The 250,379-nt window shown below is 34.1% G+C and overlaps 2 protein-coding genes across 2 annotated transcripts; both read left to right on the top strand.

Annotated features, from left to right (window-relative positions):
• The first annotated feature begins 299 nt into the window (after window positions 1–299).
• LOC131841034 (protein hobbit) lies at window positions 300–37,527 on the top strand. Its single transcript, XM_059189266.1, has 38 exons — window positions 300–358; window positions 442–568; window positions 1,229–1,525; window positions 2,225–2,479; window positions 2,930–3,094; window positions 4,188–4,277; window positions 4,705–4,866; window positions 5,267–5,414; window positions 6,038–6,211; window positions 6,583–6,669; window positions 6,805–6,902; window positions 7,386–7,695; window positions 8,297–8,641; window positions 9,537–9,726; window positions 10,600–10,768; window positions 11,361–11,483; window positions 11,897–12,135; window positions 13,226–13,398; window positions 19,421–19,585; window positions 19,878–20,078; window positions 20,306–20,499; window positions 21,098–21,213; window positions 21,436–21,583; window positions 21,891–22,115; window positions 22,299–22,526; window positions 22,998–23,114; window positions 23,384–23,573; window positions 23,912–24,103; window positions 24,622–24,890; window positions 25,510–25,662; window positions 26,055–26,171; window positions 26,562–26,782; window positions 27,173–27,272; window positions 27,977–28,118; window positions 28,527–28,756; window positions 35,559–35,755; window positions 36,375–36,486; window positions 37,038–37,527. The coding sequence occupies exons 1-38, from the start codon at window positions 300–302 to the stop codon at window positions 37,098–37,100; spliced, it is 6,591 nt and encodes a 2,196-aa protein (XP_059045249.1). The 3' UTR covers window positions 37,101–37,527.
• Window positions 37,528–45,897: 8,370 nt separating this feature from the next.
• On the top strand, window positions 45,898–210,454 carry LOC131841035 (integrin alpha-8). The gene is made up of 25 exons (XM_059189267.1): window positions 45,898–46,211; window positions 106,394–106,542; window positions 141,352–141,449; window positions 173,898–174,024; window positions 178,454–178,515; window positions 190,998–191,046; window positions 191,538–191,606; window positions 193,444–193,610; window positions 194,055–194,261; window positions 194,546–194,645; window positions 194,907–195,141; window positions 196,566–196,729; window positions 198,361–198,503; window positions 199,445–199,638; window positions 200,231–200,486; window positions 201,184–201,341; window positions 202,078–202,253; window positions 202,944–203,078; window positions 204,262–204,327; window positions 205,242–205,770; window positions 206,353–206,903; window positions 207,550–207,632; window positions 208,401–208,547; window positions 209,047–209,277; window positions 210,228–210,454. The coding sequence occupies exons 1-25, from the start codon at window positions 46,057–46,059 to the stop codon at window positions 210,303–210,305; spliced, it is 4,329 nt and encodes a 1,442-aa protein (XP_059045250.1). The 5' UTR covers window positions 45,898–46,056; the 3' UTR covers window positions 210,306–210,454.
• Window positions 210,455–250,379: the final 39,925 nt, after the last annotated feature.

The following is a 250,379-nucleotide window of genomic DNA, read 5'->3' as shown; positions in this document are numbered from 1 at the left end:
TGTCTTTGAATATTTGATTATTAACCGGAAGCGGATGTATCTGTATCTGTAAAATACAAATATTTTTTGTTTGTTTATCTCAAAAAATGGGGATTCAAGGATCAAGTAAAATTCATTCATGATTGACATATGAATGAGTTTCATATACATCATTTCAATGTCAGCCAATTGACAAATTCAAATTTGACAATCAGTATTTTTAGGTTATGATTCATTCATTGCGATTATATTTATTTTGTCCTGTCTAATCTTATTATAATTAATCTTTTAATACCTTAGAAATGCTATAAACCTGGAAAATGAATGTCATTTTTATACTGTTATTTATTTTTATTGCTATTTACTCTTGTGTTTCATGGTAAGAATTCGATAACTGAAATGCTAGACTGTTATTTTTGTTTTGCAAAACAATGTTTACTATGTTATTTTTTTGCCTACTAGGTTGCTCCCAACGTTACTATCCTGGTTGTTCAAAAGAAAGTACCACATCAGATTAAAAATTGGTAAAATTTCAGTTCTTAAGTTTGTACTGAAAGACGTAAGCCTATCGAAAGATAGACATTTTGTTGTAAGTATATTCAGTATATGTTACTCTGAGGATTTTGTAGTAGTATATTCTTTTTTTTTATGTAATTGAATGGTCAATAAGCTGACTGCCCACTTGATAAGTAATAACCGTTACCTGTATGTACATGAACACTACAGACATCACGTCAGTGTGTAACGCCGGTAGTACTTCCTTATTCTCTACCATTACTTGCCATTTTGTCAAAACTACGACACCTTCATATGCTTCAGGGGTCAGGGAACAAATTATTTGTATAGAACCCTTGGTTTTCAGCAATTGCCTTTTACATCTATACATATAAATAAAATAGGAGTGTCTGTTTGTAGTATTGAAATAACCGTTTTCTACTACATGCATATGAATATAAATACGGTACATACACAAATATAATATTTTTTACAATTTTTATCTGTCTGTCTGTCTGTTTGTTCCGGCTAATCTCTGAAATGGCTGGACTGATTTTGACGGGATTTTTTTTAGCAGGGCAGGTAGCTGACGTAATAAGGAGTAACTTTGGCTACTTTTATTTTAGAAGAATTCTTTATTTTAGAATAATAAAGTTAAATTCCATATGGATGAAGTCGCGGGTACAGCTAGTACTCAAATATAAAATTTACAGTTTATTTGTATAATGAATTTCCAATCATGAATTTTTTACAGCATATAGATGAATTATCATTCCGAAGTAGCTTCTTCAGTTCAGAAATCAATAAGCTAGTGTTGGTAGTTATAAAAGGTGTTGAAGTCACCAATCATGTTGAGGAGAAAAGGAGTGTTGTCGTTGAGACCATTCTCAAGCCATTGTTGTCTAAACAGAACTCAATATCTAAAAGCGAAGGTGCTGACCAGGTTACCAACCTAAGCAACATTGATTCTGAGTTGAACAAAATCATCCAAAGAAAGATACTGGACTTCAGAGATAAGAAGTTGCCCCCAAGTCTCATTATGTTCGCTCAGGTAATTTTTTTCTTATTTTACTTTTGTAACAGCAATGATTAACAATCTAATGGTCAACCTGAAGGTGAATGACAACTGTTACCTTTGTAAATGAGCAGCAACTACATGATGATACCATTTCAGCTCCTAATGTTGCTCATCACTTGCTATTTCAGAGGATTAAGATGTCATGGCCTATAACTTCGGTACCATATCTCTTCCTTCAATTAAAATATGGCCTACAAAGTAAACACCTTTATGGCTGAAATATACAAAGATAGTCACATAGACTACTATGTAGAAAGTGTATTGTACTCTTTTCTAATGATCCTACTGGTTTTACTCTATTTAATACTTATCCTAACTTGAGATCTATGTAATAATTCAGTAATACTTCAGTATTATTACAGTATATTGCTCTAAAAATATGGATTCCTAATAATAACAGGAGGTTGAATAATGTTGAGGGCAAATATCCTCAGGGTTTATTACCAATGCAATGAACTGACCTTATCAAAATGGCTACACAGCAGTTCATTGTCAATGTTCTCCTAGAGCCAGAAACCTTAACAGGTGGAGAAAAATTGCGAGGAGCTCTGTCACCAAGGAGGACAATGAAATGTATCCAATGATACCACTATTAAAGCCACAACCACTCTGTCAAGACTGTATGATTAATGAAGATGAAGAAATAATAATGTAACTTTCCTTCACTTTCAGTTTATGGGTGTCCATGTGTATAATGCTTCAATTGCCATCCACAATGAAATTATAAACAGTGCATCACTGAACTTCACTGCATCAGAAGTTCACGCTGATGGCGCTGCAGGCGGGCCTGCGAGAGCTCTAGTGTTCTCTGCAAACCTAGTTGAGTTTAGGGGAAAAGTCCTCACAGAGAAACAATGTTTAGCTGAGGCATGTTGCAGTCTGTTAATAGAAGGGACTGTTAAAGCTGATGGCCCTTTAAATGTTGAGGTAAATATTGATATACATGTCATAGTGTGTAATGAGATTTTACTTTCTCATCTATTATTTGTAATTTGTCATTCGGAACCATTTCCAATATACTTACTAGAAATGTACTCAATGTGTGAGAGTAATAGCAGAGAGGTCGTGAGTTGAAACTGGCTGGCACTAAATAAAAATTTTTATATGTCTATACCTTTCTGATTTTTATGATTGAATCACTTAAATCAAAAATTAATTTGAGAGCTGGCAATAGACTTATAATATGGAGCAAAATATTGGCATATAGAATTGCATGTGTTGCGTTCACCAGAACATCCTGCTGCCTGTGGCAGTCATGTCATCTCTGAAGACGCCATTATTTAGATTTAACACATTCTTATTGTAAATTTTAACTTGTTCATAACTTCTGTGTACCAAAGAAAGTTTTAAATTAAATAATTAAAATTGTGATTATAGAAAATTCATGCGGTAATAAGCAACACAACTGTATCATTCCAAGATGAGATTTACCAGTTCATACAGAAGCACAAAGGTCGTAGAAAGAGCCTGGTCCAGTCAGATCTGGGAGGAGAGGATCATATGAAAACCATAATTCCAAGATTATCACCAGTTATACCAAAGGTAATTTTTATAAATCTATTTAACTACATGATCTGAGGGGAAAGGGGATTGTTAGTAATGTGGACTTATGAACACATTGCTAACAATATACTACAACTGGTTGACCTCTACAAGGTTCCCCCTGGAACCAAATGTGACTAATTTCATATGTGAATTTGACAAGAGATCTGACCTCATTCTCATACTTTCATCCTCCACTGGTGCCTCGTCATCATAAACCGTAAGCGCAGGTGGGAGCACTGTTCCATTACCATTCTCCAGACGACATCGGTGGTCTAGCGGTTTAGCACACCATTACGATCGATGGTCGTGCGTTCGATCCCTCGCATGGCACAAACATTTGTATTCATGAGTATGATTGTTTATATCGGTCTCAGTGTTTTCTATGTATAATATGTATGTATTTACAAAAAAAAATCTATATATGTATAGGTATCAGTTATCTAGTACCCATAACACAAGGTTTAGCTAGCTTAACTTGGGTCTAGATGGCGCTGTGTGAATTGTCTTGATATTATTATATATTATATTATAATATTCTATAAAAAAAATATCATCATTCAGCCATATAGTGAAACTTTACTAAAATTAGAAATGTGTCATTGTTTGTAAATGTACTAAGTCATGTAGTCATAGTAGTATAACTTCTACATGTTATGATGGAAATAGACATTCAATAATCGCTGTCAGTGACGGTGGTCTAGCTGTTTAAACATACCGCCTTAATTCCTAAGGTCGCGGGTTCGATACATCGCACGGTAAAAATATTTATTTTCATGAGTATGTATGTATTTACAATTATCAGTTGTATAGTACCCATAACACAAGCTCTGCTCAGCTTGGGACTAAATGGCGCAGTGTGAATGGTCCTGAGATATTATTATTATTATTTTTATGTATTTTTTTATCTGGTTTCAAAGAAGAGAAGTTATTATTATTGGTCTACATGACATCATACATCGACTGAATGGTTCTAAGATGTTATTAAAAAAAACGTTCTCCCTCCGCCCCACCCGTCATGGCGTTTGCGGTATCATGGTTATTATTTTAAGCTAGGAATAGTGACATTACTGTAGTCTTGTGTTGATTACAGATCTTCAGTTTGCGTGTAGACACAACGAAAATTAGATGCGTGAATAACGTCGCCAAAACAAATTTTGAGATGTCACTGCAAAGTCTTCAGGTAACATTTTCATTGAAGATTATTTAAATATTTATTTAATGTATGTGGTTTGTTTGACGTGTTGATAATAAAACGAGAAGTCAAAGGCGGATGAGTTTGTACAAAATGAAGAATGTTATTAGTTATTTGTTGTTGTGGCGACCCCTATGGTAATGTTATCACAACGACAAATAAAAACTACATTGTATAATTTTCAAGATCAAAAATTAACAAATGAATGATTAACTTAATAATTATTTACTTTTCAGTTAGTCAGTCTATGTATAACTTCTTTGTTTTAAACAAGCCTATTTATGTGTCTATGTCTATATCTAATATTAAATGAAAAATCCCCACTTGAATAGTTTAGTGAATTTATTAAATATGATTTAAAACAGATGTTTCAAAGTTATTTACAGGTATTAATATAATGTAATTATAATTGTAGGTAAATTCGAGGTTCAGTGCCGCTTCGGTGATAGTGGACGACAGCGGCACCCACGTTACGGGTCTACCTCAAGTTTACGTGGCCTTCCAGATGGACCAGTATCAAATGAAGACAGATAACGAAAAATTATTGTATCTACATAAGCTCAAACTTGATGCTAAAGTAAGTTTAGATTATTTATTACTAACTATAATAGTACATGTGGGAAAGAGAAACGTTATGTCGTCTCTATCGCACACTGCTGGCGTCATGCGAGCATTAATCTGTTAATGACGATTGAGAACAGTGGTGTGTGTTTAAGAGCCGATAATAGGAAGACAAACAGTACACGAACGTTAAGGTTTTGCGTAAATTGATACATCTAGAATTAACATTATTTTGTTTTGTTTAATTTAATATTTAACAACTTTTTACTAATGTAAATTTAAAATTATTGTTTAATATCTGTTTGTACTTGCTAATCTCTGAAACAGCTGTTCCGATTTTGAAGGTACATTCATTTGCAAATATTGAAAGCTAGGACAAAAAACACACTAATAATATTATTACGATTTTCTTACAGCTGGAAAAAGGTGTACTGAATCTGTACTTGATAATAAGTACTCTAAAAGTCACCTACAACCATAGTCAGGTATTTGAATGGTACTCGTCAGTTATGGAGAAGATTAGAAAATCAAGGGCATTAGAACTTAAACCTATTATGACAAAAGGTAAGTTACTTAAACCTATTATGACAAAATGTAAGTTAGTTTTAAATAAGATAATTTTTAATTATCTTTTACAAATAGCATGATTAGCTCTTCTAACTTTCGAGCTGTAATATGATAGTTGTATACTTATAGCACAGGGCTAATATTTAGTTTAGGTTATCAGGGTCATTTTGTATTACACAGTATCTGCTATTTTATTACCTAGAACCAATTTCAACAGTTCCTTTTTAAATGTTGTAAATTTATGGCTTATACAAATAAAGTATTATTATTATTACTATTTACAGGGTGTATGATTGTGTATAGAAAAATATTAATCATTAATTATATAGTAAAGTATTCATAGTTCACTTTAGCTACACACGCACGCACACCCTCCCGCATAAATACATACGAACATAATTTCCATAATTACGCACACGCTGTACATCAGCTTCTTAGTGAGGGTAGTTCCCCCATATCTTTGGTTTACCAAGAATCCGAAAGGGGTAGGGGAACTGGTCTATTTTTTTATATTTTATATTTGTTTGGGCTGTTATTGCGGTACTTTAGACCTGTAGCACTGCGAATTGCATAAATGTATTGTGCATATTTTTTAGAAATTACTTTCGTTTTATTTTTAGAACCATCCACGCCTGTTTGGGTGACTCGGTTATTTGCGGCTTGCGTGGTGCAGGGCTGCGCCGAATTGCGTGAGGTTCGAATACACACACACTTGTTAGAGGAACGCGAATTGGCTATCGGCTGTGCTGGTGTCAAAGTCAAATTGGATCAACTTCTAGACACAACTAACAGAGGTAAGTCGTAATTAATCACGAGGCGAGAGTAATTTATTATGTAATTATTCATTACCGTGATAACAATATCAGAAATATAATGTAAGAGTTAAAAAGCAAATAAAAAATGCTGTGTACGCTAGACACAACATGTTTCCTTATTTTTCCCACATATACTATGTGCATACACACCCACAGACACAATACCACACTACCGAATGAACTTACTAAGGTACAACACACTACCTAGATACTACAATAAACAAATAAATTATGTAGCGACATCTCATCACATCATATATAACGCTACAGCGGTGAAGTGATAACCACCGCGCTACTACTACGTCCACTAAACAGGTTACGGACTCAATCAAGCGTTTATTGTACGACAGAGGAGGTGCACAAAGAAGGCGGTGGCCGCGGGCAGTGGAGCGCCGAGCTGCTGGTGGACGGCGGGTGGGCCGCGTGGGGCGCGACCCCCGCGGCGGGGACGGCGGCCGGCTCCGCGGCCGCGCCGGGCCCCGCGGGGGGGCGCCCCGCGCCGGGGGCGGGCCCCGCGGTGGGACGCCCCGCGCTGGGGGCGGGCCCCGCGGTGGGACGCCCCGCGCTGGGGTCGGGCCCCGCGCCGCCGCGCCGCCGCCACGCGTGGGGCTCCGCGCTGCTGGCCGTCGCACTCGTCAAGTGGGGCAGCCACGGACACGACAACTCCAAGGTTCTTTCTGCAAACCTTATTATTTAATTTCTTACCATTTTTTTATAGCACAAGGGACAAACGAGCTTGCTTGGCTCACCTGATGGTAAGTGATTACCGCCGCCCATGAGCACCCACAGTACTAGGGGAATTTCAAGTGCGTTGTTGGCAGTTTCAATATCGTATCGGTTCGGAAATAATGCGGCAAGGTGATTCCACAATGTGGTTGTGGTTTCCAAGATTATCATTAGTTTTTCAGTCTGGTTTTTTAAATTTTTTTAGTCATAGTTCGAGGTTTATTATTTTAAATATTGTGACGTCAATAGTTGTAAGTAAAAACTATTGTTAATATAATTCTCTTAGTCCTAATCTATGGACAATTGTTACCATGTTACTGTACATACATATTCGTGTATGAAAAAAATCACACAGAAGAAAAAAATCAAATTTACTGATTAGAAAATCAGTTTATATAGATAACTTGACTTATGTACTCTCTTTCAGGTGGAAGCAATGATGGATTGCCTCCGTCTAGAATGGAGCCCTTCCATCGCAAAGACCATCATAGCACTAGTGGACAGTCTCAATCAGTACCGATCCTGTACAACTACCAATCGTCCATCCCTTCCTTCCACCGAATATCCAAACAATATTACAATAAATGTTGCACTCTCACATATAAACTTGTTCCTAATACTGAACGAGACGATGTGTCTAATGACCAGAATCGATGCAGTGACCATAGAAAAGACTACGAGCAAATCTGGCGCGGTCGTGTCAGGGCTGAAGATGGTTGATATGGTGCCTTATGAAGGTATTTATGTATAAATATGAATATATCCTTGCCTTTGTGAGGGATAGTTATAGGTATTCTTTATTAGTGAACTCAATACTTGATTTCACCAGAGAGTCTGTCAAAAATATAAGTTATCATTATTTTTTTACTGAGACAAAGATTAAACTATTAAATTTTATAGTTTAATCTGGGTGACAGTAAAAAATGATTTGGTGATGATGAATTAATTAAATTATTGAATTGACGACACATATGCTAATATTTCCTGTATAAGAAATAAAAAAATAATGTTATATTTCTTTTGACTATATTCCTAGACGAGATTATCAGAGCAGTTGTTAATAGTCGATGTTTTTCTGAATGTAACTCTTGACATGCCCAGTTTACTATGAGTTTTTCAATGAAAAATGGCAGTGAGCGAATGAGCGAAATACTTTATGTGCTAATGTATATAAAAGTAATGATAAACTCACCGTTGATGCGGCAGGGTGAGCCCTATCACTTTGAATATAAACTAGGTAGTCTATTACAAACAAATGTTCTTAGTGATGTGTGGATTTTTTTAAACGCTTCGTTGGCAATACTAATTTATTCGTATAATATTAATGATGGTTTTCAGGCAATGTACATTGTTATAAATCGGACGAGATCGTATCGTCATTCTTCTACATCCGACTGGCGAGGATAGAACATGTGCCTTCGAAGCAATCCCACTCAGCTCTTCTGGATTTCCAGTTCAAAGAGAATGTAGACTTTGAGTGGAGGGTTAATTTACACCTCAAGATGCTCACACTTTTTAGAGCCATCAAGAGTTTCACAAAAGAATTGAAGGAGAAGTCGATACGAAATGACACGGACACTGCGGTGAGAAGAGGGAGACAGTTAGACTGGAAGATCTCTTTTAAGGGAGAAACGAATGTAGAATTAATATTGTCAAAGGAAAATAACATGCTGTTTGCAACTGGTAAGTTTCAATAACGATCTCGGTGGTCTAGCGTTCTAGCACACCGCTTTACGACCGATGGTTGCGGGTTCGATTCCTCGCACGGCACAAACATTCATGAGTATAATTGTTTGTGTCGGTCTGGGTGTTTTCTATGTATAATATGTATGTATTTACAATAAAAATATCTATGTATATGTATTAGTTATCTAGTACCCATAACACAAGCTTTAGCTCGCTTAACTTGGGTCTAGATGGCGCTGTGTGAATTGTCCTGATATTATTATTATAAGTTATCGTTGTTATGTATTTTAATTGTAAACCTATATCACTCAAATTAATTAGTTCATGTTAAGTTAATTTTTTTTTAACTTATAAGTCAATATTTAATACAAAAAATTACAAAAGCAATCTGTGTAATCCAACGCGGCACACCGCGGCAGCGTACCCAAGATACTGGCAGCGTTGCCTCTTTGAATTTTTTAAGTTAAATATATTAAATCTGCTGTGGTAAATCTAAATACAGTATTTAGAGTGCCTTCTTTTGTTCTACTACAGAACTTCCTACCTAAGGGGGCGTGCCTCCTGGAGTGAAGTGTAGATAGACGTTAAATAGGGTATAATACATATGTAATTTTAGAACAAAAATTAACTTACAACATAAATATAATCACATTTCTTCGTCGGTCAATGTTTGGACATTACATAAACATAGTTCAACAATATAAACATTGGACAGCCATGTTCTAAAAAAATTAAAAAATATATTATGTAAACATACAACAGGGTTATTTCCTGTTCCTCTCTCTCTCTCTCTCTCTCTCTCTCTCTCTCTCTCTCTCTCTCTCTCTCTCTCTCTCTCTCTCTCTCTCTCTCTCTCTCTCTCTAACTCTGTTATTTTTCTCTTATACAACAGATGACCTGACCGTATCGTACGACCACGATAATGGCTTGTCCATAGTGTGGAGTCTGCTGAAGATGGTGCTGAACGGTGACGAGATTGTCACAGTCGAGGGCTACTCGATGGAACGGGTCGCTGATGACCACGACGTCAGAGTGGAGAGGAAGGCTAACGAAGGGTTCACGCTTATGTGGAATAAAATTTGGTAGGTATCTTATTTGATGGTTAATTAAAAAACGGCAAAAGATCATTGAAAATTGAACATTATTTTGGAAAGTGAACTTGGAAAGAAAGAAAATATTTTTATTGTCAACCATTGCCTTACTGCACACTGAATAGCCTCCAAGTCTATGCATCTTGTATATCCTAATAATATTATAAATGCGAAAGTAGGGATGTTTGTACTCCTTCACGCAAACTACTGAACGTATTTTGATAAAACTTCACAGTAATATAGCTTATGCATCAGAATAACAGATAGGCTATATTTTATATTGAAATTTAAAGTGGGTGAAATCGCGGGTACAGCTAGTGTTTATATAGATCTCTACATTGAGTGTGATCATTGTCAAATTTTATAATTAGTATGTTTACATTTTTACACTTGTTTGATATGAATTCTAAAATTGTCGAAAATTTATCAAAATGCCTCTTAAAGATATATAATCTATAAAGACCATGCAATAAAAACAAATAAATATAATGAAATAATAAATGTATTAGTGATGGCGATGTGGTTAATTTATATGCGAAGTGGGAGCGAGAGAAATCTTTCTTAATCTTCAAAAAGATCTTGTTTTGAACTACAATAAGTTCTATACTAGGATGTGTATCTAAAGCAGCACTATCAGGCTTCTACTAGATTTGGCTGGGCAGGAATAGAAACACTAGTGGTGAAGGTAAGCGTTGATGTAGTCGGCAAGGTCCCCTTAAACCTACACCAGGGTCACAAGTCCCGGGAACTGCTCGGAGTTTCCGTACCTGCCACACGGTGGACCCTGCATCCTCGCGGTGAATCCAAGGAATGTTCGGAAGTTCGTCTCAAATTTTGTTTATAAATAATGTTTATTGTACACAGGTCGGTAAATGTGGATTCTGTACGTGTAATATTCCCGTATAAACATCGGTTTGCTGAAGCCGTGCAGGGCGACTTCGTAACGCTGTTCAAATGGATTAAATTCGTTCACGGTATACAGAAGAAACCGTTTACTGTGGATAGCCCGTTGCCTAGTGACTTGCATATCAAGGTTGGTTTTTTTTATTGATAAATAGATAAATATGTACATACATAAGGCTATAGTAATGTTGTAAATGTGAAAGTGTGTCTGTATGTCTGGTTGTAACCGATTTACGATGGAATGGCTGAATGGATTGGACGTGAAGATTCATTGTATCAGAAGGATGGATTTGAGCTATCTTTTATCATAACTTCAAATTCAAATTAAAAAATCATTTATTATTATTATATATTCATGTTGGACAGTTTAGCCGCTTATTGAACATTTTTTTTATATTATATTCTTTTTCCTACTGTCCAGTTCAGTATATAGATCCAATTGAGAAGAACTGGCAAGAAACTCAATTGAATATTATTTTTAAAAGCCAGTTTATTTACTATTATATTTATATAGGTGTCTATGTCTAACATTAAATGAAAATCCCGTGTATGAACAACTATTGCCACGCACGATCGTCTTGCAAGTAATCGTTTAGTGAATAGTAGGCTTTGCTCAGTAAAGTAAAAATTAAGTAAAACTTTGCATTATAGACTTTGTACAGGTATGGCACTCGCACTATTTTTTGATTAAGTTTCTAATTAGATGACTTATTGTTATATAGATTGAGGAGATCCTAATTGAAATGAGCGATGATCCGTTTGAAGTGAAACTGCGCGACAACTATGAACTATTAGAGGACGAGTACAAGGAGAGTCAGAAGCGACGCACAATGTTGGACGCCAAGGTAAATGACAGTGTAATTATTAAACACGATTAATTGATTTGCAACTAAAATTATATGGTGTATTAGTAAAAACGTTTGTGCAATTAAAATCTGCTGTATTAGTTTATTTGCTGTATATATAAACTTACCAATAAATTAATATCGATTTGAGCGGCTTACGATCGGGTTCGGATTTAATTCTATTTTCTTGTTCTACTTTCTATTATACATATGGAAAAGTAATGAGCACTATTGGGATCAATTGCTAACAGTGTGCCATGTCCAGTTAATATGCACGTGGTTCACCTTTGAAACTATCGTGGAGGTTAATGCCCCGTGATAGGCCTGATCTAGCTTCATGTCAATCCTATCATTCTCCACTGTTCTATTGTACCTAGCGCGAGCGCAATGAATTCATCAAACGATACATGCAGGTACAGAAACTGTGTAAGCCGCCGCTGTTCCTGCCGTCGGGCAAGGTGGAGGAGCTGTACGCGGCGCTGCGGCAAAAGGACGCGCAGATCTACGTCCAGCGCAGCCGCGCCGCGCCGCCGCCGCGCCGCCGCCTCGTCGCCTGCACGCTCGCGCGACTCCGACTGATCGCGCTCGCAGACCCCGCGCTGCACGGCACCGAGCACGCACGCGCGCGGCTCAGGGAGCTCGACGCAGACAGGTGACCGCCGCCGACCCCGCGCTGCACGGCACCGAGCACGCACGCGCGCGGCTCAGGGAGCTCGACGCAGACAGGTGACCGCCGCCGACCCCGCGCTGCACGCCACCGAGCACGCACGCGCGCGGCTCAGGGTTAGCTCGACGCAGACAGGTGACCGCCGCCGACCCCGCGCTGCACGGCACCGAGCACGCACGCGCGCGGCTCAGGGAGCTCGACGCAGACAGGTGACCGCCGCCGACCCCGCGCTGCACGCCACCGAGCACGCACGCGCGCGGCTCAGGGAGCTCGACGCAGACAGGTGACCGCCGCCGACCCCGCGCTGCACGCCACCGAGCACGCACGCGCGCGGCTCAGGGAGCTCGACGCAGACAGGTGACCGCCGCCGACCCCGCGCTGCACGGCACCGAGCACGCACGCGCGCGGCTCAGGGAGCTCGACGCAGACAGGTGACCGCCGCCGACCCCGCGCTGCACGCCACCGAGCACGCACGCGCGCGGCTCAGGGAGCTCGACGCAGACAGGTGACCGCCGCCGACCCCGCGCTGCACGGCACCGAGCACGCACGCGCGCGGCTCAGGGAGCTCGACGCAGACAGGTGACCGCCGCCGACCCCGCGCTGCACGCCACCGAGCACGCACGCGCGCGGCTCAGGGAGCTCGACGCAGACAGGTGACCGCCGCCGACCCCGCGCTGCACGCCACCGAGCACGCACGCTGGTTGGTCTGGTGTTAATCTGGCCGTGTGAAGTACGGGTGCCTACATTAGCGCTCTAGTTCGGCATCTTTCTTAGAAGCGCATCCAAAGCGGAACGTACAGTATGCGATGTGATGCCACACTAAGTAATTTTAGGGATGTTACAATATATAAGAAATGTGTGTGTATGCCTGTATTTATTTTGTTTCGTATATACTACATATATATATCTTCTATAGTAATATACCCTATAAATTATGTAATAAACTAACTACGTCGTTATTAATTTATCGTTCTATATGTGTTCTTTTTATATCGCCCAAAAACTTTCTGAATAGATTCTAACAAAAATAAAATCTTTTCACTTTATAAGTTAAGAGCGTATGTGATTGCGGCAGCCCGTGGCCTGAGGACGGCGTGGAGTTCACGACGCTGTGGTGCCGCGCCATCTCGATGAGCTGCTCTCAGTGGCAGCTGCTGCTGCGGGACTTCCCGCAGCCGCTGCTCAGCATGAGCGACCTGCGAATGTGGGGCACACTACTCGGCGCCGAAGAAGTACCGCCTTCCAGAGGTAATTGTTTTTTTGTTCGACTGGCAACACCAACGACAGTTGTCTTTATCAGCTGGCCGTAATAAATAAATAATTTTTAATAGTTTATCACACGAATATTATAGTTCCGATATCATTATTAGTGATTTAATAGTGCAATAAGTGTCGATTATTGTTTGTGTACAAATTGGAGGTGTATTATTTGCAAAAATCGACATTAAAAAATAGTGTACCGGCCATCTGTCAAACTTCTTTCGTTGGTAAACAACTAAATATTTAAAACTATTCTATAACTATTTGTTGGAGTTATTCAAAGAATTTCATAATATATACAAGTTTTATACAAAATATTCATATCAAGTTAAATTAATATTAATAATTGTGAAGTTCAGTTGTTGCGTACGTCGAAGGAAAAAAATACCCACAAAATATATTGTAAGTAATTTTATGTTTTGTATTAATATAATTTGAAGGAAAGGAGCACAATCTAATTCCATTTACTTAATCTTATAAAATATAGGTTGTATATAATATATCTAACAGAAATAATTAAAAATTTTAAGACTTAAAATAAGTAAGGTTCAGTTGCTGTTCTCGTTGTGATACTTTGTTTCTTTTAGAAATAACTCACTTCACTCTCCCTAGTAACTATTCATATATTCAATAATGTCACTATCTACCTGTTCCACAACTGCACGGCAGACAGAGATGAAGCTTAAAGTAGCCCTACAAGAACTTCAGGCATCCAAAGATCTTAGTGACAAGTTGATCAGGGAGAGAGAAGAGAGTGAAGATGAAATTTTAAAAATTATAAATAAAAATACACTATTAAAATCTGAACTGTCAGAACTTCATAATAGTCATCAGGAAGTTATTGAGCAGCGGGATCAGCTTCAAGAACTAATAAGTAGCTTTCATCAGTGTAGTGACACCCATGAACAAGCCTTGAGGCGTATCACTGAATTGGAGCTTGAGTTAAAGCAGGCCTATTCTAAAATTAATGATCTAGACACAAGATTGGAATCTCAGCGAAGTAATGAGATTAGTAATTTATATGAGGAACTTATTAGTGTTGACTGTGTGCCTCCTTCGACTACAGTTCCATACACTCATCCTGTTGTGATTGACCATACTAGTGATACATCTCCTAAATTAGGCAACTATAACAATAACATTTGTATGTTGAGTCATAATAAATTAAAAAAATATTTAAAACTAAAAAAGTTTATTATTAGGACTCGGAATATATTAAATAAGCGTTGTAAAAAGGGTCAGTTATTGAAAAGAAATACTTTAAATAATTTAAAATTGCATGATTATATTAATAAGTGTAATAATAAGTTATTGGAAAGCCAAAAGTTATATGACATTGATACAGACTACCTAACTTCAAAAATCAATAGTTTAGAATCTTCACTTCATGATTTAAATACAAAGTATATTATCTCTCAGAAACAAATCCAGGAGCATATTTTAGCAATGGATGATCTGATTGATGTCAGTAAATACAATGCTGACCGTTTTGAGTCGTTGACTAAGCATTGTACATGTAATCACACAAATATATCAAATAATAATTCAGTTATAACTGTGCTGGAAAATGAAGTTCAGGGTGTTTGTGCCAGTGACTGTAACCCTAAGAGTAGCACAATGGTGTTCTCTGACAGAATAGGCTGTAACTTTGGATCTATTTTGAAGTATCATCTTAAGGGTGATTTATTAAACTACTGTATGCCAGAAGCATCATTTACACAAATAATAAATAAAATTAAATCTATAAAAATGAACAATATGACCACAGTTGTGTTATTTTTTGGTAATAGTATTCAATTAAATAGGCAGGATGTAATTAAAGGAATTGAATATTTATTACAATTAAATGTGTATAAGATTGTATTGTGCGCTTTTCCTTACACAAATAGACATCTTCATAAAAAAATTAACAGTAAGGTACATTACCTGAATAACTTATTACATATGTTGACATGTCGTCATAGTGACATTTTTACATTTTTTGATACTAATAGTGATTTTTATTTGACAAAAGATACAATGTATCTCTCTAAATCATCTAAAAATAAAATAGCCACTTTAGTGGCTTATAATATTGACTACATGAACAGTTTACATGGTAAACTTAAACATAAAAATACTGACATAACAAATAATTCTATTAATATTTGTGACATAAATACTATGACTGCAGATTTAAACTGCTCACAAAGACAAAGGGAAAGCAATCAGAATTAATAATTGTTCATCAGAACATACAAAGTTTTCCCGGCAGCGAGTTAATTATACAATTATTTTTAGAAAAGTATAATATTGATATTGTCTGTTTCACAGAACATTGGCTTAAAGAGAGCAATATGATGTTCAATTTAAATAATTATAACGTTGTCAGCTGCTTCAATAGAAAGTCAGTTAACAGAGGCGGGTCTATGATAATTGCAAGAAATAATATTAAAGTAAAGGAACGTGCTGACATTGTTAGACTTTCTATTGAGTGTTGTATAGAATTATCTTGTATAGAACTAGAAAATTATATCCTTATATGTGTGTACAGGCCTCCTAATAGTGATTACAATGTTTTTGAAGGGGTGATGGAGGATATTTTAAAAAAAATATTTAATAGTCTTAAAAAAATTATTGTATGTGGAGATTTTAACGTTGATATTCTTTGTAACACACCCACATGTACAAAAATTATTAGTTTATTTCAGTCATTTGATTTAAGTCATGTCTTTCATGAACCCACTCGTGTAACTGCCACGTCTGCTACTTGTCTTGACAATGTTTTTTGTAACTGTGAGTATACAGAAAAATTCATAATAAATAAACTTCCTTCAGATCACTGTGGTCAAGTTGTTAAGTTTAACAGTCAGATCAATAAAGTCAACAATAATAAAAAATCAAAAAGACAAATAAATGTTTACAATATTAACAAATACAAAAGCGCGATTAAAAATAAATTGGATTTGCTGTTACAATATAGTAATAATCCTGATTATCTTTACACCAAGCTAATTACTATTCTATCAGGAGGATATGAACAATTTTTCAAGAAAAAAGAAGTTTATGTTAAATCTAAATTCACGGAATGGGCAACAGTAGGTATACTTAAAAGTAGAAATATTTTGTTTGATTTATACGATCAAAAAAAATATCGATTTGATGACAAATTCACCACTTATGTGAAAAATTATTCAAAAATTTTTAAAAAAGTTTGTATTACGGCTAAATCTAATTATATTAATAAACAAATTAACCAGTCTTCTGACAAAATTAAAACCATCTGGGGCATTATAAATAAAGAAACCGGAAGATCTAAATTAGCCTATAATCAATTTGCATTAAATTATGATAATAAATTAATAACAGCAACAAAAGATGTAGTTAATGTTTTTGAAGATTTTTTTGCTAATATTCCGATTAATATTACATCTTCTCTGGACTCATCTCCATCTCGAGCAAAAATATTACTAGAGTCTAATATCGGTTGTTGTTCTTTAAGATTTAAATTTTCACATGTTAGCCCCGTTCATATCATAAAAATATTCAAACATCTAAATTTAAAAAATACAGAAGACCTTTGGGGCATGTCTGTAAAAGTGGTTAGTTCTTTCATAGATATTGTTGCTCCATATCTAGCTACTATTTTTAATAAATGTATTGATAATGGGACTTTTCCACAATTAATGAAATTTAGCAAATTAATCCCACTATTTAAATCAGGAGATAAATTTGAGCCAGGGAACATAGACCTATATCTATTTTGCCAGTTCTAAGTAAGGTGTTTGAAAAGATAATGTTAAATCAAATGTTACAACACTTCAGGGATAACCGACTGCTTCACAGTCAACAATATGGTTTCACCGCCGGCAAGTCTACCACTGACGCAGGTGTAGCGCTGATAACACATATTTTCCAATCATGGGAGAAGTCACAGGATGCACTCGGAGTTTTTTGTGACCTATCAAAGGCATTTGATTGCGTGGATCATAAAACACTTTTGTACAAGCTCGAACATTATGGTATAAAAGATAATGATCTAAAATTAATGAGAACTTATTTAGAGGATAGGGTCCAAACTGTAGATATTGACGGTATAAAATCTAAGGGAGCTAATATTGGAATGGGCGTTCCACAAGGGTCAATCTTAGGCCCCTTTCTCTTTTAATTTACATAAATGACCTTCCCTTTATGGTAGAGAAAATTGCAGATATAGTGCTGTTTGCGGATGATACTTCGTTAGTGTTTAAAATTGGACGTCAAACTAATCAATTAGACGATGTAAATTGTGCTATGTCTGCTATATTAAATTGGTTTACATGTAATAACCTATTATTAAATTCCAGCAAAACAAAGTGTATAAAATTTACACTTCCTAATGTAAGACCAATAAATACACAGTTATTGCTTAATGACGAAATAGTAAATTTTGTTAATGATACAGTTTTTTTAGGTATAACAGTGGACTCGAAATTACAATGGGGGCCCCATATTTCAAAATTGGCCAATAGACTCAGTTCAGCTGCATATGCAATTAGAAGAATTAGGCAATTAACAGACGTGGCGACGGCTAAACTTGTATACTTTAGTTATTTCCATAGCATTATGTCATATGGTATACTACTATGGGGTAAAGCAGCCGATATAAATACTATATTTATTTTACAAAAGAGAGCCATACGTTCTATTTATGGTATGGGTTCAAGAGAGTCATTACGTCAGTGTTTTAAAGATTCAAATATCCTCACCGTTACTTCACAATAAATTTATGAGAATATCATGTATACACGGAAGAATTTAGACAGTTTTAGAAAACTTAAAGACTGTACAAATAGAAGCTTACGCAATAAAAATAAGCTAATTTTACCTAAATGCCGCCTGCATAAAGTCAGTAATTCATTCTATGGTAATTGCGTAAGATTTTATAATAAACTGCCAGAATCTGCACTAAATCTGACAGAGAGGCAATTCAAATCTTATATTAAACAATTTTTATGTAAGAAAGCCTATTACAGGATAGACGAATTCATAGAAGACAACATATCAAGTAAATAATTAGTTTATTAGCATACAACGTTATAATTTGTTTATCTCATTGCTTTCTTGATTCAATTATTTTAGAAATATGAAAGCGTAGCGGGTTTTGTATTAATTGCCGCATGCATTCTTATGTGAAATGTGAATACTATAAACATCAGATGGCAATTGTGAGTAGTTATGACGTGGTCTGGTGTTTTGAGTAGTCATGCTCACTAAAATGTCCAGACTTGTGGCGGCGTGGTGGGCCGGGTCATTGGGCTCCCTAAAATATGGTCGAGCGCAGTGATGGCTGGCTCATCCGTCATACTCGTGAACGGGTGCTGCTTGTAGGGACTGGTCTGCTCTAATCACTATGACTGATTTCCTCTTATTAATTGTTTAACCAGTTGGTTATGTATTCAATATTTTTTTCTTTTTTTTTGTTTTTGAGTATTTAATTGAATTAGTGCTAATCGGTGGTTTGTATTCACACACTTAAACTTAAATTGTAAGTAAGAATAAATTATTTAAAAGAGCAACACACAAGTTTCTTGCTTGTTCTTCTTGTGATGAGACAGCATTCCGAATGAGCGGTAGATTAAAAAAAAAAAAAAAATATGACTATTCAAAAGTGCTTCAATGTAAGTTTATTTGAATAAATGATTTTCTATTCTATTCTATTCTATTCTATTTTGTAATTTTAATAATAAACTAATAAACGGTAACCGTCGCCAATTAAATGAATATCACTATGGCTTTTACGTGATATTCATGATAGCCCTTATGAATCGCCGTTCCATAGGGCTATCTTAGTCCTATGAAACGGTAACGTCAACTGCTACATGTCTTATTAGTAACGCGGAGTCGTAACGTGTACTGACTTCTACACTGAACTGATATTTAAGTTATGTGGAGAGGTAAATTTATGGAAGGGTGCCGAGTGTTGATTGAAATATTACAAGTTTACATATTAGGTATGTGGTAACGATGATGTGGTATACGTGTGATACAGCGGTGCGCACGGTGGTGGTGCAGCAGGGCGCGCCGTGGGGCGAGGTGCAGCTGGAGCGCAGCATGATGCCGCTCAAGTGGTACTACGACCTCTGCTGCGAGATGGCGCAGTTCAGCTATGCCTTCGGACCCTGCTGGGAGCCCGTCATCGCACACTGCAACCTCGGTCAGTTACTTACTCTTGTTTATTTCAATAATTACTTAGATATTTTTTATAGAAGTGAATGTGCCCACATTCCACCATATGGTAAACGTCAGTATGCTAGTGATTAGAATTTAGACTGTCTATAACTACGTCATGTTACGCTCTGTTCAAAAGCTCAAGTAGTCTAGAAAAGAGAAATGACATAATTATGATAGTCAGAGATTGTAGCTTGTACTTCGTATTATGAGTAAAGTATCAAATTTATTACATATGTGAGACATTCAAATTAAATATTTATTTTTCTATCCAATAGCATTTGATCAAGTTTCCCGGCCTTCGTTAGACCCATCCGCGCCACTCGCGTGGTGGGACAAGGTACGACTTTTGATGCACGGCCGTCTCACCGCCAACTGTGCTCGATTTACTTGTCTCCTACACGTGTCACTCGACCCCTACAACACGACCGAAGAGATGGAGGTGACCTGGACTGATCTCGTACTGGATTGGACTAATGGTGCGTATATCTTGGTTTTTATATCATTTGTACATCGAATTTAGCATTACAGATTCATTTTTGTATAGGTAATGTATTTGTTTTAAGTAGGGGTCAAATATCGAACCCTGCGATACACCCCAGTTATTTTTAATGGAATGAAAATGTGTACTTTATTAAATGACATTATGATGATAGAATATAAAAACATTGCGTATGAGCTAGATAAGTGTGGTGCAATGGTGCAGGTCGGATCGGGTTCCTGGGCGAGCTGAACGTGTTCGTGCGCACGGCGAGCAAGTACGACGACTGCCGCGTGCTGGCGCTGCCGGCGCTGCGGCTGGCGCTGAAGCTGGGCTGGCAGTGCGTGGGCGACCCCCGCGACCACCGCGCCGCCGCCCCCTGCGCGCCCACCAGGCTGCCCGAGTACTCCAGCAACCAGGTATATATACATACAAGTACGACGCTGCGGCTGGCGCTGAAGCTGGGCTGGCAGTGCGTGGGCGACCCCCGCGACCACCGCGCCGCCGCCCCCTGCGCGCCCACCAGGCTGCCCGAGTACTCCAGCAACCAGGTATATATACATACAAGTACGACGCTGCGGCTGGCGCTGAAGCTGGGCTGGCAGTGCGTGGGCGACCCCCGCGACCACCGCGCCGCCGCCCCCTGCGCGCCCACCAGGCTGCCCGAGTACTCCAGCAACCAGGTATATATACATACAAGTACGACGCTGCGGCTGGCGCTGAAGCTGGGCTGGCAGTCCGTGAAGCCTGAAAAATATAATTATTGCAAAGTTACATATCAGAACACCATATATATATATATAAATATATACGCACACGAAATATTTAAGGCGGGAGTTGGCCTTCAGCCGCTCTAAAAATTTATCCGCGCGTTTTGGAGTGCCATTTGCACTCGCCCTTATTTTTTGGTGAAGCTGTAAAGGCCAGCTGCAGCCCACAGCATTAGAGTAGACCGAAAAAAAAGTCCCTGACGGCCACTAGTGTAATCATATTGTAACTATTATAATGTATTGACAGGAGCACGATTCGTACCGGGCGTTCCGCTCCCAGGGCTTGGACATACATGTGAGTATGGACACCAAGCCGATCGATGGAGAGGGACCAGTACTGCTATTGTATGGGAGTACGCTGAGGTGATGTATCATTTTATTGCATTGAGTTTTAAATAAGAATATTTGACTTTGAACTAATCTAAGTAAGCAATTCCTTTCATCTGCGTTAAATTGGTTTCTTTAAGTTATTTAATTTAATTATTGTTATGTAGCAAATCGTATTGATATATAGATTTAAATAATTTAACACATATACAAGAAAATGATTGTATGTTGTTTATATGGGTGGTGTTGCGTTACCAGATGGTTCGAGAGCCTGAAGCTGATCCTGTCGGGGGTGACGCGTCCGACGCGGCGCGGGCGCGTGTTCCAGAACGTGCGCCCGCGCAAGCCGCAGCTGTCGCGCCACTACCGCAACGTCAGCGTCGCGCTCACGCTGCACAACCTACAGGTCCCGCCTCCTTCTTTACTTACACCTGCCATTGTGCTCCACATAATCTTATATCCCATTTATTGTGTGTTAATTCGAATCTAAGGATTAACTTCAAATGTCAACTTGTACATTTGTTTAAAAGAGCAACTGGCCAGTTTCCTGCTCATTCTTCTAATCTGAATCTGTATTCTGAAAGAGTGCTTAAATTTCTGTTTATTTGAAAATTTGTCTACAAATTTAACTAATGAACGACAATTTTTTGTAAAAATAAGTTCGGTGTTAGCAAGAATCAATCCACCACCGTTATTGTTGCGATTTTTTACAGGTGTTTTACTGGTCCTCATCGTCTATGCAACGCGGCATCGAGATGCTCGGGGTCCGAGTCACGTGCGGCTCCAAGCATCGACTCTCACTCGTCGCCGCTAACGACGGCCTGGTGCGGAGACCGCGGGCTAACTGGACGACTGTGTATATGAATTGCGATCTTAACGACGCGGAAATATGGCTCAAAACCGCGGCAGCTGTGTCTCAAGACAAGGACGGTGATGAGGTATGTTGTATCTTATTAGATATGGAAATTGTAGATGCAATCTACAATTTCTAAATGGTCCATAAACATCTCAAATGCATAGATTATAATATCTAACATTTGAAATGATACTGGGTTGTCTCAGGGCTTGATTCTGGGACCAGGATACAGGTGTGCGAATGCGGGTGTGGTATTTGATTGCAGGCGGGCGCGCGCGGCGACTGCACCGGGCCGGCCATGGAGAAGTGCTACTGTCTGTCCGTGCGCCGCGTGTCGTACGGACGCGAGGGGGCGGCGGGGGGCGCGGGGGCAGCGGGGGGAGCGGGCGCAGCCCCCACTCACAGGCTCACCGTGCACGACCTGCGCGGCGCCTGGACCAAGCTCAACCGGGACATTGCCTTCGCGCTCGTTGACACCTACATCAAGACGCAGGTCAGACATCCTGCATGTACACACTGAACAAGACACACACTTATACATACACTATTACTTTTATTCTTATTATCTTTATATTATTCTCCATTTAGCATAGAGAAAACCTTCATAGAGACTAGGCGGTCATGCCATTACATATGTTTTTTTTATGTAAATGGAAAACAAGCACACTGTTAACAGGATTATAAGATACAATCATCGTTTATATACATCAATAGCACTACGGGCATCATATCGCGGTACCATTTAGAATGACTTAAAGTACCTCAATTTTCAGTACCATATGTCACTTTCAATTGGAACACAACTTAGTTACCAAATTGTTTTACGGATGAAATAAGTCTGAACGAGGTATCCACACAAATGGCCTTATATAAAATCTACCTCGGTCTATTATATGAAATATTTTAAAATATTATATAAGATTGAATTAATATTTATAGACTGACAAAATAAATTCTTTTACAGCAATTGAAGAAGAACCTGTCTACAAAAGCTTTGAAAGAAGAGGAGAATCCAGCAACATCGCCAAAGCATCAGCGGGAGGCTGACGTTGTATCGCCACCTCCCAATGCCAGCGCACAGGTAACTTTGTTCGTCATTACTCTCGTACATGCTGGTACTTATAAATAGTAGAGTAGTACCAAAATACAACATATTTTAAATAAGTATTCTTATGGTAGCCTGTAAAAGCCGTAATTTTTTCACGATCTAACTTTTGGTGAAGACAAAAGTACGCTGGTGCGTAATTTGTGTATAAAAGCTGCATTAAATATAACTATATCCGGCTCGAAGGATCAAAAACATGTGGCTGGATCGCTGCATGGAGTGTAAGGGTCTGGGTGTTTGTACAGGGTGGAGCGGGCGCGGGCGCGGGCGGGTCGGGCATGCTGGCGGCGCTGGTGGCGGAGGCGGGCGGCGAGGCGCCGGTGGTGTTCAGCGACGAGCTGGCCGGCGACCAGGGCGCGCCGCCGCCGCTCGCGCCGCACGCGCCGCACGCCCGACACCTCTTCGACGACGACGCCGCGCACACCGCCTGCCTCAGTCAGTCTATCTCTCTCTCACTTTGCATCTTTGTCATTTTCTATCTCCCTCGTGCACTTTTCGTTGTACACTCAAAGTCAAATTCAAAATTATTAATAGGATCTTTCGGCCTATTGTGCACGTCATATTTTTAGTCCTGAATATGATAGTAACATTTAATGATATAAGAGTTCTCTGGCTAGCATAACAGCTTTGTTAAGTTATAACATCTTAAGTTTATTAAGTGTGTGTGTGCGGAATATAATAAATACAAGTATTAGTCGGAATATAATAAAAAATAATACTGAAAAAGAACGTTAATTGGTCGTTGGAGTTCAATGGATGGTGTGTGTGTGCAGTCGAGCTGGTGAACTCGCAAGTGGTGCTGAAGGGGTGCGAGACGCGCGGGTACGTGGTGGTGTGTGCGGCGCGCGCGGAGGTGCGGCAACGAGTGCGGGCGGGCGGCGGCGGCTGGCGCGGCTGGTGCGGCGCGCTGTCCGCCATGCGCTACTACGCCACCGTCAGCGCGCGCGACGCCGACCACCTCGACGGTGAGTACTGCTGGTGGATATAACTGTTAGGAGAGAATACGTTGTACTGAGGATGAAGGGGAGGCTCCGGTGTATTACACGGGCCTAGTATCTTCGGATGAGTATTTTAGGCAGCTGCAGGAGTTCACGCGTCAGTGGTACCGGAAATGAAGCGAGTACGAGAGGACGAAAGTGGCACTCGCTCAAATAGAGGAGACGCTGCCCCATTTCACTTTGTATTAAAGTTTTATTTTTTTATTAACCGAATATTTTCTAAAGACACGTTTATGATTTATCAATTATCAATAACTTTGTAATTATATCTTTGCTCCATTATTAGATGTCCACTATTTTGCAATGATTTTGTATAAAAAGCCTCAAAAGCTCGCACGATTGAAGAACGCGGGAAGGCGTGCGCACTCTCTCCCGTTCACTTTGTTTACATTTACATGCATACTCTTTCACGCGTAAAAACAGATTCGCACGCGAAACGAGTACGTTTAAAGGCCGCTAATGGGTGTTTGTCTGTGTGCGCGCAGAGAACATCCAATGGGTGTCGGTGGAGGAGATCGAGGAGCGGTGGGCGGGCGCGCTGGGCATGGCGGCGCTGGTGGCGGGGCGGGCGGGGCGGTCGGTGGGCGCGGGGGCGGGCGGGCCGCAGCTGCAGCGCGTGGTGTCCCGCTGCAGCTGCGAGTTCTACTTCCTGACGCACGACGCGCGCGCGCACGCCTGGCCGCCGCACCACCAGCCCTACGACTCCTTCACGCTCATGCACCACGACCTCGACGTCTGCACCAACTCGCTACAGGTACCTCCATGGAATGTGTACTATACATTACTCTATACCATACTTTTTTTTATACTACAATAGTGGCAAACAAGCATACGGCATACATCTGATTGTAAACCATAACCGTAGCGTATGGACGACTGAAATACCAGGAGTCTGATACTCCTATTATTTGAGTTGTATGCGTTGCCGACCCTTAAGAATCTTTAATATATCCTTCTTGAAAACCCCATGCGAGAAAGAGAGATTCGTGTTTATGTTCAGCAGGTAGTTCATTCCACAATCTAAAGCTCTAGCGAACGGTGCGATAAAAACCAGCCGTAGGCATCATTTCGAAGAATTCTTCAGAGCAGAATACCGCATTACGCTGCAAATGAATCAACTTAAACACGTTTTTGTGTTCGAGTAGTGTGTGGTCAGTAGTAGTAATTTTGCTTTCCCTCGTCATACAGACGTTATAATAATTATTCGTACGCTGTTAATATAACACAAACAGATGCTTTTCCCCACATAGTAAGCGAACAAACGTTTTTACGTTTTTAATATAGTTTTCCTTCATCAGTACCACTTAGCAAGTGCTCCTAGTGTAATATGAACAGTATATAACTGTACGCGGTGTGTGGTCATGTGGTGTCAGTACGCGATGGTGCTGGACGTAGTGAACAACGTGGTGCTGCACGTGGAGCCGGAGCGGCGCCGCACGCAGGACCGCCGCGTGCGCACGCGCTTCCAGATGCGGCTGCGGGAGGACCCCGACCCCACCCATCTCATACACAAGCTGCAGACGCAGGTCACACACACCTACTACTTCATACCCATTATGTACATATTAGCTAACCCCACAGACGGTGGCCTGTTTTAACTTTGAATATATATAATAACAAACACAACATAAAAGAATTTGCGAGATCGGACCGACCGTTCACGGGTGATGCCGTTACTAAGGGAAATAGATATTTCTTTTGTATATAGATATTTGAACCTTATACTCTGGTCATAAAACAAATTAGTATTTACGGTGTGTATTTCGGTGAAAACATTACAAAACATGTAATATTTCCACATTTAAATTCACAAAACCATGTTCCATATGTCTTTGACTCTGTTCTAAACTAAAATGTTTTATACGTTTATGAACAACTTTGGTAATACGATGTTATGAATTGGATTTGTTTCAAATAGGCTAGAGAGTCATTAGCGCGGCTTCGTCGGCTCGAAAAGGAGTATTACTTGAAGAACCGTTCCATCACCGGCGACGATCCTGTAGCTATCGAGGAACTGAAGAGTCTCGACGATCAGGTAAGACTTCATGATGACGCCAAATTATGGTGTCGATGAGGTTTCAATTGCATTTTATTATCTTAAAAGTTAATGAGAGCGTATCAATGTCGGTAGAGAATGAGTGTGTGTATGTTCGCCGGGCGAGGAGCGGCCGCGTCACGAGCGGTGCGTGTGTGTGCAGGTGAACGAGTGCAAGGAGAGCGTGTGGTCGCTGGGCGAGGAGCGGCCGCGTCACGAGCGGTGCGTGTGTGTGCGCAGGTGAACGAGTGCAAGGAGAGCGTGTGGTCGCTGGGCGAGGAGCGGCCGCGTCACGAGCGGTGCGTGTGTGTGCAGGTGAACGAGTGCAAGGAGAGCGTGTGGTCGCTGGGCGAGGAGCGGCCGCGTCACGAGCGGTGCGTGTGTGTGCAGGTGAACGAGTGCAAGGAGAGCGTGTGGTCGCTGGGCGAGGAGCTGGACGCGATGGTGCGGGCATGGCGGGAGGCGCGGGGCGCGGCGGCGACCCCCGCGCCCCGCGTGCCGCACGCGCCGCCGCCGCGCTACAACGAGATCTGCTTCAAGTCCGCGCGCTGGCGACTCACCGACGCCGACGGACAGCTCGGCATCGCTGACCTGCTGCTCACCAATTTCCTGTGAGTTCACGTTGTGTTTCTAATAGCATTTAAAATATACGTCGTATATAAGATATATTTGAAATTCGAATTATTTTTTCTTTGTAGAATATATTTGAATATGGAATGGTTTATTTGAAAATAAAATTATTTTTCTTTATAGAACATATTTGAATTTAGAATGGTTTTCATTTTTATTTTTGTTTTCTTTATAACTAATAAGCTTAAGCAATCAGTAAGTGCGGTTTTATTTAATTTCCTACAGTCAATTTTTAAGTCTATTCTGTGTGTTTCTGTCGATTGATATTGCAATTGTTTAATCAAATTCTCTTTAGTCATATATTGCTATTTGTGTAATAATAATTTATAAAATTATAATTCATAATGAAAATAGTTTTTTATGTATACCAGGTATACTAAGACATCAAGGTCGGACGATATGGTAGAGCATCAGTTGGAAGTGGGCTACATGCGTGTCACCAATCTATTACCGAACGAACCGTTCCCAGAGGCAAGTACTACTCTCAGTATTATTTACATTAATATAGTAAATTACGTAGGTCGTAACTTCGAAAAAATTGTTTGTTGTGACTAATATATAGAGACAATTATAATCGACTCAAGTCCGTAGCAAATTCGTTGGATGGAACTAGATTATTTTTTAAATGAATGATGATGAATTTATACAACTCAATTAATATTGCTGGCGGGACATCAGTGAAAGATGTGATGAGTATGATTAGTCAAGTACATTGACTTCGTGGTGAATTCACCTAGAATTTGAGCATGACAGCACTTAGGAATTCCTGCTAATAGTAATATAATAATAATGACTATCCACATAGGGTCGTCTGGTCTCAACCTAAGTAGAGCTTGTGTTATGGGTACTAGACAACTGATATAGATACTATATACATTTTTATATCAAATGCATTTATGCTATACATAGAAAATGTGCTATATCTAGATCATTTGAAATACACCGTACAAGAAATCGTACCTATGACCATCGGAATGTAAGGCTAAACCAATGAAGCCGATGACGTACCCTACATTACTAGCATTGTTGCACCAACTCTTCCAGTAAAAATCGTGTGGTGTACGGAGTCAATTAACTTATGTGATTATCCGGTACATATAGTGATGGTTATGAGGATGGTGACGGTGATGGTGATGATGGCGATGATGGTGATGGTGACGTTGATGATGATGCAGGTGCTGGTGCCGGCGGCGCCGTCGGGCCGGGCAGCACTGGCTCGCCGCGCGGCGCTGCGCGTGTTCTGCCGCGACCGACCGCCCGTCGGCGGCATCGCCGTCAAGGAACACTTCGAAGTCAACATCGTGCCCATCAAGATAGGTACGACACAATGTTACTTGTCGTGATATCACATCTAGATCTTGTACAGCAATATATATGGAGTCTTTATCATAAGTGTTGGAAACTGACCGCCCCAATCTTTTTGATTTTTTAAATTTATATTTTTAGAACAGTTTTCTTATAACATGTTTTTGATTTGTTGTCTTTTTGTGTCTTATTGAACTATCGTAGCTCGCAGCTGCAATGTATTATGTTTTATATACATCCAAATCTACGTGTTTTGATCATTTAGACACAAATACAGTCCATTAGTATAATACAGTGGCACAGTTGTAATAAGTATCGAACTAAAAGAACTGTATTTAGGTCTTAATCTGAAAATGTAGTTTCCAAAAGAGATGTTCCGTTAATAAATATCTTTTATAGCATTATTAAAATTCTTCCAAGGTCTAACCAAAAAGTTCTTCAACACAATGCTGAAGTTCTGTTTCCCTGAACGAGACCCTGACTCCATCGAAGATGGCGAGGACGAGGATGGTGCCCTAAAAGCTGGTACATCGAGTAACACACTCGTCTCCACCGGGTCAAAGAAGGTCAAGAAGAAGAACAAGGACTCCAACTCTAACTTCTACGTGAAAAGAGACATGAAGGACAAAGATGATGTCGAGAAGATGAAGGTAAGAGACAAAATGAGAGATAGATATATTAATCTTTATATCAACACTTAATACAGATATTAAAAATATATTCAGATTACAAAAACATGCCATTCGAGCGATCTACTGTATGAAGAGTCGTGACTCATTAAGGCGACGCCGTGATAAACTATTACTTCAAAATCGGGCCCCGCGCTCTGCGCACCTCATGCACCCCGATAGTTTTACGTATCGCCGATCGACCGCCAGCGCTCGCTCGCTCTCCCCGTACCACGATATCACGAACACGCATCCGTGTCGCAATGTAACGCGTGAATCAAGTAGACGAAGCTTCGGTCCCCAATTGAACAAAACTATTACGGAGTCTTCCTGTTTGTTTATATAATTTATATTTATGAAGGCACATTGATATTTTAGAATTTACAATACAGTGGAACTAACTACGATACGAATTAATTATAAAGATTCTTAAAGTAAAGAATTAAATAGAAATATTGAGGTAGAGTTACATATTCCCGTAACGTAAACTAGTGCTTTTATTACTATCTTTGAAAGAAACACCAAAAAAATAATCTTTGTGTTTTTCGTATATATTGTAATTGGTAATTACGACGTTTATTTATTTGCCAACGACATTTTTTTGAAACAGCTAGATATTTTAATGTATACTACATTAACGTACTTACGTTAAATGAAATGTGAAAATATACGAAGGTTAGTTACTTTATAAAAGAGACAGTAAGTCTGCGTTTCTGTGAATGATAGGTATATCAATTAAAAAATCTATATATATTATATATTTGATACAATAAACCTAAATTTAGTAATATTGTATGTAACTTTAATTTTATTTATTTGATACGCGTAGTGGACATTATTTCTTTATGTTTTAGAAAGTATACTTTTAAAAATGCGTAAGTAATTTAACATTATATGTAAGTAAAGTACGTAAAGATATACACTTTATGACAAAATAGTAAAACTTTTACAGTAATTTATAAATTATTATAATAAATATTAAGTTTTAATTACATGTAAAAAGGACGTGAACAATTACAACCTAATCATAAAAGATCTATTAACTTCATACAAATGAAATTATTGAATAATTATAGGTTTGAACATGATTATTTATATTTTTATGCATAATTTAAATAAAAAAATATGACTATTCTGCAAACCTTCTCTATATAAACTATAAGTACGCGAAATTTCATATTCATCCGTCCGCGCTGTTTTTCGTAAACCGGATACAAAGTTATTACTTCACGTATTAATACATACGTTTTAATAAATTTATATAATACTTTTCATTATTTCACTTTTTTATTTATTTATTTCCTTGGACCTACCAAGGAATCTTAATTTTACGGCAAAACAATAAAGATGGATAGTGTGTTTGCCATGAGTGAGCGAGACAGATATGACGCCACTTTTATCAAAGTCAACAAAAGTAAGTAAAATAATTAAAATAAAGAAAAATCTTAACCTAGTTTAGGTTTATTTAAATAAGGATAATATTGAGGAAGAAAAGTTTGAACTCGTTGTACGTGAAACGGATGCATTTCGGGTCTTTGTAAAATACGATGTGCTGTGCTATTACAATAAGAAAGAACGGGAAACGTTGATGAAAAAAAAAAAAAGAAAAAAGAAGAAAAGTATTTTCGTTTGTGTACAAACGAAAATATTTTGGTCATCTGCGACCTTTTGCAACACTTCTTCCTAATAAGGAAAGCGAGTTCTACCTCCAGCCCGTATTTGATTCGGGAAATGGCCGCCCTCCGTGAGTGCGGCCGGTACATCTGGATAGATAAGCAGTGATCTGGATAGCGCTCTAAATTTGGATATCTTTCACGATAAAGCCTAGCGGCAGCAATTGCATTGCATTTGCATTCCTCATAAATGAGGTGCTTGTTCGCAATTTTTTGTGAAGTAAATAACAAGGATACCAACACAAAAGTCCAAAGTCCAAAAGAGACAACCCAAAGTTGTCGGTATGGAATCAACAAGTTCAATTCACAAAAATCCAAGTCCAAAAAGAGAAGCCAACAACAGCGAATATGGAAAGACGCGCAGTAGGCTGAGCTGAAGCTGAAACAGAATGAGCAAAATGTACTAACTGGTGTCAGACTTTAGCCATTTTTTTAAATTTTTCATTCGCGCGCGTTTAAACGACGTTTCTCTCTCATAACATCTGTCTCGCTCGCTCACGACAACATGTCCATACCCATTTCTCTTATCATTGTGCCGTAAAATTAAGAACCTACTACTATAAGCTTGTGTGAATAAGAAACATTTGAACGGAGTTTATATACAGAAAAAATCGGATACTTGAGGTTTTTTTCTCGTTTTTTTTAGACAACAAGTATTGTACATTTACAATCATTAAATGTCCGAACTTTTAATGGCACTTGCCAAGGCACTTTAGTACATTTTTTTAAAAGAGTTTCAAACTCTACAATTTATGAAAATTTTAAATGTATTTAACAAATAGTCTTAATTCTAGAAAACTTGGAGCAATTGTGTCATTATTTTTTACTGTGATTCTAGAAATGTTATTTGGCTTTATGGTTCCAAAGTTTAAATGAATAAAAATAATAAAAATTAAGCACAATGACCGAATAATGGTTATAGTTTGACCAAATTTCTAAGTTTTTCTTTAATGCTCAATTTTCAAACTGCATGGGATAGATTTTTTTCTGATTTTTCTCATGATGGTTACAATCAATTCTCTCACTGCTTGAAATTGAGTTCTGGGACAGCCTGTATAGTATAATCGAAGGCAAATATTTCACCATTACTTTGTTTTGCTTTCCATAGCTACAAAGACAACACCTAGACTTACTACAGATAAAAAGTACTTATCGGAGAAAATAAAGTTGAAAATATGTCACAATTTTTTATGTGATACTCCAACATATAGTCGGACAGACAATGATTAATTAAATAATATTTTTGTGAAATTATTGACAATCAATAAGTTTTTTGATTACACTAAATATGAGTAACATTGAGATAAAAAATACTTTATTTTGGATTCAATATTATATATTATTAGTATTAAATAGTGTAAAAAATGTAAAAAGGGTAACTAAATGATTACATTACTTGAAATAGTAAAAGAATTAAGTTACAGCAATATTTAAGAGTATAAATTCATAGACGACTCCACGATTTTACTTTGTTATAATGAGTCAGTCGATTTTTTCTTTGGGTGTAGGGTTGTCACTTCCTAATAGCCGGACAGACCATATATTGGCAACATATTGGTAAAAAGGCCGGATACATACAACAATATCATGTAAATATTTATTACAAATAAATTACATTACATTACAAATAATTTTGTTAATTATTATTAATAAGTGTTACTTTAGGTTCGATCCGTCAAAATATTTAAAATTTAAATTGGCCCGTTGATAAAAAAGGTTGTTCACCCCTGTTCTAGATAAACAGTTATCAACATTTTAAAATTCTTCTTAACGTCTAATGAAAGGTAATTGCATAAATAAGTATTATTTACCTGTAACTGTTACTTCAGCAACTAACGAAATAAAAAAACATCTAAGCAAAACAAAACTTCTTGAGTTAAGAAATAAAAAATAAAATTAGTTTTACAATAAAATAATGTAAAAGCCTACCAAACGGCGTACAAGACTATTTATTTTAGCCAGATGCCAAAAAAAGTCCCGTCAAAATCAGTGCAACCATTTCAGAGATTAGCCGGAACAAACAGACAGACAGACAGACAAAATTGGTAAAAAATGTTATTTTGGTGTATGTAACGTATTTATATTTGTATGCATGTAGTAAATAACTGTTATTTCAATATTACCAACAAACGCTCCAATTTTATTTATATGTATAGATAATGGGAGTGCCCCATTTTTATTTATAAATAACTACGAAATCAAAATAATGTAAAATTTGTTTATATTTTCTTAACCATTTCTATACATTAATACTAAAAGTTTTTTATCATATTTAACAATTAATTGTCACTACTTTACAAATTATGACTTAGTATTACATTCGTAATATGTACGATAAATCATTACTAACTGTATTAACTTAAATACAGTAATTGTTAAATGTAAAATAAGTAACGTTCATACTATAGCGTACGCTATAATATGGTGCGGGTACATGAATAATTTACGATTTGATAGCGCGCGTTCTCAGGCGAGCTATCCGCGTATCCGACGTTGGCAGGGGCCGGGGACTGACTGACTTGCTCTAACTCTCATACAAAACAACTTGTGAGCAAGAGATTTTTATGCGGAAAAACAGTTTATCTTGTTTAAAATAAAAACTATTGGTTATTATATACATCTGAATTGTACTATTTATGTGGGTATTTAGTATAGTGTATATTGGAAAATTCGAGTCTTAAATCAGTCCCGTTTTCTTATACGAATCAAACATATATTTTATAAGACCAATCTTTGAGATTTTTTTCTCTGCTACAAAAGTTAATCAATCATGTAACGAGAACTGTCAATATGATGTCAAAGATCTGAAAAATGAAATACCTAAATATCAGCCCCGAATGATTTGTAATTGCTGAGAAAAGTTAAGGTATCTGAGGTCAATATTTGCAATGCGTCGCCTTAAGAGAGAAATTGAAAGAAGCAAATATTCTCACCGTTGCTTCTCAATTTATATATTCAAATATCCTATACGTTCATAAAAATCTTGAATTATTTCCAAAAAACAGCAATATTCGTAATATTAATACTAGATTTAAAGACAAACTTGCTGTCCCCAAGTATCGTTTAGAAAAAGTCAATAGGTTTTTTATGGGAATAGGTATAAAAATTTACATTAAGATACCAAAGGATATATTGGAATTACTCTTAAATAAATTAAAACATCTGTTAAATCATATTTACTGAGCAAGGCCTATTACTCACTAAACGATTACTTGAATGATGAGCGTGCATGGCAATAGTTTTCATGTTCGGGATTTAATGTTAGACATAGACACCTATACATTGTAAATAAACTGGCTTTTAAAAAAAAAGTAATTCGATTGAGTTTATTGCCAGTTCTTCTCAATTTGATCTATATACCGAACTGGACGGTAGGGGAAAAAAGATTATAATGTAAAAACTTGACGTTCATAAGCGGCTAAAATGTCCTACATGAATAAATGATTTTGGAATTTGAGATAGCTGTGTATTAATATGTGAAACATAAACCATGCGAGGATGGAGGAGTCTGAAATGCACACTTATAGTTTACTAGCTGTTCCCGCGACTTCGTCCGCGTGGAATTTAACTTTATTATTCTAAAATAAAAGTAGCCTAAGTTACTCCTTATTACATAAGCTATCTGCCAAAAAAAGTCCCGTCAAAAACAAACAATCCGACAGACAGACAGACAGACAAAAATTATAAAAAATGTTATTTTGATATATGTACCGTATATATGTATATTCATATGCATGTATTAAAAAACGGTTATTTCAATATTACAAACAGACACTCCAATTTTATTTATGTATGCTTAATTTTTAAAACTACGCAACGGATTTTGACGCGGTTTTTTTAATAGATAGAGTGATTTTGAAGGTTTATATACCAATATAATACGTGCGAAGCCGGGGCGAGTAGCTAGTGTATAATAACACTATAAACGGAAAGAACGAATTTTGATAGTTTGTATGTGGATGACAATCTCCAGAATAACTGCATATACTTGAATATTTGTTTAGATATTTCAAAAGAACATTATTTATAATAACTTACATATTATGTTCTAATACAAAAATATTTGTTTTTTAATTGTAAAAGAAAGACTTAAAAAAAACATAATATATGTTAAACTTATTTCAGCTATTGAAAGTTACATCATCATTACATAGTATAAAACAAAGTCGCTGTCGCTGCCCCTCTCTATTACGCAATGGATTTTGAAGCGTTTTTTTAAATAGATAGAGTGATTCAAGTGGAAGAGAGGTTTATATGTATAATAGACGTAGACCCGTGCGAAGTCGGCGTGTGTAGCTAGTTATCAAATAAAAAATAAGCGATCACTATAATAAATGTGTGTGAGATGGCAGAGCGTTTGTGTTTCTATATTTATCAGACATTAAACAGTTGTATATATTTTTTATTTTATTTTTTATTAATAAATAATAACTTAATAACTTCTTTATTTCTTTCACATATTTTTACAAATAATTTATGAAGTCCCTGACTTCTGAGGTAGGTATAGAAAATACCTGTGTTCCAGAAGTCAGTGACCTCTTCCATATAGAGGTGTACTTTAAGTGAGTTTGTTATGATATTTTACAGTTTAAGTAGGTTGGTGTAATCGTATCGTATATATATCAATGTACTAGTATTTTTCATGTTATACCATCTACTAAACACTTGTTTAGTTAGTGAATATGATTAGATTGTAGACTTTACATTTAGAAGATTAAACTGCAAATTATAATATTATTATGCCAACACAGATAATATTTATAGAAACTAAGGTACCGCAGCACATAAGCCTTCTGCGACGTTGGATTCTTATGAATTTATGTCATCACTGATAGTATTCATAGACACTAAGATAACACTGCAAATAAGCTGTTTAATTAACACTAGCTACTCGCCCCGGCTTCGCACGGGTGTACATCTATTATATATATGAACCTTCCTCTAGAATCACTCTATCTATTAAAAAAACCTCTACAAAAATCCGTTGCTTAGTTTTAAAGATTTAAGCATATATAGGGATGGACAGAAAGCGATTCTGTAATAGACCTACATGAATAAAGATATTTTGATTTGATTTGAAAGACTTCTAATATTGATGTGTACAACAACAGGAGCGTGCCGAGAAGAACAAACTGTTCATCTACATCAAGATACCAGAGGTCCCCGTCCGCGTCTCGTACAAGGGCAGCAAGGAGAAGAACCTGGAGGACGTGCGCGACCTGCCGTTGGTGCTGCCCACCCTCGAGTACCACAACGTCACGTGGACCTGGCTCGATCTACTGCTGGCCACCAAGACCGACACCAGGAGGTACTACGTTACTGTCACTTTATGTTAGAGAATACAATAGAAATTGTCACTGTGAGATAACTGATTTCCTCTTGCTCACTGTATCATCCTCCAAAAAATGGGGTAATTAGTCCACATTACTAACAATACCCTTCTCTTCGTTTGTGCGGGTTTTTTTTTGTTAATGATAATGGAATGATGCACCCGCCTGCACTAACGGTTTACGCTGGCGGAGCACTAATGGAGGATTGTAAAATAATAAGGCTAGGTCTCTTAGCCCATCTTGGCAAATGGCAATTTACCACAATGGTTTTCAAAGAGGACCTCGTGGAACTCAACCTGACAGTACATTGCTACCAATAAGGGGGAGAAACAGGATTGTTAGTAATATGGACTAATGAACACGTTGCTAGCAATGTACCATGTCAGGTTGTTCTTCACTCGGTCTCTCCTGTAAACCATCATGATAAATTCCCGGTCAATTTGTCAGGATGGACTACTTGACATGACCTCGTGCTTATTCTATCATCCTCCATTGGTGCCACGCTGGCGCAGGCGGGTGCACCATTCCATTATCACTAATAAAAAAATGGGGTAATTAGTCTACGTAACTAACAGACCACTTCTCTCGTTTGTGCAGGGTTATACTGTCTCAAGCTATCAGACAAAAGCTGCAGCTGCGCAGGAGTGCAGCCACCGCGCCCGAGCCTCAGGAGGAGGACAAGGCCAGGCTACTGCTGGGCGAAAGAACTGTGAGTTGTTCAAACATCGTTGTTTGTGTGTGTGAATATATTTATTTATTTATTCAAAAACAACATCATACATACATATTATTAAATAAAAGGTAGGGTAGCTAGTATATGCGCACGCATGGTTTTCTCATCATATAGATGCTAAATTTATATATTCTTTATTGCACAAATAATACATTGATAATATAATTTATAGACAATGGAGCAAAGGTTACTCTAAAACTTACTCCTAGAAAGGATCTCTTCATGGTGTTCTTATAGGTGGTATTGAGTGGATAATAATTGGTTTAGTACAAGTCTACAATAATAAAATTTAACAAAAAATATGTTTAAGACTACATACATACTAAAATAATAAATTGGAAAGTGTTTGTTTAACTGACTTTTCACGACAAAACGGTAGTACGTATGTTTTGGGATTTGACATTTAAGACTAATTATGTTTAATTACTCGCGGACAGTCAAAATACATAAAAGTGCTATAATTAGCCGTAACTAAGCTTCATTTTTCAACAAATCATATTCTCCAATAATGTACTGTATTCTTCTAGGTGACAGAGAACAAGCCACAGAAGAAAAGCACGCCCAGCGTATTCAAGTTTTCCAAATCGTAGCTTAAGTGGGACGAACGTCAATTGAATCTGAACCAAACATTAATTTACATAAGGTTACTTTTCAAATGTTTATTTATTATATTTACTAGATATTAGACTATTTGTTGTATTAGGGCCTTATTACACTATCAATGTATGTAAGATACACTTGTTATGGTTTATATGATGGACTTTTTTGCACAAAAGGTTTATAGTAAGTGTTGACTTCTAAAGGAAAAGCTATCTTAAATTTGGCTCTATAAAATATATATATATTTGAATTTCTTTATGTTCCTCAAACAGTTTTTGGATATAAAATATATATTTATTTACTGTTTGATGTACTCTAAAAGTTATTAAATTAGAGTACGCAAGAAAAGATGATATTATCTCTAAAAGAGATTGCAGCAACTAAAAATAATACAGCGTGAGACAAAAATTAATAAGAATACAGTAAAACCTCACGAAAATTTAAAATTAAGGATAACATACTGTTGATTAATTTAATATAGAACTATACGATATGTACAAACTATTAAATAAAATAATGATTTAATTCGGTTCTCGACGAAAAAAGTTTGAAGGTATCACGAAAACATACTGTTGAATTGTGAATATTTTTGAAATCGGTTGAAAATTAAACTTTCATATATCGTCCGGTGAAGCTGTAAAGGCCAGCTGCGGCAAACAGCATTAGAGTAGTCCGAGCAAAAAAATTTAGAATACACATACATTATATAGTTATTAAGACATGTGGGTCCTGCATGTTGCTTGTATTTATTTGATAGTGTAACGATCCCTTATTATTGTAATGTATACGAAGGTTGTATGTAACATCGAGTGAAGTGTCTACGAAACTAGTAAAGGTACTGAATTTATGTTAATAATAATATTATAAACGCGGAAGTTTGTAAGTATGAATGTTTGTTACTCTTTCACACAAAAAATACTGAACAGATTTTTATGCATTTAATATAGCTTATGCAGCATACATATAGACTATATTTTTTATTGAATTTACATATTGAAATGTAACAAGGGTGAAACCGCGGGCACAGCTAGTATTATGTAATAACAATAAAAACAACTCACTATAAAACTGAGCAGAGCATATATTAAGGGTATGTGAAATATATATTTTTTTGAAAATACATATTATAATAATAATAAACATAGAAAAACAGATCTATACAAATAGACATACAAATGATTATATTGTGCGGCGAGTTCGTATCCACGACCATCACAGACAACAGCATTCACAGGTGACCTTGATGTCGTTTATATATATGTAAATGTAATTATACCCACAGACAAATTTAAAACAGTATTAATGTGCGTATGATTATATATTTTTTTTTAGTGGAACATAAACATTTAGTGTAAACCATAGATTATATAATTAATAAAGGAAATTATACCGTTGAATTAAGTTACTGTTCACTCGATGTTATAACTTATTAGGGACTAATTATGATATATGTGGGAAAGAAAAGAAAGCATTATGTCGTCTCTATCGCACACTGCTGGCGTCATGCGGCCATTAAGTTGTGAACGGCGAATGAGAACAGTGGTGTGTGTTTGAGAGCAGATAAATAGGCAGACAGACAGTGAACTAAAATTTGCCTTATGTTATGTAATTAAATAAATAAACAATTAGTATTTTTATGTTTAAAAGTATTTTTTACGTATTTAATCATTATTGTATATCTAGAACAATCGATTAATATAAGCGCGGAAATTTATAGTAATTGTAAATTTATCGTTGTTTTTGCACTAAGCACTTCTTAATTTATATTTAAAAGCTTTCACTACTATACTCTGAATTTTTAAAATCAAGTATTAAAGTTTTTTTTAAGTAATCATACATAAATATGTATGATTACTTAAAAAAACTACGAACGAACTGTGCTATTAATCATACAAATTATACAATTCTCATTAAGACAGAAAAAATGCATTTAGAAATTTCTACAGCAAAATGCAAACATTTTTTATTTGTGTAAAACATGTTCAAAATTCATTTATTAGTTCTCTAAAAGAGAATTGTTTATTTGCTTTATGGAGATTAACGGTGTAATATTACGTATTACCACAGATGAGACTTATTGCGTGGAACGCGAAGCGCGGGGCGATCTTAGACATCAGATTTGCAGTCTTTATAACGATACTCCTCCAAAACGGTTTGATCGATTGAGATCAAAATTTCATAGTATACCACTCAAAAAAATTCCGATCGGTTAAGGTTGAGTTTGTAAGAATAAACGCGCTCCACTCAACATGTGTGTAAATAACACACCGGCAACACACCTTGTTATAAATATTGTAAATATTCTACGCTAGTTACTATTCTCCATCAATAGTATTGTCATTACATAGTATAAAACAAAGTCGTTGTCGCTATCTGTCCGTCCCTATGTATGCTTAAATCTTTAAAACTACGCAACGGATTTTGAAGCGGCTTTTTTTTTAATAGATATGTATAGAGGAACGATGGCGAGGCGAAACTAAACGGGACTAAATAAATTTTCATCGTGATCCAAACATAATAGTCGTTGATCTAATGTACATTACAGTGTAGCTTTAAGCCACAGATAAGATAATATTACATTCTTTAAACTAAACAGATTAAGGCATGTCGCCGACCCCTCTCCATACAAAATGTTCTACTATGAAAAAATTCTACAATAACTAATAAAACTCGATGAAATTATGTCCATACGATAAAGCAATTAATATCAACGTTCCACACTTGATTGAGATTTTCTTTAAACAAGTTTGTTTTAGAATTACACATAACGGATAAACACGTTTTTCACTTAAAAAAAGGACACATCTTTAGCATTCGTATAAACAATCCAAAAGAAATTAAAACGATTAAAATGAAATTTGGCACACAGATAGTCTAGACCAATGACTCCCAAAGTGCTCTATATCGACCCCCAGGGGTCTATCACAAACTGCAAGGGGTTAGTGTAAGTTACTACAGTTAGAAATTTACAAAAACTTAATACTAGGTAAGAATAGGCGGTCTACCCAAAACCGAAAAATATGGCAAAAAAAGTTTGGGAACCTCTGGCTAGACCCTGAGAAAGGACATAGGCTACTTTTTAACGCGAAAAAAGAGTTGCAAGGGGTTGAAAGAGGAAATGAAAGGTTGTATGGAAGTATCGTCATTTTTGAAGCTAGATACTTGAAATTTACTTTTAGGCTGTTGATTGAAAATAAATGAATATGACATCCAGTTTGTAAACATTTTACCCTTAAGAGTGTAAAATAAAATTGAGGAAGATCGTATGGCAATTCGTCATATTTGTAGCTAGAACGATGAAAATTTTTTTCTTTGGCTTTTTTGGGTTACATTATTAAATATTTAATGCTATGGTCACTATTCCCCGCGGGTGAAGTCGAAGATACTTCGGTATGGTACGTCCTTAGATTTAGAAGAATTAAAAAAAAAATGAATTAGAATGTTGTGATTATAATGTTTAGATGTTTGTGCCGAAATTCGTTGTTTATGGCAAAATTATGCATTCCCCTAATCCTAAAAATTTGGTACCAATGAAAAATAACACTATCTCATTAGTTTATAGTACCCTAGTTATTTTCATATCCGTACCACTAGCTGCAACTTTATTTTTTCAAAATATGATGACGTGGACTCCACGTAAATAAGGAATTTGTCATACAAGTTCGATCACCGTCACGTTTTTGATATTTGATATTTATTTATTCAGTAACAATTTATATTGTGTTTGAAATTATACAATTTTTGCTGCTAAGAAATTCATCAACACTGTAAAATGATTGCTCCAACAGAAAACAACGCAACCTCCTCCTAAAAAGCTTCCAATTATGTATTTTCTTTAAACTGTTGGGCAAAGAGTTGTAAAGCCTTACTGCTTGGAAACCCTCACCATGCTTCACAATATTAAGGGTAGGTTTTATAATGTTAGGGTAATCCATTCTGCGAGTATTTTCTCTTATGTCTCGATTCTCCCTGGTCTCACTACCAACAATACTTTTTACAAAATCTGTTAATAGCACCAATATGTATAAGCATGGTACAGTCAAAATTCTGTATTCTTTAAAATATTGCTTACAGGATTGCACTTGTGGTATACGGACAATAGTCCTAATAGCTCTTTTTTGTAATATAAACGCCTTATTTATATTGTATTTATAACTATTGCCCCAGAACTTTATACTATATCTAAGTTTTGATTCCACTAGAGCATAATAAACAGTCTTCAACTGATCAACAGTAAGGTCATCTCTGAGACTTCTAAGTGCATAGCATGCAGAACTGATACTATTTTCCATTGAGTTAAGTTCACGTTTCCAGTTCAAATATTCATCCAATTCAACTCCCAAAAATCTGACCGATTCAGCCAGATCAATTCTTCTACCATTTACAACAATATCTATGGTGTCCTTAACTTTCGCTGTACTTTTGAATAACAATGCATGTGTTTTGTCTATGTTAAGTATTAAATTATTCGCAGAAAACCAAGTATCGAAAATGGAAAGTAAGTGATTCGTCTTCTCAGTCAGTTCATGTAAACTTTCAGCAGAAACGATAGCATTTGTGTCATCTGCGAACATAACTACACTAGCATCATTAGTAGAATGTGTGATGAAATCTGCTAAGTCATTAATAAATAAAACAAATAAAATAGGTCCCAGAATTGAACCTTGTGGCACGCCTCGTTTTACTGTTGTCATTTTAGATGAATAAGTAACTTCGCAATTATTTTCAACATTCTTAATTTCTACGTATTGTCGTCGATTTTGCAGATAAGACTTAAATAATTTTAACTCTTGTCCTTTTATGCCATAAAATTCTAATTTTCTTAACAGGAGATCATGATCGACAGTATCAAAGACCGAAGTTAGATCCAGAAAGAGGCCTACAACTTTTTTCTTTACATTTAATTTACTCAATATGTCGTCTATCATTATACTAATTGCATTAGTCGTTCCTATATTTCTTTGGTATCCAAATTGTCTCTTATTTATAATATTGTTGTTCATCAAATGTTGCAATAGTCGCTCTTTAATTAATTTTTCAAAAATTTTAGATAACAATGGTGGCAAAGAAATAGGTCGATAGTTATTCGGATCTAATTTTGAATTCTTTTTATGTACTGGTATTACTTTGGATATTTTCAACTGATCAGGAAAAACACCTTCGTCTAGACACATATTAAAAAAGTATGCTAAAGGCAGTGCTATTAAAGTTTAATATGACAAGTTCATAATAATATCAGGTTTCACTTTGTTTTTCAGTTAAAATTGTTCAGTTTCGTGATTCTACACTTGTCTTGGTATATATTGTTTACGAGCTACCATATACCGATATATTGTGATACTGTTGATCTCATAAATTAGAAATGTCTCCTAAACGAGAGGGGTTAAATTTAAACAGACGTAATTTTTTTTTGTTGTTTCAATTATATTAATTTATTGCCGGTTTTTTAATACATGATAATGTAATTGTACATCTAACTTCGCTAACGGTATACGCTGAGGCACTAGTGGAGGATAGGATTACGATTTAGTCAAGTCGGTGAGTTCAAAATGGCGAATTCACTAGGAATTGACCACGGTACCAGGAGTACCTAGAGGTTAGCTTGACATGACACTTTGCTATATATAGGCTACGTGTTCCCGTGACCAATAATCCCCTCCCAATTTACCATACCATTAAATAATACTTGAATGGTATTATAGTATACAGGAGGTGTACAATTGACATACAATTGTCATATTAAAACCTATTGTCAAAATGCGTTCGTATTGATTGATTTGTTTACTCTGATCTCATTTATACTATTTTTAAGATGAGATTCCACTCACTGGTTGCCGGTTCACGTCGATCAATCAATTCATTGTCGATCGCCGGCAATATCATAAAATTCTTTCCAATATAGGTTTAACAAATGCAATAAATAAGTTAAAAATGTTATATATATTCTATAATGCACTCTAAATACAGTAAAAAAATTAATTTGAGACAATATGAAAAAAGCTGGACTTGTCCCTAAAAGTGACCATTTACAGTCAATCCAACACTGGGTGTAGTTTGTAATGAGTGGGTGATAATGATATAGTAGTAGTGCAAGTAAGTTCATTCTCAAAAAGTAACAATTATAATAAACCTTTACCATTTAGGCCCAGCTAGTCCCAGGTTACGTAGAGCTTGTGTTATGCGTACTAAGCTACTAAAAAAAAAATACTTAAAAACATTTTGGTTTTCAACTATAAAAACATAAAAAACACCCAGACTAATACAAACAATCATAGACATGAATACAATACTTTGCACCGTGCGCGGAATCGTACCCGGGTCCATGGGAAAGTAAGGCGGTGTGCTAAACCACTACATCGAAGCCGTCAAATAACTAAGTTATTGCAATGGAATGATAAGGTTGTGCATAAAATACGAACAAACGCTTTCATATATTAGATTATGGGATGCATTTATTTATTTTTAATTTTTCATTAACGTTATCATATATGTATAGGATAATTGTAAATAATTACATATTGATAATTAATTATTTACTAGTATTATATGTATAAAATATAAATTGACACCAAAATTTCACATTTGTTTTCAAATGCTGGATATATTGTGTGGGGATATAATTATATAACTACTTTTGTATATGGGTCATTGTGGAGGATAATTGAACAAATGATAATAATTCACTTTATTGTTATAATAGGGCTTATAGTTTTATTTTGCTTTGGTTCTGGCTTCTGAGCCAGCTTAAGTTGTGTGTCAGGAACAGCATTGCCAGATCTCCATTTTGGGCGGACGTCCTAATTTTGGCGGGATGTCAAAAATTTTTTACAATAACTTTTTTTCTTTGTACATCGGTATGTTCGCGGCCTTGGCAACATAGTTTTATGCCGCTGTTATGTAGGTGTCCCACGTTCAACGAAGTATTTCTAAATCCTACTTTACTGTGTCTGGTCTAAATCTGGAAATTCTGTTCATATTCACAGCTATTGATTAGAATATACCAAATTGAAATGCTTACTCAAGTATTTAAAAATGAGCAACTGTTAAAAGTTATAGTAATTATTCTAAAATATTAACATATGTATGATAGTGAATTACCGTAATTTTATAACCTATGTTAAAAATACTATAATCGTTCCTATGAGATTAAAAATATATTTACAAGCAGATACACAAGCCGAATAAATAAATAAATAGATATAATAATAATATTTTGCAAATGGAATTGTTATTCAAGAAAGACTGCTGTGTAACTCTTATAAATAAATATATTGTATAATTTAAATATAATAATATATCTTTACAATTTTAATCACATTCGGGGTAGTCAGACGCATCGTAAATTGTTACCTACTTCGTAAACGTTACAGTTGACATGACCCCATTTTGCTATATGGTATTTAAATAGTGAGCAAGCCTAACATCATCTCTCGGATTCATTTGTTTTTATCGATATTCCCATTACAGAAGAGATATAAATTACACAATATTTTTGTCCCAGGCAGATTTGAACTAACGACCTTTGGGATCTATAAGTCCAAGTATTACACAACTATGCTCTTTTATACGATGCTTAATTTATACTTTTTATGATACTTACTATATGTAAAAAATATTTATTGCTTATATTTTATACTTGTATAAAATATTTATTAATTAAGTTCTGAAGTTAGTTTATCGGTCGATGTCACATGCACATCTAAATTAAAATGTTTTGATCAAATTTGTATCATATATATAATACAATAGAGTTTATAATAGTTATCGATACAATTAATTTAAGTTTATTACACTATCTTTTATTGTAAGCGAAATTTTTATACACAGCCATTATTTTTATAGATATTAATATATAAAAAAATGTAAACCAAGTGGTGAATATATATCATATTGAAACTGTTGTGGTTTTTTATTTTATCCCATATCTATTCTATTTGTATAACAACAAATTTATCTTTTATATTACTAATTTAATAAATATTTTTTTTATATGTAATACATATTTTTCATATTTATAATGTTACACATTATGTTTTTGTAAAAGTATCTAATTTATTTTGGTATTATTTTATAAATAATCATTATTTAAATAAACTTAATACAATTTTTTAATAGTCATATTTTTTTTTATTCTACCGCATATTTGGAACACTGACTCGTCACGACGAGAATGACAAGGAACTTGCCTGTTGTTCTTTTAAAGAAATGTTGTTTTAAATAATTACTATTATTATATAATATTAAGGACGAGGTATGCGAAAATAAACATAGATAAGGATATTATTAATAATATTCAGTGTTAGGGAGTAAATATTTAACTTTTATTAATTATAGTAATTTTACATAGATTATAATAATTAAATAATTATATATAAAAATATTATAAGAAAGGTTATTTAATTGATATTAATTTAGAATCTTTATTATTTAAATTATTAACCGAGTCTTAACGAATAATTTTATGGCAAATAAAAGTATTTAGAATCTTATCATATCACATATTTAGTGTATTATATATTTCTGTACTGGTACGTCTATCCACAGATAACATAATATTACATAGTCTATCTGACTGATCATTTACAGGTAAACGATAAATCAGACTTGTAAGTCATTAGATATAACTGACCTACAATAGTAGTACTATGCGTCATTCAAGTTTCAGTATCAAACAAGTCATAGTACTAGGAAAACATGAAACGCAAGCAGATTTTCTTTTACAACTATTTTCTGCGATTACTTCATCCACAGTCAAGGCGTTTCGGCCGAGTCCGCGACTCTAGACCTCCGTCGCGTCAGTGTACCAGCGACTACGGTCTGTGTCAGACCTATGTTAAGCTTTCGTTCAACTACGAACTCGAACACGTAATTTCATCCGAACGAACTATGTGGAATCATTCATAAATATAAGTGTCGTATTTTTTTTTTAATCTGTGCAGTGTGTCTATGACGATGGAGCTGTTTTTATGTGTATTTGTGTGCGCTTGCGCTAGTGTCCTAGGGTTTAATGTTGATATACCATCGAGGGTAGTTTTCACCGGCGATCAGAGGTCTATGTTTGGATTCACTGTCCAATCTCATATGGAAGGAGATCGAAAAACGTAAGTAAATAATATATAAGTTTTTAACAGAGTTTACTTGTTTATGTATTTTTTTACTGTAATTAAATCATCATTAAAGACTAATTAAGACGTTAATGCATGTAGCGACCACAGATTAACTTATATGCATCAAATACCAAGAATTGTTTGTTTGTTCTTTATTAAGTTTGTATATATTTAATGTTAGAGAATTTATCGAGTAGAATTTACATACAGATGGTTCAATATTATTGCAAATCTTTATATAGTATTAAAAAAAATCGCCACCGCTGTCTGTATGCTTAGATCATTTAAATTACACAATATTGCTGAAAAAAGATAGATGATTGAAGAGGAACCTTTATATATCTATAGTACCTAAACTATTATTCAAGCTAAGAAATTAAAAAAAATGTAATACTCCGGGCAAAGCCGGTGCTAGTTAAAACTAAAATAAAAAAACTGCTTACTGTATAAAATTTATATAATTAAAATAAATATAGTAATAATAAATATAATGTAGGACAATTCACATAGTGCCATCTAGTCCCAAGCTAGGCTGAGCCTGTGTTAGGTATACTATTAGACTAAGGTAGAAGCTAGACTACTGATATACGAATGTACCTATATAGACACATTTTTTTTAAATAAATTAATTATGTTAGCTACTTGCAGTCGAATATATTATTATATCACTATATAATATGTAGCTATGCAAATAATACAGTGACATTTAATCGTAATAACTTTTAATCATAATATTTAGAATACCTACAAAGATATGGGACATCGACCTTATGTTATTGTACATTTGAATGATTTAAAATATTCCTTTCGAGTTCAGCATAAAGAGTAAGTATTATTTATAAAAATAATTACTGAACTTGATTACTACATAAAAAGAAATTACATAATTACTATAACGACTGAATAAAATAAACATCAAAATTTACAAACAATATGCCGAACATAAAGAATCACCCGTGCGAAGCCGGGACGAGTAGCTAGTATTATATAAAGTGTTGAATAGATCTATATCTATATAGATATCTTCTTGAAACTACCACTCCTTCGGAACACAGGCTCATCACAATAGGAATGAGCAAGAAACTTGCGTGTTGCTCTTTTAGCAAAGTTGACATAAATAAATAGTTATTTGAGTAACACTTGTAATTATAAACACAAGACAGGCAAACATTTTACATGCTATAAAAATATATGTAAGAGCTCCTATTTCACTGTTAATATTTCGAGCCAGACGTCTCATATGACTGCTTACTGCTGACTATTGACTGAGTGATTGTAAAAAGCATGATCTCATCACTTTAGGAAGCGTGTGTGATTTTTAGCATATTACAACGAATTGATTGAATTGACTCAATACCGATTAATATGGTGAATAATAACTATTTTTTTTTATACTACGATGGTGGCAAACAAGCATACGGCCTAGGGGCTGTTCAAGTATTACGTAAGCAGATTTATCACAATTATTTACCCCTCATCCCCCGTTGTCAGCAAAAGTAAGCAAAGCTCTTACCCCTCCCCCCATGCTTACGTAAACATTTCTCAATTAATGTATTGTTTTTTTAGCAAAGACAATGTGACGGTTGCCATTCGTGTAAAAAAGTAAATTACGACCGATGACGTAATCATCATACAGACTCCCCCACCCCCATGTCATCCAAAATAAGCAAAGAAAAGACCCCCCGCCCCCCTATAGTGCTTACGTAATACTTGAACGGCCCCCTATCTGATGGTAAATGGTGACCGTAGCCTGTGGACGCCTGAAACACCAGGGGTGTGACGTGCGCGTTGCTGACCCTTAAGAAACCTTAATATACCATTCATATCTTCACATTTGTAATTTTAGTTGGTATAGACAGAGGCATTATCAACTTTTGATATTGTGGTGAACGCAATCCTTGAAATACTATGTTACTTATTATGATTTATATTGATTAATTTTGTTTTTTCTAATTTATAATAATGGTGTGCCCGCCTGCGTTAGTACTATATAGGGTTGGATGAAGTCAGGTTAGTTAGCCTATCATGATAACTTCAACCATGATTCCTTATAAAGGGGACCTCTTGGAGGTTGACCTGACATATTACATTGCTAGCAATAGAGCATAATACGAGTATGTGGTCAGATCAGTTAGCAATCTTGGCCAATTCACCAGGAATTTATCACGATGGTGTCCAGGAGAAACTGCGTGGAGGTCAACCTGTCATAGTACAGTGCCAGCAATGTGGTTCATTATCAAAGTTTATCAACAATCCCTCATTCCTTAATGTTACCAAGTTAGATAATCTACGATGGAATGTAAATTTTTTTTTTATTATCTAAGAGGATGTTAGATAGAGAACTAATGATGGTTAACAAAAGTCTAAAGAAATAAGTTACTCGAAGGTTATAATTCTACGCAGACAAAGTCGAATTATAAGTTCACTTACCTAATATGGGTATCTGTGCGAGTTTAACCTCTGATCTTGCATAAAAATAAACATTGAACCGGTCATTATCTATTTACATTTTTGTCGCTAGTAATTCTTAACAGCAACTCATTAAATAGTAATTAAATAGTGTACGTGTTGTGTAATCCGAGTCGCTTTCTTTTTACTAATTCGTACATAGTATATAATGAAGTCGATTCCGCTGTCTGGTCGCTTAGATCTTTTAAACTACGCAAAGGATTTTAATGCAGTGTTTAGAAATTGATAAAGTGATTCAAGAGGAAAGTTTATATGTATAATACATGCACACCTGTGCGAAGCCGAACGGGTAGCTAGTGTAAAAATAAATTAGTATATGATATCAATGACAAACTAAAGTCTGAATAAATAAGTGCAACTGAAATAAGTGTAACTGAATAATTAAATTTTGATTGAATTTAATGCATCTCTTGCTAAATTGTTTTATATGTATCTAAATATATATAACTCAAAGGTGATTGACGTAGTGGTCTATCAACGCACAGTCCAAATCATTGGACGGATCGGGCTGAAATTTGGCATGTAGGTAGATGTTATGACGTAGGCATCCGCTAAGAATGGATTTTGATTAATTCTACCCCCAAGGGCATAAAATAGGGGATGAAAGTTTCTATGAAACTTTGTCAATTTTAAATAGATTGGGTTGATACTTTGCATACATAAAGCTACTATGACGTAGGCATCCCCTAAGAAAGGATTTTGATAAATTCCACCCCTAAGGGGATAAATTAACGCGAGCGAAGCCGCAGGCAAAAGCTAGTTACCTAAATAAGTTTGTTTTGGGTTGGAATGTATTTCGCAGATTATTATTATCATGCACAAAATGTAAACATGTATTTATTAAACGCGTTTAACATAATTTAATACAGAAATCACCATTAACAATTAAAAGCATAGAATTTCATATCACAATAATGAATTTATATGGGGGGTTATTCGGGAATAGCATGATATTGTGGTTTTATTGGTAAATGTATTTGTGTCATACACTAATAATATAAATATTTAATTATAAACACATAGAACAAGCATAGTAAATATATATATATGTATGTCATCTTTATATATATATAGTATAAAATAAAGTCCCGTCGCTGTCTGTTCGCTTATATTTTAATTTACGTAACGATTGATTCAAGAGGAAGGTCATCATTGCCTTGCCTTTATCCCATTATTTGGGGTCGGCGCAGTATGTCATTCTCTTCCACTGCTCTCTATCAGTCGTCATATCTAAACATACTCTTCTTTTATTCATATCATCTTTCACACAATCCATCCATCTTTTCTTAGGGCGTCCCCTCCCTTTACATCCATAAATGTATAATACATGCATGTTATAGTATAGAACAGGCTGAGAAATTCAACGTTAATTCGTGTAATTTCACTGTGGTATGGCACCACTCGTACGTTGCCATTCCTGGGAATTTTGGTGCTGTACACTGTTATTTAACTGCCATATCTCACCCGTCTATTTGGAACTAGCTGTAGTCATCATTAACATCATCATGACACCTTGTAGTCTAATACTGTACCTATGCCTCTCCCGACGTGGTACACGTAATCACATTACAAGTTACTTTTTAAACATTTTTCCTTTCCATCAAGAATGAGTATTATTTATTGCATATAACATCCTATTGTTAATTTTGTGTACTCTCCCGCCATAGTTTATTATCTCTGACACTACCCGGCGACCCCATAGACAATAACGCCGCAAAATTTCATTTTAGGAACCGGAAACACGGCCGACGCGTCACATGCTCGACACATGCGATCGCGCAGACCGCGCGCCCTTTTTTACTTTTTTTTACTTAATTTAGTCGTGAACGGGGCTATTTTTGTTGTGTGGGGTGCGACGTCGCTTCTCACTTGATTTATGGTGGTTACGCTTACAAATAAACTCTATGTGAATGTATTTTTTAGTCAGTGTATGTGTCATTAGTAAAGGTTCGCCCAACAAGTGGCCTCAGACGGACTAATGGTAAAGATAAGTAATGACTTGGAATACATCAATGTGGTGCAGCTGTGGTCGAATGTGTTCATTTTATTGATTACTTATTGGTCTCGACTATCTATTGAAATGTTCTGTGGTTTGCTCTGTGGGGTAAATGTATTAGTTTTTTTATTGTTGACAACTTTGTATAGTACCTATATTCTTAATAATAAATCAATCAAATTTTATATCAAATAAATCGTAATATTTCCAGACAAAAGTAAAAATACCCAATAATAAAAAAAATACTCATATAAAATACAACGAATATTGTGAGTGTTGTCACAATCTTTTGTTGGACAATCTAGTGACGGTAGTAGAAAAAAAGTGCTGCACTTAGCTCCAGTTAGCTCGTGACCATGGTTAGTGCACCCTAGTCGAAATGTCGAGAGAGGGCCCTTTATTTACCGTAACATAAAGACCCTGTTAACAATATAAAGAATTCCAAATAAATCAAAATTTCTATATCTAAATGATAGATTTTGTCTTTTCTTTGTCTGGTGCAATAAAGTGTTTAAATAAAAAAATACTCATGAATACAAATGTTTCTGCCATGCGAGGAATCGAACCCGTGACCATCGGAAGTAAGGCGGTATGCTAAACCGCTAGACCACCAAGGCCGTCATTTAGTTTAGTTTAGGCCAGTTAATTATATATAACGATTATTATATTACATTAATGTAGTAGGTAGTAGGGAGTTCCTCCCTTTTGCTCAGACTGCGTGGGAGTGCTATTTGCATTACAGACAGATATAAATAATTAGACTTAGTTATATATTATATCATTGACCGTGTTTACATGAATCATTGCAACAAGATAGTGAGTGAGTGAATTGTGAAAAAATGATTCACGTACCCCACAGTTTGAATTAGATTACTCACTGGTCACTTTGTTCTCCCAAATTTGGATTTAAGTTTATTGTTTATTAAATATATAATAAATATACATTGATTGAGAACATGTACAACACTTATTTAAAAAGAATATGATTTGAGTTTCTTGTTAGTCGTTCTTATCTCGAAATCATTCCGAACTGACTGTAGGTTTGACATATCATAAGAGTCTGTAATAGACCTATTTGAGAGAGGTAAATACCTTTATTTGCCATGAAATTATTCGTGTTAAGACCCGGTTAATAATTTAAATAAGACCTATTTCAATTTGAATTACAAACAATATAAAAAACATCCTCATACTAATATTGTTTTTGAGCAATTCTCTTTATTAATGACAATTAAATGGTGCAAAAAAACTCGTTAACATTAACGGTTTACAGGGTACCAGTAGAGGATATTATATAAGATGAGCACGAGGTCAGTTCAGGTCAGTTAGTCCATTGTGGCAAATTCACCAGGAATTTACCACGATATTTTTCAGAGGGCACAGCGTGGAGGTCAACTTGACATGGTACATTGTTAGGACTGGTGTTATTAATCCACATTACGATGATTCCTCTCCCCTTGATAGACTTTAGCATGTATATCATCATTACATAGTATAAAACAAAGTCGCTGTCGCTATCCGTCCGTCCCTATGTATGCTTAAATCTTTAAAACTACGCAACGGATTTTGAAGCGGTTTTTTTTTATAGATAGAGTGATTTAAGAGGAAGGTTTATATATAATACATGTACACTCGTGCGAAGCCGGGGCGAGTAGCTAGTTACAATGTTATCATTGAAAACATGACAGGAACATTAAAAAAGCATGCGTCAGTGAGATCAAACGCACTGTCGCGCGCATGCGTCGCGGAGATGCATGTCTCATGATAACCCCGCGTCCGCCAGCGATATGACATGATCAAGTAGTCGGCATACTTCTATTTGTAATTATTAATGTTGCTAAAGACCTATCCCCGCTTCACACGGGGTCAGTGTTGCCAGGCTTAAAAATTCAACGTCGTATGAAGAAATATTTTTTTTTTATAAAATCTTGTATAATATTTACTTTTTACATTTTCTAGTATATAGATGTTACGTATCTTTACATAGCATAAAATGAAATCGTTTCCGCTTGTATCTTTTAAACTGCGCAACGAATTTTAATGCTGTTTCTGGCAATAGAGTGATTCAAGAGGAAGGTTTATATGTATAATCCGAAGCCGGGACGAGTAGCAAGTAAAAAATAAAACAAAGAAATAACAATTTTTTCCTCTACATCATACACGTATTAAATTAGATTATTTATCTAACAATTGACACCATATAATTATTAATAATATTACATTAATAACTGTATTGCCATTAAGCTGTAATCTAGGTTATATGAGTCAGAGATGAGACCGAACGTAGAAAATCGGTGTCGCAAGTACAAGTAATACAATAGTATGAATAATTGCTCGTTTTATAATATACAACTACAATTATTGCCCGCTTAATAATTATGCATACAAAGACGAGAAAAATAATATTTCAAGATTTTAGCGTAGATATGCTTAAATTTAAAATATCGAACATTTGAAATTTTTATATACCTATCCCTTCTTAGCGTATATATGCCTAAATTTAAACTATCGAATATGCACACAAATTTTCTATCCCTATTTTATTTTACTTAAGATTTTAATAACTTTGAACATTATATTTATTAATTAACAGCATAAAAAAAAATTTAAGCTTCTAGCTTTGCATACACAGATAGTGTAGTAATTGTAGTATTATATATTATATTAGTTACCTAATTGTAGGAAACTGCGGTTGGACACTGTTTTGACGGAGTCAGTGTATAATGTGTCACTACTCCATTTCATTTCAAGGATAACATTCGTAGAGATGACTAACAAGACAAACATATGTAGTGCGAATATACTCGAAATCATTCCGAACTGACGGTATATTTGACATATCATAAGAGTCTATAATAGGCCTACGTGAATAAAGATATTTGGAATTTGAATTTGAATACTATACAAGATATTACGACGAAAAGTTACCACGTAGGTATGTTTGTAAACTAAGATGCGCTTTGTTGTATAAATATGTAATAAAACTATTAATGACTGAAAATTGTATTTTAATGTTATGGTAGATAGAGAAGGTGACATGATATAATTTTTGTTTTATATTTTTGATTATAGAATAAAGAAAAAACTTTTAAATATATTAATATCAAAAGAGTTTTCTCAACACGCTTACTAATTTCTCATTTTGCCTTATGGTTGACTGGTAGAGAACGCGCTTTACAGCGCACACACAGCTAATAGGAAAGTAAAATCCTTAAATAGCTAATAAAAAAAACCTTTTAACAAAGTTTGCGACTTACAAATTATTTTTGCTTGTGTAACAATGGTGTCGGGTATATAAAAAGTGAATTAATTTAGATTTAGATCAGTTTAGATGGTGATCTGTGGACGCGGACCACTTACAGGGACAGTGAACCGTTGTGGGCATTCAAGGAAGCGGCGACATCAAACCACTGCGGTCCGATATCAGACAATTCATCTTTTAACTTGAATTCTGTGTAATGCATTTGGCGGATGTTAAAATTTATATAATACTACCTACTCGCCCCGGCTTCGCCCATGTATTACATATAAACCTTCGACTTGAATCATTCTATCTATTAAAAAAACCGATTCAAAATCCGTTGCATAGTTTTAAAAATTTAAGCATACATAGGGACGGACAGACAGCGACAGCGACTTTGTTTTATACTATGTAATGATGACATATATTATTCATTATAAAAATATTACCATTTCAAGTGACATAATATAGATATAAAAGAAAATGACACATTATTCTTACGCCGTAATTGTATGTTTTTAAAGTACAATTATCTATAATATAAATATATACAACTCAAAGGTGACTGACATAGTTATCTATCAACGCACAGCCCAAACCACTGGACGGAACGGGCTGAAATTTGGCATGCAGGTAGATGTTATGACGTAGGCATCCGGTAAGAAAGGATTTTGATTAATTCTACCCCCAAGGGGATAAAATAGGGGAAGAAAGTTTGTATGAAACTTTGTCAATTTTAAACCGATCGGGCTGAGACTTTGCATGCATAAAGCTACTATGACGTGACGTATGACTAATGCGAGCGAAGCCGCACTCAAAAGCTAGTAATATTATAAAGACTTACAGTTTGAGAGAACATCCGGGGAGATTTGAGAGAACATCAAATGTTGGGAGTAACCTGCGGTACTACGAGTATTTTGAAATTTATTTTATTGTTAAGTGGCCACTTATCCAGGAAAACTATAGGCTGTATAACATCAAGACCAATATGAGCTATGAATTTTATTTTGCTAAAACTGGGTTTATGTGAAGCGGCCTAAGTTTTTCGCTAGGAGATAGATACATATTCATGTATAAAGATGCAAATTACTATCTTTTATATTACACTTTCTATTATTATTATCTTTTATATACTTATAATTAATATCTTTTATATTACACTTTCTATTCAGTGGAGCATCAATTTTCCATTCAAATTTATAAACAAAAGATAATAATTATTTCATTTGATTTTTTAAATTATTTTATATATTATATATATCATATATAAAATTAACATTTTGTAATACTACATTTAACAATATTACTAATATTATAAACCCGAAAGTTTGTGAGTATGGATGATTGATGTTTGTTACTCTTTCACGCAAAAACTATTGAACTAATTTTAATGAAACTTTACAGAAAAACAGATAGACGATAATTGAAAAAAATATTATGTAAATTGGACAAAATAGAAAGATGTATGTCAAGTAAGTGAAATGCAGACGTAATTGCACGCGTCAGCTGGTAATTGAATAACAAAACTAATAATTATCTTTTTATTAAGCGCAGTTAGTAACGAAAAACAGTTAATGTGTGGAAGAACCACGACCTCACATGCGTCTGCGCAGGCGCAAAATCCATGACCTCATTCCAATATGGCGTCTGCAGACGACCTCACCAGTCTGAGTTTACTTTACACTGTAAACAATTGTGTTACCGGTGTCGAAATTAAGACGTGTAATTGTTCTGGAAAGAGAAATTATACCATTATTACCAAATTGTACATGCTTGTAAGTAATTTTAAATCTTTCGGAGTGAGACAGTACAGTACACTCTTATGGAACCTATGTTAAAGTCTATAAATTGTAAATAATTAACAATAAGTCTCCGTAATCTAGCGGTTGAATACGTCGCCTTCCTTCCGCTAGTCACAGGGTTGATTCCTCGCATGGTGTATATATTTGTATTCATACGATTGTTTGTATTGATAACATATTTTAAAATCTCACCTAATTCAAATCTAGGTTTGAACGGTGAAAAATAACGATAAAATGAATACTGTTACATATTAACTGTTATTTAACAGAATACTTTATAACATGTAGAGTCAAGAAGTAATATAAAAGAAAACTAACGTATATAAGTGGCTAAAATGTTTAAACAAGTTACACTTGTATGACCAAAATTGCAATGTGTTTTACATTCGTTGACGCCTGTCATTTAATTGGACACTACACTAATTGGTACACTCAGCTCGTTTCGTCAAATTAATTATTATCAATTCTGATATGACTTTGAACTTGATAAGTACGATGAGATGTGACCTTTAAATTTTTTTTAATTTGAAAATGTCGATGTGATTGTGTCAAAGGGTGTATAATTCCATATAAAAACTAAATTGTAACTGGCAGCCTACAAATATGTGTATTGCCATTTCTGCAAAACATAATAAAAAAGAAAGCTGAAAAAAAAACAAAATTCAAATTAAGAAACATTATCGAAACATTGCATTTTTATTTTATAAATATATTTTAAATCAGCGATCCCTCAGTTTCAAAAAAGGGCATGCTAAATATTTCGTAACGATTTAACTGTATCAACGGAAACGTAGTTATTTTCGTGTGCTCTATTTTTTTTGTTGCAATATCGTTAGAAAAATGTTCTGTAGTACACAGGTAGCTGTTGTTTATGGAAGATTGAACATATTTTTAAAATTATTTAATGAATTTGATACATAAACGAATGGGGTATGAAAGAGGTAAATAATTTATTGTTATTTTACAAGGGGGGGGGACTGTAGAAAGTCATCTGCGTGGATTCTACTTTGTAAGCTGTTTCGGTTGTAGGCTGCAGAATAGACTGTCTAGTTACAGGATAAAAGGCATGATTATAAAAGTATATATATATATATATATATATATATATATATATATATATAATGTATAAATATGGAGTATATTTATATATTATTTATTATATTGTATAATTAAAGTTACAGGATATGTATGTATATATATATATATATATATATATATATACAGGCATTACAAATTATTGCTCATTGCTCTGGAATGATAACGCATGAGCGCTATCACGGGTGTTATATGATAACGTGATATGGGTAGTATGGGTAGTGTTCATGAATATAGGCGACGCTTACTGCTTACCATCAGGTGGACCGTCAGCTTATTTACCATTCCCATTTATTGGTTGTGGGTTGGATTCCTCACACGATACAAACATTTGTTTGTACATGTTTTAATTTCATTGCATTTAAACCACGTAACGTATGATACTCTATACATATAATTAAAATTGGAGTGTCTGCTTGTTCCGGCTAATCTCTGAAATGACTGGACCGATTTTGACAGGTAACTGATGTAATAAGGAGTAACTTAGGCTACTTTTATGTTAGAAAAATAAAGTTAAATTCCACGCGAACAAAGTCGCGCATACAGCTAGTATCCATCTGTGAGTAACATGTTGGAGTGATGCAGCTGAATTTAAAATTGTAAACAAGGTCAATTAATTGTACCATATTGACCAAACCTCGCTTTAAGGGTCAGTGTCAATTTCCTTTTACCGCCTGCTAAGTGTAATTCCACGAACATATCCCACTATTGGTCTCCTTGACCCAATATGCGCACGCGCACGATAAACCTCTAAATGTCATGCACATACAGCTGAGCCGTGAGCTCATAATTGTTTATTGCTCAGGATATTAGGTACAGCGACATTGTAGGCACACCCACTAAAATAATATTCATATTTATAAAAGATCATGAATATTTTTTGTATTATGTCTCAATAAAATAATCACTATATACTCAATAAAATAAGTCGCTGTTGCTATCTGTCCGTCCCTATGTATGCTTAAATCTTTAAAAATACGCAACGGTTTTGAAGCGGTTTTTTAATAGATAGAGTGATTCAAGAGGAAGGTTCATATGTATAATACATGTACAGCCCGTGCGACGCCGGGGTGGGTAGCTAGTTTATAATATAAATAAATCTCACGGAAAGTGTTACATATGAATGTGGATGGTTATAAATGCAGAAAAAGGCCGAAAAAGAGATGGATGGACTGTGTGAAAGATGATACGATAAGAAAGGGAGTAAATAATGAGATGATTGCGAACAGGGATGAATGGAAGAGAAAATCATATAACGCCGACCACAAATAAGATAAGGAAGAAGCAGATGATGATGATAAATAAATCTCAATCAAAATCATTAATTACGTTAAAAATTAATACAACAAAATATTATAAATGACAAATAAATTATCAACCAAGAGTGTCGCGTTTTGTCCCAGCCTAAAGGTCCCCATAAAACTGGCAGTATTTCCGCGCTAAATTGCTAAAGAGATCATTTGAGTCAGAAAAGAAATCATGGTCTTTTTCCATTCCACTATTAACTTTCCTAATTCTTATATATATATTTATATAAATGTTATGATGAATGAAAACAGCAGTATTTTACATCTAGTTCTAGATCACAACTTAGAACATGTACGAATATATTAGGTAATAAATAACTGTTGCATGTAGTAGGTACATTGTCTCCGGCTGAAAGCTGGCCGCGTCTGATAAAAACAACAACGCTATTTTTATTGCACCACGCCCACGCTAAATATTTGTCTCCATGGTGGAACCGGACTGTGCTACTAATGAACAATTTTCCCTAATATATTTTAAAGTTTCTAAATAACGCTAAGTGGTAAAAATTTGCTAGCAGTGAAGCCCCATTGCTAGCAGGTAGACCTTCATGTAGTTCTCCCAAAAACCAATCGTGGTAAATAGTAATTTGGCAAGATGGGCTAACTGACCCTAACACATATATATAATAATAATATAAATATATAAATCGTCTCTGTAGTCACGGCACTCACGACGTCAATCTGCCACGGTAGCGCCGATACACCACATCCTTTGGGCCAGTAGTCCTCCTTCATGAAGGTGGGCAGCATGTTAGTGAGGTCAGGTCACGAACGCCTTGAAACTCGAGTTGCGACTCCACTCCAGCTGCGTCTCCCTCAATGTCAGGTTAATCTTTGTCTTTATGTAGTCGATAATAGCCTGCTTTAAAAATATATACTTACATCTGTTATATTAGGCACATTATTGGAAATTAAAAGTAGGAATCCATCACATTTTAAAATTTAATACTTAGCTACAGTACTTGTAAGTAGGACTTTTATTGTGATGTTATTAAACTATTAAGGAATCGATTATATTGACCGCTTAATTATTCTGAATATCTTCATTAGAGTACGGGCTGCCATTAAGGTGAATAATTTAGTAATTTTTTTAAAGTAGTGAAAAAGAAATCGGAATTTAGAAAATGACCCACATTAGAAACCTTTCGAAGACTGGAGTAACACAGAAGTCAATGTAGATAGGTGCCCTAGTTTGGCAAAATCTGAAGATTTTTGTTGTGCATAGGCTGTATGTCATAATGTGTATATATGGCGGATTTAACACCTCGCTGCATTATCTACGAGTACCAGTAATCATGAGTGGTGCGGAGAAAGATTGTTGGCGGTACACTAATATAAATGAGAAATGTCAAAAAAAAAATGCTCGTATATAAGGCAAAATATTTATATATACATTTTTATAAAATTAATAGTGATATATGTATCTTAATTTACTAACAACTTTATTTACTACAAATTAATAATGTTAAGACCAGGTTCGAATAATCCACTTGGGTAAAATTGGCATTTTGTCGTAAGTTGCTTGTGTAAGAGGAAATATAAAAGCAATTGGTACACAGACTGTGTTTTTGTAGCTGCATATAATGTAACTTTATGTGTGACATGCATTCAAATTGTAATTGATTACTTATTAATTCGGTTTTACTTGAATGCCACTAGTGTGACCACCTCTCTCTTGGCGGCGGCAATAAATTTACTTTTATCTGTACGTACAGTCGCATGGTTTTGTAATATCGCTCTGATTTTTTCACTTTCACCTCTTTGGTATTTAACTGGCTGCATTTCGTGGAGCTGCACGCTGTAAGTACTCCAGCTTTGCACCCGGTACCGAAATTCTAAATTAACCAACAATCTTAAGTACTGTCTGTCTTGAATGCTATTGGCAGATAAACGTAAGAGCAGTCTTGACCACAGCACAGAAAAATGATTCTTTCTGTGAAGCTATTGTTGATAGTTTGTCCATGCTTCCTTAAACACTATTTGAGGTCAAAATAAGAGAAGTCTAGTAGAAAAATGATTCTTAAGTCAGGCATTTGTGCATATATTGTGTATTTCTAAAACTAAAATATTGACCATGTTACTCGATAATAATGTAAATTTCTATAGTGGAAGAAATTTTTTAGTCAGTCGGTATTTTTTGAGTTTGTTTAATATAAAGAAAAAAAAAAACAAATAAACGTACAAAATATCTTTCCTTCTTTATACCTATACATATATATATATATGCGGGCGTAACTCGGATTAACTTATACTATAGTTTGATAGCGGAGAGTAAATCAGAAAAATACAGTGTCACACAAACTTTTTTTTGTTGAATACCAGATTTGAATTCACGTCCTCTTAGGCGTAATTCAGTACACCACTGTTGTATTAAAATACATATATTATACAATAATTGAGGAATATATTTAATGTGTTTCTACAATATCAAAATAACTAGATGTATAATAAGTATAACGTTTGTCTATAAACAATATCTATTATGCCACAACCACTAGGTCAATCTTATCGACAAATAGCGACAAATAGCTATTTAATAAACATTCTATAAAGTTAAGATTATGCAGTAACCACTTGAGGAAGCGTTATGTCATCGTTCAGTGTCACAAATGATGAATCAAGGTGAGTCAGGTGAGACCGCGTCTGAGGCTGTTTGGACGGTTATAATTCGTGATGTTTATCATTCGCTTTATTGCCATTCATTTTACTTTATAGTTCTGTTGCCAGTATTATTCTCGGCTATTTGATGATTCGTCTGTTTTATTGTAAACAACATTCAATTCATTTTAAGTGACTGATCGTTTATTGGTCTTCATTATGGTAAATACGATTTTATGGAATTTGACAGAATTTGGAGGATAATTTCGATTAATTATGTGCAATATTATAATTGTAATAAATTTCTTCGAAATCGATTTAACGGGGTTTGCCAGAATTTCGTTTGCAATCTTTGGGAGAACTGCAAAAACTTAAACATCTTTCTACAATTTAAAAGCATTTCTGATAAATTATATTTATTGAGCAACGACTATTACTCACTAAACGATTATTTAAGTGACAAACGTGCATGGCAATAGTTGTTCATGTCCGGGATTTTTATTTAATGTTAGACAGACACTACTGTAAGTAAATAATCTGGATATAAAAAAGGTCTTTAGTTGAGTTTCTTAGCAGTTCTTCTAAAACCAATCTGTATACTAAACTATAAGGTAGGGAAAAATATTAATACAAAAATATATACGTTCACAAACGGACAGAATGTCCTACGTGAATAAATGATATTTGATAAGGCTGTATATATAAACAATAATAGTTAGTAATAATAATATTAGGGAAAATATAAGATGTGTATTAAGACAACAATAACATAAATATTAAATTTTTTCATTACGACTTTCTTTTTCAATCTTTACAATTATTTGCAGAAGTGTCGATACGATATATCATAAAACTGCTTCTTCGCTCTCTAAAGAATTAATTAGCATTGAACAATTAAGTTGATTGTTAAGGAATAGTTTTTCTGCATTAAAATATATAAAAAAATATTAATACTAACCACAAATAAGACATTTGGTCGTACAAGAAGTACGAGAAGCATGGGTGTTTAAATACATAGATTGCCAGATAACCAATTTATTGATAGAAAAAGTTAGTGCAACATTGGTAAAGTTCTTCTATATTAAGATCATATTTACAAAATTTCTTTCTTCTTTTTTGTATTAACAGCTTTCACCGTATGGGACGGTGATTCTCTGCTAATGTCAAGGTTATAGAAATGACGCCGCTGAACTGCTGTGGAGGATCTACGGATAGCGTGCGGCAATACCGTTGTCTAGCGATGTTACAGAGGAGAAAATTACGAGCCTGTCATAGCGAATCGAATTCCTTCTTATCTCATATAACTAATTTCTTTTTTTATTTAATTATCATTAGACCACTGTAAATAACACAAGCATACACATTTGTATACAGCCACTACTGGTCTCATCCTTACACCGCCCTTTTCCTGCTGCTGCCTGTACCAGACGAGCTACGATACGAAGTATTAGCAGTCTCATCATAGCCTTAAAAAATAGAAAACAAAACAAAACCGTCTGACGTTAATTGATTTTTAATATCGATTTAACTTGAATGCGGTATTTCCGCTGGTGCATCCGTTGGTACGTGCGCCTGCGCATACAAAGCCTGCGTCCGGCGTCAGCGCCATCTGGCGGCGTAATGGGCAGCTCGTCCGGGCGTTATGCCATTGTCTACGGTGACTCTGTTTCAGCGACGGCATGGACAATTGGTTCATTGTTATGGCAGTAACACGTGCAAATATGATGGTGCATAATGTTAGGGTGAATCAAATGAATACACTGAGACTTGGTACAATGTCACTAAACATCTGATAGACATATTTATGACAAAATGCATTTTCTGTAGGAATACCAATATATAAACAACTAGCTGACCCGCGCAACGTCGTCTGCAATATACATACTTAACATTTATTATTATATTTCACCCAATTTACATAATATCTTTTTAAATTATCGCCAATGTGTTATTCTGATGTATAAGCTATATTAATGAAAAGTTTCATCAAAATCCGTTTAGTAGTTTTTGCGTGAAACAGTAACAAACATCCATCCATCCGTACTCACACACTTTCCCGTTTATAATATTAATAAGATACATATAAAATGTATAGTTCAATGTAAAATTATTTAACTCATTAATAAAAATGTTAGTATTTCGCGGGAACGAATCCCTGATTATTAGAATGACCACAGAAGTCGTCATGAACAAACACATTACAAATAATATAATCGCCATATAGAGTACAGCAACGAAAGGAAAATAAATATTATTAATATGATTTTGGCAAGTAATTGAAATGCGTTATAGGTAACTGTAACTTTTATAAATAAATAGAAGTTCAACGCATCTTCTACATATTTATAAAAATTAAAATTATCTATAAATGCATTTTAATTACTTGCCAGTTTCTCTGAAATTAAGAAAATAATGAAGACAAACTTCAATACTTACAAAATATTGAAAATAGAAATTTGGAATATGATTTAATTTGGAATATGATTTGATAATTTTCTTTTTAATACATAGAATATAGCTAATGTTACTCTGTCTAACTCTGTTCTTTTCACCGTGAAAGAATTTGTCAAATCAAATCTCATAGCGAAATCAACAATTTTTCTGCTATTAGTAAAGACTAGTTGCCCGAATGCAAGAATCAGAAGAAGCGAAACTCAATATATATCAATATATATTTATTATATATACATCGACAACATATTAGAAATAATCTTTATATTATTCAAATAAACTTAAAATAAGCACTGTTGAATGGTCATATTTTTTATTCTACCACTCATTCGGAACGCAGAGTCATCACAAGAAGAATGAACTAGAAACTTGCTGCTTGTTACTCTTAAATAAATGTTCAGCATTACATATAAGATTTTGTGTGAACAAAATTATATTTAATTATGTGTCGTATGTATGTATGTCTAATAATATGTATTATTGTAAAGTTACTACGTAAATGTTTGTAAACTATAATGCGCCGCTTACTAACTTCTCAGTTTGCCTTATGGTTGACTGGTAGAGAACGCCCTTAGGTGTTATGTTCACCATATGTACATTTATATATTGCATTTGTGCATTAAAGTTTAAATAAATAAATAAGTATAAACTAACAAATAGCAATATTGTTTTTTTTAAATTTATTTTGGTACAAACAGTCATTACAGTTATAATTACAAGTATATATATATATATAGTTGATAGACAACGAGTATTGAAAAGTATTTAGTAGTATTATATTAATAAGTAGTGTTGCCATAATGACCCTAGAAATTAAAATTAAGATTTTTTTTCATTTTATATTTTACTATAAACAGACGATACAGTAATAATAAATATAAGATATTGTTTTTCATATATGGTATTTTAAAAACATCTGCCCACTTTTTTAAAAATCATCTTTAACACGACTTATGTCAAAACTTGTATTTTGTCTCTTACTCACTATTACAAACAGAACAAAAAAGAGTTACTCAGATATAGGTGCAGCCGTAAGTTGAACTTGCCATTGCATATATTCATTGATTGATTTTTATTTATGTACATTCAATCAGCGAGTGATCTCATTATTTTGAAGAGATGACAAATTTCCAACGATTTACGATGACGCTGCGGTGGCTGACGCTGACGTTATTGACTTTAGCAATCAACAAGGTCGCATTCTGCGAAGTTTATTAACAGAAACGCATGTAGTCAGTTAAAATTATACTTTATTATCATGTCACTTATTTACGAAATGAGCAAAATAAAAATTACGTGTAAAATTACGTTAACGTAACGTAAATAAAAATTACGTTAAAATGATTTAAAACATTATGAAATTAACGAAGTTTATTAACAGAAACATGTAGTCACTTAAAATTATACTTTATTACAATGGTACTTAGAAATTAACAAGATAAAAATACAAGTTTTCTTTAAATTGTTTTAAAACATCATCAAGAAATTAGCGTCGAAAACTATCATCTCAGTTTTGATTTGATTGATGATTTGATTAGATTTGGTTTGATGCGTAATATAATAAAGATTCAGTCGAATTGACAATTATATCTTTGGAAGATCAACATGATATACATTGCTAGTAATGGGTTTATTTTTACTAAGTCCACATGACTAGCTCTTTTCTTCTGCCACTAAATTTAGATGGGGTGGTGTGTAGGCCAGCTTGGAGGCTACATTTCACTACATCAGTTACTTAATATTTATTGTAAAAAAAATAGGCCAAAAGGATGTCGTCATAGAGGAATGTTAATATATATAACTTAAAAAAAATGTGGTTTAAAGAATAAATTTCATATTTAATTTAGTCGTAACAAACAGACTTTCGGACACTTTTGGCTATTGCAATAAGATTGTATTGTTAATTTTTATATATTGTAAATTTATTATAATTATAAGTAATTAAATAAAATTAAAAAATTGGAAATAATAATATTATTTCTCACTGTATGCCGAGCCTCTTCCCATTCATTCATTCATTTGGGGTCGAGTCTCCTAGTCACTCTTCGCCAGGCATATCTATCCTGGGTCATCGAGTGGTATATATTGGTTTCGTCCTTAGCATTAGGTCCCTATTGATAACCGACTGCCAAGTCTGTAGGCATTATTGTTATATTATATACATAGATATAGTAATATATTATGTAGGGATTATATATCTATACATCTATACATATAAATAAAATTGGAGTGTCTGTTTGTAATATTGAAATAACCGTTCTTTACTACATGCATATGAATATAAATACAGTACATACTCCAAAATATATTTTTTTACAATTTGAGTTTTTTTTTATGTTTGTTCTGGCCAATCTCTGAAATGGCTGGAACGATTCTGATGAGACTTTTTTTGGCAGGTAGCTGATGTAATAAGGAGTAACTTAGGATACTTTTATTTTAGAAAAACAAAGTTAAATTCCACGCGGACGAAGTCGCGGGTAGAGCTAGTAGGTAATAAATATAATAAATGCTATTATATTATTCAATATTGATGTTAATGGTTTGTATTACGTCAATATAAATATTATCGTAAATGTATTATATTTATTATCTCGTCTTAAATGTACACATAATTAATTACATTTATCCTTTGAGTATGTTTATGTAGTTTAATCACATCAAACCCGTAATAATTTTGTGAAATCGACTCTAAAGCTTTACCGTTAAAGTCTAATTCCAAAAAATATAAATTTTAAGTTAATACAGTATTGTATTAAGCTTGCGGTATTGAAGTAGAGCCCGTCGTGGTTTAGTGGTTTACCTTGATTTATCGAAGTCATGACTTCAAATTTGGGAGATAACGACAAAAATTATAATTTCTCTATTTTAATTCTAAGACCCATTATTGTAAGGATCTTACTTTTTTTTTTTAATATTTTACATACAACTAGCTGGTATATTCGTGTGTGATAAACAGCTTGGCCACCCCATTTTTTTTATTTATGGTGGTGGCAAACATTCATACAGCCCATCTGATGGTAAATGGTTACCTATGGACGCCAGAGACACTGGGGATGTCACACGCTTCCGGCCTTAAAGGAATCTTAATATACCCTTAAAAACCCCATGCTGTAGTCTCGTGAGAAAACCTCGGCAGGTAGTTCATTCCACAATCTAAGTGTACGCGGGAGGAAGCTCCTCTAAAACTGCACTGTCCGAGCCCACTTAGGTTCTAGGTTGTAGGTATGAATTCCATGTTGATGACAAGAAATTATTATTTGTGTTATTAATTTAATATTAATTAGTAAACTATATAATATAAATAAATATTAAATGACTGTGGTTTATTTAAAAAGGTATAAATTATAAACAATGCTTATACTAGACTACAAATACTATTGTTACATTAAACTATTATACAATAATGAGGTAGTAGTCATTCAAAGTCAATTCATGAAAATGAAATCAATCGTTGAATCCTGTTTGTTCATTATTTTGTTTGTTCCATTACTAATTTGTAAAATATCACGTAATTTGTATAAATAAGTTAATCTATACATATAAAAAAAATTGGAGTGTCTGTAATATTGAAATAATAGTTTCTTACTACATGCATATGAATATAAATACGATACATACACCAAAATAACATTTTTGTCAATTTTTGTATGTCGGTTTGTTTATTCTGCTTAACCTCTGAAATGGCTGGACCGATTTTGACGGGACTTTTTTTGGCAGGTATCGGATGTAATAAGGAGTAACTTAGGCTACTTTTATTTTAGAAAAATAAGTTAAATTCCACGCAGATGATGTTATGCGGGAACAGCTAGTCACAAATACATTGTATTATTAGATAATTAATACATCCCCGGATGGACAACAAATAGGATATTGATCAGCGATATTGGTATGCAAAAGAAACTGGTCAGGCCGTGTGTGCCGGCCATATGGTGCGATGGTGTTTGTGCGTGGTAGGGTTGCCAACCTTGAAGTATTTAGCTTCGTAAACAGAAATAAAATACTGATCAAAACTTGTATATATTTATGTATAATTGTGGTCGGCTAGTGGTCGAAAATCAACTATAAAATATTTAACATTCACATTCTACGATGTTAATCTATTCTAAATTTGATCATAAACTTTAACAATAATAAACTAAAGAGTATCCATGTGTATATAATACATGGTAATGTGTGTAATGTATTTTTATGCATATTTAAACAAATATGAGCTGCTACTGCACTCTCTGCATACTGTAATCTGAAATTTCGAACAAATATATGTAGTTTCTATAAACTATATATATATATATATGTTCGAAATTTCATAATGCTCTGTCCACGTTCAGGCCTTTCCTTTCCTCGGCACAGGGCATCGTAATTGTGGGTCTGTAATTTTTTTTTATATACTATTTTGATTATATACTTACAAAAAGTTTATGGCTCACCAGATGGTATACTATTACCATAGCTTATGGATCACTAAGGGGTGACGCTTTGTTGACCTTTAAGCTCATACATCATCCTATTTTCACCATAAAAATCTGGTACAAATTTTTACGAAGATGACCATGAACCGGAGGCTAAAAATCTGGTACTTGTATATGGATCCTGGTACGGTTGGCAACCATGCTGCGTGGGCAACCATTCAGCCCACGTGACGTCACTCCATTCACTGCCAACTACGGTGTCGTAAGGTTCGTGCAACCTCTATTTGGACCACGTGGAACTATAATCATTGAATATTTTCAACCTACTTAAAAACTTGCCTTTAATTTCAAACATTTATATTTCGTGTTCCGTAGATATGTTGATTATTTTGAGTACCCATTATTGTCCGACTGCTGGGATTGGGCTTCTTATGAGTGGAGAAAGTTGTCTATTATTGGCACAAATTTTCCTTCTTTTCGGTGAAAGATGCGCCAGTGTTTACTTCGGACTTTTTAAGCAAATTTTTCTTTTTTTTTTGTGGTACTAGTGGTTCCTTGTCAATCATAACTGAGTGTGATTTGTATATATTAACATAATATATACTTAATTACTTTGGAGTAGAAACAGACATTGAAACTTTACAAACAGGGAAAGAATTTCTGAGTTCAGTACTGTTCTGGACATTACTTTCTTTCTTTGGTTTTTTTTTTATAGATTGCGGGGCACATATACATCACACTATAGAAGAACTCTGTTCTTTACATTGTTATGCAGAGAGTTGTTCTGTGGATTTCTTAGTTCTTATATCTGTGCTGTACTTCATTTATATAGACCATATTATTACCACTTTGTTGGACTATCATATCATTTGCGATTTTCTTTACACAAAATAATATTTTTTCTTACGAATCTCGGTTATAAAAAGGAGTGGCGTCACATTGCATTCTTATTCATGATGTTTACCTTAATGTAATTTCCCCAGTTTTGATTCACAATTACAAATGACAAATATCAATAGTCATTAAAGACGATTGAAATGATTTGAGTCATTCTCACCTACATTTTCTTGGTAACATTACGCGCACCTTGTTCTTGCCCACGCGTATGACATAAGGCCATATGGCGGACAATCGTGTTTTTCACAAACGTAAACAAGTCATAACGTTTATTATTAAATTCATATCTGTATTTAAACATAAATATATATCTTTATATACATTCATGTTGTTCTTTGTTTCCATCACTCACAAGAATTAGACAAAAATATTTTTATTGGTTTCAACTAAAATCAAAGTATAAAATCTATATATCTTTATTCATGTAGGCCTATTAAAGACTCTTATGATAAGTTAAATCTACCGGTTTTCGTTCTAAACTGAGCTCTTATTCTTTTCAAATGAGCTTGTATACGATTACATTAAGACAAATTCATTTTTATGTTCCATTAAGGAAAATTAGCGATTGCTATTGCATTTTTGTTAAAAGAAAATCAAGCAGCACGTTTTCAAATTTGAATTTACTACCTTTTAATGTAAGTCGGGGTAAAATAACAAATAAAAAACATAATTATTTCAAACTATATTCAATCTGAGAAAGACATCTTATATATAAAATTCTCGTGTCACAGTTTTCGTGCCCATACTCCTCCAAAACGGCTTGACCGATTCTCATGAAATTTTGTGAGCGTATTGAGTAGGTCTGAAAATTGGCCAACATCTATTTTTCATCACCCTAAATGTTAGGGGTAGTCCCTCCCTAAATTTTTATTTTTTATTTTTAAAACAAAATTTTTAGTTTCTATTTTTTTATGATACAACATACAAAAATACATACAATCCTAAATTTTCATCCTTCTATCATCAACCCCTATTTTTTTATAGCGTTATTAATTTATATGGCAAACAACGTTTGCCGGTACAGCTAGTATACTTATAAGAATACTGTAAACCAATACGAGTGGTTTAAACACGACGAACATAAACGAGCAAAAAAAGTCCAATATTTTTTTACGATTGTTTTATCACGTTTCTAGTTGGTGGTCTGGCCGTTTTTGCATCACCAGATTAGTATCCGGTCACCGCTGTGAATATTAAACAGAAAAATAGCATATACAAAGAAAGTTAAACATTTGTAACCGTTATTTTAAAAATTGTCTATTATTATTACTTGAAATACATGAATATTATTTCTATGAATTATAGCTCAAGCTTTATACTATAGTAGCTGTTCTCGCGACTTCGTCCACGTGGAATTTAACAAAAAAGTTAATTAGAGAATTTTTAAAAATAAAAGTAGCCTAAGTTACTTCATGTAGTTATTACATCAGCTACCTGCCAATAAAAGTCCCGTCAAAATCGGTCCAGCCATTTCAGAGATTAGCCGGAACAAACAGACAGTCAAAAATTTAATAAAAAAATTTAATTTATCAAAAAATGTTATTTTGGTGTATACACCGAATGTATATTCATATGCATGTAGTAAAAAACTGTTATTACAGCATTTTTTATTCATACATTTATTTAGGGACTTTTAACATAATATAATAATGCAAGTCCCATAGTATCTTATTACTAATCTTATCTTCAGCTATACAATAAAAACAATAATTTTGCTGGCGATGATACAGGATCAGATAATATACCGTGGTACATACCAACATCAAGCCGATTCAGTCCAAATTTTTTAAAAACAAATCCCTTTTAAGAGTCTCTCAGACTCACTCCATTGACATGTGATGCAGATCTTCTAAAGTATTGCATGTTTTGCAGTTGAGGGAATTCGATTTATGCATTAAAAAGGCATTGTGGGCGATAAAGGAAACCAGGGAGTTGTAGGATATATATATATTGAATATTATAAAGAAACACTACAAACTAGGGCCAGGAAGGGAAACCGAAAAAGAACAATAGATAGTAGTGACAATTTAGAAGATAATTTTGGTATTCGAAATATAAAACATAAAATAGTTATAACCAAATAAGTGGCCTGTATTCCACATATTGCCCACCCCGTTAGGCTCGATACTAACAATAAATCATGGAACACAGGCATATAAAAAAAGTAGCAAAAATATTTACACACTTAGTTTAACAAGTTTGCGTACAGGACGCCTAAGCATCCCCCCAGCTGTTGCTACGTCCGCTACGCGAACTATTTCATCGCGTCCTGGATATACGGCGACTACACGGCCTTTGGGCCACACTCCACGAGCCATGTTTCCATCAGCAATCAGCACAATGTCACCAACAGCTAAATTTGTATATCGCTGCTGAGAGTTCCGCGTTGTACGTGGCGCTAGCTTTGGTACATACTCTTTCAGCCATCTTGACCAAAAATGGTCAGCTAGTCGAACAGCTTTACGCCAGTGCGATCTGCCAAGTAACACTCCGTCATCTAATGTGATGGGGCCGGGAAGACCAGATGAGTGCCCAAGGAGGAAGTGATTCGGCGTGAGGGCAGGTCCCTCTCCTGCTTCGACCGATATGTGGGTTAATGGGCGCGAATTGATGACGTGTTCTATCTCTGCTAAGAACGTGATAAGAGTTTCTTCTTTAAAGGATTTACTCTTGACAACCGCTGCAAGAGCTCTTTTAACAGACTGAACTAGCCTTTCCCAACAACCGCCCATGAATGGAGAGAGGGGGGGAATAAAGTTCCATTCTATACCACGAGATGTCGCGTAATCTGCTACCTCTGCATGATTCATGGCTCTCCACATCGTTCTTATCTCTCGACTAGCTCCAACAAATGCCGTGCCGTTATCAGAAAAGATCTTGCTTGGTACTCCGCGGCGTGACATGAAACGTCTAAGTGCCATAATAGCAGCATCTGCACTCAAATTGCCAACAATTTCCAGATGTACTGCTCTGACGGAGAGACAGGTAAATAGCGCAACATATCGCTTTTCGCGTCTCCTTCCGATTGTTACCTCCATAGGTCCGAAATAGTCAAGGCCGGTGTTCAGAAACGGACGTTGATGGTGTTCTAGTCTGCATACCGGTAAATCTCCTTCAGGTGGAATCGAGATTGAAGCCTTTTTTATGCGGCATGCTTGACATCTAGCAGCAATTGAGCGAACAGTTGGTCGTAAATGAAGAATCCAATACCTCTGTCTCAATTCGTTCACAACCGTCTCATTATATCCATGACAAGCCCAGATGTGGTAATACTGGACCAGCAAGTGAACAATTTCGTTACGTCCATCTAAAATAGGAGGACACTTAACTTCGTCGCAGAGATCTGGCGTAGCTGATATCCTTCCATCAAGGCGTAGTAGTCCATCCGAACTAAGCTTTATCGAGAGATTTCCAATTCTACTGGATTTAGGAAGTGGCTCATCACGATGTAAAGCTGCAATTTCGAGACTAAAAGACTCCGCCTGGCTTTGCCGTAATAAATGGAGCTCTGCTGACTTCATGTCTTTAAAAAGAAGCGGACGTAGTGTACCCCTATTAGTAAAACGACATCTATTATTAGAAAATACATTATTTGACTTACTTTCTATAAGTAGGCGTAGAAATTGGTGAGCTCTGGCTGTGGCTCGTAAGAGTCGCAGCCAGTTGCTAAAGTTTTTAGAATTTGGAATAATATTAAAATAGGGCCGAGAGTCTGCCAAAACTGTCTGATGACACTTCAGATCCTGGCCAGCGACGGGGTCAGCAGCGGGCTCTACTGGCCATTGCTCTTCAGTTGCCATCAAGAAGGACGGTCCGTTTAACCATCTATTAAGCTCGATTGAGCTTTTGGCACTTACGCGAGTGGCATCGTCTGCTACATTAAGCTCTGACGGTACCCAGCGCCATTCGCGTGGTAGTGTCGACTCAGAAATTTCTCCGACCCGATTCGCAACAAACGCTTTAAAGTTGCGTGCATCGCTTCTAATCCACGATAAAGCTACTCGCGAATCACACCAGAAATAACGTGCGTTGATCTTTTGTTTACAATCCCGAGTGATTGTGTCTGCTAAACGTACACCTAATAGAGCCGCCTGAAGCTCTAACCTAGCTATAGGCGTTGGTTCAAGAGAGCTGACTCGTGATTTACTCATGATAAAGGCAATTTTGATTGAACCATCGTGATATTTAAGTCGCCAGTACGCAACACATGCGTAAGCTTGATCGCTAGCATCAGAAAAAATATGTAGCTCACGACAGGATGGGTCAATATGGTCCGAATAGCATCGCGGGATCGTCAACGTTTTTATTGTTTCAAAACCACGATACCAATCCTGCCATTTGACACATTCACTCGGAGGCAGTGAGTCATCCCAACCAGTAACTAGTTTCCATGTTCGTTGAAATAAAATCTTTCCCTGCGTAATAAAGGGACATAAAAAACCTAAAGGATCGAAAATTCTCATTAAATCTTTCAAGACCTGACGTTTAGTTAAGTGAAGATCATGAGGCTGTTGAATATTTACATTAAAACTTAGATAATCACATATCGGATTCCAAAATAAACCTAAAACTCTTATAGTAGCTTTATTTATATCAAGATTTACATGAGACTCATTATCTTTACATAACTTACTAGGAACAAAACGTAAAGCCTCTGGTTTATTCGACGTCCATTCACGCATCTCAAAACCACACTTACTGTGAACATCTACAATATCCCTAGCAAGACAAGCGGCAGTATCAACATCGTCTACACTACCCAGAAAATCGTCCATGTAATGATCTTCAATGATAGCTCTCGCTGCTTCAGGAAACAGCTTCTCGTAATCTCTAGCGTTTTTATTTTTAACATAAATGGCGGTGAAAGGAGACGAGGCTGCACCAAAAATAAGAGACGACATCCTAAACTCACGAACCTGCCCGTCCGGTCCATCTGGTCGCCACAAGTAGCGTTGACAGTTGCGATCGGCTTCACGAATTTTAATTTGAGGAAACATTTCTCTAATATCTCCTGTCAAAGCTACTTGTCCCTCTCTAAATCTTATGAGGATACCTACCAATGACTGAAGTAAGTCTGGACCTGGCAATAGTAACGAGTTTAAACTAACACCGCTGCTCTTAGCAGATGCGTCGTGAACAATTCTCAACTTGCCCGGTTTATTGGGATTTGTCACACCGAAATGTGGCAAATACCAAAGCCTAGAATTTGAGAGAATACCGTCATCAACCACACATTCCTCAGCATATCCTTTTTCAACGTAAGCCTCAATATTTTGTTTGTACAATAATTGATAATTAGGATCCCGTTTGAATCCTTTGTTTAAACTATTCAACCTAGACAGGGCGTGATGATAACTATCAGGCATAACTACTGAATCCTCACGCCAAGGTAAACCAACCTCAAATCGACCATTTGGAAGACGTGTTATTGTATTTTCCAAAATACGAATGGCTCTCGACTCCGAAGTGGTATAAGGCTCGCGTGATTTTAAACCGATAGAATCTAACTTATAGTAATCCCTAATTAAAATATCAAGGTCGTTGTCTACCTCAGAAAATACACAATGATTAATGAATTGAACAGGCGTAGTAATCTTGGATGATAATCCGTATAGTACCCACCCCAGAGGCGTGTGAGTGGCTACCGGCTGGGAACGAGTACCTATACGATTCTCTCTAGCAATCAGTAAATGCCAGTCGCTCAACCCTATGAGAACTTTTGGCTTAGCATTAGAATACCAGAGAACGTCGACAAGATCATGCAAATGTTCTAAAACTAACTCACTAGTGTCAACCGATTGTGATGCTAACTTTAAATTAGGTACAGTACGGGCTTTCTTAATGGTATGAATCTCCGAGCTGTGTTTACCCTTAATATTAAAATCTACTAAGCTGGTGGTTACATTACGGGTACCAACTACCGTCGTAATGTTCATACTCTCTTCCGTACCACTGAGACCTAACTGCTTCGCTAAGTCAGCGTCGATCATTGAGACCGAAGACCCATCATCTAAAAGTGCAAAAGTTTCAATATTGGAAATCGGACCATACAAAATAACAGGTAAAATTTTCAAAAGTATCCGATCTCTTTGCATTTGTTTCTTTGAAAAAGAAATTATATTATTACTACTAGTACTCGGAACTATTTTATCAGAAGAAAAATTCAAATTATCATTTTGACAAATGACAGCATCAATATTTGTATTATGTGAAAACGAATTTTCCGATTTATTTTCAACATGTAAAAATTTATGATGATTTTGATTACAAATATCGCACTGTTTAGCTCTACAAAATTTCCAGCTGTGCTTACCTTTTTTCAGGCATCTCGGGCAGAGTTTTTCTTTCTTTACACAACTGAGACGGTCATCAACTGAGAGTGCTATGAATTTAAAACAAGTCTTAATGCTATGTGGGCCAGAACAAAATGCACAAGAAATGAGTTTGGACAAATTATTATTTATTTGAAGGGGCACAGACGCTGTGGTAGTGTTCGCCCATGTTTGCCTTGAGGGTGCATTCCGGTACGCAGCCTGCACACAATCCGTCCGCGGGGCCGCAGACATGGATGTCGCCCTCGTCCTCTCCGTATGAGACATGATGTTAACTGCCTCACACGGCAGTCCAAAGCGTGCATGTTTATTAGCCTCCTGCAATAAAAATTCAGCAAGCAACTCGAGTTGTGGTTGACCGGGTGTGTAGTGAATTGTGGCAAAATCACACCACTTACTGTATAATAAAGGTGTTAATTTGGAAATGACACTATGTAATAATTCCGGTGAATAAATGTATTCTCGTTGACATAATAAATTCATTACTTCTACACAGCTTTTTACTTTTGTAGATAGAATAAAAATATCACTAGGGTTTCTACCAAGTTTAGGGATAGCTTTAATTGCTGCTATCTCTGATAGAACAATCTGCTCAGGTCGAGCAAAACGAAGCTCGAGGACTTGTAGTACATCCTCAGGACATGAAGAGGTAAGTAAAAGTACTGACACTGCTTCTCGAGCTACACCGCGTAATGAGTTACGCAGCCTGGCCATATTTTCGGCAGGCGTATAGGACGATTTCGTATCGTCATATATTTTTTTGTATAGTAGCCACTCATTCACGTTACCACTGAATGTGGTAAGGTCTACGGGTGAAGGCCTACTATTTTTATTAGCTAGAGTAAAAATGGCATCTGCCAAGCGGGACAGTTCACTCACCTGTACTGTTTGGACCTGTTGTAAGTTGCGATGGACATTGCCATCGCGACACTCACTCACCGGCATCCCTGAATAGCATCCTTGACCGTACTCCGAGCCAGGTAACTGCCGCAGCTTGGACGCTGGAGGTCCTCCTGCTAGCCTACCCCTCGACGACGATACAAGTGCTGCATCATTCAGAATCCCAAACTCTTCGCGATGAGCAAACGATTCAGGCGGGTCAAATTCTTGATCGGGCGGTAATGGCACTGAGAGCGCTTCCCGCACCGACTCCGCTGAATGTCTTGGCACAACACTTTCACAACTCATAGCACTAGGTTCCACAATGCTTCTACGAAACCCTCCCAGGCCCTCAGCCTGGCATTCCCTCATCGCCGCCTTCGATCTTGTGATCATGTTGTAATTTAGATAATTAAAATTTAGAAAAAAAATATGTCGCTGAATTCAAAACGAGAAGGACCAAAATATGTGGGCGATAAAGGAAACCAGGGAGTTGTAGGATATATATATATTGTATATGTTAATATTATAAAGAAACACTACAAACTAGGGCCAGGAAGGGAAACCGAAAAAGAACAATAGATAGTAGTGACAATTTAGAAGATAATTTTGGTATTCGAAATATAAAACATAAAATAGTTATAACCAAATAAGTGGCCTGTATTCCACAGGCATATTTCAACATTACAAACAAATACTCCAATTTCATTTATATGTATAACTGCTATTATTTAGTACTTTTTATTAGTATTTTCTATGTACGGGAATCTATAAAACTTACTCTATTTTAGAAAGATTGTAAAGACTGATCTGCTCTAATCAATACATTGATTTACTCTTAGTTAATTTTCAAGTTGGTTGTGTATTTATTATTTTGACTTTAATTAATTAGTGCTAGTTGGTGGTTTTTATTCACACATTCGAAATTAAAAATGTAAAGTTACAACAATTATTTAAAAGAACGAGAAAGAAACTTGTGTGTTGCAAGTTTCTTGCTCGTTCTTGCCATGAGTCAGCTTTCTGAATGAGCAGTAGATTAAGTGAGTAAGTGCTTAAATTAAAATTTATTTGAATAAAGGATCTTCTATTCTATTCTATTCTTCTAATACTAATGCATAAAGGAGTTATTGAAACAAAGACAAAATATTTACCTCGCAGTTTGTGATCAAAAGGCAAAACATTTTAACCAAATCGTTTACCAAATTCCTAATAATGAAAATAGTTATGTTTGTTTGTTTGTTTAAAATTCTTTACTATTCATAACACTGGCCGTATTTCTGTGTGAACTACAGACTAATTTGATAATAAAGATTTAGCGGTATAGTAAGTACATCGCTTTACTTCCGTTGGTCACGGGTTCGATTCCTCGTATGGTTTAAACATTTGTATTTATGAGTATGATTGTTTGTATCGGCCTGGGTGTTCTCTATGTATATTAAGTGTGTATTTACAAAATTAATATACATAACTATTTATATCACTTGTCTAGTACCCACAACACAAGCTCTGCTTAGTTTCGGACTAGATGGTGATGTGTTAATTGTACTGGGTTATTAATATAGTATAATAATTGTTAATATTTCTTTTGTTCTTGCAGGTACGTAAATTATGACTTATTGAAAACAGTAAGTGAAGAATAAAAGTTTTAGTTGGCTTCAACGTCAGTTCATGACATGTCCATGTGACATACGGATCTCTCTCAAGGATACTGGTCTCGTCCTTCAGCTGTAACTGTTAGTTTTTAGTTATAACCTTCTGTCGTAAGTAACAGCGCCATTCCGTATTCACAGATCGCTCTATACTTTTGCTGTTTATGATTCGCTAAATAATTCGGATGTAAAAGTAAATTATGCCTTTTTTGTTATGCTTATAACAAAATTTTTATATACGGTAAGTATATTTGTTCAAGAATATATATTTATTTTTTTCCATTAACATATACACATAATATAAAGTGGAGCAGAGCCTTTGAGGCATGTAAAATTCCATGCTAAAATACAGATTTGTGGAAAACAATAAAAATGAAAGCGTATGGTTGTTTTGATTTGACGTTATTTGACGACCTCGGTGGTCTAGCGGTCTAGCATACCGCTTTACGACCGATGGTCGCGGGTTCGATTCCTCGCAGGGCACAAACATTTGTATTCTTTGGGTGTTTTCTATGTATAATATGTATGTATTTACGAAAACAAAATCTATGTATATGTATCAGTTATCTAGTACCCATAACACAAGCTTTAGCTAGCTTAACTTGGGTCTAGATTGCACTGTGTGTCTCCAAAAAAAAAAAATTATCCAAGTATAATTTGCCGAGATGAGTATCGAGCATTTCAATAGTAGTAACCAAATAAGACGTGAGTTGGTACACGATTCTTCGTATTATTTACCATCTACCCACTGCTCTTCAATTTACCCGTGATGATGGCGGTTGTAACACTCCCCAAACATGGGGAACTCAATAAAAAGATCCCGTGATTTCATAATTGTTTGGCATTCCAATTACATGTTAAAATGCTCTTTATCCCCATTTATATTGCATACTATGTATGTATTTACAAAAAAAAATCTATGTATATGTATCAGTTATCTAGTACACATAACACAAGCTTTAGCTAGCTTAACTTGGGTCTAGATGGCTCTGTGTGAATTGTCCTGAGATTATTATTATTATTATACTGCCTTGACGTACCTCAATCTTGTATTGGCACACAGTTTGTACAGCAAGTTGTTCAGTGGTAGGAATAGGTGAGACGTTTTAAACTTATCAGCATATCAGAATCTCATATCTTATAAACATCAAAATGTAACCCACTGCCTGATTCGCACGCTACCGGCACGGTGGTCCGTCCGTCTCTACGTAGTGAAATTAGAGCGCATGCGCACGTAACTCGACACTGCACGGTTTACGACCGGGCTGACCCATGTCGGGCTGTTGTTCATGTAATAGACTATAGGTTCGACTCCCGTTATGGCTGGCGGTTGCTGTGAGGTGATATTACTGAGATGAAGACGTTATTGTACTTATATGTGAGCGAGAGCTGAGATATGAATTGCACGATTGTATTTTATGTTTAGTAATTTTTTATGTATAATGTATCTATTTATTTGATGATTATCAAAGTTAAATTATATATTTTTACTAGCTTTTGCCTGCGGCTTCGCTCGCGTTAATTTATCCCCTTAGGGGTGGAATTTATCAAAATCCTTTCTTTGGGGGTACCTATGTCATAGTAGCTTTATGCATGCAAAGTCTCAGCCCGATCGGTTTAAAATTGACAAAGTTTCATACAATCTTTCATCCCCTATTTTATCCGCTTGGGGGTAGAATTAATAAAAATTCTTTCTTAGCGAATGCCTACGTCATAACATCTACCTGCATGCCAAATTTCAGCCCGATCCGTCCAGTGGTTTGGGCTGTGCGTTGATAGATCACTATGTCAGTCAGCTTTGAGTTATATCTATTTAGATTACTGTTCCTATCGTCCAGATCTATTGGCTATTTCAGTTGAGAAGAACTGATAAGAAACTCAACTGGGTCATTTATTAAAATCTACTTTTAATATAGAACTTAAATAATGTATATGTCAGAACTGATGATGTAATAGTTAACTGCATCACCTATCATTATATTCCATTCCATCAATGGTTGCAGATTCGATCCTTGTATAATTTAAAAATTTGTATTTATGAGTATAAATATTTTCTGCTTTGTATATGTATGTATTTATATTAAGAAAGTAACTGATAATTTATTTTATAGCAAACCCTAAAAGGCATATATATATTTATTTTCAGAGTATCAAACAACATCATAAAATATACATATAAATACTACATATTTACATATGTAAATGTATGTAAGTGCGTCTATTAGTTGTCCAATAATTATGATACAAGGTCTGTTTATTTTGTGCCTAAAGGGCATAGTGGATATTGTTATATTCAAGGTTATTAGTTCAACTATATATTTATCTCTCTCTAACAATAACTCACGTTATTGTTGCTAAGCATTTTTCCTATGTTATGCTTTAGAGGATGGAATGTGACCTAGAGATATCTGAAACCACTAGGTACATGGCGCTACTCTTACGTTGTCAGAAATTAACCAACATGGATTATGTTCTGTGAACTTTATATTGGTTGGTCAGTGTTTTTTGCTAGTCCTGATCGTAGTTATTAAATTCTCAGATGTACCTACTATAATAGGTAATGGTATCCACTGATAAATATTACAGTTAATTTACTCCAGATATCACTAACACCAACCACTGAGTGGTCAGTGTTGTTTGGCTAGTCTTGGTCGTAGCTATTCAATCACCAGATGCACTATATTAGGTGATGGTATGCACTCATAAATATTACAGTTAATTTAATATAATAGGTGATAGCATCAACTGATAAAGATTACAGTTAAATTACTACAGATATCACTAACACCAAGCACAGAGTGGTCAGTGTTTTTGGCTAGTCCTGGTCATAGCTGTTCAATATTCAGATATATTATAATAGGTGATAGCATCAACTGATAAATAATATAGTTAAATTAGTCCATATATCACTAACACTAACCACTGTATGATAGTATTATTGGCCAGTCCTGATAGGAGCTATTCAATCTTCAGATACCTTATAATAGGTGATAGGATCAACTGATAAAGATTACATTTAAATTACTCCAAATATCACTAACATCAACCACTGATAGATCAGTTTTTTTGGCTAAATTTAGTCGTAGTTATTCAATCCTCAGATACATAATAGGTGATAGGATTAACTGATGAATATTACAGTTAAATTACTCCAGTTATCACGAACACCAACGCGTACCGTCCACCAATTGACCGGCACCAGTAATCACTCACCTCGGCACCGATACAAGTTTATTTTTGTGCATTACGTGAACCCCGGCCGGATGGCGACCCTGAGCATTAATTGGTTGTTATACCATGTTTATGGCACAATGATGGTATTATACAGATACCAGGAGATACCTAAAGGTATAAAGCTGCTAATAACTAACACATACCATGAAGAATACTGGTTCCATTATTGCATTCATAAGGTTTACTGTTCAGATAGCATTTGATCAATATCTCTGGTATGGAAGTAATGTCTTATTTAATTATTAAGTTTTCTTTGTGATAATTTAACTGTCCCTTATGCCTGCATACTTAAGTTATAGAATGGAATAGAAAATTCTTTATTGAAATAAACTGACATTTAAGTACTTTTTTTTTCAATATAAGTTTAAGTGAAACATTGCATTTGATTTTGTGCGAATACTCAACAGTACAATATCATAAAATCTAAATAATAATTTAGCTAATGTTACTTTCCAACTGCAATGTCATAAAAATCAAAATATTTATTGATATATTGTTACTATTTTATGTAATTACAATGCCAAACAAACTGACGCCTCCCTAGGACTGTTAGATGCAAAGTGTATTGTAGATAATTGGACAATTTTAATAGATTGTTCGGCGGCTGTTGACAGTTGTAGTGTGGTCGCTGAACAGTCAACACTAGGATTACAAACTACTAATATACACTCTCTATTCATTGCCTGATGATGCCTTGTTTATGGTTTATGTAATATGGGTGTAGATCCAATAACGGTGAGAATTTGATCACTAATAGGGGTAGGTCATAACGCTTGTAGGAGTGGTGCTTAGGTGTTCGCACTGAATATTGGTGTCTCACATATGCTAATGGTAAAAGAATTAAACAAAATAATACAAATCAATTAATGAATGAAATATTATAATTTCGCAAAATAATACCTAATTCGATAAAATATAAAAACAAATTGATAGACTCACCGTGTTTGATTTTAAATTGATATCGTAATGTTTATATTCTCTCAATAATGTTATGTGCTCTTCACGCCTTCAAAACACATTCGATTTGTCACACGTTTTACCATCAGCAGTTTTAATGTTTGTATTGAACCAATTGGAAATTCAATTCATTGTTTGTTTTATTCAATGACAACTATTTTTTACATACAAATAAAATTGTAACTGATTCATATAGGTATAGCAGATCTAAAGTCGAGGTCAAGTTATATTATTTCTATATTTCCATTATACTATATATACATTATAATATCTATATAGCATTTTAAATTATAACTAGCTGATCCGGAAAATGTTGTTTTGCCATATAAAATAATATTGTCATTTAAAAATAGGGGTTATTATTTAACTCTTATCATTGAGGGCTATGAAAAATAGATCTTGGCAGATTCTCAGACCTATCCGATATGCACACAAAATTTCATAAAAATCGGTAAATCCGTTTCAGAGAGAGTTTGGTAACAAACGAATTAGACTTAGATTAAAATTACATGTTTAAAGGCAAGACATTTTGTTCCTCTACAATGGCAATACATGAGTGGTATTGCTGTTTATATATATGTGCGCGATTCATCGATCCCCCGTCCAATTGAAACAGGGATCGAAATGACGATGGCATGAGCCGAGATTGGAAGCCCTAGCGGTGCTCTTAGACTAGAATCGTGCCCGTCAGGAGTTGGCCTTCAGCCTCTCTATAAATTCTTCTGCGAGTTTGAAGTGCCGTCTGCATTCGCCCCCTATTTTTCGGCGAAACGGTGTAGGCCGTCTGCGGTAAAAATATTAGATTTGTGTGCATTCAACATTTCTGCGACAAAATGCATTTTACACCTTTCTCCGGGCTTTATCACCAAGTTAGCATGCTGTTAGCAAGGGTGTGCGATACGGAACTCTTTGTTCGGTTGCTCCATTTTATTGTCTAAGTGTACAAATTGAATCGATTTACCTGACCATGTGAATAGAATTGTACTTCACTTAATTGAGTACTCATCGTGTACAATTGACTCAAGTACGTTTATATTTATATGCAAAATATACTTAATGATCAGTCACATGTAAATGGAGATACAGCCACAAGGGCCCTATATGGAAACGATCAAATCAAATCAAAATACTTTACTCATGTAGGTCTAGTACAGACTATTATGATATTTCAAATCTAAAATGTTTACTATTCTAATCCAAAAAAGCTTTAAAATAACGATATTCTATTCAAACTTATTACATTACATCCCCTATTTTATTTTACCCCTTTAATTTTTACAAACTTTGAATATCTTATTTATATATATTTGAACAGCAGAATAAAATTGTGAAGGTGCTTATATTAGCACTCATTCGGAACGTAGTCTCATCACAAGCAGGTCGAGCAAGAAACTTGCGTGTAAATATACTGTGAAGTTGTTTGAATCTATAACATAACACTTCCAACAACAATTGACAATCACCCAAAACAAAACAATATTATCTAGAAACTATTATAATTATTATCCTTGTAAATACATACTAGAATATATACCTAATTTAATTTTATAATTTCCGTTTGACACTTCCAACAACAATTAACAAAACAAAACAAAATTATCCAGAAATTTACAATTATTTATATATATATGTATTAGAATATATAATTTAATTTTATAATTATCCGGTTGACAACACAGGTGCTCTTAGGGTTCAATCAAATGAGGTTTATGACATTGTCACGTACATTTATTATAAGTTATAGTTTAAGCTTATAGACATTGGTCCAGAGAAAGCGGCATAAGGAGTAGATGCCCTTAAAAGCACCGCTGAATTTATGTGAGTTATAAACAACGGGCTAATGACTTAAATCTATGCGAGATGATATAACGATTCAAGCGGCTTGAGTAAACAGATCTTATGGTTATAGAATGGGTGGGATTAGCGCTGCTGTGCTTGATTTAATCTGCTTACTGATATATTTTCAAAAACAATTTTAAAAATAGAATAGTGATTTTTATTGATACAATCATATGTATATATATTGCGTCACAAGTTTAAAGAGGGGGAGGGTGTCGACGGTGTGACATTGGGGTCAAAAGGGGTCCTAAATTTCGTGACGTATCAAATATATAATATATGTATCAAAACAAATCAAATCAAAATATCTTTATTCAAGCAGGTCTATTACAGACTCTTATGTGAAATCTACCGTCAGTTCGGATTGTTTTCGAGATGAGAATAATTGACAAGAAACTCAGCACGTATTCTTTTCAAATATTGATTACAAAAATCAAATTTTGGAAATTTGGAGTTGCCCAATATTAATATGAATATGTTGATACTATGAGGAAAGTTTGTTTCTTTTTCATTTTACCTGTAATTTCATATGTAATATGATTACCTAACTATTATATCACAATGTTATTGTAGAATTTTTACAAATAAATAGATTTGACGGCCTCGGTGGTGTAGCGGTTTAGCACACTTGTTTATTTCCGATGGTCGCGGGTTCGATTCCTCGCACGGTGCAAACATTTATAATCATGAATATGATTGTTTGTTTCGGTCTGGGAGTTTTCTATGTATGTTATGTATGTATTTATAAAAAAAATCTGAGTATTAATATCAATTGTCTAGTACCCATCACACAAGCTCTACTTACTGTGGGACTACATAATAACAATAATCTCAGGACAATTCACACAGCGTCATAGCGTCATAGCGTCACATCAGCATCAGCAACACAGACCCAAGTTAAGCTAACCAATGGTTGGGTACTATATAACTAATACAAATACATAGATATATATTTTTTTCGTCTGCATTGTGTTAATTGTACAGGATTATTTATTTGTGCTTTCCCTAACATTAATAATGGATAAGTTGGTATTAATGAGAAAAGATGGTTTCTTTCTCATTTTACCTGTAATTTCATATGTACCTATGAGTGGCTAACTATTACACAACGTTATTGTAGAACTTTTACAAATAAACACACCAAAAATAGAGTCTACACCCCATATCTTACTACTTCCTCTGGCGCGGTAAATGTATTAATACCTGACCATTATAAATATAGAAAGGTTACGGGGAATAGAGCGGACGTGTGTACAAGGCGAAAAACTGACACTTGCGACAAATATATAGTTAGTGGTTGTTTTTCTGTTTTATTTACGTCTGTGGTTGAGATTTATTTATTTATTTATTACATTTATTACATCACACATCTCAACACAATAAAAACGATGCCGACAGCTGCATATAAATTATTATATAAGATAAACGTAAATAAAAACAATTCATTAAATTAGAGATGAAATCATTATATACAAAGAAAAAAAAAATAATAATAATAAATAAAAGAACAACATAGTAACAAACAAATAATAATAATAAAAAAACCAATAATAATAATAAAGTAAAAAATGCATTTCCTATCCACCACTGCGGAGCATCGCCACCGCGTCACTGTGTACTGATGTGTGTGTAAGGGGCCCATCTCAGCATTATGCCATGACAAAAGATTTCATTAAACTGTGTTTGTGTTATGTCCATATTATTATGCTAGATTTGATTGAGGATTTTTTTAATCTGTAACTTCTATTTCACTGTGGAACTTGGGAGCAAATTCGGAATATAATACCAAAATATCTATATAGTAATCTGACTGCCTGTGGTCGAACAGTTTTACACCACACAGCACACAGTCTAACTTCTGATGATCTAGGATTTGATTCTGCGCACGGTACAAATATCTATAAATTATTTCATGAGTATGATTGTTTGTATCTGTCTGAGTGTTTTCTATGTATATTATGCATGTATTAAAAAATTAAATTTAAGTATTTATAAGCTCTGCTTAGCTTGGGACTAGATGGCGTTGTGTGGTCGAAATCTAAAGGTAAATATGTAAGTGTGATGCAGACGAAGCTGCGCGGATAAGCTAGTATAATATAAATAAGTATTACATTTTCGATTACTGGTACATGGCTGCTCTATATTACAATTCAGTTCGTTCGTGCAAGGTGAATCTCTTAATAATGATGTTATAGGATTAACGCCCCGAGCACGCGGTTATCTTGTGTACTTACCTGTTTCAATAACTGTTTACTTTAACCTCGCCGTTCGTGTTTGGTGCGTTCCTCATAAAATTAACTGTAACATGTAATGAGGATGCCAATCCATCTTCTCATATATAAAATTCTCGTGTCACAATGTTAGTTACTGTACTCCATTGAAACGGCTTGATCGATTTTTATGAAAAGGTATATATTCAGTAGCTTTGAGAATAAGATACTAACTATTTAAGATAAGGGTTGTTCATCGCTATCATTTTTTTTTCTACAAAATTTTGTTCTAATCTGGGATTAAAAAATATATACAACCCCGAATTTTCACCTTTCTATCACCAACCTTTATTTTTTAGCCAGCGTAGACCATTGGAACAGGCATGGTCATCATTCCACAATCCTACTAATAGTATAATCGCGAAAGTCTGTGAGTATGGATGGATGGATGGGTGTTTGTTAGTCTTTCACGCCAAAACAACTGAACAGATTTTGATGAAAATTTGCAACAATATAGCTTATACATCAGAATAACATATAGTCTACAAATTTCATGCGGCTACAGCTAGCTATCCATAAGACAAAAAAGAAAAACACTTCTCCCATTTTTCAGTAGTTTTTGCGTGAAAGCGTAACAAACAACACTACTTTCATATTTATATTAGGAAATTATTTATAAGGAAAAATAAGGTATAATTATGTATTTATTCTACTTATTTACGGCATACTGGTTACCCAGGGCATTGTAAGGGCACGTGCGCACGCGCATCCCGCACGCACGCGCGCCGCCAGCAGACAGGTGCCGACTGATTTGATTAAAAGCTTCGGGTGTACGGCCAGCAAATAAATATATATCAATACAGATCAATAAAATTGAAGTGTTTGTTTGTAATTTAAAATTAACATATTTTCACTAATTGCCTGAAGATGTAGCCATATCTGTGTACTAGTGAAAAATATTTTTACAGTCTGTCTGTTTGTTGTAATTTACAGAACTAGCTGACCTGTGCAATTTTATTTTAACTTACATTTTACCGGTTTTTACAAGTTTTTTTATTGCTAATTGCGATAAATAAACAATCCAGCGCTAAAAGAATATTCAAAAATCATATCCGTAATACCGAAGAACACACCGAACATGTAAACTCACAATTTTTGTCAGTTTTATTTAGTGGATTTTGTTGTCAACTGTACTTTGTTAACCGGGCGGTCGCTTCAGTGCCGGTTACCTGGGAGTTATATTTGGGTTTACTAATTATGAGTTAGGGACGATTTCGTGGATGTGCCTCTTTCAAACACATGATCGTCGTTAGAACCCTTTTCCCATCCTACTCATGGACCATGCCCTCTAGTCATCACAACGTTTTTTTTTTTCGGACTACTCTAATACTGTTGGCCGCAGCTGGCCTTTACAGCTTCACCGGACGTTAGGGGGCGAGTGCAAATGGCACTCCAAACCCGCGGAAGGTCTTATGGAGCGGCTGAAGGCCAACTCCTGCCTGACGGCTACGACTTTAATCTGAGGGCACCACTATGGGTTCGAACCTCGGCTCAGGCCGTCGTAATTTCGATCCCCGTTTGAATTGGACGGGGGATCGATCGGAGGAAAAACTCTGTACCCCTTTTTACGAAAATTGCGCTGACAGAGAAGTATGAAACCTCTTTCTCTATATAAACTATAGGTGTGAGAAGTTTCAGAATAAATAATAAATAACCCTGGACAATTAACACGCGCTGTGTTAATTGTCCAGGGGAAAGTAATACTTTCATGATTGTAAGCAACGTTACCAGACCTTGCTATTGAAATATACCTGAATAAAAATAGCAGGTTTCTAAACGAAGCCAACAACCACGTCTAACTGTCCCTCAACTTATAGTAGTACCTACATTGAGAAACGACATCCAGAGCTTTCAGTTAATAAAGAGATACAATTAAGGTTGAGCAGTGTTAATTTCGTGAATTGAATAGAAAGTTTATTTTTATATGATATACAGAATAAATAATAAATTCCCTGAACTATCTATTTATTTATTTATTATTAAATCTGAAACTTCTACTCCTATAGTTTATATAAAGAAAGAGGTTTCATACTCCACCGTCTAGTCCTACGGTAAGCATAGAATGTTTTATGGGCACTAGACAACTGATATAAATATATGTACTCTTTTCCTTATTGTCTGTGTGACTGCCAGTGTCTATGATTATTATAGAAGTGCATAAGAACAATAAAACCTTAATTAATATTCAAATTTATAATTTAAATTAATTATGGTCGAGTTCCGACGACTAGTTATGATGCATTTTCCATTCATCACGGTAATCTTAAGAGTGCAATGCGTGGAACGACCTGATGTTATACGTTCCAGGCCATGATGCTACTAGTATTTCTTATATAGATGACTTTTACTGTGGGAGACTGTATAAAGTCATGCACCTCTATCTTAAAATTTTCTAGGGCTTATCCTCGCCGTCATAGTGCCGGAGTTTTTAGTGGGTAGCAGTCTTACAGACTGTAACGACACTGTCACTAAAAACCCAGGTTTTGTAAAGCAACCAACCCTTGACAAAACAAACCCTTTTCTCACGTGAGGAAAATACCTCATGGAGACGGAAGGGTCTCTATGAGGGCAATCCCTCCTAATAATCCTCACGTAAAAAAAGGGTTTGTGTAGTTCCATCTGTATGTTAACGGATAAGTCAGTTGTGCTATGTTTTATTATATTTAGATAGATCCAAAACAAATGAGAATTATTAGAACGCAAAAGTAGGTAGTCTGCTTTAGAGATTTATGAGTACCATATATACATCTCTGTCATTATTTCAAAAGGATTATGATCTATCACGAAGTGTAATAGAGAGAGAAAGAGGTTCAGAAGATCACGAGCTTGGATGCAAGCAGTGTGCCACGACCCGGGTGGTCCCAAGTTCACAGCACCATCTACAATAAACAAGACAGCCATCGCACGTCTCTGCTCGCCATAAATTTCCATACTTTAACATCGTAAACGTATTATGAACATGGTACAAAGCATAGGCGCTTTTACTAATTGCAAAATTGCATGAATAGTCTATTTCTTTCTTTTTTTCAAGTGGCTCCACTGAAAATCAGCGCTGTAGTGATACGCTGCGGCACCAGCTGAGTGGAAGCCTTTTCAGCATAACGAATTATTAGTTTTTAAATTTTCTTTTTTATCTGTACCCTTTTTTATGCTGAATAAATGATTATTATTATTATTATGTATATATAATGTATCTTACATTGAGAATTAAAAAAAATATCAGTTCACGAATGTGAGTTGTAATTACTACTTGATGGATTTATAATTTGTTTAATTCCGCTACAATATATATTATATTAAGTAAGTATTAAATGTGAATGGATTAATTAAGTAGTGAAATGGATTTCCGCAAAATAACACCTATTTCCATTAAATATGAGTTATAATTGTCCTTTAAATCAAATCAGTTATTTACTTGTATTTTTGAATGCATTTTATTTTATTTATTACGTTTTACGACTTTGGATACTGGCTATTAGTGCTGCAACCACGAACACTAATTAAAAATCTACTAGTTTATTTTTCTATCAACTATTTTCGAGAATATTTTGGTATAAGTCTTTGTATTACGCGGAGACTAAATCCATGACTATGAGAAAGTAAGATTAATATAAATCTATTCATTATACGATTGAGGATGTTATTTTTTTTCTGAGCAGTATGTCTAAGTTCATTATTAAGAGCGAAAGTTATATCTGACTTCTTTTTTGCTAGATTGCTCTGACCGAAGTGAAGCGATGTCAATGTCGATAGGTGCCAGCATTTTGTTCAACTACTGTCACTAGACCATTAAATTCTTTGTGTTAAGACCCCAGTGAATATATTAAAAATAGTACTGTACGCAAATGTTTGAAAATCTTATTAATATTATAAATGCGAAAGTTTGTGAGTATGGCTGGATGTTTGTTACTCTTTCACGCAGAAACTACTGAACGGATTTTGTTGAAACTTCACAGTTATATATCTTATAAAAATAACAAATACGCTATAAATTTCACGTGGGTGAAATAGCAGGCACAGCTAGTAATTATATAAAAAGGTTGAATAAAATATGAATCGCTGCCGCTTATGACTTGTATGGGTACTTATCCTGCGATTACGGCACTAATTATTTAGTGAGATTCCAGCGTGCAACAGCATGTTGATAGTTGGATATCAATATAGATAAGATAGGCCCGCGGATTATACCATCTATGTGAGATAATAAAGTGATGCTGTACGAACTATTGTATAGTAATTATTCATGGCTTGAATGAAAATATCCACATACGTGCAATACATTTTGTTAGCGCCTTTCGTGAGAAGAGAGTCTTGATGGTGTAATAAAAATCGGAGAATCCAGTCTCCATCCAGTTCTTTAATTAATGAAAATGGTACAAAGTGGTTGCGTATGATAATGCGTATGTGATCGTTGATAGATTTCAAATAAAAACTTATAACGGTCAGCGTATTGTCTCTGGCCCGCTGAAATACGGACGTTTCAGTATCAAAAATACAATTTGGGCCACACATTGGTATAACCGCGCCTGAACACATTGTTTTTTTTTATTTGTCATTGAATATAACATTCTAATTAACCGATGAATAAAGGAATTACATGTCTAAGTAATTTATATTAAAATATAAATTATCCATAATAAAAACACATATTTCATTAGAAAAATAGTAAATCATATATCATCTTCTTTGTACTATTGGATTAGATTTTTGAATGTAGTTCTATGGTTTAAATTAACTTATAAAATTTTGTATAGTAATACAATATGTTTATAAACAGAATTATAATAAGCACTGCCAAAGAGTGGAACACACTTCCAGCGTTTGTGTTCCCGGAGACATACAACCCCGGATTCTTCAAGTCTATGGTGAATAGATGTCTTCTGGGTAAGCGCGCTACATCCTAGGTCTTACCATCATTTACCATCAGATGAGGGAAAACCAAGCGCAAACCCATTATTAACAATAAAAAAAAAATTCTTACTTTGCTGTTACAATTTCAAAGTCTGTTTTATCGTTAACATTATTTTTTTTACCAAGTGATTCATAAAGATATAAACATTGTATGGCATTCTATACCCTTACGGGAATAAGGGTTAGGCATATAGAGGATAGAATGGTGTGAAGACGGACGAGTATGAATGTAGAAATATATACTGAAACTAGCTGCCCCGACAAACGTTGTTTTGCCTTAAAATACAAAAAAAAATTTAGGGGTGGAGTACCCCTAACATTTAGGGGAATGAAAAATATATGTTGGCCGATTCTCAGACCTACTCAATACGCTCACAAAATTTCATGAGAATCGGTCAAGCCGTTTCGGAGGAGTATGGGAACGAAAACTGTGACACGAGAATTTTATATGTAAAATATTATTATATTTACAAATATTTAATATTATACATAGTTATTATAATTATAATAGAATTTTCTTTTAAATTAATAATCATATTATATTTTTGTATTATTTATTGAAATACATATCTACTTATACATATATAGGTATGTATAAAATCAGATTATAATTGTTATTAAGTCTAGACATCTAGACTTAATAGTTCTGGCTATTAAAAGCCAATCTGTTTTATACCAGTTATTCACGAGAGAGCAGCTATGGCTCCATAACGTTTGAAGTTTACGATACTTTATAATGTTTCCGTCTGACTGTACAGAAATTATGCCTGATTTCATTATGTAAATACTTAGTTTATTACGATTATCTAAATATATTTAGATAAGTAGTGCAACTGATTTCTATCTATAAAATGTATCTAACGGCAGAATGTAGCAAATAAATGAATTCAATGAATTTGAAATATTGTTAAAATATATAGATCTTCTAGCTGACTCCGAAACGATGTATTGCCATATAAATTAATCATTTCAAATTATTAAGAGAGAGTACAAAATTATAATGATGGTGGAAGGTAAGAATTTATGGTTGGATATATTTTTAATTGTCAAGTCAAAAAAAATTGCTGTGGACCACCTATGAGATGAAATCAGATCAGTCATGCCAAATTCATCACCAATTCACCACGATGGTTGTACATATATACCTTTTTTCCAAATCCTAAAAATATGAAATAATAAATGTTGTCGAGAAATAAAAAAAAAATTGCTTTAGACCTATGAGGTCAGGTCAGTTAGCCAGTCATGGCAAATTCATCACCACGATGGTTTCCAGGAGTGGCGTGAAGGTCTACCTGACATGGTACAGTACCAGCAATGGAGTCATCAGTCCTCATTACTAACAATCCCCTTTCTCCCAAGGATGTGTAATTTTGTCTCAGTGAGCGCGTTTTTAAATAGAAATGGTACAGCGCACCGTCGCGTTTCCAATTTTATCACTTTTACTTTCGTCTAAGGCCGAAATCATAACAGATGGCTGTATGAGTTTTATTCCTTTGCATGTAGTAAAAAAAGTGTATGTTTTCTTTTTAATAACACATTATTTTTTTATTTTCATAATTGGAATTCGATAGTTCTTTTGTCTTTAAAGAGGGACACAATGTAAGTGTGTATTTAGTATTATTTAGCAAGTTTCGTTTAATTAATTAAATAACTAAATTTTTTTTAAATGTAGGTACATACGAGTATATTCAATATGTGTACTGAATGTTATTTATTGTATTTTGAGTACTCTGTGCTTCTCTTTGTATATAATGTGATAATTTGTATTACACAAATCAAATGATATCTTTAAATTTTATGTAATTACTATATAAACTATATACATTACTATATAATTTAATTTACAAAAAAAAGTATTAATGCATTTCTATCAGTTGTCTAGTACGCATAACACAAGCCCTGCTTAGTTTGCGACTAGATGGCGCTGTGTATTTATTAATACATTCGTTATTATTATCAGTAATTTGAATTAAATGTTCACAATATACCAAAAAGGTGTGTTTTTTGTAGAATCCCGGAATAATGATGGCGTGAGTTTAATTATTGTCGTGTAGAAAATATTGGGAATCACGTACATTTGACTGATTCATAGCTACGAGGGTGAGTCGTAGAGGGGTTGTTTGAAGGGTAAATTTGATAAGGGCATGGAAAATACCTTAGGTTTAGGTTTAATTTACAACATGCAATGAGTAATACGTAGGTACGAATCCGTATTAACTATATGGTTTAATAATAATATCTCAGGACCATTCACACAACGCCATCTAGTCTCAAGGTAAGCAGAACTTGTGTCAAGGGTTCTAGACAACTGATCTAAAACATGGATGCATTTTTTTTTATAAATAAATTCATATACATAGAAAACACCACCCCGATACAAACAATCATAGTCATGAATATAAATGTTTGTTACATGCGAGGATTTGAACCCGCGACCATCGGATAGTAAAGCGATATGCTAAGCCACCGAGGCTGTCGAGATCGAAGTTTATTCCCTTATTTGTTCATATTAGCTAATATTTTAATTGAGTTACTTGAGTTAGTCATGCATGTCTAGTCAGTGTTTATGGGTGCTAGGAATAGTTAAATACGTTATTATTGTAAATACATAACATAAATTAAATAATATACTTAGAAAATATTCCGACCAATAAAAACAATAATACTTATAAATACATATTTCTGTGCCGTGAAAGAAATCGAACCCGCGACCACTAGAAGTAAGGCGGTATTCTAAACCGCTAGACCATAGAGACCATCAATAAATAATAAACAAACAATTCAATAGTTACGCCATAAACTACATTTCGTCTGTTATCTCCTACGATCTCAGAAAGCTGACTAACGCCTTCGCAAATTCGGACGAAGCGTGTAGTCTTAATAAAAAATCTCCTACGCAACTTTCTACCACATTTGCATTTGGGAACAGTTGGGTTGCGCAAGCGCATACTGTCGCAGTACAATACACGTCTATCGCAATGTAGGGCGACTGATTACAGGTAAGTGTTATCACTGTCTATTGTTTGATGCGCCGACATAAGGCTAATCGCGCATTAATTGTCTCCTTGTCTTTGAATTATTTGTTTCTATGGACTGTACATTATTGGAAACATATTTATTATATGGACTAATAACCCTATTGCTGGCAATATACCATGTCAGATTGACCTCCACGCGGTTCTCCGTGGAAACCATTCTGGTAAGTTGCAATTTGCCAAGACTGACTTATGCTCTTTTTACTAGCCTCCACTGGTGCCCCGCCAACGTAAACCGTTTTTATGGATGATAATGGAATGATGCACCCGCCTGCGATAAAGGTACCAGTGGAGGATGAGCATGTAGTTAACTACAGTTAGTCGTTACAAATTCACCATGAGTTTATCATTATGGTTTCCAGGGGTTACCGCGTGGAGATCAACCTGACATTGCAAATTGCTGGCAATGGGGGTCAACAGCCCAACATTACTAACAAACTCCCCCTGTACATTATATTAATTTTGTGTAAAGAAAACGATGGTCGTCTGACCATAAAGACTGTATTAGAAAAGTAGTCACAATAATATAGAATATTAGGGGAAGCGGATTGTTAGTAATGTGGGTTAAGAACTCCATTGCTATTAATGTACCATGTTAGATTAACCTCCGCGTGGAGAACCACGTGGAGGTTGAGAACCACGTGGAGAACCAGGGTGCTTTCCAGGGAGAACCCTGGAAAGCACCCTGGCAAATTCCTGGTAACACCGAATTATTATTATTATAACACTTTATTGCACCAACATATAAAGGACATGAACAAATTAAAAACAAAAAAAAAAATAAGTACAAAAGGCGGTCTTATCGCTAATGCAATCTCTTACAGACAACCTTTGGAAAGAGAGTATTTACAAAAAAAAAGAATATGGTATAGTTAATCAAAAGAGCATCATGGTGAACGCAACACTTGGAAACATTTGTGTAGGTGGGGTCCTATCGCTATCTCTTCGGTTAATTTTGGTTATCGAACAGATTCGAAGTCCTTTCGGCGTAAGTTACGGTAGTCACAACCAGGTAACGACTCTGTTTAATAAATAAATCGTGATATAAAATCTCGTACAAACTAATTTCCTTGCGAAGCCCTAATACAGCTGTAATAAAACTGCAGTATATTATTAAGTGGGTGAGTCCCCCGTCGCCCGCATGGCGCACCCTCGAGGTATCTTAGCTGATTGTCTCAATGAGAAGATTGCAACTCGTTTGCCGGGCTACCGCGTCGCTAAACGTCATACTCGTGAGAATGGCGGTCGGCACGCGATCTAGCCAGCGAGTAATAATATTTACAGAGTGAAAAACAAACTTTTGAGCCAGTGCTCATATTGAAACTATACCCTTTTTAGAGGAGATTGGGTTATCGTAAGGTGCTTAGACCTGTAGCACTGCGACCTACATAGATCTATTATCCTGGCCCTTTTTTCAGAGTTCGCCAGGGACAAGAATTGAAAATTTTTATGAGTGATGGTTTTATCTCCTCAGGACAGAGTGTAAACTTTCCAAAGGAGATATTTCGTTTATGCATGAGTGGGCTACAACTACATAGGATGTGTAGTGGCGTTTCCTTTTCAGCTTGGCAAAATTTGTATTGGAAAAAACTATACCTTACTGTATATGAAAATAATATAATAACAACAGCGTCATCTAGTCCCAAGTTAAGCAGACCTTATGTTATGGTTGCTGTACAGACCGACGGAGTTACTTTTGCATTTATAGTATTAGTAAGGATAACACAACTATCACCCGTGACTTTCTCTGTTTTTATGACATAAAACATGTGTACGTTAAAAAGATAAATTACGCCGTTTAGTTATGAAAAAACAATATCAGTATGTATTGTATCTTGTACATTGAAGTGATACTAAATTTATTCTTCATTATCGTTTATTTCTTCACATGTTAATAAACCGCTAATGCATTCAAATAGCTGTCTTCACCATGTTCTAATAACTTCTTATACATTCAGAGCACAAGAGCGATATTTCACGGCGCCCGGGCCACCTGCCGGCGTCCACAAAGCTGTATTTAGCATAACAGATTACCTCCAGGGTTGCCAGCTTGCCAGCAAAACTTACTGTCTGTGTAAATCAATTCCCTCGAGCCCGGAAGGGGATTTTTAGTAATTTGGGGATTTTTTAGTTTATGGACGAATGATGTCCCGCCTGAGCTTGGGTCTAACTGACCTTACCTCGCTCATCTTATCATTCTTCACTGGTGCCCCGCCAGCATAAACCGTCGGCGCAGGCGGGTGCACCTATTCATTATCATAAAAAAATCGGTTTCGCTGGCGGTTATGATAAAATGAGCTATAAAGTCAGTCAATTTACCACGATGGATTCAAGGGAGAACCGCGTGAAGGTCAATCTGACATGGCACTATATATTGCTAGCAATAGGGTTATTAGTCCATATAATATATTGCCAGTAATGTACCGTTTTAGGTTTATGCCCGGTTCCTTCTGGAAACCGTCATCATTAATTCTTGGCGAATTGTCACGATTACTACGATGGGCTAACAAACCTGACCTCATGTTCATCTTATCATCCTCCACCGTTACCCCACCTGTGTAAATAAAAAATGGGTGTACCATTCCATTATCATCCATTAAAAAATACTTACTAAAACTACTTACCCAAACATACAAAAAAATCATTCACGTGAATATAACAAATATATGCACCGTGCGTGGAATTGTACCCATGACAATTAGAAGAATGGTGTGCTAATTCGCTAGATCACCGAGGCCATTGCTAAAGTTGAACAAGAATGATTATGACTTCACACCTCAGTACCAAAGATCAACTATCTTGTACCAGTGCAGAATCCTGGTATACCCTGGGCGCCGGTGTCACCCCTGGCACTCCTATACTACGGGAACGTTACATTAGAGGCTGCAGTGAGCGGTGCGATTGCTATGCAAAACAGTTTCCTGTTTGTTTGTTTGTTTGTTTATCACAATAACGAGGAGACAAGTGGTCTTGATTATTTATCTAATAGGAATACGTAAGGAATTAGTTTCTGTGCAATATAGAACGGACGGGACAATTTATCTGTCGTTTACCGTTTATGTATTGTAAAATATTTTCTTATCTGTGATGATCGATAGTACAATTCAAAGTCTCTGTATATGTTGTTTCTGAGCTTACTAACTACTAAACCACGTAATGGAGTTTGATACTGTTTTACTAATTTTTATTTTTTTTGTGTAGACGAATAAAAAAAAACGTTAATAAAAACAATATTTGACAGTTTCGGTGGCCTAGCTGTCTAGCAGACCGCTTTAATTCCTGAAGTCGCGGGTTCGATTTCTTGCAATGCACAATTTTGTATTTATGAGCATTATTGTTTGTATAGGTCTGGGAGTTTTCTATATATATTATGTATTAAAAAAACCTACATATCTTGGTATTTGTAGCAGTTGTCTAGTATTCATAACATAACTTAGGACTAGATGGCGCTCTGTGAATTGTCTTGAGATATTATTGTTATATATACACTTTTTTTATTAATTACAATGGAATGGTGCACAAAAATGGTGAAAAATAGATGTTGGCCGATTCTCAGACCTACTCAATACGCTCACAAAATTTCATGAGAATCGGTCAAGCCGTTTCGGAGGAGTATGGGAACGAAAACTGTGACACGAGAATTTTATATATAAGATATTAATATTATATAATGTTAACTAAATTATTTATTTTATTTATATATTTCTCACTGAATATAACGTTTCTAACTACTATAATCTTATATACAAAATTCTCGTATCACAATGTTAGTTACCATACTCCTCTGAAACGGTTTGACCGATTTTTATGAAATTTTATATGCATATTCAGTAGGTCTGAGAATCAGCTACTGTCTATTTTTCATACCCCTTAATGATAAGGGTTGTCCACCCCTAACATATTTTGAAAATATATACAATCCTAAATTATCATTCTTCTATCACCAACCCCTATTTTTTAATACCGATTAAATTTATATAGCAAAACAAGGTTTCCGGGGTCAGCTAGTAATTTTATAAAGACATGTTAATAACCGACTAATGTCCGTATGTCCTGTAATTACATCCAATAAGCCTCTCGAGCTACCGTCGTCGAGTATTAAGTAGGTATTTGGCACAGCGGTCAATTCGATCTGCTAATTGTACCGAGTTAACACTGCTCAGACATGTCTCTCCATCTGTCTCACAATATGTATGTTTGTACTTAGGTTTCAAGAATATTACTTGTCATAAAAATATATAACCTCTATCTCTGAGTATCTTCATTCATTGGGTCATTAGGTCATTTGGGTCATTGGGCTCCCTAAAATATGGTCGAACGCAGCGATGGCTGGCTCATACGTCATACTCGTGAACGGGTGCTGCTTGTAGGGACTGGTCTGCTCTAATCACTACGACTGATTTACTCTTATTTAGTTGCTCAATCAGTTGGTTGCATACTTAATATTTTTTATATTTGAGTATTTAATTGAATTAGTGCTAATTGCTAGTTTGTATTCACACTTCAACTTAAAATGTAAAGTAATAACAAAATTATTTAAAAGAGCAACACGCAAGTTTCTTGCTCGTTCTTTTTATAATGAGTCTTTCCTAATGAGCGGTAGATTAAAAAAAAAATTATAACTAAAAAGTACTTCAATGTAAGTTTATTTAAATAAATAATTTTCTATTCTATTCTATTCTTCACTCTTGATGTCCTATGGTATATTTAGAAAGAAGTAAGCACCATCGGCTTCTTTTATTAGACATAACTCTTTATTAATTCACATTAATAATTCGATTCCTGAAGTTTAACTCTTAAACCAAAAACAAGTGAGGTGAGTTAACTAATTTAACAACTTTCCCGCCACTCTACAGTGGTTTAGTAAAATTTAACAACACCTCCCCCTTCCTCACTTCTGCGGATAATGGGCCTATTTCAAGCAATATTCTATGTCAGGTCGATCCTCCACGCGGTTTTCCCTGTAAGCCGTCGTATTTTTTCTGATAAATTCGCCATTAATTTCTGAAGGCGTTGGCGCTGGCAAGTGCACCACTAATATTACCTATTAAAAAACTCTAAAAAAAGCTATGTACTACTTATTTATTATTATCTTTTATTAAATTGCACTCGTATATTTACAAACTAGGATGTGATCTATCAACGTATCAATTTTCATTCTAATCCGTCCTCTCGTTCTAAGTGTGAGTGACATCTAATTTTGCAAACGGTCTCTACTACTTGTAGGCTGTTGGATAACAGATTATTTCCTTTCACATTATGTTATGTATGTATAAAAGAGAAACCAGAGGACCTGAGAGCTGCAAATTTAACAAAAATTTTGCAAATATAGGACGGTGTAAAACAACAATCTGTAGATTTTTCCAAACTGAAGAGGAAACGCCACTACAGATCCTATGTGGTTGTAGCCCACTCAAGCATAAACGAAGTACTCGTTTGGATAGTTATTATTATATATTCTACATTATACATTACACTATATAATACATATTATATTATATTATACAGTATATACTCTATCCTGAGTAGATAAAAACCATCGCTCCTAAGAATATCCTTCAATTCTTTCCCTGACTGGTTTAAGTAGCGAACTCTGAAAAAAGGGGAGCACAATAGATCTATGTAGGTCGCAGTGTTACAGGTCTAAGCACCTGACAATAGCTCAAACAACTCAATAAAAAAATGTATATGTATGTATGTAATTTGTAGGCATATAAGATTGATCTGAAGCCAGATGTCCCGTTCCATTGTTCAGATTACATGCTAAATTAGTTCTGGCAGATTCCGCTGTGGGTGTGTTCCTGACAGCAATTTGATATGCATTCCGTTTCGTACCGACGTTCTAACATAATAGTGTTGTATTATGCAAGTGGATAAGATGTGGAAACGACATATATATATAAATATAGAAAGGTTTGTTTGCCTGTTTAAACTCGTGTTACGGAGACTGATTAGACTATTTCCTTTTGAAAAAAATGCAGTAGCATTTGCTAGTCACTCTATGCTCGCAAATATGAATTTAATAATGATTCTGTATATATGTTTATTCATACATGCATTGAAAAGAATATGAGCTGAGTTTCTCAAAACATTACATAAAGACAGGATAGTGTCTGTAATGCTTTTTTATTTATATTGTGTATTTTTATGCATAACTTTGTAAGGAATATTAGCATTATGTACTCTTTCTATATGAAAACTACAAGTGTCCGAAATTTCATACACCTCTGTCTGCGCAATTTTCGTATAAAGGTGTGTATTAATGTTTTGTTTCATGTATAATATATATAATTACTAGCTGTCCCGGCAAACGTTGTTTTGCCTTAAAATAAAAAAAATAAATTAGGGGTGGACTACCCTTAACATTTAGGGGGATGAAAAATAGATGTTGGCCGATTCTCAGACCTACTCAATACGCTCACAAAATTTTATGAGAATCGGTCAAGCCGTTTCGGAGGAGTATGGGTACGAAAACTGTGACACGAGAATTTTATATATAAGATCTACGATTAATAACTATAATGACGCAATGAAAATTTCATATTTCGAATATAAAAAAAGGAAATATAAATTTCGTCATAAATTTCATATTTGGAATACCTTTGTTGCATTTCGAAATTTAAATTACGTCAATGACGCATGTAGCTGTCATGGCGTCGGGTTGTGACGTCACTACTATCGTCTAGAACCTTCTTGGATATAGCGAGGATGTAACGAAGATAGAGAAAGCCGTTCTGTATATGGGGCGTAATAGCGTACCTACTTTATGGTTGACACTATTTGGCGGTGTTTGAGTACTTGCAGTTCAATAAAACATAATCAATCTGTCAGCTGTCAACTTGTGACGTTTTGACTTTCTATCTATATAGAATACTAGTTTATCCGTCGTAACTTCATCTGCATCAAACTTACTTGACATTTATCATTATATTTCGCCCAATTTACGTAATATCTTTTTAAATTATAGCCTATGTGTTATACTGATGTATAAGCTATGTATATTACTATAAAGTTTCATAAAAACCCGTTTAGTAGTTTCTGCGTGAAAGAGTAACAAACAAGCTTTCGTGTTTATAACATTAGTAACATACTTGTTGTTTTAAGCATTATACTGTAATGTTTTTAAGTCTACATGACTTAAAAACATTACAGTCAGATATTATAGTTGGCAATATTGTGATTCTATCAAAGGGAGATTTTTAAAGACTGTTTAAAAATAAGTTTATGTTTGATTCATATCTAGCTTCCATATAAAAATTAAGACACTTGTAGTATTAACATTGAAATAAGTAAATCAGATAACACAAATAAAGAAAAGTTTAAAAAAATCATTTTCAGTTCATTATATATATTTATGTACGCTGTTATTAAATTTATTGTCTTCTTATTAATTGAGTATCAGATTTTTGTTACTGTCTTCGTAGTTAATAATTTACACACACACATATAACTACCGAAATATCGGGAACTCAAAAGCCTGGTACAATCCCATCATCATCATCATCATTTCAACCCGGAAAACGATTACTAAAACAAAAGAATCCCTCAAAAATCTCCACGACGATCGGACCTGCGCTGCTCGCAACCAACAACGGTACAATCCCGTTATATCTTTATTATATCGTACTTAGTAGTACATAAATACTGTGTAACATATAAAAAAAGATGTACGAATAGAGAAACTGCATTTATGAAGTCGGTTGACATAAACATTGCAGTATACTGAAGCAAGTCGCCGCGGCGATTCCCCTGCTCGGTCACGGCACGCCCCTTCTTTCACGGTGTTGGAAAATATCTTTATTGCCCATGATTTTACAGTTTGGAGCTGTAAAGGGGAAACATTGTAGTTTGGTGCGTAACGAAAGAATTAGACGGATGACAGGCAAGGGAATACACGCATGCGTTTATGTGGTGACTTAGAGTGTTATTACATTATCATTTCGTTAGTTCACTATGTTTTGGTCATGCAAAAATGTTTTGTTATAAGTAACAAAAGATAAAACTGTCGTAAATATTTGTTGGGGTCTTTTAAGCTTATTTTGTAATATTTAAATGAATTCTATTTGTTTATACAGTTCTTCTTCTATTTGTTTATAGAAATTAAGTGTTATTGATAATCTTATAAATTAACTTAAAACCGTTATGGCTTCTTGGTATATTATGGTAGTTTGTATTATTGACATAAAATTTATAAAATTAAATAATTGAACCTACGAGAAACTAATTACTTCAGTACATTATTTGAAGCTGTGATTAAGTTGGTTTACGAATGCGATGGTAGACTCATATAAAAATACTAAATATTTGAATAAAGTTTCTGTTATATTATACTAAAGACCAGTGCCGGCTCCGCAGAGATGCATTACAAATCTTTGAATTTCTCGGCTTGTTCTATGCTATAACACGCATGTATTATACATATAAACTTTCCTCTTGAATCACTCTATTGCTGAAAACTATATTAAAATCCGTTGCGTAATTTAAAAGAATTTGTTTTATACTATGTAAAGATATGGTATCCTATATCATTGTGAAATGAAATTATATCGCAAGGAATTTTAATGAAAACTGATAAGACTATTATACTTATTATGTGTGGTTTATTACTTGCCGACTTTGATTATTCTTTTTGCAATCAATAAGCTTCTAAATAATGATAAAAAGTTACGCAATAATAATGTAACCTATTCAAAGCAAATAAATAAATAAATAAATGTTCATATGAAATCTACAAAGATTGAAATCTCTCACTAATTAGTACGTAATGTTAAAATGAAATAACGCGATAGGTCAGTTTCGTAATAAACCTAAAAGCGGTCCAAGTGCCTGGTGTCCTATATCACTGTGAAATGAAATTAGATAGTATTAAATTCTGATAGAAACTGAACAGGCTTTTTTAACTTATTATGTGTGGTATAATAGTTACGGAATCTGATTATTCTTTTTTGCAATCAATAAGCTGTATTTACTACTGTGCCCCATATAAATCTCTTCTAGATTTGTATGGGGCATAGTAGTAAGTACTAGTAAGTAATTTTTTTATTTGACACGAAATTAAAAATAACTAATTATGCAATAATAATGAAACCTATTTACAGCAAATAAATAAATAAATGATAGCTCATATGAAATCTTCGAAGGTTGAAATCGCTCATTCATTAGTACGTAATGTTAAAAAGAAACAAACATAACGTGACAGGTCAGTTTCGCAATAAACCTAAAAGCGGTCCAGGTGCCGCTGGCAGCCCGCCACGCGTGACTCACACCTGCGGAACCCTAATTCTGGATGCACACGTCTGCCATCTGTTGCTAATGAAGATTGTCAGCGGAAATTATTATGCTATCACCCTTTTAAGGATCTTGGAAAACAGGTGCTGCGTGTGTGTATCAAATAATAATAATATTGCCTATGATAAACAGGTTATCTATATATATATAGGTGTATCTATATATATCTGGGGATATATATAGATGATACTGATGACATCTTAAATATTTTTTTTGTAAATACATACATATTTTACTTAGAAAACACACTCAGAACAATAGAAGCTTTCGTACTTATGAATACAATTAAAATTATGTTTGCACTGTAGGAAGAATCGAACCCGCGACCATCGGAAACTAAACGGTGCGTTAAACCACTAAACTACGGAGGCTGTCAAAAATTATAATAAATAAATATATATATGAATTTATTTATAATGTAATCTGTTTTTGTCCAACTATAAAAATAAAAATAAAAATTCATATCGTACAGCTAGCAAGACAGTTAACGATGACATTCGATTTTAAAATCTAGGCGTTTAGTTCGATTTGCCTGTCTATGAGCTCGTTTAAGATTAACACACGCGTTTATAGCCTTTAGCTAAGGTGAGACGTGCTCAAAATAAGCCCCTCTTCCGGCGCCAGAAATATCGCCGAGCATCGACTCCTGCGCACATCCGATGTCACGAACAGCGAGCCGTTCACTTGATTACAAGGCTTGTTTCCGCGATCAAATAATCATCAAAGAAAATATATTGATTGATATGTTTATTATTAGAGAAATTAAACTCATTATGTTGATTATACAATTTATTATTTTAGAACATACAATGTATACACATTTTAATTAAAAAATGTGAAGTTACAATAATTATTTAAAAGAGTGTTGCTCTTTCTCGCAAGTTACTTTTTCGGTCGTCTTGTGATTTTATGAATAATACAAATTTTTCTAATATATATAATATTAGAAAAATTTGTATGCAAAAGTCATTTCACTTTGTTCTGCTGAATTTCTACAGTTCATTTGACAGCCCTTGTCATCTGTTCTCGTCACTGACTCGAGGTCTACACTATAGGTAAACACCATAGATTAAATAATGTAATTATTATTGCTACAATATGAAAATAAGAATTTTATGTGATGTAGAGATATGAATTAACAACAGCAGTCCAACTTATGATCAGTTACCGACAGCTGAAAACATACAATTTCAGTTGAAGAGCTATTTCATGCCATAATTTAAGGAAATGATATATGGACGCAAGATATCTCATCCGGAAAGGCAGCGTAATGATATCACAGTTGTTATATGATAACGTGATATTCGAGATGCTGTTCATAGGCGACTATATCATTTACCATCTTACCATCAAGTGGGCCGTCAGTTTATTTGCCACTCTAGTTTCAGCTCTCTTTAGAACTAGAAGCAATTACAAAGTTTTATTTCAACACAATTTTACTAAGCTATTACAAATCACTGATTCAGCAATATAGAAATACGATTCGCCAAGTGGCTGCCCGGAGATTGAACCCCGGTCTATTTGCGTGCTGGCGGGCGGCCAGCGTCGCCGCACGATTGTTTGACCCGTTTTCTTCTCATCGAAACACTGGATGAGGTACTTGATAGTAAACAGTATTGATATGACCGAGATACAGCACGCAGAATCCGTAATCTGAGGCTGTAATGGACCCCAAACACATAGATTTAAGAAACTTAACTGAAAGTCAAAATAGTCGAGACGAATAGAGACATAGACGAGATGTCTATAATAAGATAATCATTATATTAAAACGTGAAGCATAAATTTTGTACCCCGTTTTACGAATATTGCGCGGATGTAGGAATACGAAATTACGCACACTTATATTTTACTAGCTTTTGCCCGCGGCTTCGCTCGCGTTAATTTATCCCCTTAGGGGTGGAATTTATCAAAATCCTTTCTTAGGAGATGCCTACGTCATACTACTATGTAGTTTTATGCAAAGTCTCAGCCCGATCGGTTTAAAATTGACAAAGTTTCATTTAAACTTTCATCCCCTATTTTATCCCCTTGGGTGTAGAATTAATCAAAATCCGTTCTTAGCGGATGCCTACGTCAAAACATCTAGCTGCATGCCAAATTTCAGCCCGATCCGTCCAGTTGTTTGGGCTGTGCGTTGATAGATCACTACGTCAGTTACCTTTGAGTTATATATATTTAGATATAGAGAAGGAATTCAGAATGTTAACGTATTATTAAAATTATGCAGAAAAAATAGATTAAATCAATAAATTAAAACACTACACACTATACCATGTATTTGACATACAACGCACAGAAGTAATAGGATCTAATAATGTCAAACTTATAATTAAAATAAATTATGGTCGAATTTCAACCATTGGGCGACCAGTAGTATTATTATAGAGCTCCCGATGCTCCGTCACTCGAGCCTGAGGTTCCGGAATTAAACAAAACAGTAATGATATCTCAAGTTCACGTAAATAGTTCAAATTTCAAAATATGTGACATTACAATTGGGATAGAGGAGTCTCTAATGAGTCATAAATATGACAAACTGACAAGAAAAGACAAAAATCACGAAATTCTTGTGATATATTATGATGATATATAATAATAATAATCTTAGGACAATTCACACAGCGCCATCTAGACCCAAGTTAAGCTAGCTAAACCTTGTGTTATGAGTACTAGATAACTGATACGTATACATAATTTTTTTTGTAAATACATACATATTATACATAGAAAACACCCAGACCGATACAAACAATCATACTCATGAATACAAATGCTTGTGCCGTGCGAGGAATCGAACCCGCGACCAGCGTTCGTAAAGCGGTGTGCTATACCGCTAGACCACCGAGGTATTCATATTTATATTTATACATAAATATGAATATAACTAAAATTTGTTTTGTTTACAACAGCACCGTCAAATAAACGATGATGTCACGACATTCCATTAATCAAGACCACCAAACCTTTTTTACGTACGTGTAACATAATGATGATGTAAATTTTTTAAATTCCTCCACGTTGGTCCGTCGGGGTTGATAAAAAAGGACATCGCGCCGATCCAACTGGTGCGCGGCGTCTTTGTTGGAAGTTGTAATTCATTCAGCATTGAACTAGATACCAGCCTCGGTGATGTAGCGGTTTAGTTGCGGTGGTCGCGGGTTCGATTCCTCGCACGGTTCAGACATTTCTATAATATGTACATGTTTGTCTGTCTCCCTGTTTACTTTCCGCGTTTAAACGGCTATAGGGATATTGATGAAATTTGAATATGAATAGTAATGCGAGAACGGATCTACGTTAGCTTTCATCTAAAAAACAAAGAGATAAAGTTAATACCTTAGTCGTTAATAAAATAACGTACTTTTAATAACAAACATCTCGCTGATATGATAATAAGAACGAAAACATACGCTGTATTTTTTTTAATATCTATATAATAATTGGGTTCATGCAAAACCAAGGTGAAATAATTAGGGTTAAATAAAAAATATATAATGCAACTTTTTTTCTACAGTGTGCTGGTGGGTGCACCGGAGGCGGAACCATACCAAGTAGAGGGGGTGACCAAACCTGGTGCGGTGTATCGATGTGACCCAGCCAGCCGAACATACACCCAGAGGCCGTTGCATGGATGCTCCCTTATGGACTTCGACAAAACTAAAAGTAAGTTCACAAATCATAAAGAATAAATAGAATAAAATGAAAATAAAAACTAATTTACTCATGCAGGACATTTTAGTCATATTTTTTGTCTACCGTCCAGTTCAGTATACAGATCCAATTGTAAAAAACTGGTAACAAACTCAACATATATTTACCGTGCGAGGAATCGAATCCGCGACTATCAAAAGCGATGTGCTGAACTGCCGATACCGTCAATTACAGATACATTACGATTACTCTATATTGAGATTCGATTCTATAGTAAATCTGAAGATTAAAAGATCCGTAATATGATTATTAGTGAAAAAAACGAGAATGTCGATATAGAAAACAGATCTGTGTAACTTGTTAGCGCTGAGTAAGAATCTGCAGGCAAAAACGAATAAGGAAACTGATTATAAATGCGAAATAAATCAAAGAAGAGATGGCATCAGTCCATTTCATATTGGCAAATAAAATATACATCTCGGGTACAAACCGACATATCCATTTACGAGCAGCCCTCTAGTTATTGAACAATGACGTATTACGTTGTGTGTAGATTATGCCTTATATGGCATCCTTTGATATTAGTTTTTATTCAATTTCTTTCTATATTCAATTGTCAGTGGATTAAAGAGAAATTTATAAATATATAGACGGTAGGAGTTATTAAATTAATTTAGTAACACTAGCTTTGTCATTTGAAATATAGTAACGTGTTATGCTGGGAATGTTGCAGGTTTTTATTAGAGTTCTCTTAAGAGGAGTGTGTCCATGGAATAAAATTACGATGTAGGTATTCTTCAGTGGACGGTAGGAAATATAAATAAATTTTGACGTTCATGAGCGGCTAAAATGTCCTACATGAATAAAGGATTTTTTAATTTGAATATGAAAATATTTGTTCTACTTCTATTCAACTTTGTGTCTCCCTTCAGCCGAGCGTGATAGCAATACTTTCAATCGAAGTTTTGCCGTAAATAATTACGTTTTGTTCTACCCGGTTTATTCAATTATTACTATAGTAAACATTAGCTTTTGTTTCGTTTTTCTGAAAATTAGGTAATTCTATTCTTTGGTTATAATCATGTTTTTATAATTGTAAAACAAACTTGTTAAAAGAAAATCTGACATATGTGAAACAATGATATTAGTTGCCTTATGTTATGCACAAAATTTAATCGAGTTTAGTTAGTTGTTGTAGAACATTTTCATACTAACATGGATTATACGGAGAGTAGTCAGGGGCATGCAGCCTTAACAGAAATGTGATATGTGCCAGACATTTTTGAGTAAAAACATTGGAAAAAAAATGTTTATGTTTGGTACAGTGCAATCGATCATCGCGTGAAAGCGGCGGGATCGATTTCAGTAGAACTTTTTGTTTAGTTCATACTGTTTGTTTTCGTACTGAACATAAAGATGTCAAGTGTTATTATAGTAACATTAATGTAGTTTTTTTTGTCAGTAGAGTAGACAGTAGCTACTTCGTACGTTGTATGTTTCTTGTTTAATTTCCCAATCGTATTCAATTATTAATAATTATTATACTATTAGTAATAATAATATCTATGGACGATTCACATAGCGCCATCTAGTTCGAAGCTAGCAGAACTTGTGTTGGTACTAGACAACTGATATAAATACATGGATACATTTTTCGAAAATACGTATTAATATGTGTAGAATACGCCCAGACCGATATAAACAATCATACGCATGTATAGGGGAGCGGGGGGCACATTGTTACAATTTTTAGATAAATGTTAATATGACAAAAGCTATGAAACAAATTATACATTGGATTACTTACAAAGTTAGTATGTCTATTTAGCTATTAAAATATGACAGAAAATTTATTAAAATGTATGTAATTTTTTCACGATGGGAAATTTAACAAACAAGTCGATTGTAACATCTTACCCCCCAATTGGGGCTAGTTGTTACATCATCGGGGCACGATGTTACGGTAGATAAATAAACACAATCATTAATTATACATATTTTTTTATTATTATTTTAAAACATTATAAACAATAGACATCATTTTAAACAGTCTTGTAACATTTAAAACCAGGAAACCAGTCCTGCCCAGCCATATTATTTTTATACCAACTGGGGGGAATATTTTTTAAATCGAGTTTTATAGAAATAGTAATAATCTTTATTCAAATAAACTCATTACAAGCACTTTTGAATAGTCATATTTTGATTCTACCACTCATTCGGAATGCAGATTCATCACAAGAAGAATGAGCAACAAACTTGTGTGTTGCTCTTTTTAATAGATGTTTTTTTATATAAATAATTACAGTATAACACGCACTCATTATTAGTGTAATTAGATAATATTGTCAGTGCTATGGATTTGAAGTTTTTCTATAAAAACATTATTATCGTTAACGAATTCTTCAATTTTATAGTAAGCTTAAGCGTAGTTGTTACATGTAACAACTTACCCCAAACAATTGTAACTACTTGCCCCATGATACGTTTTTTAATATAAATTGAAGTCATCATTAATGTATATCAATATCAGAATAAAATAATATTGCAAATTCAAGGTAGATATGTAATGAACGTTCAAGGTTAAAAATTTTGAGGAAATAAAAGATATAGACATCAGAATAAAAAATTGTGATTTTTTTACTTACTTGGTTGAAATCGAGACACATGCACACAATAGCTCCTTTGCGCTTGGCGGGTCATTGATAGTTTTTATCTAGTGCACGACGTTATAACAACACAAATGAGTCAAATTATATCCATCAAAGAGTTTAAAAACCCGGTAAAAACGCGTGTAACTTCCTACCCTGCAACAACGTGCCCCCCGCTCCCCTACAAATGTTCGTACCGTGCGAGGAATCGAATCGCGACCATCGTAAGTAAAGTGGTGTGCTAAACCGCTAGACCACCGAGGCTGTTGTATAAATAAACACACAGATATACCTTCTATATATTTAGAAGGGCAGTACATAAAAATATATTTTATTATTAATTTATTAGTGATTTAAATAATTCCCAAGTCTCCACAGTTGCCCCTCCGATCCATCTCCCATCGAATTCAAACAGGTATCGAAATTACGTCTTCTTGAATCTTGGCTGAAACCTTTAGCGGAGCCCAAAGACTAATGTCATGGCCTTCAGCTGCTGAATTAGTCCTTCCACTGGATTTGGAGTGCCATCTCCACTGCAACCAACAGCATTAGAATTATTTAAAAAAACTAGTTCTAGCAGCCTGCGCAGGCGCATGCCGGCAGCACGCGTACTGATTTACAACCTCAATGGACAAGACATCGATGCCACCATGGTAGTTCCTCGCCGCCGTGCTTTGTCTCTCTCGAGCCGTAATGTCTTATATCAAATGAAATAATAACATACGACTATTTACATAAAGTCGTTAATCATTTTATTCTGTTCACTTCTGTGTCTGGAGACCAAGTGGGTAGGATAAATTTATTGCTCATTCTCAGTCTCAATGCAATAGTATCTTTTAGAGTTTATGAATGGTGTAATAAAGAAATCTATTCGTAGTAATTTACACTAGTATCAGAAATATGACGATTTGTTTGTCTATCCGTATCGCTTGTCAAGACTGAACGATTGAATGGATCTCAATGACGTTTGATTTAATTGTATCCAGAGGGCGGAGATTTTCTTTTTCAAAAACATAGACAAAGTCACGGTAATGGCTTGTAGTTTATGAATTCCACTAATGGATATTTCTATAACAGAAATCAATGGATGTCATAATTCGCTTCGCTTCGATCACTCATAGATACACCTCTACTTCTCATCACACAGGTTCACCTCTCGTTTCTCCTCTGGCGATGAGATGGCCTTTTTTTCCACACGATAATAAAAAAAGAGGGGTCTCTTTTACTCCACAAACAATCGTCATAACTCGGCGATTCCTTGTCGCAGAAAAAAACATATTGCTAACAATCCCCTGTCGTCTAATTTTACATATTTAGACACAGGTATCATAAAGTCCATCGTCTCATCATCAGTTCTATTGCCGTTTCATGTATAATAATAATAATTTATTTATTTGCTTACTACTTGGTACAGTTTCAAATCAATATATAATGACTACATATACTGCAATTTATTAAAAAATGCATCCCACAGTGATTCCAAACAAGCCTCTGTGCCCCAATGGTGAGAACCACAGAATGTTTTCGACATTTTTAAACTGTGACCCAATAAAGATGGCCGGCGGCCACTCCGGACAATGCAAACACAATGAATCACGAGCAGCTCTCCAGATTCCGCAAACCGCACTAAATAAACGACGGCATCTCACCGAGTTGCACAATGGGTTTAATTTTATGCCCCGAACTGCAATCAGGACGGGCGAACGAAGCGGCGGAGAACTCGAGGCCCGCGTAGTTTTTGATACTACGATGGCATCAAACGGTGAAACAAAATCGCATCTTTCTTTTTATATTACGATGGTGGCAATCAAGCTGATGGTAAAGGGTTACCATAGTCTATGAATGCCTGAAACACCAGAAATAGAAACGGAAATCGAAATAATCTTTATTCAAATAAACTCATTACAAGCACTTTTGAATAGTCATATTTTGATTCTACCACTCATTCGGAATGCAGATTCATCACAAGAAGAATGAGCAAGAAACAGCAGAGGTGGCGCCTACGCGTTACCGACATTTAAGAAACCATAGTATATCTGTTGCGAAACTCTTTCGATATTAATTTTATTTTTGTATTCTCTAATCAAAAATTATAAAACTAAATTATATATGGTCACTCTATCACAACCATCAAAATATTTATTTCTTTATAAACAGTTTTACTACATATTTCTACAACATAACGTATCAGCACGAATAATAAATAAATTTAAAACAAAATGTAGAATTTTATTTTCATTATGTATATGAAAATAAGGTACGATGTAATAGACAATGTTATGTTATGATAAAGGTCCTTAAATAAATCATCATCAAGTGATTGTTTAATTGCGACCCTCGACTGAGAAGATTGTGCATGTCTGATTTATTTTAAGAATGTATAAATCGATTTTTGAGCTTACCAACATGTGAGGAAGGTATGCTGCCCTTCCAAAGTGCACAAGGATTTGAACTAAAATACCTACGAGTAGATATTAAATTAAAAATTTATAAACAAAGGCATTGAATATATTTTATGATTCATTAGAAGAACACAAAAGTTGTGAATTCGTAAGAAACAAACGAACTTCCGTATTTATAATATTAGGTAGAACAACGAATCCTATTGTATATTATCTGGAAGTACTTATTTATTTTGGAAGTACTTACATGTTATATTGGATTGAAAGTTCTCCTTAAAAAGATTGACAAAGGTTACTCATAGCACAGATAATATAATATTACATACTCATAGTATGTGTTATGTTATCTGTGCTCATAGTTTATGGTCACTCTATAAATAAAATCATAAACATCGTACAAATTCAATTGATTTATTAGTGTATTGCACTTTCCTTCGAATAAAAAATGAATGAATTATGAAAAGGGGATATATGTTATTTGTTTTGTTTCACACGCCCACTTTACACATTTTAGTGTTGTCTTTAATCGTTTACATCCTGAGTCTAGACAGGTTTGTATATACAGATGTAAGGATGTATGACACATTTGCTCTATTTCTTTAGTTTTAACATTAACTGAAAAATTGGGTGAATATAATTCAGTGTGTGAAAATAGGAAGTTCTAAATTTATTTCTCTTATATTTTAATTATCTACTAGCTGAGCGAGTCCTTATACTATTTTTTTATATACCGTTTGAAAATAAACAAGCATATAAGTATATTTTAAAGGTTTTTGTGTAATGTGACGTCCTCGAGGTCTTAGTGCTTTAGAACACAGTTTTACTTCCGATGGTCGCGGCTTAGAATCTTTGTACGGTACAAACATTTGTAATCACTTGCATCGGTCTGGGTGATTCCTATGTATATTTTGTGTGTATTTATAAAGAAAATATGACTTTAAGTATTTATATTAGTTGTCTAGTAACAATAAAACAAGTCAATTGTCCTGAGATATTCTTATTGTATTAGTGAAAACCACGCCCAAGTAAGTTATGTCGTTGTTTACATAGACAAAAATTCTAACAAATAACAAGTCCCCCAATAATAGTTTTTCATATAGGTACATATTTTATGTACAGCGCGTTTTTCTACCGTTATAAATTTCGGTAAATACAAACGAACTATTCGTATTGAAATTTTAATTTTCGAATTAGAATAATATTTATACGATATTTCCAAGCTGCCAGTTCTATTTAGATCTATCGATACATTAATTACACAATCGAATATCGATTCGTAACATTAATTCCTAATTCGAAACATCGATTACTTAGAATATAACGAGTAGCTGTTTAATACAATTAAAAAGAACTCGATGGGTCGTTATAATAAAAAATAGCTGTGTAGAACACATTTCTCACGATGCGATTAGAAGCGATTGTAATTTATTAGCTGCATTTAATTGAATTTAAATTAGTCGATGCGTTGGCGTCATCTTTAACGGTTGGTACAAGCTACTGTACAATCGATGGATTTAATGTAAACATGTACTCGATTCATTGTATCGATAATATCGATATGGGTTACATAATGTTCGCCATAAACTTAAATGTATTTGCCCATTGGAAAAATAACAGAGGCGATAACGGTTTTGTAATTTTAGTATTGATTTGTTTTCGGTAAATAAGTGAGAATGAAATTATGTAATATAAACCTTCTAAAAAAATCTGGAAATTATACATAATTACTATAAAGGTTTAGAAGAAGTAAGTGAAACAAACGAAAACAATAGTTTTGCTTTATGCTACGAGTATTTATAGACAATTACCAACTAAACTCAAAACAACGTTTGGTATATGTATGTGTCATAACAAAATATAGGTTATTTTTTATCTTCGAATAGATATGAACGCAGCACGTAAAAAATCTTGGCTCTACTAGTACTTTTTGATCTCAACAGTTTCAACCTCTAAATGACATTTAAAATTACGTTTGATTCAAGTGCAAAAGTTATAAATATGACTCAAAATTAATATATTCAATATTTTATAAATTGTTTTACTTTATAATACGCACTCCCAATGAGTGGAACACATTTCCAGCGTTCGTGTTCCCGGAGATATACAACCCCTGACTCATCAAGTCTATGGTGATTAGTTAGGAAAAATCACGGCATCTTACCACGTCTTATTTTTATTAGTAGTAGTTAGTAGAGTTACCGATATTTCGGCAGTGTTTCAACCGCCATGGTCACGGGTAAACAGTGTACCCGTGTTCATGTCGATGGTGTAATTCCGTGATTTTTTACTAATTGTACTTATAAATAATGACCGTGTCAAATTTAAATGAGTATATGTGGTGAATATATCCTATGGTAAGTATGGTAATAGTCTATGGTGAACGTACTACATCCTAGGTCTCGCTATCATTTCCTAACAGATGAGGTAAGACCAAGCGCAAAATCATTCATAACAAAATTTATATGTTTGCATCAGCTCAGCCGTACGAACTCTTGGCTCGAGAAACGATTACAATAACGCCGGTTTTAAAGTTTTTTTTTCTGCCAAACGTAAATATCTTCTGTTTATCGGCCTAAATATAAATGAGTTCGCGTGGGAACAAGTGACGTAGTGCTGGCTGAAATGTATTTACGATTTGTGGGTGAAGTTACAGTGAACTAGTTCGGTTTCTTTAATGGAAAGATGATGATGGAATATGTTTTATATGAGTATATATAGAGTAACAATGTTAAAGAAATGTAGTTCCTAAAAATGGACAGACAAAGTAGCTACTCGAGGTTGCGATATGGGCTCGTGACATTTTGTAGTCATCAGCATGCCCTAAAACGGAACAGATAAAATTGAAAGCGAATCTAATCTGTGTGAGCAGCAGGTATCGCCTACGATGCGCCCACGCACGCCCACGTGACCCACTAAGATTTCGTAACGCTAACACTGCGCTTACGCTAATTACGCACCGCTAACGAATTTAATCGATTTAACGGGTTATAAGGCAGTGAAAGTGCTATGTTACTGATCAACTATGCCTCTTCAATAACAACTAGTGGTCGAAATTCAACTATAATTAATTGATTTGAACATTATTGAAGTTTTATTGGCAAAAACTTACTTCGCGTATTAATATCTTAATCTTAATAATATTATATATGCGAAAGTTCGTGAGTATGGATGTTTGCTACTCTTTCGCACTACTACTGAACGGATTTTGATGAAACTTTACAGTAATATAGTTTATGCATCAGAATAACATATAGGCTATATTTTGTATTGAATTTTAATGCGGATGAAACCACGGGCACATCTAGTTAGCTATATTTTTACTTTAAGCAAATTTACTTTGATTGAAGTTATTTTTTTATTGATTTCTGTTATAGCAGCCTCGATTCACCGATTTGACAATTAACAATATTGACATCTTGCTTGACCTATTATAATAATAATATTCCTGTGTGATTTTCACAGCGCCATCTAGTCCCAAGCTAAGTTGAACTTATGTTATCTATACTAAACAGCTGATATATATTACTTACATATATATTTTTCGAAAATATATAATGTACATATAAAATACCCAGACCAATACAAACAATCAAGCTCATGAATACAAGTTTGTACCGTGCGAGGAATCGGCTACTATCGGAAGTGCTCGTAAGTTAGTGTGCTAAACCGTTAGATCACCTAGGCTTGAGCTCCTAGAGTATGTAATTTATTAGTGAACTGTTATTTTGTTTGTTTTTTAGATAAAAGCTACCCTAGATCCGTCCTCGATTGTCCCTTGTGTTTATTTATCTATTTACATAAATACAACAGATACAAGAGACAATGATATTTTTAAATCCTGTACTGCGAATAGCTTTCTACCTTCTCATTGATAGTTTTATCTCTAAAAATAACCGTTACAGCATCACGTTAATACAGTCACGTGGTTCAACAAAGATCACCGAGGCTAAACCTATGACTCTAACAAATTATCATCTAAAAGAGAATTTAAATCTCCATTGTAAGCCCATTTTAGAGAAGGCCCATGAATCTCTATGTTACAAAGCACGATGTGATAAGAAAGTAGCTGATAAGTCGGCGATGGTGTACAGAAGCAGTCGATTACAATGGGCTTGTGAAATACCACACCGACGCTATGAATGATAGCGTGTAGTGATGTGCATCACATATTTATATCCGTAACCGCGGATAACCGTAGAAAAAAGATCAGTATATATAGATATAAGGTCTGAAGATTCATTGTTGTATATTGAATGTCATTTTCATTATTTAACATGTAAAGCTATAAATATATATTTTTGCTGTGTTCTTGCAATCGAAATTCTTCTGTACATGTACTGATAGCATTGCTATACTATCACTGCAGAAGATTTTGTCATAATTAGAATTTGCGAAAAAACTTTTAACACAACTGCTCATAGCCGAAGTTGTAGTTCAAAATGTACATCATAAATATAGCTATCATTATATATTGCGTCACTTGTGTTGACCATAGGACTATTTATATATCAATAACCGCGGATCTATACACTAATAGTTGACATTCATATCCGTCTTAAAATTTTAGTACATCACTAATGCAGTATGTCATTTTTAGAGACGAATCGGTATCGATGTATTTACATGTCGATGATTAGGTTACTTTCTTCTATGTTTATTGTTATGTATATAATATTTTAAATTAAAATATTAACTGTCAATTAATTGATAACACTTTCTGAAATAGGATCGTATGTCACTCTGTGTTAACTTTTAAATTAGATGTTTTTATTTTAAATGTTAAAATTTATTTAAAATTTGTGTACATAACAATGCTAGAATATAATTTCGGAAGCTGATTGTAATACTTAAATTATTTCGAATAACTATAATAAGATGTGTTGCTGGCAGCTTGTCCCTTCATTATTTTTACTTTCTTCATTTTTTTGTCAATTTACACTTGTTTGCCCTCTTGGGAATTATATATACCTAAGATATTTAATATATATAGATATATAATAAGATCTTGTAAAGGGAGGATGTAAAGGGAGGGGACGCCCTAAGAAAAGATGGATGGATTGTGTGAAAGATGATATGAATAAAAGAAGAGTATGTTCAGATATGACGACCGATAGAGAGCAGTGGAAGAGAATGACATACTGCGCCGACCCCAAATAATGGGATAAAGGCAAGGCATTGGTGATATAATAAGATCTTGTGCTCCCGCTCCAGTCATAAAGTATTATGAGTATAACAAGAATATTGATTCGTTACGAAAACAAGTTTGTTAGTAATAAATACCTTACATTTGAGCTTGAAGAACATTAATAGAATTATATGTAAGAGCGATCAGATAGATCGCTAAATATAGACTTTATATTAATCTACACATGTTCCAAGTCATCTGTACTTTCGTTTACAAGAAATATATAGATGCATCTGGGCAATTAATTTGCATAATGAGCAATAAACTCGCGGCGCCGCATAGTTTAGAGATTTATCTATTAACTATCGATAACCTTAACTATTAACCTTGCCCCTCCCTACCTATTTGCATGTTCAGCTTGAACCGGCGTTATCTTGTGAACCTCTTATCTGAACTATGAAAAAGAATGCGCTGCCTTCATAACTTGACTATTGACTTGTTATGCGATTATTCGGCAATTAAACTGGATTGTTTTCATGTCAAATGTGAAACTATAAAATATATAGTTTAATGAATTTTAAATTAATTAAATATTATTATTAACTGACCTGAGTTCATGCTCATTTTGTCATCCTCCACTGGTGCCCCGCCAGCGTAAACCTTAGCCGGTATTATTTGATTGTCTTTACATAAAAAAGTAACCAGGTAATCCTACTATCATCCATATATTGTTTTTTTTGGTATTTTTTGTGCACAAACAATCTGTCACAATTGAACATTAAGTAGTACGTTTTTATTTATTTTGGGTTATTTCGTCATGACAGGCTCGGTATGTGTTACACACACCCATAAAAAAATTAAAATGAAATTCAAAACTGCTTAAATTTATTTGAATTAAGAATTCTATATTCTCTTCTATTTTATTCTATACTAGCTGTTCCCACGACTTCGTCCGCGTGGAATTTAACTTTAATTTTCTAAAATAAAAGTAGCCTAAGTTCCTTATTACATCAGCTACTTGCCAAAAAAAAGTCCCGTCAAAATCGGTCCAGCCATTTCATCTCTGAAATGGCTGGACCTCTGAAAAAGCCGGAACAAACAGACAGACAGACAAAAATTGTAAAAAATGTTATTTTGGTGTATGTACCGTATTTATATTCATATGTATGTAGTAAAACATGGTTATTTCAATATTACAAACAGACACTCCAATTTTATTTATATGTATAGATATTCCCATGTTCACTTAAAATAGGGTAATGCTATTAAATACAGTGTTATCTTAAAACTGGTGTCTCTGATATCGTGTACAATACACGACGATATGCTCGTGAGATATCAGATAGAATCGACTTGCCATATAGAGTAGTGCATACTGGAACACGAACGCCTGACCTGGGTATTGGAAGTACATATTAGTAACAATTTAAGTAAGTACATACTAGTAAACAATTTACTTCGGGTTACGAACAATGATTAGACTGTTTGAACATATGACAAAATTACAATAGCATATGCTGATCGTCATTCTATTCTCCCAGATTTGAATTTAAAAACGAATCTCTATTATTTTAGATATGCACAATCCTATTTGAAATATTCGTGTTAGAACACTGAGTTTCTTTTGGCAAAATTGCAACAGCATATGCTGATCGTCATTCTATTCTCCCAGATTTGAATTTAAAAACGAATCTCTATTATTTTAGATATGCACAATCCTATTTGAAATATTCGTGTTAGAACACTGAATTTCTTTTGACAAAATTGCAATAGCATATGCTGATCGTCATTCTATTCTCCCAGATTTGAATTTAAAAACGAATCTGTATTATTTTAGATATGCACAATCCTATTTGAAATATTCGTGTTAGAACACTGAATTTCTTTTGACAAAATTGCAATAGCATATGCTGATCGTCATTCTATTCTCCCAGATTTGAATTTAGAAATGCATCTGTATTATTGTTAACATGTACAACATCTATTTGAAAATCATACTAGGTGAGTTTCTTGTCAGTTCTTCTCATCTCGAAATCATTCCGACCTGATGGTAGATTTGACACATCATAAGAGTCTGTAATAGACCTACATGAATAAAGATAATTTGAATTTGAATAATTTGGTCGTATATTCGACTCTCGTTGGCACCAAAAAATCTTTTATGTTGATTGAATACTTTTTTAATTGTAGTTTGAATGGCAAACAATTTGATGGTAAGTGATAATCATCGTCTATATCATGTGACGCCTGTGGTGCCATTCTGAAACGTTAAGATGTCATACTTCCGTAATATGTAATTTTACTGTTTTATACACTATATGTACCTACATACTTGTTTGCAGCATTAGGTTATTTGTAATATTTTGGATATAAACAAAAATTTTATTTATATATCTAAAACATTTTTTTTTTCGTAAATACATACATAATATAGGTATACATAGAGAACATACCCATGAATACAATTTTTTTTGCAACGTGCGAGTAATCGAACCCACGACCATCGGAAATAAGGCGGTGTGCTACAACCGCTAAACCACCGAGGCCATTAACCGTGTCAAATGTAAGCACGTCATTACTAGATGATGGCAAAACATTTGTATTAATACAAATTTAATATAAATACAAATATTGAATTGATTTATAAATCAATATATTGTCTGTCAATAGTTCCTACTGTTTCCATACTGATGTATGTATGGATGGAGCATACTTTATTGATTTAATAAACCTGTCCATTGACGAATACTACTGGAGATTAAATACAAAAACACGTCGGTAGCCATTACGAAAACAATTTCATTCACAGTTGTCACATAATGAATGTCACGTGGCGGGAATAGAACCCACGGCCCGCCCACATGGCGCGCGCGCCCACATTACCGAATATTGTGGCCCACGTAGCAATCGATTTTATTGATGTGCTGAGAATTCATTGCCTAAATTATTAAACTGTTGTGTTCATGTCTATTTATATAAGAAATTCATTCATTGGGGCGTCCTTGATTTACTACATACCAGCTATGCCCGCGGTTTCATTTAAATTCCAATAAAAAATATAACCTATATGTTATTTTGACACATAAGTTATATTACTGTAAAGTTTCATCAAAATCCGTTTACTAATTTTGGCGTGAACGAGTAACAAACATCCATACTTACAAACTTTCGCGTTTATAATATTAATAAGATTAAGATAGGTATCTAATTAAAACCCATATTTATATTTTAAGTTTAAAAATATATAATATTATCAAAATTTAATTATTGATATCAAAATTAAGTAGTTACTCAATATGCTCACTTAGGAAAAATTACACAAAAATATGATACTTTAATAATTACAAAAAATAAATAAATATATAACAACTAACAAGGCATAACATATATATTATGCCTTGTTACTCTATATACCTATTATACATATAAACCTTCCTCTTGAAACACTATATATTGCAAAAAACTGCATTAGAATCCGTTGTGTAGTTTAAAAGATCTGAACGGACATACAGCGGATACGACTTGATTTTGTAACCTTAGTACGTTTCTTTCTATTAATAAAGTTATTAAAAAAAATATTGTAGTTATAAAAAATAAAAATTAATAATATCACAAAATTATTTATTTATTCATTAGTAATTTTCTAAGCTTTCATTAGAAATATTGCAGTCTGTAAAAAACATCCTAAATCCATATGAACATGAACCCTTAATACTCAAACGGAAAGTTTGGTAAAGATTATTATTTTTTTTCTTCCTGACGATAGTGGAATGGTGCACCCGCCTGTATTAACGGGGCAAGATGACGGGGCACCAGTGGAAGATGATAAGATGAGCATAGGCTGGTCAGTTAGCCCATTGTGGTAAATTCACCAGGAATTCATCATGATGGTTTCCAGGAAGAACCACGTGGAGGTCAATCTGATATGGTACATTGCTAGTAATAGGGTCATTAGTGCATAAAAATCCCCTTCCCTCTCTTAAAAGTATTAAACAAATACAATATTTCCCAACGAAACACTATGCAATTACGTTATTTCCTTAGGCTGTGTTATGTATTCAGTCCATCTGGTTTAGAACTGGAATGACCTGAATACGCCGCGAGCCGTCCTTGACCGCGTATAGAAAATGGTGTGGGATGCCAATGAAATATATAGCAACTTACATTCTATAAACACAGGCAAATTGAACAAAATTTATAGGGAAAAAACGGATTTTTAATAATATAGACTGATTACCAAGTAACTATCAATGTACCATGTGAGAAACTCCACGCGGTTCCCACTGGAAACCATCATAATAAATTCCTGGTGAAATTATGAGGATGACACTGACCTGACCTCATGCTCATCCTGTCATTCTCCACTGATGCCCCGTTAGCGTAAACCGTTAGCGCAGGGGGATGCCCCATTCTATTATCATCAATTAAAAAAACATGATTTACATGAGGACAAATTGAAATAAAATATAATGCCCTTGACTACGATTCTACGCAAACACATGATATTTGATTATCTAAATTAATATTGAAATATGAAAATAATGATTTTTTTTATCATAAATACTTGACCGATTTTGAAAAGTCTTGTGGAAATTGTCTTCACAGTTAGGAGAAGGCAGACGTTTATAGTAATAATGTCATTGGACAACTCACATAGCGCCATCTAGTCCCAAACTAAGCAGAACTTATGGTATAGGTAGGTGCTAGACAACCGATATAAACAATGAAAATACATACATTTTATAAATACGTACATAATATATGTAGAAAACACCCAGACCGATAGAAACAATCATACTCATGAATACAAATGTTTGTACCGTGCGAATTGAACCGCGACCATCGAAAGCAAAACCGCGGTGTCCTAAACCGCTAGGCCACCGAGACCGAGGTTTATAATTTGTCAACGAGACCACAACATACTATATCTATACTGGTAGTTATTCGTAGTTGTAATACTAATTCTGTTTGCATACATTTAAACCTACATCATCATAATGTTTACGTAATTTTTGTCCCGCAGACTTAAATAATATGGAAAAGTACTATGAGTAACTAAAATTGTATTTCAATGAGTACGTACTCACTCTGTAGATAGCACTATGTCTTGTATATTGTAATATTGTTATACTATTCATTTCATAATACAAAAGACAACAAAAAAAAACAACTTTTTTTATTGTAAGTTGCTCGAAGTAAAGGCATTGTGGATTGCACAGTACCGTAACCCTTTTGATATATTAATTGTTGTGTTAGGACATCCTAACACCACAATTAATTTATCAAAAGTGTAACTTACAATAAAAAAATAGTTTTTTTTTATTAAACTCGAAAAATATTAATCTAGAAAAATTCTTTATATATCTTTTAAAATAATACTCGGTTTCGTAAAATGGTCTGGAAGAAATTGCGTTAGGTACAAGACCGCCTTTTTTCATATCAATCGTAATATTAAGTTGATTTAATAAAAACGATATTTATTCTATACTAGCTACTCGCCCCGGCTTCGCTTGGGTGTACATGTATTATACATATAAACCTTCCTCTTGAACCCTCAAAACCCGTTGCGTAGTTTTAAAGATTTAAGCATACATAGGGACCGACAGACAGCGACAGCGACTTTGTTTTATACTATGTATTGATATTATTATTCTTGTATACATTTATTTTTAATATTTCAATGAAAATCAGCTGATTATTATATTCTTCAATTGCATTTAATAAACATTATTTTAACTCTATTCATTTTTCTTACAAACATTTAGCTTTAATAATTAAATGTAAATATTTCCATTATATAGACTAGATTTTTTACTATTTAAAAAGATAAGAGTTATTTATTAATATGAGCCTTCTAGCACTTCTAATTCCGTGTAGCTATAGACAGGTCTGTCCTCAAGCGAATCGAGTCGCGTGGGCTCATAGAATTTTGTGAATTGACTGCATCCGGTCCTGTACTGGACCTCAGTGTAGTACGGTCAATTTGTTAGCGTCTTGTTTACCTGTTGTTGTGTTTGTTTTGACAGTTTCCTGTCAAAGTATTGACAGTTAACGGTATATATGATTACTAGCTGTGCCCGCGACTTCGTCCGCGTGGAATAGTAACCTTGGACAGCATTTTTAATTATTTAGGCTAAATATTTTCCAAATAAGACATGCATGACATCGTTCTAGCTTCAAAAGTTACGAATTTCCATAAAAACTTCATTCAACTATTTTATTTTATCTCCTTAAGGGTAACACTTTACAAACTTGGAATGTTATATTTATATAATCGACAGTCTAAAAAATAAGTTTCAAGCTTCTAACTTTAAAAATGACGATACTTCCATATAACCTTTCATCGCCCTTTATATAGGTTTTATGGGGTTCTAGTACCCACAACGCAATATCAGAATCAGCAAGGTACTCACGTAATGTAGCGGCGCATAAATATAGGTGACACTGAACAAAGGGACTGATATCATTGACATGCACTTTATAATGATCTAGGTTCACTCGACCCATGCTTACGAAAAGAAAAAAAATCGCTTGAGAACTTCTATATTTTGAAGTCGGTTGAGACGCAAAAGCGGAGACTGTTATTTGATACGTCGGATGCGGAGTCAGGTTGCGATTGGGAATATTTCGTTAGCTGATTACATCCTCTGCTAATATTTCTTGTTGCAGAATTAGACCAATTTTATATGTACATATATTTATTTATATTCAGACCTAATTTTTTTGCCAATATTTTATATCAAAAATTTCTTGGACATCTGCCTATCAAAAAGTAATTTACTAATTTTATGCTGATTTTGAAATAAAAAAAATATTTTTCAATTTTTTGTTTGGGATTCCTAAAATTTATCATTTAATTTTGCATATTCTGCCAATTTTCGTGCATATTTCAACCATTTTTCTTGCATATTTGCATGCATATAACAAGCTTTTTATGTTACATATTGTTGGCCGAACTCTTGATATTTTTATTATTGTTAAATTTATATTTTTGAAGAGTTCTTTTTTATATGTCATGTTATTTGATATATTTCAACTTATTGTATTATTCTATTACTGTCTTTTGATAGTTTCGCAACTGCACATATTGATATATTATATTATTGCCAAACTAAACTACGTGTTTTCATCATTTAAACAGCCATACAGTCCACCGATCCATTACACATATAATCCGGTCTCTAGTTATTACTATTCAACATTGTCGGCATAGCAACGTTCGCAAAACTTGAAGAGTTCAAATAAAATATTTCAAGTCCAAGGAAACTAACCAGTCCTCCGAAACTAGTGTCTAGTAATATTTGCGTTTCGCAAATACAAGTATACCGGTTTGATGTTGATGTCATTATATATTTGACTCGCTCTAATGGTCGTCGCGTCGTCTCAATGTTTAGTATCTATTCTGTTTGCAGTCTAAGTCAAGTGGCCATCTTTTTAATTGATACCCCTCCGAGGGATCGAAATTACGACGGCCTGAGCCGAGGTTCGAATCCCTAGTGGTCCCTCAGACTAAAGTCGTATCCGTCAGGCAGGAGTTGGCCTTCAGCCGCTCCATAAGACCTTCCGCGGGTTGGAGTGCCATCTGCACTCGCCCCCTAACGTCCGGTGAAGCTGTAAAGGCCAGCTGCGGCCAACAGTATTAGAGTAGTCCGAAAAAATATATATATATTGATAGAACTGGTACGGTGTTTGAGGATGGAGTGGTGCACCCGTCTGGGGTTATGGTATACGCTGGCGGGACACCAGTGGAGGATTTATTTATTTTTATTTATTTATTCTTTATTGCATTTTTAAAAATTGTACAATTTGGCGAGCTTAATGCCATATGGCATTCTCTCAGCTAACAATTAGGTAAGAACAGAAAGCGGTTGGTGGGCAGTCGTGGGAAAGGACTAACCTATAATTTTACCTAACGTAGGTAAATAGGTCTTTAAAAATACTTACAAATGTACATACATAAATATAAATATATACCTACTATAATACATAATAATACATATACTATGTATTGATATTATACAATACATAGTATATGTATTATATGTATTATATATTTACACCTCTCTCTTATTAGGTCTAGTTAATCGTTATGTGCGTTCGTTCGTTTATCTATCAATCGCTTCAATCCATCAATCAACATAGTCCTGAGGTTGCGGTGCCAGTATCGCACACCGCAGGGTGTCGGGTTCAACCGCAACTAGATAGGATAAGTCTAATGAGTTTGTACGTATTTGGTCGTGCGTTATGAAGTTAACTCATGAGGAAGTTATTTTTGTTGTTAGTCCTTACTAATATTATAAATACGAAAGTAACTCTGTCTGTCTGTCTCGCTTTCACGCCAAAACTACTAAACCGATTTAAATGAAATTTGGTGTACATATAATCTAGAACCTGAGAACAGATATAGGCTACTTTTTAATCCGAAAAAAGGTTATAAGGGTTTGAAAGAGATGAAAATATATGGAAGTATCGACAATTTACGCGGACGAAGTCGCGGGCACATCACTAGATGATTAGTACGGATATTTATTACTTACTAAAGTAATAAATATCCGTACTAATATTATACACGTGACAGTAGTGACGTGTTATGCTTTCACGCAAAAACTGCTAAACTGATCAACATGAAATATAGTACACATGTTCGTGGTGTTATTAGAATGAATATAGGATACTTTTTATTAAAAAAATATAAAAAACAAAAAAAATAAATATCAATTTTGTTATTTCAGCGCCATCTAGCAGCCATTAATGAAGTTATCTCATTGTATTGATCTCCGATATTTATTTAATGGATTCGATGGGAGCGAAGCCGCGGGTAAAAGCTAGTAATAAATAAACAACCCAGGACAATTAAGACAGCGTCATCTAAACGTCATTGGGTTACGGACCAAATTCATTTAGATTGAACTGGTTTCGGCATATCGAATACTAGCTCTGCCCGCGGTTTTGACCTGCATTAAATTTCAATGAAACCAATCATCATTATTTTCCCACTATTTACATAATATATTTTTAAATCATAGCCTATGTGTTATTCTGATGCATAAGCTATATTACTGTAAAGTTTTATCAAAATACATTCAGCAGTTTTTACAAACTTTCGCGTTTATAATATTATTAGGTTTCGTTACGAAACCTTTACACATTTCTCGATCGATGAAAGAAATAGGTGCAGTGCATTTGAGTGCCCGTCGATACTCGATGTATTCAAATGCATTAAATCGAGTTGAGAGCTTTGCACAATATTAACGCATCGCACACTGATGCAACATAAATCAATGAGCTGCTTCAAGTGGATGTAGGGTCGCCATTTTAATTACAAAAAAAATAGGATCAACTTTTTATATTTCTTCTTATGTGTATATAATTTATTATAATTACTTACTACTTGCCCCGGCTTCGCACAGGTGTACATGTATTATATATATAAACCTTCCTCTTGAATCACTGTATATCTAAAAAAACGCTTCAAAATCCGTTACATAGTAGTTAAAGATTAAGGCATACATAGGGACGGACAGATAGCGAGAGACTTTGTTTTACACTATGTAATGATATACATTTAACTTAAAAGATAACTAACTAACATTATTAACCTAAAACTATAAACCTTAAAAAATATAATGTAATAATAAAAAATTAAAAGGAACAAATTGAACTGTATTATGAAATTTACGTTATATTTATCACAATTCGGTTCTATTTAAAAGCGTTAGTTCACCACGGAAGCTTAAGTTAATTGAGTATTTTTGCATTTTTGTAGGGTATATATTATAAATAAACAATTAGTTTGTTTTAAATATAAACAAAATTGTCAAATTAATGTGTGTACTAAATATTACTTCGATTAAAATATTAATGTAATTGGCATACAATAAAAAACATTTTAAATGGATAATAAAACCACAGATAAGATATATCTAAATTGTAGAAAGTGGCCACACACTCGTTTCAAACCACAGATAAATAATATTACATATTCGGAACACATAAATACATTAATGATTGTTTCTTTTGGATTCGGTATTTTTAATTTATCGTACTTAATACAAATATTATAAAGCTGAAGAGTTCGTGTGTTTGTGTGTTTGTTGAACGCGCTAATCTCAAAAACTACTGATTCGAATTGAAAAAAATTGTTTGTTAGATAGTCTATTTGTCGAGGAAGGCTTTGAGGTATATAATAGTATAAATAGTAGGGTGTAATGTTTTTTTATTAATTTAATGTATTTTTTTATGTAAAATTAAAAGAAATATTAGCATTACACTCCTTCTTTATATAAACTATAAATGTGAGAAATTTTATACTCTACCGTCCGCACTTTTTTCGCAAACAAAGTTTGTTATACAAATTAATGCATTTGTTAATAACAATTTTCGAAAACAAAGTTTGGTATATATATTAGTGCAATTATTAATATTTTCGCAATATTTTTCATATTAGTAAAGCCTCAAGAAGTGTCCTAGTTTGCGTTGAATATGATGGTCACACTAGTGCTCTAGCGCCACTCTATATCGAGGTCATGCTGGATGCGTTTGCACTCCTTCAGAAGCGCCATTTATTACAAGTCCATGCGCACACGCATGGTTCAATGAACTCCAGTTTAGGGTTGACATTTGTAATTGGACAGTTATATGTATTGATGTATCTTTGACATTACAGCTACTGATTAATATTTCCTTTTGACAAAAATGCAATAGCATATGCTGTTGGACACTACATTCTCTCTAATTAAATTTAGAAATGAATCTGTATTTTTATGACGGCCTCGGTGGTGTAGTTAACACACTGCTTTACCTCTGTAGGTCGCGGTTTGATTCCTCGCACGGTGCATTGTTTTTCACAACATTTGTATATATGAGTATGTATTGTTTGTATCGGTTTGGGTGTATTCTATGTATGTTATCTATGTATTTACAAAAAATATCTAAGTATTTATATCAGTCGTCTAGTACCCATAACACAAGCTCTGCTTACCGTGGTACTAGATGGCGCTGTGTTAATTATTCAGGGTTATTTTTTTTTAACTATTTACATTACAATATACATTACCAGCTCAATTGTCATGCTCAGCTCATGTCAGTTCTTCTCATCTTGAAATGTAATAGACCTACATGAAGAAAGATATTTTGAATTTTGAAATGACTAAGAGCTGAAATTCTCGCATAGTCATCGAACTGACGGCAGATTTGATATATCATAAGAGTCTATAATAGACCTACATGAATGAAGATATTTTGATTTTGATTGATTTGATATTGACAAAGTATAATAAAAAAATCACGCCATTTCATCTGCACGTGCTTTCTCTGTGAATTTTTGAACCTATACGAAGCCTGGGTGGATCACTAATCTTCTGCTCTTTATAATAAAATCGAGAAAGAAAGAAATCGGAGAAGAATAAAGGATACGAATTCTGACTGTTTGTGTGTTTTCACGTAAAACGGCTTATGGAATTTCGTATGAAGTTTTCACAAAATATTTTATTAAAAGTATTATATAGATTGAATAAATCTTAGAAAAGTTGTAAATTAATATATTTTTCTTATTAATTTTGAATACGTGATCTACTATTGCCAATTCATGTGTTAATAACAGATGGCGCTGTATAAATAGTTTATTTAATAACTACGTTTGACTAGCTGTGCCCGCGGTTTCAGCCGCATGAACTATGGAATGTATGTAATGGACTACAATAGTCCATGTGTTATTCTGATGTATAAAGCTATATTACTGTAAAGTTTCATCAAAATCCGTTCAGTAGTTTTTGCGTGAAGGAGTAACAAACATCCATACATCCATCCGTCTATCCATCCCTCTATCCATCCATACTCACAAATTTTCGCGTTTATAATATTACTAAGATTATTTCTCTTGAATCACTCTATCTATTTCTAAAAGATGCATTAAAATCCATTGCTGTGATCATAAAGGTTTTCTAAATGGTCTTAAAAGCGTAAAGATATGTATTCATGATGGCTTGACCGTTATCATATTTTTCATTACCAAGTATAATAAAAATACAATAGACTTTTACGTACTTATACTTTTACGTGACACTACATTAATTTTCCTATATGTAGAAAAACATGTATTAATATTTCTGTAACAAATCAAAAGACAAATCCTCAAATTTGTAAAAATATAACATTTTACATATTTATACATACTATATATCTATATACGAACAACTGTAGGTACATACAGTTGTTTGTAACTTTATGTATCAAGTTACAATTATACTCTTGGACGACCAAACAAAGTTTGTCGTTGGACGGTTCCATTCCAACTGTCTATTTATTAAATAGCAAATGTGCACGCGGACAAAGTAGCGCTCTCAGCTTATAGTCAATGACGAAATAATCAATCCACAGCCCCATTGTGGTCCCAATTGCACTAAATTGAAATTGAATGTATTGTCCGGACCACTTGTGGTTAATTGTAACTTAATATGTACCTACACGGTAACGGCGCGGCGGTACTGTCACGTTTATTGAATGATCACCCGCTTTTTTATCTTCGGCATGATGATTTTTTGTGATGCATCAATTAGGAAATGATAATTATGATTGATTTCATAGAATTAGAAATAGAAATAATCTTCATTCAAATAAACTTAATATAAGCACTTTTGAATAGTCAATTATTTTGATTCTACTGCTCTCATCATAAGAAGAATGAACAAGATGCTTGTGTGTTGCTCTTATCCTTACTAATAGCACAGATAACATAATATCTAATAGTATAAATGCGAAAGTCACTCTGTCTGTCTGTCTCAGTTTCACGCCAAAACTACTGAACCAATTTAAATGAAATTTGGTACACATATAATCTAGAATCTGAGAAAGGACATAGGCTACTTTTTAATCCGAAAAAAGGGTTGTAAGGGGTTGAAAAAGGAGATGAAAGGTTATATGGACAATTTACGCGGACGAAGTCGCGGGCACATCTAGTAATAAATATCTTAATAGTATCTCTGGCGGCCTCGGTGGTCTAGCGGTTTAGCACACTGATTTACTTTTGATAGTCGTGGGTTCGATTCCTCGCACTATACAAACACTCATGAGTTTGAATATTTGTATTATTATGTGTGTGATATAAATACTTTTTGTTAATTCTAAGGTGCATCTAAAAAGAAGTATTTATATCAGTTATCTAGTACCCATAAAACAAGCTCTGCTTAACTTGAGAGTAAATGACACTGTGTGAATTAAAGTACATTATTATATCTATACTGACTATGTGACTATTACCTTTACCCAAAGTGGGATTCTTTGTAACTAAATATATTTAAATATACAAATACATATTAGTAACAAATAGATAAATAATAATAAATACATATAGTAAATAATAATAATAAAAATACTTGAATAATTATAAATTAACAAATAGAGATAAAATATATTTCTAAGTTACTAACACCATAATTTTGTAATAAGCAAGAAATATAACGGCTTTTTTTTTTATTTATTTTATTTACTGACTATGTCGATGGTTTAGCCTTCTGATGATCGCGAATTCGATACCAGCGCAACGCAGATACTTCATTAGTACTTCATTACTACGTTTCTATTCTTCTATTTGAATCGCCAATCAATATGTTAATATATTATTTGTTATTTACCTAATTACTTCTGTAATGTATAGGTTTACACCAGATTAAGAAAAACTAAATGTCCCCTGGACTATAATCAAATATACGGTCGTTATAGCCATTATCACCTGTCCGTCTGTGTGTCAACTAATACTTTAAAAAAATATTATTGTAGTTCCTTTTAACGATAATATATGTTTATATTTGATGACAGGAATATAAATACATTTACTTACTGTTGGCTCTTATATTAACGTACAGTCGCCCACATTAATATTAAACAGGTATTTAAAAAAAGGTGGTTATTTAAAAAAATAGGAAAGTTTTATAGTTGATATAGGAATGATGCACCCGCGTGCCTGCACCCGTTCTGCCATTTGATAGGCTAACTGACCTGATTTCTTGATTATTTTGTCATCTTCCACTGGTGCCTTGCTGGCGTATACCGTTAGCGCAGGTGGGGGCAGCACTCCTCCACTAGTGCCTGCGAAACGTAAACCATTCCATTATCAACCATTCAAAAAACGTATCAGTCACTATCTAGGCACAATGACAAATCCTGCAAGCATAGTAAAAATGATTGAAAATAAGAGAGATGCTTGTAGAGACTTTTACTTTAGCAGAGCGCATCGTATTTTAAATATATATAAAACTGCCAATGATTCTCATTGTAGGTCTAACAAGCAACGTATTTACGAAGCCGACTGTACACTCGCAGGCAATTCTGAATACTCAACCACCGGGTATAAACAGTTAGAACACGTGTATTGAATATTAAATCAAATATTTACCAATATTCGGAACACATGAAATTTACTTGAACCGTTTGTTTATCGTTGTACGAACAAGTTCTGGAAATTACGGTGTGATCACTCCTAAGCAAATATAACAAATGACCGCGGCGACGCTTGAATGCAACTTTATAATTTGTTTGCACGAATCTCTGTTCAAATTCCCATAACTCATACATATAATGGTTTTATTGACATCGCTAACAGCATTCTTTCATATCTTCTATACGTATAAATAAAATTGCAGTGTCTGTTTGTAATATTGAAGTAACTATTTTTTACTACATGCACATGAATACAAATACGGTACATATAACAAAATTACATTTTTTACAATTTTTGTCTGTCTGTCTGTTTGTTCTGGCTAATCTCTGAAATGGCTGGTCCGATTCAGACGGGACTTTTTTTGGCAGGTAGCCGATGTAATAAGGTACTTATTACATCGGCTACCTGCCAAAAACTAAGTAACTAAGATACTACTTAGGCTACTTTTATTTTAGGAAAATTCTTTTATTTTAGAAAAATAAAGTAAAAACCACGCGGACGAAGTCGCCAGTACAGTTATAAATAAAAATTACATGTCACGTTGTTTGTTCGCGATGTACTCCTAAAACCGATTGCAAATTTGATTTGCACATTGTGTGCAATTTGATCCAACTTGAAATATAGGATAGCTTACATCTCAATTTATAATCGCAATATTATTTTATTCAAGAACCTTAGCCACAGCAACGTGTGTCCGGGTCTAGAATACCATATATGTAGACAGCCGATGGTCTAGCGGTTACACACCACGTTACTTTTGATCGCGGGTTCAAACACATGTGTTCATGAGTATGATTGTTTGTATCAGTCGAGGTATTTTCTATTTAATTACAAAAAAATATATGTATTTATATCAGTTGTCTAGAAATCATAACACTGATAGTGCTGTGTTAATTGTCCTAGGTTTATTATTACATATACATATAATACATATAACAACAATCAGAACACATTACAATGTATTTGTAACGGTCTAGGTGTTTTTATGTATCATATATATGTAAGCACACCGCTTTACTTCCTATGGTCGCAGGTTCGATTCCTCGGCATAAACATTTGTGTTCATGAGTCTGGATGTTTTCTATGTATAATATGTATGTATTTACAAAAAATAATGTCTATTTGTATCAGATATCTAGTACTCATAACACAAGCTTTAGTTAGCTTAACTTGGGTCTAGATGGCGCTATGTGAATTGTCCTGAGATTATTATTATTTTTAGTTTAATAGAGAATAGAATAGATTATTATTAATAATAGACAATAAAATGTCCACCAGCATATGTTATTACAATTTTGCCGAAAGGAAATAGTCTAATCAGAACAGACCAGGCCCCACAAGTTCTTACACTTATACTTTCATCTTAAGACTGTTCGACTTACCTTTAGTTTTCCACTGTGTGGCGGTGACGGCTATACCAAGAAGTAGGTCGGGCTGCTGGGGCACCCGAGCCATCGTTTCCGTCAGCATCTGTTTATCTTAACGTGGGTCTAGATAGCGCTGTGTGAATTATCCTGAGATTATTATTATTTCTAGTTTAATATATTAAGTGTTACAAAACAACGTAATCTAGATGTACCGTCCAGCTGCACCATTTCACATAAATGTTTAATTAACTATTCCAATTAATCGCCACAATAAATCTTTATAATCATAGCCCTTTGTTTAAGAAATATCTGATGAGCTATTGTCAGTACGATAATCGGAGGGGCCAGCCCTATGGCTGGCATACAATCTAATTAATGAACACGTAATGTTCGTTCATGTTTGAATGGTTTTGATTGACTGTACTTTATTTATGTTCTAACTTAGTTTTGTATTTAAAAAAAAAACATAAACACAATAACATGTTATTTGTGTCTATTACTAACTAGCTGAAGTCCGCGACTTTCTTCGTGGTATTTGTTATTCCTTCGCTTGACATTTTTAACCTTCTAATATATATGTAGTTAGTTCATTTATTTTGGAAAAAAAATTCTAAATAAAGTTTGTGTATTCTTTGTTCATGGAAAAATTAATTTACTCTATTATGTACCTACATGAATAACATACCTCTGTTTCACCTATTTATTTCAGCCACTAAGGAGCTTCATTTGTAATATTCTTGTTGCCAGAAGGGAGATGTTGATATATGGCAGTAAAAATCGGGTATTGTGGCATTTTAGCTCAATCCTCTGAAATATCAACGCCTGAAGTGTACCATGGGTGTTACATGACATAGAAATATATTATACTATTAAAATTCACATTTGCCATAGCCCCCTCCGATCGATCCCCCGTCCAATTCAAACGGGGACCGATGTTACGACGGCCTGAGCCGAGGTTCGAACCCCTAAGGGGCCCTCAGACTAAAGTCGTATCCGTCAGGCGGGAGTTGGTCCTCAGCCGCTCCATAAGTCCTTCGGCGGGTTTGGAGTGCCATCTGCACTCGCTCCCTATCGTCCGGTGAAGCTGTAAAGGCCAGCTGCGGCCAACAGTATTAGAGTAGTCTGAAAAAAATACATTTGCCATAAATATCGAAACACAAAAATATAGATGAGTGAAATGTAGGTAATCTCGGTTATATAGTGCAGTACGTAAGTTAGATAAATATATAAACATTATGATATATAAAAATAATAAAGCTATACGGTCTTAAAAACTATATTACGTTAATAACAGGAAAATAAAAGGGACGCTTCTATATTGTCCCTTTCCTTTTATTATAGGTACAGAACCTTTCAACCGTGATGTAGGGACAGCAATATTAAACGGTGTGTTTTAACTACAACAGGATATTATCTAATTTATGTCTGAGTTGATAGGAAAAGTAGTATAAAATATTTAATATATATTCATAATTACATTAATACATACAATAAAATAAAAAAAAAAAACCTAAAAGTTAATTGCTATGATTGTCCCGTATCGTACCCGGCTTAAAGGTTCCCATAACGCTCGCAGCATTTCCACGTTGAATTGCTAGGGAAATCCTTTGCGCCAGATACAATCCGGAACGTCGTTTTTTTTTTTATTTTATTGTATGTATTTATGTAATTATTAATGTAATTAATATATATTCATTACTATATTTAATTAAAAATAGAAACATTACTTGTGTTTTAATTTAACAAAACAAGCTGCTGAAATACACAGATGCAAGTACGGACGATATAGTTAATACGGTTGCAACATAAAACAAAACATGTAATACTGTGAACTCTATATAACTGTATAATAATAATAGATGAATAAATAATGTTTACAATCTACCATCGAATACATATATCACAATGCAGAAAGCATCAATATTAAATACCTTACGTATCATGCGTAATTTTTCACAGGAAGACAAAGTAACAATAAACTAAACATATTGGAATTACTTTGTATATTGACAAAGACTGACTATACTATCGAAGAAATTCGAGAATCTGATATGTATGAATAAATAACTCTGGACAAAACACAAATTTATTATCTAATAGCATTTACAATGTTAAATGTAAGTTTATTTTTAACTAGCTATACTCGCGAGTTGGTCAGTGAAATTTAACTTTATTTTTCTAAAATAAAAGTAGCCTAAGTTACTCCTTATTACATCAGCTACCTGCTTATAAAAGTCTAGTTAAAAACGGTCCAGTCATTTCAGAGATTAGCCAGAACAAACAGACACATAACTGTATTTATATTCATATACATGTAGTAAAAAACGGTTATATCAATATTACAAACAAACTCCGATTTTATTTATATGTATAGATAATTTATATGTCAATCATAGAGTACGAGCTTGCTGGCGGTACACATAGATCTATAGAGAATTGTTCATGCAGGCGTGTTTATTATTGATATTTCTACACTTCCATAGTTTACGCAATCACTGGACCGAATAATTGGTTTGTTTCCTTTTGTTACAGCCCAAATAAAATATAGGTTATGTTTATTGATGTTAGATCATAAAATATGTTGGTTTGAACGCTTTTTGGGGGATCAGGAAGAGCCATGTTATTATATCACATTATAATTAGATATACATTTTATGTATTATATATATGTATATAATATTAAAGATAATAACTGAAAACTATAACTGTAGCTCTCTGGGGGTAAATTATTAGGATTTATTATCTCGGGTTATTAACATCAAAAGTCGTGGGATTATAGTCTAGAAGATTTATATATCTACATAACCGTTATCTCAGGTAGGGTAGACAGAGGTATTGTCAATTGTAAATATCGACGTTAACAGAACACTGAACATTACCTACATTTTGCTGACTATCTTAATCTAAATATATATAACTCAAAGGTGACTGACATAGTGATCTAACGCACAGCCCAAACCACTGGACGGATCGGGCTGAAATTTGGCATGCAAGTAGATGTTATGTCGTATGCATCCGCGAAGAAAGCATTTTGATTAATTCTACCCCCAAGGGGATAAAATAGGGGATGAAAGTTTATATGAAACTTCGTCAATTTTAAACCGATCGGACTGAGACTTTGCTTGCATAAAGCTACTATGACGTAGTCATCTCCTAAAAAACGATTTTGATAAATTCCACCCCTAAAGGGATAAATTAACGCGAGCGAAACCGCGAGCAAAAGCTAGTAATATTATAAACGCGAAAGTTTGTGTGTTTGGAAGGATGTTTGTTACTTTCACGCAGAAACTACTGAATGGAATTTGTTGAAAATTTACAGTGATATAGCTCATACATCAAAATAACACAGGCTATAAATTTGATACGGGTGAAACCGCAGGCACAGCTAGTAATCAATATTGACAGAATAAGGTCCAGTACATCGTTAAACTTTATTATTAAGACATCAATCTCTCATCAGGAATTAACAAAAAAAAACAATATCTTTTCTTGTTAACCATCAATTTTGTGGCATCAGATAATGCAGCAAATATGGACGATGACCAAAATTGAAGAGTACATTAGAGTTTACAGCCGTGTGGCGTAATTATAAGTCGTTACATAGTCGTAAAAACCTTTGTCGTATATACGATTTGCATTAAGACATAAAAAATAAATACATTCCATCCACGCAGCAGTATCGTCAAACTCGAGGAATATAATTTTGTAAAAATAAAACATATTAAAAAAAACATACATATTTGTGTAGAGGACATATTACCCACTTATACATTATATGACGAAAGACATATTTTTAGTTATAAATATATTAAACTATCGCTGTGACACTGTCGAGTAATTTTTTTTTTATATTTTTACCGCCTTTTCTTTGATTGAGTTACAAACATACAAACGTAGAAATATCTGCATACGTTTGCAATCATTGAGCAAGTTGTTACTACTTTATAACATTGGTAAAAATATACAATTTATTTCATATTAAACAGCTTTTATACATTTTTTTGTATATTTATACATTTATATTAGGCATATGGACTAAGCCGCGAAATACAAAAAAGTACTTTACTTTTTTGACAAAAAACTGAACAAATACATGTTAGTCTATGGTCTGTCTAATAGTTGCACAGAGTAGTTATTGCACAAAAATTACTATGACACTCTCTCTATTACTATTAAAAAATAAATAAAAGAAAAAATCGTTTGCACTAACCTTGTACCGTCGAACGAATTTAATAAAAATGTTATCTGATTTGAGAAAACTTTTGATGTTGTACAGCTTTATCAGGTAGATATTCTTTTGTGATAACAATTCCATTAATAATAAATCAGTGTGTCAATAACTTATAATTACGTACAGACACGGCCTCAGTGCCGTGACAAATAAGGAACTCGATTATAAACATCAGTGTCGATAAAAATCAAATGAGTGTTTTTGGGTAGCACTTAACTTGAAAAACCTACAGGAGGCGTGGCAGTCGTTGGTACATCCTTAATTTTGCAGTGTTCCGTTCTTCAACTGGCCTGTGATGTTCAGTACATATTTATTTTTATATATTCCATAGACAATGAAATTACAGGGTAAGAACATAACACTAAAATGTTCATCTGAAATGGGGTGTCCTACGGGTGTCCATATGATGGTGATCTGTTCATGTATATAGGCCACATTAGCTATTTGTTACTAGTATACCATATATATATATTAGTGTACCAGTTGCGCAGACAGTTTCTTTATATAACAATTACTTAAAAAAATCTGAAAAAAAAAACATGCTAAAATATGTTATATTTGTTTTTATTTACGGTACATACTTAAGCAGCACGATTAGCGTCTATCCCAACGCATGACTCTTGCTTCATTCACTTCCATAACTCGTCTCATGTATTCACGTCGGTCTCGGAGACTTGACGCCTCCATCAGATAACAAGGTTATATAGTACATTTGATTATCTGTTGACCTTTTTGCGCGCTTTTCAACCTTTACTTCGCAAGATATTTGTGACTTGTGGTAAACTTATTGTTGGAATTTTCGAAAACCTCTTAGGTTTTTGCTACTTTCGCGTCTTTATATGGTATTATTTCTTAATGGATGTAAATAGTAAAGTGATAATTGAATTTAAAAAAAAGATAAGGTTATATTCAGATGGAATTATTCGAAATTAAAAGCGATTTATTAATCTGAAAAACATAGTTCGAAGGATTACAGTCATAATTATGGTCCTAATGAAATAAAATATTTACGCTGTTTATATAGATAACTAACTCTATCTCTAAGACATAGTGTGATAATTACTGTTATACTAGCTGTGCTCGCGGTTTCACCTGTGTGTGATTTACAACCTATTTGTTATTCTGATGTATAAGCTTTATTATTGTAAACTTTCATTAAAATACATTCAAAAGTTTTTGCGTAAAAGAGTATCAACAATTATGTATCCATCCACAGTTACAAATTTCAAAATTAATATTATTAAACTAGTTATTAGTAAACAGTAAGTCATTTGATAATTAAAAGCAAAGTTCCACAAAAAATCGAGTCCGTGACAAAACTAATACGAGAATAGAAAGAAAGAATAAACCTTATAGTTGGAAAAATCGTCATCAAAACAGCTACAAAAGTTAATATTATCCCGTAATACCAGTCAAATGAATAACCTTTCACCTTTTGTGGATTAAGAATGCGTTTTAACATTGCATATGAATTTAGTCATCCATACAGATAAAACCATTAAAATGCTATAAAATTTAAAGCCTCCATACATAACGACTGGAGGTGAAGTCGTTCCCGAAATCATAAACTGACAGTAGAAAGTTAATGAGTCAATTGGAAAAGTTGGTGCGTAGCTCTGAACAGAAATGTCATTGTGATGAGTCAGAGTTCAAGAATTAATATACATACCATACCATAATATATGGCCCAAACCTTATTTTAAAATAGCAACACTGAAACGTCGGGATTTCAGCGGGCCAAAGACAATTTGTTAACGGTTCATATTCAAAATTAGCTTACGCATATCAATCTTATTATACCAATGTCATGAAATTAAAAAAAACTAGCCTGGAATCTCTGACTATAATTACACATATCAAGATCTTCAGCGCATTAAAAGGCACAAACAAATAATTATTTTATGTTTTGATAAGGAGGCACCACTCCTTCTCTCTGGTGGTTTTTATTAAACGAAACACTTGACATGTCCACATTTTGTGTGTACATTTTTTTAAAAACAACGTTAAAAAATATGGAAAAGAAAAAAATGTTTTATTTATAAAATAAATATTATATATTTTCATTTCTGTGTAATTCTATGTTTTCTAAGTCTTTTTCACGTTATTGGATCTGTAACCAGACAACAAATAATAATGTTAGCGGAATTAAACAAAATAATATAGATCCATTGAGTAACATATTAATTCATTATATCGTGGTGAACAAAAGAATAAACTTACATTTATATCGATTTATTTTAATTATAATATTCGGTTTGGTCTTGGTTACTTATCTAAAGAAGAATCTAAAATGTTTGGATTGGAAGTCATATTGAAAATCATCCTGACAGATCGACTCTACCAATTGGGTGACAATTCGTGTTGTCGTCCATAAATTTTCGTATGTCCGTAGACTCATTAACGGTTCTTGTCATTAGAGTTGACATGTCGTGACATGGCAGAATGACCAACTTAATAATATGCAAATGTATTTAGGGTGCTCGTTTGTTTTAATATTTATGTTGTTACTAGCTTCTAGCTGTGACTTTGTTCGCGTGATTAAAAATTGGCAGGTTTTACAGAAATGCGAAATAAACTGACAACCTACCTGTTCTTGTAAGTCAATATTTCGATTACGAATTAATAAATAAAATTAGATAGTATAATGTATTTTATAGAAAAGAAAATAATTTATGGATAAGGACTGAGGTCTTCCACTTTCCGAGTATCGCAAAGTAAATAAAGTAACACCAAATTTGCTCATCTGTGCTCAAAAAGGTCTGTATTTTTGTAAACATGACTAACTGATTATAGATTTGAAAGTATTATAAGAATCTGTAATAGACCTATATGAATAATGATACTTTGATTTGATTGATTTGACGTGTACAATTTTAGTACAATTTAATGGCCACGTACTCTAAAGTGTAAATTTTATTAAAATCAATAATATTAAATCGATTAATTCAGAATTTTTCTTATTTAAAATAATAAAAATACGGAGCGTCCTTTTCCTTCTAATTCTTATTTAAAAAAAAAAAATTTACTTCTAAATTTAAATGACCACGTATTTCCCTTGGTGGCCAGTATTGTCACGTGCCCTTTGCTCAAGTAGGCAAGCCTGGTGATACAGGCTGCATATACTAAGGAACTGTTCCGAATACGTAGGTAGTTACAAAAACCACTCCTTTTTAGACTCGAGTAAGACTTTTCTCTGGAAGTATATGATTACATCGTTCAATTCAAACTATTAAAGCACGATTAATCAATCATGCTGCATGCATATTTAAATAAATAATACCCTGTAATCTGTGGGTCCTGGGGCGATCGAGTCACGGCTCGGACACGACTCGTTTCGACCCGTTATTAAATAACCAACGCGTACTTGAAGGATAATTAAAAATAACGTACGCTTTCACTTAAATATTAATTATGACTTAAGGAATTATGCCAGTTTTGTGTGATGTGAGTATAGTGCTACCACGGAGTAGATCATGTACAGAGTGGAATCTTTTTAGTCAGTGCTCATTGTTGAAAGTTACAATACGATACGATATAGAGTTTATGGACATACAAATTGTCCATTTTTAATTATTCGATTATTTTAAAAATAGCGGTATAATCGATTTAATATAATTCGATTATTAATTGACTATTAACGTATTAATTTTTCGATAATCGATTATTCTTTTACGATGATTGTTAGAAATTTTGTATTTATCTTTTTGTCTGTGCGTTTGTTTACTATTCTCAGAAACGGCTTAACTGATTTGGTTCGGATTTTTGTTAATAAACATACCTTATATTGTTTCAACTGAACATCGATTGATATATAAATAAATATATAATCTGAGTTCAGTGGAAACGCGCATTCCCGGACCGCTGGATGGACGGTCCGTCCATCCATCATGTATGTATACAATGTTTTTTGCGTCAATAAAATTGAATTTCTTACCTGAAGATGAATGTCCTCGAATTCGTATTAAGTTATTATCTGCGATGTTTCTTGTCACGTAATATTTAGCGGTCGCATAACGCCATTTACGGACACTAATTTGTATTGAATATTGCTGGATGTAGGATGAGTGAGTGTTTTGTGAGTATAGTATTGCCACGGAGTAGATCATGTACAGAGTGAATGCTTTTTAGCCAGTGCTCACTAAGTATTATATCATATTAATAATACATTGCTTAAATGTATTGAATACATATGTTAGTATAGTAATTGGTTTTATATAATACTAGCTTCTATTGGCGAGTTCGTCTGCCTTTTTTTGGGATTAAATACATAATTATACAGTTTAACAGCAGATCAATCATGGACCCTGTGGGCACAGCAAGCAGAAGAGAAGAGAGGAGGACGAATTCATTGTTATATAATTATAAAGTTATTAGTTATCGTTCAGCCGTTTAGTCGTGAAAACAACGAACGTATAGACAGACAGTTTACATTAGTATGGATCATTAATAAATAAACAGACAGTTACACTTTTTATTAATATATATAATAACGTTTATCTTCATATACTAAGTTATATTGGTTATATTATATCCTATCCTATCCTAGGTGTTAAAGTTCTGTCATTAATTCTTTGACAAACATTATATTTATAAAAAAAATTGTTTCAGCTAACAATGAAGACAGCCATCGTCACCAGATCGACCAGAAGTCGTACCAGTGGTTGGGCGCCACGCTCAGCAGCAGCGGCAGCAATGGACCCATTGTGGTGAGTGGCTTTATATCACCTTACTATATATATTTGTTTTTTGGACTACGCTGGTGCTGTTGGCTGCAGCTGGCCTTTACAGCTTCGATAGGCAGCAGATAGGCGGCGAGTGCAGATGGCACTACAAACTCGTGGAAGAACTTCAAACAAGTCCAACTCGTGCCTAACGTATACGACTAACAAATATATGATAAGTGTATATATACGTTGTATATACATATATTCATTCTGAAAGCTGTCTCATCATAAGAAGAATGCAAAACTTTACATTTTTAAGTCGAAATAATTGAATAACAACTACCACTAATTTATAAATGTCAAAATATTAAATACACAAGATCAAATAAGTTTAACATCGAACCCACTATCATCGGAAGTAAGAGTGCTATCCCGCTAGGCCACCGAGGTTATCTTTGTATTAAGTCATTAGGTTGTGTTACCTCTTTCTTACCTTTATGTGTTGTCACATGACGGTGAGGCGGTGAGGTCACGGCGTGTTCTAACAATGACCCATATAGTTTATGGGTCGTCTTGGCACACCCTTCCTGCTGCGCCCATTACGGCTGCCTATCGCCGGTTGAGACGATTTCATACTGATACTGTGACTCTACTTTGTACTCATATTTTACTATAAAATGTTAGTAAATTTTTCAAAAAACTTACCACATTAATAGCGGGTTCGGTTCCTCGCACGGTACAATACATTTGTATTCATGAGTATGATTGCATCAGTCCGGGTGTTTAGTATGAAAGTAAAGCAGTGAGCTAAACAACTACGCTACTAACTTCCGATCCATCGGAAAGTTCTTTTTACATTCTGTGAAAAAATTGTTATTCGTAATAGTGAATATATCTGATACTCTGTTGTTCTTTTAATATTAACTAGGGTTTCATCATCTTCATATTGTGATAGCTGATGTTTGCCTTTCTACAATCACTTGACTTCAATGATCGAGGGCTTTGGCCAGCGGCATTACGACAAATAAATTATAAGACAAATAAAAAGTATGGTGTAATTTCTATTCGACCGTTTACAATTGGTTCTCAGCTGAACACTCATGTCCGTTGAGATCAAGTTTCTCTTATAAATATTTATTTCGTACTTTATGCGATTCACTTTATACCGGATAACATTCGAGAAAAAAATAACATTTTATTTTCAATTTTAGAACGTTTATAGTTGTATAATTCATCTGTAATTAAATCAATTAGAATGCATTGTTTAATTAAAAAAGTGAGAGTTTAAAAGAAGAACACGACTGAACGACTTGTATCCAAGACAGAGTAAAACATATGTTTGAAAAAAAAAAAAAATTGTTGGGAATCAAAACGTGCATGGTACATGTTTATAAAATTTGGCGGGAATAAATTAAAATGGCGGAATTGAATTGTGTAAAGAAGTAGATATTTTCTTTTTTATTTAAATTGCAACTAATAGTAAATAATTGTTATTATACCTATCAAATTTCTATAAATCTGTTCTCTAAGACTTACTTTTGAGAAATATACTTTTAAACTATGACTTGATAACAGGTTTTCTGGTTATGATAATATGTATTTGGATAATTGTGTATTCAGTTAACGTACTTAGCATTCATAACACAAAGAGCTCCAATCAAAACTTTCCATGCCATAAATGGCAGAAACAGGCATAATACATCACTAGTAAAGCAAATTGACACAGTCTACAACTTCGTAATAGCAATAGACAGATTTCATTAACACAAGAACAATACCGGGCCATTAATTCTGCTATGACAGTGGTTCTCAACCTATAACCACCATAGGTTTAGTAGAGCTAAAATATATTCCGAAGAAAAATTACAATTCCAAACTATCGTTATTCTTTATTTAGTTTAAATTTATGTCGAACGTGGATATATTCGTATTTAAAGTATGTGTTTGATATCCTAATAAGTATGCCATTATACAGTTAATCGCAAGGTTTCTAAATTGTTTTCAATACTTTATAGGTTAAAGAATAAGAAAATGAAGTTCAGTAGTTTCTGGTTGTTCTTTGCTGTGGCGGAGGTAGATTAAATAAAAGCAATGATAACCACCGATTTTATGGCAATTAATAAGTTCTACCATATTAGATATAGTTTTCACTTATAGATTAAGGTAAGCTTCATTGAAAATTCGTTGTTGGTTCTGTTTCAATTCGTTTACATACAAAAAAGTTGTATGGGTACGAAGACGCGTGTTCAGCTAGTAGTGAATATGTATTATGTATTTTTTTTTTTACGGATGATAATGGGATGGTGCACCCGCTTGCGCTATCGGTTTACGCTGGCGGGGCACCAGTGGAAGATGATAAGATGAGAATGAGGTCAGGTCAGTTAGCCCATCGCGACAAATTCACCAGGAATTTAACACGATGGTTTCCAGGGGGAACCGCGTGGAGGTCGACCTGACATGGTACATTGCTAGCAATGGGGTTATCAATCCACATTACTAACAATCCTCTTCCCCCCTGTATTATGTATTTACAAAATAGTCTCTGTAGAGACAAGGTTGGGAATCACTGTATTAGGGCTACGGAAATGGCTCGTTGACATTTGCAATTGGGTCAGCTCGGTCCCATCAAAATGATGCTCTATTGGGTCACCAGGCCGACGTACCCCTACCCCTATAAAAGCATAGGGGTTGCTCAGTTGTCGATAAACTGATGGACAAATTACATTGCATGTGGATAACGTTTGATATAGTTGGTTGGTTTGTACCCTACAAACGTTTCGGAGTACTTAACTTAATCAATGATAGAAATGAAATCGAAACCCTACTGTCCCTATAAATTATAGGGACAGTAGGGTTTCGATTTCATTTGTACCCATTCTATGCATAAAAGGGATAAAAATATATAATTATAATAAATTAGACAAAGAGATAACAATGACATTATCACTAAAACAATATTCATCCATAGTCCATTTGGAATACTTTCGAATTGCAAAATAATATTACATACTACCAGTGGCCGCGGTGTCACCCATATAAAATTTACAGCCTATGTGTTACTCTGATGTATGAGCTATATTACTGTAAAGTTTTATTAAATTCCGTTCATTAGTTTTTGTGTGAAAGACTAATAAACATCGATTTATCCTTCCAAACTAACAAATTTTTGCGTTTCCAATATTAGTAAAAACTATGAAGAATTCATTTAATTTCTTGGACGTTTAAAAAGTAATAAGAAAATATATTTATCTTACAAGATAAAAGAACTCAACTCCTTACAATGTATCCATAGAGAAATAATACATACTTTGATGTGCAATAATAATTTTCTTGTTTTTCATTGCATTCACTATAAAAACGGATCGATCGTCTTTTTTCTATGTGCAATAACATACCTAAAATAGCTAATAGGTAATTTTTATTGCAGTCTATCAACCCATTTCTCGCTGCTTATTCATCAGCGGCCATCATCAGCGCTTCGTGACTTTTTGCATTCCGCTGTGATCGTATGTCCAGGCCTCGCCGGCGTTCAGATGCATTGTTTTTGCGTTTCCACTTATGGAGTTGGAATTTTTATTTCGGAATGCCGAATTAGTGCAAAAAGCGGTCGCTCTCAGGCCGACCAACTTGTCGGCTGTTCACGCAATTTGTTTAGGCATTTTGTTTCATTTGCGCATCGTGTATAGAAGCACGGCAGAGGGGCGCGCGCGGAATCTTTAATCGTCTGCTTAGGACGATTAATGTTCTTGAAAAAAGATACTGACGTAACGGGTTTTTTCTCATCGATCCTGGAAAGAGTCCTATCGTATATCTGACAATATTGTTGTCTGTGGAAATCAATTAGCGTAAATATGTTTTTTTTTTAAATGGTACTTATATATTTATATCGTTTGATGTAGAGATATTCAGACACTTGGGATCAAATGTTAACATATTTCTAACAAATCTAAACCCACAACTGAAGCATAGAATTATTAAGAACTTTTGCACCACTAAGAAAAAATATAGAAATATAGATTCCTTGAATCTGGAAAAGAATATATTGTTTGATATTGATACCTTCAAGGAAACAGTACATTCCTTGCCGAAAGGCCGGCAACTCCCTGGTTGTAGTTGCTCATGGGTGATGATAATCACAATCAGGTAGTTACATTCTAATTTGCCCCAATGCCACATATAATTTACGGTCAACTTTAATATGCTTAGTGGAACATGGTTCTTCAATAATCATGATATATTGAAAATAGTTCAATCTTTTTGAAAATTATCACGATTTCGAATTCATAAAGATGTTGCGTGATTTCAGTAATGAAAGCCTTTTTAAATTGGTCGTTTGATGAAATTGCTACGTGCTATGCGTAAGAAAATTGGGAATTCCAACGTTCGGTTTCGAGATTCGCCAACATTAAGTCGTCAAGGTGTCAAAAGTCAAGCGTTGTCTGTCATTCTTCCGTTGGCGCTGAACATTGTACGGTGTAAATGTCCATTGCATACATATTGAGCTGTATTACAATTGCTAATAAATCCCCTTCGATAAATTGCCAGATATAGTAATGTCTCGTCACACAGCCCTGCGGTTGCGCGCGCGCATCTATTTACAATTCGCTCGTATCGTAGTCTATGCACAATTTGTAGCATAGAAATTTCTAGAAGTAACTCATTGGTGGAATAGTTTGAGTGACGGTAGTGAGTTCTTTTCCTGCTAATTTCTTTTCCAAATGACGCTGAAAGCTTTACTTTCGATGGTCGCAGCTTCGATTCTGTGCACGGTACAAACATTTTTATGATTGTTTGTACGGTCTGGATGTTTTCTATATTATGTATTTAGAAAGAAATGTATCTATGTATTTAATGTACATCAGTTGTCGCCTAAGGCAAGACAAGCTCTGCTTGGCTTTGGACTACATTGTATTATGTACTATGTAAATTGTCCAAGGATATTATTATTAAAATATACACAGAATGAGAATATTGAAAGTATTACAGAAGCCCAATATATTTATATGTTCAAAGAATCTAACCCACGACCGTTGCAAGTAAACCGGTATCCTAAACCTACATCACCGAAGCCCTCGATCTTAGTACTCCAGAATGGCAATTTCTAGGATGCGTATATATATATGCAATGGTAACCATTTACCTTCAGGCAGGCCGTCAGCTTGTTTGCCACTCCACATAAAAATACATATATTCTATGAGTGTACTGAAGTGAAGTGTCTTTAAATGGATATACTTGGTACACTGATTGATGGTGAGATATCCCCTCGTTTCTAAATGCATATCTACATTGTCTCGTCTCGCTCGTGTATGTATGTACGTGCTGTGCAATAAATTCTTAGCAGGTGTCTATGTACATGTATCTACAACAAAATTTATACTTAGTTGTGTCTGAACGTTTTTAAATGTAATTAATAGATATGACTTTTTTTAACTTATTTAGATAAATAAACAATGCCAAAACGATATATTTTACACAGTACTGAAAAGAAAATTAATATTTATAAAATTGTCAACAACACCACTTACCAGAAATTACAGTAATAATATATATATTTTTTACGCTGAAATTGTACTTATAATAGTTACAGGGGTCTAGGCTCCTAATATGATTTTGTCCCATTCCGTGTCGAGACCCTTGGTCCGTGGGGTACTAGTGCTATAAGACTTTTTAAGGAAATAGCAAAAAGGTTAGACGACATCACAGAAAACCGAAGGGGTGGCAGCTACCTCGGTAAAAGAATTAGTCTAGCCATACAAAAGGGCAACGCTGCCAGTATCTTCGGAACCTTGCCTCCTTTTAATAATATACTTAAGTTAGTATATTATATTTTTTAAGGTTTTTAATTTTAGGTTCTTTGTTGTATAATTAAGTTATGTATAAATAGTATGATGATGACGAATTTTTATTGTTTATTAGTATAATATATTATATAGTTTCTGTAATATTTGTATTATAGTTACGAGTTAGTTATATTTAATAAAAAATCTAATGTACTTTCTAATTAATTTAGGAATGAGATATATTGTCAAAATTCTAGAAAGTACTTTAGCTAAATGTAATTCGTAGGTATTAATAGATACAAAATGTTGTGATTTACAAAAACTATAGATTTTTATACGACTTTTGAATGAGGGAAAATTGCAATGAAAACCTGATACTCGCTTTTAAAAAGGTACGATTTTTAATATATATATTTGTTATATGTTTGAATATTAGAAACTTGTAAAATATAAAATATATATCACTTAAATATTATCCTATATTTGCTAGTTGACAAACAGTGAAATCGTTTCTAGTGACAAAAACAAAGTCCAATCTTTAGCATACCATACAAATGACTGTTGAAAATTGAAATTTTTATATTTTTCAACACAAACAGTCGTGCCTTTTATAATTTTATTGCTGTAATTAAATAAAGTCCGACCACGCACCACAAAAAGGATTCAAGTTAACAAATTGTGCGGTGATTTGTCAGCGGCGAACCGCGGATGCCACAGTTCTTGCGCACGCGCACCTAATATGGCGGCAGACAGCAGCTACTCACCAGGGATGTCAACCGTAGCAGGATATTTTATACTACGATGTTGGCAAACAATCATACGGCCCATCTGATGGTAAATTATTATCGTAGCCTATGAATGCTTAAGACGCCAGAGATGTCGCGTGCGTGTTACCGACCCTTGAGAAACCTCAATATAACCAGGAGTGTCAATGAGTTGCCGATCCTTAAGAAACTTTAATATTCCCTATTTATGTTATTATCGGTTAACACGAATAATTTTATGGCAAATAAAAGTCCCTCACTCGGCGTTTCGACTAGGTTGCACTAGTCGTGGTCATGACTTTACTAGAGTAACAGCTATGTCAATGTCGTCGTAACGTCGAGAGAGATTTAGAATTTGAATTTGAATTTGTAGAAAAAATGAGAAAACTTCGACAGGTAGGTAGTCCATTTAATAAGAGTTAAATCTAAGTTATGTGGAGACGTAAACAAATGAAAGGGTGCCGAGTGCTGACAGATATATTACAAGTGTAGGCACAAAAGTTTTGTATTTTTTGTTAACCCAGAACAATTCACACAGCGGCATCTAGTCCCAAGCTTAACTTGAGACTAGATGGCGCTGCGTGGATTATCCTTTGATATTATTCAACGTTGAGTCGTAACGTGGACTGTCTTTACAAGGGGGTTTAATCTAAGTTATGTGGAGACGTAAACAATGGAAGGATGCCGAGTGTTGACAGAAATGTTACAAGTGCATAGAGATAATATGCGAAAATATGTAAGAGTTTTTATTTCTTTGTATGAGGCTATAGCTAAGGTTGACAGCCCTGCTACCTGCGTTGGAGTTGGACGCGCAGCCATGTAGGGCGCATCTCTTTATTGTCTCCACTCCTTCAGCGTTTTCATATGGTTTACGGGGAAGTTTTGTATTTTTTTTACGACCGTACCTTATACGTCGCGTGCGGTGGTCTTGCTTTCCGAATTTTTCAGTTGTCTGGTTCTAATTTTTTTTGTTGTCCGTTAACCGACTGATATTAATTGATTTCAATAAACTGATGTTTACGGTACTTACAAAACAAATATATATATATTAAATATTTTTGTAATGTAGATATACTAATAATGATATCCCTGAACAAATCACAAAGGGCCATCTAGTCCCGAGCTTAGCAGAGCTTGTGTTATGGATACTAGACAACAGATATACTTAGTTACTTTGTTTTGTGAATACATAATATATAATATAGTGATAGTCAGCTGTACCGAACACCACGCTGAACATTTCTCCTTTTTAAGCAGGGAAGCTTTTCTGAGCGGATAGTCAATCCTTGTCTCTTTGTTAAGTTTGTTATAGATATTTCCTAGTGCCGACATTTAGACAGACAATTTTAAACTGTCAATTTTGGTATCAGGTCAAATAAGATCTCACTACCTTTGCGATCTAAACATCGGAATCTACCACTAAACCACCGAGCTCTTAAATAAATTTGATGAATAACGCAATTATCACTACTGACAACGTAATAGTGTTGGAAGAATGTTCAAATCTATTAATATTATGGTACTTAAACAACCATTAGCCTCTAAATGTTAGGATACACTCGCAATTGGTCACGCGTGAGCCGTAAAGCTCGAAAAATGATAATGTAAAAAAACTGACAATACACGAGTTGTGCGACTTAATAAAGGTTTCGTATAGGGTTTTTTAAATGGATGATATGGAATGATCCACCCACCTGCGTAACAGTATACGCTGGTGTCACTGGAGGATTGATTTACCCTACCTTGGGGTATTTATGGACGATAATAATCTCAATTCATACAGCGCCATCTAGACCTAAGTTAAGCTACTTAATGTTTGTGTTATGGGTACTAGGTAACTGATGCAAATCCATAGTTTTTTTTTCATAAATACATACATATTATACATAGAAAATACCCAGAACGACACAAACAATCATACTCACGAATACAAATGTTTGTGTCTATGTATAATATGTATGTATTTACGAAAAAAAATTAACTATGTATTTGTATCAGTTGTCTAGTACCCATAACACAAGCTTTAGATAGCTTAACTTGGGTCTAGATGGCGCTGTGTGAATTGTCCTGAGATTATTATTAGTATTACCATTAAAATAAAAAAATATAGTTAAAAATATTTATAACAAATTACGTTGAAAAGGACAGTTTCATAAACATCAATAAAAAATACGGATCCCTAAATAATTCTATTAAGATCTTTTTGCCTATTGTTAACAGTGGTTCTTCATTAAAACCCATTCATTATATGAAATTGTATTTTGTGTGTACATTCGTTACGGTCGGGCGATAGATTCCACTACAGATCTCTAGTTGAAAGAGAAACAATATCTATTATCTCCTTCTGTAATCTTATAATATTATTAAAATAGATGATATTTTTTCTTAAATTAATAGCTTTTATTATTAATACTTTTTTTTATTATCTTGGGATAATTTACACAACGCCATATAGTCCCAAGCTAAGTGGTAATCTAAGTAGTAGTGTGGACTAGACAATTGACATAAATACATACATAGAATAGCCAGTATTCTATACCTAAATGTATTCTACGTGTGTAGTATTCTCAACTAAAGCTGTCTTAACGGGAAGGGATAAAAAAATAGTAATAAACAAATTATGTGTATAAGTGACTACAGTAGTCTATATGAAAGAATGTTTTTGATATTGATTTTGAATGGTCATGAGTCCGAGCTCGGAATGTAACTGTCCTGAGCGTTTTTTTATTGAAATTGGTAGACAAAGATATTTGATGTTGACAAAATTTGAACTCACTATCTTTTGGGATTGGAGGTAGTAAATAACTAAACCATCAGTCTCCACATTGATATCCATGATGCGAACTGTATATACTTAGGTTTTTTTAATGAAACTGTATTATGAAACATTAAAATATGGAGAGGAGTCGCGTGTTAAAAACCATACTTACACCTTATTTATGCAAAGCACTTGAAACAAATTTCTTATGTTGCACCAATAACGCGCTTTCAGACTCATTTATAGCTCCAATGGGACTCTTAGGGAGTCATAAGTCGAGTCCACGATGAATAATGTCCGATATGCATTTTCTCTTAATCGAGACGTTGGTTTAAATCATAGGCGTCTAGCTACAGTTATATTGATAAGAAACAATCATGAATATCTACCATTTACGGGTAAGTGCTCGTATATTGATTCTATCAAACGTACCATAAGAGGTATAATATATTCTATGATGTTCATATCTGCAGGCAATGATGACTCCTTAGCATTATGTATGCCGTCAACTTTTTTGCTTTGTAGAAAAACTAAAATATTAGGTTACATTTTCAAAATACGACCTTAAATGTTAGGAATAAGGTTGATTAAAATTCAAATGTTATAGAAATAGATATAAAATATTATGACTGTCTATTGTCGTCTCTATAAAATATGTGGGAAAGAGAAGAAAGGATATATCGCACACTTAATCTGATTTGGTCGGCTACTAACAAGTCCTAGCACACAAAATTCCTCTAATATTCTAGTTTTAAAGCAAAATATAAAAATAATGTGTTCTGCACAGTTGTATCTTTTGGGGGGGGGGGGGGATTATCTTCTTTACATTTTAGGTCACAAGTATTGTATAGTTCTCATATTTTATACTTACAAGGAGCTCGTATTAGATGATCTTGTCTTTTTTAGTACGTCTATATACTCTATATCCCCCCTTTGTCTGTTGTTGAAGTCCTTTTGGTTATTCATAAGATCCTCAAAAATCTTAACTTTTCGCAAGTTTTTCCATACATTTTCTCCCTCACAAATCCTGCTAATGTCTAACTGTAATATATAATTTTTCAGTTTTGGGTAGCTAGTGCAAATCAGTGTTTTGTACCAGTGGCTTAGAATTCGTTCAAGATTATGGTTTGCACTTTACGTTTATGACTTAAAGCATGGTATGTGTTTATAACATTTTTGTATCTGTGGATATACGAATAAAGGTTTTATCTATTTAGTTAATCGTCAGTGACTTACACCAAGTATTACACTTAACACCCTTGTAACTTTTTACTTGTAACCTGAAATGTGTCTCAGTTACTAAAAAATATATTTTATCTATCTGACTAGTCAATCGCCAGTGACTTGTACCAAGTGATCTGTACCTAAGAGGCGGCGATATGCAATAATATAATACCGCGTCGAGAGGATGCAAGCTCGCGATAGATATGCTATTGTCCTCCAGACAATCTCACTCGTGGAATATGACTCCACCATTTAGACAGAACGAGCTAGACGAAAAGGTACTATATAACTCACAATAATAATAATAATGTCAGGACAATTCACACAGCGACATCTAGACCCAGAGTTAAGTTAGCTAAAGCTTGTGTTATGGGTACTAGACAACTGATACAAATACATAGATTTTTTCGTAAATACATCCATAATATACATAGAAAACATCCAGACCGATACAAATTCCAATACTCATGAATACAAATGTTTGCACCGTGCGAGGAATCGATCCGGCGACCATCGGAAGTAAACCGCTATACCGAAGCCGTCCCATATAATATATTTATTCTAACTAGTCAATCGCCAGTGACTTGTACCAAGTGATCTGTGCCTGAGAGGCGGCGATATGCAATAATATAATACCGCGTCGAGAGGATGCAAGCTCGCAATAGATATGCTATTGTCCTCCAGACGGTCTCGGTGGAATATGACTCGACCATTCAAATAGAACGAGCTCTAGGTACTTTATAACTCACAATAATGGTCATCTAGGTAGTGTTATATTTATTTGTCCTTTATTGCACTTCAAAAAAAGATTATGTGATTATCAATTTTATCATGGAGTTCCAATTAAAAATATATTTATGTAGGACATTTTAGGCAGTTTTTTTTATGGGTGATAATGGAATGGTGCACCCGCCTGCGCTAACGGTTTACGCTGGCGAGGCACCAGTGGAGGATGATAAGATGAGCATGAGGTCAGGTCAGTTAGCCCATCGTGACAAATTCACCAGTAATTTATCACGATGGTTTCCAGGGGGAGCCGCGTGGAGGTCAATCTGACATGGTACATTGCTAGTAATGATGTCATGAGTCCACATTACTAATAATCCCCTTCCCCCCATTTTAGGGAGTTTGTTAGAAACTGTTTTATAAACCTTTTTTATTGTCTACAGTTTTTATAACAGCATATTGTTTTACATATCACGCTGGCGAGGCAACATTGGAGGGTAAAATGAAAATGAGGCTAGGTCATATACTTATTAAATATACAATTTTTTTTTTGTCATTACATAGTATAAAACAAAATCACTGTCGCTGTGTGTCCCTATGTATGCTTAAATCTTTAAAACAATTCAATGGATTTTGAAGCGGTTTTTTTAATAGATAGAGTGATTTAAGAGTAGGTGTATATATAAGTATATAATACATGTACATCCGTGCGAAGCCGGGGCGAGTAGATAGTGTGACATAAGTCATTACAATATTTTACGATAATACCGGTGCTGTTTTCTTTGATCGTCTCGTTATGATCTCCTTCCTTCACAAAGTTATAAAGATCAAGTTTTTTATATTAATATTTTTTCTCTACCGTCCAGTTCGGTATACAGATTCAATTGAGAAGAACTGCCAAGAAACTAAACTAAATTCCTTTTTTTTTTAAGACAGTTTATTAGCAATGCTTTACTATATAAAAAGATCTATTATCTACTAAGGAATAATGTAATAGTGGAGAATACTGTAGTGGAACTCCAAGATAAAATTGGAATTTGGTAGTAAATTAATAAAAAAAAAATCAGTTTTAGTATTTCATATATGTATATGTATATTTATGAATACGGGCAAAAAGTGTGACTTTTATATGACTATAATGGTAAACTTCTAAAATAAATCTAGTATGTACAAAAAAAAATGTTTCATATATATGGTATAAATACTAGTAATTCTACTAATAATATTAAAATCCCCATTTAGGGCCCTTATTAATATTTTTTATTTTGAGAAACTCTTGCGTCTATACATATACCATAAATAACTATATAAAATTTCAAATCGATAGGATTAGCAGTTACTGAAATATACCGTGATAGACGGACGGACGCAGTCGCACCATAAGGGTTCGTTTCTACATCTTTGGTATGGAACCCTAAAAGGAACAAATATGTAGATTCACATGGACCCAGCCAGGCGTCAGTCACGCAATTATAATTCTACCCTACACATACAAATTCTTGAAAAGGAAACATACGTACATGTCGATATTTAAATGTGGAATTGTTTATACTTCATGCAAATATTTTCTACTACCGATCCGGCCCGGCTTCGCACGAATCCATTACATTTTTTTTATTTTTCCAACTCTTTCTATACTATAACATGCATGAATTATATATATAAACCTTCAGTAAGAATCACTGAATCTATTGCTGATAACTGCATTGAAATACGTTAATTAATTTAAAAGATATAAGCGAGCAGACAGCGGCGGCGACTTTGTATTATACTACCATCAGACAGGCCGTATGCTTATCTGCTAACGTCGTAATATAACAAAAATAACTGGGCGATAAAGAAGAGCAAAAATTGCGGCTGAAACTAAATAAATCTTGAAAATCTTGCCCCTCATCCTCCAAAACAATTCAACTCAATTAAACACAACGCCAAAGTTTTGAATATGTAATGGACAATGTACAAAAAAAATACGTTTTTAATAAAGACTTATATTAATAAAGAATTATAATAAAGACTATATTTTATTAAATAAATATTAGAGCTTTGAACAATTTCAACCGTACAAAGCCGGGTCGCTAGTGTACTATAATATTAGATCTATAACATGTTCCTCATTTGGAAAGCGAACACTCTGCTTGGCCAATCGGGTCATCAGATATAGTATCTATTAAGCTTTTAATAAAACATAAATCTTCTAAAGTCAAGTACCAGTTTACAGGCTCGTCGGTTATTTAAGGGGATCATCTGTGAGCACAGGTTTGTGGTGTAAAGTGTAAGAAACTTTATAAAGAATGTCCGAAAACAGAAATTAATAAAAAAAATACGTGATAATGCAATATGAGTTATTTCTTTTTTAGCAAATATATTGTATCATTTGATTGTTGTGACTACAGATTAACATTTAGATGTTGTAGGTTCAATTTTAATTAAAAAAAAGTATCGTATATCTAAAATAACGTAGCCTATAATAAAAAAAAGTTTTTCAGCATCAAATGTACGTATATCTTTTAATTTTGTGATTGTTTGTATTTGTAATATTTGAATTGTACATATATTTTTCTTTTTTTAATTAAATTCTGTTCTGTATAAAAAATTACCACAATAAAAGTAAAAAGATGTTCAAACTTTATATTTCTTTTGACCTCATTTTATCTAAACGTCTAACAATATTCGGATTAATACCAGCTGCTGAGTTTCACCACCGTACCCGCCAGGAACTGAAATACCACCCTGATCATCTGGATAAATGGCGGTCTTCCACGGTGCGGTTTTCTAGAAACTTTTTGCCACGCACAACCACATTGTGGAATCACCTTCCAGCGATGGTATTTCCGAACCGACACGATATTGAAACCTTCTAGAAAAGAGCTTATTCGTTTTTAAAAGGCCGACAACGTACTTGCAATTCCCCTGGTGTTGCGGGTGCTCATAGGCGGCGGTAATCACTTACCATCAGGTGAGCCGCATGCTCGTTTGTCCCCTGTGTTATAAAAAAAAATTGAATTAATATTTACTTGGGTGTAAATTTCACGCGCATGCATGTATAAAAAAAAAACTATATGTGAGAGATAGAAGAAACATGTTGATTAGTATACATTTCAAAATTCTTATAAAGAGTCACAGAATCACAGTGAATCGCTTTAACGAAGTGCTCGCTCGCTTGAATCAATCACTTTGGTGTCTTCCGATTGGGAAAGCTAATCAGCTGATTTGTTTAACAATGCCATATAAGTTGAACCACATTGATTGGCGCAAGTTAATGACGGTTAATATATGGCAGGCCTTTTAAAGTGTATATTTGTAGAAGGAATTGGAAACGCTTTGAAATCAGGTTAAGTCTCGGAACTGAGGAACGACTTTTGACTTTGATGAATGTGTACGAAACGGGAGAGTGAAAGTGAACATTTTGCGGCTATTCATTCTGCTTATCACAATTAGAGATTATTATAGTGTGCATTATTTAGTTTCCTTATTGAAATAATTTAACATTATAATTTAATTTCACCTGATTTCAATACCTTCTGCATTTAATAATATTATTATTGTGAATTTTATTTACTATAACCACAGATAACATAATATTGCTGCGCAGATAACAGTGTAATAATGATATAGCAATAGTATAAAATGAAGTCGTTTCCGTTGTCTGTTTGTTTAGATCTCTTAAACTACGCAACGGATTTTAACGCAGTTTTTAGCAATAGATGTACACCCGTGCGAAATCGGGGCGGATAACTAGTTATATATAAAAGCGATTGCCAGTATGTATTTATTTTCACAACTTAATCTGCTGAACGAATCTGAATGAAATTTGTTGGCAAGATAGAGTCCGTCCTAGGAATGAAATCTATCTAGATAGACTATATTTTATCTCAAACAATAATTAACGAATCTGAATTAAATTTGTTGGAAATATAAAGTCAGTACTTAACGTGAAATCTGACGAGTTCTTGTAGGCTATCTTTCATCTCAAAAATAAGGAGGTGATCTAGAAGTGGTTTATGCAGACAAAGTCAGTGTTAGTAGCTAGTTTCAATGTATAATACTATGCGTATATCATTAATGTTAGTTCTCTCACCGAAAGCGATCATGCACTATTGTGAGCCGGCAACCCGCCTAGCGGTCACGCATCCGATGCGCGCGCGCACATAAATAGTCCAAGTATTGAAAAAGGGAGGAGCCTAGCGAAAACCATTGTTATTAAGCCTTTGTAATGATTCCTTCGGCTTTATTTTATACTGACAACAGCTCTAGGTGTTGCCCATTCATTTAATTTAAGTATTATATTGTTTTCAATGGCAATAAAGTTTGTTTACTACTTATTTTTAAATACTTTGAAATGTTTTTATTATTATAAAGTTTATCTATGTATATTTCTAATACATCTTTATCATTATCATTACATAGTATAAAAAACAAAGTCGCTGTCACTGTCTGTCTCTATGTATGCTTATATAATTAAAACTACGCAACGGATTTTGAAGCGTTTTTCTTTATAGATAGGGTAATTGTAGAGGAAAGTTTATATGTATAATACGTACACCCGTGCGAAGCCGGGGCGTGTAACTAGTATAATATAAAATGAATATGAAGTCGCTTCCGCGGTCTGTTCGCTTAGATCTTTTAAACTACGCAACGGATTTTAATGCAGTTTTTAATAATCGATAGAATAACTCAAGAGAAAGGTACATATATGTATAACTAGCTTTTGCCCGCGTCTTCGCTCGGGTTAATTTATCCCCTTAGGTGTGGAATTTATCAAAATCCTTTTTTAGGGGATGCCTGATGCCGTCATAAAATCTACCTCATGCCAAATTTTAGCCCGATCCGTCCAGTGATTTGGGCTGTGTGTTGATAGAGCACTATGCCAGTCACCTTTGAGTTATATATATATATAAATACATGCGAACTGATAAGCAACTCGGTTCGTGTTCTTTTCTAATGACCTTATACAGAACTACAGATTCATGTTTAAATGTGTATATTTATTCCTATAATATTAGTTTATTTGACCCCTCTCGTCGATCCCCCGTCCAATTTTTTTTTTTTTATCATAATTTGAGCGCGTTTGACCGCAATCTCACCTGATGTTAAGTGATGATGTGGTCTAAGCTGTTACACGCAAGCTCAAATAATACCTATTCACTCTTGACTTAAAAGACCTAATGTTGTAAGAGGCAGGAAACATAGACGCTGGTAGAGAGTTCAAACGGGGATCGAAATTACGACGGCCTGAGCCGAGGTTCGAACCCCTATTGGTGCCCTCAGACTAAACTCATATCCGTCAGGCAGGAGTTGGCCTTCAGCCGCTCCATAAGTCCTTCCGCGGGTTTGGAGTGCCATCTGCACTCGCCCCTAACGTCCGGTGAAGCTGCAAAGGCCAGCTACGGCCAACAGCATTAGAGTAGTCCAAAAAAAAAAAGTATATTTGAAAGCGACTCTACCGTAGTTCCTAGCCCGTATTAAATGCTACCATTACAGATAGAAATGACCTTTGGCAGCTAATTTCCTCTGCGATAGATAACAGTTCATTGTGGCAAATGTAATTTATACTGCACCATTTAAGTTCAACCCTTTTCCTGTTGGTTTATATAAGGAAGTTCAGATTATTATATATTTCCATTAAATTTTAGTTAAAATAATTAGATATCTCTTCACGACCACTGATTTACTCTTATTTAGTTACTCAACCGATCGGTGGTGTCTTTATTATTATAACTCTAATGAATTAGTGCTAGTTCGTACTTTGTATACTCATTTCAGATTAAAAATGTATTTTTTTTTAAAAGAGGAACTCGCAAGTTTTTCGTTGCTTCTTCTTGTGATGAGACAGCTTTCCGAATTAGCGGTAGATTAATAAAATAAGTGATGATTATTTAAAAGTGCTTGAATATAAATTTATTTAAATAAAAAAGTCTATTCTTTGTTTCCTTTTTTGTTCAAATTTCTTTTAGATGGATTGTCTTTACCGTATGGTCGTTTGATCGTCTTTACCGTAGCTTTGTCATACTTTTTATATTTTTTCCATTAACGCAATTTTGTTTTATATATCCTTGTATAAATAATATAGATACCAATTAGTATCGAAAATAGAAAAAGAATAACAAATCCATCTAATCTATTTCACGATCATAAAAATACAGTAAAAGCACATGAGTCGTGATAAACGGACGGTATATAGGATTAGTAATATAAGTGAGATCCGGTACTATTTTTTCGTACCCAAGCATGTGTTTGTAACGGAGTTGAGTGCGCGTACAGTTACACATAGCTTCCCATTTATAGGATGGTACCCTTCATTCACCGGTAACGGTCTCTGATACCGATTGTGTGCAATTAGATGCGGTAAAGGAATATACGATACTTGGTATGCTTCAAGGATGTGATTTTATAGGTCAAGGTAGAATTTCTTGCAAGTTTTTTAAGTATTGCATTATGTACTCGTACTATAAATCAGAGAAGAATTGAAGATAACATATAATATGTACCTTTACGACTGTTATGCATGATAATGGAATGGTGCACCCGCCTGCTAACGGTTTACGCTGGCGGGGCACCAGTGGAGGATGATAAGAGGAGCATGAGGAACCGCATGGAGGTCAACCTGACATGGTACATTGCTAGCAATACTAACAATCCCCTTTCCCCCTCCTAGATGGGGTAGTTAGAGGCATTATCAGCTGTACTAATATGTACATGTCAATAGAGCTGTAATTTATTACACTGGCCGTGGTCACAAGCTGACTAGTATAGCGATCTAGTCAAAACTTGAAGAGGGATAAATACATTTATTTACCATAAAATTATTCGGGTTAAAATCCGTTTAATTATACTAAAGTTATCATTATTTTCTCCTATCATATTTTTATTAACAAAGAGATCTCGAGAGATATATTTTCTAAGCCCCGGCTTAGAATATATATAAAATAATATATAATATTAATATTGAAATATGATACTATTGTAAAACAATTCTGTTCTTTTTGGTTAATGAAATTAAATTTATTTATTTATTATTATTATAATAATGTGTACTAAAGAAGAAAGTTTAAAAATAAGAAACACCGTTTCTTATTGTAATTCTTATTATCTTTTTGACTTACATATGGGAACGCTCGGGCTCTACAAAAGAATCCATATTTGTAAACCGCAAAAGCCTCCAACAATGTGCTTTGTAGTACTGTCATATCCGAACTCCATAACTAGTCCGACCCATATAAAGGCGTCAACTCAGATTCATCTCCTCCACGTTTCGGACGCGAGATTTGCGCGTGCGCATGTCACGCCCTGCCTTATTTGGATATAAAGATCTTATACAAAAACGAACACCGTTATACAAAATATTAGATACATACTATATTCCCAACTCATAATTATATATTAGTACTAACTAATAGAATTTTTTTATTATGTCTGTATATACTCAATTTGAATTAAGATTTATAATAGTTAGTTAAACAAAAATACAACATACATACTCTCCGTAATAATATTGATATACCTGGACAATTAACACAACGCCATCTAGCAAAAAGCTCAGAACGGCTTATGTTATATGTAGTAAACAACTGATATAAATATTTTTTTGTAAATACATACATAATATACATAGAAAAGAACGAAGTTGATACAAACGATCAGAGTCATGAATACAAATGTTTGTACCGTGCGTGAAATCAAAAGTAAATAATAAGATAGTCTATTATTATTGATACATCATTATATAAGTAACTAGCTACGCGCCCCGGCTTCGCACGGGTGTACATGTATTATATATATATATAAACCTTCCTCTTTAATCACTCTATCTATTAAAAAATCCGTTGCGTAGTTTTAAACATTTAAGCATGCATAAGGACGGACAGACAACGATATTTCTTTGTTTTATACTATGTAATAAAATAATAAAAAAAGTACTTACATATTCGTTTATCGTGGATTTTCTAATTAATCTATAGGGTATTTAAGAAGCTTGTTTGTAACACAACTTTGTGTATAACAATACATATATATAAATAATAAAAATGTTATCGTTACTCTACAATGAAATCAATGACAATTATATTAAAAATAGACAATTAAAAAGTTATGTCATAGACAAAGCTGTAATTAGAGTAAACTTTGTCTTTAATTTTACGTGTTAATTCTGTAACGTTAATGTAAGTAGATATCTATTTTATTAATGTAAAAAGTCTATTCTAATAAATATATTACGGTTCAACTTTATAACTAGCTGTGCCAGTGGTTATACCCGCGTGTAATTCATAGTCTATGTATTATTCTGATATACAAGCTATATTACTGTAAAGTTTCATTAAAATCCGTTTAGTACTTTTTGTGTGAAAGGGTAACAAATACCAATCCATCCATCTATACATACATACTCAGACTCTTTCGCGGTTATAATATTAGTAAAATTCTTCTAGTATTTAATCATATAGTACCCAATTAATAACGAACCAAATGATTAGGAACATAACCTAAAAATCGCCATTTTGTAAAGTGCTGCCATCTATGGGCGGTGGAGGGAACTCGTAAGTCAGAGTTTTTCCCTTTTTAATTGGAATGGGTTCTCAATGAAAGGTCCGGGGCCCATATAGAGTGCAGAATACCGCTGCATACACTGTTACGCCGTCTTTTTCTCGGTATCTCCCTAAATAGGGGAGATTCGTGAAAATTAACGGGACCTGCTTACGGATGGATAGTTTTACTTTTTCTTATAGTTGTAGTCGCAGGTGACCGTAGTCTGAATGTGGTGACAATTATGATTATATAGAATTAAGATTTATATTTTTATAGAAGTGGCTGTTTTTATTATAAAGATTATATTATAAAAAAGTTCAGTACAACTACAAAAAACATAGTCATTGGCTAGACCAAGTACGCAGCTGTACTTGCGATGGTTGCGAGTTCGATTCCTTACATGATACAAATGTTTGATCACTTGAGTCTGATTATTTTTTAACGGTCTGCGTGTTTTCTATGTGTATTATGTATGTATTTGCAAAAACCTTATCTAAATATTTATGCTTAGTTTGGGTTTAGATAGGGCTGTGTGAATTGTCCAGGGTTATTATATTGTTACTAGCTACCCGCCCCGGCTTTGTACGTGTGTATGTATATTATACATAGGTATAAACCTTTCTCTTGAATCACTCTATCTATTGCTGGAAAACTGCATTCAAATCCGTTGCGTAGTTTAAAAGATCTAAGCATATTACCTTCGCTATTGTAATTATATGCGATATGTTTACATAGTACAGTAGATATAGCACATAGACAAGATATGCCAGTACGTCTAGATGGGGGAAAGGGTTAGTAATTGTTAACAAATTCATCAGGAGTTGGTCAGGATTTTGGGCTAATTGACCTGACATCATATTCATCTTATCATCCTCCACTGGTGCCCCACCAGCGTAAACCGTTAGCGCAGGCGTAGAACGTAGACTTTTGCAATCAATTAAGATTTCAGCTCCTCATAATATTCCCTTCGTTAGTACTCACAGATAACAGTAGATTTATTATCTACATCGTACATGAATCAACGAGAGTATAGCCAGCGGTCGTGTGAACACCGCATTCCACTTAGAGTTAAACATCGATGCGCGTGCGCAACTATCGATGCTTAATCGATTTTGAGTGTTGCCATTTCGCAAGCAGAAATTACAACTGTGTAAGCGCGATAACTATCTCTTTGCTTGCTTATTAAACTTATTTTCCTTTACATTATAAATGTACATAAATGACTGTACTCGCGACTTCGTTCGCGTGGAATTTAAGTTTTTTTTTTTAATTAAAAGAATTTTTCTAAAATAAAATTAGTCTAAGTTAAGAAACAGCTATACCTCATTATAAAATTCTCGTGTTCCAATGTTATTTATCATATTCCTCCGAAACAGCTTGAGCCATTTTTATGAAATTTTATATACGTATCTAGTAGATCTGAGAATCGGCTACTATCTAATTTTCATACCCCTAAGTGATAAGGGTTGTCCACTCCTAATTTTTTATAATGTGGCATTAAAAATGACATAGAACTCAATATTTTCACCCTTCTATCACCGACCTATATTTTTTAACAGTTTTAATTTATATGGCAAAACAACGTTTGCGGGGTAACAGTTACATAACGTTAACAGTGTAACTATAATAATGTTGACTTACAGTTACATACACAATAACAAACAAATTCAACAATAATAGTGAACACAGTTGAACGGTGCCGTTTGATTTACAACTCGCATGACAGACGGAGAGACAACCATTGTGTATGTCTGCCACCGACATTGTAGGGAAATTTAAACGTTGCACAGCCACAAAACTTTGACCTTAATTTTTTTTAAATAAATTAAGTAATTTAATATTTACAAAGGACCTTAAGAGCGCAGATTCAAATTTCATTGCTTCAAATTTAAGAAAGCAAATTTTGACATTGGATTTTTTGGATAATTTTTCTCGTCATGTGAATTTAAATGTACACAGACGTCGAAATTTAACTCATGTACCTATGTATCTCCCAAAAGCAGATGTGGAGGTATATTATTTTTTATTGGATGGTAATGGAAAAGTGCACCCGGCTGTGCTAATGGGTTACGCTGGCAGAGCACCAGTGGAGGATGATAATATGAACATAAGGTCAGGTTAGTAAGTCCGTCATGATAAATTCTCCAGGATTTCAAAATCATCAAAAAATCAAAATCAAAATATCTTTATTCATAGGTCTATTACACTCTTATGATATGTCAAATCTACGGTCAGTTCGGAATGATTTCGAGATGAGAAGAACTGACAAGAAGCTCAGCTCGTATTCTTTTCAAATATTGTTTAAATAATACAGATTCATTTTTAAATTCTAATTTGGGTGAATAGAGTGACCACCAGCATATGCTATTGCAATTTTATCAAAAGTGTAATCAGTGTTCGTAACCCGAACAGACCAGTCCCCACAAGATTTATCATGACGGTTTCCAGCGAGAACCGTGTAGAAGTCAACCTCACATAGGACATTGCTAGCAATGAGTCATCAGTCCACATTACTAACAATCCTCCCTTGCGGAGATATATTGTATTATTCTCACTTCTGTTTTACTGTCCTTCTCCTTATTATATGTATTATTTTTTATTATATATTTAGCCTATTATGTATATATAAAACCTTAAAACCTTAAAAGTATTGTACTGCGCATATGTTCGAAGTCACTTAGAGTACGCATCCCAAATATGGAACCCGCATTACGAGGGTTATAAATCCCGTATAGAAGCCATCCAGAAAAGATTTCTTGCGTACTTGGATTTTAAATGTAAACGACGCTCTGTAGATTACTATGACAGATGTAGAAAGTATCACTTTCTACCCCTGTATATGAGACGCAATATTAACGATATCTGTTATCTTATGAATATAGCGAATGGAAGAATTGATTGCTCGGAGCTGCTATCAAAAATAAACTTAAGAACTAATACCCTAACACTTAGACAAAGAGCCATATTAAGTGTCCCTACAGTCAGGACCAGATACAGAGAGAACACTTTCGTTTTACGAGCATGTAAATCCTTTAACCAAGTACCACATGATATTGACCTGTTTTGTTCCAGCACTGCCTCAGTTAGGAAACTCATATGTAACCAATTCTTTAACGGTACATAGCCGTACTTTATTTGTGTGTTCTGTGGATACATCGCTACTTGTGGGTATGTTGGTCTATTTACTTGTACTGTATAACTACAACTGAAACACTGCCACGTGATTACTTCGATATGTTAAAATTGGATAATGAAAAATTTAATCTGGTAATACTATTGGCGAAGATTATTAATTGGCATAGGGCAATTTGATATGACAAGTAACATGTAAAATTACACCGTTAATCTTCCTAAATAAATAAATAAATATATTTTTTGACATGTCTCATTTATATTAGTGCATCGCGAACATTTTTTCTCTGCACCACTCATGGTCGCCTGGTAGATAGCGCCGCGAGGTGTTAAGTCTGCCTTATGTTGTTACACTTTATTTTTATGCATTGAAGTTAAATAAATATATATTATTATTTTTATTTTTAAATAAAGTAATCGAACAGCTGTCTCGCCAATTAATAAATGTAACGTAAATCAAAAGAAATGCATTGCGCAAGTAATGAACCTAGTTACGTCAATTGACACGGCGCAACTTGTCCTATTTCCAAGTACGAGAATAAACCGCGGTCTGCATACAGCCGCTGGAACGAATATGGGTCAGTGCTAGGGTTACCACCTTATTTTTATAGTTAAAGTTACTTTTTTCTTACCTATAATAACCTTACATAGGTTATTATAGTAAGAAAAAAAGTAATAAAAAAATATCAAAATAAAGTTTCTTTTTTATTATTTTTTATTGCTTTTTGCAGTTTGTAGCACCACACATCTTTACAGTCTATATTTAAATTAAAATAAATAATGAATAATATCGATAAATTTCGTTTAATGAAAAGATACATACGACTAAACTAGTCGTATCTATCACGTTAAACTCATCAAAATATATTTTGACGAATTTCAAAATCCCAAAGAAATAAAATCATGCGAAATAAAGTATTTTCGTGTAATTTATTATTTCCATAAAGTATAGAGTACAATTACCTGAAATAACATACAATACTTTATTATAAAGTGGGGATGGCAACCCTAGTCAGTGCGGCCCTTTGAAAAAATGTACATGCGTATGGAACGGCCGATAAAAATGAATATTCGAGATTAGGGTTTGTTTTTATCTGCAACCTACTTCGAGAAATGGGAAGAGGCGGCCAATTTGACTGGTTTTTATTTATTTTATATATTCATGCTGTATATTGCACCAGGTATAGAAAATAATTAAAATAATATCTATTTTTAATTACATGTTACATGTTTACTGTGTATTGACATTTGTTTAATGTTATATTATATTATACTAGCTACTCGCCCCGGCTTCGCACGGGTGTACATGTATTATATATATAAACATTCCTCTTGAATCACTCTATCTATTAAAAATAACCCCTTCAAAATGCGTTGCGTAGTTTTAAACATTTAAGCATACATAGGGACGGACAGACAGCGACAACGACTTTGTTTTATACTATGTAATGATATGTATTTTATTACTCTATTATGTATGTATATATTATATGTAGGTACTCGTATATACAATAATAACATTTCTGGACAAATAACACAGCGCCATCTAGTACCAAGCTAAGCAGAACTTGTGTAATGGGTACTAGGCAACTGATATAAATCCATACATTTTTTATTGTAAATACATACATATATACGTAGAAAACACCCAGACCGATACAAACAATCATACTCATGAATACAAATGTTTGTACCGTACGAGGAATCGAAGCCGCGACTATAGAAAATAAACCGCTAGACCACCGAGGCTGTTTTATTATTTACTAGCTGTTCCCGCGACTTCGTCCGCGTGGCATTTAACTTTAGTTTTCTAAAATAAAAGTAGCCTAAGTTACTCCTTATTACATCAGTTACTTGCCAATAAAAGTCCAGTCAAAATAGGTCCAGCCATTTGAGAGATTAGCCGGAACAAATCGACAGACAGACAGACAAAAATTTAAAAAAATGTTATTTTGGTGTATGCACCGAATTTATATTCATATGCATGTAGTGAAAAATGGTTATTTCAAAATTACAAACAGACACTCCAATTTTATTTATATGTATAGATTATGATTCGTATAATTCATTTACCTCGTTATGAGGAACCTACAAAGTAAGATTTGTAACCTGAGAGTTATTAGGTGACGGAATTCGTGATTCACGAGTATGACAAAGTTATGAATCACTTCACCGTTGCATAAACACCATAAATCCTTTTATTCACTTACCTATAGGTGCAATTATGAGAACATTATAGAGACGGTCTCTGTGGTCTAGCGGTTACGCACATCATTTTAATTCACGGTCGCAGGTTCGGACATTTTAAAGCGCAAAGTACGCACATTTGTAATCATGAGTATGATTGTTTGTATCGGTCTGGGTGTTTTATATGTATAATATGTGTGTATTTACGAAAAAAATGGTATGTGTTTGTGTCAGTTGTCTAGTACCCATAACACAAGCTTTAGCTAGCTTAACTTGGGTCTAAATGGCGCTATGTGAATTGTCCTGAGATTATTATTATTATCTTAATTTTAATATATTATAAACACGAAAGTTTGTAAGTAGGGATGTTTGTTACTCTTTCATGCAAATACTACTGAACGCATTTTGATGAAACTTTACAGTAATATAACTTATGCAGCAGAATAACACATAGGCTATATTTTTTATTGAAATTTAACGTGAGTGTATTACAAACACTGCTATTTATTTCATACCTCCTTTGGAAATATCCGAATTAACGTAGTATTATTATAAATTATCATAAAGTACACTTGGAATTGAAATAAATAAATAATATTACAGTGAGTATCCTGTTGTTTTGAACATATAAAAGTACATAGTTGCTATGTTGAACAACTAATATTTAGTGATCGGACAATTTAGTCATGCTGGGCATTGAACTGACTATACATTAGTCACCTGTGTGACTCATCAATTAGCTCCGTTAGTGAGATTTAAAATGTAGCATTGCAAGTTTATAATATTTCACGGATTTTTTTATTATAAAGCTACACTACCACACACATAGAAACAAAAAAGTGAAAGAAAGAAGAAACAAAAAAGAGTCTAAAATTAAACGCAAAAAGGGCATTGACTTAGTGGTCTTGGGAAAGTAAGAGCTTAATATAAAAAAAAAAAAATATATTTACTGAAATTCACTTTGTGGAAAGTCGTCTGTATAGGTATTTCTATATTACTGATTTGCTTGATTAAGCAAATTTAGAAATAACAAAAACTCGAGGACGCGACTCCTTGCTTGTGCTTCTTGTGTCTGCGTTCCGAATGAGTGGTTGAATCAAAAAGATGTGATTATACAAAAGTGTTTACATTAAGTTTTATTGTATAAAAATTATTTCTATTTCTTATATTAAGTATATTTGAAAAAATATTGAATCTAGTGTGGGTCAGCACCGGATCTAGAGGGGGATCATGCCCCGGGCGGTACGCTCTGGGCAAATTCGAACTTAGCAGATGAATACACAACTCATCATTAACGCATCTTTGACAAGACCACTGAGACATCAAGTTGTTTGTGTTCAATTTATTTGAAAACTAGCTACTCGCCCCGGCTTCGCACGGGTGTACATTTTATATATAAAATTCTCGTGTCACAGTTTTCGTTCCCATACTCCTCCCAAACGGCTTGACCGATTCTCATGAAAATTTGTGAGCGTATTGAGTAGGTCTGAGAATCGGCCAACATCTATTTTTCACCCCTAAATGATAGGGTAGGGTAGTCCACCCCTAATTTTGTTTTTATTATTTTAAGGCAAAACAACGTTTGCCGCGACACCTAGTGTATTATGTATATATCTTACCATATTTACCTTCCTCTTGAATAACTTTATTTATTAAATAAAAAACCGCTTCAACATACGTTACGTACGTAGTACAAAGGTGACGGAAGGGATAGGGCGGGGGTCCTGGGGGGTAGGCATTTTTTAGAATTTGCCCCTCCTCGAAAAAGTGAAGATCAGGGGCTGGTGTGGGTACATATCAGTGAATTGTTAGCCTAACTTCCACTAACTTTCAATTACTACCTTGAGTAGTAAGTTAGAAACCATTTTCAATTTTTCATACTAATTTATAACAATTGCTATGATTCCTTTTATAAGCAGAGTTAATTGGTACACTTGGTGATCGTCTGTTCAACAGTCTATCATTAAACTTGTCTGTTGATCTAAGCTTTTACGATGACCATTAATCGGTCGTAAAAAGGACATTAAATATAGATCGACCATAAAAAGACAGGACGACCACACTGACCTCTTTGGGTATATTTAAATGCACAAATAGGAATTAAGAATTGTCTATGGTTATTTTGAGCATAAAATAAACATGGCTGACGGATTATCTTTTCATCATTTCGATCCCAGAAATGTTAAGCCACCTTTAGATAAAAATCTAAATTAAAAAAAGAATTACAATATTTTCCAAAAATAAATAATAATTCTCCTCAATTTATATTAGATATAGAAATCAATATATACATTAGTTAAATTTTAAATTAATAATCATATAATGAATAACATATAAAATTAATTTCATTTATGCATTTAAATAGCTTATCTGTGTTTTTAGTGCATTTATATTTTATTAATATTTTAAATGCGATTGTGAGTATGGATGGATAAAAGGTTTAGTGTTTGTTACTATTTTACGCAAAAACTACTGAACGGATTTAGATGTAACTTCACAATAATATAACTTATAACTTCTTCAGAATAATATATAGGCTATAAATTTAAACCGCCGACGTAACTAAATTTAATATATTTTCATTCAATTTCAGTCCTATTAGACAATGAAATTAAACAATAAGAGGCATGATATCTTAATTCACAAGAAAGGTGACGCATGAATGTTTGTGTCCCATGATAACGTGATGTCGGTAGTATTTGGTTATCACTTTTTAGCAATTCCAAAAACATAATGATATTAAAACATCTTTCGTTTGAAGCCGTGATTTATTTTAGTCCTATTAGATGATATAAGACATGATATCCTAATTCTCTAGAAAGGCAACGCATGTATGTTTGTCTCATGATAACATGATGTCCGTAGTACTTGTTTACAGCTTTTTAGCAATTCCAAATCATTAAAAAATGAGTTACATATTGAAATATCTTTATACACATGTTGTTATAATAAAAATGGACTTAAATATACAGTGTACTGTACAACATAACGTTAATAATCCATTTTATGGAATAATGAATGAATAAATTATAGGATCTAACAAAAAAACTATAGTTTCCGCCAGATGTCACCAATTGTTTATATATCCACAACTAAAGCCGACTCAGGGTTGCCAACATAAAAATATTTAGCCTCATACGAAGAAGTGTAAAAGATGTCTCGGACGATACAAACATTTGTATTCATGAGTATGATTGTTTGTATAGGTTTGGATGTTTTCTATTTACATTATTAATGAATTTTCAAAATAAAATATATATTGAAATATTTATAGTACTCGTAACACAAGCTCTGCGTAGCTTGGTATGACACTGCGAACTGTCCTGAGATATTAGACTATTATATTAATTTGGACTAATTATGGTCGAATTTCGACCACTACACCGACCACTTATTGCGATACATTTGAGTAGGTTAATTTTTCGTACAAACTTGTATGAGGTTTTAAATATCCTCTTAGCGAATATTAAAACCTCGTACTACTACGGGTATCCTCGTGCAATTGGATATCCGTCCGATCGATCCCCCCGTCCAATTCAAACAGGGATCGAAATTACGAAAGCCTGAGGTGAGGTTCGAACCCCTAGCGATGCCCTCAGACTAAAGTCGTATCCGTCAGGCGGGAGTTGGCCTACAGCCGCTCCATAAATCCTTGCGGGTTTGGAGTGCCATCTGCACTCGCCCCCTATCGTCCGGTGAAGCAGCCAAAAAAAAGCAAAAAAAGCAAAAAAAAAGAGCGATTGGCATCCCTGACGCGGCTGGATAGTTTGATCTTTATTAACTAGAGCTGCGCACGCGCACATGATTCTGTTTTCATTACATTACAGACTAGGGGAGGCGGCACTGCGTTGTTTTTATATCATTTTGAGTATTTACGGCAATGTTTATTTGAGGGATGGTATAATAAAACGTAGCACATCTGATGTACCTACTTTTGCTGTTGAATTTACTGAACTGTTCTTTTAGTTTTATGGAAATTAAGGAAATAGGTTTTATTTTTTATGTATTAAATTTATTTGCAATATTAATTTAAATATATACGGTTTGTGGTTATGTGGTTTTTAATTTTAATATGTTAAAATACGTATGACTAATGTTTTAAAAACTTCCATATTAGTTACTGTTTGCCTTACATTTATGAACATATTTATAATATATATTTATGAATAAAAGTTACGTGTGACGTTGTTTGTCCGCGATGGACTCTTAAACTATTGAACCGATTGCAAATTTGATTTGCACATAGTGTGCGATTTGAACCAACTTGAAAGATAGGATAGCTTACATCTCAATTTATAGTCACAATATTATTTTATTCAAGAACCTTAGCCACAGCAACGCGTGGTAGGGTCTGCTAGTATATACGATTATATAAAATATCCCTGCCCCACAGCGCCATCTAGTCCCAAGCTAAGCAGAGCTCGTGTTATATGAAATATGAATACAAATGTTTATACCGGGCGAGGAATCCAACCCGCGACCATCGGAATTAAAGCGGTCTGCTAAACCACTAGACCACCGAGGCTGTCAATAGCCCAAATAACCCAATAAAAAAAATAGGCCACAGCGTATTTGCACCTTACTAAGTTTGTCCAATCGGTCCAGATTCTGCTAGTAGACCGTCAATAGAATATTGACTTTACTTTTACTTTACTAATTAGGACTATTCGAGTTCATAGCCCCTTTAATCCTGAGTTTAGTATTGTGTTGTACTTTCTAAACAAAAATGTATAATATTTTTCCAATTTACATGTATCGTATATGAAAATTGGAAAAAGATTACACAATTTCGGGGATGAGAGATTATTAATGTACAAAGGCCATTTTGCTATCATTGTACCAAATAGGTCGACCTGCACGCGGTACTCCCTTAATAACATTGTAGTTACTTCCTGGTGGATTCGTCGGCTAATTTATTCTTCAATAGCTTAATCATACCATATCACCATACTACAATGTGTCATTACAGTTGCTAGGGAACAATGTTAATTTTATATATCATTGTATATATATTTTATTTCCTCTAATTTGTCTAATACGGTCTTTTATTATAATACACTTAGCATTGAAATAATCTATACATCTATACATATAAATAAAATTGGAGTGTCTGTTTGTAATATTGAAATATCCGTTTTTTACTATATGAATATAAATACGGTACATACACAAACGGTCTGTGTGTTCCGGCTAATCTGTGAAATGGCTGGACCGATTTTGACGGGGCTTTTTTGGCAGGTAGCTGATGTAATAAGGAGTAACTTAGGCTACTTTTATTTGAAAAAATGAAGTTAAATTCCACGCGAACAAAGTCGTGTAATAGCTAGTATAATATATAACAACCCACAGAGTAAACAATAGTAGCAATAAACTCATAAGTAATTTCTGTAAACCATAATATTAATCGCTCATTTTGAGCCCATACTTTCTACTAATATTATAATTGCGAAAGTTTGTGTGTATAGATTTTTGTTTCGCTTTGACGGAAAAACTATTGAACCGATTTTGATGAAACTTTACAGTAATATAGCTAATTCATCAGATTAACACATAGGCTATAATTTAAAAAGATATTACGTAAATTGGGTAAAATAAAATGATAATAATGTGATCTATATTGGACTTTTTTAAACAAAAATGATATAGCTTCCATGTCAGCTTTGACAACCCTGTCACCTCTATACATATTTATGAGCCGACTACACGCAACCCTATTCTGGGAGTAAGTGATTCTGACACGAGCTACGGTTATGGAGTTACGAGTCAACAGTACAACATACAACGTGTACACCCAATTTCAAGTTCATTATACACGTGAATTATTTACGGAATGCTATTTTGGTTTTTTTTTTATGTTGTGCTTCTAAGTAATACGACGGTTCATAATAATATCGGATGTTTAGTTTTTGTATATGCCGCTCGTAAATTATTTAATATTTGTATTATAAATACCTTTAAATGTATATGAATTCAGATAATAAAAAAATAAACTAATAACATCTCGGGACAATTCATACAGCGCCATCTAGTCCCAAGGTAAGCAGAGCTTGTGTTATGGGTAACTAGACAACTGTTATATATACATGTATACTATACACAAACAGATTTTTATTTAGTTTTTAAATATTTGAATTATGTTAGGTATTTGCAGTCGAATATGTTATTATATCACTATATAGTATATAGCTATGTAAATAATACAGTGATATTTAATGGCAATAACTTGTAATCATAATATTTAGAGACTACTTACTGTATTCCATAAGTTATAATTTACATACCTGCAATGTCAAGAATAATATCTAAATATATATAAATTAAAAGTGACTCACATAGTGATCTATCAACGCACAGCCCAAACCACTGGACGGATCGAACTGAAATTTTACATGCAGGTCGATGTTATGAAGGATGTTGATCAATTCTACTCCCAAGGGGATAAAATAGGAGATGAAAGTTTATGTGAAACTTTGTCACTTTTAAACCGATAGGCTGAGACTTTGCACGCATAAAGCTACTATGACGTAGGCATCCCCTAAGAAAGGATTTTGGTAAATTCCACCCACCCACCCATTCTAAATTAACGCGAGCGAAGCCGCGTGCAAAAACTAGTTAACAAATATAATATAATAATGACCAAATACAATTCACACAGCGCCATCTAGTCCCAAGGTAAGCAGAGTTTGCGTTATGGGTACTAGACAACTGATATATACACAGATATTCTTTTACAATTACATACCTAATATACATAGAAAACATCCAGACCGATACAAACAATTATTACTCATGAATACAAATGTTTGTGCCGCGAGTAATCGAACTGGTGATAAATGCAAGTAAGAAGGTGTGCGTAAACCGCTAGACCACCGAAGGTGTCAATACGACCTATAGTTTAACTTTGTGGGGTAAAAAAAATATAATAAATAATAGAGGCTATTATTTATTATATTTTTTTTACTTATGCACGTTGTTGCGCTACATTATTATACCAGCTACTCGCCCCGGCTTCGCACGGGTGTATAAATCATCCCTTTGAAACACTCTATCTATTTAAAAAAAATCGTTGCGTAGTTCTAAAGATTTAAGCATACATAGGGACGGACAGACAGCGACAGCGACTTTGTTTTATACTATGTATTGATATATATTTATAAGACAACGTTTAGTAAAAAATATGTCTTGTTACTTTCTTTTTCCTTCCAAATTATCTTTTTATTCCCAAGTATTTCTACATTTATATCTTTTAATACACTGCCTGTTCCTCTATTATCTTTTCACGACTTTACGGCTGTTAAGATGCATTGCATCCTGAGTATGGACATAGAATATTTTATCAAACAAACGAAGTAGCAGAAACTGCAAGTAATTTATATAAACATTTGTTTGTTACAGGCATGCGCTCCTCGCTTCGTTTCATACGTCTCGCACAAATTGAATCAACGTGATCCGGTCGGCACGTGCTTCATCTCCAAAACACTGGATGCTGACCGTGTAGAAGAGATCTCCCCGTGTCGGACGAGTAAGTTGTTCATTATTAAATTACGATAATACTAACACATACCTGCGACTTCACACCTGTGAACCTGATTGATTTGGTCAAAAGATAGCCTATGTTTTCCATTCAAAATACTGCTACATTTCATGATTTCTGATCAAGCTTTTAATGTGAAAGTGTAGCAAACAAAGTTAACTTTATAATATAAAATATCATAATCAAAATATCTTTATTCATGTTGGTATATTACAGACTCTTATAATTTAGTATTACACATAGTTTTTAGTTATTTATTTTTATATACAATAAATATAAAATGAGCCTTGGGTAGGACCAATAGTCTTATTAAAACAATCGTAAAACAAATAAAACAAAATATTATTAACTATATATATAGTTTAAAGAAAAGGTAGATAATTATTATCAATTTAATTAACTTATATTTCATAATTAGTTATAAAAAAAAAACACAAAAAATCGTAAAACTCTTCTTAATACCTTAAATTGTTCTTACATACAATTATTCTTCTTTCATTCTTAGATATATTCATTACCGTACTAATTACTTTTGCTACATTAAAATTGTATAGTCAAAATCTTAGATTAAATTTTAATAATACAAGATCGTGATTGCCTTGTCATATCCGTTATTTGCAGTATGTCCTCTTCTTCTACTGATCTCTATCGACCGTCTTATCTGAGCTTACTCTCTTTTTATACATCTTTCGTTGTCTATCGTATATATATATATATGGTCTTTCACACAACCCTTTTTTACAGTCATCTTTTTCATCATCCTTGTCCATGTTAAAAACTTTCTTTAAGACCTGGTCCTCGCTAGATCTAGCTGGTAGATTAAAATTACAAGTCAACATTTAAAACCTATTTTCTTAGCATAAAATGTAAACCATAAATCACAAATTCAGCCCTGTAATGTTAAGCTCAAAAGGCTACTTTAGCGAACCGAAACGATAGCTGACGTCATTTCCTCCGGTAATGGCGGCGCAAAATAATCGTGACTTGACAAGCTGTAATACAGAATATCTGTAATATAGATAATAAAGTTATTATTATTAACTATATTACAGATATTCTGTTCCCGTACATTTAACATAGCGTCTACTAGTATTAAGATAAGCGGAGCTTGTGTTATGGATATTTTTTCTCATCTTTTTAATTGTGATAATTAATGGTGCACCCGCCTCCGCTAACGGTTTACGCTGGCGGGGCACCAGTGGAGGATGATAAAATGAGTATGACATCAGGTCAGTTAGTCCATCATGACAAATTCACAGGGGATTTAACATGATGGTTTCTAGGGGAAACCGCGTGGAGGTCAACCTGTCGTGGTACATTGCTAGCAATATAGATTTTAGTTCACATTACTAATAATCCCCCTGCCCCTAATGTGTTATGGGTATTAGACAATTGACACTAATATTTAAGTATATTTTTTGCAACTAACCTTATACAACTTAACATACATAGAAAACACCCAGTCTAATACAAACAATGTTTGTACCGTGCGAGGAATCTAATCTACGACCATCGAAGGTAAGGCCATCATTTTTATGAAATTCAAATAAATTCATTATATATTTTATTTTTATGATAAAAATATTAATTTTCAATGTTTGTGTCGGTCTGAGTGTTTTCTATGTACCTGTATTATGTATGTATTTATAAAAAAAAGTAAGTAAGTATCTATGTACATATATCAGTTGTCTAGTAACTATAACACAAGCTCTGCTTAGCTTGGGACTAGATGGCGCTGTGTGAATTGTCCTGAGATATTATTGATATAAAATTGTCGTATAAAATCATTAGGAGTCCGTTTTAGATTTACTTCTTTACACAGATAAATAATTAATAGCAGGATATATAGTTGGTATTAATTTAATAGAAGTATTTATAATTATATTATATATAGATGTATGTATATACTCGACCCTCAAAATCTATTTTACCTTAATATTTATCTAATGTTTTTAATAATAGGTAGATATATGTACCTGCTCGACTTCCAAAAGTTGTACCTACCCGTTTTATCTACTGATCTACTACTACTCTGATGCAGTTATCCGCAGCTGGCCTTTACAGCTTCACCGGATGATAGGAGAAGAGAGCAGATGGCAATCCGTGGAAGGACTTATGGATCGGCTGAAAGCCAACTCTCGCCTGGCAACAATACAACTGTAATCTGAGGGTACCGCCAGGGTTCGTACTCGGCTCAGGCCGACGTAGTTTCGATCCCCGCTTGAATTGGACGGGGTATCGAGGGTAGGGGTAGGGGGTTGTTCCCGTGTGTAATTTAGGATGTACACAATTATTTATATATTACACTTTGTCTAGGTCACAGAATCGTGGACGAAGGTGAGTTTTGTGTATAACAAGATCGTATCTTGATGTTACATGGATTAACGCACTGTATTCAATAAATCACGTGACACTTTCTTATTAATTTATGAGCGAAACTTTTTTTTCACTTTCTATTATTGAATATTATTGTAATATATTATACACACTTAATAATATAGTTTATTTTTCACATTCTTTTTTTAAATATTTTTATATTATATTATACAGATTTAAGAATGTCGTTTATTTTTGTCACATTCTATTTTTAAATATTTGTATAATATATTATACACTTTTAAAAATGTAGTTTATTTTTTTCACATTCTATTTTTAAATATTTTTTTAATACCTTAGGTATACACATTTTAGAATGTGGTTTATTTTTTTATAGCGATTGCATGACTTGCAATAAATAATAGTGATTCCACCCTTCTCTTTGTGTATTATTGTGTGTTCGTATTTAAGACCCTTCCAAATTCTTATGCGAACAGCTACAGAATGGTATACTCTACTAAAGTCATATTTAAAAGGGTCTTTCAAGGTTGGGATGAATAGGCACTATTTGAGTTTTCTTATATACTATACATTAGGTGAGACTGTTCATGTTGATGTTCATCAAATATATGTAAAATAAGTTGTGAGTGGAGCTAAAGGAACACATAATTATTTAAGAAAAAGAAAATGAAATATTGATATAAAAATTATATTACATATGTCTTCATGTCGATAACATCAAAATTGACATAAAAAGTGTATTGTAATATTATAAACATTATAAAAATAATGATGGACAAGCTACCAGTGACAGAAATAATATTTAGTACTTACTACTTTAGAAATTTCGTCCATGCAGTTAATGTTCAGTTTGATAATTTGTAATAGTGTAATTAGATAAGCGATCCTATATATTTATACAGCGTAGATTTACCAAGAACACTGTCCTGAACAATATTCTATTGTTTATTTATATTATTATAAAGCTCTTCTAATTCTTTATTCTTTTAGTCTGTCTGCACTTTCACAGAATCAATTTAGTTATTATTAAAAAACAACAAGAAGTACTTTGCGATTAACACCTAAAATGACCTCTTATAATTTACAGTAATATACAAAATATTACTGTAAATTATGATCAATGTGATTGATAGTAATTTAAAGTACTAATTTTAGACTTAATATACACATGTCAATATACTTTACACTTGATAGTTCTACAGTAAATATAGTATATGAAATGTATTATTTTAAAGTAACCAATATATGCGCTACATTTTTATTGGTTATATTATTTACATATATATCAATTAAATAATTTAATTTTTTAGATAGATAATATTATATCCAGGTTGCCTGTAAGAGATTGCTTTGAGCGATAAGGCAGCCTTTTGTGAAGTTACTGAAATTACTATATAATAGTGTAATTATTGATAAAGAAATTAAATAAATCACATAAAATCCGCGAATATTTGAAGTAATAATATATATTTTATTTATTTTTATTTATTTATTAAGTTAATTCGGATGTGTGTGATATTCTGTTAGTAAACAACTTATTAACTATGTAAATATAGTAAATTACAATTTATATTCATTTATATAATACTGATATGGTAAACAAGATTTAAATTTGTCAGTTCGTTATACTTATTCACAAAGCACTTAACGTTTTAGATCGTTAAAAATATTTGTGCCCCTGATTTTTAGATCTGCAACTATACATGTACAAATTTATATATTTTTAGTTTCAATTTTTATACTCTACATACCTAATTATTTAATATTTAATCATTTCTGTCTATAGCTGTATTCTTTTAATTATAGTTATATTTATTTAATTATGGACATATTAATAACATCGTATAGTGTTAACTTATGTGACTTAATCTACTGAATATATAATAAGAAACAGCTTTGTTAGTCTTAATATAATTATTAGTTACTTAATTTAATTATTTCTAATGTATTACATACATTAAATTTAATTACGTAATTGTGATAGAGTTACTATCTCACTGCAGAATGGGCTAACTTAAGCTGCTACTTATTGGATTAATTTTAATGTTAATTTATCTAATTTTTTTTATTAATATTTCAGCCAGTCACGGTCAACGTAAATCGGGCGTATGCCAAGCAGGTTTTTCAGCTGGAGTTGCCAAGGTAATTTTAATTTATTTTATTGAATATTAGTTATAACGTAGCATTCAAATTGTATATGATTACAAGCTGTGGTCTTGTTACATGCGTCCTCGCGTATGTCTCTGGGCAGTGCCTGAATATCAGTGGTTTGCTGCTTGTATGCTTCGAACAATACACTGAGGTGCTGCCTTTTTACGTATGGGCTGTGCACACTACGTTACTCATACCGTTTTTTGTTATCTGTATTGCATTTTATTTTATCTGTATGTTGTGTATTGTATTTTGTTTGACTTCACTAATGTAATGTGTATATCTGTTTTTATTTTTGTTCTTATTATTATAGTGCCTTGTGTGTGTGTGTGCCTTTAACGTGAATATTCTTTTTATCTGTCTATCTATACTAGAAATAACAACAATAACAGTAATATATTGAATAAAATTTCTCGGTATCATTTTCTAAATTCATTCGCAATTGTAAACAACGACATAAATTGAACTGCGACCCCTTTAATCTGACGTAATATAAACATTACACATATAAAAAAACAGTGGAGAGCATCATGTAAAACGTGGTTCCACGGTCGTGGGAATGGCATTATTTTTGCCATGTTGAATTGCCATCGTGATCGGAGGCGCGCGCGCACGTGACGGGACTGCGCGCGCAGTCCTCTCCTTATGAATTATTAAACATTTTATTGTTCCCAATGCAAAAAACAAACAAAGATGGCGGATGATTCCTATTTTGAAAATAGTACGCTTTATTGAGAATGCATTTTATTGCTGCTTTATTATGCCCACGCTGTATTTGGGAGACAATTGGTTTTCTTGTGCAGTGACAGTTTCACTCTGAATGATTGTAGAAACATATTCCTCTTATTGTTTTAAATGACATATAAGTATATTGCAACAATGAAAAACACGCGGCAATTTTGCACATGAATGATTTAGTTTTGTATTACTATTTATCGTATCTACTTAACTTACTAACTTGGCAACACTATAAAGAGTACCTATAGGTGACAATAAAGATTTTAATATTCTTAATGGTGTTTGTGGATTAATTTGACATATTGCATTACTCGAATCGAATCGAACGGATGGTTGTAAGTTCGATTCCCGCGCAATACAATAATTTCATAAGGACTGAGTTTTTAATTGAATTAGGATATTAAGCATGAATACATACATCATCATCATCTGAGCCCGGAAGACGTCCACTGCTGAACAAAGGCCTCCCCCAAAAATCTCCACGACTATCGGTCCTGCGAATATATGTAATATACATTCCATATATATAAAACTGATTTAAATATATGTATTTCTATCGCAAGTTTAGAACCCAAAAATCTGATTAATTTGATACCAACTAGATAGCATTCCCTAACATTACCATTAGTATATTATTAGTTATTTATTTATTCAATCTGTCTCTCTATTAAAGGTGTTTCCATTAATAGAGAGTAGATATATATAACTGAAGATAGGCAAACGAACTTAAAAAAAAAACATAAATTTTATGACAGTGTTTGCATATATATACTACATACTCAAACACGCAAAATATTCTAAAGTAAAACTCACCATATCATCCGAACAATGCCGTAGTTCACAGTAATAGATTTGCTTATCGTGATCCCCACGAGCACATTTTTAACCCTTAATCAAACTATTAAAATTCTACCCGCACACGCTCGGGGTCTAACCGACCCCAGTGTTTTTTTTTAAATTTATTTATTACCGTTATCTCGACTAGAACAATACAGATGACACAACATATTGTGTTTGCCATATATCATTGGACTAGCTAACCCACGACTTCAACCCGTATATTTTTATATGTAAACACTAGCTGTCCCGCCAAACGTAATTTTGCCTTAAAATAAAAAAAAAAATTAGGGATGGACTACCCCTAACATTTAGGGGGATGAAAAATAGATGTTGGCCGATTCTCAGACCTACTCAATACGCTCACAAAATTTCATGAGAATCGGTCAAGCCGTTTCGGAGGAGTATGGGAACGAAAACTGTGACACGAGAATTTTATATATAAGATAAAACAAACATTACCGTCGTCAGTGCAGGGACCACATAGACAAGATCAATATATTAGTTTTAAAATGTTATTTCATATGTATGTTAGTCCATAAGGTATTTATGTAAATAATAATAATATTATAAACGCGAAAGTTTGTGCGTATGGATGTTTGTTACTCTTTCACGCAAAAACTACTTAACGGATTTTACTTATACACTTAGCGCATCAGAATAATATATAGCCTATATTATTATTGAAATTTATCACGGGCGAAACAGTGGGCTCAGCTAGTATGTAATAATAATATCTCAGGAGAATCCACACAGCGCCGTTTAGTCCCAAGCAGAGCATATGTTATAAGTACTAGACAACAGATTTTTGTAAATTAATACATTATGGGGAAAAGATTTGTTAGCATGTGGACTAACTACTCCATTGCTAGCAATATACCATGTCAGGCACCTCATGCGGTTTCCCCTGGAAACGAACTTATTACATTACTTGCGAATTTGCCTAATGGGTTAACTAATCTGACCTTATGCTCATCTTATCATCCTTCACTGGTGCCCGCTAGCGTAAACCGATAACGCGGGCGGGTGTAATTCCATTATCATAAATAAAAAAAAAACAATAATATCTACTCATGAATACAAATGTTTGCATCGAACCTGCGACTATTGCAAAGCAGTATGCTAATCCGCTACACCATCGAGTCCGTCAGTAGAATCCAACTGTAGTGGGTGTAGAAAAAAACATAACATCAAAAGTATGATATTTATTTGCAATGTTCATGTTCGCTTTGTTTGTTCTGGAAATAAATATTAAAATGTGTTTTGCATCCTGTGTGTCTGTTTAGTTATTAATATTCCCGACATACTTATATATATTTGACTAGCTGACTCGCGCGGCTTCGTCTGCATCACGCTTACTTGACTTCATCATTATATTTCGCACTATTTACCTAACACATTTTTAAATCATAGCCTATGTGTTATGCTTATATATAAGCTACATTACTCTAAAATTTCATTAAAATCTGTTCAGTAGTTATTTCGTGAAAGAGTAACAAACATCCATCTATACTGACACAAAAGAAATAGTCAATATTTTTGAAAATTTTTTCGCTAATATTCCAACTGATATTACTCCACCTAGTACAGCTAAATCATTCCTTATTGACAATGTTGTTTCTTGTCCGGTTACATTTACATTTATTGACATTGCTACAATTACTAAAACATTTAAACAATTAAATTTAAAAAATACTGAAGACCATTGGGGCATGTCTGTTAAAGTTATTAACACCGCTATAGATGTTATTGCTCCATATTTAGTAATTATTTTCAATAAATGTATTTCTGATGGTGTTTTTCCCAATTTAATGAAACATAGCAAAATAACTCCACTCTTTAAGTCAGGAGAAAAAACTGTGGTAGGTAATTACAGGCCTATATCTATCTTACCAGTATTGAGTAAAGTGTTTGAAAAAATTATGCTCAATCAAATGCTGCAACACTTTAAAGTAAATAAACTGCTTCACAGTCGACAATTTGGTTTCACGGCCGGTAAATCAACTACTGATGCTGGTGTAGTTCTCATTAAATATATATTTGATTCTTGGGAGAGGTCTCAGGTGCAGTGCAGTCGGTGTATTTTGTGATCTTTCAAACGATTGCGTTGAACATGAAACACTTTTGCTCAAACTTGAACATTACGGTATTAGATATGAAGCACAAAGCATGATGAAATCCTATCTAAATAATAGAATGCAAGTTGTCGAAATAAATGGTGTAAAGTCTGAGGGAACTAGTATTAAAATGGGTGTTCCTCAGGGCTCTATTTTAGGTCCTTTCTTATTTTTAGTTTACATAAATGATCTTCCTTATATGGTAGAAAAGATAGCTGACATAGTTCTGTTTGCTGATGATACTTCATTAGTATTCAAAGTCAATCGACATATTGATGATTTGGACGAAGTAAACGGTGCTCTTTCTTATGTTTTAAAATGGTTTACGGCTAATAATATGTTACTAAATGCAAATAAAACTAAATGTATCAAATTTACTCTCCCCAATGTAAGGCCGGTAGATTCAAAAATCACGTTGGACAATAAACCTATTAATTTTGTGGATGATACTGTATTTCTAGGTATCACATTAGATTCCAAGTTGCAATGGGGCGCTCATATTACTAAATTAGCGAGTCGACTTAGTTCCGCCGCTTATGCGGTGAGAAGAATTAAACAATTAACAGACGTGGCAACGGCTAAACTTGTGTTTTTAGCTATTTCCATAGCATGTGTGGTATTTTGTTATGGGGCAAAGCAGCTGATGTAAACACAATATTTATTTTACAAAAGAGGGCCATTCGCTCCATTTATAGCATGGGTTCCATATATAGAGTGCTTTAAGGAATCAAATATCCTCACCGTTGCTTCTCAATATATTTATGAAAATATCATGTATGCCAGGAAGAATATAGACAGTTTCAAAAGAGTTAGTGATTGCACTAATAAAAGCTTACGTAACAATAACAAACTGATTTTACCTAAATGTCGTTTGGCTAAAGTTAGTAATTCGTTTTATGGCAATTGCGTAAGGTTTTACAATAAAATACAGAGTCTGTTATAAATCTGCCAGAAAAAAGATTTAAATGTCAAATAAAACAGTTCCTTTGCAAAAAAGCTTACTATAAAATTGAAGAATTCGTTAACGATAATAATGTTTTTGTAGAAAAATTTTAAATACATAGCACTGACAATATTATCTGATTACACTAATAATGAGTGCGTAGCGATTTCTATGTTGATTGTCGCATGCCTCTTACTTGTTACACTGTAATTATTTATATATAAAAAAAAAAAACATCTATTAAAAAGAGCAACACACAAGTTTCTTGCTCATTCTTCTTGTGATGAGTCTGCATTCCGAATGAGTGGTAGAATCAAAATATGACTATTCAAAAGTGCTTGTAATGAGTTTATTTGAATAAAGATTATTTCTATTTCTATTTCTATTTCTATTTCTATTTCTACTGCATGCCCATAAATTGGGGCAGGTAAATATGTACTCTGTAATACTGTAATTTTGTAACATGTAAATGTTGGATTTCTACCGATGTAGGACCAAAATGTGGGCGATAGAATGAGTGGACAGTATATGTGATGTAAATCAAACAATGGATAGAAAATGGTAAATACTTATAATGAAGAACGTGTACATACGGTTGCAAGATAAAAATTGATAATAAAAATATATGACAATTCTAAAAAACAATACATTCAAAATTGATAGAAAAATATCATATATAAATGTGCAAAGAGTTTGCAACAATTACCTAGGCATAACACCGTGAGCTAACTGTATATTATAATATAATATAAATAAAAATAAAATCATTTCGTAGAAACAAACAAACCTAACAATAAAATCACGTAATATTCTCATGTTACGGTAGATCACAATGGAGATTTATAGGATTGTTATGGTTTTATTTCACAATTCACCGAAACCGATGATATCGTGGCGTTGCCTTGAGCAAAAGTCGTTGTTCGATCACAATCTCCCGATGTCTGTTAACATTCTCATATACACGAATTTAAATTTCAACTTAGCAATATTATAGCATTATTTCAACTATAGCATTATTATGTTTCACTAGACATAACTGCCACTAACTAACATTTTTCGTCATAACTGCCCCACAACGCTTTCTGTATACCTAAAGGTTAGCTGGTGGGAAATGCCATATGGTATTAAGCTCGCCTTTGTACAAGTTATGTGTAACGAATAAATAAATATTTAAAATGACGCGCTCGACGAATTAGTGATTTAGCAGATCGCCTTTCTTCCAATGGTCGCCGGTTTGATATCTTGCACGATGCAAACATTTGTATTCGACGGGCTCGGTGGTCTAGCGGTTTAGCACAGCGCTTTACTTCCGATTGTCACGGGTTCAATTCCTCGTACGGTGCAAACATTTGTATTCAGGAGTTATCGTTTAGATAGAGTATCGTTTGTATCGGTCTTGGTGTTATCTATGTATATTATGTATGTATTTACAAAAAATATATCTAAGTAAAGCTGTCCAATATGCATAACACAAGCTCTGCTTACGTCAAAGTAGATGGCGATGAGTTAATTTTCCAATGTTTTAAATAAAACAAAGGCATTATGTACCTATGTTTACTTACCTATGATTGTTAGTATCGGTCTGGGTGTTTTATATGTATAGTATATTTACAAAAAAAAAATTGTCTATGTTTTTGTATCAGTTATCTAGTACCAATAACACAAGCTTCAGCTAGCTTAACTTGGGTCTAGATGTCGCTGTGTGAATTGTCCTGAGATTATTATTATTATTAAAATATAACGCGTTCTTTGATTCACATATTCATATCCGCCATTTTGAAACTCAACCGTGTTTTTACTGCGAACTATTGGTGATTTGTCTGTCTTCAAATGTTCCAATAAAATCAATGTGTCACCAGTTAGCACTTCAATAAATTTTCGATTCGAACGTTGCACGATTCGTGCAATGAACAGAGAAGTAGGAGCGTATAATTTACTTAACAGCTACTAGGCAGAATAGTTCGTTCTTTTAGATCGCTATTTTTTTTCTTCCCGCGACATCGTCCGTATTTAACTTTTTTAAATAGTTAAAATTTCTAAAATAAAAGTTTTCTACTCCTTATGACTTTACCTATCTGCGAGATTACCAAAAACAGAGATTACCAAAAACAAACGCAAAGACAGACAATTATTTTTAAATATTAATTTGAAATTACGAACAGATACTTCATGGCATGAAAATGGCTATAAATTATATTCCAATGTAATAAAACTATATATTTATTTATTATATTATATTATATTTTTGATGTGATTTTTCATTAATATAAATTCTATGATTATATGTTAACTTTAGAAAGAATTTATGGAATTAATCTTTGTTGGCCACTCTTGTTATAACATAATAGAGTGGATATCAGAAAAATATTGTTTAGTACAAAAAGAACTAAGAGCGATTACATTGACGAACTAATTCCTATAGTTCACCGGCGAGAACGCTACTATCTATATCATTGGCAATATAAAGGATGTAACAGAGGCGCGAAGCGGTCTCAATTTATTCCTATTCATAGTTCGTCTTGAATACTAATATCTAGTTAATAGTACAGAGGTCTGACATGCCAGTACAAGATCACAAAACGTATGGAAATGTTTTAGAGTTATTCATGACATGTACTACTTATGACCTAGATGTTATTGTAATTTGCGTATTGTTTATGGTCTCAACTAAGTTGTTTTAATGTACACGCTTTCATTTTTACTGTCTCTGTGACCGATTTTAAGAATTAGGTAGGTATTTTTTTATGGATGATAATGGAATGAAGCACCTGGCAACGCAAACGCTTTACGCTATTAGTGGAGGATGACAAAATGAACATGAAGTCAAGTCAGTTAGTTCCTTGACAAATTCTCCAAGAATTTGTCATAATGGTTTCTAGGAGAAACCGCGTGGAGATCAACCTGATGGTACATTGGTAATAATTGGGTCAACAGTCCACATTACTAACAATCCCCTTTGTAAATGTAATACATACTTCATATACTCTTGAATTTTGTACTCATATCATAATTGTGTTTATTCTGTGCGAGGAATCGAACCGGCGATAATTGGGAATTAAGCGGCGTGATGAAGCGCTAGACCACCGAGGATTACATATATATAATTTAATCACATGTTTATAAATAAATTGTCAGTAAACAGATGCAGTACTCAGTCTCAGTTTAAATATTTATGACTTTAATTTTTAATATGTTTAAAATAAAAAACGAATTAACGCAGTGGGCATTTCATAATCAATCCTTGGGTATTCAATAATATAGATAATTTTAAGTATTTAGTACCAAAATGAAACATTTGTAACAATTTGTTCAAAATGTTGAACATTCCATTTTTTTTTCTTTTGTCCCATCCTTGCCGTAGATGGGACAGGCAACGGTGGATTGACGTACAGCCTAATCCTATTTTATTCAAATAAGCTGTTTGTACTGTCAAATGAGGTCATGTCAGCAGAGAATTGTCCCCCGTAGAGTTTAAAACAAACGTCGTTGACGTTACAACATTGTTTTACAAACATGGTTTCGGAACGCGAGCGTAAACGGTAGCCATTTGCAGACAATAGCAGTTGGCGGGAAAACGCCCGTGCACCTTCGCTAAACATGGCGACGAACGGGGATTTGTCTCTGATATACGCTATTTTGAGCGGATTGCTTTTTCGTTCCCGCTGTTATTCAGCTTTCAACCGTCGACAGACTTCTTCTATTTCTGGTGTCATCATTCTATTTGGTATTTGATATTCCCAACATCAAAGGTGCATTTCGTTTATTATTTCTGGGTAAATTAGTTTTTTTAATTATATAGATTTTTACATGATTTCTTTAGGTATAATTATTTTGTTTACGTATGTATTATTTGTTTTCTGTGAATGGAATTTATATCCGTTATCGCTGTCATAGATAACCTAAATTCAAAGTTACTATCTTCATGAATGTATTACGAAATCTTACATAATTGTGAATGCAATGTGTTTAGCCCAACGTTTAAGAAAGATAAAATCACTGTTGTATTTATGTTAATATGTTGCAAACAACTGCAACAGATTTAGCTTGAAGTTTTAAAATTATTTCATAAGGTTCTAAATAATACCTAATTTATTGGCAAGAACTCAGTATTTTGCAAGTTTGTAAACGATACTTTCATGAAACGACTTCAAACGAACATTTCAAAGCTTAACTTGTTAAGCCGCTAATATATGTTCAGAAATTCTCATTAAAATTAATTCTCACCATACGTCGTCCATATTCATTGATTCTCGCACAATGTTTCAATTGAATAGTGCGGCGTAGGCATTAGCACACTCGCAGGTGCCTGTACGCAAAACGTATTGGGTTTTAAATGCTTCCAATATTTATGCGTTGTACTATTGAATATTCAATTATTCACGTCTTGTTGCGTTTATTGCTTTCCCTTTACGTTTATTTTATTTATCTCCAAAAGTCCTTTGTCTTCCGTTTTGAATAGATAATATTGTTTTAGTTTAATTGCTGTTAAATGGTAATGACAAAATTATCTAAGGGTAGTAATTTTATCGTTCTAAGTAGTATAGAAATATGCATATGTAGAACTACTACATCATCTAAAGATAATCTTTGCACTTAATACTATTGTTTAAGAGAAGTAGGAAGAGATATACTATCTATGATTTCCTTTGTAGTAAAAGTAGAATCATATGAGACAAAATTTTCTTCAAATAATATGCACTCAATTTTTAGAGCTATAATAAATGCGAAAGTTTGTAAGGATGGATGTTTATTATTAATTCACGTAAAAACTAGTGAATGTATTTTAATGAAACTCAATAATAATATAGCTCTTACATCAGAATAATATATAGGCTGTAAATTTCACACAGGCTCAGGTAGTTTATCTATTTACAATTGTATAAAAAATGTAGTACATATATACATTTCGTACGAGTCGTTAGAATCTAAACTGGGCGTGCAAATAATTTGTTAAGAAATTGATGTAAGAGAATAGAACTTATAGGCACTATATATATTCTATTCTATAAAGGATAATTAGGATAAAAGATATTCTACAAAATATAAAGCCAAAGGATCTACTTAAAACATGAAACTGCTACTGCTAACGTAATTTCTTCCAATTTTGCTAAAACAACAATAACTGATAGTTTATTATCCAATAAACTATCAGTTATTGTTGTTTTGGCTGATATGTTTTAAAATTCTTTTTGATACACTGATTCCACTAACAGGATCCTGACAGTAGTACCTATATTGGATGTAAAGAGGATCTGAGGTCCCCATAAAATATAGTTTTGACATTGTGCCCCTACAGAACATGGCCGAAAGCCGCCGTAAGACCGCTTGTAGCTCTGTATATGGCGTGACATGAGCCGAGTCGTATTCGCATATTTATTCATTGGATTGCAATGGAGGCGCCCGCGCATCTTGATTTTATGTTATCTCAATAATATTTATTGTGGTTTACGATTTGCATCAAAGAATTGAATAAATTGATTTTACGAATATTCAGAAGTTTTGACAATATATATACTTTAAGATGTAACGATTCCGCGATGACATTCATGTCATCCTTGCGATTGACGATTTAGTTGTAACCAATCCATGGTTACAACTAAATCGTAAATCGCCAGGCCGGCAGATAATGAGATTTGATCTTCTAAATACGAGTACAGTAGTCACTATTTTTTATTTTCTTGCAGATTTTATTCACAGAGTATTGTTAACTATACACAGTTTCTTAAACTAAGTTTTATAAGTACTTTACGTGTAGAAACTTCCAAGAATGTGGTGTAAATGTCTAAACAAAAAATCTCCAGTCACGTTGTTTTCCAAGGAAATTTATACCTACTACTTAATTTAGAATAAACTAACAAAATTTAATCAGATGTTTTAATAGTGTCGATCGTGCGCAGAACATAGATAAAGTGATTTTTTCAACTTTTTCTAATAGTTTTTGCTTTACCACACTCGGACCATTAAGCGCTTATCAGGCATGTTCACACGTCAGGATTTGTTTGGGGGTCTGTTTTTTGTCGCATCTTAACTGGCGATTGACTTAAAGTTGAAGCGACGACGATTGCTTTGTCTTGTAATATTTTTCCTTCACCATCACCATCTCACGGTCAATCAGCTCCCAAGAATGAAATACAAGCAACTAGCTATGCTAGATGGGAGTTCAGAAATTTAATGTAAGTTTCTGTTCTTCCATCCATTTTAGTATTACCGATCCTGATGTTATTTAAGTTGTTTAAGTGAAGTCATAAAATAAATTATGATATTATTTTCTTGAGAGACCTATTCTATATCTGTAGAGATAGAACTGTTATCATTAAATAAATCTTTGAAATAACCATATTTACAAAGAATATGCATTTATTTGTTTTAATTAACAACAATTAGCGAAAGATTCATGAAATGAAGCATTCAATGAAATGCATTCAATGATAATAGTCAAGGAAGTAGTAATAGCTACAAATATTTTATATGGTATATTTGTAGCTACTGGCAATGGATACTTTATGTTGGTACACTATACTATTAATTCAAGAATACTTTTTTCCTAAGTCTAAAACTAAACTAAACAATATACATATGTGCCCAATACAGTTTAGCCTAGTTCTCATATTACTTAATTGACCAGCGAGACTTATTTATTTTTGAACATGGTTTGAATAATTATAAAAAAAATATGCTGTTTATGAGTTATAGCTACTGCCAATTGAATGTATAAATTATCTGACATTTAATTTATATTATAACTAGGGGCAATCTGTATTGATTACTTTTAATTTAGCCAATGTATTGCTCATTAATTTGTATTCATTCCATTTAGCATCTCCTGACGGTTCAGGTTTATTACCAGTTTCTACAATCATTACTATATTTTAATAGACCAACTTACTGTATATTTTTATATTTAGTATTCGTAATTTCGATTTTATTGATGGATCTGTTGTAGATATTGGCTCAATTATTAAAAAGTATTCCAGCCAATACTTCATAACTTGGACCATATTATGACGCACCATATGGTTCAAGGCTTGCCAGTGTCATTAGATGCATCAACAAATTATTACATAAATGAAGTAGTAGCTGTGTCTACCTTTATTTTTTTACTCTCCTGTTTTGTAGTACTTTTTAAAGTTATTTTATTTACAAAGTTTTGACACTGTAATGATATTTTAGGAAACTATGTTCAGATGTGTTTAATTTTGAGGAGTAACTTTTTAAGATTTACATTTATTAATTTTACATTATTAATTTTTATACAATTTTTAATTTTTATGGCTAGTTTTCATCATTAAAGAAACACGTGCTTAAGCTTTGTAAATAATGATGTAATAATAAAGTAACTTTATGATGAATTGACACATTAATTTGTGTCGGTATTTTAAAACCTTTCTTTTTATGCCTCTTTTATAGCATCGGCAGTAATTGTAGATCCTCTCGAGATCGTTTCGTCAGCTCTCAGGAAGTGTGATAAAAGGACTTCACACACTTATAAACCCGTATTATTATCTGGTCCATTGCAATTAGGCTGAGCTCTTGCATTACCATAAGTGGGTCCATAAAAATGAATCAGCCGTCTACACTGATCAGTCGTAAAACATTAGGCGCAATGTTGTTATGGATTCGACGAGTATTTTAGTGAATACTTGTCGAATATCTATTCTAAATTGTAATGGTATTGTATTTTGCTTTGTGTTGTTTAAGATTGTAATAAAAAATGTTACAATGTTTCAATTTAGCAAAATTATGATTACTATATTATTCAACTGCAACTAAATTTAGTATATATTTTTTATTATTTATACTATAATATTTATTTATCAGGGACTGCATTTATTTTTCAGGATGGCATGCGTTTGTTCATGGGTGCTCCAGGAAGCTTCTTTTGGCAAGGTAAATATGATATTCATATTTGATATTAATTTTTGTTTCAATTCTCTAGGCGGTGGTATATATGGTGGTTGTGTCATTGTCAGTTTCGTTTTCCTTCAAAATGTGATGTTCAATTATCATTTTTACATGGGCGGTTAATACATTAGTTGTATCTATTTCTTTAAACTCTTTTAAAATCTAAAACTAGATGTTTGCATTTACGAATTCATTATCTATTTCGATACTTAATGAATACAAATATATATACATCTTATTTCATATCTGTATGAGTATTACGTGGTTGATGTATAAATGTATTTACTTTAAGTGATGTAATTAATCCTAATAGCATCAATGTTTGATAAGAGACTCATCCAGCATGAGTTTGAATTTTCTCGTATCTTAAATCCTAATATTTAGGACCGGAAGCGAACTGTGTTAAAGATTAAATTATAATTAGGAAATTCATATTGTTATTTGTTGATGAAATTTTAATTACTCCAAATCCACAGGGCGAACGTTATCGATAGATATTACCATCGAACACAACCACTACTTTATGGCACCTATACCAGAAGAAGGTAAACAGCTAACGTATCGCCAATTGACCATTTAATTTCTTTAACCGAACATAACATAGTCTACGCCTATGTTATGTAGCATACATCCATAACACAGGCTTATGAGCGCCTAATTCTAAAAATAATTGCCTATTGAGCAGTGACCATTTATAACTGGTTAAATCTCGTTCTTAATGTTCGGGAAATATCACAAACTAGACATAATTTTTGGACAATGTACTAATAATATTAATAATAATTGCGATATTCATACAAATATATATTACATAGAAATATTACATTTGGGGATAACAGTCAATAATATCAAAGATATATATTATATTGAGGGCTATAAAAGTTGCATAAAAATGCTCAAAGCATACACTCGAATGTGAAGAATAGATTTAAACCAAAACTGTTCCACAATTATGATGCAAAATGTTAATTTAAGAATGATCATGTAATCATTTATCAAATATTCAGTCACTGGCATCAAAAATTGCGGAGCAGTACATATTACCCTAATGGTGCTAAATATACCATCTTCGGTTTCCACCAAATACCTATATAATTCTAAAAGTTCCTACCTATAATCTATGTTAGTTATGCTCATTCATTTTAGATGTAGTGATTAGAAATGGACTTATAACACTGCACGATATGTTATCTCTTATATTTCTTAGTATTTAGTACCCATTTCATTATAAGTTAACTGTACATTATTTATTTGGATGTTGTCATGTTGTAAATTCAATCGAACATGGATTCATAAAAACATTTATAAATACTATCCCCATAAGTAATAAATACATCTTACGGAAAGGAATTTTACAATTGGGTCTATTCCTCCTTAGAGTACTCTGGTAAACAGGTTTTTATTAACGCTTCAAACAACATACATAACAAAAAATAGCGTCCATGCTTGGAAATAAACTAATTCAAAGACAAATTTTTTTTTGTTCATTGGCTTTTATAATATTTGGTCGCTGTAACGTGGCTTTGGTGATAAATTTAACATATTAAAAATATTATTTCATCGTGGTTTTTTATAAGGTGTGAATTCTAATATTAAACAAGAAACTGAAGTGCTATAGTAATTAGCACTTTTAAATCGTAAATGCCTCTATAATATTGATTTAAATTATTAGGAAAACTTCTCCAATCGACAATACATACATCTCGCTGTGATACTCGTAGTATTGCTTAATCATCAACACTTTAGTATCAGTAGTTCACTATTCATATAACTGTCATATTATCCACATAAAAGTATAGTATCACTTATATATAATATATTTTTTATGGAATGTTTATACTAATGTTATTATTATATCAGAATTAAGCAAACTTCAAATAAAATTTTAAATCAATAAAGTGTATTAAATCTTTTAAGTGGATAATAAGTCAAGATTACGAATGTATATTGTCATACATTAGTATCCATGTTGTAGCAACGACTAATACACCAAAAGTGGATTAGCTTTTCAGTGTTTAGATAAATTTGTTATTTAAAATTAAACATTTATTCTTGTTGCTTATTAAATAGCATCATAGATTAAATAGATAAATAATAAATGTAATAGTAAAAATAAATAATTTAAGTAATAGTATGATTACTAATTAGTAAAATATTTAATTCAAGTGGTTTTTAACTTTAAACAAAACCACAAGGCTTCCAAGGTTTGTAACAACGATTTAAACAGTCTTTTAAGTTTCTGAATTTTCTTTTGCAATAAATCAATTTCAAAGTGACCGTAATCAATTATAATTCAATTAAATATATTATACAATTCAGAGACTGGTTACAATGCTCTAATTATTAATATGTTTTTGCTAAAATTAATTATTACAATTCTAGGTAGGCTGTATTCCAGAAATTCAACTTATCTTATTGCGACGCCTGAATCAAATCCAAAATACGATAACTCATATATGGGTTATTCGATTACTGTTGGTGACTTTGAAGGTCCTGGAATCCAAAGTGTCGCGGTAGGAGTACCTAGAGGAGCCGACTTAAAAGGTTTGGTGAGTAATAATGATTAAATTATAAATTTACGCACTACCCGCCAGAAACTAAAATACCATACTGATCATCTGGATGAATTGAGGTCTTCCAGCATGCGTTTTTTCAGAGAGTTGTTGCCACGCGCAACCATATTGTGAAATCACCTCCATTTTAGAACTGATAAGATATTGAAACCTTCGAGAAAAGAGCTTTCTCCTTCTTAATAGGCCTCCAATACACTCGGAATCCCTGATGTTGTGGATGCTCATGGACAGAGGTAATCATTTACCATCAGGTGAGCTGGACGCTCGTTTGTCCAGTATGCTATATAAAAAACATATAAATTCAGTATCATTGTAGAGATATGTAACGTTTATGAGTTTTTATACATTCTTCCGAAAAGCCTGAGCATAGCACACAGTTTGTAGTCCATAAAAATTAAAACTATTTTCTATAATTTCCAGGTTGTATTGTACACATGGGAACTGCAGCCAATAAAGAATCTCACTGGCACTCAAATTGGGGCATACTTCGGCTACTGTCTCGCCTCTGGAGATTTCGACGGCGATGGCGCCGATGACATCGTTATCGGTGCTCCTATGTTCGTCAAACCCAGGAGTGATGGCTATGAACATGGAAGAGTCTACATTGTATACCAGGGAAAGGATAGGGTAATTCTTTTTCTGTTTATTCCGATTCTCAACCCTTCTTTTATCACGAAGAAGTCTTCAATAGACCGTCCACCCTTCAGAGAGGTGACAAGGGAATATATGGAATTCTTACCGACTGCAATACCAAGGTTTAGTTACGAACACCATTACAGAGGTCGCATTCAACCGCTAATTCTAATTAAATTAATTATTTTCACTTTAAGCTCTGTACTTACCTTTTGTAAAAATTTCAAATTTGTATGTATAGTGTTGCAATTATGTAAAATAATAAATATATTTTACAGTCATTCACAAAATTCCACTCTCGAACTGGCGAAGTATCAAAGGGAAGATTTGGTTTGTCTATTACGTCGCTTGGTGATATCAACTATGATGGATTTGGAGGTAAATTTACTTTTATATAATACAAAATTGATATATCTAGAATCAGTGGACTGCGTGGATATATTACCTTCACTTATTTCAGCCGCTTTGTATATTTTGTTTATAGGGTCCAGACACCCAATCTGCAATTGTTTTGTTTCGCAAAATCAAAATCATGTTAAGTTCCATAAATTTTGGGCACAATTATTTATTTCTATTTTACTTTATTATTCCATAGAAAAAAAAACAATATTTTTAGGACTAACGACGTTGAAATTATAGATATTGCCATTGGCGCCCCATATGCTGGCGAGAATGGCCGTGGTGTGGTCTACATATACCAAGGCAGTATCACCGGAATCCGGGAAAAGTATTCCCAGGCTATAACTGCTGAGGAGATCTCTCCGACCCTGACTACCTTCGGTTTCTCATTATCTGGAGGCATAGATTTAGACAACAATAACTACCCCGATTTGGTTGTCGGTGCTTACAAGTCTAATAGCGCTGTGTTTTTCAAGTGAGTAAATTTCTCTAGTCCATTCTTGCTGCGTCTACCACTTTCTGCCTTCTCTCCTCTACCCAAAAGTTGTCTTGCAGAGTTGTATATTTTTTTATTAATGTAATATTCGAATACTATTTTTTAAATTCAGCCTTTGTAGTTTCTAGAACAGATATTTGTAATTGTAATATTATATAAACTGTGTATTGTATATATTATATAAACTGTACCTATTCGTTAAATCGCATCCTGAATTATTTAAAACATCTAATGATTTTGAGACCAAGTACACAAGGAGGCGTCTTAATAAATTATATTATCCGTTGATAAAGTCAACGCTAGCAAGCTCTAATTGTTATCCAATGGCCATAAAAATATTTAACAAGTTGCCAAAGGAGTTAAAACAATTAAATAAAAGCAAATTAAAAAAAGAATTGTGTAATTGGTTGTTATCTAACTGATTTTATAATATAGACGAATACCTTTCACAAATGGTGAAAAAGTGATTAATACTAATAAATTAATTAATTATAATAATATATGTATGTAATGATGAGCAATGTATAATGACAATATTTCAATTGACAATTGTCTGTTGCATGTCAGAAATAACTAAATGTGCGAACAATATAATAATATTCAAAATACCACATCCAATGTACCTTATGCAATAAAATTTCATTTCATTTCATTTCATATTATCATAATTAAACAATTATATTTCTGTGTTAGATACAAATGTTCTTTGCTAAATGTACATATATCAGTGCTGCGTTCACAATTCGACAGTTAATAATGACGATTATATTATATCATCTTATTTGATACGCTCTTGGCAGAATGGCTGTGGCTATTATGTAGTGGAGAAGGAGCCAGATATCATCCGTCTTACGACGACCCTCCAATAGGAAATCCATTCCATATATTCGTGGAGAGGATTATTATATCCCTTTGTATATATTTAATGTTTTATTTACATTTTATGAATCTGTTTTTTTTTAATTTATTATATTTTCATTTTTTATAATTCACTGCACCACCTATGGTTAACTGGTAGGAAATTACGTATAAATAAAATTGGAGTGTCTGTTTGTAATATTGTTTGTTAATAACCGTTTTCTACTACATGCATATGATTATAAATACTGTATATGCACCAAAATAACATTTTTTACAATTTTTGTCTGTCCGTTCATCTGTCTGTTTGTTCCGGCTAATCTCTGAAATGGCTGAACCGATTTTGATGGTACTTTTATTGGCAGGTAGCTGATATGTAAACAATGCTACTAATTATAATATACTCCATTTCAGATAACAGTCGTAAAGGCATAATCTTTTATAATGATATTTTTTTAATTTAAATTGTATATTTTTTCCCGGCCCGTAGTCCAAGCGACCGCCGAAAAATCAACACTTTAATTTGAAGTCAAATTTCTTTTCAGGTCTCGGCCCGTAGTCCAAGTGACTGCTGAAGTCAGCTTCGTTGGTGAAAAGCATATATCTCTGACTGAAAAGAATTGTCTATTACCAAATGGTACTAGAGGCACCTGCGCCCACATCATGTTCTGTCTCACTTACAGCGGCGTTAATGTGGACCAGCAGATCAGTGAGTTTCCTCTTTATTGCAATACTATAGTTATTATTGCGGCTTTGTCTGCGCTGTATTTAAAATCTTTATAATTTGCCACTATTTATTATGGATTAGTCAAAAAGTTATAATATCCATAACTAAAATTAATATAAATATTAACTAATGTTAATTTATATATTCTGTTTTGTTAGACATAAAACGATAAAATAGTTGAGTGTATTTTTATATACCTTTATATATTGAATATAATTTGATATATAATAATAACTCAGGAGAATTCACATAGTGCCATCCAGACTAGACAACTGATACAAATACTTAAATATGTATATTGTTTTGTAACTAAATAATATACGTTAGACACACTCAGGTTAATACAAACAATCGTACCCATGACTACAAATGTGTTGTGCGAGGAATCGAACCTGCGGCCTTCAGAAGTAAATATGTCAGCTCAAGTATTTAATCGATTCATCAGCATGTATTAACTATTTACCTAACTTACTTATTACTATATATTACTATTACTATATACTTATTACTATATATACATAATCCTAATAGATCTAGTTCTGAGTCGCATATTGTATTGTTTTTTCCAAGCGGAGGGATATATCTGCTACTTCGGTGAGTGCTTGAAGTAGGGTCTCTTGTTTGTACAATTTAAGGTCCACCATCACCAAGAATTGCAATATCAGTGTCTAGATTATCATTATTTACAACTGAAACTAGATGTTTATTAAATTTTAGACATTTCCATGGTTTATTAATAGTTGTTTCTTTGTTATTTATTTTTAAATTTTAGAACTTTTATACTAAGTAAAAGTGCCACATTGTAGTCTAAAAGTAATAACTGAGTTCTGAGGTTTTGTTCAATATGAAATGTCATATATATAAATATTTTCAGAACTTATTTGATTTTTATCTAATGTTGTATATTCGTATTACCTTAAGTGATTTTTATGCAGTAAAATCAAGAGTATTCGTGTGTTTTTACACGTTTAATTTGTTTATTATGATAATTGAAAGTCGCAAAGACAATTACATCAGATATATATAAAATATTAAATTATTTTTTGTATAATTTTTTTTTATACTATTGCAATAATACGAACAAGTAAATGAAAGTACTAAGGAAATGTCTAATATTTAATCATAGATAGGTCTAGCTCACGAACGCTTTTGATGTTAAAATCACCAGAATAATAGTGTTAAAAAAGTTATACTAAAAAAAATTAAAATCTTACAATAATTACCACATAGAAAATTATCACTTTCACCCAACTTGCATATCTTTGATCTTTAGTGCGTAGAAAAAAATATTGCTACAATAAGATCACTCAAATATCGATGTACTATATGTTCTAATTACACACCTAGATACATTATTCAAAAATAACTTTAAATATTTCGTTTGACCATTCATTAAAATTTGTTTTTCATTTTAGAATAATGATTATTCACTATTATTAAAATCATTAAATAAATCTAAACTTGTAGTAAAATCAACACAAATTAATAAAACACTCAATATGTGCACATTTTTTTTTAAGAATTAGTACTTATATCTTTAATTATATTTACATGTTACTTAAATCTTCGTTATACTGATGATTATGATGAATTAAATATTATGATTATTCTAGAGTTCAAAATAACCGTGGAATTGGACTCGAGGCAGAAGACCACGAAACGATTGTTCTTGGAAAGCCGAGAGACGAACTTTACGACGCATATCTTGGTCACCCAGAGACAACATTCGTGCAGCAACATCACCGCTTATCTAGATGTAAGTTCTAAAATAAGTTGCCTAGTCGTTTGAGTTACACCCAAAATCAGTAGCAGTTTGGTCGAACAATCAACATTTAGTTTCCAAGCTGTATCCGAACTCATTCAATGCCTGATTATGTTTCATCCAGAAGCAAAACTTTGCTTTGATTATTACCTTCGATTTACAAAATAAAGCGTTAAACACAAGTTCTAAAATATAAAAGCAATAGTCTAATGGTTTTGAGTTACACCCAAAGTCAGTCGCAGTTTGTCGAACAATCAACATTAAGTTTCCAAGCTATATCCGAACTCATTCAATGGCTGATGATGCTTCGTCCAGAAGCGAAAACTTTGCTTTGATCATTACCTTCGATTTACAAAATAATGCGATAAACGCAAATTGAATGCTGGTGTTTGTAGAGATATCTGGGTCTGATCGTCAGATTAATCATTTTGAGTCCATTTCCAATTCTCAAAGTAGCAATGGAACAATATTATCTACTATTAAATAAACGCAGTAGTATTAACATTAAATTTTATCTCTGTACCAGTGTATTTTCACTTATTTTGTCTTCTACCATACAGGCATAGTCTTTTTATTTACTTGTAAAAAGTCTCTTAAGAAAAGGCACTATAAGGCTATGGCTATAGGCTAGGCTATATCCGGGATACCTTGAACTTTATGATCAGTAATAACTGATCATAATGTTCAAGGTATCCCGGAGTAGCACCTATTGCCGGACTCACGGAATCGCACGGAGACTCTGGCAGTATACATAGATAAATTCGGTTAAGTATTCGATAAATAAAATTTATTTATTTATTCTTTAGTGAGTAATAACTATTGTACAAAATCGCCTTTTATTAATGCCGTATCACACTCTTTCCCAGCTAACCTTAAGGGTTAGAAAGCGTGGTTTAATCTGAAAGTAATTCATCTTAAGCTTATATCGTTTACAGGAAGAGATACGAGACAAACTAACACCGATAGAAGCAAAGATGACATACCAGCTGATGACGCAACCCTCCGGCGATGTGGTGCCGCCCGTGCTCGATCAGACCGAGAGCATTGTTCATACAGACTCACTGAACATACAGAAGAACTGCGGTTCTGATAACATTTGTATACCCGACTTGAGGATGTTTGTTACAACGTAAGTATATATATTAATTCACTAGAAACAAACTTTCTTCCTTGATGAAATCTATCATGGAGACCCATGGAGCAGGCACTCCTGGGGAAATGAACGGGTTCTGTCCGGCTACCGGCTAAAAGCTGAAGGTTTTTGCTGCCGGAGCCACGGATGTACGCGAACATTCTTCCGCAGCTCTGCGTGGAGACATATATCAATAGACAGGCCACTACTCTTCATCAAAAGTATCTTAAAGAGCTGAGATATCGATGGGGAAACAATCGCCCACAGGTCCACCGCCCCTATTCCTGGCGGAGGGAAGGGAATAACCTCCTTCTCCGACAAATTGACTCGGTGGAAGAGTATTTCCTACGCTTTCTCTCTGCCGCCCGGGAAACAAACCTGTCTTACATAAGTGCAATTACAGAACAAGAGGTTCAGGAGGTAGTCTACTGGAATGGCAATGCATGATTGTTATCGTTGGTCTTTCTTGTTCTTTTTGTCTACATTTACATGCACATTCTTTCCTACATATAAAGACAGCTATTGCGTCTGACCAGTCCCATGATAGTCGTGAAGGTATATCAATTATCATTACTTAATTTGTCCGCAGCCCTGTCGGAAAATATCTTCTCAGTTCTGGTGAAAATATAAACATTGATGTCAAGATAGACAACTCCGGCGAGGATGCATTCGAGGCTGGTTACTACTTAGGTCTACCAGCTGGAGTAACGTATGCTAAGATGGAGAGACTGGACAAGGACAACGCTAATGTAGTGCCTATATACTGCTCCATGATGACGACGGTGCCAAGTGTAAACAGGACGTTGAAATGTGACCTTGGGAACCCATTGCCGAGTGGACAGAGAGTGAGTTTTCAATTACTTGTCATCATCTTTTTTTTCCCCTCCTGTTCTTAATTTTATATAATTTTTGTTCTCTACTGCGTGTGTTTGAATTTATGGTCTAAGAGGTTCATCCTATGTGGTTGTAGCCCATTCATGAATAAAGGAAATATCTCCTTTGGAATCCTCATCCACTTCATTCTGAGGAGATAAAAACCATCCCTCCTAAGAATATCCTTCAATTCTTGTCCCTGACGAGTCTAGGTAATGAACATTGAAAAGGGGCGAGCATGATAGATGTATCGTTAAAAAAAATTACCCTGATCAATTCACACAGCGCCATCCTCCACGCGGTTCCCCCTGGAAACCATCGTATCGTTAAAAAAAATCATACTCCACTGGTGTCCCGCCAGCGTAAACCGTTACCAGGCGTGATCAATTCACACTGCGCCATCTAGTTCCATGCTAAGCAAAACTTGTGGTCTTTGTACTAGACAACTGATACATACTTATATACATTCTTTTCTAAACACATCTATAATATACATAGAAAACAACCAGACCGATACAAACAATCATACTTATGAATACAAATATTTGTACCGTGCAGAGCATCGAACTCACGAACATCGGGGGTAAGACGGTGCGCTAAAACCGGTAAACAACCAAGGCCTTAAAAATTATGCATCATTACTGATCTAAATTAATGTTTTGTAACCAGGTTAACTTCCGCATCATTCTGGAGGTGGACATCCATGTGAAGAAGCTGGTCTTCGACATGGAGACCAATTCCACCAACCCTGAGCAAGGAACGGATTACGATAACACAAAACACTTGATCATTGATGTGATAACGCGAGCTCATCTTTCCATAATCGGGTATTTATATATTTTTTTTAAACTTTAACTAGCAGACTTCGCCATGTGTTGCTCTAGTTAAGGCAATTAAAATAATATTGCGACTATGAATTGAGATGTAAGCTATCCTTATCTTCCAAGTTGGATCAAATTGCACACAATGAGCAACTCAAATATGCAATCGGTTCAGTAGTTTAGGAGTACATCCCGGATAAACAGCGTGACACGTAATTTTTATATATATAGATTATTCAACTTCGTTCTATATTGTACATGTTAAGCAAATTCCATGTTAAAATATCGATTAAAAAAACAATAATAACATAAAAATGTATAGAATAAAATTTCATTGACTCGTCTTGACACAACAATAATGTCAAAAAAAATACAAACAACAATTTACATATTACAAAACAGAGTTACTGTGGACTACAACTCAGCATAATGCTGGAAAATTAGTTTTCCGCGCTTATTTTCAGTTACCCACAGGGTATGACACACAGGCACATTCACACAAATTGCAATGTAATTAAATATAAAACAGATATTACAATATTATTATTATTATAAAAATATAAAATAATAATAATCATTCTTATTATTTTATATTTGTATAATATCATACATACAAATACAAAATAGTATAATATCTGTTTTATATTTAATTCTTTTTTTTATTACATATTATAATATGTAATAAAAAGAAGTATATATAAAAAAACATATTTACATTTTTAATATTTTTTTGTTTGTACAGTACATCAGACCCTCCGGAACTGCATTACAACAACTCGCTGTACAATGTTGTGGACTTGAAAGATGACTCCAAGCTTGGCCCACAGGTCATACACAAATATAACATCAAGAACGAAGGTCCCTCTATTGTGAACGAAGCAGAAATAATTATTATGTGGCCATATCAAACGCTGGACGGTAAGTTTTAAATGTTATAACCATAATTTATTTAATTTTGAGCAACTTTATGCCCCATATAACATAATATATACCTTACAGACTAAAATACATATAAAATAATAACAAAAGTTTCGGGTTCGCTGGGATACATTATATTCTTATAATTTCTCGGCTTGTTCTGTGCTATAACACGCATGTATTATACATATAAACCTTCCTCTTGATACCTCTATCTATTGCTGAAAACTGAAATTTTTTAATGCAGAGTTTTCAGCATTTTCGTTGCGTAATTTAAAAAAATAAACGAACAGACAGCGGTGGCGATTTTGTTTTATACTATGTAAATATTATGATCCTTTGTTTGTTATATTTAATTTCCATTCAATTTATATAATTCTGTCGTGTTTCTAATTTAACGTGTTGCAATGGAAACATGGTCTATCCCAAACACAGCACAAGAGGAATTCCAAACGAGCTTTTAATACTTTGTTTTATACTATACTAGCTACTCGCCCCGGCTTCGCACAGCTGTACATGTATTATATATATAACCTTCCTTTGGAATCACTCTATCCATTAAAAAAATACACTTCAAAATCCGTTGCGTAGTTTTAAAGATTTAAGCATATATAGGGACGGACAGATAGCGACAGCAACTTTGTTTACTATGTAATGATTGGGATTAATATAATAAATTAATGATTACAGGTGAAAACCTCATGTATATGCTGGTACAACCACAAGCAGTGGGCAACGTCAAGTGCGATATAGCGAAGCATATTAACCCTGAGGAATTGTTAGTGCAAGCACCGTACGCATTTTATCTCAGTAAAGAGAAGGATGGTAAGATCAATTTGAAATTGTTATAAATTACTAGGTGTCCCGGCAAACGTTGTTTTGCCTTAAAATAAAAAAAAAATTAGGAGTGGACTACCCCTAACATTTAGGGGGATGAAAAATAGATGTTGGCCGATTCTCAAAGCTACTCAATACGCTCACAAAATTTGATGAGAATCGGTCAAGCCGTTTCGAAGGAGTATGGGAACGAAAACTGTGACACGAGAATTTTATATTAAGATTATAAGGTCACAGACATTGTAACTTTAACTGTAGTTTGATCTGTCTGAGTGTTTTCTATGTATTTAAAAAGCCATAACACAAGTTGTACCTAGTTTGGTACAAGATGTCTGTGTGAATCATCCAGGGACATTATTATTACGGGAACATAAGTGAGAACTGCATTTCATTCGTATTTATTCTTAAAAACTCGAACTTGACCGATCAGAATTTTTTTGAGTGGTAAAAGGCTCGAAGGACGATGAAACTTTGGGTCTCCATCCGTGAAGCCGTTTCGAAGGTGTATCGTTACAAAGAGTGCAAATCTGATCTCTAAGATCTGTCTATCTCAATGAATACATTTCGAATACTCACTTAACAAATTTGTAATGTGACGCGATATTAGTGGCACCACCATCAATACGCATAGAAATAGATATAGAAATAATATTTAATCAAATAAACTTAATATATGCATTTTTCGGTCGATCCTCCGTCCAATTCAAATGGGGATCTAAAATTACGATAGCCTGAGGTTCGAAACCCAAGTGGTCAGACTAAAGTCGTATCTATCAGGCGGGGCTTGGACTTCAGCTGCTCCATAAATCCTTCCGCGGGGCCTTTGAAGTGCCATCTGCACTTGCCCCCTATCGTCCTGTAAAGCTGTAAAGGCCAGCTGCGGCCATCAGCATTAGGGTAGCCTGAAAATCCTGTAAAATATATTTGTTGCTTAATTTCTTTCGCATCGTCCTTCCTAATACGCACTGCCAAAGAGTAGAACACACTTCCAGCTTTTGTGTTCCCGGAGAAATACAACCCCGGATTCTTCAAGTCTATGGTGAATAGATATCTTCTGGGTAAGCGCTACATCCTAGGTCTTGCCATCATTTACCATCAGATGAGGTAAGACAAAGCGCAATCCCATTATTTAATAAAAAATAAAAAATCTAAATTTATTTTAATATTTCAGCAATGTTATCTACCGACCTTTATAAGGAGTCCGAAATTATGGGAAACGGAGGATATTATGGACAAGGTGAGTTTTTTTTTTATTATTAAGTTATATTAGAAACTAGCTGCACCCGCGACTTCGTCCGCGTGGAATTTAACTTTATTTATCTAAAATAAAAGTAGCCTATGTTACTCCTTATTACATCAGCTACCTGCCAAAACATGTCCCGTCAAATCTCTCAATCAAATCTCAAATCTCTCTCTCTCAAAAATCGGTCCAGCCATTTCAGAGATTTGACGGAACAAACAGACAGACAAACAAAAATTGTAAAAATGTTATTTTGGTGTATGTACCGTATTTATATTCAAATGCATGTGGTAGGAAACGCTTATTTCAATATTATAAACAGACACTTCAATTTTATTTATATATGTAGCTCGGCTGCTATTAGGAGTATAAAGATAAGCTTCTTTTGTTTCCGATTTGAATCAAATGTAAAAAATGCGGTATAGCACATCACATCACTTCTCGGTCGCGAGTTCGATTGCGTTGCAAAAAATTATATTCATAAGTATGATTGTTTTATCAGTACGGGTGATTTCTATGTATGTTATGTATGTATTTAAAAAAAGGTATCTGAGTATTCTATAAGTTGTTTAGTACCCAGAACATAAATTCTGCTTAGCTTGGAACTAGATACAGCTCTGTGAATCATCCAGGGTAATTATTATTACGGGAAGCTTGCAGCAACACATAACTGAAAACTGCATTCTAATTTACGAAATCGTTTTTAAATTAGCACATAGACAAACAGACATAAAATCTAGATATCTTTTTGTCATCGGTATTAAGTTAATTATACATATTATTTTTGTAAAGAAATATTGAATCGTTTAAAATTCTACTACATGTAAGAAAAGATTCATAAAAACTACAATTTCACATGAGATAGGTATTAAAGTCTTACTCTGCTTATCACTTCCTTTCTAACTTTACAGTGAACTGGGACTACAGCCAATCTGGTGACAGTCAAGCTTCAGGTGGTCAGTCTGGTGGTAGCTACGTATCAGGAGCACAGCCCACCCGTAGGCAGTACGGCGTCAACCAAGGCTCTGGACAGGTCACTGCCAGCAATGGTCATACCTATACATTCAACAAAACGTGGAGCGAATCATATGACCCAGGCTTAACTGAGGAAGAACAGGAACTAGTTAGAAGAAGAATTGCTGGAAAACTAGCGGGACAGGGTCATGGAAGTCAAAGCCAGGGCGTCTATAGCCAGAGTGGCTACAACCAGGGTGCCTATAGTCAAGGCAGTTATAGCGGAGGAAATCATGCTCAAGGCAACTGGCAGAGTCGGGATGAAGCTGCTGGCCAAGGCGGTGTCTACAACCAGGGTCAGGTCGTAAGGATTAAGAATAGAACAATTACTTATGATGGACATGGAAATATTGTATCACAGACTGAAAGTAGCACTGAATATGGAGATTTGGGACATGAAGGCGAAGCTGGGAGCTCTTTTCATCTGTAAGTATATAGTGTTACCGTTTGATTAGTGTCTAAAAGAAAGACTAGATTACACAAAGTCATGAATGATATATCTGTCGTATATACATCTGCTGCCGGTATCTTATTTAGCAGACTGTATATAGATTATAAAGATTGAGATATGGATGTAATATAGTAGGGTATAGTGGTATAGGGTTTTTTTTCTTAAGGAAAGACTACGTGTGGAAGATACTAAGGATATCATAATTTATGTATACGGTAATTACCAACTTCCACAGTCCATCTGTGCAGCGTCTACTTTTTTTTTATTTCTATAGATAAAAAAGTATATATTACATTACATTAAATCATCATCATTGCCTTGTCTTTATCCCATTAATTGTAGTCAGCGCAATGTGTCATCTTCTTCCACAAGTCCCTTTTAGCCATCATAACTGAGTTTACTCTCCTTTTAAACATATTATTTTTCACACAAATCATCCATTTTTTTGGCCATCCTCACCCTATCCATCCATTTCTAGTTCATATTAAATACTTTCTTTAAAACATGTCCTCATTCTATTCCTTCATATTATTATATAAACTTTTATATAATTTCAGTTACGGTGACAGAACAAATGAAAACCAACAAGGATCTAGTGGAAGCTACCGTCATAACTCTGGACAGACTTACTCTCAATCTGGACAAGGCTACGCGCAAGGTGGTAGCGGATATGCTCAAGGATCTCACCAATACAACCAGGGTTCCTACAGCAACCGAGGATCCGGTCAAGGATTTGGCCACAATTCTTGGGCTACAACGGAAACTGTGAATTCTGACATCATGAAGGCCGGTTCCTCGACTTACCGAGGTAATGGTGGGTTGACTGTCCTCGGTGACGAGGAAGAAGACAACATTGGTGGAATTGGAGCTTATGCGGCCCAAGATTCAAACAATGAGTTTAAATATGGCATTGCTGACGTCACTAATAGTGGGGGAAGCTCAGGGTCTCAAAGCGGAAATTACCAGAGTGGTAGCTACGGAAGCGGTGGAGCATATCAAGGCAGCCAAGGAAGTGGGGGCAGTTACCAGTCCAGCGGTGGAAGCTACCACAGCAGTGGAGGTTCTCAGGCGAGCAGCGGTGGCGGATACTACTATTCTTCGCAGTCAGGTAAGTTTAATGGATTACTTCAATTGAACTGTCATACTGAATAGATAAACCTTGATCTCGTTGGTCCAGTGGTTTAACACGCTGCTTTACTTCCGATGGTCACAAGGTTGATCCTCTTATGATGCAAACTTTTGTGTTATTTGTTGATTTGGGTGTTTTAATTTTTATATGTGTTAGATACACATATAAAAATAAAAAATGTGTTTGATATAATAGAATAATATTTACCCTGGACAATTCACACAGTGCCATCTAGTTCGAAGCTAAGCAGAGGTTACCTTGTAGGTACTAGACAACTCATACAAACATTTAAATATATTTCTTTTAGCAAATACATACATAATATACATAGAAAATACACAGATCAATCACAAAAATCATAATTATGAAGACAAATGTTTGTACCGCACAAAGAATCGAACTCGCAACCATCGGAAGGCGGTTGTGCTAAAATGTTAGATTATAGAGGCCGTCAGTTATTAAGTTTGGAACTAGAAGAAGATTGTTCCTGGTTATGTTTGATATTAATTAAAGTAGATGGATTTAGAAGTAAATGGTATAGTATATCTGTCCCTGGTTACATATATTATTATAGATATTAATTTTTTTGTGTATTTAAACGTCAATTTACTAATATAATTTTCAGGTGGTCGCTCTAGCGCGCATTCTGAGAGCAGTTACGGTTCATCAGGCAGACGATCATTTAGCAGACGACGCCGTCAGGATATGGTAATTGTTTTATTATTTACGTTTTTTAAATAAACTGATGGACAGTAATGTTCCAGTGTTTATGTCACAAAAAAAATTGTTGGGAGACTATTTTAATAAGAAGTAGTGGATCTTATAGATATATATTGTAAATATGTACAAAATAAAAAAAAACATTCAAGCTGAGTTTCTTGTCAGTTCTTCTCATCTCGAAATCATTCCGAACTGACGGTAGATCTGACATATCATAAGAGTCTGTAACAGACCTACATGAATAAAGATATTTTGAATTTTGAATTTTTTTTATAGATTCTTAGCCGTCATCCGATTTCGCCTATGACGTCAGGTTTTTAAGATGTCCTAACTTGAAAATGTGTATTTTTAATATTTCGTGTAGGTTAATTCCGTAACTGATTAACTATATAGAATCTCGGAAATCGGCTGCGAATGGAATCCCTACCATGTTGGATGTGTGTTTCTCTTTCACGCAAAAACTACTGAATGGATTTTAATGAAACTTTACAATATTATAGCTTATACATCAGAATATCACATAGGCTCTAAATTTCACGCGAGTGAAATAACGGGCTCAGCTAGTTGAACATAATTGTTCCAAGTATCGATATCATTAGATGCTAATCGATTTACGAATGACGAACATCGATAAGAGTTTCGATTGTTAAGTTACTCGATTTAATTTAAGGCGACTAAACCGCAGGCACAGCTAAAAAATAAATAAATTAATATATTGTTAATTTCTGTATTCCTAATCATTTCATCATATTACAGGTGGACAACCAATTGAGGGAGGTATTAGAAAAATGCGAAGAGAAGTATAAATGCGCGGTTGTGAGGTGCAGAACAGGTGTACTACTGAAAGACCAGGAGGTCTGGATCGCTCTGAGGTCAAGGATCAATGCGTCTGTTTTGAACGAGGTAAGTCTGCGGTATTTCTTGCCAAAAATCTCTGTAATGGCGTGTATGTATCATAATAAGATTGTGGTTTATAATTAATGTAAAATTGTACACTGTCGATAATTTTGGACTATATTCCAATGACACAAGGTTCTTGGGATATCCAACAAGCTGACGGCTGACTTGATGGTAACTGATAACCATTGCCCATATATGAATAGCACGTTATGTGCTCCACTTGATACCACTCATGTGTTGCTATCCAGAGTACTAATGGGCCACTCATATAATTTCATTTGAAAGAAAGAAGTTTGAAAAGTAAAACATCAAGATATGGCATCTTGATATTTTACCTTTCAAACTTCTTCTATAACAAATCTGAGTGAAACTGAGAAATCAATGTATAATATTAGTCAACATTAAAATATTGATACCATCAATACCTCCCGTAGAATATTGATACCAATTTGGTATTAATATTCTATATTCTATATTTAATTATTTGTAATCAACTCTTCAGATATCCAAAGAACGCGCCGTCAAGTTGTCAACCCTAACAGCAACTCGGGTGTCCTCACTGCCAACAGTAGGCCGGCCGCAGGACCAGACGTGGCAAATAGCCGAAGCTCAGACTGTAATCACGCCGCAATTAGAAGCGCTGGAAAGCGGCACCATACCACTATGGGTGGTGGTGCTAGCCGCTGTAATTGGCGCTTTACTGCTGTTATTGCTCATCTACGCATTATATAAGGTATATTGCTAAAACTATTTAAGTCGGAACGTTATGTAATATATAAGCTATTTCATAATTACATAGTATAAAACAAAGGCGCTGTCGCTGTCTGTCCGTCCCTATGTATGCTTAAATCTTTAAAACTACGCAACGGATTTTGAAGCGGTTTTTAATAGATAGAGTGATTCAAGGGGAAGTTTTATATATATAATGCATGTACACCCGTGCAAAGCCCGGGCGAGTAGCTAGTTGCAATAATAATTCAATTCAGTCATTTTTTCTTTCTATATATATGTAATGTTTTTATCTTAATTTGCCTTTCTATGGATGATAATTGAGTGATGTTTTACATTGACGGGGCACCGGTGGAGGATGATGATGAACATGAGGTAAAGTCAAATAGTCCATCTTGGTAAATAGCAATTTACCACGTTGGTTTTCAGGGGATATCGCGTGGAAGTCAATGCCAGCACAGGTGTTATTAGTCCACGGGGCGTATTATGAACTCTTTAAAATCCAGTCAGTTTCCAGTCAGTTCAGTTTAAGCCGTAAACTGAAAGGGAATAAGAGTTCATAATACGCCCACACATTACTAATACTTACCCCACTACGACGACGACGACCTCGGTGGTCTAGCGGTCTAACACACCGCTTTACGTCCGATGGTCGCGGGTTCGATTCCTCGCACGGCACAAACATTTGTATTCATGAGTATGATTGTTTGTGTCGGTCTGGGTGCTTTCTATGTATATTAAGTATGTATTTACGAAAAAAAAATATCTATGTATTTGTATCAGTTATCTAGTACCCATAACACAAGCTTTAGCTAGCTTAACTTGGGTCTAGATGGTGCTGTGTGAATTGTCCTGAGATTATTATTATTACTTACCCCACTACTAAAACCTTTTGTCTCTTTCTACCAAATGAAAAAAGTTAGAATCAACATTAATAAGTACCTTATTTTCCAGTGTGGATTCTTCAAGCGCAACCGTCCATCCGACCACGCCGAGCGACAGCCTTTGAACAACCACGACGAACATCTCTGATATCCGACCACTGATCTCGGAGTCACGAGCGACACGGGAGGCACCAGCGCGACTAGTGAGTCCTCCTCCACTGACGCAGCCAGTGACGTCACCAGCCGAGACTCCACCAGCCTCGATAGGTACTGATGTAATAACTGTTTCAAATATAGGTTCTTGATTCTTCTTTATTTAAAGAGATATTGTTAAAGATGATTTGACTGAATCTTCCCAGACTCCTCCAATATTGCTTTAAAATGACTAAGAACATTCGTTATTTATTTAAACTCAGAATTTTGTACGTGAATCTTATGTTGATGTTTTATTAAAAAATAATAGTTTCTCATTTTTTTTGTACTAATAAGTACGTTAACATCGAATTTCTCATAGGTATATATAGTATTTATTGCAAGGAGGTGATTGAATCTTTTATAATTGGAATGTTCTGTGCCATAAATGTGGGAATGCTGTCAATATGACAGGACAGAATATGAATATATATTATTATACACATGGTAAATGTCGAAAATAAAACAGTAAGAGTACATTCTAATAAGATAAGGAATGTAATATTATATATGAACCTATCGTCGCTATAATGCTGATTTCTGTTACAGACCATTCCCGTCATTGCATTTCTACATATTTATAGTTTTAAGTGCTTTAGCACCGTTATAACTAAAAAAACAGTATTATTAGAAAACTACTATAATATCAGACATCATTGTAGTTTTATGGTTGTCATATGACAGGATTAAGCATTATTGTGACGTTTTGACCTCTATTATTGAATGATTAACCTAGTTAACTCATTTCTTCGGTTGGTGGAATTTACGGTAGGAATTATTTGTCTTGGTAGCTAATGGAGTTTTTTTTTAATGGTAAACTGCCATTGTTCATTTTTCGAATTGACATATTAACATAGACTTTTTTGTTATATAATATAAAAAATAGTCATCGATCAACGATAATAACTAGATAACGTCTTATAAATTTTTTTTTTTATCAAATATGTCTAATAATAGAATTTCAATGTATTTTGAACTCTAAATGCAAATGAAAAGAACTATTTTAAATTAAACGAATTAAATGAAATTGATAAAAATCCGAAAGTGAGGCGTAAATAACTTACTTGACGTATTTCTATTGAAATCTAGTGGTATTATTGATCGAACTAAGACTCTAATAAAAAAATAACACTAAAGAGGTATAAATATTCTGTAGCTGTTGCAATAGTGCCTTATTCGAAACAAATAGTGCCTTAAACTTTTTTAGATGTTTAAAAAGGTTTAATAGGTATTTTTCCATTATATTCTCATACTTATGTATATAAATTGTTGTAATATATTACTAGTCACGATATTAAATACAATTATTATTAATCTTGTTGGATCGCCATTCTAGTAAATATATAAAGAATTGAAAATTAGAGAAAGGATAAATCTCGAAGTGTGATACTGTAAAAAGTGTGGGAGTAATTGAGAAAATGTGATTTATGTTAAAACTAATTAAGTATTTTATACTAAGCGAATTAACTTTTCATTTATATTTATATGGATGTGAAATATAATATTTATTTACTAATAATGCTTCATAACTATAAATATAATTTAGGAGGCATTGTTAAACGACGAGGTATTGAATGTGCAAGAATTAGAATTAGAAATATTTCAAAATACTATATCAGTAGACTCTAATGAGGTATTATGTACTGATGGGCCAATAAATTGCAGCTACTTCACTGCAAACCACTCATTCACTCACTAAACTGTCTATGATTTATGTTGATAGAAAACTTCATAGTAATGTTTTGTTATTTATTGTAATATAGTAAATAATTAAATATTTTAATATCGATCCTCATCGCTTAAGTTGGACGATATTTTTTATATTATAACGTCTTCTCTATTACGTCGGTACAAAATACCTCAATTATGGAATTTTAATGAATTTCCTTAAGAAATCTTATTGGCAATAATATTTTTTTTTACATTTAGTCATTGAAATTGTTTTTGTACCATTTTAATATTTCAATATTATGTAGATATATAGATTATGAAAATATTCATTGGTTCAAAACTTTTTGCTTTTAAAATGTGATGTAAATACATCTCAGTACTATCATTTATCTAGTATACATAAAGCTTGTATGTAAGATGTTTCGTTTGAAGGGAAAGAAGGCAGAGACAATACTGGATACAGAAGCGTCACATCTTAGTCTCTGCAATGGCAACGCATGAGTTGTATTTCGCGTTACATGATAACGTGATATCCTTGTTCGTGTACATATACGGCAGTTACCACCTACCCACGTGAGCTGTCAGCTTGTTGTAATTCCATTTATAAAGAAATATACTAGTATATGTCTCACCACTTCAAATTGGCCTCAGCAATTCTGTTCTATAATACACATAGAAAGAGACCTAAGTGACCTAAATAAAGTGATTGTTAACACTGTTCTGGAATGTTCCAGGAAAATGATAGGTAGAAATGTCACTAGGTATGCGGTAATTTAGACGAATGAAGTCACTTTTAGCGAGTAGTGTATATATTTCGACGCATATGAAATATGTTTGAAAATGCAATACAAGCAAGCAATTTAATATTATATATTACACACAATGAATAAAACAAAGAAAGATATTAAAATGTATTAAAAAGCAATCATATTTCATATAAGCAAAATTTTAGGCTGCTGATATACAGTCGGTTGGCACATTCGGTTGCGACACCCCGCCCTCTTGAGATGCGGCAATAGAAGATCATACGCGAGCAATCAGAGTCGTATGCGGGCAACCTGACCATTGATCGACTGTATATCGTCAGCCACCCAGACGTGTAGATAGTATTAGATTTTGTGACTTTATTCGCGTGTATATATATAAATTATAGATGCAGGCCATTTCTTTATTGTGACGATATTTATTTCAATAAGTAAATAGTGTATCCTTTTGGAATATGATAAATAGAAGTATGATTATACTTAGAATGCCTTCATTAGCAATATATAGAAAAACATATATTGTAGTATAAAATGTTATAAAAATGAATTTAATCACTAGCAATATGAAAGTGTGCCTTTTCGAACTGCCAGTTACTACTTAATTTAATAGATGTAATTAATTATTATTATTAATAGATTCTAATATTGCTTCTTGTCAATTCTATTTCTATATTTATCTGTTTTTCTTTTCATATTACACTGTATTATACTGATAGAGAATTACTCTGTATTAAAAATTGATAAACTATATAATTATATTAATGTACGATATATAATAGTATTTATATATTGTATATTATATATGTAACATTTTTTCATAGAATCATATTTTTCTGTTTAGTATAAAAAGATATGTCTAGAGGTTGTAATAATTTTATTATGATTATTATTTTAAAAAAATTGTACTTAATAATTTTAAGTAGTACCGCGATTTATTTGTTACTCTTTGAATTTGAATATAAATAAATTATGATTCTGTGAAAAAATTATACAAATAGATATAAATATAATTATATAAAGTTTCTTACACTGTATCGCTTCTACTTCTTATCTAGATAAAACAACATTAGTTGCCATAATTATTTTAATAATAGTAGCATATAGTATTTTGGTTGTTTGTATCGGTAACTCATTTGCATCTACCAAAAATTTTTTTAATAAAAATTGTTTTATTTTATTTAATTTTAAATCTTTGTTTTATTTACCTCAGTTTTTTGTCTTATAAGCAACAGTGTATTGGAACTACGATTGCAATTTTGGCAATACATTGCATTTAAGATGAAAATATTTTTATTGTTATATTTTATTTAAACCTTGTTTAAAACACTAGTACTTTTTTTTTAAATGATGATAATGGAATGGTGCACCCCCCTGCGCTAACGGTTTACGCTGGCGGGGCACCAGTGGAGGATGATAGGATGAACATGAAGTCAGATCAGTTAGCCCAAAGTGACAAATTCACCGGGAATGTATCACGATGGTTTCCAGGGGGAACCGCGTGGAGGTCGATCTGACATGGTACATTGCTAGCAATGGGATCATTAGTCCACATTACTGACAATACCCTTCCCCCCAAACACTAGTACTTCTTACAAGACAATTGTTTAACTATTTGTGTTAATTGTCTACTCATAACCAGGGGCGGATCATGAATTTGTGGGGCCCTGGGCTAAACCTACTTAGGGGCCTACCTAATTATATTCAACTTCAATAACTCAACTAAAAAAACATACCGACCAAAAACATTTTTTTTCCCCATATTCGTCCATCTCCTTTTTAGTGATGGAACAGGCAAAGATCCTTAGACCGTACAGCCTAGTCTACGTTCCGCCCAAAAACAAGCGACCAGAGAAACCCAGTTCCTTCCGATAGACGCGCACTCGCGTGGGTTGACTGATATCAGGGTTGCCAACCTTATGATTAGATTTTTTAACATTCTAGATATTTTTGTATATTCTAAATATCGTTTCAGTGGGGATTGGGGGCCGTTTGTATCCTCGGGTCTCTGGGCTGCAGCCCAAAAAGCCCTTAGGTAGATCCGCCCCTGCCCTATATATAACACAAGCCCTGCTTAGCTTGCGACTGGTTGGCGCTATGTGAATTGTCCTGGGATATTATTAGATACTATTAGTTCTCTATCACAAATACTGGTAATCCATAGTGTACAACAGTGTGGAACTTTGATGGACTTATAACCTCACTTGCTAGCAATGTACACGTTAGTTCGACCTCCACGCAGATCCCACTAGTAACTAACTATCTTAGTTAATTCCTGATTATTTAATCACAATGGGCAAATTAACCTGACCTCATGGTGATCCTATCATCCTCCACTGATGCACCGCCTGGGTATACCGATAGAGCAGGCAGGTGACAAATTAAATTAATCTAAAATGGAATTTATTATTAGATATTGCTAAATTCAGTAGCATTTTTATATGGTATTCCTACATTATAGTAAAAACCATTGAAATCTACACCACTTAAATATTTTGTATCTTTTTAACAATAATCCAAGGTGGTACAAGCAATGGATATTCCTGATAAATACAGGTAAATACCACACTTAGGTAATCGCAGGTTAGTCAATAAACATGTTATATGTTTCATTTTATTCAGTTATAGATTATATGTTAATTCAGTTACAGGTTATATATGTTTTTGAAAACATAGTTTTGTGTTTTGAACATTTGCACAACTATAAAGAAATCAATGACGCCATCTACATTGTGTTTGTTCCAACCGAAAATCCGTTCTATGAAATGGAATGGAAGAGTATTAAATTAAAAAAAAATTAAAACTACAACAACAATTTATTAAATTATTATAACTACAACAAAATTAGATAAAATTGAGCTTGATGAAATTCAATCAACAACTACTTTTCATTTTCTATTAATTTAAAATTGTTATCATGGACAACGGACTGACGTGTAGACTGAATTCGTTTTAGAGAATAATGTTGAACCAAGAAAGTACCAGGAATACAGAAACAAACTGCAATTCAATTCTTATTTGGACTGTCGTACAGCGACATTGACTGACATTGGCTGAATTCAAGTTTATAAAAAAAAAACATTAAAAACCACGAACGAGTTTTAATTATAATGCAAGGATACCAAATTAATAAAAAAAAACATAAGTATCTAAGAAATACATACAAATTTAGACAAAATTGCGTATATAATTTACTCCCACTATACATACTCATGAACTGAATTCATTTTAAAGAATTTTCAATACTATTGAACCGAGAAACTACCAGGAATACAGAAACAAACTGCAATTCATTTAATATATGACTTTGAGGGGTCTCCAAAAATGGATACTGATCTACGTTTCCATACAAAAATTGGAACTGTCCACTTAAGCAAGAGCTCGGTCACATAAATTATAATGAGCGAATAACCAATCAATTAGCGAGTACTGCAGTTAGAAGAAGATAGTTATATATTTCAATAGTACATCTTTAAATACACTTATACTATGAAATTATTTCGTGTTGACTGGCATTACTTATAGTAGACATATTATACTACAGGCAAATCATATGATAAGAGATTACAACACTACACTCATGGTTTCCTATTACTTTGAATGTAATTTGGTGCTATTTTACGTTGTTTTCCTATTATTTTTATTTAAAAATCTTCTTATCCTGTGGTTTAAATTAACATTTAATATATAAACTGTCATATTTAAACATATATATATGTAGTTCCATACTACATGAATGATATATATATATAATAAATAATATACTATTTTAACATAATTATTAAAGTTCACAATTTCGAAGCATTAATTAAAATTAAAAATATCCGTAGTATTTTTATGCAAGTTCTATTGAATGGTGTTGCCAATTCATAATCACTACCAATTGCAACTAATTACTAACGCACTAAATATTTTTGGTCTAACATATGGTAATTATATCGAAATTAAACAAAATAATATATAAATCTTTTACTTATAGGTTATCTGTATTTTGCAGAAACCGCTCGTTAAGCATTAAATACAGAGTACTACAGAACACCCTCCACCCCTAAATAAATTGGCAATACGCTGCCTGGATAGCTGCAGACATTTGCCCTTAAATTGGGTTAGAAGATAAACTGGCGATTGTCAACTAGTGGTTTAAATTAACTATAATGCAGTAGCGTCAGCAACTTAATTAAATATCGTAACTTTTTATTTTCAAATCCAATTACTCAATTATTTGACAGCCGTGGTATTCAAGGGGTTTTACACACCGCGTTACCGATGGTCGCGGGTTCAATTCCTCGCAGAGTACAAATATTTATATTCATGAGTATGATTGTTTGTATTAGATTATGTATCAGTTGTCTAGTACTCATAACACAAGTTCTACTGAGTATAATTAAATGTCATAATTTTTAAAGACAATTGGCTGTTCGGATATAAATGAGAAATCGTGTCCTTAATCATAGATCACTCACCAAATAGATATAGACACCTTAGTAGTAGATAGAAGCAAATTCAATTATGAATTATTATTAGAAATAGAAAGGATTTCATTTTTGGCATATTTAATTTGCTTGTTTAGCAGATAATTGAAAAAACGTATTAAATGGATTTTATAAACTCTGTATCCTATATTAATTTGTTATTAATTAGTTTGTAATCTTGTTATTGTCAATTTTTATGTTTCCTTTGTTAGTTGTACTTTAGAATTTAACTTAATGTGCTATCGTTGTCGTCGATCTCATATTATATTATTTTACTTATAAAGGCAAATAGCAGAGAGGGAGGACTCACTGCCCTCACTGAGTTATAGATCGTTTCGTCTTCTTCATTATTTTTTAAATTATATTATTGTATAATTGTTGCCCATACAGCAACAGTTATATTAGTTTTTGTTTGTGGCAAATAAAGATTATTATTATTATTATAAGTAATAATAGTTTATTATTCAGGTAACGCCGTGGATCACATGCAATATATGACATTTCTTCAAAAACCAATAAATTTCAAGGAATTCTTAAATATAATAACTCCTATTCGAACTATTTTGGTGTCAAATAAATAAATATATAGACATTCCGTGAGGACTCCAAATTTAATTTACTTTTAAGCTACTATTACTCAAGAATAGAATAGATTTTATTTGATTTCTTAGATTAAAAATAGTTTAATAAAAATAATCAGGGGCGGATCTACCTAAGGGTTTTTGGACTGCAGCCCAGGGCCCCGAGGATAGAAAGGGCCCCCAGTCCCCACTGAAACGATTTTTAGAATATATATGTTAAAAAACCTATCATAAGATTGGCAACCCTGAGATCAATCAACCCTTACAAGTCTATCGAAAGGAACAGAGAATTTCTGGTCGCTTGTTTTTGGTCGGTGTATTTTTTTAGTTGAGTAATATAATTAGGTAGGGCCCCTAAGCGAAGTAAATTTAGCCCAGGGCCCAACAAATTCACAATCCGCCCCTGAAAATAATATTTAATTTATTACGATTTTGCAACATTTATGTAGACCGTACTGCAACTAGAGGTTCGTAAATCTTGAGCCTCTACTTTCGCAAACGTCTGGGACTCTGATGAAGCGTAGCCACTCTGTAACGGAAATGAAATAAAGATATCGGCCGTTCTGTCCATGTCTCATTGTGGTCTCCGCTCGACTATCTAGATCCAAATCGACTACAGTTAGATAGATATATCTATAGATAGATACAACTTTATTTCTTTTGTTTCACACACACACACGAGATACAAATCTGTTGTAATTGGCAATTTAGAAACATCTTTGTAATCTAAAGTTTAAAATTTATATTTACAATTCTGTAGTTGTACAAGTTTGTTTTTTACTTCTTGACAATCCTTCAATTAAATCTCTTCAATGTACACCATCATCATCAGCGTCGTCAGTTGATCCTGACAACTCAACCCGACAAATTGTGTTATCCATTTAGCCTCTTACAGATATTATATAATAATAATACCATCTAGTGCCAAGCTAAGCAAAGCTTATGTTATGGGTACTAGACAACTGACAGAAATACATAAATACGTTTTTTAAATACATACATAATATATATAGAAAACATCCAGCCTAATATAAGCAATCATACTTATGAATACAAATCTTTGTTCCATTCGTGGTATTGAACCCGCGACCATCTAAGCTGAAGCGGTGTGATAAACAGCAAGATCACTGTAACCGGTCAAGGATACTTAAAGAAGGGTCCAAACTACACTGCACCTTATTACATCATTGTTTACAATGAATGAAGGACCACGATAAACATCATTCAGCTAACCACGGCAAGATAAACGGACTTATCAACGTTGCCCCATACAACACAATTATCCCGGAACCCATAAAGGCAAAACCTCATAATTAGGTTTACCCTACATAACGGTGTAATCCAGAAACAGCGGCGTGTTAGATTTGTATGCATTTTGAAGAAACGTTTTTGACTGTAATGCTCGATGGAATAATCAGAATTTAAGTCTGCAGCTGGTAAATGGGATGGTGAGTACCAACCGCAGGGGAAAAGGGGATTGTTAGTATTGTGGACTGATGACCCCGTTGCTAGGAATTTACTATGTCAGATTGACCTCCATGCGGGTCGCCCTGGAAATCATCGTGATAAATTACCTTGTGATTGTTTCAGGATGGGCTAACTAACATGACCTAATACTCATCTTATCATACTCCACTGGTGCTCTGCCAGCGTAAACCATTAGTGTAGGTGGGTGCACCATTCCATTATCATCTATAAAAAAAAGTACCAACAGCCGTGATGAAATGAACTACGTGATCATGAGATGTCCGTGACAGTTCTTATTAGTTGCCACTCCAGAGGTCTAAAATGTCAAGCCGTATCCTGTAATTTTACCTTTTCACTTACAAAGCAAATTGCTTAGCGATTAAGATATATGATATAATGATATACATAGAGACTTTTTTATAAAGTGTACCAAAGTGTACCTAGATAACGCAATAATTTACGTACCCGTAAGCTAAGTCTAAAATTGATGACCTATTGTTATTCCGAATGAAGACTTGAACACAGCTATAGTATGTAATATTATCTTATCTGTGGCTATAGTATCTCCTGTATTCCCCATCCAATTCAAACTGTGACAATGACAACAGCTTGCGCCAAGGTTCGGCCCATAGCGGTGCCCTCAGACTAAAGTCATATTCGTCAGAGAGTAGATGGCCTTCTGTCGCTCCATAAGTCCTTCCGCAGATTGGGAGTGCCATCTGCACTCCCCCTTTTTGTTCCGTAAATCTATAAAATTCTGCTACGGCCAACAGCACAAGAATAGATCTAAAAACTTACGCATTGTCCCGCATTATATTGCAGCGTTTTTTTGGTCATGTATATCGCATGTAACCCTATTACATTTATCCTAACAAGATATCCCTAACTATCCCACAAACAGCCTTAATTAACCCTCCACGCTTTAGAGAGAATTGCCATCGTCTAGTTTTGCAACGTGATTATACGAAATGTAACCCTTGCAATAATTAGACAACTTATTTTTAACAATATAATAACATTGGACTTTAATGTACCGATGTAAAACTACTATACATGTTGTATCCTTATGCGTTGTTTATTAAGGAATTGAATAGGGTTCGAAGACATGGAGAAAATAGACAATTTTGCCATAATAGACATTTTTGCCATATTCCTATTTTTAAGTTGTTTCTTGTAATGTCCTCTGCAAATATAATTTCTAGCGATAGTATATAATGGATTAATGTTATTCTTTTTTTTATTTATATTATATTGTATACGTTTGTATACATTAAGTTTTATATTTTTTAAATAGAAAATTATTTTCCTTGTTATGTTATAAACATTAATTTAACTTTTTCCTATTTGCTAGTCACCCTCTATCTCCTGCAATCCGTTACCTTAAGGTTTGTCTTGAAAAAATTGCTTTCAGCTATAAGGCCGGCTTATGGTTTACATATATTAATTATCAAATCAAGTGAAATCAAAATATCTTTATTCATGTATGTCTAACAGACTCTTATGATATGCCAAACTACCGTCAGTTCGTAGTACTTTCGAGCTGAAAAGAACTGCCAAGAAACTCAGTTCCTTTCCAAATAAGATTGTACATGTTTACGATAATACAGATTTATTTTTTAATTCAGATTTGGAAGAATATAATAATAAGAAAATTGAAAGCATTTGCTATTGCAATGTTGTTAAAAGCAAATAGTCTAATCAGTGTTTGTAACCCGAACAGACCAGTCCCCACATCCAGCACCCGTTCATTAGTATGACTGATGTTTAGTTTACTCATAAATTTTGCCTATCTTCTCTTTTGCAATTGAAGGATATTCTATCTATCTAACTATTTATTTAGTCATAGACAAAAGCTGCCACTTTCTATCAGATGGGCCGTGTTTGCTTGCCATTCTATACAGATAAAAAAAACAAAAGTCCCTTCTTCATTAGTCTCCACGCATTATTTATTGAATGTGACTATTGCCATTCACAATAAATCACAAGAATCCGTACACGCGGTGCCGTCGCGAAGAGGTACAGCCAGCAAAAACAACGGCATCGCAATAATCATAAACTTGTCACAAATGGCGCCATTCGTGACACGGAATGGTTATAAATCATATCAATATATTGCAAGCCTACTTGGGATATTGTACGGGCACGTGCAATATGTTGCCGAATGGTAATCCAGCTAGATATATCTAGGAGTCTAGATTATATTACGTTACTAGCTACTCGCCCCGGCTTCGCCCGGGTATTACATACATATACCTTCCTCTAGAATCGCTCTATCTATTTAAAAAAAACCGTTTTAAAATCCGTTGCGTAGTTTTAAAGATTTAAGCATACATAGGGACAGACAGACAGCGACAGCGACTTTATACTATGTGATGATGAAGCTAAATAATGCCAGGTAGTAGAAAAATCCAACTGGCATGAGGCATATGCTTGAATTATGCAAGTAGTCGCCCAGTGGTAGAAATTAAACTGTAACTAATTTAAATTATAAGTTTAAACAATATGTATCATATATAATAATAGGTTCTATTGTCAAAAACTTGCTTCATGTATTAATATAGGCAGTGGTGGTCATAGTGGGTGGCGAACAAGGCAATCGCCCGAGGCCTCACTCTTGCAGGGCCTCGCATAACAGCCAAAGCAAATTTTAAACAACCAGTGGGTGTCAAGTTGCAAAAACTTCCTAATTTAGACATTACGTAAATTAATAAAGCTGGCTACCCGCCCTGGTTTCGTATGTGTATACATGTATTACACATCCAAACCTTCATCTTTAATCACTCTACCTATTGCTAAAAACTGCATTAAAATTTGCGTAGTTAGAAAGATCTAAGCGAACAGATAGGAAGGAACTTAATTTTATTTTCATGTCAAAAAAATGTTTGGGTTGGACGATCGGTAAGGATTGTCCAACCAATTTTTTTTATTTTGTGGAGAAAAAATATTTTTTTTATAAAGTGGCATTACAAATACACAAGAACCCCAAATTTTCACCCTTCTACAATCACACCCTATTTTTTAATAGCTATTTTGATGTATATGGCAAAACAAAGTTTGAGGGTCAACTAGTTATTAGGGGGGGGAAGGGGATTGTTAGCAATGGGAACTAGTAACTCCCATTGCTAGCAATGTACCATGTTAGGTCGACCTCCACGTGGTTCTCCCTGGAAACCATCGTAATTTCTTGGTGAATTTGTCACGATGGGCTAACTGACCTGACCTCATGCTCATCTTATCATCCTCCACTGGTGCCCCGGCAGCGTAAACCGTTAGCGCAGGTGGGTGCACCATTCCATTATCATACACAAAAAAAAAAAAAACTAGTTATTAGGTAAAATACTAAAGGATTGTTATAATATAAACATGTATAGACTAAATCCTCCAAAAATAAAGGCCATATTCTTGTGTTGTGCGGATATCCCATTTTCCACGCAACAATCTCGTTTCCACATCGTTATACGATGAGATATACTCCAAAATTCAATTCTAACTATTACTGCCGTACTATTTTAACAGGAAACACAAAATGAACCTTATTTAAATAATAATAAAGTTGAAATTGCCCGATTAAGGAGGAAGTCTGAAATAAGTAAGCAAACCATTACTGAATTCAGAGGCGATATCATACAGAGGTATTATTAAGAGCTCGTTTGGGATTCCTCTTGTGTTGTGTTCGGGTTAGGCCATGTTTCCATTGTAGCACGATAAATTATTAAATCGGCAGATATTTAATATTTAAATTTAATTAATGGAAAGAAATATAACAAATAAAGTAACGATTTTAATGCACATTTCAGTAATAGATAGAATGAGTCAAGCGGAAGGTAGAGAAGAGGTGTATAATACATGCGTGTTTTAGTATAGAAGGAAGCGGACCCGACGTATGGATTGCAATCCATCGGGTCCACGAAGCCGGGACGAGTTGCTGGTATTATATAAGAGTTTTTCAGTTGACAGTCAAAGGAGCTGAGGAGGTTTACTTCACCTGGTGTCTGTATTTCAAGAGAGTTGCCTATACGTTGAATATACGAATAATTATTAAGGAAGTTTTGCACAACATGGATAATAGATAATTATTTACAAAACAAACATACGGTTTTTATTTCGAAATTCTACACATTTGTCCAAAGATAATGTGTTATAATTTTATTTTAATTGTGAAATAGAGTCAGTTCACACAGATTTATCACTATTTAAATTACAGGCTAATTTCCAGCGTATCCTACTCCTCCAACGTTGAGTCCTGGATTGATTGGCATTTGTCCTGCTACGTTTTCCACAGCATCTATAGCAGGTCCGACTAAACCATCTCCAGCAATTGCTCCTGGCTCTATAGGAACTTGCTGAGCTATATTGTCCACAGTACCTACAGCTCCATTAACTGGGATTAATCCATGTCGTTTAGACTTATGAACTATTCCAATAATATCTGAGAGCAGACGTTCCGGGTGAAGCAAACTACTATCAGTACCCTCTAGGATAGTAATAGCTGCATCCTTGACAAAATCTATTGCTCCTGTTATACGACCACAGTTTCCATTTGCTACTAGAACAAGTAGTGTTACGACTGGCAATAGTAAAGTCTTCATATTTGAATGTGAATATACACGGAAACCTCTATTGAACAAATGATGATGTTCAACATTAGTAGAACTATTTATATTTCTTAAGTAATTTAATAAAACCTGTTCAAGTTCACATTACAACTCTATTTTGTGTACAATTATCTTTTTAATCGTTCTACTAATATAATTTTAATTGGGTTTTTATGCATTTATGTTGGGTTTGTTGATAATAGTCAAATAACTTATTTCATATTAATATACATAGATATTTCACAAATTTAAATTGTTAGAATCTTTATCATCTTTTTCATAATCACTTTGAATGACGGAATAAAAGAAATGACTTTGATATCATTCACATATATTATATATCATACATTATACATATAATCAAGGGGGTTCAAAAATTTAGAGTGTAACAAATTACAAACTTTACAATGCGATAGCATATGCTTTTGACCGATTCTATCTAGATCAAATGGATCAAGTACTATCTGAGGAAAAAGTCAAGAGTGTAGAACCTGACAACGAGAAAGTGAAGGATTATATACAAAATATTGAAGGATTATATTAAATATATTAGTATGTTTACAATTAGTTTTGTATCCATAATATAAACACTGTTTGCTTTTCGACTAGTTGTACATGTTTACGATAATACAGATTCATTTTTAAATTCAGATTTGGAAGAATATAGTAATAAGAAAATTGAAAGCATTTGCTATTGCAATGTTGTTAAAAGTCTAATCAGTGTTTGTAACTAGAACAGAGCAGTCCTCACGTCCAGCACCCGTTCATGAGTATGACTGATGTTTAGTGCTAGTTGTCATGTTTAGGTTTATTTAGTCATAGACAAAAGCTGCCACTTTCTATCAGATGGGCGGTGCTTGCTTGCCATTCTATTCAGATAAAAAAAAAGAGTTCCTTCTTCATTAGTCTCCACGCATTATTTATTGAATGTGACTATTGCCATTCACAATAAATCACAAGAATCCGTACACGCGGTGCCGTCGCGAAGAGGTACAGCCAGGAAAAACAACGGCATCGCAATAATCATAAACTTGTCACAAATGGCGCCATTCGTGACACGGAATGGTTATAAATCATATCAATATATTGCAAGCCTACTTGGGATATTGTACGGGCACGTGCAATATGTTGCCGAATGGTAATCCAGCTAGATATATCTAGGAGTCTAGATTATATTATGTTACTAGCTACTCGCCCCGGCTTCGCCCGGGTATTACATACATATACCTTCCTCTAGAATCGCTCTATCTATTTAAAAAAAACCGTTTCAAAATCCGTTGCGTAGTTTTAAAGATTTAAGCATACATAGGGACAGACAGACAGCGACAGCGACTTTGTACTATGTAATGATAAAGCTAAATAATGCCAGGTAGTAGAAAAATCCAACTGGCATGAGGCATATGCTTGAATTATGCAAGTAGTCGCCCAGTGGTAGAAATTAAACTGTAACTAATTTAAATTATAAGTTTAAACAATATACATATATAATATATAACAATAGGTTATATTGTCAAAAACTTGCTTCATGTATTAATATAGGCAGTGGTGGTCATAGTGGGTGGCGAACAGGGCAATCGCCCGAGGCCTCACTCTTGCAGGGCCTCGCATAACAGCCAAAGCAAATTTTAAACAACCAGTGGGTGTCAAGTTACAAAATCTTCCTAATTTAGACATTTCGTAAATTAACAAATTTACCAACATTATAATATACAAATAAAAAAATGCATAATGCATAGTTCTCACTCTTGCAGGGTCTCGCGTAACAGCCAAAGCAAATTTTAAACAACCAGTGGGTGTCAAGTTGCAAAAACTTCCTAATTTAGACATTTCATAAATTAACAAAATTACCAATATTAAAATATATAAACAAAAAAAATGCATAATGCATAGTTCTCACTCTTGCAGGGTCTCGCGTAACAGCCAAAGCAAATTTTAAACAACCAGTGGGTGTCAAGTTGCAAAAACTTCCTAATTTAGACATTACGTAAATTAACAAATTTACCAACATTATAATATACAAATAAAAAAAATGCATAAGGCATAGTTTTCTTGAATCAGCGGAAAATTTTCGCTTAATCGTTCGCATCATATACTTTTCACGTAGGACAAAGGGCCTCGCAAATCCCGGAGCCTTGGGAAGGGGTAAGGCCACGGCTAAATATAGGTACTTTGATATCCGCACAGAAACAAACCTCCATTCGCTAATATGACAATTAATATAATATTGACACGAAACAGAAATAAATTATATCAATATATTGCAGGCCTACTTGCGACTTATTATACGAGCAAGTACAATATACCAGGTACAATAACCTGGATACCAGCTCGGTCCTTTTGACTCGGTTCAGAGACGTGCTATGAGAATTGTCGATGATCCCAACCTCTCTCGCGGTATCGAGCCACTCAGCTTGAGGCGAGACTTCGCCTCGCTTTGTGTATTCTACCGATTATACAACGGACTGTGTTCTGAGGAATTGTTCGACATGATGCCGACAGCCACCTTTTACCACCGCACCGCTCGCCATCGACAGGGAATTCATCCCCACACACTGGAACCTAAGTGGTCCCGAACAGTGCGGTTTCAGAGGAGTTTTCTTCCTGCCGAGGTTTTCCCACGAGACTACAGCATGGGGTTTTTCAAGAAGGGTATATTAAGGTTTCTTAAGGGTCGGCAACGCGCAAGTGATACCCCTGGTGTTTCAGGCGTTCATAGGCTACGGTAACCATTTACCATCAGATGGGCCGTATGCTTGATTGCCACCATAGTAGTATAAAAAAAAAATATGCTGCCGAATGGAAATCCAACAAGATATTTCTAGGATTGCAGATTATATTACGTCTATAGTAAACAGTGACAGGTAGAAGTAAAATCCGATTGGCATCAGACATATTTATATGATACTAGCTACCCGACCTGGCTTCGCATGTGTGTACATGTATTACACATCCAAACCTTCATGTTTAATCATTCTACCTATTGCTAAAAACTACATTAAAATCTGTTGCGTAGTTTAAGAGATCTAAGCGAACAGACCGCGGAAGCAACTTCATTTTATTTTCACATCCCTAAGTGAAAAGATCCACACCTAAGATATTTTTTTATTTTATGGAGATAAAATATTTTATATTTTTTTATAATGTGGCATTACAAATACATACAACCCCAAATTTTCACCCTTCTACAATCATACCTTATTTTTAATAGCAATTTTAATTTTTATGTCAAAACAACGCGGGGGCGGGGTCAACTAGTTATTATGAACCTCAGGTTCATCTTATCATCCTCTACTGGTGCCCCGCCAGCGTAAACCGTTAGCGCAGGCGGGTATACCATTTCATTGTCATCCATAAAAAAACTAGTTATTAGGTAAAATACTAAAGGATTGTTATAATATAAACATGTATAGACTAAATCCTCCAAAAATAAAGGCCATATTCTTGTGTTGTGCGGATATCCCATTTTCCACGCAACAATCTCGTTTCCACATCGTTATACGATGAGATATACTCCAAAATTCAATTCTAACTATTACTGCCGTACTATTTTAACAGGAAACATAAAATGAACCTTATATATATAATAATAAAGTTGAAATTGCCCGATTAAGGAGGAAGTCTGAAATAAGTAAGCAAACCATTACTGAATTCAGAGGCGATATCATACAGAGGTATTATTAAGAGCTCGTTTGGGATTCCTCTTGTGTTGTGTTCGGGTTAGGCCATGTTTCCATTGTAGCACGATAAATTATTAAATCGGCAGAATTTTATAAAATTAATGGAAATAAATATAACAAACTAAGAACGATAATTTTTACAAGGCACAAATAAAGTTACAATTTTAATGCACATTTTATAATAGTAATAGATAGAGTGAGTCAAGAGGAAGGTTTATATGTATAATACATGTGTGTTTTAGTATAGAACAAATCCAGCAATTCAAAGATTTTAAAACGTGTTTTAGTATAGAGAAGAGGACCCGAAGCCGGGACGGGTTGCTGGTATTATATAAGAGTTTTTCAGTTGACAGTCAAAGGAGCTGAGGAGGTTTACTTCACCTGGTGTCTGTATTTCAAGAGAGTTGCCTATACGTTGAATATACGAATAATTATTAAGGAAGTTTTGCACAACATGGATAATAGGTAATTATTTACAAAACAAACATACGGTGTTTATTTCGAAATTCTACACATTTGTCCAAAGATAATCTGTTATAATTTTATTTTAATTGTGAAATAGAGTCAGTTCACACAGATTTATCACTATTTAAATTACAGGCTGATTTCCAGCGTATCCTACTCCTCCAACGTTGAGTCCTGGATTGATTGGCATTTGTCCTGCTACGTTTTCCACAGCACCTATAGCAGGTCCGACTAAACCATCTCCAGCAATTGCTCCTGGCCCTATAGGAACTTGCTGAGCTATATTGGCCACAGTACCTACAGCTCCATTAACCAGGCCATGTGCTGGATTAATTGCATGAGTGATACCGTCACCAACAGAGTAGGCTGCATTTGCAACTCCATGTAAAAATCCTGGGATTAATCCATGTTGCTCAGGCGTATGAACTACTCCAGTAATATCTGAGAGCACATGTTCCGGGTGAAGCAAACTTTTAGCACCGTCTAGGACAGCAACAGCTGAATCCTTGACCAAATCTATTGCTCCTGTTATAAGACCACAGTTTCCATTTGCTACTAGAACAAGTAGTGTTACGACTGGCAATAGTAAAGTCTTCATATTTGAATGTGAATATACACGGAGACCTCTATTGAACAAATGATGATGTTCAACATTAGTAGAACTATTTATATTTCTTAAGTAATTTAATAAAACCTGTTCAAGTTCACATTACAACTCTATTTTGTGTACAATTATCTTTTTAATCGTTCTACTAATATAATTTTAATTGCGTTTTTATGCATTTATGTTGGGTTTGTTGATAATAGTCAAATAACTTATTTCATATTAATATAAATTAAATTGTTAGAATCTTTATCATCTTTTTCATAATCAATTTGAATGACGGAATAAGAGAAATGACTTTGACATCATTCACATATATTATATATCATACATTATAATCGAGGGGGTTCAAAAATTTAGAGTCTAACAAATTACAAATTTTTCAATGCGATAGCATATGCTTTTGACCGATTCTATCGATCAAATCAAGTACTATCTGAGGAAAAAGTCAAGAGTGTAGAACCTGACAACGAGAAAGTGAAGGATTATATACAAAATACAGAGAGAAGCACAGGTAACAAAAGACCTGCAGCCTTTTAAACGTCATAATACGTACAACAACGGACACAGTTCCTACCATCGCACGTTGATCTAAAATTCAAGTCAGGCCTGCGGTCGGGTGCGACTGGATTTGATCTTGTTACTGTGTCAATATCCTTTATTGTTTCTGTTCCTGCCACACGGCGCATCCATATTACCTAACTGGCTATAGGTTATTGGGCAGTATCGTTATTAGGGGCTTAATTAAGATTGGTCCTTATTGAGGCTATTCCTGCATAACTAGTATCTTTTGCTTACGGAACGTAATTTCGTACAGTGCCAACAATTGTGTTTGGATTAGTCTGGGTGTTTTCTATGCATCATGTTTATGTATTTAAGTAAATTACTAAGTATATTAGTATGTTTACAATTTGTTTAGTACGAGTACACATAATATAAATACTATTTGCCTTTAGACTAGCATAAGTTGCATGATATCAGGATTATTTACTATTTTTTAAATAAGCATTTGGATAGTCGGCGATTACAAATATTTATTAGCATTTATTTTTCATCATAATAGCAATAATAGTTAATTTAAAAGTGTCGTTTAAACTGACTTGTCGTGCCTTTCTCTTTGTAACCGTTGCACAATAAAACCTGTACTCCTTTAAGATTAATAAGCTATTCCAAAGATAGAATAAAATAATAAAGCATATGTTGTCAATTTCCAACATCTACGAACTAGGTACTTACACAATTTAAGTTGCATGAAACTTTGTCAAAGCTTCATCGATTGCATTCGATCTTAGTTCGCAAATTCCAGTGGAACTAGGTCCAGCAATATATTGCGGCCGGGGACTGAGTATGGACTTTAGGATATGTGCACGAGAATAATTTATTAACGTGGCGTCGCTTAAGTTATCTGTTACCTAATAAATAATTGATCGCCTAAAGGAACTATAAAGGTTGTGGTTAACAGAAATTAAAATAGAAAGAAATATTTTTTTCTTTAGTTTTATAAAGTCAATCAACCAAATCAAAATTTGTTTTAGCTTATGGCTATTGTAACGGGTCGGAAACTATATTACTGTTTAAATAATGAAATATAATATATAGGTATTATGATACATACTATTGCAGCTTCCAACTGCATTAGGACAATAAGTGAAAATGGTAGTAGCCGATTCTCAGACCTACTGAATATGCAGTAGGTCTGAGAATCGGCTACTACCTATTTTTCATAACCCTAACATTTATGTTTTGGACAAAAAGTTTTTTTTATAAAGTGGCATTAAAAATTTTATACAACCCTAAATTCTCACCCTTCTATCAGCAATACCTATTTTTTAATAGCAATGTTAGTATTTAAATTTATATGGCATAATAACGTTTACTGGGACAGTAAGTTGTTATTTTAGATTTTAAAACAATTGCTTCCAAGTGTTATAACAAAGTTTATTTATTTTTCCTTATGTAAAGTGCGAATACTGTAACTACCATATTATAGTAATTTTTGTAGCTGTGACGTGGTCGTGTGGAATGAGTAGTCATGCTCACTAAAATGTCCAGACATGTGGCGGCGTGGTGGGCCGGGTCATTGGGCTCCCTAAAATATGGTCGAGCGCAGTGATGGCTGGCTCATCCGTCATACTCGTGAAACGAGTGCTGCTTGTAGGGACTGGTCTGCTCTTATCACTACGACTGATTTAATCTTATTGCATATTTATATTTGACCCAAAAATTAGTGCTTGTTAGTAGTTTGTATTTACACGTTTCGACTTGTAAATGTAAACTTACAAGGATTATTTAAAAGAGCAACACACAAGTTTCTTGCTCGTTCTTCTTGTGATGAGACAGCTTTCCGAACGAGTGGTAGATAAAAAACAAATTGTTATGACTATTCAAAAGTGCTTAAATTAAGTTTATTTGAATAAATGATTTTCTATTCTATTCTTTCAATTGAGAAACAAACAATACAGGTATATTTAAATTTAATGAATTTTTACGATGTAGTTAATATTATTTAAAATGAATATAAATAGAAAAAAGTAGGTAATTCCACTCGAATTTATAGTTTGCATTAAACCGTTACCACAAAATTACGGCTCCAATTAATACTTTCAATGACACTTAACGTAAACCACAGATTATACATTAACTCATGTCATTTCGGTTTCAAATCACTCTGTGATGGTTCTGTAATTAAATTGTTAGTATTGTAAAATGTATGAATATTATTTTATTACTAACTACTCGCCCCAGCTTCGCACGGGTGTACATGTATTATATATATAAACCTTTCTCTTAAATCTATCTATTAAAAAAAACAGCTTCAAAATCCGTTGCGTAGTTTTAAAGATTTAAGCATACATAGGGACGGACAGACAGCGACAACGACTTGGTTTTATACTATGTAATGATCAATAGCGCGTTCTTATGACGAGTAAACCGTACTTAGTGTGATCTTTACTCTTCTTCTAATATCTGTGGCGAATTAACTATTATCGCGCGGCAACATCGTTGCCTAGTTTCGACAGAAGAATAAAATAACAAGTTTGTCATTCGAGACCGAATCACCTTCTTGTACTAATATCAATTGTAAATATTTTGTTAATATACATAATGTAAATAGCAATCACTGGACTTATCACTTCATCTCCTTTCCTGCTGCTGCTAGAGAACACATCATATTATAATAATATTTCAGGCCAATTCAAACAGCGCCATCTAGTCCCAAGCTAAGCAGAACTTGTGTTATGGGTACTAGACAACTGATATAAATACATGGATACATTTTTTTTTTAAATAAATACATATTATACATAGAAAACACCCAGACCGATACAAACAATCATACTCATGAATACAAATGTTTGTACAGTGCGAGGAATCGAACCCACGACCATCGGATAGTAAAGCGGTGTGCTAAACCACTAAACCACCGTGGCTGTCAAATGTCAAATAACATAAACACAAATAATAGCGGCCTCAACATAGCCGCTAAATATCCTTCTATATACTTACGTATTCATATCTCTATCATCTCAACCCTTCATTATTTCTTACCATCAATCTTTAGAATGCACTTCCTGTTGGCCTCAGAAGATGTCAAACCAAATTCTCCTTGAAACGATCCTTGGGTATACTTCTCTAACTGTAATCAGCCAAACCCAAAATGAAAATAATAATAATAAGTATATACAATTTATTGTTTTTTAGTTGCCTTAGAAAGTCTACAGACACTTCAAGCGGCTTTAATGAAGTAAATACGTACAATTAGTCACTTTTAGATGCCTAAGAAAGTCTGTAGGTACTTCAAGCGGCTTTAATAAAGCAACTATGTAGAATTAGTCAATTCTAGATGCCTTAGAAAGTCTGTAGACACTTCAAGCGGCTTTAATAAGGCAAGTACATATAATTAGTTTTCTTTATGTGACTTAGAAAAGCTATACACTCTTCAAGCGGCTTTAATGAAGCATGTAAGTATAATATTTTATTTATTTATTTATTCTTTATTGAACAAAAAAAAAATTTGTACAACAGGCGAGCTTAATGCCGTATGGCATTCTCTCCCAGCTAACCTTAGGGTATAAACAGAAAGCGTAGTGGGGTATCAGCGAGAGCTGTTTTAAATTTGCTAATACATATAAATAACTATGCAAGATATATATATACATATATATATATTATATAAATATACAGTAAACAAAATTATTATATACATATATGAATAAGTAAGATATATATTGAAATAATAAAATAATAAATACATACATACACGTTAAATATAGATAAATATACTAAAACTAACGCAATGCACAATAGTTAAAGCTAATTCTGCTGATTCTGAGTACTCAATAAGTATAATATGTCGTTTAAATAATATGTCGTTCTTAAGACATTACAAAAATGCAATTGCAAGATTTTACAGGCTTTATTCAATCCATTTGAACATCTGCGGACTTCCCATTAGCAACGCACGGTTTACGTTCAACTTTACCGAGCGTCTACGAAATAACCATTTTCAATGAAAACAACTTTTTTTATAAGCAATGGAACCTCCTGAAAGCAATAGGAGAAAATGAACGCAGCTAAGAGCGAAATGCGACTGAAAAAATCGGGTTCCGTTCATATATTCTGGAGCTACTTGCTCCAGAATATGAAGCACTGGGTACAATATTTTTTTTAGATATAATTATCTGGTGAATAATAAAATATAATCTATATGTATAAATTTGTATCATATGTTTTCTAAGAGGAAATGTATAAAATTATAACTAAATATATATAATAATAATAACCCTGTAAAATTCACATAGCGCCACCAATCCCAAGATAAGTAAAACTTGTTGTGAATACTAAACAACTGATAGAGACTTATAAAAAAAAATATATATACTTTTTTAATCATAAATAATATAGATATATAGAAAACACCCATATCGATACAAATAATCCTAGTCATTAATATAAATATTTGTACTGAGCGAGGAATCGAAACCGCGACCATCGGAAAAAGGTACTAAAGCACAAGACTACCGGGGCTGAAATGATTATACATTTTACCACGGAATCCTTTGTGAGATCAAGGAAAAACTGCACGGATCAGATGAGGCAAGAAGAATGCAGTCGAGCGTCTGCTGGCGGTAACTTTTACTGCGTTTACCTAACTATCTCTAATTAATTCTTACACCACAATAAATTGATGCACTTGTGTACAGTCGGCGACATAAATATCTTACATTAGCTTATGCCCACAACTCCATACCACCAAACATAAATCACATAAATTACAGGGGGGTGGGGGGTGCTAAGTCGAGAAAGTATTAAGTCACATTTCACAATTCAATATACCGTAGTAACATTACACTATTTTAGTTAATAAATAAATTATTAACTGAAATAGTTCTAAAGGAACGGGGAGGGGATGTTTAGGAATGGTAAATAGTGTTCCCTTTGCTAGCAATGTTATGTCGGGTCGATCTCCACGTGGTCTCCCTTCGAAAACTTCCCTGTTCATTCTAGATTAATTGACCACAATAGACTGAACTGGTTTCGTGCTCATCCTATCATCCTCCACTGTTGCCCGCCAGGGTATAGCGTTAGCGCAGGTGGAAGCACCATTCCATAATCATCCATTTAAAAAAATACAAATAAGTTGTCATCCCAAAAGACTGGTATCATGCTTCTTATCCCGTAATTTCACCGCCAAACAAATATTTGTAATTGATTTATAAGATGTGATTAAAAAACAAAACTTACATCGTGACATAAACACAAAATACACAAGTAATTCCAGGAAAAAAGTAATTCTTACTTCGTGACATAAAATACACAACAAATGCCAGAAAAAGTCAATCATAAAATAAAATCTTTCAACAAACCACATTTTTGTGAACATGGCCGGAATATCTAGAAGCTATTCGCTCCGACATGCTGTTTATAAAGATATTATCCCCTTTTATCTGTATTTACAGGGGTCGCGGCGACCGAGCCGGGATGAAAGTGATCCCACCCAACTATTACAACGTGGCTATAAACAGAAGTTGACATTAAATTGGCTCTTATATTTTTTTCTTACTTAATATTTTACGGCTCTGGATACAAGTCCATTTAGCCCAACATAAAATACATAAACTTAAAAAAATAATTACAATTTCTTCACAGTGTTGGAAATAAATTTATATAGAATCTTGAATAGTGCAGGCCTTGATAAGATCTCTTCTAGAGACTTCGGTACTTCATTACATTATTGTGTTGCTGAAATAAAAAAGAATAATAGCTATATTCTTTCTTTAGTGTGGTGATAGTTTTTATTAAAACATTTTTTAAAAATTAAATGGATGAAAGTTATACACCCGGCTGAGCTAATTCTTAGTACTAATTTTAAAACGAATTAAGCCACTAACAGGCTTTTATAAATAACAACAGAATAATTGTGTTAAATACTACACCTACATACCTATAACTCAAAGGTGACTGACATAGTGATCTATCAATGCACAGCCCAAACCACTCGACGGATCGGGCTGAAATTTGGCATGCAGGTCGATGTTATGACGTAGGCATTCGCTAAGAAAGGATTTTGATTAATTCTTCCCCCAAGGGAATAAAATAGGGGATGAAAGTTTGTATGAAACTTTGTCAATTAAACCGATCGGACTGAGATTTTGCATGCATAAATCTACTAAGACGTAGGCACCCCCTAAGAAAGGATTTTTATAAATTCCACCCCTATGGGGATAAGTTAACACGAGCGAAGCCGCGGGCAATAGCTAGTCACTACATATAAAGGCAACACAAATGGTATAAAGTTAGAAAAAGAAGAATAGTTCTGTACTCTTGTTCTTTTTCTTCTTTTTCTGTATATATTTATATAAACTCGTTAGTTATTTGTTATTGTTAACAAATAATTAACGAGTTCATAAAAATATATACCATATATCTATATATTTTTAATGGATGATAATGGTATGGTTCACCCGCACGCGCTAATGGTTTCCGCTGCAAGGCACCAGTGGAGGATGATAAGATAAGCAAGAAGTCAGGTCAGTTAGCCCATCGTGGTAAATTCATCATGAATTTATCATGATGGTTTCCAGGGTATACCGCGTGGAGGTCAACGTGACATGGTACATCTATTCTTCAAGTACAAAAGTCCATTTTAAACCAATTAACCAAATTCATATTAAAAAATAATTCATGTAGGACACATTAGCCGTTTATGAACGTCATTTTTTTATATTATAATTGTTTCCCTACCTTTTAGTATACAGAACTACAGATTCAATCAAGACGAGCTGGTAAAAAAAATCCATTATCACTTATTAAAAAAAAATCTATTTGTATTTTAAATAAAGCGTAATATGTTATTTAAATTATTAACCGGGTCTTAACACGAATAATTTTATGGCAAATAAAGGTATTTACCTCTCTCGACGTTTCGACTAGGTTGCACTAGCCGTGGTCACGAGCTGACTGGAGCAACAGCGATGTCAATGTAGATAGGTGACAGCAGTTTTTCATCTACCGTCACTAGATTATTTAACGAAAGTTCGCGACACACTCACGGTATCCGTACACTTATTGACTATTGATGCTCCTGAACTTTGCTTGAATTTATTAATGACTGGATTCCACGCAGATGATAATTTAACTAATGTATATTAAACACGAAAGTTAAGTAACTGATGTTACTTAATATTTAAATACGAGTATCTGAAATCTCGAGCGTTGTTTATCTTAATACAGAATATACCAAATAGACACTCAACTTTACGAGTGGCCGTGGGAGAAACGGAACAGCGATATAAACTGCAATAAAATAAATTGGACACGCGGTGAAGGCTCTAGACGGTGTTATGTTCATGTCCATTCACCCCGGTTCGCCTCTGAATAGAGTATTAGTACTGGAAATCAGATATTGTCTAAAGATATATTAGTTTTGTATAACACATACAATACTGAGCAGAGATTGAGACTTAATCAAAATAAATTGATTAAGTATTTATGTATCGTTTAATATAAATAATAATCTGATATATAAAAACTGGTGGGAAAAGGTATTCTTAATAATGTGGATTGATGATCTTATTGCTAGCAATGTACCATGTCAGGTTGACCTCTGGAAACCGCGTGGAGGTCTTCTTAATATCATTCAGAAAAAAATCATATGAATTTATCTTAATCATCTTATTAATTCTTGGAATTTATCACGATGGGCTAACTGACCTGACCTCATGATAGATTAGATAACTGATTCAAATACATAGATACATATTTTTCGTAATTACATACATATTATACATAAAAAACACCCAGACCGATACAAACAATCATACTCATGAATATAAATGTTTCTGCCGTGCGAGGAATCGAACCCGTGACCTTCGGAAGTAAGGCGGTGTGCTATACCACTTGACCACCGAGGCCGTCGTTTTCCCTGATAATTTGTTTGTATCTACAGTATATAACAATAAACAAAGCAAGAAGAGGTTTCTTAAGAGAGAGCAACGCGCACGTGACGCCTCTGGTGTTTCAGGCGTCCATAGGCTACGGTAACCATTTACCATCAGATGGGCCGTATGCCTGTTTGCCATTATAGTAGCATAAAAAAATCAGATATATGAGCACGGATATGATTAAACACAAATACAGGCGCTGCAAGATAAATGGCTTCGCTGCCATATGCGACCAAAGTAATCTACTTTTATTAGAACACTCAAACTATGATATACTGTTCTTATTATCTGAAAATGTTTATATATCTATGTGTATTTATATATATTAATAATTATTATCCTACGCTTTCACCACAGATGCACAGAGTATAAACTTGAGCACTAGCATTAGTACTCTGTAGTGATGTTAGGAAGTTCCGTAACCGTAACCGAAACTATCAGATATCCGCTATGAAAAATATCGGTAACCGTAACCGAATCCGAAATAAATGTGTCGGATAATATCGGATAGGGGCATAGTGAAATTGAGACACATTATGTAACTATTTGATTAGTTATTTGCATTTTACTTTTGAAATTCCTTATAGAATTAATATCCGTAACCGAAACTAACGGATAATACGAAATAATTTCATATACGCATCCGTATCCGTATCCGGTATAATAATCATTGCTATATCCGAAACCTATCCGTATTCGAAATTTCATATCCATAACATCCTTGGTACTCTGTATCATGGTACTTTGTATTTATTTATTTTGCTTTAGGCAACTTAATATTATTTATATAACGATATTGACCCATATTATATATACCTTAAAGATTAACATATAAAGAAAACTAGCTGTCCCGGTAAACGTTGTTTTGCCTTATAAATGTAGATAAAAAAATATCGATTTTAAAAAAATAGTTGGTGATAGAAGGGTGAAAATTTAGGGTTGTATGTATTATAAATAAAAAATAAAAAAGGTCCATAAAATAATAATAAAATTGTTGGGAGTGGACAACCCTTATCACTTAAGAATCTGAAGACCGACTGAATATGCATATAAAATTCATAAAATCGGTCAACCCGTTTCAGAGCAGTATGGTAACTAACATTGGGATACGAGAATTTTATGTATAAGACATAAAATAAAATAATAATATCGTTTTTGTGATTATAGCAAACTGCCACTGTAGCGCCAGTACACTACTCCCTTCGGCCAGTAGTTTTCCTTCATAAAGGTGGTGAACAGTCTGCTGGTCGGCCGACCGTTAAGAAATGTCGTTGAAATGAAAGAAGAGAGCTTGTTTTAAAAGTAAAATATAATTATTCAAAATCTCTATGTAATTGTCCGTTTTTTTCGTTGCCGTGTCTGTCTTGTCAATTCTTTCGTCTGTCCTAGTCACGTCTTATAACCGGCCAGCAAGCAGTCCTGTCAAAGAGGCCGCAACAGGTGGACAGCATAATAATAATCTCAGGACAATTCACACAGCTCCACCTAGACCCAAGTTAACCTAGCTAAAGCTTGTATTATGGGTACTAGACAACTGTTACAAATACATAGATTTTTTTTGTAAATACATACATATTATACATTAAAAACACCCAGACCGATACAAACAATCGTACTCATGAATACAAATGTTTGTGCCGTGCGAGTAATCAAACCCGCGACCAACGGTCGTAAAGCGGTGTGCTAGACCGCTAGACCACCGAGGTCGTCAAAAAGTTGGTAGGGACCCGATCCACGAACGCTTTGTGGATCACGTGTTGTGATTCAATTCCAGCTGCGTCACCCTCAGGTTCAGATAACTCTTGATCTTACAGCCGCAGAGCAGTTTGTAAATTGTGTTGTTGTAGGTTGCAGATTAAGCAGTGAAATTACTGGATAAGAGGCATCATATTTTGACACTTGATAGATGACATAGCATGGTTAATAGAAACATAAATAATCTTTATTCAAACAAACTTAATATAAGCACTTTTTAATAGTCATATGTTTTTATTCTACCACTCATTCGGAACGCAGACTCATCATAAGAAGAATGAGTAAGAAACTTGTATGTTGCTTGTGAGTTGTATCACGGGTGCCACATGATAATATGATGTACATGTATATGGTCGACAGTTACCACTTACCATCAGGCGGGCCTTCAGCTTTTTTGCTATCTCAAGTACATAAAACAAAACTATGTATCAGCAAATTTTTCCGATGATTATCTTGCTTTGAAAATCGCCTTTTGGTGTGAATTGTGACATCATCATCATCATTTCAGCCCAGAAGACGTCCATTGCGGGACATAGGCAAAAGATCTCCACTACGATCGGTCCTGCGCTGCTCGTATCTATTGTCTTCCAGCGATCTTGACTCGATCTGTAAGTCCATAATTGTGACATACGACCATAGAATTGCAAGATAAGGAGGCACGATGATGGACGAACAGGATTCTAGAATGAGCACTGGCTGAAAGGATTTCACTCTGTACATTTATGTAATCCTGTATATTTACCAAGCGAGCACATTAATCCTTTTCTGAGAGATAATTATTTGCTTATCCTGAGGGAACCATTCTGTTTCTCATCGTATCCTACATACTGACCTTAGGTTATTATTAGCGGGGTACTAGTAATATATTACTTTACTAGCTGCTCCCGCGACTTCGTCCGCTTGGAATTGAACATTATTTTTCTAAAATAGAAGATTTTTTCTAAAATAAAAATAGCCTAAATTACTCCTTATTATATTAGCTACCTGTCAAAAAAAGTCCCGTCAAAATCGGTCCAGCCATTTCAGACATTAGCCAGAACAAACAGACAGACAAAAATTGAAAATAAAATGTATTTTTGTGTATGTACCGTATTTATATTCATATGCATGTAGTAAAAAACGGTTATTTCAATATTACAAACAGACACTCCAATATTAATCTATAAAAGATTAGAACAGAAAATAATTTACTTATTTATTAATTCATATGTATATAGCAGATAACATAGAAAGGTGCTTATTTTAATTAAAATAATTAATAATTAATTATACTTTAATTATAATTACTAAGATATAAGTCGCAGTTTGCAGATAGCTAATGCTATAACGAGTAACTTAGAGTACTTTTATATAATAAAGTTTATTTACATTAATAATAAGAAGACTTATTATTAAGCTAACGAGCTGCCCTAGACACAGTCCGCAACATAGGTATGTTCCATACGTCCTATTACTGCAATTAATAGACCGGTAATTTCGGACGAAGTCGCGGGTAACAGCTAGTTTGATAAATAACAATATTATCTCTTAAAAGCAGATCTTTCATAAAGTAGCGAGAGAGCTGACTTTATACAAATTCTAGTATTATGCACAACTCGTGCTTGCATATGAGACCGTAGACCCGTATTTTTTAAACGGCCAAAAAATCCATCTTTTGTAACCTTTGAAGGCTCACAGGCACATTTATTTCGGCGATGTCACATACAGGATGTAATATGAAATGGATTTTTGCAGTAATTGGCGCAAAAAGACTTGACTGCTTTCACAACCTGAATATATTTTGATAAGTGCTCGCACACTTGTTTAGGGTTAGTGTCCATTGTTTGACGGGAATCGAAATGAAATGACGGAATATCTAAAAAAATACGTGAAGCAAAGACTTTGTACTCCTTTTTAAGAAAATTGCGCGGACGGAAGAGTAAGAAATTTTACACAATTATATTGTATATAAAGAAGGAGTGCAAATAGCTATTATTTTTTTAATTATGCATAAAGTTACATTAAATTAATAAAAAAAAAATCATTACACACACTACCATGTATGTGACACACACGCGCATGTATACTATTTTGTTTATTGTTAGTCTGTGATCAAATTGTGAATGGATTAAAAATTTTTTGTCTTTAATATTTATTGTATTGTCTATATTCGAAATGTTAAATTAATTATGGTCAGTGGGCAATAACTAGTAAAGATAAATAGATAATGTAGAAGCGTTTATTCATTGTTTTATCTATGATAATGGATTGGTGCAACCACCTGCGCTAACGGTTTACGCTGGCGGGGCACCAGTGGAAGATGACAAGATGAACATAAGGTCAGGTCAGTTAGCCCATTGTAATAAATTCGCCAAGAAATTATCACGATGGTTTCCAGGGGAACCGCGTGGAGGTCAACTTAACATAGTAGCTAGCAATAAGATCATCAGTGCACATTACTAACACTCTCCTTTTCCTCCCTGCGTTTACTCAGATAGTCATTACATCTTTATTGCCTACGGCCTCGATGGTCTAGCGGTTTACCACATCGTCCTATTTACGATGGTCGCGGGTTAGATTCCCCGCACGGTAAAAACATTTGTATTCTTGAGTGTGATTTTTTGTATCGGTCTTGTTGTTTTCTATGTACATATTTCCAAAAGAAATGTGACTATGTTGTCTAATACCTATAACATAAGCTCAAATAGACAAAAATGCCGCCTGATGGGAGGAGTAAATCAGTATTTCTCTATTTGTTTCGACCACAGATAATATAATAGTTTCTACTATTTCTTTGAATATCGCAATCAGAATTCAAACGTTAAATACATCTATTAGGATATAAAAAGTCGTTGGTACATTGGATAAAGACTCCGAGCCATGCCCCATCTCTCCCCCGGAGTGCCTTGATTTACGATTTGGTTGAAAAACGGTTCTTTTTATTTGCATTTGCCTCAAAGGCTGCCTCGCTCGAGATTCGAGAGTCCTGCAAACCAAATATAAGAATATTCCAACGATTCCCTGCCAGCGTGCGCCGTATTGAAAAGCGATTTCTAGTTTATATTAGCCAACTTACGTACGTACCCACCAATATCCGTGAAGTTTTGATCTTCCTCTCAGTTGATCTAAATATATGTAGTTTCGTTTTGCAAACGTTGGTTCAATTTGAAATCAAAATCATATACGAACAAAATCATTACCAATTTCACCCTCCATACTAAATTCCATATTGGAAACCGATGGTCTAGAGATTCAGCACACCACCTTGCCTCCGATGGTAGCAGGTTTGATTCGTCGCACGATACAAAAACTTGCATTCATGTGTATGAATGTTTGTATTGATCTGGGTGTTTTCTATTTGTATTATGTATGTATTTACGAAGTAAAAATTAATTTTAACTATATAATTATTTCAGTTGTCTAGTATCCACAACACTAACCCTGTTTCACTTAAGACTAGATGACTCAGTGTATATTTTCCAAGGTCATTATTATTATTAGTAAAGTGACGGTAGATTTAACTTAATACTAATGATAGATCTTATATTATTTTCCTAGCTGTCCGGCAAACGTTGTTTTGTCTTAAAATAAAATAAAAAAAATTAGGGGTGGACTACGCCTAACATTTAGGGGGATGAAAAATAGATGTTGGCCGATTCTCAGACCTACTCAATACGCTCACAAAATTTAATGAGATTCGGTCAAGTCGTTTCGGAGGAATATGGGAACAAAAACTGTGACACGAGAATTGAGAATCGGTCAAGCCGTTTCGGAGGAGTATGGGAACGAAAACTGTGACACGAGAATTTTATATATAAGATAATTGCAACTGAACACAAATTGACGATAATTGACTGATAGACCTGAAGAACTATAACTAGAATGAACGGTAACAGTCAAAATCTAAATGAATAAATCTACATCATTCTCATCTATCTGTAGACTGTAACTTTACACGAAATAGGCACTATTTTATATACACATATTTCGTCGTATGTTTTTTATAGTTGTTCAAGACAATTTGAACCTAAAATAAATATAACCATATGTTGTATTATTAATCCAACAATAGTAATTGTTTAATTACATATACGACATTAGTCTTGTACAGAATATGCGATTACACGCTGTTATCTTTTCTCCCTCGTTCTTGATCTTCTTTCGAATGTATACAATCCCGTACAGACAACTTTGCACGAAGTCTATATCACGATAAACATAATAACTTCACATAAATGAAATAAGAAACTAGTAGGTAAGGAATACAGATCGATCCACTAAAGCCACAAGTCTGCCGCGGACAGATTAATTTAATTTCAGCGTTAATGGTGTAGAAATAAGATTTTTAATAGGCAGTTCAATTTTAAATTGAAATTCTATAACTAGTTGAGCACGCTGCTTCACAAACTATTTGTGTAGTAAGACTACTATATTAAACACACTAAGATTTGCAGTTTTTGCCAAATGGAAGAGGAAAGTCTACTATACATCCTATATGATTATAGCCCAGTCATGTGTAAACGAAATATATCCTTTGGAAATTACACACTCTGTTTTGAGGAAATAAAAACTATTGCTACTAAGAATATCCTTCAATGAATATCCTTCTTGTCAGTGATTGGCATAGGCAGCACTCTAAAAAGGACGAACATCATAGATCTGTTGTCCTGTACAGAGACCTGTAGGTTTCCTTAGCACCAATAGCCAATAATAATAATAAAAAATAAAAGAATAAAAAAAAACATCAGATTAGCGTACACAAATACGAAATAGTTGATAATTTTGAAAAATAGTTCACGAATACAAATATTTATACCATGCAATAAATCGAACCCGCGACCATCAGAAGTAATGCGGTGTGCTAAATTACTAGACCACCAAGGTCATCGATTTTGGACTATTTTAGAGTTCAAATTCTAAGCATCATCAGATTGTACTTTTCTTTACTATTTTATTAAATACTCATATATGATTATCCCGCTATTGATAACGATCAGAGTTCCTACACGCGTCTATTATTTCAACGAGCTTCGAGAGCGTTAATTGGAACAGAGAATTAATGAATTGCTCCTGTAGAGTCAGGGTAGACGCGCGAGCTTTGAGTCTACCATTAATCACGGCTAAACAATCTGAAATCAGGCTTGTAGCTATTAATGGATGGACAGACGGGTCGACTGTGAAATATTATCTCCTTCCTAAAATATAAATGCAAATCTTTATACGTTTTACAATTAAATGGACAACTTTTTGTACATATTTCACACACCCATTTATCACTTTACGCATTAATTTTACTCCAAACACACGTAATATAGACAATTAAAAATATATTTTAAATTTTAAAATCATTATACCAACAGCATGGTTTAGTGATCAGCAATCCAATCCAAAGTACTGGTAAAGAAAGAAGAAACTGAAAAAAGAAACAATGCACACTGGGTCCAGTAAGTAGAAGATGCCCGGAAGGCAGAAAAACTGAGATAGCATCTTGCAGAATATAACTAAAATAAATATCGCGAAATAGTTGTTTACAGTAAACTTATCGTCTAGGAGTATTTTTCCAGTATTGTTCTATGACGTGTACAGGTAAATATCATTTAATGTAGAAAAAGCGGAGCACAGTATATCTAATTCTTATGACATTTTTATTAACAATAACAAAAAATGACGGGCGTTTATTCTTTTTTCTTCTTCTTCTTTATTTAAAAGAATATTTTTTATAAGTTTTATTAGCGGCCAGTTACATATTTTAGAAGTCTAGTGGGTATCTCGACCGGAATATTCAGGAAGCCTATTAGTCAAGTAAACTATTAGTTTGAAAGAGAAATTAATATTTAAACGGCCTAATCATCATTTGTAGCAAGAAATTTTCTATTCGGCGGGACGGTTTGCAACTCAGTTGATAGATAGATAGATAGATAGAATATACTTTATTTGCAACGTACAGTAAAGAAGAAGCACAAACAATATAACAAAAGACACATGTATCGTTACAATAAGGCGGCCTTATTGCTAAAAGCAATCTTTTCAAGGCAACCTTTGTTTGATCAAATTTTTTAAACAGTTTTCAAGTTTTGCATTTCAGAAATACGAGATCACGTAGTCTCCAATGAGGTGCAACCCTAAGGAGATTTTTTAAACAAGTTTATATTAACAAACCAAGTCCAATAAGACCCTTGTCGATTATGAGTTTCCGAACAAAAGTTGGACCAATAACTTCGTGCAGTAACCGCAATGTAGCTCTGTATATAACCAGGTGTCGACATATTTTCTTATTCGGACTTACATCTTTTTGGACGAGAAAATTCCCGATATTTCTGCGGGCCGAAATCAGCTCTAACTCTTGAGGAGTAAGGGTGAAGGTTAATGTATGAGGTGGGTCGTGGAATTTGACGGCACTCCAAAGTTTCGCATAATGAAAAATGTAAGTTTTTAGTACTTATCAAAGTATCGCGTGACGAATGACAAATTGGTCCGACCTGACCCCTCTTTGATCCTTTCACAAGTTGCCAAAGTACGTGGAAAGTTTGCTAGAATAAATAACGTTTCTTGTGACGTTCATGTCAAACACTTTGGAGATTTCGTTGAGGGATGATTGGTAAGCAAAAACTTAGGAGATTGGTTTTAGCGAGTTCTTCGTTAGAGTGTCATTTGCTAAATGGTTAGAAATGATTTATTTTTTCTTCTACGGGTGTAGTGCATAGAGCACCAATGATATATATAAGCCGTAATCTATAGTAGAACAAGGATTCCTGAGTAGTATTTTGTCCTCCCAACATACATCCTTTACACGTTACAAACTGGAAAATATATTGTTAATCCATCTAAAAAAAAACATGATCATCATATTGACACTCGACTATGCAAGTGCCTATAAACTTTGTTTATTGTTTTTATAAAACGAACAAAATTGACCTAGAACAATTTACGTGACATCTAGTAGAAAGCTAAGCAGAGTTTGTGTTGTAGGTACTGATATGAATACATTTTTTTTTATAGGAGGAGTACACAAAAGAATTTCTAGTTTTGGAAATCTATAAATAATGATTAATTTTGAGGCGAAACTTCTATATAGATTAAGACAAATCCTAATACACCCCGTATTAATTTTTCGGTCATGAAAAAGCCTTACTGTCGCATGGAGGGGATAGTCGATATACCGCGTTGGACGTTGAAGTCTGACTTCTATTATGTGTGTAGACTTTGTGTTATAGATACTGATAGGAATACATTTTTTTTTTTTTTAATATATTCATAATATTCATATTAAACACCCACACTAATAATAATCATAGTCATAAATACAAATCGGGAATCGAACCCGCGATCATCAGAGGTAAGTCGTTTCGCTTAACCTCTAGATGCCGCCAATTGCATTAAAATTATTCCGAATTAAGTCACTTGCTCTATTATTTATTTCACTGTTAGTTAATTAGCGTAATTCTAGCTTTAACCTCAAGCTTGGAGAAGTCGTGAGAATGACCATGTTTGACCAGGATCGAAGTGCTTGCTATGATTAACCGGGGAAGAGGACTGTTAAAAATGTGGATTATTGTCTCCGACGGATAACAATGTACCATGTCAGGTTGACCTTCATGCGATTTCCCCTGGAAACCGTCCTGATAAATTCCTGATGAATTTATCACTATAACTGACCTGACATCATGTTCATCTTATCATCCTCCACTGGTGCCCCGCCAGCGTCAACCGTTAACGCAGGTTGCACCGTTATAGTTCATAAAAAAATATGATTAATCCATTATCACAAACACACTTTATCATTTGTAAGAAACAATATATTTTTATTAAACTGTAATATCAAGTCCACATTATAATAATGTTTCTAAGAAAGCTTTAAAAGCTAACTATTGGGAGTTGCTTTTGTTGCTAAGTACCAACTGCTGGTAAAATTTAAGTGCCCGTCTCATTACGAGCTTACGGCCCATTACACTACTGATATACGGATTTTAAAATCTAAATCCCATCGTATCAGATAACTACAGTAATATTATTATTATAAACGCTAAAATTTGTGATGCATCTCTTTCACGCAAACACTACTGAACGGATAACTAAATAGGCATCAGAATATTTTTTTTTATTGAAAAATAACGCGGGTGAACCCGCGGCCACAGCTAGTGATATTATATTATTGTAATGTAATATATTATTGTAATTTAAGCACTTTTGAATAGTCATAGTTATTATTCTTTTAATCTACCGCTCATTCGGAAAGCTGTCTCATCACAAGAAGAAGAGAGAAGTGTTGCTCTTTTAAATAATCATTGTAATTTAACATTTCCAATTAATAACATGAACAGCACCACAGAGGTAACTCTTCATGTATTGACCGTACCTGAGAATTAAGATTTGCGTCTCACGTTGCTTTTGTTTTTTCATTGTTGTGAGTTTTTAAGAAATCACTCAGCGCCATCTACTCCCAAACTAAGCAGAGCTTCTGTTATGGTTACCAAGCAATCGATGTAATTACTTAAATATATTTGTGTAAATACGAACCCGCGATCATCGAATTTAGCAGTGTGCTTAACCGCTAGACCTCCGAGATCGTGAAATAAAAAGACTTAAGTACATTTGTGAGAACCCCTGCGAACGCTCAAGCTGTATCTATCCGATTCAATATAGCTATAGTAAAGTAATTAATGCCCGAAGTATGCCTTAGGTCTGGATCTATTGATTGTGCCAAAATGATTAATTTGATTTCGTAACAAGCGAAAGCTGTTGTTTATTAAGTAACGTGACTGGAATATTCTCCAGGTATCGGCTCCAAGCAAGTCACCCCAGGATACTGAATACCTCCATTAGACGAAGACAAGAGGAACATAATTAATTAACTGGATTGTAGATTACCATCCTAGTTATAGAGGTTGTTAATTGCATTTTATTTTATTTTTCTAAATATATAGATTTTATTTCATTTTAATTACCTTAGTGGTGTAGTGAGTAAGATATAATTTAGTAAGATTCCTTTTAGAAGTCGCGGTTCGATTTCCATGTAACAACTTAATATTTAATACACCGACTAAAAAATATAAGTACTAAATAACGTTCATATAAATAAAGATGGGACACAGTCACCTAGATACATCAAAATATAATAAATAATGTCTAGTAATTCAATATTGTCTACTAGGCACTATATAAACTGTGTCACCCCACCTTACATTTTCCTACTTTTATTTAGTATATAAGATCATTATTTTTATGTACACATTGTCAGTTTATCATCATCTGTAATATACATCGTCTCGACCAGCAACATCGTATTATTCACATGATATAATTATTCTATACAAGTTTTTATTAATTATGTATTACAAGTTCTCTCAAAAGTCGACGGTAAACCAGAACCAGAAAATAGCTCATCACAGTTAACAGATAAAATAAAAAAAATATTGACCCATTGGTTATGAAATTATAGGTATTAAAAAAAATCAACACTAGTGATAATCATTTGTACCTTGATGATATAATTTGTAACTTTTTTGGGGGGAAGGCGACTAGGAATCCTTATAGAGTTAGAAATCCTCCACGCGGTGGAAACTCCTCGTGGAAACCATCGTGATAAATTCCTAGCGAATTTGCCACCATGGGCTACTGACCTGACATGTTCATCTTATTATCTTTCACTGGTGCCCCGCCAGCGTAAGCCGTTAGCGTAGGCGAGTGCACCATTCCATTATCATCCATAAAAAGAAACTTGTCTCTGTATTATATGATCAGTACATTTTCCTATAAAGATCTATATTTACTCAACTACCGAGAAGAAAAGAGTAATGTTTTTCATACTTCTGTCTACGATGATGAATATGATCCTACTGTCGTGAACAAATATGATATTTTTAACACACGTCCGCACTTCGTTTGTGCACACAGATTCGAGGTACTTTGTGGCTCGTTCTAGTATTGTAAGCAGTCGGTTGCACCGACAAGTCGTTTCGGTACAATTCGTGCATGAACAAATCATAACAAATTATACTATTAAGTTCATATAGTAAAAATCAAATCAAAATATCAGATCGGAATGCTTTCAAGTTGAGAATTGACAAGAACTTCAGCTCGTATTCGTTTCAAATATTGTGTACAATAATACAAAATCATTTTTGAATTCTAATTTGGGAGAATAGAGTGGCCACCAGCATATGCTCTTGCAATTATGACAAAAGCAAATACCTACGGTAATTAGTGTTCGTAACTCAACAGACCAGTCCTCCCAAGCAGCACCCGTTCACGAGTGTGACGGATGAGCCAGCCATCATTGCACTCAACCATATTAGAGGGTGCACATTGACCCGGCCCACCACGCCGCCACATTGATTGATTGATGAATAAATAAAACCGCCTTTATAGAACACTGATTCTTATTACTAAAATAAATATAATGATATTTGTTAGGCAATTGTTTAAACTTTCGTGTTATTTTTAATAATATACATAATGTATATTATTAAGACCCGACTTAACACGAATATAATTTTATAAATGCAAATAAACGTATTTACATTTACACCTCTCTTGACGGTTCCACTAGGTGGTACAAGCCGTGGTCACAACTATGACCACCTTTTATGCCATAAAATTAGTCGTGTTAAGACGGTTAATAATATATATATAAATCTTATATATAAAATTCTCGTGTCACAGTTTTCGTTCCCATACTCCTCCGAAACGACTTGACCGATTCTCATGAAATTTTGTGAGCGTATTGAGTAGGTCTGAGAATCGGCCAACATCTATTTTTCATCCCCCTAAATGTTAGGGGTAGTCCACCCCTAAATTTTTTTTTTTTTTAAGGCAAAACAACGTTTGCCGTGACAGCTAGTAATCTATATAATCTATGTACGTAGATATTTAAATTGTAGAAGTATATACAAATGATATTTAATATAAGAGGATTCGGTTCCAAATGCAGGCTTGTTATTTTACTCAGCATCGTAACTAGGCAACGGTGTTGCCGCCTGAAATTAATTTAGCCACAAATTAAAATTTGACAACTGTGACAATGACAGGGGCGGGAGAGAAAAAAAAATACGAAATTGGTATACTTAAGTTATACATATATATACTCACTGCAATGAAGATGAAGATTTGAATCATATTATATTCAAATGTAGAAAATACGGACTCGACAGATTATTACTCATTCACGAAATTCAAGAGCTTAGTAAAGAAGTACCGAAGTCTCTAGAAGAGATCTTATCAAGGCCTGCACTATTCAAGACTTTATATAAATTTATTTCCAACACTGGGAAGAAATTATAATTTTTTTTAAGGTTTTGTATTTTATGTTGGGCTAAAAAGGACTTGTATCCAGAGCCGTAAAATATTAAATAAAAAAAAACATATATATATATACTAAAGTAAGATGTAATTAGGAAATAAAAGATCTAATACAAAAATATTAAATTTTATTAATGTGAATAACTGATATGTCACATAAGTAGGTACTTACAACAACAATACTGAACACAACACCAGTTAAATGCGTATTATAACATCTATAAAATTGTAATTCTATAACGAACTCTTTCGCTGTACGTT

The sequence above is a fragment of the Achroia grisella genome, unplaced genomic scaffold (assembly GCF_030625045.1).
Source record: "Achroia grisella isolate CSIRO2021 unplaced genomic scaffold, CSIRO_AGI_Agris_v1 utg157, whole genome shotgun sequence".
Lineage (NCBI taxonomy): Eukaryota > Metazoa > Arthropoda > Insecta > Lepidoptera > Pyralidae > Achroia > Achroia grisella.
This window is presented reverse-complemented; position numbering and strand designations above follow the sequence as displayed.

What these genes read in the sequence shown, in the direction of transcription:
- LOC131841034 (XM_059189266.1), top strand. Translation starts at nt 300, where the DNA reads ATGAATGTCATTTTTATACTGTTATTTATTTTTATTGCTATTTACTCT. An exon ending in ATTTACTCTTGTGTTTCATG is followed by an intron (nt 359 to 441) that starts GTAAGAATTCGA and finishes TTTGCCTACTAG; the next exon opens with GTTGCTCCCAACGTTACTAT. An exon ending in GTCTCATTATGTTCGCTCAG is followed by an intron (nt 1,526 to 2,224) that starts GTAATTTTTTTC and finishes CTTCACTTTCAG; the next exon opens with TTTATGGGTGTCCATGTGTA.
- LOC131841035 (XM_059189267.1), top strand. Translation starts at nt 46,057, where the DNA reads ATGACGATGGAGCTGTTTTTATGTGTATTTGTGTGCGCTTGCGCTAGT. An exon ending in TAATGTGGACCAGCAGATCA is followed by an intron (nt 196,730 to 198,360) that starts GTGAGTTTCCTC and finishes TGATTATTCTAG; the next exon opens with AGTTCAAAATAACCGTGGAA. An exon ending in CATTGCCGAGTGGACAGAGA is followed by an intron (nt 200,487 to 201,183) that starts GTGAGTTTTCAA and finishes TTTTGTAACCAG; the next exon opens with GTTAACTTCCGCATCATTCT.